This window comes from Rhynchophorus ferrugineus, unplaced genomic scaffold (assembly GCF_030347505.1).
Source record: "Rhynchophorus ferrugineus isolate W39M unplaced genomic scaffold, kcgeb_rfMv2 rfM10, whole genome shotgun sequence".
Taxonomy (NCBI): Eukaryota; Metazoa; Arthropoda; class Insecta; order Coleoptera; family Curculionidae; genus Rhynchophorus; species Rhynchophorus ferrugineus.
This window is the reverse complement of record NW_027472589.1, coordinates 11,162,130-11,429,580: the sequence shown is the minus strand read 5'-3', so window position 1 is coordinate 11,429,580 and position 267,451 is coordinate 11,162,130. Positions and strand designations below refer to the sequence as shown.

Sequence of the window (267,451 nt, the reverse complement as noted above, 5' to 3'; positions counted from 1 at the left end):
CCAAATAGATTATAAACACACAAAAGGTCCCTTCAATTAAAAGTTTATAAGCAAACAATAGACTCTATATAATGTTCTAAAATTTTGATAAAAATAAGCTTGTTATAGAAGAATATCCTTCAAGTAACTCCGCTCAAGTAATGTAAGTAGACCATTGAACAAATAAAACATAACATAATGACAATATCTTATAATCAACTAGCGACCCGCCCCGGCTTCGCACGGGTGCAATGCTGATACTAAATTAAATACACTACAGAAAAAATATGAACGTTGTATATAAAAACATAGCGGCCCGCTCCGACTTTGCACGGGCATAAAATATATATGCCTATGTCACTCAATGAAAACATGATTAAAATCGATCCAGTATTTTTGGTTCATTCATTACTGCCCTTGGCCTGCACGCATTAAATTTGGAGTAAAACAATTCCTCTTCCCCTATACTTACTATGAAGATTTCCTGCTATCTTTGAAAAATCTAAATTCATACAATTTTTATTACATTACACATTTTTAAACGCAAATTTTAAATTTGTAATATCTCCGAAAATATTTGTTTAATTTACATGCTGTAAGGAACCATATTGATCTATATTAATTGCACACTGTATTTAAGGTACTTAATTCGATAAGGATTAATGCCGTATTGCTTAAAATAGCTTCGTAAATAAGCCATTTTCTCACGTAAAAAGTAAACAATAAAAATGGTTAATGTGGGTTATCCCTAAAAGATAAACATATACCATCGCGGACTTTTTTGTAGACCTTTTTATGGTGTACAATACTGTAGTACATTAATTTGATCTAACTCGTAGGGTTAGGCAGCGTTTTTGCTAATTGCTAAATAAGCCTAAAAAAATAGGTTAATTTACGACATCATGGTTAATGTGGGTTATCCCTAAAAGATAAACATATACCATCGCGGACTTTTTTGTAGACCTTTTTATGGTGTACAATACTGTAGTACATTAATTTGATCTAACTCGTAGGGTTAGGCAGCGTTTTTGCTAATTGCTAAATAAGCCTAAAAAAATAGGTTAATTTACGACATCATGGTTAATGTGGGTTATCCCTAAAAGATAAACATATACCATCGCGGACTTTTTTGTAGACCTTTTTATGGTGTACAATACTGTAGTACATTAATTTGATCTAACTCGTAGGGTTAGGCAGCGTTTTTGCTAATTGCTAAATAAGCCTAAAAAAATAGGTTAATTTACGACATCACGTTAGAAACCTCTAAAATTAGCAATGTTGCCTTAGTATATTATGCATGTATTATACATATAAACCTTCCTCTTGAATCACTCTATCTATTGAAAAAAACCGTATCAAAATCCGTTGCGTAGTTTTAAAGATTTAAGCGCACATAGGGATATAGGGACAGAAAAGGCGACTTTGTTTTATACTATGTAGTGATGATAAATACAAGAAAAATAAGCCGCACTCTAAGTATTTAATCTCGTTGGTCGGTCTAAATTAAATCATAAAAGTGTTAACAATTTATTAAAATAAATAACAACTCTAGTAGGTACAAATATATTTTCAGATATTTTTGTAAATTTGAAACTTTATTCAAACAAATTGGTACATCGTTAACTACAACTTTTTTTATTTTTATCATTCAGGTAACGTACAGATTCGAACAAATATACATTAATATTTAATTGAAAACAATTTAAATAATTTATTTAGCTGGATAACATTTCTGCATCTTTTTTGTTTGACGTAAACATATTATTTCATATCTAATGAATCTAACAAATAACAATAATAATCGGCCAGTCCCATCGATTTTTTAAAAATATCTGAAGTGTTTATTTGGAACTACTTGTTTACGAGAAACAAACACATAAGTAGAGTTTAAGGGGTTTTAAATATATTAATATAACAAATATCTCAAATCTCAAAATAATGATGGATATTTAATGATAAATTATATATAAAGAGTTCTATTTTAAGTATTAAAAATGAATTAAAAATAAAAATACATTTTCAAAACTATGTAAAATCCAAATTCATAGAGCTATTAATTAGCATAGAGCTTAGAGTAGAAATTAATAATCATAGAGCAATATATAGAGTGTTAATTTAATACAAATAATTTCAGAATTGCAGTAGGAAGGCGCTGAGAACGTCATTTCGCCGAATTTCATTGGTTAGTTTAAATTACCATTACAGGCACCTGTAATGAATATATTTTAAAAGGGGTCCATTTCATTGGTCGACGATTTCATACATATCACGTGACTAATCACTGACGTCACATTCTACTGACCAATTAAATTTTAAATAAAAACAAAATGTAATTTTTCAAAACCACTTATTAATACAAAATTCTGTATAAATACAAATATTATATAATATCAAAAAGCTACAACATAAGAATATATATATATATATATATATATATATATATATATATATATATATATATATATATATATATATACATATATATATATATATATATATATATATATATATATACATATATATATATATATATATATATATATATATATATATATATATATATATATAATAATGAAATGTAAATGGATATAAAAACAGCTACAATCTATTAGATGTATTAAAGTTTCTATCTTTTTGTTCCCTTACACTGAAAACAAAGCAACACGGTTGAAAGTCTGTGTCATTAAGCATCTATTAACAATATAATAAAACACGCATGATAACCTCTTGTTTATAAAATCAAGTTCATCTTGTTGGTCTACAAATTGTATTATTTTATTTTGTTTTAATGTATTTTATTAACATCTTTGTTGAAAAAGTTTTCTCGGTTAAGGAGCTTTAAGCCAAAATAATAATTATAAGTATCTTGACCAACATACATTTGTTTGAAGTAAACGAACCCCTTCAAAGTTTGAAATAGCACACAAAATTGATAGCACTTTACAAACAACTTTTTAAAGGGTAACAAAAACTTTTCATGTAGTATAATTACATTTACCTTCAATGTAATTGTACCATTCCGTCATTTGGACACATTTTGGATTTAGAGTGTGGGTAATATATTCATAATTTCTTCTGTTGTATTGCTGTAAATAATAATATATATGAACACAAATTCTTTATATAAATAATTGTATGCGTACCAAGTAAAAGCAATGCTAACTCACACACATCCTTAATCTTGCTAACTTGGGGTGTTTCTTCCAAGGAAAACTACGTCTGGTTTTTATTTCCGCACATACACTGGCGACACAACACTTTTGAGAATGAAGATACATTAAAATCGAATAATAGTGATTATATTTAAGACACTGGAATGCTGATCGTACTTTATAACAGATACACAAAAATGACATCGTAAACAAACTGAAATAAACAATCGCGTTATAGAAATGAACCAATCAAAAAAGTGGTCTCAGAGCCGCGATTGAATGGACCACGCAAAACATTTCCTCGGTTTCGCCTATTTAAGTTAAACCTCTATATTTACTCTATGTTAATAATTATATCAAAACCCATTTATCATACGTTAAATATGTATTTTAATAAAACAACTTGGTTTCCAAGTAATTTAATACAAATTCAAAAATTCAATACTTTTTTAGATCGCTTAATGAAACCATTTTCATAATACCATTATAAAAACTACACAAAATATATAAATATATTCATATATATTTATTGTGTCTTATCGGTCATCTGTCACCTTTTTATCATATATACATTTTTGAAAATAGATACATTGTTATACCATTTATTTCAGAATTCACCTTTTTACAAAATAACATGCCTACGAAAAAAGAAATCGTTTTTAAATTGTTATAGGACAAATTTTATATATTTATCTTTAAAGTTATTTATATATTGTTTACTGTTTTGACAATATTGCAAAACAAAATATAAATATATAATAATACAATTTAAAAATATTCATCAATTAGATGTTTGATTTAATTAGGTGGCAACGTCGCACTTTGGTAGAGGTACGTGCAATAAAATCTAGATGGAGCTCAAAACTTCACAGAATTCTGACTAATTTAAATTAATTTTAATGCAATTTACAATAATACAATTTATACAAAATACAATTTTACACAAAACAATAATACAATTTTTATTTATAATGTTTATATTTTTTGACATAACTTTAATAATAAGAAACCGTTATAATATCCCCAAAAAATAATTTTAAAAATAATTGTAGTAAGTAGTGTAGTATTATTAGTATAAGTATTATTTTCGTCCATAATCGTAATAAAAAGTTTAATAATCTGTAAATACTATAAGAAAATACCGATGTATGTTTATTAAAATTCAATAAGCAATATTTCAGGGTAAAAAATCTATGTCCATACATTCCCAGCATTACAATCGAAGACTTTGCGAGAACGTTTGGATGTCCTGAATGAACTTACACATCTCACACCATTTTTAGACTGTCAAGAAGTAGAAAGTGAGATAAGTTACTGCTCCCAACATATTTTAGTATTTTATTTAACATAAGTCGTTTTTGTTATAGAGACGAAACAACAGTTTTTTTAATTTGATTTAAAACCATTTAAGTATAGTTTATTCAAAATAGCAGTGAACCCACGTCATCAAAATTGATGTCGCAATGTTGCCGCATCAACTCTGAGTTTTAGTACATTTTGACTTTGACATATTTCTGCATTTGCGTTCTATTTCTTTTTAATTAATATAAAATGAGAAGGAAAATAACGTCTGACTATAAAACGAATTTACAACGTTGGACAGACACATATTTATAACGAGAGTTTACTGCTGTTTTGAATAGACTATGGATGTCTTTTTCGACCGGTAATAGAATTAAAATATAAAAACACAGCGGCTAAAATGATATAGACAAAAGGTCGTTAGAAACAAATGAATCTCTTATAAAATTTTATAAAGTGGCGTAACTTGGATTTTATACCAATTCAATTCGACAAATATGGTAAAATTCTTGACATTTGCCTAGAACCGTCAATAAGTTCTAAAGAGGTAAACTAAATTCACTACTTTATTCTACTTTTTATAAAAATATATATCCTAAGAATTGATGCAAATATGAATGAATTCTATTTTAAATAAATACAGATAAAAACTCTTAGGAATATATCCTGAAATTAAAATAAAGAAATGCAGTACCTGGATGCAATGTATGTATATGATATATATCACTATATATATAGGGATGAGTACAATGAATTTGTAACATATAAACATTATAACTGAATAGGAATTAATATTTGCAGAGCTGAAAATAAAGGATTTTTTGCAATTTAAAAATCATGTAAGGATATGCAATTCATTACACACTGATGTTTATATCAGGTTGCCTAATGTTATTCATTAGTGTAAAAATATAATAGGCAACTCTATATACGTCAATCTGTATATTGTAAAAAGAAACCTTTCGACATTAAATATCAGTTTAAACATTGAATTGCAAAATTGAATTATTGAAATAATTTAGAACTAAAATATTAATATGATATTTTATTTACCTGTTGGCTTTTCGTTTCAACCATCGTAACTACCACTTATTTGTTGAAGCCCTAATTATAGGAGGTAAGAGATAGTATCTGCAACATAAAATCATCGTAACTGAATAGGAATTAATATATATTTGAAATTTAAAAAACGCGTAAATTTGATTTTGTTTCATTAATGCATTCATATATACTAATACATATTTTTTAATTATTATTACCACCCCCATTTAAAAAAACATGCAGCTTTAAGTTTATTCTATTCACTTTTTCTTAAGCACTAACTTAGGGATTTTCTGTTCTTATTTGTAGGAAGGCATATATTGCAACAATCAGAGCAAATCAAGCTACCCATCCGGGATAGAAGTCCCCCCAAAGTGCTGAAGTAGTCTCGTCGTTACTTTGAAGTAATATACAAGGGAAAACAAACATGTGTCCTGGTGCTATCATCATATTCTATCGTTAGTTCCATAGACCCAATGATCTCGACCTGACTAAATTCAGTAATATTAAGGAGACTTATCAGGTGAATACATCTATTCGATATATTTTGCATGCTCAATATTTTGAATTTTTTTAAATGCAACGAATGAAGAACAATTTCAAATTTGGTAGTAAGAGTACATATCTAATTTGTCGAAAGAATGGCGGAGGAGTATATATATTGTGGTACTAGTTCTTTTTAGGGAAATGATAACTTATCAGTAAACTTTAGGATAGTTCTGCTACTTGGAGACAAATTAATTGTTTTCTAGTCTATCAAATATATATGTTCATGCATTGTATATAAATCATATACTTTGCAAACTTTATTAACGTGTTTCAATACCTAATTAGGATAATTTAGGTATGAAAGTTAATAATATATTGCATTATGTATATTTAACCATGCATTGTACATCGAAAAAATCTCGTTATAGTCGAAGTCAGCATTATTCCTAGTACTTATAAATAAATAGTATCAGATAACACAATATACGTTGTAGAGTATAATAAATTGCTTATATACTAATTAAATAAAATAAAAATGATGCAACCTGATAAATAGATTAGTGTATATTAAGTTGCCTATATACCACAAGTAAATCAATTCTTGTCACTAAGTTTAATAAAAAAAATTAATGCATCAAATATGATAGGATACAGTTAATACTCACTAATACTAATAATAGTTAATAGTTAAACTTTTTTTCAATGTTTTAAATCCTGAACAGCATGATGAACAAATCCCATTATAGTCAAATTGCTATATTGCTACTATCAAAAATTAATATAAATACTCTGACATCTATATTAGTTTATTGCTTTATTAGTTACATCTTTGAAACCATATTGATAATTTCAAGGTTGGCCATCTCCTTATTTGAAAATTTTGTATCTAATCTCTTTATAAGTCTTTGAACTGCTATTATATGTTCTGTTTATGTTTTTATAAATTGAATTATTATCAATATTCACTAAATAATTAAGTACAAAATGGCGAAGGAAATTTTAGAAATTAAATAATAAAACACATCTATTATCTATTTTCTTAGAATCATTCTAATTAGGCATATTTCTGAAACCTATGAATGTTTAATTAAGTCGGCTTATTGTGTATAGCAACATGGTTAAATTATGAGAATATTAATAATTTTTTCATTGTTTCAGAACCATCTGATATAGCATCACAAGACACACATCATAACAAACAGCGTATTATACAAGACTTAGAATTATTATTAGTTTCTGCTTTGTATAGTTATTAATTTCTTAATTTCATTTAATTACATAATTAGTCTTAAAAATGAGTGGTTTATATAATCAATTATTTATTCCTGTTTTATAGAGTAACATTATATATTAAATAATTAGTAAATTTTAAACATAAACTACTGATGTAAATACAAGAGAGAAAGATAAATAAATATTTTTAGTAATCGCACGTTTTTTATTTTTCATCAAAATACCTTATTGTGATTTGGAATAGACAATACACGGTAAAATGCCTTGGCTTTAATTAATTTAAAATATCATGCAACTCAATATACCGTTTAGTGTATATTAAGTTGCCTTCAAAACTCATTAAACATTGTGTAGAAGGCCTTGGTGATTAAACATATGGAATTTAGATTCAATTAATTCTAATATATAATGATTAAATAAGAGAAAATTTAAGTTCTTATATATATATATATATTTATATATATATATATATATATATATATATATATATATATATATATATATATATATATATGTATATATATATATATATATATATATATATATATACATATATATATATATATATATATATATATATATATATATATATATATATATATATAATATATATATATATATATATATATATATATATATATATATATATATATATATATATATTACATTTAAAAAATGCGTACTGTCAAAAATTACCGAACGGGTATTTTTCGATGATTTCATATTCGTTTTGGAAAACTATTTTTTAATCGAAAAATCCACGGACAACGCACTATATCTGCTTTAGTTTCAAATTTGATGCAAATTTTGATATAGTGCGTTTTCCTTGAATTTTTCGTTTAAAAAAATGTCTCCAATATATGACACCGACTATATGCTTTATAATAACTTATGTCAGTTTGGTGAAGGTAAATTTAATAAAATATGGATCTTACGGTACCTATAGTTTGTCTCATATAGTGTAACCAACTATTTTTTTAATCAAAAAATCCACGGACAACGCACTATATCTGCTTTAGTTTCAAATATGATGCAAATTTTGATATAGTGCGTTTTCCTTGAATTTTTCGTTTAAAAAAAAGTCTCCAATATATGACACCGACTATATGCTTTATAATAACTTATGTCAGTTTGGTGAAGGTAAATTTAATAAAATATGGATCTTACGGTACCTATAGTTTGTCTCATATAGTGTAACCAACTATTTTTTTAATCAAAAAATCCACGGACAACGCACTATATCTGCTTTAGTTTCAAATTTGATGCAAATTTTGATATAGTGCGTTTTCCTTGAATTTTTCGTTTAAAAAAATGTCTCCAATATATGACACCGACTATATGCTTTATAATAACTTATGTCAGTTTGGTGAAGGTAAATTTAATAAAATATGGATCTTACGGTACCTATAGTTTGTCTCATATAGTGTAACCAACTATTTTTTTAATCAAAAAATCCACGGACAACGCACTATATCTGCTTTAGTTTCAAATTTGATGCAAATTTTGATATAGTGCGTTTTCCTTGAATTTTTCGTTTAAAAAAATGTCTCCAATATATGACACCGACTATATGCCTAATAATAACTTAGGTCAGTTTGGTGAAGGTAAATTTAATAAAATATCGATCTTACGGTACCTATAGTTTGTCCCATATAGTGTAACCAACTATTTTTTAATCGAAAAATCCACGGACAACGCACTATATCTGCTTTAGTTTCAAATTTGATGCAAATTTTGATATAGTGCGTTTTCCTTAAATTTTTCGTTTAAAAAAATGTCTCCAATATATGACACCGACTATATGCCTTATAATAACTTATGTCAGTTTGGTGAAGGTAAATTTAATAAAATATGGATCTTACGGTACCTATAGTTTGTCTCATATAGTGTAACCAACTATTTTTTTAATCAAAAAATCCACGGACAACGCACTATATCTGCTTTAGTTTCAAATTTGATGCAAATTTTGATATAGTGCGTTTTCCTTGAATTTTTCGTTTAAAAAAATGTCTCCAATATATGACACCGACTATATGCCTAATAATAACTTAGGTCAGTTTGGTGAAGGTAAATTTAATAAAATATCGATCTTACGGTACCTATAGTTTGTCCCATATAGTGTAACCAACTATTTTTTAATCGAAAAATCCACGGACAACGCACTATATCTGCTTTAGTTTCAAATTTGATGCAAATTTTGATATAGTGCGTTTTCCTTGAATTTTTCGTTTAAAAAAATGTCTCCAATATATGACACCGACTATATGCTTTATAATAACTTATGTCAGTTTGGTGAAGGTAAATTTAATAAAATATGGATCTTACGGTACCTATAGTTTGTCTCATATAGTGTAACCAACTATTTTTTTAATCAAAAAATCCACGGACAACGCACTATATCTGCTTTAGTTTCAAATTTGATGCAAATTTTGATATAGTGCGTTTTCCTTGAATTTTTCGTTTAAAAAAATGTCTCCAATATATGACACCGACTATATGCTTTATAATAACTTATGTCAGTTTGGTGAAGGTATATTTAATAAAATATGGATCTTACGGTACCTATAGTTTGTCTCATATAGTGTAACCAACTATTTTTTTAATCAAAAAATCCACGGACAACGCACTATATCTGCTTTAGTTTCAAATTTGATGCAAATTTTGATATAGTGCGTTTTCCTTGAATTTTTCGTTTAAAAAAATGTCTCCAATATATGACACCGACTATATGCTTTATAATAACTTATGTCAGTTTGGTGAAGGTAAATTTAATAAAATATGGATCTTACGGTACCTATAGTTTGTCTCATATAGTGTAACCAACTATTTTTTTAATCAAAAAATCCACGGACAACGCACTATATCTGCTTTAGTTTCAAATTTGATGCAAATTTTGATATAGTGCGTTTTCCTTGAATTTTTCGTTTAAAAAAATGTCTCCAATATATGACACCGACTATATGCTTTATAATAACTTATGTCAGTTTGGTGAAGGTAAATTTAATAAAATATGGATCTTACGGTACCTATAGTTTGTCTCATATAGTGTAACCAACTATTTTTTTAATCAAAAAATCCACGGACAACGCACTATATCTGCTTTAGTTTCAAATTTGATGCAAATTTTGATATAGTGCGTTTTCCTTGAATTTTTCGTTTAAAAAAATGTCTCCAATATATGACACCGACTATATGCCTAATAATAACTTAGGTCAGTTTGGTGAAGGTAAATTTAATAAAATATCGATCTTACGGTACCTATAGTTTGTCCCATATAGTGTAACCAACTATTTTTTAATCGAAAAATCCACGGACAACGCACTATATCTGCTTTAGTTTCAAATTTGATGCAAATTTTGATATAGTGCGTTTTCCTTGAATTTTTCGTTTAAAAAAATGTCTCCAATATATGACACCGACTATATGCTTTATAATAACTTATGTCAGTTTGGTGAAGGTAAATTTAATAAAATATGGATCTTACGGTACCTATAGTTTGTCTCATATAGTGTAACCAACTATTTTTTTAATCAAAAAATCCACGGACAACGCACTATATCTGCTTTAGTTTCAAATTTGATGCAAATTTTGATATAGTGCGTTTTCCTTGAATTTTTCGTTTAAAAAAATGTCTCCAATATATGACACCGACTATATGCTTTATAATAACTTATGTCAGTTTGGTGAAGGTAAATTTAATAAAATATGGATCTTACGGTACCTATAGTTTGTCTCATATAGTGTAACCAACTATTTTTTTAATCAAAAAATCCACGGACAACGCACTATATCTGCTTTAGTTTCAAATTTGATGCAAATTTTGATATAGTGCGTTTTCCTTGAATTTTTCGTTTAAAAAAATGTCTCCAATATATGACACCGACTATATGCTTTATAATAACTTATGTCAGTTTGGTGAAGGTATATTTAATAAAATATGGATCTTACGGTACCTATAGTTTGTCTCATATAGTGTAACCAACTATTTTTTTAATCAAAAAATCCACGGACAACGCACTATATCTGCTTTAGTTTCAAATTTGATGCAAATTTTGATATAGTGCGTTTTCCTTGAATTTTTCGTTTAAAAAAATGTCTCCAATATATGACACCGACTATATGCTTTATAATAACTTATGTCAGTTTGGTGAAGGTAAATTTAATAAAATATGGATCTTACGGTACCTATAGTTTGTCTCATATAGTGTAACCAACTATTTTTTTAATCAAAAAATCCACGGACAACGCACTATATCTGCTTTAGTTTCAAATTTGATGCAAATTTTGATATAGTGCGTTTTCCTTGAATTTTTCGTTTAAAAAAATGTCTCCAATATATGACACCGACTATATGCTTTATAATAACTTATGTCAGTTTGGTGAAGGTAAATTTAATAAAATATGGATCTTACGGTACCTATAGTTTGTCTCATATAGTGTAACCAACTATTTTTTTAATCAAAAAATCCACGGACAACGCACTATATCTGCTTTAGTTTCAAATTTGATGCAAATTTTGATATAGTGCGTTTTCCTTGAATTTTTCGTTTAAAAAAAAGTCTCCAATATATGACACCGACTATATGCCTAATAATAACTTAGGTCAGTTTGGTGAAGGTAAATTTAATAAAATATCGATCTTACGGTACCTATAGTTTGTCCCATATAGTGTAACCAACTATTTTTTTAATCAAAAAATCCACGGACAACGCACTATATCTGCTTTAGTTTCAAATTTGATGCAAATTTTGATATAGTGCGTTTTCCTTAAATTTTTCGTTTAAAAAAATTTCTCCAATATTAGACACCGACTATATGCCTTATAATAACTTATGACAGTTTGGTGAAGGTAAATTTAATAAAATATCGATCTTACGGTACCTATAGTTTGTCTCATATAGTGTAACCAACTATTTTTTTAATCAAAAAATCCACGGACAACACACTATATCTGCTTTAGTTTCAAATTTGATGCAAATTTTGATATAGTGCGTTTTCCTTGAATTTTTCGTTTAAAAAAATGTCTCCAATATATGACACCGACTATATGCTTTATAATAACTTATGTCAGTTTGGTGAAGGTAAATTTAATAAAATATGGATCTTACTGTACCTATAGTTTGTCTCATATAGTGTAACCAACTATTTTTTTAATCAAAAAATCCACGGACAACGCACTATATCTGCTTTAGTTTCAAATTTGATGCAAATTTTGATATAGTGCGTTTTCCTTGAATTTTTCGTTTAAAAAAAAGTCTCCAATATATGACACCGACTATTTGCCTTATAATAACTTATATCGGTTTGGTGAAGGTAAATTTAATAAAATCTCCATCTTACTGTACCTATAGTTTGTCTCATATAGTGTAACCAACTATTTTTTTAAACAAAAAATCCACGGACAACGCACTATATCTGCTTTAGTTTCAAATTTGATGCAAATTTTGATATAGTGCGTTTTCCTTGAATTTTTCGTTTAAAAAAATATCTCCAATATTAGACACCGACTATATGCCATATAATAACTTATGGCAGTTTGGTGAAGGTAAATTTAATAAAATATCGATCTTACGGTACCTATAGTTTGTCTCATATAGTGTAACCAACTATTTTTTTAATAAAAAATCCACGGACAACGCACTATATCTGCTTTAGTTTCAAATTTGATGCAAATTTTGATATAGTGCGTTTTTCTTGAATTTTTCGTTTAAAAAATGTCTCCAATATATGACACCGCCTATATGCCTTATAATAACTTATGTCAGTTTGGTGAAGGTAAATTTAATAAAATATCGATCCTACGATACCTATAGTTGGTCTCATATAGTGTAACCAACTATTTTTTTAATCAAAAAATCCACGGACAACGCACTATATCTGCTTTAGTTTCAAATTTGATGCAAATTTTGATATAGTGCGTTTTCTTTGAATTTTTCGTTTAAAAAAATGTCTCCAATATTAGACACCGACTATATGCCATATAATAACTTATGACAGTTTGGTGAAGGTAAATTTAATAAAATATCGATCTTACTGTACCTATAGTTGGTCTCATATAGTGTAACCAACTATTTTTTTAATCAAAAAATCCACGGACAACGCACTATATCTGCTTTAGTTTCAAATATGATGCAAATTTTGATATAGTGCGTTTTCCTTGAATTTTTCGTTTAAAAAAATGTCTCCAATATATGACACCGACTATATGCTTTATAATAACTTATGTCAGTTTGGTGAAGGTAAATTTAATAAAATATGGATCTTACTGTACCTATAGTTTGTCTCATATAGTGTAACCAACTATTTTTTTAATCAAAAAATCCACGGACAACGCACTATATCTGCTTTAGTTTCAAATTTGATGCAAATTTTGATATAGTGCGTTTTCCTTGAATTTTTCGTTTAAAAAAAAGTCTCCAATATATGACACCGACTATATGCCTAATAATAACTTAGGTCAGTTTGGTGAAGGTAAATTTAATAAAATATCGATCTTACTGTACCTATAGTTTGTCTCATATAGTGTAACCAACTATTTTTTTAATCAAAAAATCCACGGACAACGCACTATATCTGCTTTAGTTTCAAATTTGATGCAAATTTTGATATAGTGCGTTTTCCTTAAATTTTTCGTTTAAAAAAATTTCTCCAATATTAGACACCGACTATATGCCTTATAATAACTTATGACAGTTTGGTGAAGGTAAATTTAATAAAATATCGATCTTACGGTACCTATAGTTTGTCTCATATAGGGTAACCAACTATTTTTTTAAACAAAAAATCCACGGACAACACACTATATCTGCTTTAGTTTCAAATTTGATGCAAATTTTGATATAGTGCGTTTTCCTTGAATTTTTCGTTTAAAAAAATGTCTCCAATATATGACACCGACTATATGCTTTATAATAACTTATGTCAGTTTGGTGAAGGTAAATTTAATAAAATATGGATCTTACTGTACCTATAGTTTGTCTCATATAGTGTAACCAACTATTTTTTTAATCAAAAAATCCACGGACAACGCACTATATCTGCTTTAGTTTCAAATTTGATGCAAATTTTGATATAGTGCGTTTTCCTTGAATTTTTCGTTTAAAAAAAAGTCTCCAATATATGACACCGACTATTTGCCTTATAATAACTTATATCGGTTTGGTGAAGGTAAATTTAATAAAATATCCATCTTACTGTACCTATAGTTTGTCTCATATAGTGTAACCAACTATTTTTTTAATCAAAAAATCCACGGACAACGCACTATATCTGCTTTAGTTTCAAATCTGATGCAAATTTTGATATAGTGCGTTTTCCTTGAATTTTTCGTTTAAAAAAATGTCTCCAATATTAGACACCGACTATATGCCATATAATAACTTATGGCAGTTTGGTGAAGGTAAATTTAATAAAATATCGATCTTACGGTACCTATAGTTTGTCTCATATAGTGTAACCAACTATTTTTTTAATCAAAAAATCCACGGACAACGCACTATATCTGCTTTAGTTTCAAATTTGATGCAAATTTTGATATAGTGCGTTTTCCTTGAATTTTTCCTTTAAAAAAATGTCTCCAATATTAGACACCGACTATATGCCATATAATAACTTATGACAGTTTGGTGAAGGTAAATTTAATAAAATATCGATCTTACTGTACCTATAGTTTGTCTCATATAGTGTAACCAACTATTTTTTTAATAAAAAATCCACGGACAACGCACTATAACTGCTTTAGTTTCAAATTTGATGCAAATTTTGATATAGTGCGTTTTCCTTGAATTTTTCGTTTAAAAAATGTCTCCAATATATGACACCGCCTATATGCCTTATAATAACTTATGTCAGTTTGGTGAAGGTAAATTTAATAAAATATCGATCCTACGATACCTATAGTTGGTCTCATATAGTGTAACCAACTATTTTTTTAATCAAAAAATCCACGGACAACGCACTATATCTGCTTTAGTTTCAAATTTGATGCAAATTTTGATATAGTGCGTTTTCTTTGAATTTTTCGTTTAAAAAAATGTCTCCAATATTAGACACCGACTATATGCCATATAATAACTTATGACAGTTTGGTGAAGGTAAATTTAATAAAATATCGATCTTACTGTACCTATAGTTGGTCTCATATAGTGTAACCAACTATTTTTTTAATCAAAAAATCCACGGACAACGCACTATATCTGCTTTAGTTTCAAATATGATGCAAATTTTGATATAGTGCGTTTTCCTTGAATTTTTCGTTTAAAAAAATGTCTCCAATATTAGACACCGACTATATGCCATATAATAACTTATGACAGTTTGGTGAAGGTAAATTTAATAAAATATCGATCTTACTGTACCTATAGTTGGTCTCATATAGTGTAACCAACTATTTTTTTAATCAAAAAATCCACGGACAACGCACTATATCTGCTTTAGTTTCAAATATGATGCAAATTTTGATATAGTGCGTTTTCCTTGAATTTTTCGTTTAAAAAAATGTCTCCAATATTAGACACCGACTATATGCCATATAATAACTTATGACAGTTTGGTGAAGGTAAATTTAATAAAATATCGATCTTACTGTACCTATAGTTGGTCTCATATAGTGTAACCAACTATTTTTTTAATCAAAAAATCCACGGACAACGCACTATATCTGCTTTAGTTTCAAATTTGATGCAAATTTTGATATAGTGCGTTTTCCTTGAATTTTTCGTTTAAAAAAATGTCTTCAATATATGACACCGACTATATGCCTTATAATAACTTATGTCAGTTTGGTGAAGGTAAATTTAATAAAATATCGATCCTACGATACCTATAGTTGGTCTCATATAGTGTAACCAACTATTTTTTTAATCAAAAAATCCACGGACAACGCACTATATCTGCTTTAGTTTCAAATATGATGCAAATTTTGATATAGTGCGTTTTCCTTGAATTTTTCGTTTAAAAAAATGTCTCCAATATATGACACCGACTATATGCCTTATAATAACTTATGTCAGTTTGGTGAAGGTAAATTTAATAAAATATCGATCCTACGATACCTATAGTTGGTCTCATATAGTGTAACCAACTATTTTTTTAATCAAAAAATCCACGGACAACGCACTATATCTGCTTTAGTTTCAAATATGATGCAAATTTTGATATAGTGCGTTTTCCTTGAATTTTTCGTTTAAAAAATGTCTCCAATATTAGACACCGACTATATGCCATAAAATAACTTATGACAGTTTGGTGAAGGTAAATTTAATAAAATATCGATCTTACTGTACCTATAGTTGGTCTCATATAGTGTAACCAACTATTTTTTTAATCAAAAAATCCACGGACAACGCACTATATCTGCTTTAGTTTCAAATTTGATGCAAATTTTGATATAGTGCGTTTTCCTTGAATTTTTCGTTTAAAAAAATGTCTCCAATATATGACACCGACTATATGCCATATAATAACTTATGACAGTTTGGTGAAGGTAATTTAATAAAATATCGATCTTACTGTACCTATAGTTTGTCTCATATAGTGTAACCAATTATTTTTTTAATCAAAAAATCCACGGACAACGCACTATATCTGCTTTAGTTTCAAATTTGATTTAAATTTTGATATAGTGCGTTTTCCTTGAATTTTTCGTTTAAAAAAATGACTCCAATATATGACACCGACTATATGCCTTATTATAACTTAAGGTCAGTTTGGTGAAGGTAAAATTAATAAAATATCGATCTTACTGTACCTATAGTTTGTTTCATATAGTGTAACCAACTATTTTTTTAAAGAAAAAATCCACGGACAACACACTATATCTGCATCAGTTTCAAATTTGATGCAAATTTTGATATAGTGCGTTTTCCTTGAATTTTTCGTTTAAAAAAATGTTTCCCATATTAGACACCGTCTATATGCCTTATATTAACTTATGACAGTTTGGTGAAGGTAAAATTAATAAAATATCGATATTTCTGTACCTATAGTTTGTTTCATATAGTGTAACCAACTATTTTTTAGTCAAAAAATCCAGGGACACTCAATATATGAGACCGATTATGTACCTTAGATTATCTAGTGCTTGGTGAAGGTATATTTTACAAATGCTGATTCATGACTCTTCTATAGTCTTTCAAAATCATTTTATGGTATTGTATATTTGATAGTATAGGCAACTCAATATAAATTTGCTTGCATATTTGGTTGACGGGTTATAGGCAAAAAATTGCAGATTAAACAGGCGTTTCAATATATATTTGTTTGTATATTGGGTGGTCTACATTTGAAGTATCAATTTTGTTTTTCATCTTTGTAGATCAAATGATTAGGATAAACGAATTTAAAACAAAAACAACATTTTTAGAAATTAAATTTTTATTTATTTGGTTTCTAATTATTAAAGAACAACTGTTAAATCTCATTATTAAAATTAAAGTTAATAGTTAATACATTAATATATAATATGGGATATAAAATTAGGATCTAGCCATCTATTTTGTTCAGTTTATAATACAAAATGGAAGAATATTCTTAACTATTATTAAGTAGATCTTAGAATTATCTCCTCCTTTGTCGAGATGTACCAACATTAAAACCGTCCCCCCATATCTTCTTTTATTCGTGTGGTATACGTGGCTTACTTGAGCTGTCCCTGAAACAAAAAAATATATAAGAATATCTATATTAAAATGAGAAGAAGCTATAGCATTTGGTCATATACTCTGGATTATCAATCAATACTTGAGGATAATAGACATTCATAAATGGTTTTTAGATTATAACTTACCAGCTATATCACGACTATTCATTGAAGGAATTCAATTTGCAGGCATATAGAGGTCCCTGTATAAATCTGGTTGTAGTGGCAAGGTTCGAAGTTTGTGATGGATCATTGGAGGTGACAAGGGCTTCTGAAAAGTAGAATAATACAATAAATGCACGCCAATATATATTGTTTATTACATTTTACATACATCACGATGACTCTTATTCAGACAACGTTGGATTTGTATTACAATTTTTAACCAATATTGTAGTATCAGACATATTATAAGAATGAAACTAAAGTAAATATAACTTAAATTTCGAAAACTAAACTAATAATTACAGTAAATTGAAAAAATATATTAAATAAATACTTGAAAATGGGAAATCCTACATTAAATATTCATAAATTGTCTTTAAAATTATAATTTACCTGCTGTGTCAAAGCTGTTTGTTGAAGTGATTCAATCAATACCTAGATATTTTAATATTAGTATAAATCGTTGCTGTACTAACATTATCCACATTTAGTGACTTATAAGATTGACTGAAAAGTACAAATAATAAAATATAATTGTAATAATATATAATTTATATGGCTAATTCATCATTCAGAATATTTTGTATATATTTTGCAATTTGTAACCAGTGTTACATATTTTAAATATGAAATTAATATTATTTAAGGCAGATATATCTTAAAAATTAAAAAATCCTTCGCCATTTTGTCCTCAATTATTAAAATATACCTTTCATATATTTAGTATCTAATATTGTTTTTACTTTACATCTTGGATTTTTAATTATTATCGAGAATATAAAGTTTTACTGGAATATACAACTCTAATTACAAACTTACAAACCAATTGAAATGATTTCCTGAAATTAAAATAAAAATATGTACTTACACAAATACTGAATACTGAACATTTTATTTCGTTAGCTCATCTTTAGAAACCCTTTTCCAATTCTATCTTTATGAAGAAGTCACATATTAGTATTATTATATTCAAAATTCAAATGTGAATGATATTTGGCAAAGGTGATTAGAACACCGGTATTAAATATGGTTAGAAATGAACAATAAAAGAAAAACTCTAACGGACTTAACATATATATTAAAATTCTTCTTTAAATAATTAGAACAAAGCAAATGTGGATAGTATATTAAAATAATATGTTTATTTGAAGAGAGAACTGTATGACATGGTACCGAGAAATGGGTCCTCGACGTCCCAAAAGCCCCGTTATAAATAATTGTTCCAAGGGTGGTAAAAATAGGCGGTTGGTCAAAAGGCAGGATCTAATGATTGATCTTCTGGTCTTCTTGGCCTTCTTATGGTGGTGGAATGCGTGACGCATACCCGGCTATGGAGATTCTCCCTGGGGTGACGAGTTGAACAGGGTTCTGTGACTGCCTCTGGGCTTACCAATATACTGCGCGGAACCCCAACTTTCATCAGAGATGATGTTCATTGCCTTTGTGTAGCTGTTGAGAGAGTACAGAATGGTATTTTCAGCGAACTCTGAAGTGTCACTGAGTAGGCTGATGGGCCTATAATCTGAAGGAGAGGGTTTTGCTCCTTTGTCTTTACAAGATGCTGGGAAATGTTGCAGTCTCGGAATGGAGTTGACTTTATTAGTCAGTTCGGCGAACTGCTTGTGCTATTTCAACTGGGTGATGGATATTTCGTCGAAACCCGGTGACTTTCTGGATTGAAGCTTACTGATCAATGCCTCCGGAGATTTTGGTAAGATTAAATGGTTGGGAAGAAGTATTTGAAACTAAATGAGAAATTCGGAAAACTTAACATTGCGGAACAATTACATAGCTTTTATAATTGATACAATGTCACAGGATCAATAATATTTTTGGTTGTTTTGACATGTTTATGGAGATAGAAATAAACTTTAACTTTAGTTGAAAAATTTTATTTTAATAGATAAAATTGGAAATAAAATTGTTGTATTGATACAAGGGATTCTAATTCTAATTCCAAACATGTTCTAGTCTGACCAAAACTCAGGCTAGAACACGATTGAATTGACAGTATCCTTTGTATGAAATCTTGTATCATAAACACATTATTATATGAGGGATTTCAGATATTGCCACCTCACTCTAGGCGATTTAAAGAGAAATCATTTCTCTCTCAGTAGAAACTTATGAAAAAAACTGTTTTATATATGAACTATAATAGATGTTGAAAAAATATTTTAAAAATTGCCTTCACCATTTTATCGATTTTATATTAGGAAATTGTATTTATCAGAATATGTATGAAGAAAATATATTTGACTCAAAACTACAATTTACATTTAAGTATAAAAAATATCATGTTACATTATTTACAAATATTGTAATTGATTAATCCGAATTAAGTCCTTCGCCATTTCATCCACAATATCTATTTAAATAATTATATTTGCTATAAAACTGTAATTAATAAATATACATTAATAACAGATTATTTTACAGTGCAGGAAAACTGAAATGTTTATAAATAATCGTAAGATTTCTTTTTAATACATTAAACTACTTTTTAAATAAATAATTTAATATATTTTGTTATATCTACTATTTCTTTGATAACACATATACCTTACTTAAAAAACACTGTATATGGAAAAGTTTAAGCAATTAAATGTCTTAAATACTGAAATTCTTTGAAACTGCTTTATATTTCCAAAATAATGAGAAATGTATGTAGGCTTATCGAACCTATTCGAATATCACTCAATACTGTTTACAACAAAAAAGGAAAATGAAACGTACAATTTTTAACATCTTTATTTCAATGGTATAAAAGTAGACAAAATTAGTACATTAACCGAGATTAGTTTTCTCATTTTATTTTCTGCAGGAATGAAATTATTTACAAGATTTTCAAATCTTTCTGTTCCTTTTTCTACTCGCACACGAAACAATAGAAAAAAAACATTCAAACAAGTTATAAATTATACACGAGGGAATGACTAAATATTCTACAGTAACATTTACACTAATAATATTGCACAATCCAGCCATCGTAGTGCGTGGGGAGTGCTTACAGAACCACCTCCTGGACCCACGCCTACTGGGAATCGACTAACAACTAATCTAAGACTAATGACTAGGCCTGACGCGTTCATATTATTAGCCGATAGGTTAATAAATAAACAAATAAAAATAAAATAAATTACTCTACAAACTAGGCGCAAAAAAAAACCTTAAGAGATAATGACTATTCCAGTTACTCCAGCGCCAACTGGACCCGATCACCTCGACAGGTGGCGGTCCGACCGTGACGCTGCCGACTAGTTTTCCACTCAGATTCAGCGAGGGGGTTCGCGTTCGAACCCCCGTCGGACGAACATAAAATTAAAAACGGAAAGGGGGTTAGGGAACTAAACAAACGAGAAATTGGGGAAACTTAAAAGGAAAAACCCTGGTTTATCGGCTAATAGTACCTTTGGTTACCATAGCCTCGCGAATTCCTTATGCTACGACGTAATAAATTTAGACGTTTGTCGTTAAGTACGGAGCTGCCGCGCGGAGGACACCCTGTACCTCTGTTATACAGAGACGGAGAGAGTATGCAACACAACAAACTATACTAACATCTTTTCAAGTGTCCATAATAAATACTTTGGTATATAAATACTAAAACTAACTTAAACGAATGGATCCTCCCTCGGAGGGGGAGGCCACGGGCACTTGGGCGAATAAAAATACAAACTAAATACTATATAGACATGGTCCCTGGACATCAATACCTTCTTCGCGGATTCTCGCCGTCTCGCCTCTACACTTTTATGGCCATCGCGTTGTAGTTGTTGTTCTTCTTGTCGGCGGAGCTTCGGGAAAAGTCCACCGGCTGCTCCTGGGTGAGCATGTGATCGAAGACGTTCAAGATGACCGACGGGTGTTTGATGGTGCTGTAGAGGATCCTCTCGGGATTCGGCGATATCACCGTGGACCGGTAGAGCATGGGCGTTCGTACGGCGTCGGTGGACCGTATCACCGAGTCTGGAAGTCTGCTGGCGGATACGATCACTGGGGTCGGTGAGGCGATTGATTTTTCTGTAAGGAAATATTGTATCTGATCATGAAACTGGTAAATGGATCTCTTCTTATATACAAATTCGACTTGTGAATGTTCGTGTCCGCAAAACTCAGGAACCAGCTGATGGACTCACTCGATCTTGGTTTCGAGATTTCAGTGAGAACCGAAAATTATAAGCGTTTTAGTTTTCCAATTTTGAATTCCAAGATAGACAGTTGAGGACGGTAGCTTGAGGCAGATGTTCGGGAGGTTTGTCCTTCCATATTGAGATCAGGACAGAGTGGGAGCAGAAGGGCGGAAAGGAACCAAATAACCAAATCTTATTATAAATGTCCACTAGGAGGGTGAGGGCTTGCGAAGAAAGATTCTTTATCAGGGGGAAAACAATATTCTCAGGGCCAGGAGTGGAGGGACGCTGGCGACGGAGGACAGATGATAGTTCTGCTAAAGATAATAGGACATTGACGAGCTCCACATTAGAGTGGGTTGTAGGGATCCGGTAAAGCCAGAGGGGGTTGGGAGGTACTATGGTTGTCGTTTCTTGAGACTGAGGCAAAACGCTGAGCTAAGATATTTGGGATAACGAATGGGTTGGAATGCCGAGTACCTTCAGAATACAGGCCAGCGATAGAGTTGGAAGAGCGGAACCTTTAAGTTTTCCAACCCTGTTCCAAAATTATGTTGAAGGGAAACTATAGTTGAGGCTTTTGGCGAAAGTTGACCAGGACGACGATTTGACATTGGTAATGGTTCTTCTAGCTAAGGCACGTTTGTGCTTGAAGACAATGACATTTTCTAATGTTGCAGAGGACCTAAAGCGTGATAGCGCCCGTTTCCTCTCTCTCTGATTACTTGGGAATAATGTTCATTCTACCAAGGAATGGGATTATGTGAAGGATGAGACCGATGTGGGGAAATTGAGAGGGAGGCTGCGTATTTTATTGCTGCTATGAATCTGGTAAGGTTTGAGGAAGGATCACCTGCCACCATGATAGGTGCTGTGAACGAATATTGGGATAACCAGAATATTGGTCAGACAGCTGGGGCATGGTAGTAAATTTATGTTTGTGATTGTCCTAGGCAAGAGTGTAAAATCCGACAAGGAAAATGATCCCAGTGACGTCAGTAAACAGGCTGGGTAAGACCGAATGTCTTCTGGAATGATTTCTAAAGTTGGTCACTCGCCAGTCGGTAGGCTTAATGCTGCGGACCATAATACATGTTATTTAAATTGATAGCACTAAAGAAATATGAAAAAGGAAAATAGCGCTAGAGACAATTTTGATTATATTAGCCAGGAGATATCTTATGTATTCAATTAGATTGCAGCCTTTCTTATATTCACATTTAATTGTTTTTTATTTATATATTTATATTTCATTATATTTTATTTATATTAATTATATATATTCATTATATGCGTATATTTTAGCTCTATAATATTTTATAATATTTGTATTTATCTAGAATTTTATTTGAATAAATTATTTTGAAAAATTACATTTGGGTTTTATTTGAAATTTAATTGGTCAGTAGAACGTGACGTCAGAGGTTGGTCACGTGATGCGTATGAAGTCCTCGACCAATGAAATGCTTTCCTATTAAAATATCTTCTTTACAGGTGCCTGTAATGGTGATTTAAACTAACCAATGAAATTGAGCGAAATGACGTTCCCAGCGCCATCCCGCCGAGACCACGCAAAACAATTCTGAAATTATTTGTATTAAGTTAACGCTCTATATATTACTCTATGCCCTAAAAACAAAAAATCAGGGTTATGACCTGTCAAAGTCGGTCGATCGACTCCAAGGCCAAATCGTGTTCCAAATTTGGTCGCAAGACAATGTATTTGGTGGTACCAGAGTGGCGTGGTGTATTACAAACTGTTCAAATCTGGCGAGGCAGTTAATGGCGATCGCTGCCGACAATAAATGATCAATTTGAAGCATGCATTGATCGAAAAATGTCCAGAATGGGTCCGAAGACCCGGTAAGGTGATTTTACAGCACGGTAACATAAAGCAAAACCGGCCAAGGAAGCGTTGAAAGCACTTGGATGAGACATTATCGCACCCGCCCTACCCTCCAGACCTTGCCCCGTCCGATTATCAACTATTCGCCTAATGGAACACGCGTTTGCAGAGCAGTACTTCCCCAGTTTCGAGGAAGTGATAAAATGAATCGAAGAATGGTTTTGCTCAAGGAACAAGCAGTTTTTTGGGCACGGCATCCATAAATCAAACGTCTAATACCTTGAATAAATAAATTTTTCCATTTTCTTAAAAATTATGTAGTTTACTGTACGCCTGGCATTATGCAAAACAAAGCAAAGGGGGAAATAACGAATAACGAAAGGAACCAATAATAAAACAATCAATACGAGAAGTAAACTGACCTTTATCGGGCGTCGTTTCGCGCGACTGACGGTTCATCCTCATGCACGAAGACTCCTCGTGCTTGTACAGGTACGACTTCAAGGCGAAGGCCTTCCCGCACCGTCCGCAGACGTGGGGCTTGGTGTTCGAGTGGGTCTGGATGTGGGCCCTCAGGTTGGACTTGTCGGCGAACGCCTTCGAGCAGATGGTGCACCTGAACGGTTTCTCGCCGGTGTGGGTACGGATGTGGCCCTGGAGGAGCCACGGCCTGGAGAAGCACTTGCCGCAGTACTGGCACTTGCAGCCCTGGTTGTGGGTGCGCACGTGCATGGAGAACGCCGGCATGCTGACGTAGAGCTTGTCGCAGTGGGGACATCGTCGCGCCTTCTTATCGGCCGGGCTTCGGTGGGTCTGTTTGTGGCGCGCCAGGTTGCTCGACGTGCTGTACCTAGAGAATGAGAAGATTTTGTATCAAAACCATAAGAAGACCCCCGAATCGAACCAACCTTTTGCCACACTCTTGGCATTCGTGGTCGTTGGACTCCGACGACGACGAGTTGCCGTTGCTGGTGCTGGAGATCTCGCTGGTGGTGCTGTGGGGAAGGATCACGGGCTGAGCCTTGGAAAGATTGAAGAGAGTCTGATTTATTTGTTCAGTCTATAAAGAGAAACAAAACAATCACTGATTAAATGCTTGTTTTATCTCGCTGTTATCACTCGAAATATATTTCAAAGAAAAATGAAATAAGTTCGTGATACGAGAAATGGTCCAAATACGAAGATGACCATGAAAAAGTTGAAAGAGTTAAAAAGATAACTTAGTATTTTTGGTATTTATATTAAAACTGAATTTACAATCAGCGGTATATAGAAATTATTCAAATAAATGTTACAGTTAACACGAAATTAAAATATAACAGGTCAATTGAAAAGTCCCAGGCCTACCATAGTAAAACACATTTTTTTTGGCAAAATTAGTTTTTTTATTCAACACAATTCCCTTCAAGGGTGATACATTGATTATAGCGACCCTCCAACTTTTCGACGCCATTTTTGTAGTATGATTTGTCCTTTGCTTCAAAATAGGCCTCAGTTTCGTCGATCACTTCTTCATTCGACAAAAATTTCTTCCCAGCGAGCATTCTTTTGAGATCTGATAACAGGAAATAGTCGCTGTGGCCAGATCTGGAGAATACGGTGGATAAAGAAGCAATTCGAAGCCCAATTCATGGATTTTTGCCATAGTTTTTACTGACTTGTGACACGGTGCATTGCCTTGGTGAAGCAACACATTCTTTTTCTTCAAATGCGGTGGTTTTTCGGCTATTTCGTGCTTCAAACGGTCCAATAACGCTATGTATTAGTCGCCGTTGATGGTCCTTCCTTTTTCAAGGTAGCCAATGAAAATTATTCCATGCGCATCCCAAAATACAGACGCCATAAATTTGCCAGCCGACTGTTGCGTTTTCCTACGCTTTGGAGAGGGTTGGGATGATTGTCGATTGGACTTCGGAGTGAAATAATAGAGCCATGTTTTATCCATTGTCACATATCGACGCAAAAACTCGGGTTTATTACGCTTGATCATCTTCAAACACTGCTCCGAATCATCAACTCTTCGTTGTTTTTGGTCAAAAGTTAGCTCGCGCGGCACCCACTTTGCACAGAGCCTTTTCATATCCAAATGCTCGTAAATGATATGATGTGCACGTTCAGATAATATCTTTAGAGTGTCTGCTATTTTATTCAATTTCAATTTACGGTCATTCAAAATCATTTTGTGGATTTTTTAATATTTTCGTCGGTAACAACCTCTTTTGGGCGTCCACTGCGTTCACCGTCTTCGGTGCTCATTTCACCACGTCTAAACTTCGCATACCATACCAACCATACCGGAAACTCGGCATCAAGCCAAGTTTTTGCTTCAACTGTATTTTTTCCCTTCAAATAACAATACTTTATCAACACGCGAAATTCCTTTTATCCAGTTTTTTTCACAATAACAAAAGTTGCTTCACTCAAAATGCTATAATTCACAAACTAATGATCCGACAGCTGTCAAATTTATACAGGCATCTTTTGAGGGTTAGGGCTAACTAAAAGACATACAGATTTAATTCTAGTAGCGCCATCTATGTGTGAGGTCGGGACTTTTCAATTGACCTGTTATATCATCAAAGAATTGATCTGAGAGAATTGTCGGTTTTGGTTTCAATAATTTAAAAGTGTCGATTTTCGTGTCAATGACAAAGAAAGATACAAGAAGTTCGACGATAATGAATTGCAAGACTTATTGAATGAAAACAAAGTTCGTATACTCGAAAAATTTTCAGATAGCTTAGTAGTTGATGAATATATTTTTTCCAGACGTTTACATGCGATGAAAAAGATCTAAAGTGAGAAAAACTGAATGAAAATGCCATTTCAATATCGCTGTTTCACTGTTCGAGAAACAAAAAAGGAGTTTTCTGTGGGCTGTTGTAACTAACATATAAATAGTGGATTTACAGGAACAGATACATGTTCATCATCTTGCATGACAATACCCAGTCACATGTTGCAAGTTGCACAAGTTGTGAAGGATACACTGCCGTATCCAGTAAATTCATTAATTTTAACAACGTTATTAGAGTAAGTGAAATCGCCTCATAGCATTCATTTTAGGGTAGAGACTAGAATTTAGAGTTAATGTTTAGTTTACGTGCGATGAAGGGGAAAATAATATATTTTCCATGGAATAAGATAAGGCATCTTCATGTAGGATACAGGGATAAATATAGAGGCGATGGGGGGTGTCTACATGGAAGGAAATATGAATAACTTATTTAATTTGATATGTTTAGGTTTATTCTATATATGTTGTGATGTTGCAATTTTTTTAGGTGTTTGTTAATTTGAATTAAAGCTAAATAGTGATAAAAATGAACACAATAGTAATTAAAACATGTTGTCAAGCTAAATTTCATGACGATTTCATGAATCAAAATGCTCTGCTTGATTCTGGATGGGAAAACGGAACGAAATTTCATGATAGATGATGGATTAAACACGTTCTAATTGGGAAATAAAAGGAATGTAATATTGATGAACTAATGATTTCCAAAGAAGTTGTAATGAACATACGTAACAAAACTGGGGTATTGGAAGAAAGTAAATTATTTATGACATTAATCAAGTAAAGAAATCATGTATCTATCTATCTATTTAAAAATTGTATGAATTATAAACATTCAAAAGCTTACCAGAGGCTGGCAAAGAAAATAAACGCAACATATGGTAGCAAACACGTAAAGTATCGGTAACAACAGTGAATAAAGAAAAGATCTTCAAATAAGACGATATATGTAACGAAGTTGGAGCATTTAAATACAAGAACGTTTAAAAGGAAAAAAAAATTAAAAAGCCTCCACAACATAATCCACCCATTAAAATTGACAACAATACCTGGGCTAGGAATGATAAAGATAAAGCGGAAGTTTTCTCTAATCATTTAAAATCAGTATTTAATCCGTATCTGTCTGAAACATCCGCAACAGAAGAAAATAACACAGCTGACTTTCTTAAAACTCCGTTTCAAAGGGATCTGCCACATGAGAAATTTAGTGTTAAGAAATCAATTCTAAACAATCCCCTGGTTTTGACCTAATAACTAGAATTAATAGACTAATAACTGGAAGAATCTTAAAAGAGCTGTCAGAACGCCATGGTAAGACTTAATTACTTTCCTAGCACTTGGAAAGTGGCTCAAATCATTATGATTCTTAAACCTAAGAAAAATCAGAAAACGTCTCCTGTTATCGTCCTATAAGCCTAAAAATAGTGGCAGAAGAGAGAAATATTATTCCAAACCACCAATTTGGCTTCGGTAATAAATACGGAACAACAGAACAAATACATAGATTAGTCAACCAAATTAAAAAAAACTTAAACGATAAAATATATAACTCCGCTGTATTTCTCGATATTTCTCAGGCCTTCGACAAGGTGTGACACACTGGACTGCACGTTAAATTGAAAAAACTTTTGCCCCATACGCACTTTCAGCTGCTGAAATCGTACCTCACAGGCAGACATTTTATTGTCAAACAGGGTGACGAATACACTGACCTACAGCCAATATATTCGGGTGTTCCGCAGGGCAGCGCTCTTAGCCCATTGTTGGCCACTATTGTATACAGCTGAACTACCGACCTCAAGAAACACTACTGTTGCAACGTGTGCTGACGATACAGCGGTTGTTTTATCATCACACGAGGATCCAATATCAGCCTGTAGAAACCTCCAACTTCATTTCAACAAAATCGAATTGTGGTTGAAAACGTGGCGTGACATTGGGTGGTACATGACTGTTAGTGCATCCCAATGCACTCGCCAAATAGTTAAATGTGCGCGATCACAGTAGAGTGCGTAGGCTCGAACGCAAACTACCATACGAACTGATTAATAGACACATAAGTTTAGATTATAATTTGTACAGTAGATCACTTACTGAAGTGATCTTCTACATGCCAGGATGGTTATATTATATATGTTAACGGAAATCATATAATAATACTTATTACCCATAGGTATATTGTTGACGTTGGCTTACGAAAAGCTGGAATCACTACATAGTATAAAACAAAGTCGCCTTTTCTGTCCCTATATCCCTATGTGCGCTTAAATCTTTAAAACTACGCAACGGATTTTGATGCGGTTTTTTTCAATAGATAGAGTGATTCAAGAGGAAGGTTTATATGTATAATACATGCATAATATACTAAGGCAACATTGCTAATTTTAGAGGTTTCTAACGTGATGTCGTAAATTAACCTATTTTTTTAGGCTTATTTAGCAATTAGCAAAAACGCTGCCTAACCCTACGAGTTAGATCAAATTAATGTACTACAGTATTGTACACCATAAAAAGGTCTACAAAAAAGTCCGCGATGGTATATGTTTATCTTTTAGGGATAACCCACATTAACCATTTTTATTGTTTACTTTTTACGTGAGAAAATGGCTTATTTACGAAGCTATTTTAAGCAATACGGCATTAATCCTTATCGAATTAAGTACCTTAAATACAGTGTGCAATTAATATAGATCAATATGGTTCCTTACAGCATGTAAATTAAACAAATATTTTCGGAAATATTACAAATTTAAAATTTGCGTTTAAAAATGTGTAATGTAATAAAAATTGTATGAATTTAGATATTCCAAAGATAGCAGGAAATCTTCATAGTAAGTATAGGGGAAGATGAATTGTTTTACTCCAAATTTAATGCGTGCAGGCCAAGGGCAGTAATGAATGAACCAAAAATACTGGATCGATTTTAATCATGTTTTCATTGAGTGACATAGGCATATATATTTTATGCCCGTGCAAAGTCGGAGCGGGCCGCTATGTTTTTACATACAACGTTCATATTTTTTCTGTAGTGTATTTAATTTAGTATCAGCATTGCACCCGTGCGAAGCCGGGGCGGGTCGCTAGTAGAAAATAAACTCAACATATGGTCGCAAACACGTAAAGTGTTGGTGACAAAAGTGAATAAAGAAAAGTTAGATACATTTTTGATATCATAGGCAGAATCAGTGATCTTCAAATAAGACGAAATGAGTACATGTAACAAAGTTAGAGCATTTGAACACGAGAAGGTTAATTCAGGAATTCTGAGAAGCGATATTTCAATTTTAAACAGAAATTTTCATATTGACATCCTTACCTTTAATAAATGTTGTCGAGGAGTTCGGGAACTCTTGTCGAAAAGCTTGTGGGTGTACGTGATTAGGTGTTTCTCTCGATCTCGACCTCTCTCGTCGTTCTCCGATGAGTAATTTCCGCCGTTGCTTCTGCTGAAACCAAACAAAACCCGTGCCAATTTCGTCGTGCTAAACCGTACCAAACAAACACACCTCATCAACTGTTGATTTCTGCTCTCCAGGATCTGGCCCGTGGCGACCGCCACTTCCGCCAACTTGGTCAGATTGTACAGCTCGTCCGGCATATCGGAACTGCTGTCCGACATCTGGATATCCATGGGATGTTCCGCGGTACTGACAGAATGTTCCGGACTGAGACCTGTGGACCACGTCCGCTGTTAATCGAAAACGTTTTGGAAAAAAAAATCGATGACGCATATACTGCGTCTTTCCGAAAATCTGGCCCGCGGCCAGCGGAACGTTTACTTTCCGCCACGTTTCGGAAATTTAGTATCGAAACCACCGTCGGAATGAGTCAAATCCGAGCCGAAAAAGCGAGTAACCAAAAATAACCGATGGGCATCTTTCCTGGTCTTCGGGTAAAGCGTCGAACGCACTTCATTGAGCGACTATTTTGAGATCGCCTTTTTATTGACGTAGCATCATCATCGGTCGCTGATTCAAAATCGCCTTCCCCCCCGACCGAAACGTTCTACTCTGGCTACTTGTTAAAAGTTGATCGGGTGCCAAATAACAACAAGTTTCAGATCGTTATCTCGCCGATATAAATACGTCCGAAGTGGCCCGGTTTTTCGATTGCCTACCTTTTTTGCTGGTGTCGTCCTCCTCGTCCGTGGAGTTGTAACGGCGATGGGTGAGCAGGAAGGCGCGTGGCATCTTGGATACGTCCGATTCAGAACAGGAACCGATCCGACTACAGGTTGTTGTTGTTTTCTTTGTGACAGTCGATGACAGCCGGTTGCTACGATACGGCCGATGGTCGCGATACCATCCGCAAGATTGTTGAGGTGGTGGCTGAGCGCGTGCCGCGTAACACCTCGCCAGAAGGGACACCGATGATCGACTGAAGAGACTTAAGTCAGGATGCTGAGCTATATTCACCAGTCTGGAGCGTGCCAGCTTTTCAGGTGGTAGGGAGGAGGAGCGTAAAGCCTGCGCCTTAGTACGGATGCTAAAGTTTTTTTTTTCAGTCAGAATTATACATAGATAATATTTTTAAAGATTTTAGATTTTAAGCAAATTCAATCCAAAATGTAGTTTTTTTTTTTAACATTGTTTTAATATACAAAAGTCTCACTGAAAATTATTTGTTAGAGTAACATTACTATGGTAACCGCCGTTGCTATAGTAACATTTTCAAACAGTGTTATTGTCAGATTAATTTCCAATGTGTTTGTATGTTTATATTTTATTATAATTACATATTTACTTTAATTAAAATTTCTTGATATTCATTTGAAGCATTTAATTTTAGTACGTAAGTTTACAATTAGTTTATTCCTTTTCGATATATCCAAACGATAAATGATGGGGTCTGTTTTTTATGGTGAACTGGCATATATATATATATATATATATATATATATATATATACATATATATATATATATATATATATATATTATATATTATATCCGATATATACATCCGAAATAGATTTTTTAATATTCTTTTAATATAATTTCCACTGACAAGTATTTATTAGAGTGACATTACCATAGTAACCGCCGTTGCTATAGTAACATTGTCAAACAGTGTCATTGTCAGATTTATTTCAAATGCATTAGTCAGTTCTAATAACCCTGTTTTAATTAATTAATTAATGTTTTTTTTTCATCGTGTATGTCCATATTTTATCAACATTACATATTTACTTTAATTAAAATTTTTTTTTCCATAATAATACATAATTCTTTGAATATAGAAAAATTCCACTGACATGTATTTGTTAGAGTGACATTAACGGCAACCGCTGCTAACAATCGCCATTGCTATAGTAACATCTTCAAACAGTATGATTGTCAGATTATTGCCAATGTGTTTGTCAATTTTAATAACGCTGTTTTTATTAACCGTATGTTAATGTTTATTATATAATATTGCTCACAGCTAATGTACTGTCCTTTTTGTGGATACTGTTGTAAACACTATAGCAATTGAGGTGTCCAAAACTAACAAAAGAGCTGACCTGAATACGACGTGGCTTATCTCAGTTGGTAGAGGTAGTTTATGTAGGTTTTTCAAAATTAAATCAATAACAAAAAGAACTTATTATAAAGTTTTATCAAAGTTAAATACATAAAAGTGAAAACATTTTTAATCTGTTGCTATTTTGATTGACGAAAACAAAACAGTTCACTTGGCTTTCAAACTACCTATTGATTTAAATCTTTTTGAAAATACTGTTGAATAATGTGTGTTGAATATCACCGCAAAATAACAACATGTTCTGCAGAAAAAAATTCTCTTGTTAAACGAGTGATTACATTAAAATAAGAGATAATAAACTTGAAAAATATTCTTTTATTTACAAGCCATTAACGATACACACTTTAATCTAACATATGTCTAATAGCACGATCTAAAATTTTTCTACTCCTCAGCAAGATCCCTGTTTGTACATTTCCGCTTGTGGAAATAATCGGGAAAGTCTCTCTATTTTCTTCGTATCTTTCTCTATATCTTTAATGTTCTGATGAAGTCGTTCACTTTGCTCTTCACTAACAAAGATATATTCAAATGCTAAGGTAATATATGCGAGGAATATTTTATTCGAATATTTTTAATTAATAGTTTTATTAACAATAAGAATTTTTTGGAATAAGAAATATAATAGACATTGTTTGCCAGTTCTAATAAGTAAGTGTTAACTGTTTTTTCATCGTGTATTTTTATGTTATCAACATTACTTATTTATACTAATTAAAATTTCTTGATATACATTTAAAACAATTAATTTTAGTACGTGAGTTTACAATCGGTTTATTTCTTCTCAATTTAGATTTAGAGCAAATTTTATCCGAATTGGATCTTTTAATATTCTTTTAATAAACAAAGAGTTTCAATGACAAGTATATATTAGAGTGACATTACCATAGTAACCGCCGTTGCTATAGTAATATTTTCAAACAGTGTCATTGTCAGGTTAATTCCCAATGTGTTTGACAGTTCTAATAATGGTGTTTTAATTAATAAATACATGTTTTTTTCGTCGTGTATATTCATATTTTATCAACATTACATATTTATTAATTAAAATTTCGTGATATTCATTTGAAGCATTTGATTTTAGTAGTTCGTCACAAATATAATAGAAATTGTTAGGCGAATTCACTCACCGAGTGTTCTTGTTATTTTGGCTCAAACAGGTCTGTCTTTATTTGAAAACTATTAGCACTGACGGTTTCAAAACTGCTGAAAATATTTTTAAAAAAAGCATGGCGTCCTGAAATTTTTAGTTTCGTATTATTTTCGTTTTCTGGTATGCTGAAATACTCAAACAGCTTTTTAATTGCAGACCTATGTAATATGTTCGTTGTCCATATGTCCATATTGTATTAAATAGTTACTGGCATTTTTACCACTATTATATCCATGTAAATATTCTCTAGCATTTTATATATTTTTATTTTAAACTTCAATGAGGTAGTATTTATTATGTGGTAATTTTTATTACTAACATTCCGGCACATGATAAAACAGATGGTGGCAGAAAACTGAAATTGGCAGCATGTGAATCATGACGAATTTAAAAATTATACAGTTGGATCATAAGTAATTTGTAGTATCCTGTTACTTACAGTCATTTAGTTATATTTCGCAATTCTTTAAATTATTTTAAAAGTTTCTTAGTTTAAATTGGAATATAGCTTTCTGCCTATATATTAATTTTAAAGGATTTACAATAGATGGTGTTACTGTGTATTAAATCAAATAGGGTACATTTATAACCAACTTTATGTTGAATCCTCACTCATGCTAAACTTTCCAGTATTTGTCATATCGTCGTGAACAGAATATTTTTTCAGTGCGTTAAAAATCTCTGAATTTGTATCGAGTAAATTGCATTTGCTGAAAGTTTTATTTTTTTACTTGAAGGAAAAGGTAACTGGAGGTCATAGAATGCTGTGCTAACCCTAGGACAACAATGTTCTATCGATACTGATTTCACTGTTTTAAAAGTGATTATTCTGACACCGAAGACAAATATTTTTCGGTGAAAAAAAAAAGGCGAGGATTTGAAGGCTTTACACGATGGACTCAAGATCAAGTTCAGGCAAATGTATTATATGCTTGGATAAAACACCTATCAACTAACAAGATAGTTCTTTTATATTAGCAGATACCGAAACCATTGTGGAGCTATGAAATTCAGCTGTGGGGCTGAGTCAGTAACTCCAGAAGTTCCAAAATAAGATGCTGAAGTGTATTGCGAATGTGTCTAGGTATATATACGTTTGTGACATCGCGACCTAGAAATTGATATGGTTAAGGACACTTTAAAGAAGATTTACCGATTACCGTCAAAGAAAACTCTAGACTTCTAAATGTGAATAATGTCATTAGACGTATCAAACAAAGAAAACCCTTCTGATCTTGCAAATGTTTGAACACTAAGTAGTTCAGCGGAAAATTAATTGTAGTTGTTTGTTAGTTGGTTAGGTCAGATTAAAGACAATTGCAGCACTGCGCGAGAAATGACAGGAATACGACAATGTTATTCTTCTGCATGACAACGCTCGACTACTTGTTGCAAAACCGGCGAAAACATACTTGGAATCATTAAAATGGGAAGTGCTACTTCACCCGCCGTATTCTCCAGACCTTGTTCCTCCTGATTACCGAAACAAATGGATCGATTTGCGGATATCCTCAAGAGATACATCGTTCTCTCGAGCAAATTGCCTGAAAGGTGGGCAAACCTGGCGATTATCGATGAACAATACTTCGAATAAAATACATTGTAACGATTTTTTTTCAATAAAGTTTCAAATTAAAAAAAAACATCCTTTAAACCTAATTTATCGGCTTAATATATTAAATATTATAATAACAACATAAATTGCTTAAAGATATTAAAGGCGCGAAATTCAAAAATATCATTAAGCCCCGGACTAACAGAATCACCGTTTAACTAACAGATGTATCCCTCTTGGAGTTTGGTACTTCCATTTGGGCCCCACACGTACGATTAGAGGTGGAGTTTATATGCGACGGGCATAACAACAACACGAATTCGTACAGAAAAAAAATTAACGGCTGTCATTCAGTTTAACTTAAAAAAACTGACGAAACATTTTCTAAAGGTGTCGATGGAGTATAGCTATAGTCGTTCCAATAAGACAACCAATACGCGTCTTATAGTCCGTTCAACAAAACAGTGAACTCACGTGATCTGAATTTATGACGTCAAAATGTCTTCAAGTCTGACTTAATTCAGTTTAGCTTTGACATAAAACAAAATTATGACTTAAATAAAATAATTACACAAAAATACATAGTACTTATGTTATAGTACATCTAATGCATATATTATCAAAGGATTTAAAACTACAATTAATTATACCGTTTTTTATAATAGTTTGTAGGTTAGGGTTGTGTTTTTATTATATTTACACTGAACTCTTCCATATCACCTATGAGTTAACAATTGTGTGTTCAAGTAATTATTTTACTTTCATTAGAGAACATATTTACCTTTTACGCTTAGTCATTATTTCATTCGGTACAGTGTTTCCTTGTAAAGTCTTTTTGGTATCACTCCTTAGTTTATTCTGTTACTACCTTTATACATATTTCTTGATATAACTAGATTTAGTCACTGCATACTCCTTAATTAATTTGCCATATCTGCAAAATAACAGGGCAATTGAAAAGTCTCCGGCCTACCATAGTAAAACCCATTTTTTGCCAAATTTTTTTTTATTCAACATAATTCCCTTCAAGGGCGATACACTGATTATAGTGACTCTCCAATTTTTCGATACCATTCTTGTATTTTTATAAAATTTCTTCCCAGCGAGCATTCTTTTGAGATCTGAGAACAGGAAATAGTCGCTGGGGGACAGATCTGGAGAATATGGCGGATGAGGAAGCAATTCGAAGCCCAATTAATGGATTTTTGACACGGTGCATTGTCTTGGTGTAACAGCAGTTTCTTTTTCTTTAAATGCGGCCGTGTTTCGGCGATTTAGTACTTGAAACGATCCAATAACGCTATTTAATAGTCTGTTGATGGTCCTTCCTCTTTCAATGTAGTCAAAGAAAATTATTTCATGCGTATCACAAAATACAGACGCCATAACCTTGCCAGTACACTCGGATGACTGTCGATTGGACTTCGGAGTGAAATGATGGAGCCATGTGACATATCGACGCAAAAACTCGGGCTTATTACGCTTGATCATCTTCAAACACTGCTCCGAATCATCAACTGGTCGTTGTTTTTGGTCAAAAGTGAGCTAGAGCGGCACCCACTTTGCACAGAGCTTTTTCATATTCAAATATTCGTGAATGATATGATGTAGATGTTTAGTTGATATCTTTAGAGTGTCTGCTATTTCAATCAATTTCAATTAATGGTCATTCGAAATCATTTTGTGGATTTTTGTAATATTTTCGTCGGTAACAACCTCTTTTGGGCGTCTACTGCTTTCACCGTCTTCGGTGCTAATTTCACCACGTCTAAGTTTTGATTTTCTTGGGGCAGTGTCTGGAAACTCGACATTAAGCCAGGTTTTTGCTTTAACTGTATTTTTTCCCTTCAAAAAGTAATATTTTATCAACACGCGAAATTCCTTTTTATCCATTTTTTTCACAATAACAAAAGTTGCTTCATTCAAAATGCTATAATTCACAAATTAATGATCCGACAGCTATCAAATTTATACACGCGTCTTTTAAGGGTTAGGGCTAACTAAAAAATATATGGATAAAAATATATGTCAGGCCGGGGACTGTTCAATTGATCTGTTAGTTAGTATTCTTTCTCTCCTCACAGATTTTAACGAAATACTCCTGTATATTCTGAATAATTACCCACAAATTTTTCAGACACTACAATAAGATTTTCTACAGTTATTCTATATTAATTATATACTTTAGTTGTTTCCGCTCTCATCACTTTGTATTGGTAAATGTCAGCACTGAGCCATACACCAACAACAAGAGATATTCATTCAGTCAATTACTAAATTATTAATTTGTAATCTATCGAACCTTTGTTTACAATGCCACTATATGTTAATTTATTTTTTTGTTTATCTAATAGTGTTTATCGAAACCGAAGGACCTAATATCATAAGATTCGAATTTATAAGGAGAGAATGTAGTGATTAAATATAGTTTTATGAAGGAAAATGTACCCAGGCAGTAACAAAATAAACTAGGGAGAAATACAGTGATTTAAAAATGACGTGACAAGGAAATACAAGAACGAAATAAATAAAGACTAAAAGTAAAAGGGTAAATATGCTCTTTACTGAAATCGATATTAATTACCTTGATATATAAATGTTAATTAGGTCTATTAGGGCTCCAACCACTACAATAAAAAGCAATTAGAACTCTACCTCATAGGTGGTGTGGAAAAGAGTTCTGTATAAATATAATAAACCAACTTTAACCAACAAACTATTGTGACTGTATAATTAAATCTAATTTAAGTCCTTCGAAAATATATGCATTAGATGAACTATAATGTTAAAATGAATTATCTTTTATTACATTATTTTTGTTTCATGACTTCATTTTATTTACGTTAGTATCTTGTTACATCAGAGTCAAAAAAACCAAAACTGAAATTTGGGAGGCAACATTGCGATTTTGTGAAGTTAAATGTTTGTGACGATAAATATTGATGACGTGCATTGATTATTTTATTGGAAGGAGAATAATTTATTATAATACTTATTAAATATCACTGGAGCTACGCGAGAAGATGAAATACTATCAAAATCACTAGATCTAGTATCCGTACACGTGGATATTGAAGAGCGACGGCGTCAGGTAGTACCAGCTCCCGAAAAAAACGTCATTAGTACCGAAAGAGTGCAATTAACGTTTTACCGAAACGGAAATTGAAAGAGTTACATGTGGCAGTCGGCCTGGAGAGGTGCCTGGTTTTTTTACTGTCGCAGGAAGTGTACGCTGCAGGTTGGATGAGGTTTTTTTCTCCAGTACTAACACAATAACAGACATATACCGAGTTACTCGGAAGTTAATTAAGATATTCGAGTTATCATTTGATACATTTGTCTATGTATTTGCTTATTTTATATACATTAAACGTTTTTCCATACTAGTATAGGTGGGGTTCTAGGCGCGTTTTTTAAATAGTGGTATCCCTCAAAGGCCTAATACATATAATTAACAATTGTATATCTGGGTAATGTATTTTAATTTCATTAGAGACCATATATATGTTTTACTTCTTTGCTTATGCTTAGTTCTTTTTTTTTCGACACAATGTATCCTTGTAAACTCATTATGGTATTACTATATTTCTCTTTAGTCTGTCCTGTTTGTATTATCTGTATATATCTTTCTTAATAAAACTACATTTAAGCACTGCATTTTCCTTAATGCATTTGTCATATTTGTAAAACAGTTAGTATTATTTCTCTCCTCATACATGTTAACCAAACATTCATGTATATTCTGAACAATAACACACTTTCACACTCTATAACACAATTCCCTACAACTAAAGTATATTAATTGTATACTGACCTTTAGTGGTTTCCAACCAACATTCATAAGATTTTATTCAATCACTGTCAGTTTCAGAAACACTAATCTAAAATGTGTCTGATCGAGCTCACAGAAACCGAAGGTGCTATTTTCAACAATGCCTCTTTCCATAAATCCAGACAGTTCTGGTTTGAGTATCCCCCTTCACCTGAATATCTATTGTAATAATTCTTTGCAATGCCCGTATCAACTCAATTGGATTAAAAATGCAGTGATAGGGAAGAAGACATAATACTCTGTGGCAATAACATTCATTGGGATTTTCTCCACCAGTGTACTATATATATATATATATATATATATATATATATATATATATATATATATATATATATATATATATATATATATATATATATATATATATATATATATATATATATATATATGATAAAATCTCTAAGTCAGCCTTGGACTTAGAGAAACACTAATTCTGCACTAGGTAAAAAACCATTCCTGTTTCCAACATGAAGAACTGTATGTCTGCAATGAATAAATGTTATGACTAAAAAAACCTAATCGATAGTTATTCCAACGTTTACCTTTTTCTATCAACTTTGGTTGTATTTACACTATACTTATAATCATCTTGCCATGAGTAACCCAATGTACCATTCTGAAATATTCATGTCACATTTAAATATATAAATTGATATATTTCTTCCTTGATTTTGTTATATGTTTTTAAAAATTGTCAAAATTAAAAAATATGTATAGTTTTTAAAAATAACGATCAAAAATGTTGGTAAGCATCAAGTTATGTCTTCAACTTGACAACTTCGCTCAAACTTGAAGTAACTCTCTTTAGATGAAATGTCTTCAGTCTTCCGAAAAGTTGAGCAGTGTCTAGAATAGTCCTCAACTCAAAACGATATCCTGGAAACGGTTTTTTTGTATGGAAATCAGAAAAACAAAGCAATTAAGAGTATACGATTATATCATAATAGTATAAAGTATATAATAGTTTCAATATATAGATATTTTTTATACAAAACTAAGTTGTTCAATATCGTTGTACTTGTTGGAGATAATAATTCCAGTGAATACACTCATCGTCATAGCATAATGACAGCAGAAGATCATTGTAGAAGCTAAATATTCTTGTATGATAGCATAAGTTAAGATATTGTTATCATTAATCCATAGGCAGTGTATGGGACTTCGAATGTTTCTCACTGAATATCATCTGTTGTGTTGGTTTAGCATCGATTTCTTTATATTCTTACTTCATCATAATCGATGCTCCATCAATCTAAAAAAAAGTAAATAGAAGAAGGTATGCCTGTTAAGTACGCTGGGTGTGGCCAGACTAATTTAGTCCCGGCTTGATATTGCTGGTCTTTTTACTACAACTTAGTGATCCCACTGATATGGATGACTCTCCTAGACCAACTTGACATTTTGCGTCTAGAATTCTATTTTTGTCGTCACAATACATTCTTCTTTTTATCTGATAAGCAAAGAAATCGCGATGTTGAAATGATTTCAAATAAAATACTCACTCTCCCTTCTTTGATTTTAATTATTCATTACAGTTCGAACTGAATATTCAGAGCTCAGACAGGACTACGTATATCGGGTTAAATAATACTAAATGAAAAACTATTAACTTACACAGATGGCGTTACTGTGCATTAAATTGTAGGAATGTTCGTCTGGTCGGTCGGAATGTGTAGCTGTCGATGCGATTGTTTGTCCGAACACTCCTACTATTTTGTGGAATTTGCATGAGAACTGAAAACACTGGTTGAAGAAATACTTGTTTATTTTGATTTAAATTGATACATGTGGTCGACGAGAGAGTGGAAAGGACATTAGGTTAGGTAAAGGAAGTACGGTAGCGCTGTAGAAGTGATACTGTTACAAGAGGGTAGAGAAAAGAAAATAGAGCGAGACGTTGTCGTGGTGATTTTTTATAGCTGGGAACCGCATGGTATACCAATCCACCAGCGTTGCCAACCTTTGACTCTGATGTAGCTGAACGCATGGTGGCCTAAAGGGTTAAAGCGGTCACTATAAAATTGTAGGAATGTTCGTCTTCTCGGTTGGAATCCGTCGCTGCCGACGCGATGATTTGTCAGAACACTCACTACTATCTTTGTGGAAGAAATTCGCACGGAAACAAAAAACACCGGTTGAATAAAAACTTGTTTATTTCATGTGTTAAATACTAGATGTGACCGACGGGATGATGGACAGGATATTAGGTTAGGCTAGGGAAATACGGTTTTTTACGGAAGTTTTCTTATTCCGGAATTACCACTTAGAACCAAATGATCTCTTGCTGATGTTGCTTCGGGTTCATTCTTGCTGATGTTGCTTCAAACGCTCCAAAAACGTTATGTAATAGTCGTTGTTGATGGTCCTTCCTTTTTCAAGATATTTAATGAAAATTATTCCATGCGCATCCCAAAATACAGACGCCATACCCTTGCCAACAGACTGTTGCGTTTTCCCACACTCTGGAGTGGGTTCATCGTGTGCAGTCCACTCGGATGACTGTCGATTGAGCCATGTTTCATCCATTGTCACATATCAACGCAAAAACTCGGGTTTATTACGCTTGATCATCTTCAAACACTGCTTCGAATCATCAACTCGTCGTTGTTTTTGATCAAAAGTGAGCTCACGCGACACTCACTTTGCACAGAGCTTTCTTATATCCAAATATTCGTGAATGATATGATGTACACGTTCAGTTGATATCTTTAGAGTGTCTGCCATTTCATTCAATTTTAATTTACGCTGATTCAAAATAATTTTGACGATTTATTTAATGTCGGCAACAACCTATTTTGGACGTCCACTGCGTTCACCGTCTTCGGTGCTCATTTCACTACGTCTAAACTTAGCACACCGATCCTTGATGGTTGATTTTTCTGAGGCAGTATGTGGAAATTTGGCATCAAGCCAAGCTTTTGCTTCAACTCTATTTTTTCCCTCCAAAAACCAATATTTTATCAACACATGAAACTTCTTTATATCCATTTTTTTCACAATAACAAAAGTTGCTTCACTCAAAATGCTATAATTTACAAACTGATGATCCGAGCTATCAAATTTATACACGCATCTTTTGAGGGTTGGGACTAATTATATATAAATAAAAATATATGGATTAATTATAGTAGCGCCATCTATGTGTCAGGCCGGGGACTTTTCAATTGACATATTAGTATAGTGTAGTGTGTTATACTTTTTCAGTGCGTTGAAAATGTCAGTACAGAGTAAATCGTATTTGTAGAGTAGTGAACAGTAATTTTGAAAAAAAGAGGCCGAAGCAAAAAAAAGCTGAAAACGAAGATTACGAGCAAAGCCACAACAATGTTATTCTTCAGCATGAAAAAACGCTCGACTACTCGTTGCAAAACCGGTGAAGACATACTTGGAAAATTATTCTCCATGCCTGGCTCTTTTTGATTACTACTTGTTCCGACATATGAATTCTGACTTGTTTGAGCAGCGTTTCATTCCTCATGAAGATGAAATAGACAGGCTGAAAAGATATATCGTTCGTTCGAGATTGAATCCGTAAATTACCCGAAAGATATGAGAAAGTAGTGGCTATAGATGGACAATACTTTGAATAAAGTGCATTGTATCGATTTTTCGCAATAAAACTTTTAATCAAATAGTTGAACTAATAGTTGTTTCGCTGATACTTTACTTCTTTAATCTGATCTTTAAAATACATGCAAGGCACCTAATAAATATTGTTAAAACGTCAAAATGACAGACAGAGAGAAAAATCAAACGATGTGATCGATTTACGATGCGACAAGCTAACATTTCCACCGACGGTAATAAAAAGCCGCGATTAATGACAGAGATTCGTCTCATCCGTCCTCGTCCACCCACTAAAATAATTATCTAAACAAACAACACTAACCGAAACTGGAAACCCGGCCGAAAGGGCGACACCCTCCCACGTGCCACTACCGTTTCCGGATCTTTAAACTTTAAATATCCTCTTCGGCGGTAAACAATGGTTAAGGCTGCGTCTCGGGTGTCGTGTCGGCCAACACGACCTTAAGGTATACGGTTGACAGGTAGCGGGGTCGATCTCTTCCTCGCTCTTCCGGATAGTCACGGCCGTCTGGGATCGCGTCTAGCGGTCTGAGGGGTTATACCTACCCCCTCTGCACTTCGACCATCAGTCGCAGTCGTCTCGTTAGTGGCGGTGAGGAATTTCCAGGGATTCAAATATTTTGATCTCGCTTATTTCACGCTGAAATTTCGAAAACATTTTGAATATTCCAGGTGTTTCGGTAATAGGCTAGATGAGTGTAACAAAGAATCACAAAAATATTGATTTATAATAATAATATACTATAGAGAGATTATTAAAAATGTATTTATTGTACGAAAAACTGATATCACTTACCGTTTCCTAACCATCATTTCCGCAATTCAACATTTGAACATTTTAGCACGCTTCGATTTTATTTGAATTATCTATCTTATATTTCACAGTTTTTTTTATTAATCTCTTAGAAAGTCAAACAAAAGACGTCTTAAAAAATGTGCAATAAGTATTATTGTATGATTTCCATAGGGCCATAAAAGAGCTGAGAGATCTAATCCAAATTGAACAAAACCAAAGCATTCAAGAATACCTAGAAAACTTGACATCAACTGAGGCTACAGACTATTCGTTGTGGAAAGCAACAAAAAAGCTTAGGAGATCCCAGCAGCATAACTCACCTATTAAAACAAGCGAAAATAATTGGGCGAGAAGCAATAAAGAGAAGGCCGACATTTTCTCAAAACATTTAAAAAATGTTTTTAAACCTTTCCAGTCTCAGCTACATAAAGATGACGAAAATAAAATTACTAGCTTTCTAGATTCGCCATTTCAAATGGATTTACCGCACGAGAAATTAACGGTCAAAAAAGTTAAACATACAATAATGAGAGAGATTAATATTAAAAAAGCTCCTGGTTATGACTTAATTACTGGCAAAATTTTAAAAGAACTATCAGAAAAGGCTATAAAACTATTAACATTTATATTTAATGCTATGCTACGAATTAATTACTTCCCTAGTATCTGGAAAGTAGCTAAAATATTAATGATACTTAAACCAGGAAAAATACCAGAAGATGTGACCTCCTACCGACCTATAAGTTTATTACCAATAATCTCGAAAGTTTTCGAGAAATTATACATAAAAAAGCTAAACTATATAATAGAAAAAAGAAAAATTATTCCAGAACATCAGTTTGGCTTTCGCAATAAGCATGAGACTATAGAACAAGTGCATAGACTTGTAAATAAAATAAACGCTGACCTAAATGCCAAAAGATATTGTTCGGCTGCTTTCCTAGACATATCTCAGGCTTTTGACAAAGTATGGCATACGGGTTTGCAGGTTAAACTAAAGAAACTTCTCCCTCATCCAGACTATCAGTTACTAAAATCGTATCTCACTGACAGACATTTTATTGTAAATCAAGGCGATGAACATACCGAATTAAATCCCATATATTCAGGAGTTCCGCAAGGTAGTGTATTGGGTCCAGTACTGTATCTTCTGTATACGGCTGATCTGCCCACCACAAAAATAACTACTGTGGCAACATATGCAGACGATACAGTAATCTTAGCATCCCATGAAGATCCAGTCACAGCATCAATAAACCTACAAACCCACCTGGAGCAAACACAATTATGGTTGAAGACATGGCGTATTAAAGCCAGTGAATCAAAATCCACGCATATAACGTTTACCCTGCGTAGAAGAACATGTCCACCAGTAAATATCAATCATTGTCAACTCCCCCAAGCAGAGCATGGTAAATATCTTGGTATGCATCTAGATCGACGCCTAACCTGGAAGAAGCACATACTCTCTAAACGGAAACAACTAGGACTAAAATTATATCAAATGTATTGGCTCATTGGGCGCAAATCCAAGTTATCATTAGATAACAAGGTATTGCTGTATGAGTCTATACTCAAGCCCATTTGGACATATGGAATTCAACTATGGGGTACCGCTAGCAAATCTAATATATCCATCATTCAACGGTTCCAAAATAAGGTGTTGCGTGCCATTGTTGATGCTCCGTACTATATTTCAAATAAAGTGATACAACGCGATATTCCTCTAGAACCTATAACGAGTGTAATTCAACGTGTTTGTGTGAAGTACTTCGAAAGAGTGTCTGTGCATCCCAATGTACCCGCTAATCAGCTAAATATGCGACGTGATAGTGAAGTGCGTAGACTAAAACGTTTAACACCACTTGATCTGATTACTGGACATATGTAGACTTTAGAATAAGCATTAGAATAAGACTAATTAATTAAGATAATATTTTATACAGAAGAATGCTTAATGAAGTGATTTTCTACATGCCATGTATATATAATATAGACAGAAGAAATACTTATTGCCAATAGGGCAGATTGTGGACTCACCAAGAGCAATAAAAAAAAAGATGATTTCCGTTATATAATATAACCATCCTAACATGTAGAAGATCACTTCAGATAGCGATCTGCTGTACAACTTATAATGTAAATTTTATTCTAGATACTATTCTAACTTATTTGAAAGTATATCCTAACTTATTCTAAAGACTATTCCAGCTTCTTCTCGAGATTATTAAATCTCACTCTATGCGTCTATTAATCAGTTCGTATGGTAGTTTGCGTTCAAGCCTAACTAAACTGTCATCGCCCACATTTAACTGTTTGGCGAGCGCATTGCGATGCACTAATAGTCTTCTTCTCTCGTTATGGGTTCTAAGGAGATATCGCGTTGAATCAGTTTGTTGGACACGTTATAAAAAATAAATGAAGAAATTGAACTGGAATTTATAAAGGCAAATAATCAAAATTTACCGACAATCGATTCGTCAATGATGATTGTAAACTCGGTGATCGCAACTGAAATAATAATAATAATAATATTAAAAAGCATACAAGAACCGTTATAAAATTCAAGTGAGTGAGTATTCCAAACACACTAACCATAAAATGTAGGATATTGAAATTGTAGACCATTTGTCTTTCGCTCTGGTACTTGTTAAAGCTCTGAGCTGGTCTTTCCTACATAGATCCCGGAAACGGTTCACGGATGAGTCTCCGAGCGCCTGTTTAGTACCGTCGCGACGTTATTGCGCTTTTTATTCCCTTAGTTCCCTGTCAGGTTCTGTCCCTGATCTCTAGCTTGGTCACCTTCTTGCGCGCCAGCATTCGTCTCCTCTTGCCTGCCATTCTGGGTATCCCTTTCCTCGAAATCAATCACCGTTTCGGCCCAAACGTTGATCCTTGTGACAGTTTCCTCATTGACTATCCCGTCTACGTTTCTTAGATGGAATGTGGCATATTGAAGAACATTAAGGAAAAATATTATTAGTATAACACTTGACTAGGTAATAACAGCACAATCGCTATTTGGGAAGACAAATAAAAATTGTTTCAATGGCAAACCTACTTCAAAATTATGGTACTCTGATTTTCAGATGCAAATTTATTTGATAGGGTTACCAAAATATCCATTTTACAAATATCCAGTTGAACAAAATTATTATAGGACTTAACAAAACAAATGGGGCCCAACCTCAAATACTCTCAACAGTATGTTCCAACACAAAAAATGGTTTGAATTGTATACGTTTGATGATGCAGCTCTGTATTATATCAAGTTATAGCCTATCTATAAGTATATGCAACTACAATACTTCCTCAAGTACAAAATCTGTGTTTAGAGATGCTTTAACATATCAAGCTTACTTGACTTCAGTGTTTTGTTACTGGCACATATATCACTTACTCTTAATCTGGTGAAGTATAGTCCATAACCATGATGGGATTTGAATGACACTTGTTGAAAGCTTGAATTTAATTAATACTTTTCTTTGTATAATGAGAATATATGGCCAATAGTGAACGACAGAGAATGTACAGTGAGTTCAGTTAGAAGCCCATTTTAATAGAGATAGAGTAAATAAATTTGAGATCGAAAGAAGGAGAAAAAGGAAATTACATCCATATACAATTGCCAATAGTCCACTTTATTTCAGCTGGAGTTTCATATAGTATATATAGAGTCTTGCAACCACTCCTATATCTGTTCTTCATGACCAAAATTCCGACAACAAAAGAAACAGTACTTGGAACACTTGCACACAACAGTACTTGTGACACAATTATTATAGTAAAGGCCTCGTTCTGGAAGACAACCGACGTCTCGTAACGCTGAAAATGTGGCTCTGATGTACGACAGTGTTGCAGAGTCTTCAGAAACATTAATTGAGACACATTTTAGACGCAGTTAAGGTGAATTGTGAAAACTGATTTGAAAATGTTCCCGTACAAAATTCAATTAGTACAAAAATTGCTACCGAGAGATCCTGATCAACGAGTTGAGTACAGTAATGCCATCGTAAGGCTGTCTGGTGAAATTGAAGATTTTTCGTCTAAATAGATAATTAGCGATGGAGCCCATTTTCTTCTCAGTGGCCACGCCAATAAACAGAACAGTCGGTTTTCGGGAATACAGAATCCACATCATTGCATAAACTAAAAACAACTGTATGGTGTGGTATTCATGCTGGAAACATAATTGGTCCCTATTTTTTTGAAAATAGTCAAGGTGCTGCAGTTATTGTTACTGCTGAACGGTATCAAGGCATGATTAGAAATTTTCTTGTGCCTGAAATGGAAGAGAAATGACTAGAGGACATGTGATTTCAGCAAGATGGGGCTTCAGCACACACAGCTAGCTCAACAATTCAATTATCGAATGACGTTTTTCCACGAAAAATAATTTCGCGAAGTGGCGATTTAGCATGGCCAGCCAGATCTCCCGATTTAACAGCACCAGACTTTTTCTTATGTTTTTTCTTGCCTAAAACGATTCAACATCTTAAAGACAATATTCGTCATGAAATTAAACAAATTCCGCCTGAAATTTTGCAGGATATCATGAAAAATCTTAATATCTAAATCTAATAAAATATTAAATCTTGTCTTAAAAAAAGCCATAGCGCGTTGCATAGCGTATCGTGATCACCATTTAGCCATTATATAACTTTTCAATCATAAAAAAAAATTAAAGACCAAATGAACTTGTTATGGAAACCAAAATTGCTTGTGTTTTCTTTGAGCAAAGTTATAGGCAATCAAAATGGTAGCGAGACTTTTGCCCCACGTTGTAGTAATAAATAAAACTATAACTTAAGATTATATTAAGCATATCTAATAAACGATGTAATAAAAAATGATTTAGTTTTTCTTAGGAATGTAGCCATTCGTCAAATAACAATATGTAGCCTGCCCGATAGCAGGCCGGTCGGATTTCAGATCAGATGGTGAAACAACAACGGGAAGCGTTAGTATATTTAAGTTGCCGTCAGTAGGCGAGAATGAAAATCACGAAAAACATGGAAGAGCCCGTGTAAATATTAGCGTGAAAAAACTGCCGCCAGGCTTACGGCACACTTCCAAAAGGACCACTTTTTTTGCCGTTAGGTTTACGACTCAGGACGAGCACACAAGTTTTGTGAATGGAGACAAGATGTTGCAGTGTTATTTCCGCCGCCAGGTGATTCAGCAGGAGTGTTCGGTGTTTATTAACATAAGCCATAGATTTAACGTATCGTTGATTGGTTACATACCACACACTCTCTCACTACTATATATACTATACATATATTGGCCCAGTTGTGCGTGATGTGCTGATTTTTATATACAGCGGGTGGCCAAATTATTATTATACTATATTGAGATTATTTAATTTTCTATATAAGTGAGATTATAAGGTTTAGGGTTTCTTTCATTGTAAATATTTCAGTGGTAAGAATAGGGAATAGAGGTCCTGAAGAGTTGATTGTGTATGTATGTGTGACTGTATATATATATATATATATATATATATATATATATATATATATATATATATATATATATATATATATATATATATTACAGGTCAATTGAAAAGTCCCTGGCCATATGTATCCATATGTTCATATGTTTAAAAATACTTAAATCCATATGTTTTTTAGTTAGCCATAACCCTCAAAAGACGCGTGTATAAATTTTGAGAGAAGCAACTTTTGTTATTGTGAAAAAAATGGTGAAAAAAGAATTTCGCGTGTTGATAAAATATTGCTTTTTGAAGGGAAAAAATACAGTTGAAGCAGAAACTTGGCTTGATGCCGACTTTCCGGACACTGCCCCAGGAAAATCAACCATCGAGGATTGGTATGTCAAGTTTAGACGTGGTGAAATGAGCACCGAAGACGGTGAACGCAGTGGACGCCCAAAAGAGGTTGTTACCGATGAAAACATTTAAAAATTCGACAAAATGACTTTGAATGACCATAAATTGAAATTGAATGAAATAGCGGACAGTCTAAGATATGAACTGAACGTGTGCATCATATCATTCACGAATATTTGGGTATGAGAAAGCTCTGTGCAAAGTGAGTGCCGCGCGAGCTCACTTTTGACCAAAAACAACGACGAGTTCAATTGACCTATTATTAACGCTTGGAATTATGCGGATGATGTAATTATATATCACAGACATTCAGATGATTAATGACGATTGATGGAGCTGATGATGATTATCATGATTCGGTGAAATACCTATATGGGCTGAGAAAAATGGTCTAAAGTTCACATCCGAGAAGTCTGTAAATGTCCACTTTTGCAGACGGAGGAACTGCCCGAGGATGACTACCTTAACAATGGATAAGCTTGACAAATAAATCAGAACGTAAATGTCCTTGATTTGGTATTTGACCATAGGCTAAGCTGGCTCTCACACATAAACTACATTAAGGGTAAATGTTTATCAGGCATACGCTTATTTAAGACCCCTCCAATCACTACTGGGGAGCACATCGAACATCGCTAAGCAATACAATAATACAAAGCATTGATAAGAAATAAGCTAGACTATGGAAATCAGTGTTATATCGCCCCCTTATATCTGAAGAAACTAGACCCAGTTCAAAACACCCCGGTTGAAAGCCTACAATGTGAAACAGAGATCACATCACTCCGCTCACGGCTAGAACTTCTACCTATTCGCTTAATCCTACTAATTAGACATACTCGCTCAGATTTTACCCAGAATTGTCCCAGCTTGTCTCTTTTCTCTGAGAACACAGACAACATATCCACAACACAATTTTGTTTGGGGCAAGGGTTTGTAATCGACTGAGAATTGTGATCCCTGCTGCAGACAACAGAATCACCGTTATATCACCATGGCAGTTCTCGAATATACCTATAGACTTTTCCATGAGGGTTCTGCAGAGAGAAACAATCAGTCCCTCTATATAGCAAAAGCTCTTCTGGCAGATAATTGAGGAGAAATATTCAAACTATTTTGACATTTACGCAGATGGTTCAAAGACTTCGTGGGTGAGGCATATACTTCAAGTCAGTTTGAGGAGCACTTTTGGCTTCCATCTATGACCAGTATTTTCTCTGCGGAACTACTGGCTATCTACAAGGCCTTCTCTATAATTGCTATTATATAAGCAAATACTGAAAAGTATACGGACAATTTATTACTTACAAATTTTTCAGACCAAAGTCTCGAGAGGTATTGTGTGCGCACTCAAATACTATAGGACTGATTATCTACATCGAGACCTTCAGATGCCCAGGGTCAGTCAAGAAATCAAGAGAGACAATCAAGGAAAGACTCCATTCTCATGAGAATATTGAAGTATTGCAACTTTTGGATACCACCAGAACAGGACACGAACTAAAAAGAATTAAACCATCTGATCTTGTGTAGTGTTGTGTAGTGAGGCCGAGAGATAGGGCCGATGGGTCCTCCTAGTTATATACCTAGATTTAAGTTATCATAAAGACAAATTCTAGGTTAGACGGAAACGACTAGTAATAATGTAATAATTAAATAATAAAAAAATTTAGTATTTTTATAAAAAAATCAAAACAAATTAGAAACCGTTTTATTTCCATTTAAAATTAGGATGAAATTATGACCGAATAAAACGATTGAAACCCTTTTACGGGTTCGTTCTTTTCGGGACAGATTGAAAAGCAGATGCAGGACGCATTCGAAGTCGGCAAAACCCAGTTGTTTCACGTCTTACGCTAATCAAACGAAACGCGCACACGCCGCAGCACCGACCAAATTTACTTAGAAGAAAAGGGCGGATCGGTGGCGATCGATATCGGATGGTCTGGATGGCGAGACCACCAACACGTGTCAAGAGGACGAAGAGCGAGAGGATGGGAAATAGCGGCGCTGAGCAACGTGCGCTGCCCACGAGTCGTTAACATCTTCAACACCTGAAATCCCGGGCCCGAAATAGTCCTGAAAACTGAATCCGAAGTCATCGGCTACGCGGATTACGCTCTTTATGAGGCGGTTTAAAAATATCCGTTTTTAGGTAGATTTTTCGGTGAACTTTAAATATTCTGGAACGATGCAGTTGTGTGTTTTTCTTTCATGCCGGAACAAAGATATAATGATACATCTTATACAACGTAGGGCAAAAGTCCCGATCACATTTTTATTGCCTATAACTTTGCTCAAAGAAAATATTATTTGGTCTTTACATTTTTTTTCGTTATGATTGAAAATTTATATCGGCTAAATGGTAACCGCGATTCGCTATACAACTTTCGGCTCTTTTTAAGCTATTTTTCACGACATCCTGCAACATTTGAAACTGAATTTCTTCAATTTCGTGACGAAAACAGTCTGGTGCTGTTAAATCCGGAGATATGGCCATGCTAAATCGCCACTTCGCGAAATTAGTCAATAATTGAATTGTTGAACGTGCTGTAACCCCATCTTGCTGAAACCACATGTCCATTAACCCTTGCTCTACCATTTCAAGCACAAGAAAACTTCGAATCATGTCTTGGTACAGTTCAGCAGTAACAGTAACTGCAACACCTTGATCATTTTCAAAAAAATAGGGACCAATGTTTCTAGCATGAATACCATAACATACAAGGTTAGTTTTAGTAGATAGATGTAATGATGTTTCATGAATTAACCGACTGTTCTGTTAATTGACGTGGCGACTGAGAAGAAAAAGGAATTCATCGCTCATTAACAATTTAGACGAAAAATCTTCAATTTCACCAGACAGCCTTAGGATTGCATTACTGTACTCAACTCGTTGATCAGGATCTCTCGGTAGCAATTTTTGGGCTAATGGAATTTTGTAACTGGGAACCACGTCTCCGAATTGATGTTTATGGAGATTCTGTTACACTATCGCGCATCAGAGCCACATTTTCAACGTTACGAGACGTACGTTGTCCTCGGAACGTTAAATCCGAAAAGATAAATTGTGATTTTGTGAGGCACTGGACGATAAACATAGGATATTTTTGACGCAATTTCTGCTCAGTGCCAGTAATGTAACGATTATTTCCAATAAATATTGCCACTATTTCTGCTCATTCTTGTGGCGTATATTTGTCCATAATAAAATTTGGATGTCTACAAAACATAATGGTTAAAGTGAAACTGAACTAAACGTCACATAACCAAGATGGCGCGTAATCAAAATGATAGCGGGACTTTTACCCCGCTTATTTAATTATACTATTAGTTAATAGTATAATATATAGATGCAAATGCACCTCCCTGAAAGTAGTCCTGGCAGCGTCCATGGACATTTTCCATGAGTTATCACTACATAGTATAAAACAAAGTCGCTTTTTCTGTCCCTATATCCCTATGTGCGCTTAAATCTTTAAAACTACGCAACGGATTTTGATGCGGTTTTTTTCAATAGATAGAGTGATTCAAGAGGAAGGTTTATATCTATAATACATGCATAATATACTAAGGCAACATTGCTAATTTTAGAGGTTTCTAACGTGATGTCGTAAATTAACCTATTTTTTTTAGGCTTATTTAGCAATTAGCAAAAACGCTGCCTAACCCTACGAGTTAGATCAAATTAATGTACTACAGTATTGTACACCATAAAAAGGTCTACAAAAAAGTCCGCGATGGTATATGTTTATCTTTTAGGGATAACCCACATTAACCATTTTTATTGTATACTTTTTACGTGAGAAAATGGCTTATTTACGAAGCTATTTTAAGCAATACGGCATTAATCCTTATCGAATTAAGTACCTTAAATACAGTGTGCAATTAATATAGATCAATATGGTTCCTTACAGCATGTAAATTAAACAAATATTTTCGGAGATATTACAAATTTAAAATTTGCGTTTAAAAATGTGTAATGTAATAAAAATTGTATGAATTTAGATATTCCAAAGATAGCAGGAAATCTTCATAGTAAGTATAGGGGAAGAGGAATTGTTTTACTCCAAATTTAATGCGTGCAGGCCAAGGGCAGTAATGAATGAACCAAAAATACTGGATCGATTTTAATCATGTTTTCATTGAGTGACATAGGCATATATATTTTATGCCCGTGCAAAGTCGGAGCGGGCCGCTATGTTTTTATATACAACGTTCATATTTTTTCTGTAGTGTATTTAATTTAGTATCAGCATTGCACCCGTGCGAAGCCGGGGCGGGTCGCTAGTTTATAATATTATAATACAATAATAAGAAATTTCAGCAAAGCTGTTCACACAAATTTATGTTATTTGAAAATCCAGTAAGAGTATGTAATTTTTCACAGAGCCTAGAGAGATAAAAGGGAGTAAAAAACGATACAATATACCTTAATTATTACGAACTAAAAAAAAGGCCCAAAAAAATGTGTGTACCATCCACGTTAGATCAAGTTGGGCCACTGTCATCGACTCCCGCACTGCTACGATCCGAAACACGTGTTTGTTTCACGAAAATATGAAAACCATGAGACAAGTGCGTCACAAAAAATGGTTTCTCAAGGGAGGTTCCGAATACAGAAGACGAATACAATACGGAGGCGCGCGTCATGTGGTGTTGACACTTTTTTTTCATCTCGCTCTCTCTCTGGTGGTAAAACAACGTGGCGATTAAAAATAAATTGATACCCACCGGCGAATCGGTTTCGTTAATACGTCGATGTGTTTATTGCCGTTGGTGGTATGGGGCGACGGTTTCCTACGTGGTGGTACCTTGTGCTTCGTGCGCTTCTATTAGCTTAACGTGACGACGGAAAATCTCTTTTTACAGTTTCAAAGGAAGTTCAAATGTACAGTGGGTGGCCAAATTATTATGGACGATATTGAAATTATTTAAAATTCTAGTTTAATTGGGTTTCAGTAACAAATGGTTAGTTGAGGGTCTCCTATATGTTCATTATTTGTATCTGTAATTTATCGTCAATTTGTTGTTCTATCTGTGCGATGGAGTTTATCCAAACCGAAGGTGTTATTATAACCAATGCTTCTTTCTACAGCGTATCTTTTTCAGGTTTATTTCTAAACAAGAAAAATTATATAACACACAAACAGGTAATTTATATTTACTGAATGATAAAAATTAACAAAGGTCCAGGAATAAATCTTTGCCTGTTTCCACTATGAACAATAACATATCTGCAATTGTTTGTTAAAAAATATTATGACTAACAAAACCTAATAACATCTTATCCTAACTTGTATCTTTTACCATCAACTTTTGTTGTTTTTACCCTCTTTAGTAGCGTTTTTCCAAGAGTGGTCCAAAGTTTTAATTTGAAATATTGAAGCCTCATCTAGATACATACATTTAAATAACGAATATTCTTGTCCGCACCCATACACACAGCTAAAAAGGTCCAGCCTTGGTTTAAGGAGCATTAAAATGTAATCAAACATCTTTCCTGGTCAGCATAATAGTCAGACCTCAACATAATTGAACCGTTATGCTGTTTTGTTAGGTTGTTTTAGAGCAGAGAATGGGATAACGTTCATTGGAAACTATTCAGATATTCTACGAATCTATTCAACAAATAATTGCAGCTGTTTTAAAAGCAAATATTTACATGATATCTTATTACTAAATAAATATTAAGTATACGTGAGGTTTTCATATCGTCATTGATGTGATTTTTAATGTCTTGACGACGTTCCGACAGAATTTTATCTATTAATATATCTATATTATTTATTTTATTTATTATTTTATTTTATCTGCTATCTTCAGGTCTTGCTTCTTTGTGAGTAGAGGACAATGATGACCATCCCAATATGAGTCTATATATAATCAGATGTTAGAAATGCTGCTGTAAGGAGAATAGTGGAGGTTTTTGTTGAGGATGTACTCAAGAGGAATCAGCAATAGAGGTTGCTAGAAGAATCACAGTAAGAGCTATTTCGTAAAATTTGTTGGTCAATAAGAATTGGATTTTCATCTTTAAACAAAATAATATTCAACCACTGCACACTAATTTTTTTAAATCGAAAAACTTGTTGGATTCATTGTAGTTTTAATACTCCGCGTCTCTATGCCATTTCTACACACAAACTATAATTCGTTCAATTTTAAGTTAGTCATTGTTGGGGTTAACATGCCGATAACAGCGTCGTGGTACCGATCCAGCAAGCTGTTCGCTTTCACGGAACGGATGTAGGATGTGGAAACACGAAAATAGATCTCCCCAGTTTGTTTGGATGGCTTTTTTCCTTTCGTAAACACACCGCACAATCGGTGCGTTCATCCGATCGCGATTTCGTTCGGTAGTGGCCGACGAAAATGTTTATTTTTTCGAGGACGATTCACGAATTTTCCGCTAGCCTAGAAAACAGGTGGCGAAAAGTAGGTTGACCACTGTCCTCCCGCAGCGAGGGGGGGGGGAGCGGTTTTTCTCTCTTTCTGGGTCGACGGAAAATATCGCGGTTTCCGGTAATTAGGAAAGAACACGGTCCAGTTTTTTTTCCTGCCGCTAATAGTTTTCGTACGGTTTGGAAACGAAACTGTGAGAATCGAATGTGGGTCAAGATCTTGACTTGTAGAGCAACAGTAAAATTTCTGGGAACCATTGAGATTTGTTTTTTTTACTCTAATATATACGAATTAGTTCATCTATCACCTCTCCGATATGATATTGGCACAGTTTTCTGTCACTGCAGTAGATGCGGAGCTATTTAAAGATGTGACATTAAGATATTCGACGAAATATATTGAAATAATTATATATAAACGACAACTAATGTTTTCAGAGCGATATTTGTCTTTAAGATGTTGAATCGTTTGGGGCTTATTCACATGAACTTTTGATTTAAAAAAACTCCATAAGAAACAGTCTGGTGCTGTTAAATCCGGAGATCTGGCTGGCCATGTTAAATCGCCTCTTCGCCAAGTTAGTCTTCGTGGAAAAACGTCATTCAATAATTGAATTGTTGAACGTGCTGTGGCCCCATCTTGCTGAAACCACATGTCCTCTAGCCCTTGCTCTTCCATTTCAGGCACAAGAAAGCTATAAGTGTTAAAAATGTTTTGATAACAGAGACTACGTTACTGTCTATGAAATCACCAAAAGCGTATAGCATTGAATCCTCTTTATTAAAGAAATTTATAATTTTTCTTATTCCGGTTCGAAAGATACTCCCAACTTGACCTTAGACCAGAGAGCTCGAAAGAAAGAGTGCCTATTTAGTCCTATGTGGTGCACGAATGAGATTGCACTAAGCCACCAAATCAACTAATAATCCAACGCTGTCAAAATAAATTTCTTTAATTAGTTGACCAATGCCTATTGCCATGTAATCAAAGAAGAGTAATATAATGATTAAGGAATCCAAACAGATTCACCAAGTTATTCAAGATTTTGTAATAAAACCAAACCAAACCAAATAAATCTACTAAGTCACACAACGTGGCAGCAGTATAGCAGAACATTGAAATTAACGAAACAAGAACTTGAACGGACACAAGTTCAAATGAAAAGTAGTAATAAAGTATATTTCAGTTCGAGTATGTAGTATACCTCTTCAGAAAATAATACAAGAAAAAGGTTTTCGATACCATTTTTATTGTACGATTTATCGTTTGCTTCAAAATAGGCCTCAGTTTCGCCGATCACCTTTTCATTCGACAAAAATTTCTTCCCAGTGAACATTCTTTTGAGATCTGAGAACAGGAAATAGTCGCTGGGGGCCAGATCTGCAGAATACGGTGCATGAGGAAGCAATTCTAAGCCCAATTCATGGATTTTTGCTATGGTTTTCACTGACTTGTAATGCGGTGCGTTGTCTTGGTGAAGCAACACTTTCTTTTTCTTCAAACGCGGCCGTTTTTCAGTGATTTCGTCCTTCAAACGGTCCAACAACGCTATGCAATAGTCGCTGTTGATAGTCCTTCCTTTTTCAAGGTAGTCAATGAAAATTATTCCATGCGCATCCCAAAATACAGACGTCATAACCTTGTCAGCCGACTGTTGCATTTTCCAAAGCATTGGAGCGGGTTCATCGTGTGCAGTCCACTCGGATGTCTGTCGTTTGGACTTCGGATGGAGCCATGTTTCATGCATTGTCACACATAGACGCAAAAACTGGGGTTTATTACGCTTGATCATCTTCAAACACTGATCCGAAACATCAACTCATTGTTGTTTTTGGTCAAAAGTGAGCTTGCGCAGCATCCACTTTGCACAAAGCAATCTCATACCCAAATATTCGTGAATGATATGATTTACACGTTCAGTTGATATCTTTGGAGCGTCTGCTATTTCATTCATTAAAGTGTTACGGTCATTCAAAATCATTTTGTGGATTTTTTAAATGTTTTTGTCAGTAACAACCTCTTTTGGGCGTCCACTGCGTCCACCGCATTCGATGCTCATTTCACCACGTTGGTTGATTTTCCTGGGGCAGTGTCCGGAAACTCGGCATCAAGCCAAGTTTTTGCTTCAACTGTATTTTTTCCCTTCAAAAACAATATTTTATCAACACGTGAAATTCCTTTTTATCCATTTTTTTCGCAATAACAAAAGCTCCTTCACACATAATGCTATAATTCACAAAGTAATGATCCGACAGCTGTCAAATTTATACACGCATCTTTTGAAAAATATATGGACTTAATTCTAGTAGCGCCATCTATGTGCATCTCTTTATTGCATTCATTAGTAAATAATATATCAATAAAATTGAATATAAAGTTTTGAAAAATGAGGAAACGTTGATGGATATTGTAATATTCAGAATATGTTGATGAAGTAATAAGTGCACAATATATTGTTTCGAAACTGTTAGAAAAATAAATTAATTTGGCTCATAACGCTCGTTCACCAAATTCTTAGCCATCCAACCAAAATAAATATATCCCAGTTTTGTAATCTCTAATGACATGCTATAACAGTTTTTTCTTGTCCTTTTTATAGCTCAGGCTAATTAATAACAAATGAAACAATATCATTTGATGGACTTAGGGATAATATATATGTCTTACTGTGTCATAATGGAAATAATAGTTGATAAATAATAAGTAGAGTAAAAAGAAATGTGCTATTGTTACATACAATTGGTAACTTTGTTTAAAATACTTAGAATGATTAGATTTAGTCTAAATATTCGCCATTTTGTTCGATAATTTGTTACCATTTTGAAGGAAATACTAAATTTGTCTGTAATTGTAGCCCTTGAGTCTATTTGTGTCTCTATTCTACACCATTCTGTCTTAAGACCAGGGATGTCACATATTTAGCTTCACTATTCTCTCATTTAGATCTAGATACATGTTGCTCATGTTTTGAGGAATATTGAGCTTGTCCTATAATGCTTTTCTTTGGAATATTTCTAACATTTTAATGTTAGTTTGGCTAACTGTGACTGAAAAAAAGCTTTGTATACCATAACTTTTCTCTCATTACTTACAAAATCTCCACTTTGGAACAGAATTATCAGGAAGAGAATATAATTGGCAAGGTTTTCTTTTAAATTACCCTTTGCAATTCAACCATCTCAACCATCATAGAAGATCACTTTGGTAAGTAATTTTCTATATAAAATATCTTATTCTAAATTGGTATCTTCGTAAACTGGCGTCACAGACAGTACTTTCAAAATACTTAAAACTAATACATCATGCCATATCACTTCAATAGAAACGTATTATAGGGCGTTCACTATAGCATGCAACAATTTGTTTCAGAATAACTATACAGGTAATAACAGGTTAATTGAAAAGTCCCCGGCCTGACACATAGATGGCGCTACTAGATTTAAACCCATATGCTTTTTAGTTAGCCCTAACCCTCAAAAGATGCGTGTATAAATTTGACAGCTATCGGATCAGTAGTTTGTGAATTATAGCATTTTAAGTGAAGTAACTTTTGTTATTGTGAAATATATGGATAAAAAGGAATTTCGCGTGTTGATAAAATACTGCTCTTTGAAGGAAAAACATACAGTTGAAGCAAAAACTTGGCTAGATGCCGAGTTTCCGGACACTACCCCAGGAAAATCAACCATCAAGGATTGGTATTCTAAGTTTAGACCTGGTGAAATGAACACCGAAGACGGTGAACGTAGTGGACGCCCAAAAGAGGTTATTACCGACGAAAACATAAAAAAATCAACAAAATGATTTTGGATGACTGCAAATTGAAATTGAATGAAATAGCAGACACTATAAAGATATCAACTGAACATGTACATCATTAATTTTTGTGTATGAGAAAGCTCTGTACAAAGTGGGTGCCGCGCGAGCTCACGTGTTTGAAGATGATCAAGCGTAATAAACACGAGTTTTTGCGTCGATATGTGCCAATGGATGAAACATGGCTCCATCATTTCACTCCGAAGTCCAAATCGATAGTTATCCAAATGGACTGCACACGATGAACCCGCTCCAAAGCGTGGGAAAATGCAACAGTTGTCTGACAAGGTTATAGCGTTTGTATTTTAGGATGCGCATGAATAACTTTCATTGATTACCTTCAACAGCGACTATTACATAGCGTTATTGGACCGTTTGAAGGACGAAATCGCTGAAAAACGGCCGCGTTTGAAGAAAAAGAAAGTGTTGCTTAACCAAGACAATGCACCGCATCACAAGTCAGTGAAAACGATAGCAAATATCCATGAATTGGGCTTCGAATTACTTCCTCATCCACCGTATTCTGACCCCCAGCGACTACTTTCTGTTCTCAGATCTCAAAACAATGTAAAGTTCAAAATAGGCCTCAGTTTCGAAGATCACCTCTTCATTCGACGAAAATTTCTTCCCAGCGAGCATATATACATAACTTATTATTACACTAGAGGCTAAGATAGGACCTATAATTCCTCCTAGATATATACCTAGATTTTAGTTATTACAAAGCCTTATTTTTGTTGATCATTTTTATCAAAATATTACTGGTATGCTTGATATACTTTTTCTTTTTACTACTTCTTTTCCTCCATTTATAGAACAAATGTATAATAAAAATGAATCGAATATAAGTTCAAATTTACGATATAGAAAATAGTTTTCCAAACGTAACACCGCTCCCCGATCTATTTCTGTCCAGACTAGCATTGAACATGAATTTCCTTAATACGAAACTGTTTCTGTCTTTGTTCTCTTCCCGTTAACAGCCTTTTCTCTGAACGGAGTGAAACATAAATTTTCCATCTTAATCACCCCGGCGGATTTTTCCGAAGTCTCTCCGGTCCCCCAACCACAAAAATCTCATTAAGCGTTTTCAATTATGTGGTGCCGTGCTCACGAGTCGATTTAGCTTTACGACCCGCGATCCAGCTTATTCCCGGAGGTAATAAACGTCTTCCTCCTCACAAGCAATTCATTCTAGTATTGTTTTGGTTCAAAAATCATCAGTCTAAGCATCCCATCCGTCTTTATTCAACTAGATTTGACTTTCTAGATACGCTTTTGGTGCTATGAATCATAATAAGATAAATTACGATTATCTCCTTCATAGAGTCCCACAGATCGGAAATAATCAGCTTTCAACATACTTTTTCATATGAGATTAAACTATGTGGTACTGCCAGCAAGTCTAATGTAGCCATCATCATAGCCATGGTTTCGAAATTACATCGTCACACGAGGATCCAATATCAGCCGCAAAACAGCTCCAACTTCATCTTAACGAAGTCGAATTGTGTTTGAAAACATGGCGTATCAAATCAAACGAGACAAAATCTACCCATGTTACATTCACGCTTTTTAGAAGAACTTGTCCGTCAGTAAAGTAAAACAAAGTGAAAGCAAATTAAAGTGTTCATTTTGTTGGTCCACAAATAAGAAATTTTATTAAAAACAATGGATTCGGTGAAAATCTTTCTGTGAAAGCGTTAGCAGCCTTGCTAACTCTAAAGAAAGTAATTCATGGACATTTAGGCAATCTTAAATCTGAAAATGCTGAATTTTTAGTGAATGACTTCGTAAATAATTTAAAACGATAGGGCGCAGAATGTTTCCCCTAATCTTGGAATGGTGAGTGACGAACGAGGTGGAGGCTTTCACCAGAATATAAAACAGATAGAAAAGCGTTATCAAGGAACATGAATGCTAAAATGTTAGTAGATCATTGCTGGTTTGTAACGAAGGATTCTGTTCACAAGAGAAAAAGTTAATATTTCGTCATTTCTTGCAGAATATATGCACTTAAACCTGATCTATTTTGATTCATTGTCTATTTGTTAACTATTACTAAAATGTTCATACTGTCTTTATTTATTTATAGTACTTTAATTTATCATAACTTTAAAATGGTACTTGTTAAAAAAATCCTTTTTAAGTTTTTGTGTTCAACAGGCAAAATTTGACGAAAAAAAACCGTGTTATTCAATGTTATAGAACAAAAAAAAATTGTCACGGCGTTATTTTGGATCTTATTTAATGATGACGTGAACGAAGAATGGGAGAGTTCTCGTTAGAATGCAAAAACGAAACAAAAATAGAAACTCGATATTTAACCATGTGGCTCATTGGCTAAACCAGCAAACAACATATCCGTTTCGCGTTTTAAGGAAAAAATCTCAACAACAAACTATGTTACGGTCGCGATAACGAATACATTTACGCGGCGGAGCCACGGAGGAAACGGGCAACGATTGTGGACTTTTTTCTCTCTCGTGCGACGCTGCCGACGCCCAGGACGCCGCCCGTCGCGGTTACTAAGCGGTCTAAATCTGGACGTGGTATGCGCTAAGACGCCGGCTCCGTCTGGAAAAGTCTGGCACGCGTCCAGATAAACCACTTTTCCTGTCTTTACCAGCCTGCGGCCACTGACTCACTGCATAGGATTTTCCACTGGATCAGTTTTCCATTGAACAGGCCTACTTGTCCCAACTTGTACAAGAAAGAGCCAAAATACTTTTGTTTATACATATAATTAAATCGCATACATAAAGATACATCATATGTTAATAAAGAATTTCTAACAACTGAAGAAATAATATTATGTGCTTGTGTGTATTCTGACCAATGGATTATAAATATTTTTTTTATTATTTATTATAGCAATCTACTAAATTAACACTAATAAATAAGCTATTTGATTTTATCCTAATTTGTTATGATTTTAAAATAACAAAGTACTTAACAGGTCAATTGAAAAGTCCCGGCCAACCATAGTAAAACAAATTTTTTTGGCAAGATGTTTTTTTTTATTCAAGATGATACACTGACTATAGCGACCCTCCAACTTTTCGATACCATTTCTGTAGTACGATTGGTCCCTTGCTTCAAAATAGGCCTCAGTTTCAGCGATCACCTCTTCATTCGATGAAAAGTTATTCCCAGCGAGCATTCTTTTGAGACCTAAGAACAAGAAATAGTCGCTGGTGGCAGATCTGGAAAATACGGAGGAAGATGAGGAAGCAATTAGAAGCCCAATTCATGGATTTTTGCCATCGTTTTCACTGACTTGTGACACGGTGCATTGTCTTGGTAAAGCAGCATTTTCTTTTTCTTCAAATGCGACTGTTTTTCGGCGATTTGGACCTTCAAACGGTCCATTAACGCTATGTAATAGTCGCTTTTGATGGTCCTTCCTTTTCCAAGATAGTCAATGAAAATTATTCCATGCACATCCCAAAATACAGACGCCATAACCTTATCAGCCGACTGTTGCGTTTTCCCATACTTTGGAGCGGGTTCATCATGTGCAGTCCACTCAGATGACCGTCGATTGGACTTCGGAGTGAAATTATGGAGCCATGCTTCATCCATTGTCACATATCGACGCAAAAACTCGGATTTATTACGCTTGATCATCTTCAAACACTGCTCTGAATCATCAACTCGTCGTTGTTTTTGGTCAAAAGTGAGCTCGCGCGGCACCCACTTTGCACAGAGCTTTCTCATACCCAAATATTCGTGAATGATTTGATGTACACATTCAGATGATATCTTTAGAGTGTCTGCTATGTCATACAATTTCTATTTACGGTCATTCAAAATTATTTTGTGGATTTTTTAAATGTTTTTGTCGGTAACAACCTCTTTCGAGCGTCCAATGCGTTCACTGTCGTCGGTGCTCATTTCACTACGTCTAAACTTAACATACTAATGCTTGATGGTTGATTTTTCTGGGGCAGTGTCCGGAAACTCGGACCGGAAAAACGGAAAAACTGTTACTCTACGATAGACACTTTGGGCTTAACATCTAGGTGGCTTTTTTTAATGTGCACTGAGTTTTAAAGATTCACATTTTAATCTTCAGATTAACACAACATTATCTAGGAGCTGGAGAACTTCAACACTGATGTCGTCATGGAGCTTCTGTTCATATCTTTGGGCATAGTTCTTGATAACGTTATCAGTAGTTTCTACCTACAGGGACTTAACTGATTTGTTTTGATTCATTTTGATAAGTCATTTTTCTGTCTAGCATTATAACAATTGACTGAAAAGTCCGGAGCCTAACACATAGATGGCGATAGTTTTATTGCATTCGCCGCTTTTTCAGTTAGTAGTAACCTTGAAAAAAAACTGTTAAAATTTCATAATATTATCATCATAAGTTTGTGAGTTATGTGCTAAGAGTAATACTACTTTTGTTATTTTGAAAGCAATGGATTAAAAACAATTTGGTGTTTTAATTTTACACTGCTCCTTGGTGGAAAAAAATACCGTTCAAGTGAAGCAAGGCTTGAAAAGTGTTACAAGGACACCTCTCCATCAGAAACTACAATAAAACGTTGGTTTGCTGACTTCAAACGTGGCCGTAGTTATCAAAGTAGTAGTACAAAATCGTTTTAAATGATCGAAAACTGAACTTGCGTAAGTTAGCTAACATCGTAAAGATATCAAAAGAACGTGTTGCTTTTATATTGCATGAGCATTTGCTTATGAGAAAGTTGTGATCAAAGTGGGTGCCGCGTTTGGTCCGTTGAGCAAAAACAAGAACGTGTTGATGATTATGAGCAGTGTTTGGCCATATTTAAACATAACAAACAGGAATTTCTGCGTCGATATGTAACAATGGATGAAACATGGATCCATCACTTCACTCCGGAATCAAAACGAACGTCATCTGAGTGGACAGCAAGTGGTGACAGGTCTATTTCGAGGCAAAAGATAAATCGTTCGCAAAAGTAGTATTAAAATGTCAGAGCGGCGCTAGAATGATTGTGCGACTCTTGATCGAGATTATGTTGATGAATAAAGTCAATTTTGAGCAAAAAAACGCGTTTTCTTTGTTACGTCCAGGACTTTTCAGCTCATGTGTTATTTCGGCAATATCTGTTTGTACTTTGTACTTTTCACCCGCCGAATATTATGTTACTATTTTAAAAGTTGTGCGATTTACCAATGAAACGAATTAAGGATCACTTCTAGAATTGCTGGTGATTTGAACGGACAGCTCGAATATAATATGTTAACAGATTCAACGTGGCTAGATCCTTGTGTCAAAAACTTGCATTTTAAGAATCTTGAGGCAAAAGCGATACTTAGTAGTATAAAAATTACTTCAGAATATAAATCTGTAGCCGCATCAATTTCATTTATATCTTCAGAGGATGAAGATAAAGGAGGATGAGATAAATCTCTTGCTCACATACACATAAAGGGAAAAAAATGACTCCAGTTTACTTTTTGTCTTGCTGCACCTGTAGCAATTTACAAGTAAACATCCTTGAAACCAATCTGTTTAAAGTGGCAATGAGTCAATCACCAATTGTGGCAACGAGCATGCCTTCCAAAAACCTTTTTGCTACAACACCTGCCTGCTCCTCAAACAGAAGTTCGATGGTTAACACAAAATACTAGTTTAAAAGTTTATTTAAATAAAATCATAATATGACAAAAATGTATTGCTAGAGACCTATGATTGGTTCTGTCAGTTTGGCCGAACTACCTAACCTTTCGATTCTGGGCCTGGAATATAAAAGAATATTTAGGACACACTCCCCGGTACCACCTCGTACAGTTCACATCTCTCTTGTAATGTAATATTTCTCTGAATGTTTACGAGTTTATTATATTACCCTTATTATTCATTGTCTCAATATATTGTTCACATTTGCTTTAGAGTAATTATTTAAAAAGTTGTTTTTATAACAGGTCAATTGAAAAGTTCCCGGCCTGACACATAGATGGCGCTACTAGAATTAAATCCATATATTTTTTAGTTGGCCCTAACCCTCAAAAGATGTGTGTATAAATTTGACAGCTGTCCGATCATTTGTTTGTGAATTATAACATTTTGAATGAAGCAACTTTTGTTATTGTGAAAAAAGTGGATAAAAAGAATTTCGCGTGTTCCACCATCAAGGATTGGTATGCTAAGTTTAGATGTGGTGAATGAGCACCGAAGACGGTGAACACAGTGGACGCTCGAAAGAGGTTGTTACCGACGAAAACATTTAAAAAATCTACAAAATGATTTTAAATGTCCGTAAATTGAAATTGAATGAAATATCAGACACTCTAAAGATATCAATTGAACGTGTACATCATATTATTCATGAATATTTGGGTATGAGATAGCTGTGTGCAAAGTGGGTGCCACGAGAACTTACGTTTGGCCAAAAGCAACGACCAGTTGATGATTCGGAGCAATGTTTGAAGATGATCAAGCGTAATAAACTCGAGTTTTTGCGTCGATATGTGACAATGTATGAAACATGGCTCCATCATTTCACTCCGAAGTCCAATCTACAGTATTCCAAGTGGACTGCACACGATGAACACGCTCCAAAGCGTGGGAAAACGCAACAGTCGACTGGCAATGGACGCGCATAGAATAATTTTCATTGACTACCTTGAAAAAGGAAGGACCACCAACAGCAACTACTACATAGCGTTATTGGACCGTTTGAACGACGAAATCGCCGAAAACGGCCGCATTTGAAGAAAAAGAAAGTGCTGCTTATGTTATATGTATAAATAAACTATGTGCAGTGGCCTTTATTGTGAATAATTTACGTGTAATAATAACGTTTTCCTTTATACTATTTAAAAATCAATAAGGCTATACTAATGAGACTAACTATATTAATTCACAGTCACTAGAAATAGGAAACATAACAAATGAATAAAATTACAATATTTGATGACATTTGCCACAAATGAAACAGGTGGAAAACGAGAGTTGAAAACATGACATTTATTTCACCACATTTTTCCAGTAACCTAAGAACAAAGAAGAACATTTCGTCAATTAGTTACTCGAGTAAATTCGACGGTTCGACTTAAAAATGTGGCGATGGGGACTGGAGAGCGAGAAGAAAAAACACGAGAGCGTTTGAACCGATGCCAGAATTCTCCTGGATTTCAACAGGTCCTCGTTGACGTCGATCCAATCGGAATCGACCTGGATAGAAATACTTGGGCGATTCTGCGACGGAGATGCTAAATTTACGGGCCACCAAAATGCGGCGAATTTATTATATTTTCGTTTTTCAAGGACGAGCGGCGGCCGGTGGACATCGCGATCCTAACGGACGCAGGTCAGGTCCGGTACCAACGAACTGTTAAGCCTCGTCCTGGAATCCTGATTGTGTTGAGTGTCCTCCCGCCGTGTTGCATTAGTGGGTAACAAAACCTTGTCATTATTTTTTTCTCAATACGTTTTCGACTACGCGGTTATCGGTCTCTATTTTACTAGTTATTTTAATCTTTTATATCAGCCCTGTAAATTAATTTTAAAAGATTCACAACAGATGGTGTTACTGTGTATTAAATCGCATCGGGTATATTTCTAAATCAACTTCATTTCGAAGCTTCATTGAGAGGCTTCACTTTTTGTGAACAAAACTTTTTTTCAGTATGTTCAAAATGTCTGGATCTGTACCGAGTAAATGGAATTTTCGGGAAGTTTTACTTTTTAACCGACTTCGAAAAAGGAGGAGGTTCTATGTTCGGTTGTATATATTTTTTTAATGTATGTTCGCCGATTTCTCCGTCAATTATGGACCGATTTTCAAAATTCTTTTTTTATTAGAAAGAATGCACTTCCGAGGTGTTCTCATTGGAACGAAGTCAGGATCTGATATGGGGAACGGGGGGAAATAGACGAAAACGCTCAAATTTCAAAGGCACGAACAAAGTTTTCAAATATTTTTTATCTAAAATAATCAGATATTTGTGTATAATGTTACTGCTGAGCTAATGTGATAGAAAATCGGAAGTCGTTCAGTGCAAAAGCCATTCAGTTTGCTTTTCAAGCACTAAATACAGCATAACGGGTCAATTCAAAAGTCCCCGGCCTAATACATAGTATGGCGAATTTTTAGTTAACCCTAACCCTCAAAAGATACGTGTATAAATTTGACTGTCGGATCATTAGTTTGTGAATTATAGCATTTTGAGTGAAGCAACTTTTGTTGTTATAATATTGCTTTTTGAAGGGAAAAAATACAGTTGAAGCAAAAACTTGACTTGATGCCGAGTTTCCGGACACTGTCCCAGGAAAATCAACCATCAAGGACTAGTATGCTAAGTTTAGATGTGGTGAAATGAGCACCGAAGACGGTTAATGCAGTGGACGCCCAAAAGAGGTTGTTACCGACCAAAATATTTTAAAAAATCCACAAAATGATTTTGAATGACCGTAAATTGAAATTGAACGAAATAGCAGAGACTCTGAAGATATCAACTGAACGTGTACATCATATCTTTCACGAATAATTGGGTATGAGAAAGCTCTGTGCAAAATGGGTGCCGCGCGAGCCCACTTTTGACCACAAACAACGACGAGTTGATGATTCGAAGCAGTGTTTGAAGATGATCAAGCGTAATAAAGCCGAGTTTTTGCGTCGATGTGTGATAATGGATGAAACATGGCTCCATCCGAAGTCCAAACGACAGTCACCCGAGTGTACTCGATGAATTCGCTCCAAAACCTGGGAAAACGCAACAGTCAGCTGTCAAGGTTATAGCGTCTGTATTTTGGGATACGCATGGAATAATTTTCATTGACTACCTTGAAAAAGGAAGAACCATCAACAGCAACCATTACATAGTGTTATTCGACTGTTTGAAGGACGAAATTGCCGAAAAACTGCCGCATTTGAAGAAAAAGAAAGTACTGCTTCACTGAGACAATGCACCGTGCTACAAGTCAGCCCCCAGCGACTATTTCCTGTTCTCAGATCTCAAAAGAATGCTCGCTGGGAAGAAATTTTCGTCGAATGAACAGGTGATCGCCGAAACTGAGGCCTATTTTGAAGCAAAGGACATATCGTACAACAAAAATGGTATGGAAAAGTTGGAGGGTCGCTATAATCAGTGTATCATCCTTGAAGAGAATTTTTTTTTTAATAAAAAAAACTAATTTTGCCAAAAAAATATGTTTTACTATGGTCGACCGGGGACTTTATAATTGATATATATATATATATATATATATATATATATATATATATATATATATATATATATATATACTGTTTATTAAATCGAAAATAGTTACGGGATTTAAAACGTGTGAAGTGGTTTTAAAAATAATTTTATAGCCACCGCCGGCTGGGACTGTGTAGGGAGAGTTGCCGAAGAAACACCAATCACCTGGAGGTACAAAAATAAGTTGCTCGAAAGACCGGAACATCGACGCTCGTTCCAAACCAGATATACCTTCTAATCGGACACCTTCTCGATATTATTTTTCCACTAGTTTAATCGGTGGTTTCGCGTTTACACGTTGCTTATTTAATTTTTTACGAAATGTTGTTAAAAGGTGATGTCAATTAATCTACGATATATGAAAAATATTGTAAAATTTGGAAGTCCTTCACTTCACTTACACGTCATTGTTTTTGAAGAAGTTGATGGCTTTATAGCAATACGTTTTTTAAGTATTTCATTTTTCAAAGGGTAATGAGACCTCAACTTTTAAATGGTTTTTAAACAAATATAAAATTGTCAACTCGAAATGAAACTTGGATTATGTTAAACTTGTGGCAAATGATGTATTAAATGGCTGAAATTAAATGATGTATTACATTAAAACAGGTTATTTAAGAAATTAAGAAATTACAATATATGGTAACAATAAAAACTAGAAGTTAAAAGACAGCTTAGTGAATGAAAGAAAAGTAAAAAATATAGCTAGCACTCAAGTTACATGTTGAAAGTAATTAAAAATATCATTACTCATGAGCTTTGGATTCGGCCTGATATTGTTTTAATTGAGATTGTGTTTTTGAAGACCGTATATTCCAAAAGAAATAAACAATACGAGATTAACGGAAGAAAACGTACAATCATAACAATTTAAAACATATACCAAGCCAATTGGAAAGTCCTCGGCCTACCATAGTAAAACACATTTTTTTGCGAAAATTAGTTTTTTTTCAACATAATTCCCTTCAAGAGTGATACACTGATTATAGCGACCCTCCAACTTTTCGATACCATTTTTGTAGTTCGATTTGTCCTTGGCTTCAAAATAGGCCTCAGTTTCAGCGATCACCACTTCGTTCGACGAAAATTTCTTCCCAGCGCGCATTCTTTTGAGAGCTGAGAACAGGAAATTATCGCTGAGGGCCAGATCCGAAGAATACGGTGGATGAGGAAGCAAGAAATGAATGATCGAAGCCCAATTCATGGATTTTTGCCATCGTTTTCACTGACTTGTGGGACGGTGCATTGTCTTGGTGAAGCAGCACTTTCTTTTTCTTCAAATGCGGCCATTTTTCGGCGATTACGTCCTTCAAACGGTCCAATAACGCTATGTAAGGTGTTTATGACGCTTTTTCAAGGTAGTCAATGAAAATTATTCCATACGCATCCCAAAATACAGACCCAGAGAGATTTCCCACGCTTTGGAGCGAGTTCATCGAGTGCATTCGAGTGTCGATTGGATTTCGGAGTGAAATGATGGAGACATGTTACATTTATTGTCACATATCGACGCAAAAACTCTGGTTAATTACGCTTGATCATCTTCTAACACTGCTCCGATTCATCAACTCATCATTGTTTTTGGTCAAAAGTGAGCTCGCGCGGCACCCACTTTGCACAGAGCTTTCTCATACTCAAATATTCGTGAATGATATAATGTACACGTTCAGTTGATATCCTTAGAGTGTCAGCTATTTATTCAATTTCAATTTACGGTAATCCAAAATAATTTTGTCGATTTTTTTAATGCGTCCACTGCGTTCACCATCTTCGGTGCTCATTTCACCACGTCTAAACTTAGCATACCAATCCTTGATGGTTGATTTTCCTGGGTCAGTATCCGGAAACTCGGCATCAAGCCAAGTTTATGCTTCAACTGTATTTTTTCCTTCAAAAAGCAATATTTTATCAACACACGAAATTCCTTTTTATCCATTTTTTTCAAAATAAAAAAAGTTGTTTAACTCAAAATGATATAATTCACAAACTAATGATCCGACAGCTGTCAAATTTATACACGCATCTTTTGAGTTAAGGCTAACTAAAAAACATATAGATTTAATTCTAGTAGCGCCATCTATGTGTCAGACCGAGGACTTAAAGATAAGAAATTGTTAGGTTAAAGTTATATAATGTAAGCTAATTAAATAAAATCGTTTTCTTTGAGAAGCTGTAAGTAAAAAAAATTGTGGAAGGTAAAAAAGAAAAAAGTGTGGACTGTATCATTCATTTTTCACAATACTAAGTAATAAGTGAGTTAACAGTGCTCTATCAGCAATCAATTTAGGTTGGACTGTTTCTCTATGGAATATTCCTTATTTAGAGAGAGGGTGGATGAAAAGCCCTAGTTGTTTGACCAAAGTTTATTATTATGCCTCAGAATATTATGCAGAATGCCCCCTTAATTTAATGTTAATTGTTTGACTGATGCTGAATTCATATTAATTGGAATTACTTTTATGATTTTAAAGATGTAAATTTAAATTTTTAAATTAAATATTAAGAAAATGGTTTTAGATAATAGATCAGCATTTTAATCTTATGTTTTAAACCCTCATGCCAAGCTTTATCAAAAACTTGAGCAACATTTCAAAATATTACAGAACAAATTTTATTTAACAGCCTTAATTTCGGGAAAAAAATTGTATGACTTTTTTACTTTGATACGATAGAAGAAATAAATATTTTTTTTCAAAATTCTAGACTAGAAATACCCCCTTAATTTAAGGAATTAATATTTATTGAAATTATTTTTATGCTTTTAAAGAAGCAAATTTAATCTACTAAATTGAATATTGTAGAAATGGGTTCAGATAAAAGAACGAAGAGTGGAAACACATGAAAAATATAAATACAAATTAGCATCGATGCCAGGTGGTGTCACCACCTTTTCCTGCATCCTCCTTGCGGATTTTCGCTCTGTGGCACGTGCGAACTTCAACCAGGCCACGTGCGCTCCCCAGACATAACACAAGCTGCTACCGCCCTCCTGCCCATCTATTTTTGTCCCTTTTATCGACTGCAGCAGCAGCAACAGCAAAGGCAGCGGACGAGCAGGGATTCGCGGGCGCAACCCTCCGAAAATTCGGTTTAAAAATACCCACTTTCTACCTCAATTTTCTTCTCGGGTATAAATCACCAAGATTTTCCGTTCGGTACGCGTCTATCGGGCTTACCGGATAATGAATGGACAAAAAAAAACAGAAAACGTGCGCAATGTTTATTTTTAATTGCCAAAAAGGCGTCCAACTATTTCCGGAATATGGTTTTCGTTGTCATAAACAAGAGCGGAACACCTCGCGTATGTCGCGGGCTAGGTAATTTTTTTCTCCAAGTCATGTGTTCGACATCTGGTCGTGCGAATGGGTTGACGCACCTAACGAGACATTTTCGTCAATGTGGTTAAACGATACGAAATAAAATCCAATCTGTCCGTCTCGATTTAAGTAGTTGCTTTAAATGTAATAGATTTCGCATAAAAAAATCATTCCACTATTCAACAATATATTCCGAACATTAAAAACGAATAACGAACTACGAGCACCATCTATCCGGCAGTTTTATAACTAAAAAGTGTCTAATCATGTAATCTATGCCTTAGTTCAGAGTTATGTCAAAAGAGGACGACACTACATATATATTATAGGTTGCATAAACATTTTCTTACAGAATTCTTTTAATATCCAATTACGATTAATTTCAGATAAATATTATATGGGTACAATTATTTAGTACAAATATTTTATTAATGACATTTCATTGTATTAAGTAAATGATGTATCACTCAATGATAAAACATCTTGACTGATCAAGATCACAATCAGCCAACTTGATATTAGGAAACTATAATCTATTATCAAAAAACTTAGATCCACAAGGCAGTCGCCTTTATAGTATTTACAACAAAATATTTTATTTAGCATAACTATTATTTAATAATGGTTTAACATCACTAGCTTTACATTAAATACGCTAAAAGTTGTTTCCTAAATTCTAGCAAAATATCGATAATTCTTGACTAAATGGTGACTCTAAAAAATTAGAGCTTGTGAAACAATTATTCTTGATTTTCAACTATTAAAAATATGAATTGATTAATCATCGTAAATAAATCTGTGTACTAGATACGAAAATAATGATAATTTATTGTAGCAAATTATTCATATATGGACTTGTATTTATTAATTGCAGAATAATTTGTGCCCAAATTTTAGCAAACCTACAGACTTCTATAGAATTAAAACTAATCTTTCGAAAATTATTTACTTAATACGGCATATGCTGATAGTCCTCTAAAAATTACACTTCCTCAAAAATATATCTAGTTATCTATTTAAGCTAGTTTTCCATTGCAACATCTTTCGATAAATAAATACAATTGTATGCTATAATGACTATCGTTATTGAATGTAGATTTTAATTGTGTTAATTATATACTATAGTTTTCTAATATACCTTCCTTATTTAATTTACAACAGCAAAAACAGCTTTATGGTATTCATTGATGCATGTTTTACATAAAATTTAGTGCACTTTCTTTATGCATTACAATAAAAACATCTAGTTTAGGTCTATGAAACTAAACGGAATTTGCTGAATATCTCCAATTAAACTGGTTTTCTGTTGAATTATCATCCAATAAAAAAATAAACAAGTTCAGTTCCGTCCAGTGGAATATGTTGATTATTTTATTGAATGGCGATTGTATGATAATTAGATCCTATGGTTTCGGTAATAACAGATCAACTGAAAAGTCCTCGGCCTGACACATACATTGCGCTACTAGAATTAAATCCATATATTTTTAGTTAGCCCTAACCCTCAAGATACGTGTACAAATTTGACACCTGTCGGATCATTAGTTTGTAAATTATAGCATTTTAAGTGAAGAAACTTTTGTTATTGTGAAAAAAATAATGATAAAAAGAAATTTCGCGTGTTGATAAAATATTGCTTTTTGAAGGAAAAACATACAGTTGATGAAAAATCTAGGCTTGATACCGAGTTTTCGGACACTGCCCCAAGGAAATCAACCATCGAGGATTGGTATGTTTAGTTTAGACGTGGTGAAATTAGCACCGAAGACGGTGAATGCAGTGGACGCCCAAAAGAGGTTGTTACTGATGAAAACATTTAAAAAATCCACAAAATGATTTTGAATGCCCGTAAATTGAAATTGAATGAAATAACAGACACTCTAAAGATATCAACTGAACGTGTACATCATATCATTTGGGTATGAGAAAGCTATGTGCAAAGTAGGTGCCGCGCGAGCTCACTTTTGACCAAAAACAACGACGAGTTGATGATTCGGAGCAGTGTTTGAGCGTAATAAACCTGAGTTTTTGCGTCGATATGTGACAATGGACATTGCACACGATGAACCTGCTCCAAAGCGTGGGAAAACGCAACAGTCGGCCGGCAAGGTTATGGCGTCTGTATTTTCGAATGCGCATGGAATAATTTTCATTGACCACCTTGGAAAAGAAAGGACCGTCAACAGCGACTAATACATAGCGTTATTAGACTGTTTGAAGAGCGAAATCGCCGAAAAACGGCCGCATTTGAAGAAAAAGAAAGTGCTGCTTCACCAAGACAATGCACCGTGTCACAAGTCAGTGAAAACGATGGTAAAAATCAATGAATTGGGCTTCGATTTGCTTCCTCATCAACCGTATTCTCCAGATCTGGTCCTGGGAAGAAATCTTCGTCGAATGAAGAGGTGATCGCCGAAACTGAGGCCTATTTTGAAGCAAAGGACAAATCGTACTATAAAAATACTATCGAAAAGTTGGAGGGTCGCTAAAATCAGTGTATCACCCCTGAAGGGAATTATGTTGAATAAAAAAAACTAATTTTGCCAAAAAAATGTGGTTTACTATGGCAGGTCCGGGACTTTTGACCTGTTATATGTGCCATGGAATTTATTCAAAACAACTATACTATAGCTTGATAGTATTCACTCAAAGGATATTTTCAAATAGATTCAGTCCACTTTATGTTTCAACTTTTCTATTTTTCTTTTCATATCTCTTTAATTTATAATATTATTAAATTGAATTAATGACTTAATTAAAATGGTATTTGTCTTTTCATAAAAGAGTGCTATTGTAGAAATCGATTAATTTTACTGAATATAGGTGCCATTATTAAATGACGATCTTCAATTAATCGATCAGCCATCTTCGGTTATTTCCTGAAAAAAAAGAACGTCTTAAAGGCAACTATAAAAATATAGTTGATTGTTTTTATTCCATGAAAGCTACGATCAAAAGTCTCTGTTACGTATCTATAAAAAACATGACTCTAGCTACCTATTAATCAATTACAAGTCTTTTGATATGTAGGTTTACCTTAAACTTAGATAAAAAAATATATATTTTATTATACTATAGAATATTGTCTATAAAAAATAACACACAAAAAAGAACGTCACATCTCTATACAAACATTGACATAGAAAACACAACCATCATCAGTTATATCTCTAAATAACGGGAAATGGAGAAGCCTGGAGTATTTTTAGTTCTTCCAGTTGGAATCGAAGCCAGCCGCGCTATCTGAATCGGAATCATTATTGAAATTCGTTAGTGGTAAACTAGTCGATGAATAATTCTTCGTTGGTGCTTTAGGCGTGGTCGGGGTACTGCTCAGTCCTGAATCAATAGCCCTCTTTGAACGTTTCCTGGCTATATATCCCTTGGGTGCACCCATTATGTTCTCCTAAAATACAAAATAAGTTGACAGATATTGGTGAATGAATTGCGATCGGACAAAAGACAATACTTTGTTGACATTATCGGCCGATCCCCATCCTTTGTGCATCTTTTCGCCTGGCGAGTCGCTGGGATTCACGGTTCCGCTGTTCCCAACTCCTAGGAAGTTGCTGAAGGCCTCTGTGGTTTTCTTTACACGTACATTCAAGGAACCGATACGCAGGAAACCTAAATCTTTCTCTGGAGGGGATAAAACATGAATATGGTGAATAATTGATAGTGATATATTCCGGAAAAGATCGTGAATTAATTTTAAGGCATTTGCTTTTAATTTAAGTATTTATTTGATGTATTATGACTTTTCAAAATATTTCATCAAACATTAAGAAATCGTTGGAAATCATTCATAAATAAAATAGAATATACTTATTAAATTTGAAAATCTACTCTACCAGAGTCTGCAGTATCGTTTAGAAAAATAATACGTGAAAAATGTATGCATCTTCACAGCTGAGAAAATATATGTTATTTACAGACCATCAAAATAATTAATAACAGAATATTGTTATACAAGTGGCCGTTGCAATATAAGCATTAAGTTACTCCATCAATCGTTAATCCTTCAAAATTAGTTCACAGTCCCGGTGTTGATGAAGTGCTTGCGCGTATTCTGATAATTTTTGAATAATTGAATGGAAATCCGTTATTTTGTGTAGGGAAATGTAAAAGACGTCGCATTCAACAGTTAGGTTAGATTGTTTAACTGATCAAATTACAGGCAAGCACCTTATATTATTAAATTAAATTATCAGTTATTGTAATTCCCATATATGTAATTTAATTTGTACAAATATTAGGGTAATATATTAGGTCTACAAATTAGTTTTAAAGGATTTTTTTTAATTTGAAGCTTTATTGTGAAAAATCGGTAAAATGCATTTTATTCATAGTATTGTCCATCGATAGCCATTACTTCTTGTCATATTTCAGGTAATTTATGGATTCGATGTCGAAAGAAGTATGTATCTTTTGAGGAAGAACACGAGTCGGTCAATTTTTTACTACCTTCATAACAGACAGGCTACGACTCAAATGTCGAAACAAGTAGTAATCAGAGGGAGTAAAGCTTGGACAATACAGCGGGTGAGGTAGCATTTTCCAATTTAATGTTTCCAAGTATGTATTTACCAGTTTTACAATATGTGATCGAGCGTTGTCATGCCGAACCCACCAAATAAGGGGGGATCCACTTCTCGCCATCAGTAGCAAAACGTTGAGAAAAAAAAACAGTACTGATTTCGCCGTTGATGCATTTCACACATGATCAAACGCCTTTCAATGTCTCTTGGCTTCAATTCATATACCACAGATGTACCCGATGCGATTTAATACACAGTAAAACCCTCTTGTAAATCCTTTAAAATTTATTTATAGGCCTGACAAAAACAATAAGTACACTTAAATCTAAATAACAATAAGGTTATGAATTTTTTTTACCTGTCTGTTTCTTTCGGCCTTTCATTTCTGTAACATAAGAATCAAACAAGAAATAAATAGCATTTAATTTATTTCAAATAATAACACTTGATGTATAAAGTATATGTAGAATGTACATGCAACAACAAAAATACTAGAATAAAATAACAAACTAATATAGATAAAATACAGGATAAAATCATAAAAATACGTAACCATGCTCATTACCCATAACCACATAATATTATCGATTATAAAGCCTAATATATAGGTACTAACAGCGTTCTAAAAATAAAATATAAATGATAATAGTCTTCAAAACTATGACTGCGGATTAGAGTCGTACATACTGACCTGGATGTGTGACTAGAGTCAATTTAAAATTATAGAATTTTTTTTAATACTGGAAAAAACTACAGCTATATACAAATTATTGTTTTCGTGTAATCTAAAGTGTAATTATATATATATATATATATATATATATATATATATATATATATATATATATAGTCTGTTTTATTTTTGATGACTAGTAAATAATATTGTTTTAGTCGTTTTTCTGATTAAATTTTTTAGTTATAAGATTAAAGTTTTAACGTGTTGCCGTGTAAAATATATTACTTTAGTTACGGGAAAAAATCAGCAATACTGCAAAGTATTATATACTAATTTTTCTTAGTACACTTATATTTCCTCTCTTTTTTTCTGAAAATACCACTCTATTATATCATATAAAACAGCTGGCTTATCTCGAAATCAGAAGGACCTCCTTTGAACCAACTTCGAATCCGTCTAAAAAATACGAGGTTCGTTCAAAAGATATGGGACCATAATTCTTTGCCGTGTAGACCAATGAAGATCTTTGTTGTTAGATGTAGCGGGGACGTTATTCGGAAACCGTGATTTGAGTTGCTGACAGTTGTAGAATGAATGAAAACTTACAGTGAGGGTTTTTGGGATTTCACCGCTGTTCAGAAAAATTTGAGGAGAGATGTTGCAACAAGTGTTGAAAATCATGGGGATACTACCAAGCGGATACTGTTGTTCACCTTCAATATCACATCACTGACCACGTATAATAACGGAGTGGTTCACTCGTTTTATAGACGGTGTGAGTGTGCCTACCATCAGTGGTTAGTAAAGAACTATTCTACTTCGAAAAATGGTGACGAGATATATGGATATAAGCATTTGATTGGTATATTCAATTTTGAATTTAAGATATATATTCTGATACAGAAGATGCTAAGAATCAAGTAGAAACAATGGCGTCTGGACACTTCACTGCACATAAAGAAGAAGGCAAACAGTAGTCCATTATTAATAGTATGTCAATTTCCTCGACTTTCTTCACCAAATAAAACGGTCCTGTGGTTGGTCAAGCTCCCTACCCACACAAAACGATTTGAGTGAAGAGCTTGATCTGTCGCGTACCCAACATTTTTCCAACAATGACGATTCTGATTTTCAAATCGATAAATGCAATTTTTGTCAAACCAATGGTTCGATACTTTTTGAACAAACCTTGTATCTTGTTGCTACTATGATACACTCGTGTGTGAAATAGGTACTTAATTTTAAATGTTTATTAAAAATATTTGCAGAATATCGATATATTTTGGGTCAATATATCAATATTTTTAATTTTTCTTAAAAATATCGACATGTCTTTTGTAAAATATCCATTTTTCTCTCCGATATATCGATAATTTTCTCGGCGGCCGACACCCTTAGCGAATATATATTTTCGGGTGAATAACAGTGACATTAAGACATTTGTAGGTTCAAAACTTGAAATCTTTTTTGTAAAGAAACAATCTCGAGTTACCTTGAATCGTTAATATACAATATTTCACTATGTCGATACTTTCACCCATCACTGGTATATAAAACTAACGCGCTTGTTATAGTGCTTAAAATCATAAGGTATCGACACTTTAATATACATTATTTAACTGTGTCGATATTTTCACTCGTCCCTAGTATAAGAATATATATATATATATATATATATATATATATATATATATATATATTACTATGTTGATATCTTCATAAAATTAACGAGTAAACTTGTTATAGTTATAGATACTTAACATCACAAAGTATCGATACTTTAATAAACCAAATTTCACTGTGTCGATATTTTCAATCATCCCTACTATAAAGTTATCCGAAAAACTGATAAATTGATAAACCAAATATTAGAATATTTGTGTTCGCTTTGTTGGTCCTTTGAATCGATAGGTATTATTAAAAACTACAGTTAATTAGAATTAAAAACTTAACAATTGTAATTTTTTTTTATAATTAATAATTTTTTCGATTAATTTTGAAGCAGTCGAAGCATGTTTTTGAAACTCCTATGTTTCAAATACGTTTTACCATAATGCGAGTTAAATAATATATTGTTAAAAATGCGAATGTCAGTCAGTGGTGCCAAATCTACTGAGGTGCTGATGAACGTGCTGGAGGAGAGGGGGGGGGGGGGATTGACGATACGTCCGCATGCAAACACGATGGATTGCTGGCGTGACCTGCGCATGACACTACTTGGCCAATCCCGGGTAAGTAGGGTAGCTTTTGAACAGTTGCTCTACGGGTTGCCTACTGGGGATCATTACGATGGTGGGATGGGATATCGTTTTGTTCCGGAAACTTTTCCCCTTTCTGTCAGCCCGAGCGTGCGCAGAAGCCTTACCATTACCTTGGACTTGATCATACTCACTGCGAAGCAATATTCCTCCGGTCTCTTTTTGCTCCTTACTTATCAGGTAATATTCCGCCATTTTGCCGCTGTAATCCCGAACTTTCGTGTCTGCCTCTGTGGAAAATTAATTATTTACATGCAATATTTTAAAATATGGACTGAGAAGTTCTTGGTTCTTGGAAGTGGGGGGGAGGAGTTTAATGATGCCATTTTTGGTATTCTCAAAATCATCGAGAAAACAAGAGTGTTAATGGTCTAAAATACTTCTTAAGATAAGAACTAGTGATTGATCAGCAGAACTTAAAGACGGCTGAACAGACAATAATGAGTGACAAGTCAAATATTCACAAAATGACCTCGGATCATCATAACATGCAAAAAATAATTGAGAGATAAAATTTGTCCTTGAGAAAGGCTTGTTCATAAAGGGTTTCTGTTACCTTGTGGCCAAAACAACAATAGTGAACTTGGTTAACAGTATTTTTTTACAGAGTTGTGATAACAAGTGATAGTTATGGTGTACAATGATAGTTCACCTGAAAAATATTTATCCAATTATTCAAAAAGTTTAAGAAACTGGAGCAGTATAGGTGTTGTTTATATTAAATTGTTGAGAAAAATATTACTGAATGACCTTCACAATTCGGATTCAACAAGACAAAATAAAATATATTTTCTGATGGCTGCTCAATAGTAATGTCATCATGTCATTTAACATAATATTGCAGTTCCTGTTGATCGGAATGAAACAATTATATGTATACGGGAGGACGTTAGTGGACCTGAAGATAAGTAGTGATTTATAACATCTAACCTTTCTTCGTTATTATTTGTCTAACATCATGTTAGACAAAAAGCAAAATACATTAGAACCAAAATAAAACAACTATACTGGTTAGTCGGAAGATACTCTCAACTTGATCTAAAATCAAAGAGGTTGGTTTATAAGACAATTATAAAGCCAATTTGGACCTATGGGTTGCAAATATGGGGTTGCACTAAAAATTTAAATCAACTAGTCATACAACGCTGTTAAAACAAGGTTCTCCGACTAATTACCAATGCCTATCGCTACATAACCAACGAAGAACTGCACGATGACCTGCAAATCAAATGGATTTGCGAAGTTATCCAAGATTTCGCCTTGAAACACGAAAGAAGATTACTAAATCATACTAACGTGGAAGCAATACAACTGCTGGATAGCGCGCAGGATGTCAAGAGTATATATTGATGTATTTTCTCGCATTCGTCTTGCTTAACCCAAGTACAAATGAAATGTAGTAATAAATTAATTTATAATTAAGATTGTACTAAGCGTATCTAATAAAGATGTAATAAAAAAATATTTGTCTGCAAGCCTCCAAAGACATTTTCAGGTAAATTAAATTTTGCTGAAATATTACCATTACAAATATAATATACATCTTTATAGCAGTTATAAGAATGATTTTATGCAGTTTTGAATTTTTAATTAAATACAGCAGACGCTCGATAAGCAGGTAATAAATACAGAAAGAGTTAAAATGTATATTGTATAGAATATTAACAGTTATAAAATAGTTTCATATAATTTTAATTTGGACACATGGGACATAAGACAAAGTAGAATGCAATAGATAAATGAAAGTCATAGAAGACAAACTAAAGATGAGCTATTTGCAAGGGTGAGATTAAAGAGTGAAATAAATAAGCAAAGGACAATGCAATTTTATTTGCGTATTTTATTGCCTAAATTTTTAGGTAAAGAAATTATTATTTTAATCAGCCTGGTGTATTTATTCGTTTTGTAATATATATTTTAGGTTATAAAGAGAAATATGAACATTAAAATGAAATTAGCTACATAATTTGTCTAAATGTAATATATTTGTAAATATTTTAAAGCACTGATATAGGTTTACTGCTAGGTGTTTAATGATTAAGATGAATATGAAACGATAATGAGGAATGTTTAATACTTTGTTGATTATTGAAAGTTAATGAAAATTGGATAAATTACCTAATTGTGTTCGTTATTGTTTTAATATACTATTTTAATATGCTAAAGTCAAATATCAAATTCAAAATTTTTGTATTGATATATTATTTGTTTTAATATACAAACGTACATTACTTCATTTATTATTCCATACTTATGTTTATAACATAAAAGTAAAGAAACATTATGTATACGTATAACAGGTCAATTGAAAAGTCCCCGGCCTGACACATAGATGGCGCTACTAGAATTAATTCCATACGTTTTTTAGTCAGCCCTAAGCCTCAAAAGATGCGTGTATAAATTTGACAGCTGTCGGACCATTAGTTTATGAATTATAGCATTTTGAGTGTAGCAACTTTCGTTATTGTGAAAAAAATGGACAAAAAGGAATTTCGCGTGTTAATAAAATATTGCTTTTTGAAAGAAAAAAATACAATCGAAGTAAAAACTTGGCTTGATGCCGAGTTGCCGGACACTGCCCCAGAAAAATCAACCATCAAGGATTTGTATACTAAGTTTAGACGTGGTGAAATGAGCACCAAAGACGGTGAACGCAGTGGACGCACAAAAGAGGTTGTTACCGACGAGAATATTTAAAAAATTCACAAAATGATTTTGAATGACCGTAAATTGAAAGTGAATGAAATAGCAGACACTCTAAAGATATCGACTGAACGTTTACATCATATCATTCACGAATATCTGGGTATGAGAAAGCTCAGTGCAAAGTGGGTGCCGCGCGAGCTCACTTTTGACCACAAACAACGACGAGTTGATGATTCGGAGCAGTGTTTGAAGATGATCAAGTGTAATAAACCCGACTTTTTGCGTCGATATGTGACAATGGATGAAACATGGTTCACTCCGAAGTCCAATCATCCGAGTGGACTGAACACGATGAACTCGCTCCAAAGAGTGGGAAAACGCAACAGACGGCTGGAGAGGTTATGGCGTCTGTATTTGGGACGCGCATGGAATAATTTTCATTGAATTTCCAATTAACATTGGACGAAATCGCCGAAAAAATGGATGCATTTAAAGAAAAAGAAAGTGCTGCTTCACCAAGACAATGCACCGTGTCACAAATCAGTGAAAACGATGGCAAAAATCCATGAATTGGGTTTCGAATTGCTTCCTCATCCACCGGTTTCTCCAGATCTAGTCCCCAGCGACTATTTCCTGTTCTCAGATCTCAAAAGAATGCTCGCTGGGAAGAAATTTTCGTCGAATGAAGAGGTGATCGCCGAAACTGAGGCCTATTTTGAAGCAAAGGACAAATCGTACTACAAAAATGGTATCGAAAAGTTGGAGGGTCGTTATAATCAGTGTATCACCCTTGAAGGCAATTATGTTGAATAAAAAAACTAATTTTTCCAAAAAAATGTGGTTTACTATGGTAGGCAGGGAACTTTTCAATTGACCAATGAAAATAATCTTACTTATGATATTCTGTTATAATGTTCAGTAACGTAATAATTTACACTTCTTAATACTTTGTTGTTTATTGAAAGTTAATAGAAATTAGATTTAATTAAATTCAATTAAATAAAATTATGCAAAATGTTAGTGAGTGTTAGTCTTGAGATAGTTTGCATATATTTTAATATGTTTTAATATACAGACATTTATTATTTTATTTAATGTACATTTCTGATGTCATACTGAAAATACTGTGAAAACAAGTTTTAGTAACATATCATTTTTAAATTAGTCCTTTTACTCTATTATGAGAGAGACAGTCCAAGCAATGGACCAGAAAGTAACAAGACTTGCCACTAAATAATCCTGAAATCACATCTGAGGCTTTGAAACACGCAACCCTACTTGTATATGTCTTGGAATATTCTTAATTAAGAAACTATTTAAAAAAGTCTTATGTGCCAATGATGAAGATGACGATATTACCTTAAGTATTAACGGCATCATTTAATAAAATAAACTATTGAAATCACTTAAATATCGTTCGTTAATGTAAATATTTCGCTAATGTGAACAAAACTTGGTTTGAATCAGTTCACATTGAAGAACGTCTGCTGCAAATAGATACAATAATCGATAGTAGTTCGGTCGGATACTTTCCAGTCGTGTTATTATAGTTTTCGAGGAAATACTTACTGTAAACTTCGATGAGTAGTTTGAAGATCTCCTTGTGTCCAAACTGAGCGGATATATGCAATGGGGTGTAACCCTATGAACAAAAACGACGATATCTTACCATAAAAGCTCAAACAATCAGGTTTCAAGATCATTATCGGCAACGACTCAATTCCGACGGAACATTTTTCAACATCTAACGCGTGTTTACGAGTTTTCGTCGCATAGGTCGAAACCCATAGCCCGGCCGCCATAACGTCGTCACGTGGGAAATAGTTTTTTTTAATAATAATTTTCTTTTCGGCTAGGTCCCCCGTATCTCCCTCGCTGTCTCGTTTAAAATCCGTGTAAAGGTGTCCTTTTACTCATGCGGAATGCGGTAGCAGTTGGACATGTCATAATTGCTCATTCTGAGAATCGAGGACGTATTAATGTTGGATGATTTTTTCCAACCATCATTAAACAGGACCGTATTTAAAAATTTAATCAAAATTAAATTTCGTTTATATGTAGTATATATGTATGAGTACACTGGTACTCGATGAATAACTGAAATTACATGTGCTCTCATAAGTTTGTAAGGCTATTGTTAAAATAAACTTCAAAATTACAATACTGGATACACTTTTTCTTTCCATATAGCTCCTAAAAGTTTAAACAAGTCATATATCCATCAACAAATGTATATAATTTAAACTTTTTGTGTTAGCTAAATGGTCAATTGAAAAGTCCCCGGCCTGCCACATAGATGGCGCTACGAGAATTAAATCCGTATGTGTTTTAGTTAGGCCTAATCCTCAAAAGATGCGTGTATAAATTTGACAGCTGTCGGATCATTAGTTTGAGAATTATAGCATTTTGAGTGAAGCAACTTTTGTTATTGTGAAAAAAATGGATAAAAATGAAATTTGCGTGTTGATAAAATATTGATTTTTGATGGAAAAAATACAATTGAAGCAAAAACTTGGCTTGATACCGAGTTTCCGGACACTGCCTCAGGAAAATCAACCATCAAGGATTGGTATGCTAAGTTTAGATGTGGTGAAATGAGCACCGAAGACGGTGAACGCAGTGGACGCCCAAAAGAGGTTGTTACCGATGAAAAGATTTAAAAAATCCACAAAATGATTTTGAATGTTCGTAAATTGAAATTGAATGAAATAGCAGACACTCTAAAGATATCAACTTAACGTGTACATCATATCATTCACGAATATTTGGGTATGAGAAAGCTCTGTGCAAAGTGGGTGCCGCGCGAGCTCACTTTTGACCAATAACAACGACGAGAAGAAGATCAAGCGTAATAAACCCGAGTTTTTGCATCGATATGTGACAATGGATGAAACATGGCTCCATCATTTCACTCCGAAGTCCAATCCACAGTCATTCGAGTGGACTGCACACGATGAATCCGCTCCAAAGCGTGGGAAAACGTATCAGTCGGCTGGCAAGGTTATGGCGTCTGTATTTTGGGATGCGCATAGAATAATTTTCATTGACTATCTTGAAAAAGGAAGGACCATCAACAGCGACTATTACATAGCGTTATTGGCCCGTTTGAAGGACGAAAACGCCGGAAAACGGTCGCATTTGAAGAAAAAGAAAGTGTTGCTTCACCAAGACAATGCACTGTGTCACAAGTCAGTGAAAACGATGGTAAAAATCTATGAATTGCTTCCTCGTCCACCGTATTCTTCAGATCTGGCCCCCAGCGACTCCTGTTCTCAAATCTCAATAGAATGCTAGCTGGGAAGAAATGTTCGTCGAATGAAGAGGTGATCGTCAAAACTCAGGTCTATTTTGAAGCAAAGGACAAATCGTACTAGTAGTATATCACTGAAGGGAATTATGTTGAATAAAAAAAAACTATTTTTTTAACAAAAAAATGTGCTTTACTATGGTAGGCCGGGGAATTTTCAATCGATCTGTTATATTTTAAAATTATCATCAAAAAATATTTCAAAACATAATTTTGATATGTTTTAGCAAATATGCGACACTTGGTTTCGACAATACTATTCTCACAGTTCCCAACTAATGAATGTTGTGCATTTTATTACCTCCACTTATTAATTTTCATTCTAAGTGAGTTTCTTTAATACACTGCCACATTTCATCCAGACACCCTACGTCTTCAATCTTCAATTTTATACAAGTGCTAGTATTCTTTTTAAAATGTTCATATTTCAGTCACAGTCACAGGTTTGTACAGACGCCATCGATGTACGCTTTTGATCGAATCTATGTTACTTGCCTTGACAAATCCCTGTTCGATCTATTCGTTTATGTTTTCTTAATGTTAAAAAAATAATATAGAGTAAGCGACCAAATTGTTAGGGACAGTACTCGTATTTATGTAATTTATAGTTTATTGTATTCGTTTGTGTAAGCATACGCGCGTCATTTGTCAATTGTGTGACGTTCCTTCTCATTCAACCATTGTCCTTAAAAGCACACTTTGCAGTATTGTTGTTGTATTGTCTAGATATTTTAATTTCATTACGTTTAACCGACTTCTGTGTCTAAAACAATCAAAAGGTAAGTAATACTCTGTATAATAATACTTTTCCTACGCGACGCGATTACCACAAATATTCAACTTCAACTTTACAGGATGGGCAAGGCTTTGGACATGTCTCCAAGAAAATGTAGAGAGATACAAACGTTGTTACTACACTCCACACATTCGCCAGAGAGAGAGATGTCAGTTATTGCTGGAGTTTCAAAGTCTGTCGTCAGTCGCATCAAAATTAAAATTGACAAACAAAAGCCGCTTCAGACAACTCGTAATGACAAATAGGGAAAAAAAAGAATCACCACACCTCGTACTGATTGAAACATCAGAAACAACTGCCTCAAAAATCGTAAAAAGAGTGTTGCTCATTTAACTATGATGATAAGCGAGGAAGGTGTGAAGATTTCGGAGAGTACAATGCGGAAGCGGTTGGTTGATGAGGACCTAATAGGACGGCGGCCTTCCAAAAACCCACGCCTAACCCACAGCATGAAAAAGAAACGAATCCAGTGGGATAGGCAACATCTAAATATGACTGTTGCAGACTGGAGTCGGACAAGAATAACTTTTTTGAAGAATACAATTGGCCAATAACGATTTTCTAGTATTAATTCTATTAATTTACAGGTGTTCTTTTCTGACGAATCAACCTTCCAAATTTTGATCGACAAAAGTTATTTTGTAAGATGACGCCCTGGTGGACAATTCGTCACCACGTCGATTGCCTTGTAGAGAGGGTTAAACATCCGGTTAGTGTGGTCTGTTATGTCAGCCAAAGGTATGGGACGACTGTATATTCTAGAAGGTACTAGAAACCCGATTAGTACCGTAGATCAATGAATGGTTCCCTGAGAATAACAACTACATTCTTATGCATGATTTGGCCAAGGAATTCCTCAGACATGAATCTAATAGAAAACATATGGGAACTCATTAAACTGACAATTGAAAAAAAATTTGATTACCACCAAGCAACAGTTAATTGAAACTCACATCGGAGAACGCCATCACAACTCCAAACTTCAGAAAGATGGGAAAACCTGTGTTGAGAGAATGCCCCGGTGCTTTTATTGCAGCAAAGGGTGGGATCACTCGTTAAAAGTTAAAATTATTTATATTCCTTCTTAATAATATTAAAATTACTAAAACGAATATTATAAAACTGTTTTGTATGTTTTTTGTAGTTTTTATGATCCCAATAGATTACAGATACAAATAAATATATAAAATACGTACAAAAAATAAGAGACCGCCAACTAATAATTTGTTACAGAAATCCAACTAAATTAACAAATTAAACACTCGGCCAGTAAATAATCCAAATTAAATTGAAGGGCGCCGAAAAGTTCAAACATTGAAATGTGGAAATGATTGGATGTGAAGTGACCTCAATGTTTCGTAACGCTTCGAATTTTTAAATGTTCTGCTTTGATTCCTTCTCAATTCTTAGTAATCACACCTGTTTGAGATTCTATCTACCATATATTATTATTATAAATCAATATTTTGGTTATCCTTTCTTACCGTCATCATGACTATTCTGTCCTTTCCTGGATGAAAAATAAAAAACGAAAAAAAAAAGTAAATACGGTCCTGACCATACCCGGTAGCAACACGCACTCGTCAACGTCTCCCGACTTGACGTGCCGAAGAAAAGCGACTTCGCCGGCACGGAGATAAGGACAAATTCCGATGGGGATCCTTTCTCGGGATTAAGCCGTGAATACTTTCACGCAGAGATAAGGCGGAAGGAATCCGTCCTGACGTTTGTGTGTTGATTTGGAGCGCGACGGTCTCCTCTTTCTTCCACCGTCCTCGATTCAATTACCGACACACGCGGGGACCACCGAAAAAGACCGCCGACTCGCAGTGTTATCAAGTTGCCGGATAATGCTCCGTCAATAAACAAACAAACGAACATCTACTTACTCCGTTCTGTCCATCGGCGACGGTGTCGATAAGGTGGCATCGATTCATTACGAGAACAAAAAAGAAAACGACGTTATTAACTTGGGTTATCTGTTGCGAGTGGCTTCGCTGGACTTACCGTTTTCCCGTTGACGTCCACTTTATATTTGCCAGCAAATATCTTGATTATGTCGGCGTTTCCGTATTTCGCACCCCAGTGAAGCACGGTCTGGAAATAAAATTAGTAAATCATTGAGTTTTGGCGAATGCGCCGCAAAAAGCTCCTTCGTCATTTTGTCAGAATTACTTTATTAATTATTCAATAAATGAATCACAACAATGATAATAATAAAATCGAAAACAAAAACATGGTTCGGTTGTATGTGGATGGTCGGTCGTACGATTGGGACGACATCTGTGGCGGCGCGCGACAATTTGCACGACATTATTTACGACGTCGCATGGCCAAATTTATGTATTTATGTCGCGTCCATTGCCGTGTTCGACCTTATCTGATACAAGCGATATCGCGCGGTATGATCGTGGCACCGGCATATTTTGGATGCCCGATGGTTTATTTTCTTCTTCTTCCTCCTCCTCTACCTTTTTCTTCGCGTGTTCCGTTCTTTTTTGGGCTGACGTCCCGTCGTTTCCTATTTAGTGGTTGATTGTTTCTTAAATCAAGCTTATTTTTCAATAGGCCTATATATTAAGTGTTTGCATATATTATGATCATTTTATTTACTTTAAAAGGGCATTTATTGAGAAAAAAGTATATTATTCAAATTATTTTCAACATTTCTTACAACTGTTCTCATCTTTCTGGCAATATGGTGAACACACCAAAAAAAATGATGTTGGATTTTCAGCAATCTAATCATCGATCTGAATAACTGGTAATCAACAGGCACTAGGTCTGGTTAGTATGCTGGGTGCGGCAGAACTTCATATTTGAGATGTAACAGCGTATGCTTCACAACCCTTGTAACGTGGCAGAGCGTTAGCATGCAAGAGGATAATGGCGCCTGTTAATCACTATAACAATGCTACAATTGTTCGATAAACACAATACTACGTTGTTTAGTGTATAACCTTGGTGATCCCACCCATATACAGTAAAACTTCTTGGGCCATAATTGACAATATATTGTTTCAGTCTTGATGTGAATGGCTCTGAAGCGTTAGACTAATGAGTTCTTGAGCTTGGGATTGTCGTAGTAGATTCACTTTCACTTTTCATTCCCGCTCGCAATACGCCAAAGAAAACTCTTTCTTTTCTGTCTGATATAAAACGAAACACAGTTCGAAACAACATTTTCTGTCATTCCTGTGGTGTAACCCATTTCAACTTCTTTTGGGTCTTTTTCATTGCGTGAAAACATCTGAAAATAATTGATTTATCAGCTGCTAAGCTGTCTAAAAGATCCTAGAGATATTGAGTTTGGCTTTCGTCCAATAAGTCTTTCAATTAATTGGTCTTTTTGAAACTAAACCATCAGATTTTACTCTTTTACTTCAATTTAAAGAAAAAGGCGACTGAAGGTCATCGAATGCTGTGCGAAGCTTATGGAAGCCATGCTTCAGCGATTTCAACATGTGAATAGAAGTTTCGACGTTTTAAAAGTGGTGATTTTTACACCGAAGACAAAGAACGTTCTGGAGAGTCAAAAAAAATTGAAGACGATGATTTGAAGGTATTACTCGATGAAAGCATCAATGGGGATCGCTATGGACCACAATTGATGTGTTTGATCTGAACACTTCGCGAAAAACGGCTGTAATATGAGTAAGGATACGATAATGTTGCAATAATGTTACGATAATGGTGAAAACATGTTTGGAAGTATTAAAACGGGAAGATTACCCCACTCGTCGTATTATCTAGACCCTGCTCCTTCTGATTACTACCTACTTTCGATATATCTGTCGTGACGTGGCTGAGCAGCGCTTCACTTCTTATGAAGGTAGCAAAAAAATGGCTGGATTCGTGGATAACCTCGAAAGATAACAGGTCAATTGAGAAGTCCCTGGCCTACCATAGTAAAACCAATTTTTTTTGACAAAATTAGTTTTTTTATTCAATATAATTCCCTTCAAGAGTGATACACTGATTATAGCGACCTTTCAAGTTTTCGATGCCATTTTTTTAGTACGATTTGTCCTTTGCTTCAAAATACACCCCAGTTTCGGCGATCACCTTTTCATTCGACGAACATTTCTTCCCAGCGAGCATTCTTTTGAGATCTGAGAACAGGAAAGAGTCGTTGGGGGGCAGAACTGGAGAATACGGTGGATGAGGAAGCAATTCGAAGCCCAATTCATGGATTTTTGCCATCGTTTTCACTGACTTGTGACACGGTGCATAGTCATAGACAAACGGTCTAATAACGCTATGTAATAGTCGTTGTTGATGGTCCTCCCTTTTTCAAGGTAGTCAATACAAATTATTCTATGCGCATCCCAAAATACAGACGCCATAACCTTGCTAGCCGACTATTGCATTTTCCCACGCTTTGAAGCGGGTTCATAGAGTGCAGTCTACTCGGATGACTGTCGATTGGACTTCGGAGTGAAATGATGGAGTCATGTTTCATCCATTGTCACATATCTACGCAAAAACTCGGGTTTATTACGCTTGATCATCGTCAAACACTGTTCCGAATCATCAACTAGTCGTTGTTTTTGGTCAAAAGTGAGCTCGCGCGGTACCCACTTTGCACAGAGCTTTCTCATACTCAAATATTCGTGAATAATATGATGTACACGTTCAGTTGATATCTTTACAGTGTCTGCTATTTCATTTAATTTCAATATACGGTCTTTCAAAATCATTTTGTGGATTTTTAAATGTTTTTGTCGGTTTCCTGGGGCAGTGTTCGGAAACTCGGCATCAAGCCAAGTTTTTGCTTCAACTGTATTTTTTCCCTTCGAAAAGCAATATTTTATCAACACGCGAAATTCCTTTTTATAATTTTTTTCGCAATAACAAAAGTTGCTTCACTCAAAATGCTATAATTCACAAAGTAATGATCCGACAGCTGTCAAATTTATACACGCATCTTTTGAGGGTCAGGGCTAACTAAAAAATATATGGATTTAATCTTTTAACTTTTCAATTAACCTGTTATATCGTTCTCTCGAGAGGGAATCCGTAAATTGCCTGAAAGATGGGAAAAAGTAGCGGCTATCGGTGGACTTTTAATAAAATATACTGTAACAATTCTTAACAACAAAGCTTCAATTAAATTATTAATAAAAAATCCTTTAAAATTAATTTACAGGCCACGATTTCGAAAAACTAAAAATAAATCGACGAAAGAAGTACGCTAACGGTCACTCAAAATCGCAAAATTTAATTAGCATAGCTTTCAGCTTGGAACCACCGCGCGTATGGTGCGGAGAAAAGAATTAAAATGCACCTTGGGGAAACAGGGACGGGCGCCCGTCAAGAACCTCACCACGGCGACGTGCTGCTAAAGGTGTTAATTTTAGGTATCGATATCAAAATATCGACCCGTTATCGACGTTGTCGATCGCCCTCGGCAGGAAGTTATCCGTCGTTGGCCTGTCCCATTTTTTTCAAATTGGTGTCATTATCAGTAAGGTCTATCTGGCACCAATTAGGCCTTTGTTTTTTTTGGTTTCGTTCGGTGTTCTCCATCGCGCGCACCATTCTTATTTTAATGATCGGTCGAAACTGGTCTGGTCGGTGTCGGTCTTGGCTTTGGGAAGAAGGAAGACAGGGCACCACTATCGATTTACAATAGATACATGCATAATGTTTTCCTTCGTCCGTTATAATCAGACTATCATTTCATTTAACTTAGGAGATCTAAATTTATCGTCTTAATTTAATCAAATTCAGATAATTCATTCAACAGATGAAAAAAGGTGAACATCATTTTGCAACATGAGAACGTTTGGTCACATCTTTGTACGGGAGTTACTATTTATATTTTGAGCCTAGCCTAGTAAAAGACAGTAATTTATTGATGACAATAGCTGTATTATTCTTCGTAGTATTCTCTGAGCTTTAGTCCTGTTTGGATTTGACATACAACAAAATTCTGATCTAAATACAATAATTCAACAAAACGTTATCAAATATAAATTATTTTAACTTTATAGTACATCTAAAAACTACAGTTAATTATACAACCACAATAGTTTATAGGTTAGAGTTATAACCTCTTATCACTATTGCTTTCAAGGTCTGACAACCGGACGATTTCATTTGTTTACGCCTTCGAACTAATCAGACAGCATCGTGTCTCTCTTTAACTAGAATAAAATGAGAGGAAAATATTGTCTATTCCTTTTTTCGAACTCGGTTAACAAGACCGTGGAGAGTGACAAAATCAACACTGGCTTGTAATCCTATTTAGACAAGCTTCAATTTTAAAAGCCGCGAAAGAAGTGACGTCCTGATCATAAAATGTAAACACTATTTTCTGAATTGTATGAATCAACAGTCACACACACATATATATATATATATATATATATATATATATATATATATATATATATATATATATATATATATATATTTTTTTTTTTTTTTTTTTTCCTACAAACAAATTGTCCTGGAAATGAAGAACATTTAATCAGGACCAGCAAACCTGCTTGGCAGCCCGATGATAATGCCAGAATAGTTTTTATTCGAAAAACATCTGAATGCCACCAAGGAGAAATCTACCAAAGGGAGAAAAATACATTTCCATTTCCTTCCCTACTTTCCATTCACCATTCAAGAAATTATATGTTTTGGCAAAAATTATAAGAATTATAGAATCATAGCTATTCTACAGGCAAATAATTGTCCTTATTAATAAATAACTAACGTGTTTATATTATTCTGACCATTTCCTGTAAAAAAACTATTCATATATTAATAATATTATTAAATTTCTGAAGCCTAAAATAATTTTAAATAAAACAAAACAATCATTACTTACATACTGATGGTGTTCCAAGACATCGGGTGGTAACGAAAATAAACATGAAACAATTAAAACGATATTAATGGTGTATACTTAAAATAATCGTCCTAGTTAACGTATATCCGTCATAAAAAGGTACCGAGGGTACTTGCGGCAAGGAAAAACGTATCCGATGATCGAAATCAAGTCGCCCGAAAGGTGGCCAGGCCGACTTTTAACAAACCCCATATCACGGCTCGTATATCGAACAGGTGTGCGATAAATAATAGGTACGGGTGTTATTATCGTAATAGGCGAAATCGTCGATTAAGTATCGATAATATGTACTGTATAATTAAAAGGGAGATATTGTCTAATAGAGATCTTGTAAGGTTTCATCATCAATATTGGTTTTTTAAGTGGTAATATCCTTTTTAATAGATCCTGCGGGAAGTTCTTTACTTTTTTCCTTCGGTTTCAAGAAAAAGGCGACAGAAGGTCATCAAATGCTGTGTTTAGGACAACCATGCGCTATGGATTTCAACCCGTGGATATTAGTATCGACGTGTTAAAAGTGGTGATGAGACCGAAGACCCGAAGAGTTGTTGGGAGTAACACAAAAAGCATTTTCCAATCGATTGAAGAATATGGAATGATCCAAAAGCTTGTGAGGTGTTCAGGAATATTTCAGGGCAGTATTTCTTTTCTACACACCACCTTTTCAATAACCATTGTTACTCTATACACTTGGTTAATTTATCTGCAATAATTGAAATAATCTTTGTCCGCTTCTAGGTTTAATTCAGACCAGGGAATCTTGAATACTCCATGGGCCTCCAGGGCGACCTTGTCTTTCTGTGGGTTTGGGAGTGTAGTACTGATCTCGTTCGTGATGCCTTTTATGTATGCCATACAAGTTTTATTTGGTTTTCCTTCCTTTTTATTGGTTTCTGTGGGTAGATATTCTGAAGTAGTGTTTTCCCTCCTGAACTTTTGCAGTCACCGTCCACGAAAAGGCCCAGCTCCTCGCTAAAACCTATGAGGCCCAAATGGAACGCCTCCTTCCTGCTACAAAAATAAACGTTGCCAAGAACGACGAAATCATTAGTAAGGCAAACCCCGTTCATTCTGAAGCGCCTCCGAGTTATCTTTTAAACCATCTAGTTACTCCTAAAATACGCAAATGATCAGCAAGACTCAGAACAAGAAGGCCCCAGGTTTCGATAATATTTCGATAGCGCAATTCAAAAAACTTCCCTACTACTAACTAATATCATCAAAGCCATTCTAAGGCTGCGTCACGTCCCATCTACATGGAAACATGCATTCATCGCAGTTATCCCCAAAAAAGGAGCTAAGTCATCACCTTGTGACTACAGACCGATCAGCCTACTAAGTTCCATTTCCAAGCTAGCTGAAAGAGTAATTCTTTATGCTGTTAATGATTTTATGAAGACAAACAATATCATTCCAGATGAGCAATTCGAGTTCCGCGCCAAACACTCAGCCGTTCATCAAAAATCAACTGTGCCTTTAACCGACGTGAAAGGCTTGGAGCGGTCTTCTTGGATCTAATCATAGCCTTTGACAAGGTTTGGCACGAAGGCTTAGTGGCGAAATGCATCCGATGACCTAACAGCTCTTCTCAAATCATTTCTGTCAGGACGATCGTTCCAGGTGAAGATTAAAGATATTCTCTCTAGTCGGAAAACCATCGACGCAGAAGTTCCACAAGACCACCACCTGGCACATGCTTTATTATACGTACGTACATAATCAGTCCAACTCGCTTATTCTTGCGGGCTTCGCCGAACAGGTATCCGTAACCTTCCCGGTTCTAGGCGAAAAAAGTGTTTTCCCTCCTTTTTTTCCTTTTTATATAAACTATAACATGTTTTCAAAAATGCATTCAAGATGGACTCAGTAAAAGATACAAAAGTGATTCCCTTAAAGATTTGTTTTTAGATGGTGTGTCACTAATGCCAGGGATTGGCATATTCTTAGAGTTAAAATATGGAAAAAGGGCTTTTCAAATCTCTAGACTCGAAATTCCCCTTTAATTTTACAAAATGTTGAATAACAGATGCAACTGAAAAATCCCATGAATATCTCAGATGTATAAGCATAAGCCCGCGATAAGTTATGGCATTATGGCTTCGTTTATAAGCTACAGAAAATGTTATTGAAACAACATATTTATTGAACATTGAACCATTGATTGTACATTGGAGCCAGAATGTTAAGAGCTAATCAAGAGGAAACCTACTCTAAGAAGAAGCCATACGAAAATTACAACAAGCCAACAGCCAACAATTGGATCCAAACCTGGAAAATAAAAACTGACGAAGGTTCGATGCATGTGAATTTCCCCTATAATCAGACCGCATAAGCACCAATAACAATAAATAATATCGGACTACTCAGTTACTCAGGAGATCAAGACAACCATTTGATCTTCAGTAGTGTAGTATAGTGAGGTGCATTTAATAGAAAAATAGCAATGTTAACACAAAATTATTACGTCAGAGACTAATATAGGACTGATGGTTTCTCGTAGATATATACCTAGATTTAAGTTATTGTAAAGAGAAGTTGATGGTGAGTCGGTAACGACTACTAACAATGTAATACATATTTTTTTAATTATTTAATTATTACATTGCTACTAGTCGCTTCCGACTAACCTACAATTTGTCTTTATGATAAATTTAATCTAGGTATATAACTAGGAGGACCCATCGGCCCTATCTCAGTCGGTGGTGAAATAATGTTTATACATGTCACTGCTGTATTTTTTATTATATGCACCTCACTACACAACACTACACAAGATCAGATGGTTTGATTCTTTTGAGTCTGTGTTCTGTTCTGGTGGTATCTGAAAGTTGTAGTACTTCAATATTCTCATGAGTTGAATTCTCTTGATTTCTTGACTGACTGTGGGTATCTGAAGGTCTCGATGTAGGTAATCAGTCCTAAAGTATTTGGGTGCGCCCACAATACCTCTCAGGATTTTGTTCTGAAAAATTTGTATTTTGTTTATGTTACTCTTTGCAGAACATCCCCATAATTGAACTCCGTATGTCCATATAGGTTTCAGTATTTGCTTATATAATAGCAATTTATTATGTACTGATAATTGTGATTTTCTTCCAATTAGCCAATACATTTTCCTATATTTCAATTCCAGTTCTTTTCTTTTCTCCTTTATATGTTCCTTCCAGTGAAGTTTTGCTTCAAGATTCATTCCGAGATATTTAGCGTTGTTGCTAGATGGGATGATAGTATTATTTAATGTTATTGGTGCTTGTACGGTCTGATTGTAGGTGAACTGCACATGCACAGATTTACTTTCATTAATTTTTATTTTCCAAGCTTGTGTCCAGTTATTTATATTGTCACTTGCCTGTTTTAACTTTCGTGAGGCTTCTTCACTATTGTCTCCGACAGCTATAATCGCAGTGTTATCAGCAAATGTAGCTATCGTAATATTCTTCATTTGTGGTATATCACAAGGGTAGAGTAAACAAAGCATTAGCCCCACTACTGTTCCTTGTGGTACACCAGCTTTAGCTTCTTTTATTGTAGAGTAAGCTTCTTCTTGTTTGACTCTAAACATTCTGGTTAAAATGCACGATTTTAATAGTTCGGTGTGTTGTTTTGGTAACGTTTTCTGTAGTTTATGAACAAGGCCTTCATGCCAAACCTTATCGAAGGCTTGTGCTACCCAAAAAACCCAAATTGGTGTGTTGGTATTAAGTTTTTTCTCTCTATGATCGGTTTTATACCTTTCAATAGGTGTTTTTCAAAAACCTTAGATATTATTGGCAGCAGTGATATAGGTCTATAGGCTATTATATCGTTTGGTGACTTCCCAGGTTTTGGGATCATTATAATTTCCGCCATCTTCCAAATGCCTGGAACATGTTTTAATCTAGATGATGTATTGATCAAGTTCGTGAGTTTCATAATTCCCTTTCTTGATAGTTTTTGCAGTAGTTCTCCTGTTATTAAATCGTAGTCTGGTGATTTCCTGAGTTTAATGTCAGTTTTAATAAGTTTGGTTAGCTCTTTCGGCGTGACTAATTCAATCATCGAACTTTCAGCTTCTATTCCGGCAAATTATATTCAATATGAGTTTCGTTTGGTTTGAAAACTTTTTCAAATAAGTAAATGAAAAACTTTAAATGTATCAAGTACCGAGAAAAAGAAACACTTTCACTTCATTCTTTCGCTCACGCCGTAGGCGCGCAAGGGGGACATGACGGCGGTAATGCGACGGCAGGGGGGGGGAGGCGACTGGAGAAAAGACGCCGGACACGCCGCAGGGCCGCCTATAATATTCCGGGGACACGCTGTTTGTTTTAGGACCGCCCGCTGATCGCGGGGGACCCCGTAGGGCTGCGCCCCCCTCGGCCTACGGTCGCCTCTTATCAGATCGCAGCGTGCGATGACAATTTTTGCGGTTTCTCCCCGGTAATGTATGCGACGTATGCGGGCGGAAAACGTGGAGGGATTTTCGGGGAGGGAAGGGCACTCGATGTTGGCGGGGGGAGAGGGGCTTCTCGCCGCGGTGTGCCGTTGGATTCGTGTCTATGGGCGTGTGCGCGTATATATCAACAAAAACTCGTTAATTAAAAACGAATCTAATCTCGCGCGTTAACTAGGACGTAATAATTCAACGGATTAATTGAGATTAATCATACTTACAGCCTGGATTGTCCACCAGCCAAAATTCGGTAGTTCAGGAGGAATATGAAAAAGAAAAACAAATTAGTAAAATCTAATTATAATTTAAATAACAACCAAAGCTACATAAATAACCATGTGATTAAAGGTCGTGAATCAAAAGCGATCAAGAAATATTCTTCGAATCTTCCAGTCAGTTGCAATCTCCATATCTGACTTAAAATGATATCCTTGTAGAGTTGGAAGTCCAACGAAACTAAATCAGGCGTATATGGCGGTAACAGAATGATAAACGTTGAATGTTTGATGAAATACTTGCGAATCTATAATGCTAGAAAAGACATTTCATTGTGATGGAACATTTTATTTCCTCTTTCTTTCCGATTATCGGTTCAGCATTGAAGCTGATACCATATGGCCTAACTGAGAACCACCTCCATTATTATAGCGAGGCAATTTTTGGTTAGGCTCAAAATATGATATAGAGGGGATGCTTCTTAAAATTAATTGATTTGAAGGCATTACTCGATGATGATCCGTTTAAAACGCAAGAAGAATATGCAGAATTGTTGGGAGTAACACACGAAAGCATTTCCAATCGCTTGACGGACATGGGATTGTTCCAAAACTTTCGATAATTTTTGTGTAAGAACTAAGGCGTATATTGAAGATATTGAAGGGCGATTGGACATGTGTGAAAGGCCACATCAACGGCAGAATATATAGTTATTAGTGATGTAAGAGGTCAATTGAAAAGTTGCCAGCCTGATACATAGATGGCGCTACTAGAATTAAATCCTCATGTTTTTTAGTTAGCCGTAACGTTCTTAGGGAACAAGAAGTCAAGAAGCTTAATGTACAATTGTATAAGGAGTAATTGTTAAGGTAGTAATTTCCATAAAAGTATCGATGTGATTATTATCTTATAAATGAATTTTAGGTAGACTACGATAAGGAAAGAAGAGTTATGGGCAAAAAAATAATGAGTCTGTCTAAATAAGTATATTTTTTCTGTGAAGAGACAAAATACAAAGCTATATATAAAAGTGTTATTTTGAGAAATAACGCACCGCTCTAACATTTCAATACCACTTTTGTAGAACGATTTATCTGTTGCCTTAAAATAGGCCTGTCACTAGTTGCTGTGCACTCAGTTGACGATCGTTTTGATTCCGGAGTGAAGTGATGGATCTATGTTTGATCCACTGTCATATATCGATGCAAAAAATCCGGCTTTTTACGTTTAAATATGGCTAAACACTGCCTAGAATCATCAACATGTTCTTATTTTTGGTCAACAGTGAGCAAACGCGGCATCCACTTTGAACAGAACTTTCTCATAGTCAAATGCTTAAGAAATGTAAAACCAACACGTTCTTTTGATATCTTTACAATGTTAGCTAACCCACGAAACTTCACTTTTCGATCATTCAAAACGATTTTGTGACGTGATGGTGATTTTGACGACCACTTTTGAACTCAGCAAACCAACGTTTTATTGTTGTTTCTCATAGAGCGAAGTCCATAAAACATTTTGGAAGTCATTGCCTCGTTTGAACGGTATCTTTCTCATCAAAAAGCAGTGTAAAACTAAAACACGAAATTGTTTTCGATCAATTGTTTAGTTGTTATTTAGGAAATAACAAAAACAGTAGTCACTATTAAGAACAATGGCTCACAAACTTATAAGTAGAATATCGTGAAATGTTAACAGCCCTCTTTTGAAGATTAGTACTAACAGAGCAAGCGCTGAGGGCAATAAAACTAGCGCCATCTATGTGTTAGGCCTGCGACTTTTCAGCACATGTGTTAATTAACAATTTTACTCATTTATCTCTCGGACATCTTTAATAAATACATCCTACCGATTTTTTACAATAAAATTTCAAATTATAAATATCCCTTAAAACTAATTTATACGCCTAATTTCTAAAAAAAAAACACAAAATTAATCACGATGTCGCATCGTTGTTGTCACCAAGCAACCGTACCATCATCAAATAGTTATTAGCGTCTTCTGTGGGACATGCCCTCGACTACACACATACCCCAGGTCGGAACCCATTTCGTCGTCCGTTACATCCGCTCACCACCGGCGATTTTCACTTGATGGTGAAAACGACGACGACGAAGAAGAAAAAAAAGACGATCGTGCTCATTTTTTCACTGTTCCGTCGCCCTATCGTCGGGTATCATCAGTAAACGGACAGTTTACAGGTTGTCGGTGCCTCACGCAACCGAATGATATAAAACAGGATCGAAACGGTCGGAAATTAGCGGGTCTCGAACCGAAGAAACAAACACGATCATTCCGGGGGTTGGTCTATTAATTTTCGGTTGTGGCCGAGGGAGATGTCTATCTAAATCGAAAACGGGATACCATCGAGCTTAAAAATACACGAAGATGGACTGAGCATATATATGTATGTTATATTTACTATTATGTTGCCATTTTTTATTCATTTCAGTACATAATATACATATAGTACATATCGAATATTGCTATAGAAGTAGTGATTGATAACACCGCGCCCAAAAAAACTACATTTCCTTCACTTGATTCAAATTATATCAATTTTATGTCGACTAAAAATTATCATTCACATACAATTCTACATATTCTCTTATTTTAAGGAAATATATAAGGCTAACAGGCTTAAAATGAATCAGGTGTCAGCTCGTTATGTTGTTGCTGTTGTTCCTTGATTCGATTTGATTAGTGTTGTTTGCAAAATTTTGTCTCAAAACCTAACCCAACTAAGAAACTTGATGGCTCTTCTATGATTTTTATTTTTTGTTGATGAAAATAGAGGTTTGTTTCATAACAGTCCCCGGCCTTACACATAGATGGCACTACTAGAATTAAATCCATATGTCTTTTAGTCAGCCCTAACCCTCAAAAGATGCGTCTTTAAATTCGACAGCTGTCGGATCATTAGTTTGTGAATTATAGTATTTTGAGTGAAGCAACTTTTGTTATTGTGAAAAAAATTGATAAAAAGGAATTTCCCCTGTTGATAAAATATTGCTTTTTGAAGGAAAAAAATACAGTTGAAGCAAAAACTTGGCTTGATGCCGAGTTTCCGGATACTGCTCCAGGAAAATCAACCATCAAGGATTGGTATGCTAAATTTAGACGTGGTGAAATGAGTACCGAAGACGGTAAACGCAGTGGATGCTCAAAAGAGGTTGTTACCGACGAAAACATTTAAAAAAATCCACAAAATTATTTTGAATGACAGTAAATTGAAATTGAATGAAATAGCAGACACTCTAAAAATATCAACTGAATGCGTATATCATATCATTCACGAATGTTTGGGTATGAGAAAGCTCTATGCCGCGCGAACTCACTTTTGACCAAAAACAACGACGAGAAGAAGATCAAGCGTAATAAACCCGAGTTTTTGCATCGATATGTGAAAATGGATGAAACATGGCTCCATCATTTCACTCCGAAGTCCAATCCACAGTCATTCTAGTGCACTGCACACGATGAACCCGCTCCAAAGCGTGGAAAACGTATCAGTCGGCTGGCAAGGTTATGGCGTCTCTATTTTGGGATGCGCATGGAATAATTTTCATTGACTACATTGAAAAAGGAAGGACCATGAACAGCGACTATTACATAGCGTTATTGGACCGTTTGAAGAACAAAATCGCCGAAAAAGGGCCGCATTTGAAGAAAAAGAAAGTGCTGCTTCACCAAGACAATGCACAGTATCACAAGTCAGTGAAAACCATGGCAAAAATCTATGAATTGAGCTTCGAATTGCTTCTTCATCCACCGTATTCTCCAGATCTGGCGCTCAGCGACTATTTCCTGCTCTCAGATCTCAAAAGAATACTCGCTGGGAAGACATTTTCCCCGAAACTGAGGCCTATTTTGAAGTAAAGGACAAATCGTACTATAAAAATTTTGTCAAAAAAAAATTACTATGGTAGGCCGGGGACTTTTCAATTGACCTGTTATTTTATAACTTTTTTGTTTGTTTTCAACTTATCTGTACAGCCCGTGACTTATTCTGATTCTTTTTGATTGATTTTAGCAATATTAATTTAAATAATCGTTACAATATTTGTAAGATATGGAGAAAATGATATTAATTATTAATTAATAAGTTGTTTTTAAGTTTAATTGCACATTTACCTTACACATAATACGACGGTTTCGTTATATTTGAAAAACATCATAACATCATTTCCAGAGGCTTGAGACTTACCGTAAATGGATCCTGAAACGAAAAGAAAGAACAAATTAAAATACGAAATATAATATTAATGTTAAAAAAAATTATGTATATGTTTATCACTTTAGTTAAAGAACTGGATCTGGTACCTAACTAAAGATACCAATTGAGAAAAGCATTTTAGAAGGCATTCAAGCTAAGGCTGCCGAAAAAATATCGATATATATGTTAGCCGATATTAAAAAAAAATTAAGCATAACTGTTAAACATTATAAAAAACCTTTCAATTATTTTTAAAAAACCTTTAAAATTTATACATAATTTTAAATGCTTAGTGAATCTTAATAAAAATATCGCTACTTTTTAACATAATTGAAGAATATCGGTATTTTTTGGGCCGATATAATAATATTATAATTATTTCTTAAAAATATCGATATACCTTTTGTAAATACGTATGTAATCTATTTTTCTCGGCCTAATCCAAGCCTTACTTAGCATAGTTATTAGCAGTCGTTATTAATTTTTTATAACATCTTTATTAGATACGCTTAGTACAATCTTAATTATAAATCAATTTATTTACATTTCATTTGTACTTGTATTAATTCACAAGCAAGACGAGTGAGAGAAAATACATCAATGTGTATTCCTCAATTATAAAATTATAATAACTTATAGCTATAGTTTACACTAAAGGTATACACTTTAGATAAGATAATCATTTGATTTCCAGGTCATCGTGCAGTTCTTCGTTGGTTACGTAGCGACAAGCATTGGTAATCAATCGAAGAACCTTGTTTTGAAAGCGTTAGATGACTAGTTGATTTGAATTTTTAGTGCAACCCCATATTTGCGCCCCATAGGTCTAAACTGGCTTTATAATTGTTTTATGAATCAACCTCTTTGATTTTTGATCAAGTTGAGAGTATCTTCCGACTAACCAGTATAGTTGTTTTATTTTGGTTCTAATGTGTTTTGCTTTTTGTCTAATACGATGTTTCCAATTTAATCTACCGTCAAGATGGATTCCGAGATATTTAGCTGATTCCGCTTGAGGAATCGGGCATCCATTGAGTGATATAATTAAGTTTTTATAATTTCGCCGCAATGCAAAATTAACGTGGACAGATTTGGAGCTATTAAGTTGAATTTTCCAATCTTTGGCCCATTTGTAGATTTTGTTGGCTGCCACTTTTTCTACTGCCTTAGGCAGAGATATGTCCTTTGCCATAATAATTGTGTCGTCAGCAAAGATCAAGTAGGGTTTCTTTTGTGGTTGGAATGTCAGCAGTGTAGAGCCTATATAGGAGAGGTATTAAGACGCTACATTGTGGAACACCAGCCGAAATAGTTTTAAATGTCGCGAACGCCATTTCGTGCGATACTCTAAATTTTCCTCCGAATAAATATGACTCCAGCAATTGACAATAGTTATGCGGTAAGAATTTGCTCATCTTACAGATTAATCCCAAATTCCAAACCTGATCAAAAGCTTGTGAGACACCCAGGAATATTGCAGGGCAGTATTTCTTTTCCTCAAACGCTTTCCCAATAGCCGCAGTTACTCTATGTACTTGATCGATTGCTGAATGGTGAATTCAAAAACCAAACTGGAAGTCTGGTATTATTACAAAAATTTTAACACGTTTAGCGAAATAGGCCTGTAAGATACGACTTGTTCTGCAGGTTTATCAGGTTTTTTGAGCATAATTATTTGTGCAACTTTAAAGCATTCCGGGACATGGTTCAGCCTTAAACAGGCATTAAATATATATGTCAACATGTTGATTGCTTTTCGTGGCAGTTCTTTGAATAATCCAGGTGAAATGTCATCTATACCAGGTGCCTTTTTAGGACTGAGGTTATCAATTTCAGTGGCAACTTCCAATGGAGAAATTAGATTTAGATCTACATCGGGTTGATAAATAGGAGATGTATCCACGGAGTTTGAAGAGAACTCTACTTAAGTTGGTAAAGCCTTCCTATCCTTGATTTCCTTCGTTGTTCCATTATTCCCTACTTGTTATCTTTAACCAACCATGTTTTGATTCGTCAACCCTCGGTTTTCTTCTTCTTATTCACTCATTCAATTATTCTCTATTTTTCCCATAAGCAACTTTTTATCTTATATTGTTCTGTATTATTTGCTAGATAATAGAAACTATTATAGATAAACTAAACAACAGCACAATCAATTTTTTTCACAGAATTACACATGACTATAATATATTGTTTAATGGTTCTGATACATTCAAAAACGATAACCGCATCTATTAAACTCGTTATATTCATCAGATTTTAATCCTTCAGATTCTTAAATTACTTCGGTCAATAGCGCATAAATTATGGTTACTTAGATTAAAATAAGAATAGCTATTTTTAACAAAAAAACATTTGAAATTAAATAGCCATTGCTAACAGTTAAATCACGTCAAGATACCCTGAAAAACCGAAACAATTAATGTCCCGTTGTGTCAAAAAAGCGAGAAAACGAGCATTTGTTTATCGTAAACGTCTGGCGAGAAAAATTAACAAGCACCCTTATAACAAGCAACCCTCTTATCCGCCCACCCTTCGCCGGCTAATTATCTCACCGCAAGAAGAAAAAAACTGTATGCCTGTGTGTGTGTGAAGAGACTCCAGCGACCAAAAAGGATACAAGTGACAATATCTGTTCTAATTGACGTCACATGCATTCCACATTCCCGATACATCACCCGCGCTCTGTCCTTGTCCGGCCCGGGTACCGGCGACGGTACCGGTCTCGGTCGCACCGGCGCCAAGTCTGAGCCCCGCGTGTCACTCCCACTCGCAACATCTCCAATAAATCCAAGCTCACGGATTGAGGTTGTAAATATTTCTCTTTCGGACTGAATAACGGCCCGTGGGCACCGGTCATGCGACTGCTGGTGGATGGTACTCACCACTAGCGCCCTATCTCGGACGTTATATACATCGAGGTTTAACATGTCGTTCATTCACCATTTAAATCTGAACGCGTAATTTATGTGTGGTGTGGTTAAAGAATTTTTTCTATCATTAATTGATCGAAATCCTAGTTTACTATAATAATTATGATGGTTTAAATGATGGTATATGGTACAAAACGTAGTTTGGCAGGAACAGTACTTAATATTTATGAAGATATCCAATTATGAGAAATATATTGAAGTTCTGACACCCTTTCGACATAAAATTGTTAAATAACAGGTATATTGAAAAGTCTCTGGCCTAACACATAGATGGCACTACTAGAATTAAATCCATATGTTTTCTAGTTAGCCCTCACCCTCAAAAGATTCGCGTATAAATTTGAGAGCTGTCGGATCATTAGTTTGTGAATTATAGTATATTGAGTGAAGCAACTTTTGTTATTGTGAAAAAAGTGGATAAAAAAGAATTTCGCGTGTTCAACCATCAAGGATTGATATGCTATTGTTTTTGCGTCAATATGTGACAATGGATGCAATATGGCTCCATCATTTCACTTCGAAGTCCAATCGACAGTCATCTGAGTGGACTGCACACTCCAAAGCGTGGGAAAACACAACAGTCGGCTGGCAAGGATATGGCGTCTGTATTTTGTAATGCGCATGGAGTAATTTTTCTGCTTCACCAAGACAATGCACCGTGTTACAAGTCAGTGAAAACGATGGCAAAAATCCATGAATTTGGATTCGAATTGCTTCCTCATCCACCGTATTCTCCAGATCTGACAGCCAGTGACTATTTCCTGCTCTCATATCTCAAAAGAATGCTCGCTGGGAAGAAATTTTCGTCGAATGAAGAGGTGATCGCCGAAACTGAGGCCTATTATGACGCAAAAGACAAATCGTACTACAAAAATGGTATCGAAAAGTTGGAGGGTCGCTATCCCGAGGGGACTTTTCAATTGACCTGTTATAGATTGTATTTTCCTGGCGATATTAAAAATCCTGCAAAGTTTGTATTAAAACATAAAATGAATTAATGAAGGTTAAATTAAAATTATCTATCTGTATATAAAAAATCTGCCGATGTAGCGACACTCCTGCTGTTTGTTTTGCAGGATGTTTCTCCTGGTTCAGACCACGACCAGATCGACCAGCAAAGTTCGGGGGCTCGTATGACCGAGAGAGTAGATCACGTCTTTTATTAGCCGGTTCACTGTATGGAATAATGGTAGCTATTAGCGGTGGTACTAAGATTAAAGAGAATGCTAACCTTTTAAGGACCTATGCGCCATTACCCGGGTAATTTACAAAGTACAACTCATTCAGAAATTAATATGAGTAGAATTACATTTTTCAGGGTACTTACGAGGATATATGATTTCGAAAAGTTATGGAGGACGTGGTGATCTTACAGTCAATAAATGTGATATCAAATAAAATCTCCAAAAATATATGCCATTGAACTTGTAATATTAGACACTTATCGGCAATAAATAACGATTAAAAATTCAGGAACACTCTTGCGACTGTGGCAAACTTCAGGACCTACACTGGTAAAAAAATCGAATCCTCAATCAATCTAGTCGGCCTTGTGTAACATTATCGTTCGAGATATAATCATGGCCTTCTGGGTGATTTAATTTCGTGTATTATGGTATTAAAAGGTACCATCCGATGGTATTATGGTACCGTGATTGTTGGATGTTGTATATTGTTTTCGCTACTAATACGTTATATGGTCCGAAATTGCTCCTCGCCGCTTTGGTACATTGGTTCTTTGATCTTTTGCTGTGAGAATTTAAACGTTGCCGTTTATTTTTACACACAGGTGTGTCCGTCTTTTTTCTATGCGCAAGCAAGCAAGAAATATGTTGTTGAACTTTAAAATACAACAAAATATTGATACAAAGCATGTACATATCGAATAAAATTAATGGTAATGAAAAGCGACATTCATAATGAAACACCATTTTCCTAATTTAAAGATGCTTGAATTGTGTTTTGATGAAAAACGAAATATATTTCGATCGGTGTTCTCCCAAATATAAAAAAAATGAAAAGAAGTAAACTGATCTGTGAATATGGCAGTCGGAGAAATGTTATGCTAATGGAATACTCAATAAGTTTCTTGTCTTGTTCAGAAACATACTCCCCCTTATTTCACTACAGCTTCGCCAAGCTGCTAACGATCATTTTGATTCGGATGGGTACAGTGGAATCACGTTCATTCATTGTAATGTATGTGATCCTTTTATTTTGATTGTGGTTGAACTAGTTGTTGAGTTTTAAACTAACAATTGGAACGACTTAAGATTTAAAGACATATCGATTGAAGATTAGTACTGACTAGAATTCCATGAGCTTAACTTTGATGACATTTATGTGTCAGACTTTAGACGTATTAACCGATATGTCATAAAACAGCAGCTAGCAAATACGAGGAGAAGGTAGCAAAAAAAGAACCACTGAAATATCAGCAAATTGGCTTCATTATAACAACAGAAAAGCAAAAATATATTAGGTGCTTGCACATATTAGGATACATTACTCCACAAATATCTCCGAATTTGGCGCATGCGCACTCTCTGAAAAGAATAAACTATATTGTCTTCCTTTTCTAATGGCCGTCAGTCGATCAAATCAGACTATTTAGATCTTGTGTTATGATGTTAAGAATAAACATCTTTTTAAAATTAAAATCATCTACTGCTAAAATAATTTAACTAATTCCTTATCTATGGACCAAACTTTGAGAGAAACGATTACCTGGTGAGCCTGTGATACTAGTCACTGTTATTCTTGCAGAGAGAAGCCAAAATGTTTTAATTCAGCAATATTATTTTCGGTGCGACAAAGTATAACAAAATAACCAATTCGATTTCAAATAAATGTACCTAGTCGTTGTTGATGATTCCTCAGCCTGAAGGATATAGAATTTCATGAGTTATGATAAAACGTAAGTCAGCACACATTCAAGATGATGTATGCACAATTTTTCAGCATGGTTCATCCATATTTTTCCCAATAAACGTCCTTTTAAAATAAAAACCATCTACTGCTAAAGTAATTTAACCAATTCCTTATGTATGGACTAGACTTTGAGAGAAACGATTACCTGGTGAGCCTGTGATACTAGTCACTGTTATTCTTGCAGAGAAAAGCCAAAATGTTTTCTAATTTAATTGTTTTACTAAAATTTAGAGAGATAATGAGATAGGGGCAATATTATTTTCGGTGCGACAAAGTATAACAAAATAACCAATTTGATTTCAAATAAATGTACCTAGTCATTGTTGATCGCCACAAATAGGCCAGAGAAACTCTCTACGGACCGATTCCTCAGCCTGAAGGATATAGAATTTCATGAGTTATGATAAAACGTAAGTCAGCACACATTCAAGATGATGTATGCACAATTTTTCAGCATGGTTCATCCATATTTTTCCCAATAAATGTCCTTTTAAAATAAAAATCATCTACTGCTAAAGTAATTTAACTAATTCCTTATGTATGGACTAGACTTTGAGATCAACGAATACCTGGTGTGTTTGTGATACTAGTCACTGTTATTCTTGCAGAGAGAAGCCAAGATGTTTTAATTCTTTTAGTAAAATAGAGAGAGTGAATGAGATATGAGCAATATTATTTTCGGTGCGACAAAGTATAACAAAATAACCAATTCGATTTCAAATAAATGTACCTAGTCGTTGTTGATCGCCACAAAAAGGCCAGAGAAACTCTCTTCGGACCGATTCCTCAGCCTGAAGGATATAGAATTTCACGAGTTATGATAAAACGTAAGTCAGCACACATTCAAGATGATGTATGCACAATTTTTCAGCATGGTTCATCCATATTTTTCCCAATAAAAGTCCCTTTAAAATAAAAAGCATCTACTGCTAAAGTAATTTAACTAATTCCTTATGTTTGGACTAGACTTTGAGATCAACGAATACCTGGTGTGTTTGTGATACTAGTCACTGTTATTCTTGCAGAGAGAAGCCAAGATGTTTTAATTCTTTTAGTAAAATAGAGAGAGTTAATGAGATATGAGCAATATTATTTTCGGTGCGACAAAGTATAACAAAATAACCAATTCGATTTCAAATAAATGTACCTAGTCATTGTTGATCGCCACAAATAGGCCAGAGAAACTCTCTACGGACCGATTCCTCAGCCTGAAGGATATAGAATTTCACGAGTTATGATAAAACGTAAGTCAGCACACATTCAAGATGATGTATGCACAATTTTTCAGCATGGTTCATTCATATTTTTTCCAATAAACGTCCTTTTAAAATAAAAACCATCTACTGCTAAAGTAATTTAACTAATTCCTTATGTTTGGACTAGACTTTGAGATCAACGAATACCTGGTGTGTTTGTGATACTAGTCACTGTTATTCTTGCAGAGAGAAGCCAAGATGTTTTAATTCTTTTAGTAAAATAGAGAGAGTTAATGAGATATGAGCAATATTATTTTCGGTGCGACAAAGTATAACAAAATAACCAATTCGATTTCAAATAAATGTATCTAGTCATTGTTGATCGCCACAAATAGGCCAGAGAAACTCTCTACGGACCGATTCCTCAGCCTGAAGGATATAGAATTTCACGAGTTATGATAAAACGTAAGTCAGCACACATTCAAGATGATGTATGCACAATTTTTCAGCATGGTTCATTCATATTTTTTCCAATAAACGTCCTTTTAAAATAAAAACCATCTACTGCTAAAGTAATTTAACTAATTCCTTATGTTTGGACTAGACTTTGAGATCAACGAATACCTGGTGTGTTTGTGATACTAGTCACTGTTATTCTTGCAGAGAGAAGCCAAGATGTTTTAATTCTTTTAGTAAAATAGAGAGAGTTAATGAGATATGAGCAATATTATTTTCGGTGCGACAAAGTATAACAAAATAACCAATTCGATTTCAAATAAATGTACCTAGTCATTGTTGATCGCCACAAATAGGCCAGAGAAACTCTCTACGGACCGATTCCTCAGCCTGAAGGATATAGAATTTCACGAGTTATGATAAAACGTAAGTCAGCACACATTCAAGATGATGTAGGCACAATTTTTCAGCATGGTTCATTCATATTTTTTCCAATAAACGTCCTTTTAAAATAAAAACCATCTACTGCTAAAGTAATTTAACTAATTCCTTATGTTTGGACTAGACTTTGAGATCAACGAATACCTGGTGTGTTTGTGATACTAGTCACTGTTATTCTTGCAGAGAGAAGCCAAGATGTTTTAATTCTTTTAGTAAAATAGAGAGAGTTAATGAGATATGAGCAATATTATTTTCGGTGCGACAAAGTATAACAAAATAACCAATTCGATTTCAAATAAATGTACCTAGTCATTGTTGATCGCCACAAATAGGCCAGAGAAACTCTCTACGGACCGATTCCTCAGCCTGAAGGATATAGAATTTCACGAGTTATGATAAAACGTAAGTCAGCACACATTCAAGATGATGTATGCACAATTTTTCAGCATGGTTCATCCATATTTTTCCCAATAAAAGTCCTTTTAAAATAAAAAGCATCTACTGCTAAAGTAATTTAACTAATTCCTTATCTTTGGACTAGACTTTGAGATCAACGAATACCTGGTGTGTTTGTGATACTAGTCACTGTTATTCTTGCAGAGAGAAGCCAAAATGTTTTAATTCTTTTAGTAAAATAGAGAGAGTGAATGAGATATGAGCAATATTATTTTCGGTGCGACAAAGTATAACAAAATAACCAATTCGATTTCAAATAAATGTACCTAGTCATTGTTGATCGCCACAAAAAGGCCAGAGAAACTCTCTTCGGACCGATTCCTCAGCTTGAATGATATAGAATTTCACGAGTTATGACAACATGTAAGTCAGCATACATTCAAGATGATGATGCACAATTTTCCAGCATGGTTCATCCATATTTTTCCCAATAAAAGTCCCTTTAAAATAAAAAGCATCTACTGCTAAAGTAATTTAACTAATTCCTTATGTATGGACTAGACTTTGAGATCAACGAATACCTGGTGTGTTTGTGATACTAGTCACTGTTATTCTTGCAGAGAGAAGCCAAAATGTTTTAATTCTTTTAGTAAAATAGAGAGAGTGAATAAGATGGGAGCTAATGGTATTTTTGATGCAACAAAGTATAACAAAATAATCAATTTGATTTTGAACAAATGTACGTATAATCAATGTTGATCCACCAACAGGCCTGAGAAACTCCGTTCCGTACCGTTTCTTCTGCCTGATTGATGTGGAATTTTACGAGTTATGTCAAAACGTGCGCGAACACACAATCAATATGACGTACGCACAATTTTTCAGCGTGTTCGCCGCGTTGTAACGCTTCAGTTTGCAGCTAAATAATGTCGAAGGTTAATTTCGGTTGTTCGCCGACAACTACATCGTAGTTGTGTATCCCTGTTCAACATGCGAGTCGAACAATTTCGAAACAGTTGTTAGCGGATAGCAATCGGCGGAGTTCCCTGGACACCACGCCGACAACACGTAAATCTTTATTTCGAGCCCGGGCGTACCGTCTGGACGATGATCGAGCAGCTGCCGCGTCTTGTACCCGGGCCGTCGAGCAGCCATCCGACGCCTCCGTCCCTAATCCGCGGCATCGCGACGCTGACGGTGGTTGAAAATAAGTCGGGAAAGAGGTGTTGAAGTCGTCGGGACACGTGTCGGCGCTCGTCCGAGGGCATTTAGGCGGACTCGTCGTCGCGATACGCGGAGAGGACGTGATTGATTTAGATGGCTAGCGCTAGATCCGACAGGCGTCATAGTCGCTGATTTACGGCTGTTTTTGAACGATTTAAGGAGACGGGGCGCGGGGGACCGGGGGGATGTGCCGGTATAAATAGGCGTCAACACTCGGAAATGAAATATTGGGACGGCGATTCCGTTTTCGCGGTTCTGGAAGGCGCTCCCAGGTGTCGCGACTAGTATGTTGCTTCTTGTTTCTAAATTAATTCCGGTTTCAGATTTCCTTTCTAGGAGTCAGACTGAAGCATGTTTCTAGAATTACATTAGAATAACAATAAGTCGCCACTTCTTTTCGTTAAAACAATATACAGGCGAATAAAAGGATATGAACAGCTGACATATACATAATATATTTTTATTAACATTTTTGTCCAAGTTCGTCCAAGTTGCAATTCACGATTATTCGAACTTTGAACCGACTATTAAGATATGACAAAACCAACGAATATTTACCAATAATTAGAAAACATGACAGCACCTAATATATACTTTTATGAGCTACATTCTTGATTCTGCTGTATTTTCTGGTATAGTTAATAAATTATGTTAATCGCTTCTTACGATCTAAAAAGTACCGGTGAATTGACCACAATTGCACGGCATTAACAACAGGTCAATTTAAAACTCGCCGGCCTTACACATAGATGGCGCTATTAAAATTAAATCCATGGTTTCTAGTTAGCCCTAACCCTCAAAAGACGCGTGTATAAATTTGACAGCTGGATCATTAGTTTGTGAATTATAGCATTTTGAGTGAAGCAACTCATACGCATCCACCGTATTCTCCAGATCTGGCCCCCAGCGACTATTTTCTGTTCTCAGATCTGAAAAGAATGCTCTCTGGGAAGAAATTTTCGTCGAATGAAGAGGTGATCGCCGAAACTGAGGAATATTTTGAAGTAAAGCATAAATCGTTCTACAAAAATGATATCGACAAGTTGGAGGGTCGGTATAATCAGTGTATCACCCTTGAAGGGAATTATGTTGAATAAAAAAATGTTATATGTAATTTGCTCATGAAAGTCGCACTGAAATTGTTGTAAAGTAACATAGTATAGTAATAGCCTTTGGATTTAGTGTGTACGGGTAGCAATATGGCTGTAGATTATTGAAATTTGGAGTCACAGCTTGGAATGCTATATCATTCGAATTTGGGTGAAAACTGTGCAAATCACAAGATCATCAAAGACAACCTGCTAAACGAATGTTTTAACCACAACTGTAAGTTGTTCAGACGGGACAATGATCATGTACATCTCCTTGATCATTTTTTCAGGAGGGATGTAATGGTGTGGTGCATGGTTATGTGATGTGGTAAGTGATGTTATTTATAGTATATTATAAGGATTTCTTTTACATTAGAATAAGACTATATCAACAGTATCGTTTGTGCAGCAAATTTAACAAAAAGTCGCTTCTACTTTCCGTTAACATAAAATAATTTTAAGTAAATTAAAAAAGTTTTTATTCTAAGCCCTATACGTTCCATAACAAATCTTTGTCATCAACATATTTCTAGCTAGCCATAAAGATAAGTAAAACTGTTCAAATCATATATTTTTTAGAGAGTTTTTCAAGGTATAAATAATATAAAAAGGATATTAGAATATAATTCCTAATAAAATATGTACCCGTAGTTGACGCTAATAAATCTCTGACGGATAAGTGGTTAAAACATGAACAATTGCAAATAAACTACAAACCGCTTATAGATTGACAAATAGCTGACTCGAACACACTCTGCATCAGCTTTTACTCTGCATAGTTCCTCTTCAATTTCATAAGTTTGTCTATGGACAATTACAATTCATTAAATTGAAGGAAGTTTGTTCATATCAACTTTACAAACTAGAATGACCAACGTTTATTACTAATTAATATGTATAGTCTAAAATTACGTATCCAAACCTAATGAAATATCACAATATCATGGCCATTTAGGTACAATTATCTTTGATACAGCTCCAAGTTTAAAAGAAACAGAAAGACACTAAGATTTATATTCAATATGTTTTAATAAGATATTGTATAGAATCGCGAAACCTTTGATATTAGGTTCAATTCTTACTCGATGAAATTTCGATTCATATCAACGATGAAATACCATTCATAATAGCCGTTTTAGATCTTTTTTTTGTAGGTTGTACTCGAGAATTAACGAGAGTACAACCTATACTAGAGTAGTACTAGATCTAGTACTAGATTGATAGCAATAACACTGCTTGGGTACTGCAAGACTTCAAATATACTTGATCAAGTTCACTATCAACTATAACCGTGCTCTCTTCGGATATTATTAATCATTTTATTCATCAAATTGTTCCAAATGATTTTAATTATTATATACTTTTACATAGTTTACAGTCACATGACCGGTCAATTTACAATTAATCTGCTGCGCCTTTATTTAAAGGCCTTTTGGTATCTAATAATCAATAAATATTGAATTAGTAAGTTTAAAACAATAGATAGATAAAAAATAACTTGTCGTTCTCTCTATTTCGAACCAGATGAATTGACATTGGTTTATTTAAAGCTTTCAACTAAATCCGAATGTAAACGATGGGACATAGTAAGTAATTGTTCGTTAAAGAAAAACAAGAACAATTGTAAGATTTTGTCGATGAGTAGAAGAGATTTCTTCTTGTATGGTTGATATATGTTATATGGAATGTTGGACTTATTTTTGATAAGTCTAGGATGACACACTACTGGTAAAACACCCGTATACAGGTATAACAAGTTTGTTGGTGAAGCTATCTGAAGTGGAACATGTTAACTAAATAGCAAAACCTAGCAAAGCCAGTGGTCTATATCAGATATTTATAGAGCTTTGGATACCTAAAGAAACAACTAAAGATAACTCGCCAACAGCAAAAATTCCACACAGAGTGCGAGATAAAGAGAGATACAAACAGAACAAGACAGACGCAGACGCGATATGTTAGCATTAAAATAAAAAGGAAGAAAACCATAACTATTCTAAGTCTCTAAGACGATAGTATTTTTTTTAAATAAATCTATTGATGTTAATAACTTTAAAAATATTTATTTAACCAAATTTTTACCAATTTCTAGGAACTATATAAAATTCTCTATTGAACCGAATACGTTCCTGTGCAAGGCCGATGACGCGCTGACGATTTATCGATGTTTGAGTTTGTGGCTTGGTGCTAAGGATTTAGATCAGAAGATATATGATCTTTTTTTTAGAATGAAAAATAAAGGAATATATTAGAGACATTATAAAATTAACGACGCTTCTTAATGGATAGTGAAAAAGGGTTATTTGTTATTTTGTGATTTTTCACGAAATAAAACGGTTGATTTATCGCCCATGGTCTGGATCGGTTAGCCATACTGCGAATATGTTAGAGCAAATTGATAAATAGATAGAAAAACTGTCGCTCTTAATTTATATCTCTCAACAATTATCGAAAATCTTTTGATATAAATCATAAAATATGACTATAACTTTTAAAATAAGATTGTGGGCATTTAAAGAAACTTTGAAAAAGTTCTCGTTGCTTTTTATGTTAAAATTACAAATAAAAAATTGTTTTTTCGCTAACTAAAAATTGTTTTTCAACTTTCTGGTCAAATTTGAATTCTATATAATACATTATAAAAATGTGTTCTTTATTATATTAGAATTATAGTCATTTAACTTCTCAAGTATATTTTCACAAGCTCACAATTTGGTAAATTGTAAAAGTACTTTGTTTTCTTCATCTATGATGATTTTCTTACAATTCCTTGAATATTAAAATAAATATATTTTACGTATTTTAATTAATTATCTACATATTATTTGAGACATTCTAATCTTTCTGAGTGTTCAATAAACAACATACATCTCTTATGATAGTAATAATTATATACATGACATGTAGAAAATAGCTTCAGTAAATTATCTCCTGCATATGAAATATCTTATTCTAAATCATACTGTAAACTTTATATCTGTCCATTAGTCATATCAGATGCTTTTGCAATTTGCTTCAATGGCTTTAATACGCCAAGTTTTCAGCCACAGTTGAATTTTATTAAGTTTCTTTTATGCTATTATTGGATCTTCATGAGATGTCTGCATATTGCAGTGCTATAGCATTGGCTTATGAGGTATATGAAAATCTATACAAAATTTGATAGTAATAATACAATACTAATACAAATACTGTACTTGTTTATTTCGAATTTGGATAAACTTGTTGATGTTATATACTAATCTGATAAAAATAGGGCACAACTGATTAAGTACAGCAGTTTAGATTCCCAACAGACCCAAAACGATACACGAATAATCTAACTAGACTAACGGAGCTATATATGGCGAATAGAGTGGTTGTGAAATAACATAAGTTGAATTTGATGAGTCGGTTTTGTCTGTCCTGTCTAAGAAGGTGCCTCATCCTGTGCCAAAACCAATAGCTTCTTATAATCTTTTGGAGACCTATAGCTTCATATAAACGATACTTCATGAAAAAACAACGTGTAATACTCAATTAACATTCTTTATAGGCAGTTATCCATTAAAGGTTGTATCTGATATTTAAGTCCCTAGTAATATAATAATCTAGCTTTACATCGTGAGCATTTCTTTCATATCCGGATATCTATTCTTATGTCAGACTGATACAGAATAAATAAGCCAAAAATAAAATTAAATATAACAACTTTTATTAGATACTTTAGATTTTATTAGATTAATTCTAGTTAAAACCAGATAAAATGCTGTGTGATGCATTCGTACATGACACCCAATTATAACATTCGATTGGTTGCCAAATGTCAACATTCTTCCAAACATTAGTGATGATAATTAGAGATTAATAGATATAATTCAAATATTGAGGTGTTTTATATATGTGGGATTTTAGAATATAATATTTTTCAGGCGCTGCAGCTACACAGTATGGACACTGTGCCTAAGATCTCTCAGAGTGAAGAACAATATAATGTTAAATTCAAAAATCGTCCACATGTAAAGCGGGCGACAAACAACATCACTTTGATGTTGGTTCTACTAGGAATCAAATATATAAAATGTAAGTAGTTTTTTCGATTTTGTGTTCTCGATATAATCATATTTTAATACAATAATTTCAGAGGAAACTGTTAATCTGGAAAGTACTCTCAGAAAACCTCAGCAATATGCTGCTTTTTGAGGGAGAACTAGGTAATATTTTTTAGAAACAGGTCTGAAAAAAGATGTGTTGTAGTTCAAATGGTAGAAGAATATGGCGAGTACGAGGGTCACTATTTATATTTGGAGACTAGAAAAAAAACAAATAGTTAAGCGGCGAATATATTTTTATTGTTTTTCAAAATACTCGCCACGATGATCGATACACTTTTGCACACGCTTAAACCAATTTTCAAAGCATTTATTCCATTCCGAATGAGGTATATTCAAAATATGATTTTTGAACGCTTAAATAGCTTCTTCGGGCGATGAAAATCGTTGACCATGCAGTTTATTCTTGACGGATGGGAACAAAAAGGATCATTGGGTGCCAATCAGGGCTGTACGACGGATGAGCAGCGATTGAATTTCTTAAGCATTTCTTTGCACCAATCGACACGAGCCTTTTTTTGAGCGATTGTCAAATTGTGTGGGATCCAACGCGAACATAACTTTCGCACAGCTAAGTGTTTATGTAAAATCGCATATTTGCTGGTGGAACTAATGCTTAGAGATGCCTCAATCTCACAATAGGTGACATGACGATCTTGCTTCATCATTTAGCACACAGTATACATGTTTTACGGCACAACAGCTGATTTTGGACGACCTTCACGAAACTCGTCGGACAGCGAACTACAACCACGATCGATTTCACTAAACCAGCGATACACGGTGGTTTTTGATGGAGCTTCATCGCCAAAAGTCAAATTAAGTTGACTGATGCACTCTTCTCTGACTGACAATCCACGTCAAAAGTCGTAAAAAATCATCGCACGAAAATGTTCACGATTCAGTTCTATTTTTTCCCTAGAGGAAACTTTCAACTAAATAAAAAATAAACAAATAGCGTCCGTGCGACAAAATGTTTTGAGTACGTATATCGTCAAAAATGTAAAACTTTACGATGTAACCGTCAGATGCACTCACATGACAACAGTGTTGCCAATTCCCGAAATATTAATAGTGACCCTCAAATTACGCCTTCCTCCCTGTCGAATTGATATGGGGGTGGTAAATAATTATAATGGACAGGCTGGTCGAGAGGGACATACAATGAAAAATTGTTTGGACTAGTGGAAGAACACCTTCCGTTTAGATGACTTCAGATGGACGGATAGCGAGCAATTTCCAGACCTTAGTCTACTAGACTACCACTTTTGTAGCTTTTTTACAGCGATAGGCAGAGATACATCTTTTGCCATAACGACTGGCAAACGTTAAAGTAGTTTAATGATTAACAAATTACTAAGAACAATATTTCTTATATCAATTTTAAATTTAAAGATAGTAAAGAAAACAAACGGCTTGCTAATCAAGATGGAACCATTATTTCTAGAGGTCCTGCACCAGTAGGCGCTCGAACAATGTTAAAACATAACTCGAATAATAAAAAAAACCAGAGTCACACCGCATAAATACCACGCGGGTACGAATAAATCAATCCGCAGCGTTACTCCGTTGGAATTTGACCATTTCCTGGGCGCAGAAAGAGCGACGAATCCACCCGATGGCGTAACGGCATCCAATTAGGCAAATTTATTCGGTTAAACGTATTCGAAAAACATTAATTTACCTGACGATGAAATAATTAGAATGCTGACAAAACGTTACACTTGTAGTTGCACTTATTAAATATCAACTGACAAAGTCGTGTCAGCTGTTGTTCGATCGTGTTCACGCGTGCACCCACAGATCCTGTAATGAATACCAATGTTGTTTTATCATTTTTTTAAAATGACGTATGTTAACATTCATTGGGAAATGCTGAACGGTGTATAGAAAATATGGAGGCATGACATATTTGAGGACAAAAAAAATATAGGCTAAATAGTCTATTTAATAAAACAGTCAATGTACGTTAACAAAATTTACGACGTCAGCACTTCGCAACGTTTTATCATTAATATTTTTTAAATTAATACTCTTCGTAGTTCCACAATCTGCCCAGGGGGCAATGGGTATTTCTTATGTTTATATTATATATACATGACATGTAGAAAATCACTTCATTCAGTGATCCCTGATTAATTGGTCTTATTCTAAGTCTATATATATGTCAAATAATCAGATCGGATGGTGTTAGACGTTTTAATCTACGCACTAAACTGTCACATCGCATATTTAGCTGATTAGCGGGTACACTGGGATGCACTGACACTCATTCGAAGTACTTCACACAAACACGTTGTTTTCACTGACTTGTGACACGGTGCGTTGTCTTGGTGAAGCAGCCCATTCTTTTTCTTCAAATGCGGCCGTTTTTCGGCGATTTCGTCCTTCAAACGGTCCAATAACGCTATGTAATAGTCGCTGTTGATGGTCTTTCCTTTTTCAAGGTAGTCAATGCAAATTATTCCATACGCATCCCAAAATACAGACGCCATGATCTTCTCAGCCAACTGTTGCGTTTTCCCAAGCTTTAGAGCGGGTTCATCGTGTGCAGTCCACTCGGATGACTGTCGATTAGACTTCGGGGTGAAATGATGGAGCCATGTTTCATTCATTGTCACATATCGACGCAAAAACTCGGCTTTATTACGCTTGATCATCTTCAAACACTGCTCCGAATTGTCAACTCGTCATTGTTTTTGGTTAAAAGTAAGCTCGCGCGGCACCCATTTTGCACAGAGCTTTCGCATACCCAAGTATTCATGAATGATATTATGTATACGTTCAGTTGATATCTTTAGAATGTCTGCTATTTCATTCACTTTCAATTTACGGTCATTCAAAATCAGTTTGTGGAATTTTTAAATGTTTTCGTCGGTAACAACCTTTTTTTGGGCGTCCACTGCGTTTACCGTCTTCGGTGCTCATTTCACCACGTCTAAATTTAGCATACTAATCCTTGATGGTTGATTCTTCTGGGGCAGTGTCCGGAAACTCGGCATCAAGCCAAATTTTTGCTTCAACTGTATTTTTTCCCCTAGTTTTTCAAAAAGTAATATTTTATCGACACGCGAAATTCCTTTTTATCCATTTTTTTCACAATAACAAAAGTTGCTTCACTCAAAATGCTATAATTCACAAACTCATGATCCAACAACGGTCAAATGTATACACACATATTTTGAGGGTTAGGGCTAACTAAAATACATATGGACTTAATTCTAGTAGCGCCGTCTATGTGTCACCTCGGGGACTTTTCAATTGACCTGGTATATCATTCAATATTCATATAAGCCTCAAAAGCCATACCGCTCAAAAGTATGTAAGACGTCCAGGAATATTGCAGCATTCCTTTTCTTCCAACGCCTTTTCAATAAACGCTGTTACTCTATGCACTTGCCTTATTGACTGGTGATTTCGAAATGCAAACTGGAAGCGTGGTTTGGTTTGGTTTAGTTTACACGTTGTTGTTGCAATTTTTCAAATAAATTGGATATGACAAGTCTTATTTGTCGTAATATTACTAATTCTGTCGGTTTGTCAGCTTTCTTAGCATAATTATCTTTAGCACCAATAAATAACAGTTACAAATAATTCCATATGCTAACAAAGCTATTATAAAGTATCTACATATGATTTGAGAATGACACGATGAGAAATAAATGAACTTGAACAAAAATCTGAACTTGTAATACATTATATAACTTATTAAAATTATCTTCTCATGTATATCATCAGGTACAGAATCTATTAAAAAACTTTTAATAACAAACATTGTATTTGAACATAGATACATATACATTTACATTGTATTTGAACCTTCCATACATTTTGATAGTTTTGTATTTATTACGAGATGAAGATATGAATACATACATTTCTTTTGGTTAGAACAATCTAAATATTTGTAAATTTCGGTCATGAGCTATATATAATTATTTTGAGTATGTTCCTGAGTACGCTTCTCGTTCAACAGATGATGACAAGTGTTTGAAACCATTTTTTCTCCAAGGAAAAGTGTGACTATAACCTCATATAAATCATATTTTAAATAAATTACGTATTTTTTAAATCATATATTTTTTCGTATATATTTCCAGGAGAAATAGCCCGGTAAGTTTCGATATTTCAGCAGTACCACGGTACCCGACTTCAAAGTGAACACGCCCGGCCAGTAATTCACCCAAACCCATCGTAAAATCATTTCCCAGCGACATTAATAGTAAAAACAAGCGCTTTGCGACGTCATAGCACAGTCAGCGGCGAATCTGGAAGCGATAAAATCCGAAGAAGCTCGGCCGCAGGACCGGCTTAGCAGGAACTGACAGAAGACTCGATAGGATACGAGAGTTTTTGTAAAAGTTTTCCTATACATACACGGACTAAACATCCACAATACTTTTTTAATTCTGATGGTAGTATATCCAGAGATGTATTTGATAGTGTGTTGTATCTTGCGATGAAAAGTGGACCTACTATGACAATCCCAAGTGCAAAAACTCATGGGTTGGTTCGGAAGAACCATCTACATCAACACCACAGCGGAATATTTATGACCATAGAGTCTTACTGTGAATATGGAGAGATAAGCTAATTGTAGTAGATTGTAAGTTGTTAAAACCGTATTAAACCGTTACTGCAAATGTCTACCGACTTCAACTGAACAACATATTGTTGAAAACAAGACCTGTAATATCCTCAATATCATCAATTGATCCTCTTGCATGACATCGCTCAGTCACACGTTGCAAACATTGTGAAAGATACACTGTTGCAGCTCGAATAGGAAGCTCTGTCGGACTCAGCACACTCACCAAGTACAGCGCCTTTTGAATACCACTTGTTTAGATTGGTGCAGTACAGCTTGGCTGGCAGGCGGCTTTGAGATACTTAAGAAGTTCGAACATTGATCGAAATATAGGAAAAAGTTATAGAAAATAATGGAAAATACTTTGATCAATATATATTGTACCATTTTTTCTCATTCAATGTCTTTATAAAGTGAAAAAACAATAACAATACATGCAAGCACCTAATATTTCATAAATATTAAAAGAGAACGTCACCTTTCATGAAAATCACCAAACAATAATCGATATTTTTTTCAATTTTCTCGACCGAATCTCATTAAATTTTCTTATTACCCCCGTACAACAAAGTTATGTATCATCTAAGGCCCCTTAATCAAGTCTAAATTGAACCATTACCGGCCAATCATCAAAGGGAACTGTCATAAACGCTCGTTCACCTTTTATAACTTTAATATGCCCATTAAGCCGTTTTAATAAAAGGTGGAAAGGTGGTTCTCTCGTTTTTTTTTTCGTTCGTATACATATATGTCTACTTCCTACCGAGTGGGACAAATGCGTTTGTTATGGTTTTTAAATTAATAGAACCTTTATAAGAACAGTGTTAAATTCAATATTATACGCCCATAAGTTTTAGGTGCTCGCTTGTTTTCTTTTATTATAATCATATATTTTTCCGAGAGGTAAACATATAAAACTAAAATAAAGTGTTTGTTTGAAGCTATAATGACTGGAAATTAAATCAGTTTTAGTGCTACAGGAATATATTCTGAGGTCTGAACGGATGGAAATTTATTGTCACTGATTATTTTGATAGTTTTATTAGTGACGTAAAACTATTAGCGGCAAATCATATCAAATAATATTTAAGGTATAATAACATCCTCGTTCACATGTCAACAAAGTGTTTGGTAGAATACAGAAATAGTCTAGTAACATATTCATACGAATATTTTCATGAATTTAATGAAGTAATGATAACAAAAATAATTTATAATTGAATTATGAATAACCAACCATCAACTGTTTTTTATGGAACCACATTCCATTTAGAATTATTTGTTGATTCATTTTGATTATTATCGGTTCCAATACCTTTAAAAGGAATGAGATATTTCTATTACACAAACTATTCTATATATTACAAACCAAAAAAAGGCATATATCACTAAAACTTTTGAAAATATTTTCGAAATATTTTTTCAATGATAACAATAATAAAGAGTTTTTTGTAGCACTGTAAATTCAAAGAATATCAATACTTTCTGTGTCATCGACTGTATTGACTCGTAGATCTTGCGGTCTCCAGAAGGATAGATTGGGATATAGACGGATATAGGATTGGTTTGATGAAGATCTTCATTCGAATGACAGCATGGATGATATTTTGGTTACGCATATGGCCTATATACACATGGACATCTGATGAACCGATCTTGTGTGACGATCACAAACTGTGATGATTGCGAAGCACGGATTATGTCAAATGGCATTTAAAAAAGCTTGTCAATATCAGTTCATTCAGTTTTTCGCCCAGAAATGTCAGGGGTTCTACAGTAACAGAATTCCGTTTACCGGAAAATCTGGGAAAAGACCACTGATAAAAAAAATTATATATAATTTGTTAGTATTTGGAAATTCATACGACTAAAAGAGATTTGAAAAACATAACATTCCTTTTTCCTCAATCCATTATAATGAAAAGTGTATAGTATGTTGTAACTTAATTTATATTATATAAATGTGCCTGTGATTCTAGTTGGTCTGTACTAATTATACATAGTGTATAAATAGAAGTAAACTATAAACACAATAACAATAACATAATAGGTATATAATCAGTTAGATAATGTCAATTGAGAACCAGAGAAAACAAAAACATGTGTAAATAAATTAAATTAAAATACAAGTAAAAAGTTTACGGTTAAAAAACTATAAAATACGAATAAATATAAATAATATAAAGGTATGACATACGTTGCTTTTCAATACGTTTTTAAAATTGTTATTACATCATTCCCTTGTTTTTATTTATACGAAATTGGTTTTTATTACATCTTATATTAGATACGATTAGTGCAATATAAATTGACAAATTGATTTACTACTATTGTTCTATTGTAATGGTATCAATAGGCAAGCAAAATGAGTATAAGATAAATATTATATATCATTGAATTAGACCATTTAAGCTACAGTCACAGTCCAGTGGTAGTACTGTTTCATTTTGCTGTGGTTTATTAACCTTATTTAAAGTTTTAAGGCAAAATCTTAATAGATCCATTTGATTTCGAAGTCATCGTGTAGTTCTTCGTTAGTTACGTAACGATAAGCAAATGTTCGAAGGTTTATTTTGGCAGCGTTGGATTACTAGTCGGTTTGATGACTTAGCGCAATCTCATATTTGCATCTTATAAATCCAAATACGCTTTACAACTGACTGATAAATCAAGCACTTTGATTTGGAGCCTGATCTGCTCTGCTTTTGTCTAACACAAAGTTGTTTATACCAATATATTTTAGACTCCTCTAAAAACATTCTAGTGACTCTGTTTGCGAGCTAGCACACCATTGCCTTCTATGGGTCTGCAAATGACCTTCGATATGGAATCGTTCTTTTTTCCAACCCTATTTTTATGGCAAATATGATTGGTGATTCCAAATATATTAAATATCTTTCTTACCAAAAATAAATTTTATTAGAATATGAACTTAGACCGCTAAGATTTCAAACCTTACATCCAAACATACCAAGGACCTAGAACGTTCCTACCATCCAAACCAAACAGGATAGAAATATTGCAAATCTGTATCTAACTTCACTAATATTAATAAACAGTCTTTTATATCTAAAGACCCAACAAATATATAATTTAAGATGTACATGGACAGTAAATATTGCGCCTTTATCATTAAAAAATAATGTTTATTCTATCAGGCCTATAAATTAGTTTCAAAGATTTTTTCCTAATTTGAGTCTTTATTAGCTACATAGCAGCTATTTTCTCGGATCTTTCAGGATTCAATCTCGAAAGGACAATGTGTCTCTTGAGACTATCCATGAATCGACTCATTTCTTCATAAGTGAACCGCTGCTCAGATCACGACCCATAAGTCGGAACAAGTAGTAAGCAGAAGGAGCAAGGTCTGGAGAACACGGCGAGCTGGGTAGTAGTTCCCATTTTAGTATTTCCAACTATGTTTTCACCGTTTTTCTAACATGTGGTTCCGACGTTACCGTGCAGTGCATCAATTGTGTCTTCGCTCCCATTATTGAAGAGTGTTCCTCATTCTCAATTTTTTTGGGCCGTTTTCGTGCAGTGCACCAATTGTAGCTTATTGAAATCGATGAAGCAAACCCCATTCGATGCCCTTCTGCCGGTTTTTATCCAAATTGAATAATGCCTACTAATCATCATTCTCAATTTTTTTGGATAAAATTACACATTGAACATACAGTAGCATCATCTGTTTTAAATCCTTTAAAATACATTTATGTGCTTGATAATTATATAATAGCGTTGGATACCATCGCCTGAAAACAGTCGAAACAGTCGATAGTCGCAAAACAGTCGACAGTCAAAAAACTAGCGACTGAAAATAGTAATTATTATTTTCAGTGCACGGTTCCACTGTTTTTTCAATTCGTGATGTCAGATGAAGATGTACGAACCCCTTCCTCTATAAATTGTGAGAGGGGAAAGGGCGGAGATCATTACTTGGAGCAGTTAATTTTATATGTGCTTATATTTTCCAACTTTAGTATAAGCGGGACGGAAATGTACATATTCTTTCACGTACTAACTTTAAAAAAGAAAAGGAAAAAATAATTACTAAATACTATTAACATGCAATTAATAATTTCATTTTAAACGAAGTAGAATTACTTTTATATTTGAATGTCGTCTGGGTCCGTAAAAAGGAATGGAATAATAATCCTACAAATGTTTTATCGTATTTTAAAATGTTAATTTTTAAATAATATGCTATAGAACTTAAAAAAACTAAAAACTAAAGATGTACATTAACCATAAGTACTAAATAAAAATTAAACATATACCTAATCACAGAAAAGAAAACTAATCCATGACATAATTAAAAATGATCGCACAATAATTACTAGAGCTTTTTCAAATAAAGTAAATGCTTTATTTATTATTGAACGGAAATATTTTTTAACAAAAATCGAGAGACTAATCGAAATATTACCAATTATTGCCATAAAATCAGTCAATCAGTATTTATTTCACTATTTATCATTCACAATTTTAATCTTTTTATCCTATTACATTAAGAATCTTGAAAAATATCGTTCCAAAATGCTGCTATATTAATATACAATATATTGCTATTGACAAGCAAACTATCAAACAATCATAAAACTACATGTATTACATATACATTTATGTAAGCATAAATTGGGTACATTTTTGTCAAGGTCGCGGCTAGGACAACATAGCCAGAACGTTAAAAATCAGTCGAATGAAACTAGTAGAACCGAAAAAAGGTAACTAAAAGTACATGACTGAAACAGTCGATAGTAAATAGTAACAAAATCAGTCGAACCAAAAATAGTGACTGTAGTCGATTGTAAAAAGTAGTCAATTACTAAACAGTCGACAGTTCTCAATACTGTTATGCAGTATAAACCACATTAGTAAAAAATATTTTTGTCATATCCTAACATTGCTAGCACAAGCTTTCTAATGCCTTTCCTGTCAGAGACTGTGAATGCAACAATTAAGAAAACCAATTAAACCATTATCTAAATAACGACACGTTGCATGATCCTCATCCAGTACAAAAAATGGAAAATAAACGGACGCGGAACACAAAACAACAATTTAAAATGATCTAGCCATGCGCCATTTTTACAGGCTACCCACAAATCTTCCCATAAATTATATTTCCGATTATCTTATTCGCAGCGCAATCAAACTGCATCCGTGTTCGTATTTTTAGCCGACACGACGACGTTTCGCTATCGAAACGTTCATCAGGGCTCCGTTACGGAGGCCGTCATCGGGACGAACGATAAAATCGGTCCGGGGCTGCCGTAACAGTCGGAGCGGTCGGGCGATGGTAAGCGCTATAACCGGCGCGATCAGACTGTGCCGTCGCGGTCGCGTATCTATTCTGATTTATGCGCGTCGGGCCTTCCTTTTTCGTGTTTGCACTAGTTTCGCGGCTTATTTTCGAGCTGTTTCCATTACGGTCCGGTTAAAAATGAAGTGATTAACGTTGTTTTTGTGCGATTTCGTCTATTTTTCGACGTGCCGACGAGTCTGGAGGCGCGTCCAGCATAAAACGATCCGACAGTTTCCTCAATTCTCATCGCAATCGGACAGCGCCTAATTTCGAAAGGCTCGAAATAAACCCGGTCTTGATGGGCGAATCTCTGACATTTTCCTCGTATCGTACATGCTGGGGAAGGAACAGGCCCCTTGGGGGAGTTGTCAAAAGTTATGGCAGAACTCTATTTCCGTTCCGGGTTTAAAACAATCGCGAAAAAACAATTAAAAATAAACTTTAATAATAAGAATTTCAATCGATATACAGGAATGGACAAAATAATATGAACATCTGTCACATAACAGGTCAATTGAAAAGTCCCCCTTCAAGGGTGATACACTGATTATAGCGACCCTCCAACTTTTCGATACCATTTTTGTAGTACGATTTGTCCTTTGCTTCAAAATTGGCCGCAGTTTAGGCGATCATCTCTTCATTCGACGAACATTTCTTCCCAGCGAGCATTCTTTTGAAATCTGAGAACAGGAAATAGTTGCTGGAGGCCAGATTTGGAGAATACGATGGATGAGGAAACAATTCGAACGCCAATTCATGGATTTTTGACACGGTGCATTGTCTTGGTGAAGCAGCACTTTCTTTTTTCGATTTCGTCCTTTAAACGGTCCAATAACGCTATGTAATAGTCGCTGTTGATGGTCCTTCCTTTTTCAAGATAGTCAATGAAAATTATTCCATGCGCATCCCAAAATACAGACGCCATAACCTTGCCAGCCAACTGTTGCATTTTCCTACGCTTTGGAGCGAGTTCATCGTGTGCAGTCCACTCGGATTACTGTCGATTGGACTTTGGAGTGAAATGATGGAGCCATGTTTCATCCATTGTCACATATCGACACAAAAACTCGGGTTTATTACGCTTGATCCTCTTCAAACACTGCTCCGAATCATCAACTCGTCGTTATTTTTTGTCAAAAGTGAGCTCGCGTGGCACCCACTTTGCACAGAGCTTTCTCAATAATCAATAACAAATCAATCAATAAAATTTTTTATCAATAACAAAAGTTGCTTCACCCAAAACGCTATAATTCACAAACTAATGATCCGATAGCTGTCAAATTTATACACGCATCTTTTAAGAATCGTTGCAAGTTTTACATTTACTAATATGTGCCGAAATTCGTGTGTCGAGTCAATAGAAATGATGCAGAAGGCTTTACGATGAATCAATTCAAAAAAACAGGAATTAAAAAGACCATTAAAAAATATCTAGGTGTAATGAAAGTCGAGTGGCTTTTCGAGCTTTTTTGAACAACTGAGTTCTTGAATCCAATCTGCTCTTCCCGGTATGTTTCTTCGCGAGATTCTTGAAGTCTCATTTATATGGTTCTCCAATATACCATTCTATAGGTTTTTGAACGTTTACAGTCTAGAGTAACGGTATACTGCCTGTTTGCTACTGTTGCTGTTGTTGCCTATTACCTGTTTGCTAGAAGAGTTCGGAAAATGCCAAAGAAAAGGCATATCTTTCTTGAACAATTGATAGTTTTTCTTAATAGTAAACTATCATTAATATTCCAAGTATTTACAACTTAAGACCAAACTGCATGGTGACCACTACTTTGTGTACTACGGAAATCTTAAAACCACTATTTATTTGTATTATACAACGTTTGTATTTTTCAATTACATTGTTATTTTTTATTGGGTGTGCCACCAATTTCAAACAAACTACAGTGATGAAACTGACAGCAATCAGATCACTTCAGGTAAGCGTTTAACGAACATTTAAATCGATGAACATCATAAAATATTGACGAAACGATAGAAGTTGGACCGAATCTCCTCCGAAGGTTTTAATTAAATGATTTTTTGCCGAGTGTACATTTTGGAATATTTGGCACTACCCCTTCCACGCCCCCGTGGAAGACCGTACGTCCACAGGGCCGGAAACCATTCATCCCCCAGGTCGAAATTGGGCGAGAGCGACCCGGTCGTTTGTCAATCGGTCGCGCTAGACGACAGAAAAAGACGCGTCCAATGAATGTCCGCCGCAGAACGAGGAGGGTCATTTATTTTTTTCGGCGATTTATGCGCGACACGCTGTTGAACGACGCCCGATCCCGCCGATAAAAATGCGCCGCGACGGAACTAGGAACAAAAATGCACGCGTCGACCGAAACAGATTTTTATGTTCCGAGTCTAGATCGGTTTAAAATAAAACGGGGTGGAAATAGCTTGGTTTAATTTACCTCTGGATTGTTGCGAAATGTTTTATAACCGCGTGTATATGTTCTGTAGACAAAAAGTACTGAGAATTGATCAATAAAATCCAGTAAAATACCCAATAATTTATTAGCGAAAATGGCTTTATTGTTAACCGACTTCGAAAAAGGGGGAGGTTATACTTTTTTTTAACGTATGTTCGTCGATTTCGCCGTCAACTATGGACCCATTGTCAAAATTCTTTTTTTATTCGAAGTCTGCACTTCCGAGGTGGCCCCATTGGAACCAAGTCACAATCTGAAGGGGGCAGAGGGGAAATCGAGGGAAACGCTCTAATTTCAAAGACACGTACCCAGTTTTCACATATTTTCTTATCTAAAATAGTCATATATTTGTGACGGATAATCGGAAGTCGTATAGTGTAAAAGCCATTCAGTTTGCTTTTTAAGCAATAACTACAGCATATAAGACCTCGTAGAAATATAGTAGACAGTTGCTTCTATGGTGTAATTGTTAAAGCGTTTAGCTCACAGACGGAGGTCGCGAGTTCGATTCCCGGCGCGGAATATATTCTTTTGTTATTCTAGTTTAGTTAGAACATTTGTCAAATCATCTAGGCTAAGTAGCGGACCCAGGGGCCTGAAGCGCTCCTTATTTTCAATCATTGTTTCTTTATTCTTATTCTTCCTCATACGGGCTGCACCTTTACTTGGCATACCCATTGTAATATCAAACAAGATAACTGCCTAATTTATTGAGTAAATATCTAACACTAAAAAAGGGAAAAAAAGATGTTTAACAAAAAAATTGAACCGATTTCAAATTGATAAATAAGGAACTCACTAAAAATTTAAAAATAATCAAACTTAGATTTTTAACACAACAAAAAACATTTCAAAATAAAATATGGACATAATAATTGTTGTAATAACTAAATAAAAATAAACAAAAACCTTATTTAACCTATCTACAACACGTATTTTATATTCTACTATATACACACAATTTATCTTAATATCTACCTAAACTTATTTATCTATATACAATATTATATTAAGTACTACCAACTGAAAACATGGTGCAACCAACTTAAAAACTTTAGCAACGTAAAATTTATTCTGGATACGTGGGAATGATAAAAGTTAATTGGTGCCAAATTAGGGTTGTAAAATACAACACAAAATCGCGCGGATTGTTATTTTTTGGAGTTTATACGCATAGATCCTAGATTCGTCACTCATACACAACTTTTGATGCACCGCAATTGTATTTCTTGGTCACTTCCTTGCACCAAATGATGTGAGCATTTTTTTGAACTTCTGCTAAATTATGCGGGATCCAAAGTGGACAAACCTTTTTCACAGCTAAATGTTTATGCAATATCATGGTAAGTTATATGACGATCCTAAAATATCAACTCGCATACAGTATGAACATTTTCTGATACAACAATTGATTTTGTATGACCTTCATAACTTTCGCCGTTCGACTTTCTAGATAAACAAGTTAGTCGGCAACAACTAATTAATAAATTTGGTGTCATATATAAATGAAGAAATGGTGTGTGAGATCAAATAATGACCACAGGTCGAATATAAAAGAACCTTATCAAACCCAAAGCGTATTTACCCTGAAGACCAAAAGAAGATTCGTCTCTAATCTAGCTTTAAGTCATTGTAGAGACGAATTGTAAGTTAGTCGGCAACAACTAATCACAAAATATTAATATAATAAATTTGGTCTCATATATAAACGAAGAAATGGTGTGTGAGATCAAATTATGACCACAGGTCGAATATAAAAGAACCTTATCAAACCCAAAGCGTATTTACCCTGAAGACCAAAAGAAGATTCGTCTCCAAGCCGAGATAATACAAATACTAAAGCGATTATTATCGAAAAAAAAAACAAACAGATTGTTGAAGCACTAAGGGAAATAAAAAATTGTTGATGAATAAATTAAAGTTTCTAAAAACCAAATTATTCTTCTTAGACCGAATATTTATCAAGCGAGGTGTTTTATTTATATTATTATTAATTTATGTTTTAGTACAGGTAGTAGGAAATATAATGAAACCGTAGAATAGTCGATAGTAGCAACACATCGAACCATACGGCCGTTATTCGAACGAAAAATCCGCCATTTAGGCCGTCCAGATTGATGGGGTGTACACCGGGACGATCCTTTACGATCGGAACGCGAGACCTGTCAAGTAGATGTCGCTTCTGCGCAGTGGATAAGCGCCGTGGCCTTAATAAAGATCATGGAATGGACGTGGACCCCCCGAGTGCGGCTTGTCGTCGCTAATTATGGGCGATTCAAAGAGGCTCTCGGGCACCGCCGAATTTATTCCGGAGACCGGAGTATGCGGAGATGCCGCCATTCCGATCGTAATCTCCGACTAATGTCGCTTTTACCGGCAACGCAGACAGAGAGAACGTCGCCTCGCGAAATATGCCACCCAGGCGATCGTTTTTCGTTCTTTTTTTCTCTCTCGTCGGCTCAAAATTGCCCATCTAATTACTCCCGCTCTGATGTTCGACCCTGACAGCACTAATGAATAACTAGATAACCGATAGACGTTTATTTATTATCCATTTGGTCATGCCAGAGTCGTTTTTCTATGACGGTAGGCCAGAACGACAGCTGTCGCGTAAATTCGTTTATTGTTGCTTGAAAAGGTTTTGTACAATTAAAAAAAAATGTTGAACTAAAATTGAAAATACAAGAGGCTATATGATGTTCATTGTTCTCAAATGTCAAGTCAAATAAGGCAAAAGTGAATTCGAATATTATTAAATCTGTTCAATGAGTGCGAAAATTCGATCGAAGTAAAACTCGAAGTCAGCAAAGGAAGTAACGGACTATCATCTAATAAAGTGCTGCAAAATATTCTTAAAATCTTAAATTATTATGATCCCATGGATGACCCCATGGTTCCCAAAAAAAGTCTACTCAGCTATATCTTGATGAAACTCAAGCCTTCGATAAGGTTGGGCATGTGACATTTATCCACAAACTTCAAAAAACGTCGTAGATATGAGACCATGGTAAAAGAAGCTACAGCCACAAGAAGTGTATTGAGGCCAACTATACTGTGATCATATGTTTTGAAATCCTTATTCCATTGTTAAAAACATTTTCTATTGGCATGGCTCACAGAAAAAATAGAAATTTCACGGTATAGGCGACCTTGGGGAAATGTTTTGTTTAGTTCAATCAACGGTAGCGCTGCGATCGCAAATTGTGATTGGCTAGTTTAAATTCCTGGTGCCGCCACTAACATGGAACGTGATTGGTGCATATTTTCTGTTTTACATTAATTATTATAGAGTAATAATATAAAAATTGATGACACTGCGTCCGTGTAGTAAAATATATAGTGTACCTGTGTGAAAATCTACTACGGAAATTAGACATCGTTTCCCAAAGAATGATCTCGCTCCTTTCCAGAAATGGGTTGATCAAATAAATAGTAGTAAGTTACCTGGATAAACCACAATGCAAATATATCAACGTCATCGTGTCTGTCACGGACATTTTAGTGAAAAATTTAGAATTACCCTTCCTCACGAACAGGTATTAGGGTAAATGCATATCCAACATTGTTTTTATTAGGTACGTATAAAATTATCTATCTACCACATGTCTGTTTATATATTGTTTATTTACAGAAAATCAAAACCTACTTATGAAGATGTTAGTGGTAATAAAATTCAATTAATCTACCAAGTTGTTCGTATGCTGTCAGTGCGATATCTCTACATAAAGAAGTCTTACAAGAAGATAATAATTAAGATAACTGGATAAATAGTAGTAACAAATACTATTTCTAATTGTAAAATATCCCTAAAATATTTGTAATACCTTAATTTTTTTAGAACAATCAGTGTTCAATAATTTTATAGTAGAGCTATTGTATATTTAAATTTGATTGCCTTGTTAAGAAAATATTTGTTACGATGCCATCAATTACAAATTTAATTGCTACTTTCAGGGGATTTATTACCTTAAAGAAATCTATTTCGTCTAAATCTACAATTAACTACATTAGAGGTCATGGAGGTAGAAACAGCTTCCTTCACCTAGTCCGTTCGAGAAATCTTTAAAAGGGTTCATCATCACTTCAATTTTATTCTCTCGGAGAAAATTGTGAAGAAGATGAACATGTTAGATAACTTATATTCTTTTTTAACGGGAGATCTAGTACCACTTAAAGTTGTTAAATCACCAGTTGAGTCTATATTTTCAGTTCCAGAGAACTTTGCTCTGAGGAAAGCAATAGTGCAATAGACAACATGCAATATTTGTCTACATTCTATATTAAGTAGTTCCACAGATTAAATACTCTAAATTCTAAATATCTTTAAAAAATATATAAATTTTTAGTGTTTGAACTGTCCAATCCATAATGATTTTCAAGACCAAAATTATGAGGTGTGATTGTATTTTTGGTTTTATGAAGTTAATACAATATCAACAGGGAAGGATTTAAAGTTTACCTTCAATATATCAAGATAATTTAGAACTCTAATAGATCCCATAAAATTGATGACACTAAACAAATATGAGAAGGCGTTATAGAAGAATTATAGACATTTTAATTTTGCCTAGAATAGAGTTCATAATTGTTTTTTATTTGCACTTATATAGTTTGTTTTTTTTTGCTTTTTGTTTATATATATATATATATATATATATATATATATATATATATATTACTTACATTTATATATATGTGTATAGGATTTTATTTTATATTATATATAAATAATTATTAATTAAATTTTCGACGAATGAAAAGGTGATCGACAAAATTGAGGTCTATTTTGAAGCAAAGGACAGATCGTGCTATAAAAATTTGCCAAAAAATGTGTTTTACTATGGTAGGCCGGGGACTTTTCAATTGACCTGTTAACAGACGCAAAATCATCTTGCATGAAAACGACCACATATTGCTGGAGTTGCTAAATATCATGGAAAATTCTGTTGCACCCAGCGTAGTCATCAGAATATAGTACAACATGTTCAGATCGATGATGCAGCCTATCTTGGCTGGCACAGCACGGAAATGCCGAAGAAGTTCAAAAATGAGTTGATTATACTGTAAAATCCGACTAGGGCTAACCAACTTAGTTACGCCAGTAACAAGGCTGGATAAGACTGGATGTCTTATGGGATGGTCTTTAAATAGGTCTAGCGATATTTTTTCATAGCCGGTCGAAAGTACGTTATTAATTTAACTTTAAATTTTGATGAGCATGTTTTTGATGTCTGCCACGACATCAATAGACTTCTTCGGCAACGTATCTGTATTTATTATCAATCGCGCTGCTGCATCGAAATTTCGTATAACATCTTCCTCGTCCGTGGATTCATTAGATGATAACGTATTGTTCGTTTTTTCTGGATTAATGAATCAAGTGACGACCAAAACAACATCGACGATTATTTTTAAGGTTAGAGGTAGCAACGTTAATGACAGCGGTAAACAATTTGTTGTAGCGACAGAATAAAAAATAGTCCCTAGTTACGAGTATAAATACACAGAAGGAATTCTTTCCTCCCGTCGTTATAGAGGGCGCGGGTGTACTTCTCACAGGGAGTAAATGTTGAATTTTCTTCCCTGTTATTAGGGACGAAATTACGTACTTTCGACCGAGGTATGAAAAAAATGAGATTTTATGTTTTAATTAAAAATGTACGTGTCCCAAAACTTGACTGTTAGGAACTGGTTATACTGTTTAACTGTCTAATCAATAAATATGACGCATATAACATGCGTCGCTTGACAACAAAACTTCATATTAGTATCAAAACGATGATAAAACATCCCGGGTACAAACTAGCCCGATAAAATATTTTCGCGAGAAAAATCGCGACATTGTAAACAGGTCGGTCGGGCCATATTTACATTGTCGCCGCGACAGACCTCAGGAGAACTAATCATAAGCGAAAATAACGATCGCGAGCGAACTAAAATTAAACGAATCGATGTTATTCGGTACGTCTTTGACAAATTTTCATTGTCAACACGACACGACGATTCTCCGGGCGATCCATCACCGCGCATCCGTCCCGATTTATTTCGGCGCGACGAAAAATCGAGCCGCGCCAAATTATGAACGTGAAAAATGAAGAGGATCGCGCGTCGGCCGGGGCCGGGTCCAGGCGATCGTTTGTGTGAACCGCGGACGGGAACGTTCTCCCGTCGATGTAGTTTCGGCGATAAAACGTTGAAAATCACCCGAAAAATGTCACTTTCTATCTAATTTATAATCGGGACGACGTGGGATTCAGATATATTACCGCCAGCGAAATCAAGTGTTGTACGGGCGCATTGGCATGTGTGTTTAAATCATAACAAAGGCGCGCGGTTAGAAAAAATAACTCGCTTTTTCCTTTATTTGGTTCGGTTTAATTTTAAACAATTACTTGCAGTTACGAATATGCCGAGTGGGCGACGACTGATCGATTAGGTGGTATAAATAGTCATTGATACAGTAGGAAAGATCATCAATTAGAAGAAAAAAACATTGAAGCCACATAATACGCAATCTACCGAATTCCTAAATTTTATGTAATTTATTATTTACAAAATGTTAAGTCTAGTAAAAATAAAACCATTATTTTTCTAATAGATGACTAACAAATTATATCTGGTGCTTTGTATGTAATTCACTTCAAAATGGGTACTAACAAAGACAAAAAATACGTTATATTTTACCATTTTTCTTCGTTAAAGGTGAAAACCCAATCCAACAGTGTCGTTTATGGTTCTGATGCTGTCGCTTACAGCCAATCAAGTGGAGTTTTCGCTTTATCAAATGAGTTACGGTAATTTCTATATCAAAGGTGCACCACAAAGGTGTCACAATCCGCTGCTGTATCGGTGTATATTGTGTTTTATTAGGCCACACATATCCACAATAACTCGCCATAAACTACGGAAGCTTGGATGGAAGGTTCATTCAACTTATAATCATAATCTGGTACCAAAAAGGTACCTTTTGGTCTGGTAAAAGTACCAAAATTCTGCAGGTGAAAAATTCGCCTCTACCAACCGACTGTCCCTGTTTTTTGACAGTTGAAAAAAGAGTTTTTATGAGCCAGACAAAATTGAATTACTTTCAAAATCATAATTTTTTTTATTATTTAATTACTACATCGTTACTAGTCGTTTCCGTCTAAACTACAATTTGTCCTTATGATAACATAAATCTAGGTATATAACTAGGAGGACCCATCGCCCTATCTCAGTCTCTAGTGAAATAATGTTTATACATGTCAGTGCTGTATTTTTAAATACAAGTACCTCACTACACAACACTACACAAGATCAGATGTTTGGTTCTTTTGAGTCTGTGTCCTGTTCTGGTGGTATCCAAAAGCTGCAATACTTCAATATTCTCATGACAATGGAGTCTTTCCTCATGTCCCCTTGCAATTATCTTGATATCTTAACTGACTGTGGGTATCTGAAGGTCTCGATGTAGGTAATCAGTCTTATAGTATTTGGGTGCGCCCACAATACCTCTCAGGACTTTGTTCTGAAAAATTTTTATTTATTTATGTTACTCTTTACAGAACATCCCCATAATTGAACTCCGTGTGTCCATATGTGTTTCAATATTTGCTTATATAATAGCAATTTATTATGTACTGATAATTGCGATTTTATTCCAATTAGCCAGTACATTTTCCTATATTTCAATTCCAGTTCTTTTCGGTTCTTCTTTAAATGTTCCTTCCAGCGAAGTTTTGCATCTAGATTCATTCCGAGATATTTAGCGTTGTTGCTATATGGAATGATAGTATTATTTAATGTTATTGGTGCTTATACGGTCTGTTTATAGGTGAACTGAACATGTACAGATTTATTTTCATTAATTCTTATTTTTCAAGCTTGTGTCCAATTATTTATATTGTCACTTGTCTGTTATAATTTTCGTGAGACTTCATAAGTCATAAGTGTAGAGTAGATAAAGCGATTGGACCAATGTCCCAGTACACTTTCTTGTGGCACACCTGCTTTAGCTTCTTATATTCTTCTTCTTATATTATTTCGAGTTTATAGTGGAGGTAGGTTTAGTGGCAAAGTTTAGCATATATGTAATATTTTAGATCGATTTTGTACTAAAAATTGGCCAACATTTTGATTTATAACATTTATTTTTTGTTTAACACAAGAAAATAATTCAAATTTATAATCTGAAGTGCTATTTTATTATACTTCAATATGAAGAATATCTTCCAAATAAATATTTCCATTACTAAAATATTATACAAAGTACTATAATAGTATCCACATTATGTTAATGTGTATACTATGTGTATTCTAAGATTAGAACCTTAGAAGTATAAATAAACATAATATGAACGTAGTTCAGAACCTCACTTTTATTTTTCAATTAAAAAACCATGGAACGCTTAACCTATTTATATATATCGGGAATATAGTTTCGCATCCTTGATTAAAGAGGTTTAATTGCATTTGTTCACTTATTTCCATTAAAGTGAAATAGTATGAAGAGTTAATTTCTTAAGATCTTATTGATGACCACCAAAAATCCACACGAAGCCGTTCAACGTGCCCTAATCATGAACTATTAAAATTAGGAAACATCCATGGTTTGAAAAACATCTTTAGTTGGTCGATTCAAGCATAGCATTTGAAGATGTAAAGTTACAAAAGGTAATTTACTGACTGACTTACGGACTGAAGTTAATGAAAGCTCTCTGTATCTTAAGCCATAAGTTATGGGAATTTAGAAAAAGTACAGCCATCAAAGATCAGTCGCTGAACTGCTCAACCATTGAAATTTGAGTAAAAACAGTGAAACTCAAAGGCAAACTGACTAATCAGTAGGCAATCGATACAAATAAGGAATGAATGAAAGTTAAATTTCACAGACAATTTGTTGACTTTTGTTTTTTCACTAAACCAAAAGAGGTTAATTAATATTAGTCTCATAAGAGAGTAGAGGAAGTAATAGAAATGAAGTCTTACTATATCAAAATGTTTTAATTTATTTGAATTAACACTAACTCTTGTTTTGTTGAGTTTTGCCGCTGATTGTTTGAAGAGAATGAAAGGAACAATGCTGAAAAAGCAAACCAACAGAATAAAGCGATAAGATCGAAAAATTATATCAAGCAATAAACATGATATGAAACATTCATAATTTGAGTTAGTGTTGAATACAAAAAATGTACAACTGCAGTCTTAAAAAATACGAATAATGATCGCATAAATCGAGTTACATTAAATGTGTGCAATGGCTGAGTACAAAAAATTTACTAAAAATACGAACAGCAATAGCAGAAATCAATCAACAATCAGATATACCAACCAACTTTAAATCAATTAATACAAATTGCATTAACATTAACGTAATTATGATTAGTACAATAATAGCTATGTAAATATCTATATATATATATATATATATATATATATATATAGTATATAGGTGCTTTGAAATTCAATTGATCGACAACCGTCAACGTCGTCGAAGAGAACTGCACCATCTCCCGGTGATCGATGCAGTCCGACCGTGTCGAGTGCATTTTTTCGCGCCGACGATTCCCCCCGGCGACATGCAAATGCACTTAGGGAACGACGTGACGTCACAGAGTGCACGGGAACTTATGCAACACGTGCTCCACGTTCGGAATACTCTCACGGATTCCTCTTTTATTTTTGCGTTTCGTTTCGTTTCGTTCGGTAAGCTGGATGGGGTGACGGATGGTCCGAGTGACGAGGAGTGCGTCGAACGCAGAAGGGGTGGAAGGAGGGTACGCAAGTGGAATCAGACATATATAATATTAATTAAATGTAATTCGTAAATGTTTGTAAAAAACCTTAACAACATTTTGTTGCTTTATTTTAAATAAAATTTTAGCTATATGTCACTCATTTATTACGTGAGACTAGAAAAAAATAAGAATATACCTCCTCCTCCTTGTTATATTACATACGAATATAAATGAATTAAATACAATATTGGTTTGTTTCAATTTTTCTTTTCTAGTATCAAGACCCCCTGTTATGTTATGTCTTACACGTCCCTCCACAATAAATAAATAAAAAAATAAAAGAGTTTGCGTCCAACAAGTCTTGCTATTTATAGTTTTCGAACCTTTTTGGTTTCCCAGGTTGCTTTTCGCTATTGATATTAGCTTTAGATCATTGAAACCAAAACCGACATTTGAGATATGACGGAGCAGCATTGCCATACGTTTGTAAAAGTATCTGATGGCCATCATCATCTGATTACTTTAAAAAATGTAGTTTTGAGCATTCCATGATTAGCGTTTGTACTCAATCATGCACAATGAAAAACTTACTTTATGTAGAGAAATGTCACAAAACTTCGTTGGAAAGGGCATATCAAAAAGAAAAAAAAGTAGTCGAATTATAATACAAAAAAAATATTGGTTATTTAGAAGAAAATCTAAATTATCCGTAAAAAATAGATTGCTGCTCTACAAGCAGTTACTAAAACCAATATGGAATTCAGCTATGGGGATGTTCTGCGAGAAGTAATATTAACATAATACAAGTACTTTAGAATAAAGTCCTGAGAAGTATTGTGTATGCATCCAGATGTTATGGGAGCAATTACTTGCACCGAGACCTTCGGAGTTCAACTATCATAGAGGAAATTAAGAGATTCGGAACAAGACACGAGAAAAAACTCCACTCTCATGTTATATAACATTGAACTAAGAGGCAGACTGAAGAGAACCAAACCGTGTGACCTTGTTTAGTTATGTAGTGTAGGGTATTACATACTAAAAACACTGAAACTTTCATTCCATTCGAAACTAAGTAAGGTTTTCATAGATAAGTACCTGCAGAGACAAATTGTAAGTTAGTCGGCAACAACTAGTATCAATATATTAATAAAAAAGCTTTACCTCCGTACATAATCGAAAAAATAGTGTATAAGATCAAATAATGACCAAAGAACGAAGATAAAAGAACCTTATCAAAGCCGTAGCGTATTCGCCCTGAAGAAGAAAAGAAGATTCGTCGCCAGGCCCAGATAATACAAATACTAAAGCGATCGCTATCGGACAAATCAGCTTTGACGGAAGAGCCTATTTTTAAGATGTGTCATCGCCCACGATATCAATGACCCCCTCGGCCGCCCGCGTTCCCCCCGCCAGCCTGGTTTAAGTACGCCAGAGCCGAAATGACTTAACTACGTTGACAATCCGGACTGAGCTCTCACCTGAAAAAAAAAAATATATATATATAATCCCGCGTTTCGAAGCCACACACGACGCTCTTGTCTTATCGCTATCTAAATCTTGGCCTGTGCGGATAATGGGAAAAATGCGGCTCTCTTGTGCCGTTACGATCTCGACTGTTTGATTTTATTTTTTATCTCCTTCTTTTTTTCACCTCCGTGGCTTTTCTGAAGCTGTTCATGGGATTTGAAGATATATGGTATATAGTACATAAAATACTGTATAATTGATTGATTCATAGTAAGTTCATTCATTAAAACTGTTTCTCTGAAGATAAAACATTTAGTGTAATGCATCTTTACTCTTTTTATCGTTATGCATAAGAAATTCGAATATCAATTCCTGTAATTTTCTAATCGAAAAAAAAGTTCTTTGAAACGGCATATTCTCTGTTCTTATCTAATTTTTTTCTTACAAAAGTTTTTACAATCATTAAGGGGGTATACTAGCCTAGAAATTTGAACATAACCGTTTTTTTAAAAATATTTTCAACGCTTAACCCTTTAGACGGAAGAACATACTGAAAAGCCTCACAGAAAATTTGAAGTAAACTGATTCCAGAAACCGTAAATCGAGAAAAAAGCGTTTGAATTCTCGTTTTCAGATGCCGCGTCACTAAACAAGCTACATCTACAACAATATTTACATTTTGAAAAATGCTCTTAAAAGCTTATTCCTGAAGACTTGACAATATGAAAAAAAAAAAGATTTTTTCAAATATTGAGACTAGAATACTCCCTTAAATTCGTGTAGTGGTAGTCAGGTAAAGTATATTTTTATAACATTCTCCTTAACCATTACCCTATTAAAGATACTTTTGACCAGTACACATTGAAATGAGATTTTAACAGGCATATAAAAATACATAAAAAGTATTATTTATAGCATTCATTGAATTCATTCAAGACTTATTATAGACTAGCGACCCGCCCCGGCTTCGCACGGGTGCAATGCTGATACTAAATTAAATACACTACAGAAAAAATATGAACGTTGTATATAAAAACATAGCGGCCCGCTCCGACTTTGCACGGGCATAAAATATATATGCCTATGTCACTCAATGAAAATATGATTAAAATCGATCCAGTATTTTTGGTTCATTCATTACTGCCCTTGGCCTGCACGCATTAAATTTGGAGTAAAACAGTTCCTCTTCCCCTATACCTACTATGAAGATTTCCTGCTATCTTTGGAATATCTAAATTCTTAAAATTTTTATTACATTACACATTTTTAAACGCAAATTTTAAATTTGTAATATCTCCGAAAATATTTGTTTAATTTACATGCTGTAAGGAACCATATTGATCTATATTAATTGCACACTGTATTTAAGGTACTTAATTCGATAAGGATTAATGCCGTATTGCTTAAAATAGCTTCGTAAATAAGCCATTTTCTCACGTAAAAAGTAAACAATAAAAATGGTTAATGTGGGTTATGCCTAAAAGATAAACATATACCATCGCGGACTTTTTTGTAGACCTTTTTATGGTGTACAATACTGTAGTACATTAATTTGATCTAACTCGTAGGGTTAGGCAGCGTTTTTGCTAATTGCTAAATAAGCCTAAAAAAATAGGTTAATTTACGACATCACGTTAGAAACCTCTAAAATTAGCAATGTTGCCTTAGTATATTATGCATGTATTATACATATAAACCTTCCTCTTGAATCACTCTATCTATTGAAAAAAACCGCATCAAAATCCGTTGCGTAGTTTTAAAGATTTAAGCGCACATAGGGATATAGGGACAGAAAAGGCGACTTTGTTTTATACTATGTAGTGACTTATCCCTATACCACAAAAAATATAATTAATATACTATAAATATTCAACATAACTTTTGAATCTTAAAAACAAGGAAACCGCACGCTACAACATGCCTTCAAAATTCATACTATGATTCTGATTGTGATTAGTCCGACAAAGTGATATTAAGACACAAAATGAATCAAATAGAATCAAGTGATCTTATTTGAGAGTTAATTTCTTTTTTGATGTATTATCTGACATCCAAACTAATAATGGAATCAAATCGAACCTTACCTATAAAAATCAGCCAAAAGACAATATAATAATTGCATAAAACCTACTGATTTTAATGAAGAATTTAAGTTTTAGGTATATGCAATTTTATTTGTCCACATGAATCTCAGTCAGAGTAAATAGACGAACGCATAAAATTTAATACTACTAACAAAACAGTGTCTATTTTTCTTTCAGCAGTGACCATGATGACTTTTAAAGGATTTTGAACTTTGTTCGAATAATAAAGAATATTGTGTTTTGAATTTTGATGGTAGGTTGGGCTAATAAAATCGCGACTTTATTCAATACTGGAAAATATTATGAGCGGCATTAACATGAACAAGTTGTTTAAGAATAAAACAACAAGTTATACAAAAAATTGATTGAGTCGAACAAACGACACAGAACAGAACAATAAAGGGTCGGTTGATCAAAGTTTTCTTTGGTTCAAGCCTATATAACATTATTTAGTTCCATTATGTATGTATAATATCTATTTGTCGTTGTAAGTTTTACTTTTCTCAACTCAGCTAGTACTGTTTCTTGTGCATAAGATAAAAGAAAAATTTTGTTTTTAAATATTATAATGCTGTATATTGTATCAAAATTTTATTGTTAGATGCTTTGATCAGCAACATATGTCGGTGAAAATGCGAGTTTTGATATTTCTTTACATAAAATGACAGTTTTTCATTCAGTATTATTGAGTTACTAAGTGTATACTAAGTGTACTAAGGATATACGGATGGTATTTATGGAATGCTCTTAATTGTACTTTCGCCATTTATTAGTTTTGTTGCTTTATTTGAATAAATTTGCTGCCGAAGCCCATCACATACTTTTATGATGATCAAAAAGTCCGAAAACAATGAATTACAAGACTTGTTGGACGAAAACCCTCAAATAACTTTCGGACAATTTGGCAGTTACTGAATTAACTGTTTCCAGACGTTTAGACGCAATGGCAAAGATATAAAAGGAAATAAAATGGTTGACACACGAAATGACTGAAAATGCAATTTCGAGCCGTTTAAACATCGCGATTAATTATTTGTCAGGCGAATTACTGTGACGTATTGTGATTGGTGATGAAATGTGTAGCTACTACGATAATGTTAAGCGCAAAAGATCATGGGCTAGTCCAGGAGAGCCGTTCAAATCGATATGTCTTGCCCTGCATGTGGTAGAGCAAGGTATGGTATATTATGAGCTGCTAAAACTAAATAAAACCGTTTTTGGAGATGAATTCATTGACGTATTGCTGCCAAAAAAGATCAATAACAGCGACTAATAGACTAAAATCATTTTTTTTGCATGACAACGTTCGGCCATGCAATGACAGAGTTGAAAAGAATGTGTTGTTGCCTTCTCTTTCTCAGATCGATAAGGCATGGCTTGGCTTGCACACGATTTCGAAATGCTGAAGAAATGAGTTCTTTCGACAAGGCATGTCCATATTGCTAAGAAGATGGGAAAACAAAAGAATAAAAAAGATGTTTCTCAATAAATGCCATTTTAAAATAAAAAAAATGATTAGGATACATGTAAGCAACTAAAAATATTCTGAGAGCAACCTATCCAGTGTCATCTCTACACCAAAAAGTTCTAAATATCATATAACAAGTCAATTGAAAAGTCCCCGGTCTGACACAGTGACGCATCCATATATTTTTTAGTTAGCCCTAACCCTCAAAAGATGCGTGTATAAATTTGATAGCTGTCGGATCATTAGTTTGTGAATTATAGCATTTTGAGTGAAGCAACTTTTGATATTGTGAAAAAATGGATAAAAAGGAATTTCGCGTGTTGATAAAATATTGTTTTATGAGGGGAAAAAATAAAGTTGAAGCAAAAACTTGGCTTGATGCGACTATTACATAGCGTTATTGGACCGTTTGAAGGACGAAATCGCCGAAAAACGGCCCCATTTGAAGAAAGAGAAAGTGCTGCTTCACCAAGACAATGCACCGTGTCGTAGGTCAATGAAAACGATGGCAAAATCTCTCAAAATCTGGCCCCCCGCGACTATTTCCTATTCTCTGTCCTCATGCTCGCTGGGAAGAAATGTTCGTCTAATGACGAAACTGAGGCCTATTTTAAAGCAAAGCAGAAATTGTACTACAAAAATGGTATCAAAAGTTGGAGGGTTACTATAATCAGTGTATTCAAGGGTGGTGAAGGGAATTATGTAGAATAAAAAAAACTAATTTTGCCCAGAAAAATTTGATTTGCTATGGTAGGCCGGAGACTTTTCAATGAATGGAATTTCGTGTGTTGATAAAATATTGCTTTTTGAAAGGAAAAAATATAGTTGAAGCAAAACTTGGCTTGATCCCGAGTTTCCGGACACTGTCCCAGTAAAATCAACCAGCAAGGATTGGTATGCCAAGTTTAGACGTGAATAACCAAGACGGTGAACGCAGTGGACGCCCAGAAGATGTTGTTATCGACGAAAACATTTAAACAATCCACAAAATGATTCTAAATTACCGTAAATTGGAATTAAATGAAATAGCAGACACTCTAAAGATATCAACTCAGAGTGTACATCATATCATTCACGAATATTTGGGTATGAGAAAGCTCTGTGCAAAGTGGGTGACGCGCGAGCTGACTTTTGACCAAAGACAACGACGAGTCGATGATTCGGAGCAGTGATTCAAGATGATCAAGCGTAATAAACCCTAGTTTTTGCTATGTGACAATGGATTAAACATGGCTCCATCATTTCACTCCGAAGCCCAATTAACACACATCCGAGTGGACTGCAAACGATGAACTCGCTCCAAAGCGTGGGAAAACGCAACAGTCGGCTGGCAAGGTTATGGCGTCTATATTTTGGGATACGCATGGAATCATTTTCATTCACTACCTTGAAAAAGGAAGGACCATCAATATCAACAACGACTATTACATAGCGTTATTGGACCTTTTGAAGGACGAAATCGCCAAAAAAACGGCCGCATTTGCAGAAAAAGAAAGTGCTGCTTCACCAAGACAATGCACCGTGTCACAAGTCAGTGAAAACGATGGCAAAATCCATGAATTGTTAAGCTTCGCCAAAGCCAAAGCTTCGAATTGCTTCCTCATCCACTGTATTCTCCAAATCTGGCCCCCAGCGACTATTTCCTATTCTCAGATCTCAAAGGAATGCTCGCTGGGAAGAAATCTTCGTCGAATGAAGAGGTGATCGCCGAATCTGAGGCCTATCTTGAAGCAAAGGGCAAATCGTACTACAAAAATGGTATAAAAAAGGTGGGTCGCTATATTCAGTGTATTACCTTTGAAAGGAATTATGTCGAATAAAAAAAACTAATTTTGCCCAAAAAAATAAATTGTTCTACTATGGTAGACCGGGGACTTTTCAATTGACCTGTTAGACTTGAATGATTTACATATTTTGGGAAACCCTTTACCTTTAGCTCTTAAGTTTTTGTTTTAAGTTTAAAGTTTTTGACTGAAGTTTAACACGATCCTCCATGTCCCATACGAATAAAACTCGATCTACACGACCGAATATCCCGACAACGCGGGCATTAGAGTCCCGTACATGTCCCGAAACAACGAAATTAGAAGGAAACAGGGCCGAGGCGACCGTTTAAAAATAGAACGACGGAAATCTTTTATAACGCGGGGACCGTCGAGGCGTCTAGTAGCTTTTAACAAACACTAATTTACCAATGTTCCGATCTGTAAGAGGCTTTGCTTGTAGTCATCCTGCCGTGTCAGTGCAAATTGCTGCAGGACCGGCGACAAGTCGTCAAAAAAGCCCAACCGGGACCGAGAGAGAGAAGACGTGTGTCTCCGGCGATTTGAAAGTTTAATTTTGAGTGGGGTGAAGACCGTCGTGGAGCCCGTGAAAGCGAACGGCTAATCTTAAATTCGACGCGTTTTTGTCGTGACGCGCCTTTTATCTCGTTATCGTATTAGCAAATGGGATATTTGCCGAAACGGGAAGGAGGAGGGTAGTCAGAGTCTGAAAGCTACCTGACACATGTCAAAGCCTGTGAATATAGCGAATATATTACGTGGAGGGTACATTATTTAAATGTTTGTTCATTAAAATGGATATAAATTTCATTTAAAACATATTTTTCATCTTATAATTCCGGTTTGTAAGCCCGCACATTTTAGTTCCGCCATTCTCTTGTTTCCTTTTACAGCTACACCATTAATTCGATTGTTCCATTCTATATTTTACAATTACGTGTCAACAACATCCATTTTATTCCTAGATCCAAGCTTTTAACAAGGTTTGGAACGCGCTCCTTATCCATAAACTTCAGAAAATATTACCATGCAACATGCTCAATTACCAAACCCTTACACCTCGACCACAGCGTTAAGAGAGGCTAGTTTACACATGCGATAGAATACAAATCGAAAATATCACCTTTACAAACAGGTCAATGGAAAAGTCCGCGGCCTACCATAGTAAAACAAATTTTTTTGGCAAAATTAGTTTCTTTTATTCAACATAATTCATTTCAAGGGTAATACACTGAATATAGCGACCCACCAACTTTTCTATACCATTTTTGTAGTACGATTTGTCCTTTGCTTCAACATAGGCCTCAGATTCGGCGATCACCTCTTCATTCGACGAAAATTTCTTCCCAGCAAGCATTCCTTTGAGACCTGAGCACAGGAAATAGTCATTGCGCGCCAGATTTGGAGAATACAGTGGATCAGGAAGCAATTCGAAGCCCAACTCATGGATTTTGCCATCGTTTTCACTGACTAGTGACACGGTGCATTGTCTTGGTGAAGCAGCACTTTCTTTTTCTGCAAATGCGATCGTTTTTCGGCGATTTCGTCCTTCAAAAGGTCCAATAACGCTATGTAATAGTCGTTGTTGATGGTCCTTCCTTTTTGAAGGTAGTCAATGAAAATGATTCCATGCGCATCCCAAAATACAGACGCCATAACCTTGCCGGCCGACTGTTGCGTCTTCCCACGCTTTGGAGCGAGTTCATCATGTCCAGTCCACTCGGATGAGTGTTAATTGGGCTTCGGAGTGAAATTTTGGAGCCATGTTTAATCCATTGTCACATAGCGAGGCAAAAACTCGGGTTCATTACGCTTGATCATCTTGAATCACTGCTCCGAATCATCAACTCGTCGTTGTCTTTGGTCAAAAGTCAGCTCGCGAGGCACCCACTTTACACAGAGCTTTCTCATACCCAAATATTCGTGAGTGATATGATGTACACGCTCAGTTGATATCTTTAGAGTGTCTGATATTTCATTCAATTTCAATTTACGGTAATTTAAAATCACTTTGTGGGTTTTTTAAATGTTTTCGTCGATAACAACATCTTCTGGGCGTCCACTGCGTTCACCGTCTTGGTTATTGACGCCTAAACTAGGCATACCAATCTTTGCTAGTTGATTTTACTGGGGCAGTGTTCGGAAACTCGGGATCAAGACAAGTTTTGCTTCAACTATATTTTTCCCTTCAAAAAGCAATATTTTATCAACACACGAAATTCCTTTTTATCCATTCTTTTTTTCACAATAACAAAAGTTGCTTCATTCAAAATGCTATATATTGTTTTTATCCTAATACGTTAATATATAATCTTGAAAAATAAATTTCCAAAATGGTGCTATATTAATGTACAACATATTGTTATTTACAATCATACTACAAACATCAATTATACATATAAATCTATGGCATAATCTAGGCAGACAGAACGCTAAACACCAATCGAATGAAACAAAAGTTACCACAAACGTCGGTTAGTTACTAAAAATTATGCGGAGTTTAGCTAAAGGCTTGATTTTATTTATGTGTTTTATAACGATTTGATGACACTGATCGGGTCGCCCTTGATAATCCGAACAAAAAGCAAACAATTTCGGCCGTTTAAAATTCCAAACGCGATCTTACGGGCCACACTATCCGGTAGCTGAAGAGATATAAGACGAAAAAAGATATCGGGCCCACCGAAAGCGACGGGATCCGACCAGCTGGCGAATGCCAATTAAAAAAGTCTCAAAAATGATATCCCTCTCTCTGTGGCAGGCAGCGCGGATCGTCCTTGCCCGGACGGGACGGACGGCTGCTGCTGCTGCTACTTCGGCAGTGCTACCGACGTAAATTGCTGGTGTTGCTTTCTAATTTGACATGTGTTTGTATACAGCACGCGTAGATGGTTTTGTTTGACTGATGGATAGGATACGGGGGTGTGCCCGATGGTTTTCTCCAGGTGTTTTTCAACATTCATCAAGACGATATCGTCTAATTAGGTTCGTAATATGTTCAAGCTTCCTTGTGGCTTCTATATATTATTTAACATGAAAATGTTCATGCTCTGATTTATACTTTATATAATCGGGATCTTAACAATAATTTATCTTTAAATATGCTATTGATTAATTTATGTAGTAAAAACCAAATCTTTGGTTCATATACAGTCCACCTTAATAAATCTTCATTCTTTTCTATGAAATACATTAATATAGCTAAGAAAAATTGTTTATTATGGAAAATATCAGAGAGGGAGAGAGAGAGAGAGAGATGAGCATGTCACGAAGATCCAATAATAGCATCAAATACAAAAAAAAAACTCCAAATACACCCTAATAAAATAAAACTATGTTTGAAACCTAGATGTATTAAATCCAATGAAACAAAATCTATCCATGTAACATTTACCTTGAGTAGAAGAACATGCCCACCAGTGAAAATCAATAATTATCAACTTCCCTAAGTCGAGGATGCTAAATATCTTGGACATAAGGCAATCAAATCAAAACAACTCTTAGTTAAACTGAACGAAATGTTGAGCGAAAATCCAAGTTATCTCTATATATATATATATATATATATATTGCTGTATATAACGATACTTAGACCCATTTTCTTTCAAGCTTTTTGGTTAGCCTTAATCCTCAAAAGATGCGGGTATAAATTTGACAGCTGTCGGATCATTAGTTTGTGAATTATAGCATTTTGAGTGAAGCAACTTTTGTTATTGTGAAAATAATGGATAAAAAGGAATTTCGCGTGTTGATAAAATATTGCTTTTTGAAGGGAAAAAATACAGTTGAAGCAAAAAATTGGCTTGATGCCGAGTTTCCGGACACTGTCCCAGGAAAATCAACCATCAAGGACTGGTATGCTAAGTTTAGAAGTGGTGAAATGGGCACTGAAAGCGGTGAACGCAGTGGACGCCCAAAAGAGTCAAAAACAACGACGAGTCGATTCGAAGCAGTGTTTGAAGATGATCAAGCGTAATAAACTCAAGTTTTGCGTCGTTATGTGACAATGGATGAAACATGGCTCCATCATTTAACTCCGAAGTCCTGGCAAGTTTATGGCGTCTGTATTTTGAGATGCGTATGGAATAATTTTCATTGCCTACCCTATTGAAAAGGGAAGGACCATCAACAGCGACTATTACATAGCGTTATTGAACTGTTTGAAGGACGAAATCGCCGAAAAACAGCCGCATTTGAAGAAAAAGAAAGTGCTGCTTCACCAAAACAATGCACCTTGTCACAAGTCAGTGAAAACGATCAAAAATCCATGAATTGGGCTTCGAATTGCTTCCTCATCCACCGTATTTTCCAGATCTCGCCCCCAAAGACTATTTCCTGTTCTCAGATCAGAAATTTTCGCCGAATGAAGAAGTTATCGCCGAAACTGAGGCCTATTTGGAAGCAAAGTGCAAATCGTACTACAAAAATGGTATCAAAAGGAGGGTCGCTATAATCAGTGTATCTCCCTTGAAGGGAATTATGTTGAATAAAAAAAGCTAATTTTGCCAAAAAAATGAGTTTTACTATGGTAGGCCGTGGAATTTTCAATTGACCTGTTACATATATTGAACAACTCAATAGTACTAAATGGAAATTGAACTAATCGCATTAACTTTATCTAAAAACTGCATATCTAACATCTAAAATAGTCACAATAAGGAACCAGAAAAAAATATCTATACATATCCTCCCTCTATAAAATAATGAATACGAACGGCTATTAGAGCGTCGTCGCGCTCATTAGACCAAAAAACCTCGACGGAAAAAACTCGACTCCCGATGAAGGGAAAAAAACGCATCGCGCCAGGCTCACGAAAATATTTGTACCGACATCTGTAAAACATAAAAATAAAGAATCGGTTTTCCTTCGCGCGATAAAATCCGAACTATTCGAATATATCACCAGGATAATAATGTTTCCAAGCAGATGCAAGTTGGGATAATATCTCAATGTGATTGTAGGAGCGCTACTTCGTAAACGCTTTTTTATTAACTTTAAAATATAAATTATATATTGGATAAAACGATAAAATGCCAAAAAATTATTGAAATGGTCCTTCCTTTTTTATTTTGAAAATTATGCATACTATATATATGTGTATCTATGTGTACTATTTTCAGTCAAATGCACGGTTCGACTGTTTTGTTCAATTCGTGTCAGACGAAGATATACAAACCCTTTGCTCTATAAATTCTGAGAGAGGAAAGGACGGAGATAATTGCTTGAAGCAGTTAATTTTATATGTGCTTATTTTTTCCACAAGTAGTATAAGCGAGACGGAGATGTACGTATTCCTTCACGTACTAACTTTAAAAAAGAAAAGGAAAAAAGTAATTACTGAATACTATTAACATGCAATGAATCATTACCTTTTAAACGAAGTAGAATTATTTTTATATTTGAACGTTCTGTAGACCTGTAAAAAGGAATGTATTTTTTCTATGGAATGAAATAATACAATAACCATTAAAAATAAACTATTTCAAGACTATAAATATAAATAAATAAAAATGATCGCACAATAACTAGAGCTTTTTAAATAAAGTAAATGCTTTATTTATTATTGAACGGAAATATTTTTTTAATAAAAATTGAGAGAGTAATCGAAATATTTCCTATTATTGCCATAAAAACAATCAAAAGTATTTTACTATTCATCATTCACAATTTTAGTCTTGATAGGGTAACTATGACATTAACAATCTTGAAAAATATCGTTCCAAAAGGCTGCTATATTAATATACAATATATTGTTATATTATATATATTACATATAAATCTATGTAAGCATAACTAAGACGACAGAGCCAGAACGTTAAAAATCAGTCGAATGAAACTAGTAGAACCAAAAATAGTAACTAAAAGTACACGACTGAAACAGTCGATAGTAAATAGTAACAAAATCAGTCGAACCGAAAATAGCGACTGAAAACAGTCAACCGAAAGAGTTGGTAAAGAGTAGTAAAATCAGTCGAACCAAAAATAGCGACTGAAACAGCCGATAGTAAAAAGTATCAATTACTAAACAGTCGATAGTTCCCAACACTAATATATACATTTCGAATATGAATCGATTACTGTCATAAGATACTGCCAAACGTTTTTTTTTCCTCAAAAATCCTATACTTCCTTAAATAATTTATTTCCGTAAATACATTAGAATATTATAGAATTATAGAATAATTCCTAACCTATCACTTTTAGTTTGTAGCATCTGTTTCAAGCTTGTTTTAACAAATTCCTAACGGCCAAGTTTATTTGACTGATATAGAGGATACATTACTCAACAAATATTTCCGGATTTGGCCGGATGCGCTTACTGGGCTCCATTTATTTTTGAACAATTAATATGAACTCTAAGAACCATATAAATAAACATTACCATAAAAAATAGAAAAATCGTTTAGATCAAACCCAGCTAATATAGTTAAAATCAAACGAAAAAGCCACCACTATATATGAAAGCAGTAAAATTTTCCTAAAATCTCTAAATATTAGCGCTACTATACTTGATCCACAAACCCCATTAATGAATTGACTACCTCGAGCTTTCGATTAACATAATGTACATCTACTGGCCCAAAAAGGAATGGATAATCGTACTTTTAAACTGAAAACAATCTCAGTCGATATATCATTATTTTTACAAAACAATAATTTATTTATCTATACTCTTATATAATAATGCATGGTAGTTTCCCTGTCATTATATCATTAGGGTGTCGTTGATAATTTTATATTTTGTTTATTTAATTATTTCATAGTACACTGCACACTATCACACACTTTATCTTAGCAAAATGCTGTATAATTTCTTCGTCTCTAATTACCTAATTTTTACATTCCTGGACTTTCACTGTCAACAAATTCTAGCTGCATCTTACCTATAAAATAAAACTTAAATTATTACTAAAATAAATGTCTAATTATTGCCAAATACTAAAATTTTTGCTACTATTCTTGATGGACAAATTTTATTAATGACTTGACTACCTTCAACAGAAGAAGAATCATTTTCTTCTCTGTTCTTGTTATCATTAAATTTTGGCATATGTTGATACCTATTCGATGTCGTTAAAAATGATGTGTTATAAATTTGACAGCTAACGTTCCGACTATAAATAAAATTGATGTTTGGATACTTGTTATTCCATATATTAAAACCAATGTATGTTAAACCAACCAGAATAACATAAAAATTTAATTATTACCATACAATTATTAATGTAACACGAAATCTAAATATTCTACATTTTTTGTTGTTTTGACTTGATCAACTGTACCGATCGACACGAAAAGAATGTACCGCCATTAGAAAAGGAAGTCAATATAGTTTATTCTTTTCTATGGCTTTCTATGTAGGATAGTGCCCATGTGCCAAATCTGGAGATATTTGTCCTGAAGCAATGTAATCTCTGATATAGGAATTTCAATGCAAGGAAAATATACTATAGCAATAGAAACGTATTATTCGCTTTCAATAATTTATGTGAACCAAATTTAGGCAAGCTGTTATTATCCTGACTCGTTTTCCACCTTATGTGTCGCAAATATGATTGAAATAATTTTATCCTTTCTTTTATAGATGTTATATCATATATCATAAATATAGAAACAACAACAAACAGAGTCGATTTGATGTGTTTTTATTACATTTGTGGATGTTGTATGCTTGGTAAACGTGTCTTTCTCGTACTTCGGTTTTGCTGTAATAAACACTGAAAAGACATGGGTACCGATATTGGTTTGTAAAGTCAACAAAGCTGTCTCTTACTGAAACTGTATGCTTTTCTTTTTCTGTACCAACGTTACAGAAGGAACAGAAAAATCATGTAGATGATTGCTACTTTTGCTCGATGAATGTTGTTGGTATAAAGGCAAAAAATGTATCAGTGCCGAGGCCAATTCCACGTACGGGCAGTGATTCATTGCCAATTTGTCCAGGTGCAACTGCAGAAAATGGCTCTCCAGCAATGAAGAAATATTTGGCGGGCCTGATGTTTAATACTGTTGTTAATTGTTGATAATAATAAAACTAATTGTTGATAACCATCAATTGAAAAGTCACCGGCCTAACACATAGATGGCGCTACTAGAATTAAATCCATATGTTTTTTAGTTAGCCTTAACCCTCAAAAGATGCCTGTATAAATTTGACAGCTGTCGTCAAGGAATTTCGCGTGTTGATAAAATATTGCTTTTTGAAGGGAAAAAATACAGTTGAAGCAAAAACTTGGCTTGATGCTGATTTTGAGGATACTGCCCCAGGAAAATCAACCATAAAGGATTGGTATGCTAAGTTTGGACAAGTTTAGTTCGGTGAAATGAGCATCGAAGACGGTCAATGTAGTGAACGCCCAAAAGGGGTTGTTACCGACGAAAACATTAAAAAAATCCACAAAATTATTTCGAATGACCGTAAATTGAAATTGAATGAAATAGCAGACACTCTAAAGATATCAATTGATCGTGTACATCATCTCATTCCCGAATATTTGGGTATGAGAAAGCTCTGTGCAAAGTGGTTGCCACGCAAGCTCACTTTTGACCAAAAACAATGACGAGTTGATAATTCGGAGCAGTGTTTGAAGATGATGAAGCGTAATAAACTCAAATGTTTGCGTCGATATGTTACCGTGGATGAAACATAGCTCCATCATTTCATTTTGAAGTCCACTCGACAGCCATCCAAGTGAACTGCAACGATGAACCCGCCCCAAAGCGTGGGAAAACGCAACAGTCGAGTGGCACGGTTATGGCGTCTGTATTTTGGGATGCGCATGGAATAATTTTCATTGACTACCTTAAAAAAGGAAGGACCATCAACAGCGACTATTACATAGCGTTATTGGACCGTTTGATGGACAAAATCGCCGAAAAACGGCCGCATTTGAAGAAAAAGAAAGTGCAGCTTCAACAAGACAATGCACCTCGACAAGTCAGTGAAAACGATGGCAAAAATCTATGAATTGGGATTCGAATTGCTTCTTCATCCACCGTATTGTTCAGATCTGGCCACCAGCGACTATTTTCTGTTCTCAGGTCTCAAAAGAATGCTCGCTGGGAAGAAATTTTCATCGAATGAAGAGGTGATCGCCGAAACTGAGGACTATTTTGAAGCAAAGGATAAATCATACAACAAAAATGGTATCGAAAAGTTGGAGGGTCGCTATAATCAGTGTATCACCCTTGAAGGGAATTATGTTGAATAAAAAAAAATTCATTTTGCCAAAAAATGTGTTTTACTATGGATTCAGCACCCATTCAATTTACGTTATAAGCAGTTAGGGGTTGTTCTGATTCAAAACCGAGTATACTTGTATAATTTACTGCTCACAAAACAGACATTATTAACTCAATTTCGACCGTGACGCGATCACTGGTCGATAAAATAATGGACCCAAAACTGACGGACTGAATTAAAAATTACGAGGTGACGCTCCCCCCAACTAAGACGCATATATCTCCGGGTTGCGCGGGGGGTTGTCCCCGGTGTCACGAGGCATTGAATTATTTTTCGGTGGGGCTGGCTGACGGGACTCTCTCATACCGGATGATTAAAATATTCCGATGAAGGCGGCCGACAAGTGATTAATCTACCGCTAAATATATAAATTGCCCTGGAATTCGACTATTTACAAACACACTTACGCCGATTTGAACGTTAATACGTCTTCCGAAGCGCGGAGGCTGCGCCCGCCACGCTCGACGGCGGATTAGGGTTGAACGCGGGGCGACGGCGGGGGGGATGGGGGAAGCGCGCGGGAACGTCGTTGGCTTTTTTTAGTCGAACGTCTGCGGCCGCGTCAACTTTATTCAACCGTAATAATATTTCTACGGATGAGATGAGTAGCTTTCGGTTGGAATTGTTTTTTTTATTCTGTTTTATATCTTCTCGGGTCTTTTTGGTGTGGCGCATAAAAGAAATGAATCATTTTGCGTTTCACTTTGATTTATGGCCGGTATACTTCGAGATGTATGTAAAAATAGAGGATTCGATATATATCACCGTAAAAAAATACTCTTTAAAAGCTTCATTAATTTTCTTGATGCATCTGGCGGTATTTTGCGCGGACCAATGTTCAAGTACGCCTTATAACAAGTAATAAAACATTTCTTGAGGTTGATATAGTCCTCGATATTTAATAAAATGTTTACTAAAAATTTCGGTATATTTACTCAATAAAAAAATCACTACTGTAGCAATATATACAGAGTATGTTTTATAGTATGTCTGTTTTAAGGACTATCCGTTTTAAGAATGCCTGAATGGTAAACGAGTGAGTTCAAACGGTATACAGCAATAAAACAGTTTTTAAAGTCAATTAATAATACTTGTGTTTCTAAACGCTTTCACATTTTATAACTGGCACAGTCGGTAGGATTCTGAGGTGATCAAAACGCTATTCTCTTTTGAATTAATTCAATTAACTATCAAGAAAATAGGATCAAGTTGACGTTGGATTGGCAATCGTTCCACATTTACTCGAAGCGTTTCTTGGCCTAGTTAAGTGGAGTTCGGGCAAAAGTATCGCAGCTGAAGATGTAACGTTACAAAAGGTAGATTGAAGGTGCTCAAACACCCATAGCCATAAATTATTACAAGTAAGAAAGATTCAGGCTTTAAAAACCTCGCTAGTTCGTAGATTCTCGACACATGCATCACAGTTTAAGGTCACCAAAAGCCCAAAGATGCTGTGAGTTAACATAATCTACCGCAATTTGAACAGAGGCCTGAAGTTTATGGTGTAATGCCACCAAAGGCGGATTATAGTAGCTCAGTTTATTAGCCGTAGACTATTGGAATCTGGAATCACCAAAATTTAGAAAACCATTCCGCAGAGGAATAGCATGGAAATCTGGGAAGAAACAGTGCCATTTCGAAGATTTTCAAAGTCAAACTGACAGACGAAGGTACAATAGACACTCAAAAACAATTTTACAAGAAACATAAGGTGTCCAAATGGGACAATGACCATGGGACTTACATCGCTGTGGTCGTTTCTCTAAGAGGGAGGTGTTAAATAATACAACTATTAGGGACCTGATTATGGTTGCCAGGTGAGATGGGTTTGACCTGTTTTCTAATAGATAAAAACCCTCCGTGCCGTTTTGTATCCCCATTCAATAAGTAGCCTCTTCTTTCCGTAAAATAAAACAAATAAATAGTTTAAAAATAAATTAATAGTTTTCGTGTCACTAAACCGTTTCACATTTTATAACTGATGTACAGAATGATATGTTAAGGTTACATTTGTTCCGTAAGAGGGTTTTTTTTTGGCAGGCATAAATCTGTTTCAAGTTAGAGAGAAATGTAACGGAAAGTATTAATTTGTCGTTAACAAGCATCTCCCGTCCAGTTAAATAACGCTCTCCGGTACCGATATCTATCGGGACCGTTCGTCCGGTGAACGCGACGAGGCACCACCACCGAGTCCCACTTAATCATATTGACTTTTTCCGAAATAATTGCGAAACCGCCTCCGTGACGATCGCAGTTCCCCTCATAAATCCAGGCCCCGGTGACGCGATGGGACGGCCCGCCGGCCTCCGCACAGTGGCTGTTCGTTCGGAGGGCACCACCCCGCTAATCGCGGGGACCCCGATTGATAATTGCTTTTCTCTCGGCGGTAATTAAACGTCGGACGTTTCGATCGGCGATTATTTGCTTTTCGGAGCGCCTCGACGATTTACGACTCGGTTCGGGTTCCGTTGTTGCTAAACGTTGGGTCCGTGCGCGCTCATTCGGTCTTAAATCGCCAGACTGTCATCGACATCATCATTATCATCCCTCTTAATTCTACGAAATATACGAGCGTATGCTTTTACTGGGATAATCGTCACTCAAAACAAAGTTTTTTCAACATTTATTCACCACATTGTTACTAGTCATTGCCGACTAACCTACAATGTGTCTTTACAATAACTTAAATCTAGATATATAACACATGGGCTGAAAGGTCCCGGGCCTAACACATAGATGACGCTAGTTTTATCGCATTCACCACTTTCTCAGTTAGTACTAACCTTCAAAAGAAAGCTGTTAAAATTTCATGACATTCTTCTCTAAGTTTGTGAGTTATTGTGTTAAGAGTGACAGTAGTTTTGTTATTTTCAAAACAATGGATCAAAAAATATTTCGTGTTTTAATTTTACACTGCTTCTTGTGGGGAAAAATACTGTTCAAGTGAAACAATGGCTTGAAAAGTCTTATAAGGACTTCGCTCCATCAGAATAAAACATTGGTCTGCTGACTTCGTGGTCGTAGAGACAACGATGATGCAGAACGCGGTGGACGTCCAAATGAGGTGATCTGTAAAATCGTTTTGAATGATTGAAAAGTGAAGTTGCTTGAGTTAGTTAACATCGTAAAGATATTAAAAGGACCAGTTGGTTTTATATTGCATGAGAATTTGACTGTTAAATCACTGTTGATCAAAAACAAGAACGTGTTGATGATTCTGAGCAGTGTTCGGCCATGTTTAAACGTAACAAATCGGAATTTTTGCGTCAATATGTGACATGGATCCACCACTTCACTCCGGAATCAAAACGATCGTCATCTGAGCGGACAGCAACTGGCGACAGGCCTATTTTGAGGGAAAAGACAAATCGTTCTACAAAAGGGGTATTGAAATATTAGAGCGGCGCTGGAATGATTGTGTGGCTCTTGATGGAGATTATGTTGATAAATAAAGCCAATCTTGAACAAAAAAAACGCGTTTTCATTATTACGCTCGCGGCCTTCCAGCCCATATATTATCTACGAGAACCCCTCGACCCTATCTTACTCTCTAATCTAATAATATTTATCAATTAACACTGCTGTTTGTATCTTACATCCGCTATACTACACTACACAAGATCAAATGGTTTGATTCCTTTGAGTCTGTCTGCTGTTCTGGGGTACTTAAGAGTTGTATTACTTTAATATTGATATGAGAAAGGAGTCTGGCCTCATGTCCTCTCGCGATTTTCTTGATTTTCTGAATAACAATCGGCATCTGAAGGTCTCGGAGAAAATAATCAGTCCTGTAGTATCTGAGCGCATCTACAATACTTTTCAGAGACTTCAGGATCGTCCCCATAATTGAATTTCCTATGTCCATATGTCCATATAGGTTCCAATACTCGTTTGTATAAATAGCAATTTATTATGTACTGATAATTGTGATTTTGTTCCAATTAACTGATACATTTGCTATATTTCAACTCCAGTTCTTTACTTTCGATTCATTTTTATTTTTGAGGTTTGGGTCCAATTATTTATATTGTCGCTTGCCTATTGTAATTTTAACGTGGCTTCGTTGCTATTGTCTCCGACAGGAAGAAGGAAACAATATTTGATGCATGATATATAACATGATATACAGGGGATGGACAAAATAATATGAACACCTGACATATACACAATATTTATTTATTAACAAAGTGTTGAGCCACCCTTTGCTTTTAAAACAGATGCAATTCTTCGCAGAATAGATTATTAACCTAGCTGAATAACTCCCATCGGAATGTTGTCCCATTCTTGTACCAAAACATTCACCAATTGCTTCAATGATGTTAGAGATTGAACTCCCTACACCCTGCTCTAAACGTCCCTATTCTTCAAAGCACTCACATTTAAGCAGCTGTCTACGCGGACGACATTGGATTTTTCACTGCTTCGATAAATGTAGAATTCATCCAGAGCAGACTTCGACGAGACGGTAGTGGTTAAAATTTTGGAGGTTCCAAATCAAACCCTCAGAAAATCCAGGCCATCACCTTCAGCAAGAAGCGTTTTGCACCGCATAATTCGAATCTTACAGTCAAGAACAGACCATGTATCTCGGTTTTCTCTTCGATAGTAAATTTAGGTGACATTTTAAAATCCAAAAATATATACAAAAAGATCAAGGCATACCTACAACCTGCTGCTGCTGCTCATCAACAGAGACAACAGGCTCATCACATCTCTCCTGTACAAGATGCTCATACGGTTGGTAGTTTTGTACGGTTCCAGCGGCTATTTTAAAGTCATTACACTTCATCAGGTGGAACATCCCTAGGTCTCCCAAAATAAATTCCCCAGAAGAATCATCAATGCTCGCTGGTTCGCCAGGAACTCCCAAATTCACATGGATATTGACGTTCCAATGATTTCAACTGGCCAACATTATAGGCCACTAATTCACCCGGCCCTTCTAACGGATTTCTGGCTACAAGTGCTATATTTACTAATCGTAAAAAGAATCAGTGGTGATTATGGGATCAGCTGCTAGGATGGGGTATAGTGGATAGTCCAGCATCCACATTATTTATTCCAACTCGCTGCACCAATTCTGCTAGCCAATGAAGATATTTGATAATGTTCTGATACTCTTCAAGCCAAGATTGAACACTTTGATTGTGTGTATGGTTGGTATGCATTATTATCTTAAAATATGGCAGAGTTTGGCGACAATATGCTAGTCACAGTAATCACACCACTTAAATCCATGATTTTATGATAGAAGAGTATATTATTACATTATTTATGATACTGTTATGGCCACACAACTTCTATTACAGTGGGAATATAAACTGGAAATATAGTTTAAGCTCAGTTCACAAAAGTAAAGAAAGAAAGAACAAGCAAAGAGCAAAAAACCAACAATAACCAAATGAATGAAACTCAATTTAGATCGAAATAATAACTGTAAAAAAAAAACAGTTCGGATTGTAATTACAGAAACCAGTTATAGACACACCAAATAATTATTTTGCATTAACAAATTGTTAACGAACGAACTTTTTTAGAATGGAAAGAACTTTTGTACGTTTCTTTAATTGACAGAACAGCGATATGCGTATAAATACCGAAGCTGTCAATTAGAGAGGAGAAACGTGTCATTTCGTCGGCTGTTTTTTGATGAGCGATTGTTTATTCCCTACGATTTTATCAAGAAACGAACGGACTCGGATTTCTCGCGGTCCATGGTGAATATTTCTGATTTTCAAATGACGCTTTGCATACGAGTCTTGCGAGTTATATACAGGCGACTCAGTTTGATCAGGTGATAAGTTTAAAAGGCTAGATTTTACGATATAACGCTCTGGGAAACCAAACACATTTGTCTCATTGTTCTCAATAGTGAATTTTAGATCAATTTTGATTTAGTTAAAACACCAATGAAGGTGTATAGATATATGAATTGTAAATTATTAAAACATTATTAATACATTTAGCCTATCAATTTATTTTAATAACATAACATTTCAATTGAAAAGTCCCCGGTCTGACACATAGATGGTGCTACTAGAATTAAATCCATATGTTTTTTAGTTAGCCATAACCCTCAAAAGATGCGTGTATAAATTTGAAAGCTGTCCGATCATTAGTTTGTGAATTAGAGCATTTTGAGTGAAGCAACTTTTGTTATTGTGAAAAAAAATAGATAAAAAGGAATTTTGCGTGTTGATAAAATATTGCTTCTTGAAGGGAAAAAATTGAAGCAAAAACTTGATGCCGAGTTTCTGGATACTGCCCCAGTAAAATCATCCATGATAGAATGGTATGCTAAGTTTAGACGTGGTGAAATGAGCACCGAAGACAGTGAAGGCAGTGGACGCCCAAAAGAGGCTGTTACCGACGAAAAAATTTAAAATTAATTAAAAAATTTTAAAAATTCACAAAATGATTTTGAATAACCGTAAATTGAAATTGAATGAAATAACAGACACTCTAAAGATATCAACTGAACGTGTACATCATATCATTCACGAATATTTGGGTATGAGAAAGCTCTGTGCACAATGGATACCGCGCGAGTTCACTTTTGACCAAAAACAGCGACGAATTGATGATTCGGAGCAGTGTTTGAAGATGATCAAGCTTAATAAACCCAAGTTTTTACGTCGATATGTGACAATGGACCATGGATGAAACATGCCTCCATCATTTCACTCCGAAGTCCAATCGACATCCGACAATAGTCATCCGAGTGGACTACACACGATGAATGCGATCCAAAGCGTGGGAAAGCGCAACAGTCTAAGTCAGAATAATTTTCATTAACTACCTTGAAGGACTACCTTGACTAACTTGAGGAAGGACCATCAAGAGCGACTATAACATAGCGTTATTGGGCAGTTTGAAGGACGAAATCTCCGAAAAACGGCCGCATTTGAAGAGAAAGAAAGTGTTGCTTCACCAAGATAATGCACAGTGTCAAAAATCCATGAATTGGGCTTCAAATTGCTTCCTCATCCACCGTGTGCTCCAGATCTGGCCCCTAGTGACTATTTCCTGTTCTCAGATCTCGAAAGAATGATCGTTGGGAAGACATTTTTGACTAATGAACAGGTGATCGCCGAAACTGAGGCTTATTTTGAAGCAAAGGACAAATCGTACTACAAAAATGGTATCGAAAAGTTGGAGGGTCGCTATACAATGTATCACCCTTGAAGGGAATTATGCTGAATAAAAAGATTAATTTTGCCAAAAAAATGTGTTTTGCTATGGTAGGCCGGGAACTTTTCAATTTACTTGTTATGGAGTTGCTGTATATTACATAGCATAGGGTACAGTTGTAATCAACTTGATGATGCCTGATATACAACTGATGCCTCACTGACGCTCACTGAGTGAAGCAAACACGGATAGAATATATTTCTAACAGGTTTATTTGAACTATCGAATAACTGAACCAATTTTTATTTTATTTTGATATTATTTTATCCAAGTAATTTGGAAGTAATCTTATTCTAGAAATACTTTTCTCTTTCATATAATCAAACTACGATTTTCATTTCCAAACTGTATAAAAATAAATTAAGATTATTTGAAAGTCTCGTTACTTTAAACACCAAGTGTAGTGGATACCGATACTTCCAAATCCCTTAGCGAGGGAACAGGAATGCGATGGTACGAGACTCTCCATCAGGCCGTCATTAAATCATCATCGGAATCGAGAGAACGATTTCCCGTTTTCATTAAATTTTATGATCGAATAAACCTGAGGGACCCCTTTCGGTCGTTGGTCAGCCCGAGCCCGATGACCAATTAACGCCCATAATGTGCGGTGCCGACATCTTTACGGCGGATGTAGTAAATACTCTTTCTGGTTTTACATCGGGGCCCCGAGAGAGTCGATGGTCCAAGATGGGTCGCGCTGAGGGTCCACAGGAAACGAAACACAACACACACACACACCCAGGATATATCTTGTTGGAGGTGTCAAATGTTTTGAAATGTTTTCGGGCTCGAATACGAGACCGACACTTAAACCTCACGGAATCTTGTGTCTAGTACCGTTAATGTAGAGTGAGTCTTTTTGTAGCTGACATGTTATTGGGGAGAGGGGTGAGGTTTTCGGTCGAAGATCAATAAACAAGAATTTCTGGTTTTTGCCTATGATATAAAATGCCAGGTGCATGGGTGACAGTTTCCCCTATATTTCAATCTGTTTTTAAATGACATGTACCTAAAAGGCCATACCAATGACATGTTTAATTTAGTTACGTAAATTGGACTGAACTAATATGAACAAATGTTTATTTACTCTTTGTTATTATTTATTAATACACATTATTTAAATAAAATAAAATAAGTCAGTAGCACTTTTCAGTCCTTTTACCATTTAGTATAATAGGTCAATTGAAAATTCTCCGGCCTGACACATAGATGGCGCTACCAGAATTTAATCCATATATTTTTTTAGTTAGCCATAACCCTCAAAAGATGCGTGTATAAATTTGACAGCTGTAGGATCACTAGTTTGTGACTTATAGCATTTTGAGTGAAGCAACTTTTGTTATTCTGAAAAAAATTGATAAAAAGAAATTTCACGTGTTGATAACATATTGCTTTTTGAAGGGAAAAATACAGTTGAAGCAGAAACTTGGCCTGATGCCAAGTTTCCGGACACTGCTCCAGGAAAATCAACTATCAAGGATTGGTGTGTTAGCTAAGTTTAGACGTGGTGAAATGAGCACCGAAGACAGTGAACGCAGTGGACGCCCAAAAGAGGTTGTTGCCGACGAAAACATTTAAAAAATCTAAAAAATGATTTTGAATGAATGAATTGAAATTGAATGATATAACAGACACTCTAAAGATATCAACTGAACGTGTACATCATATCATTCACGAATATTTGGGTACCAGAAAGCTTTGTGCAAAGTGGGTGCCGCGCGAGCTCACTATTGACTAAAAACAACGACGATTAGATGATTCGGAGCAGTGTTTGAAGATGATCAAGCGTAATAAACCCAAGTTTTTGCGTCGATATGTGACAATGGATGAAACATGGCTCTATTATTTCACTCCGAAGTTCAATCGACAGTCATCCGGGTGGAATGCACGTGATGAACCCGCTCCAAAGCGTGGGAAAACGCAACAGTCAGCTGGCAAGGTTATAGCATCTTTATTTTAGGATGCGCATGGAATAATTTTCATTGACTACCTTGAAAAAGGAAGGACCATCAACAGCGACTATTACATGTGTTTGTTGAACCGTTTTAAGGACGAAATCTCCGAAAAACGGCCGCATTTGAAGAAAAAGAAGGTACCTTGCAGTGAATATTGATGTAAAACTTATGTAAACGAAGGAGCATATCAAAAAGAAAGACTAAAAGATGTATGGCCATCAAGAAATCAAGATAATCTTAAAGATATACAAGGAAAGACTATGATAACACTCGATACTCAAAAGAATTAAATAATATTATTTTGTAATGTAGTGAAGTGTGTTTAATATAAAACAGTATTATTGTAGAGAATATGTAAGAACCGATGGGTTCTCCTAGATATACACATAATTTTTAAATTATTGTAACAATAGATTTTAGGTTAGTCGGCAACGACTACTAATCACGCGTTAATTTGAAAAACGGGATTGATAAAAAGAGTTCTAATATAAAAAAAATCAACAAATGAATCACTGAAACAATGATGAATAACATAAAAAGAACTACCCGTCTATACACAAAATATTAACAACAAAAAAGATGAAAGATCAGTGCGTGGCTGTAACAATTAAAGGGATCGTCGCTATCGTCCTTTATCGTTCAAAATCAGAGATAAGCAAATTAAGTACCAGTCATTTTGAAAAAGGGAATCGGTTATAGCGCAAAAAAGAGTTTATTTATGACCGAAGTCCAGTACAACTGCCACAACATCCCATCAAGCCACACCTTCCACGTGGGTGGACCGTGGGTGGCAGTCGTTGTTTTCGACGCACATCGGTGGACAATACCCCCGTTCCCCTCGCGCCCCCACCCGAAAACGACGACTACGACAACGACGAACACACACACACACACACACAAACACGCCGAAAAAAAAAATGAATTTCAACCCGCTATTTCCGTCTCGTTCTACCTGGTGGAAAAAATCCTCTCGGAGGACAACCCCCCGCGGGGGGCCGACTTTTCGCCGCCCCCATTCGTCCAATTAACCGGAAACATGGCGGGATCGAGGCCGAAAGAGCGGGAGAACGGGCCGCGAGCCCGGGGCCTTACAAGGCCGCGTCGCTCGACAACAATGGAATAATGACAGTACCGAAAAAACGGCAGGACGGGGCCTTTGAGGGCACAACGTGGCCTTGTAGGCCGCGGGCGGGTTCCCGGAGTCCCGATAATGAGACGGGATCGTCGGGGTTTCCGAGGGCACTACCTTCTCTTGTTAGGTTAGATTCGTTCTTTGATACGCGGAATCTGGCCAGACAAATGAAAATACAGGCAGTGACTTCCTATATTTATTATTTTTACATCGTTCATGTTCAAGAGAAGCACACCGAACTGAAGAGTTGTTGAAAAAATCAGTTTTCAAGTCAAGTTATCAGTTTTTTTCAGGGTTTAATACAACAAACACATTTATATTACTTCAAAAAAACTATTTTGCTTTACGGAAAGAAGTGGCGACTTGTTCAATGACGATACAAAACGACACTATAGGTTAAATAACAGGTCAATTGAAAAGTACCCGGCCTGACACCTATATGGTGCTACTAGAATTAAATCCATATGTTTCTTTAGTTAGAGCTAACCCTCAAAAGATGCGTGTATAAATTTTGCAGTCGTCAGATCATTAGTTTCTGAATTATAGCATTTTGAGTGAAGCAACTTTTGTTATTTTCAAGAGAAAAAATACAGTTGAAGAAAAAACTTGGCCTGATTCCGAGTTTCCGGACACTGACCCAGGAAAATCAACCATCAAGTATTGGTATGCTAAGTTTAGACGTGATGAAAGGATCACCGAAGACGGTGACCTCAGTGGACGCCCAAGATAGGAAAATGATTTTGAATGACCGTAAATTGAAACTGAATGAAGTAGCAGACACTCTAAATATACCAACTAAAAATGTACATCATATCATTCACGAATATTTGGGTATAAGAAAGCTCTGTGCAAAGTGGGTGCCGCGCGAGCTCACATTTGATCAAAACCCGAGTTCTTGCATCCATATGTGACAATGGATGAAACATGGCTCCATCATTTCACTCCGAAGTCCAATCGATAGTCATCCGAGGAACTGCACACGATGAACCCGCTCCAAAGCGTGGGAAAACGCAACAGTCAGCTGGAAAGGTTATGGCGTCTTTATTTTGGGATGCGCATGGAATAATTTTCGTTAACTACCTTGAAAAAGGAAGGGCCATCAGCGACAGCAACAACGACTATTATACAGCGTTATTGGACTGTTTTATGGACGCAATCGCCGAAAAACGGCCGCATTTGAAGAAAAAGAAAGTGCTGCTTCTCCAAGACAATGCACCGAGTCACAAGTCAGAGAAAACGATGACAAAAATCCATGAACTGAATCCACCGTATTCGCCAGATCTGCCCCCAGCGACTATTTCCTGTTCTCAGGTCTTTTTATGGAAGTTTACGGACAAGTCCGCCATGGTAAGCCTTGTTAATCTGGCTACATCTCAAAATATAGCTGATCGGATTTTATTTTAATTATCCTAGAGAAAAATCGAATGACCGTTTATTTAGTAACTTAATAAAATGTATGATTTTTTATAAATACCACTATGAAATTAATAACTTTTCCTCCTACGAGAACATTACTCAATATTACAACATAGTGTTCATAACATAAAACTTAGGAGATTAAACAAAATGGTAGGATACGATTTAGTAATGTAACAGTAACCTAGACGTATATTACTTTTAAAGGGTCATTATTTCCTTTATTAAATTAGTAATGAGTGAGCAAGTTTGCGGAAGTGATTTCCAATTTTGACTGGAAGAAAAGTTCAGCAGACGAACACCAATTGCTATGTAAAGCATATGTGGAACATGTCCCATTCTCAGTATTGGTATTGTAAAAGTAGACTATCTGGCGTTGGTAACAAGAACACTTGGTCCAATTTACTGGGAGGCCCCAGTAAATTGGACCAAGACTCACGCTAGACTCAAAAGGTATTCGCTGACACATTAGGGGTCTAGAGGCTATAGGTATACTGTAAAAACGAAGAAATTGTGGAGTGTTAATTCAAGCCGGCAAGAACACCTAGATACATAGTATTCTTGATGAACTAAAACTAAGAAGAAACATGATATATAAATTGCATGATTATATTGTAAAAAACAATAAAAATCTAGTAACAAAAAAAAATTAAAACAAATTTACACCGTTAGGCTATTATTTATCAATATAAATAAAATATTTAGAAGTACATATTCTTTAATATAAAAAAAAATATAAACAAAAAAGATACATACCACAAATTATAATTTAATTCTTGTTCATCATTTCGCACATACCTGAAACAAAATTAAAGATTTTAAGATATAAATTATAATTATAATAAACAATAATGCCTATGCACTAAATTATATATAATAAGCTTGATATAACGAAATTTAAAGTAAATAAATACCTTATAAAGGCTTTTATAATTATTCACAACACGGGCATTCTCATAATTTTATTATGTAAATGAGTTTCGATATCATTTTTTAACGATTATATATATTTTTTGTGATATTGACGCGTTTCCCAGCCTTCCCTTTAATGTATATTTGAAAGAACGATATTATAAAACGCTTAAAAGGCAACATTAATTAACTCACCACCGTGCCCAGATCACAAAAAAGTCGTCAGTAATATTAGGACAGATGGAAGGTGAATTTAATATTTTCGTGTCGGTATCGGTGGGCTGGCCTCAGTTCGAGAACCAGTGTCCGATAGGTAATTATTAAATTAACCGATTTTCTATATATTTTCGCTTCCGTCAATATATCGAGGCGCTGTCGCTATCAACGGCAGGTGATTTCTTTTATCAACTTCGTGGATTCGCCTCGCGAACACCACCATATAACCACAATTCCTTTCCTGATTATTTGCATTCATATAAATAGAATAACTGTTAAAATTATGTGAAAGGATTAACAAAAATAATTAAGACATTATGACATACAGTATATAAAACGAGGAAAATATATAAGTGGTACTTAATAATAAAACATTTCTATATATTATGGTTAGTCTTTTAAATATACATCTTCCCGCAAACAGTATATCTCTGCTTAGAGCTACAGACAAACAAGAGGCAGTCGGCATGATCCAGAAATAGGTTAGAGAGTGGAAAGTACAGCTTAATAAGGATATAATTTGATTATGTTACTTGAGGGATGCTCGATTTCTCACGATGGCCTTGAAATTAAACGGATTAAAGAAAATATCCAAGATTTCGTTGTAAAACATGAAGAATCCTACTAAGTCGACCGAATCCTGGTCGACCGACGGTTCGGTTGACATTTCCAAACCCAGAAAGCAGACTTCCCATCTCCGCCAAATGCTTATTTTACAAGATGTTAATTCGGTCCGTACTCTTCTACGTATCTAATGTCTACTTCAAGATTGTTACACCCAACCAGGTCAAACGGCTTCAAGTTTTCCAAAATAAGCTCGTCAGGAGAATATTAAACGCTCCATGGTTTGTTAGAAATAACCAAATTCATAGGGAACCTGACACTCCAGAAATCAAGCACTTCATATCTCAATCATTCCACAACAACTCAGCTCAAGTTCTTCTGAAAACGCGCTTGTTCGCGAGCTGGTCGACATGCTTGTAGCTTAGCACCGCGTCACCGCTAACCTTCCCCCCTTTTCCAGACTCAAGCGATCTAATCCGTCGCTGCAGTCATAACTTTTGCGCCCATACGACAGTATCCAGTCGTGTGTTAACTCAAGTTCGCGAATCAATAGAATCGCCGGGTCCTAGTTCCCAATAACAGCTGCCCGATCAGCGGGTGCCATATCCCCAAATTTAATGCAGTAGTAGTAGCGATCTACAGGGGTCAACTGTGAAGCGGTTTCGGTTTAGTGTATTGGTAAGCCCAGAGGCAGTCTCCCATAACACGGTCCAACTTGTCACTCCAAGGCAAGTCTCCGCGACCAGGTATGCGTCATGCATTCCACCGCCTGGTTGTAGGCCAGAACAAAAAAATTTATACCACTGGATTTCCGGATAATGAGCATGAAATTAGGTTACTAAATCACAGCAATATGGAAGCTACTGTACAACCCACAGCAAATTAGAAGACTGAAGTGAATCAAATCGCACGAACTTGTATAAAGTCCATAAATGTCTTGGTTTTTAATTTTTCCAAACACCAATGAAATGAATTTATAATTTAAGATAGTATTAATCGTACCTAATAAGAACTGTTATGCTAATGCAAGCAAAATAATTACGTTAATATATCCATTTGCATTGCTTCCATAGATAAACAGTAACCTTGCTTGTTGCATAGATTATTTGTTGATCATTTTCTTGTAAATTTCAATATGGTTTACACAAATAACTATTTCAATCAAGAATATAAAAACGTGACTGAATGAATCAATTAAACGCGACTATAATTCGTAAATTAATTAAGACGAGAACCCAAATAAGAAGCTATATGTGTTTTAGAACCATGAGATTTAGAATAATAAAAACAATATAGATACCTCATGATCCAATAAAATTAAATTTCAAAAGATATTTGATAACATCTTGCTTCGAATTCAAAAAAATAATGACATGTTTACATAGATTCATTAAAACCCTAGTCAAACTATTATAGCTAAAATTAAACATTGAACTAGTTTATTATATTGATTATTATATTGAAGGAATTCCATTGTTATTGTTAAGGAGACAGTAATTTACAGCACATTCCAGTATATACATTATTATTTCATTATTATTTACCATGAGTACAATATTATATATACAGACGTTGTCCAGTCTGAACAATGCCTTTTTATTCGGATGGAATTTACAACGACAATAAAATAAATATCGCAACAACCAATTTGTATTTTTAGGGTGAAATATTCTATAATCCAAAAATAAAAAAAATCCTAAACCCTATCACAGCCTCATCTACCAACGAATCTAAACCATCCTCGAATCTACAAAAAAAACTCACACACACAACATTTCACAGCATCGATCCAACCGTTTAGGAGCAGTTCAATTACATACACACGGACAGAAGAATAATTTTATAGAGATTATATACTGCACAGGTAAATATAAATATTGATTGTGACTATCGTCTTCGGTCCAATACAAAGTTTTATAATGCCAGCGTTGGTATGATTAAACGGTCGCAATTATTGCAATACCTCCATAATTATCTTATGCACACAGAATGGCTCATTACACAGCCATTAGATTAGCTCGGCGATACGTTGGCGCTGACGGCCACGGTCCAGCCTCTCGGATGCTGCGCTCGAAACTGCTTCTGGTGAGTCGATGGCGTTATATAAGAGACCTGACCATACGCTCACGATATATCTTGTAATGCTCATAACGTTATCTAGAAAACCGGCGGATTTAGCTATAACCGGGCTGGTTTATATTATTTTCATTACTTAACTACAATGTATGTACCTAAAATATATTGTTTACCTTTTATCAACAATTTAGATAAATTAAATGAATATTTTTTAATTTTATTTATTATTTTAAAAACCCATCAGCCTCTTGGGCCGAGTCACAATGGAGTTTTAAAATAAAGTATTAGCAATAGAGGAGAATCACAGGAGCTGTATCAATCCCGCGGCCGTTAAAAATTTGACAAGCATGTCCAAATGCTTGCGTTGGACCCGTTGCTGTCTCAGTACTTCAAGGTTTCCACAGTCCAGAAGGATGTGTTTGACGCTCTGTTGTATTTGACATTCATCACATAGTGGAGGGTCTCTTCCTTTTAACAAACGCTCATGAGTTAATCTGCTATGTCCTATTCGCAGCCGAGCAAGGATGTTCAGTTGGAACCAGCTAAAATTATTAATATAACGAGATTGACGAAAGACGCTTTTGAGCTCTCACAACTTGTTATTTTCCATAAGGAGATCCCAATTTAGTTGATCCAGTTTTTTGTATAGAGTCCCTATGTGTGTTTTAGCGTCTTCCTTACTAAATAGAACGCTTAGTTTAATTGAATATTCCTTTCTGCTCGCCAGATTCGCGTTACCGTTCGTTACCGGAAATTCCCCTGTGAGAGGAAACCCATAGATAATTTATCCTTACTCCCCTCCTCTCCAATGCTATATGTAGCTCTCTGATAGCTATAATTAGAGGATGTATATATTATAAATATTGATGTGCCTATTAAAGCTATTGCTTCCTTCAGAGGTTCCAGAATAAAACGTTGCGAGACATCGTCGATGCCCCATATTAAGTCTCCAACAAACCAATTCAGAGCGATATTCCCTTAGAACCCATAAATAGTGTGATTCAAAGTGTTAGTGTAAAGTAGCGCCAAAAGACTATTGGCGCATCCCCAATACACTTGCCAAACAGTTAAATGTGCACGATGACAGTGAAGTACGTAGGCTCAAACGCATGCTGCCATAGGAACTTATGAACAGACACATATATAATGAGATATAAAAATCTCTAAAATAAGTTAGAATAATCTTTAGAATGAGCTTGAATAGACTTTAGAATAAGTTAGAATAGTATCTAGAATAAGATTTAGATTATAATATTGTACAGCAGATCAACTACTGAAGCGATCTTCTATGTATCAGTATATATATTCTGTAATAGCCGAAATCATAAAAAATATTTATTAACCTAACAGTTTGTTTAAGTTCTAAGAGATTAATAAAAAAAGAAATCAATAGAATTGCAAGGAGACATGATGACAGACTCCATTCTCATGTCAATACAGAAGTACTACAACTCTTGGATAACACGAGGAAACACCGGTATTAATATATATATAGTCCAAAGTTGCTGTGAACGTACGTCATCAAAATGTTTAATGTATTGCCTGCCGCAATTTGTAATTTCGTTTTTCTCATTTTATTTTAGTTAGAAAGGGACACAATGTCTGATCTGCTGTCACATGTAACCGAACTAGCCTGTCAAAGTCGTCCGGTTGTCAAACGTATGCAAAATTCTTGAAAACAATAGTAATAAGAGGTTGTAACGCTAACCTATAAACTATTCCAGCTGTATAATTAACTGTATTTTTACATGTGCTACAACGTTAAAACAAAATTATATTTGATAATGAATGAATGATAATAGTATTTTCTTAAAATTAATTGTGAATATTTTTATGCATAATAAGAGAATATATGCATAACTAGATATAATATATTGTTTCAGAACTGATAATTCAACAACCAACTAAATAAGATTAATGAATTATTTGTTATCCTGCTAAGGGCTATGAATATATATGTTAACAATATTTGCCGGCTTGGTTGGCGCAGTGGTAAAGTGCTTAATGCCGAGGACCGGGGTTCAGACCATAGTTGGGAAAATGAGACTTTAAAATATAACAAAAAGAACAATAAATCTTATAAATGTATATAGTAATGAGGATATTCCGATAAAAAATAAACAATGTACTTTTTTATTAAGTTTGTTGACATCAAAAAGTCTTTTTCAACATCTGCAACTGCAAACAGTGGAGTTCTCAGTCAGTGTGTTGTTTGTTGTAATCACTTTCGAACTAAGATACCTAATCATCGTTAAAAAGCCAAACTTTTAACTTAAACAATAACCGCACGCTATTTTAATTACGGATAATGCTTCGTTTTTACATCCAATAAAACAATGAAATCCTTTTGTACTGGATGGAAACTTCAAAGTTCATCAAGCAACCCCTTCCAGTTCATTCGGAACCCTCCCACCGCCACCGATCGAAATTAATACATCATTAGAAGGCAATAGGGGGGCGGATACCGACGCACCTCCCCCTTCCCCATGTCCCCTTTACTCCATAATAATGGCCTAGAACAATTAATTACCACGGCCCTTTGTTTATATTGATGTATTGAGCTGGATTTCCAGACTGATCGATGTAGTCGGTACAGAGTGTCTTATACAATGATTTAATGAAGATTTACTGAATCATATTGTATTTTTAAATACGACGAAAATGGTTTAAAATATCTAATTATTCATAATGGATGGATGTCCAGTTCGACCTTCAAAGTTTTGGAGCAAGAAAACTTTATTTAAAATTTATGGAATAATGTCTTATTATTTTTTGGGGAATATGAGATTCCTCTTCACTCACTCTCACCAAGTAACAAAACTGATAAGGATACAATACATTTTAATAGTTATTAGTATTATTTAACACATTGATTTGTTTAAAATACAACATTTCTCTCATAGGACAATGATGAATGACTTAACCTGTTATCAGATATATCAGATAATTTCTAGTCTGACACATATATGATTTCTAGGATAACCTACGAACGATATGACTATCCAATTATTAGTTTACAAGTAATAATTTCATAAAATATTTGTCGTTTTCACAAATTTCTAATGGGAAAAAATACAGTTGAAGCCAAACAGTAGCTCTGATGCTGAATGTTCGTTTGCTCGCAATATGTATATATATATATATATATATATATATATATATATATATATATATATATATCAGTCAATTTTAAAGCCTATTTTGACTTATGAGGTGCAAATATGAAGTTACACTAAAATATCAATCTAGCTAGTAATCCCGTCCTACCAAAATAAAGTTCTTCCATTAGTTACCAATGCTTATCATTATATATTCAACGAAGAACTGCACAATGAGCTCGAAAACAAATTGATTTACAAAATTATTCAAGATTTCCCGTTCAAACATGACATAAGGTTACTAATACAAGACAACGTGGAATACAGCTATACAGAACAATTGTGAAAAATATAATTAAGATTCTACGTAATATAACCATATTTAAGTGACAGTCACAGTTTTACTGAAAAAATATATCGAAAACTGTGTATTGACATGAATGGCGTATGTAGATTAATAGAGTTTTAAGAAAAAATTGCTTTTGTTAGATCCTATATTGTTGAATATCAAGTATCTTGATTGCATAATTTGAAACAATGAAATAACGTATATATTTAATTAGCTTAGAAAGTAATATTTGAAAAATGTATTGTATGCAAATTGAGAAAGTAAGTACACTCCATTGAAAACTTCAGCTTTTAATTTAAATACATTAAAAATAACGAAGAAAAGTTGTGAAATAATCGAGCGCCAACTAAAATGACCAATTAAATATTTTAAATCATTAAAATAACTTTTAGTAGTTTTGCAGCTCTTCAGAATAGTGTGAAAGTCGAATGCCTAATATATTTTAACAATTAAAATAGATTATATTCACTTTTATCTTTCACAAGTTGGATATTTCTGAGAAATATATACATACAATAACGTAACATATAACAATACAAAAAAATGACAAGTTAAAAACAATGATGGATGTTGTTGTAATTACCCAAAGTTATATCAAGATAATTTTTCATCGTTTATTAGGCTATATTTTTTAATATTCATAGTACATCAAACAATTATTTCATTCTAATAAATCTCCACATATGTTTCCACACATTTTAGAATAAAAATAGTGAAATGATAAAGAATGGGTTCGGATATGGTAGCAGTAGGAGAACTCCGGATGGTTATAAATAATTAGAGCAGAATCTCCAGCAGGATGTGCAGGTACAAGCCCGACGTCGGTGTATGGGGTTGTAGCGGGGGCAGAATGGAGAGATGGAGAATGGCCAATGTCCCCTTGTTTAATTACTGGGGCCGTGTTAGGTGAGAGATAGGCACTGGCGGTGTTTCGAGCCTAATTTGCCATTCTCAAACAGCGAAAACGAAAATACCCTACAACGGAATACACACTGAAGTCTGGACGTAATGAATAGTTGGGCAGGGTCGAGTTTAATCTTCACCCTTGTCGTTGGAACGTCATTATCTTCCTGAATTATGCGTTTTACTACAGCCCTTTAAATACGATAAATCTTATGAAAATAGTCATTTAAAAAAGGTGTATTATGACTTCGTCTTTTCTTGCGAAAAAAATTTCCCTCTTAGGTAGTTATAGGTAATATATATATATATATATATATATATATATATATATATATATATATATATATATATATACACATTAGCATTTTGAAGTAGAAAAGAAACCCTTTTCAAATGAGGCTTAATTTTACCAAGTAAGCAATTGGCAGAGAATAATTACTTACGCATATATAGTTTGCAATTTAATATCAAATTTACTGCCAGTTCATACTTATTTATTAATGTACAACAAACTGCTTCTTAATAGAAAAATATGAATATTGCCTGCGTTTGCAATGTACACGTCTCCAGATAGTCTTCCTCAATTTGAAGATGTTTTTGATTCTGAATAATATTAGCATATTGGCATGTAAAAATATATGGGAATGTCGAATTTAGTGGCATGTACATATCAATTGTGTTGTAAATCTCAATGTCTTCGAATTATCGAAACAGTCGATAGTTGCAAAACACTCGATAGTTAAAAAAGTAGTCGAATGAAAATAATCATTGCTATTTCAGACGAATACATGCTCCGAATGGTTTATCCATTCGTGACATAAGACGGATATTCGATAAGAATTCGTTCTCGTACCAATTTTTAGAGAGAAAAGGACATGCATAATTTTCTTAAATATCAGTTCTATAGATATCAGTTCATTTTAAGTAAATTTAAATTGGCAAGTAAACGTGTAAAGGCAGTGCAGCATTAATTTTATATTTTAGTGTTACTTTGAATTTATACAAAAAGAATGGAATAATGATCCCTAAATTGTTATGTTAGTGTTCTTTCGATTCGTAAAAATCAGCTCCCTAAATAGAAACTCGCTTCAAATTTTTCACAGCGACATATTTGACTACGTCTAAAGCTGTCACTCTAAATAAAAAACCAACTGTAACACTTTTAACATTCAATATTCATTCATTCAATTCAATGAGTTGAAGTTTGGAACAAGACTGTAAAGGGAAATTATTCCTTCTTGTCCTATAAATCGTTGAGATTTCAATAAACGGGCCATTAAGGTTGGGTACGAAAATATAAATTTTTAATTCGGTATAGGAAAGAAGAATAGATCAAATCTTCAAAAACAAGCTGTAGTGCAGCCGCTTCTATTCGTAGGTGAAAATCTTCAATTATTGACTGCCTTTTCTCTATCCTGTAGTGCTCCACGCAGGTAACATTTTAAATGAATTCCAACAAAGAAAAATCGAGTACACAAGATGCGCTATCCATAATTTTAAACACAGTATGATTCAAGTTCGATATAATAAGCCATAAAGGTATGTGATCATAGCTGCATCTCTGTTTTTTTTTGGACGATTTAATGAGTATTGCCACACAGTTTCTAAGAACACATTCATTTTAGTATGTCCTTTAATCCTACATTCAATAAAGAACGATTAAGAACGATAAAGAACGATTAAGAACTGTTCGTTAAACTCTCTAAAATATCAGAAAATCTAATACGTTTCTTTTGAAATTAACAGTGAACAATCTAGAAGATGTATAGAAGAAGGCGAACAATTGTAGTAGTTCAACACTGTTATGTTTATGCAGTCTCATTTGGTGTATTTTCGCTGATAGTTGATACCCTTAGATCTATGTGGATGTCCCCATTTCTAATATACGATGGAGCGTTAGCAATGGTATAAAAAACTTTGTTTTGATAAGTTTGCATCTATTTTTTTGTATGTGAAATCTATATGTGTAGACTTCGTAACATTCAACTTTATTCGTCATTTCTTAGTTCACTCAGTAATGTTAAAATTATTGGCAGCTCTTTGTACTACTGGTATTAACATATTTACAGTTGTCTCAATATTGTTGTAGCGAGTAGCAGTATTTATAAATAGGTTAAATTTTTACAAAAATGAGAGAATGTATCAATATTTTTAACAGCCTACTCATACTACAATAAAAACAAATGCAAAATTGAAAAATACTGAATAACAATGAAGAAGGGTAAGTGACAACTTAACACTTTCCAGTTTCCAAGAGATACATCACTTTAGAACCAAAAAGCTTCGATGCAAATCTCAACTAAGTAAACTCAGAGCAATGATGGTTATTTATTCTCCAGCGTGACCATACAAACGAGCTGCGAAACGGACTGTAAAAGAAGCCATAAAACCATTTAGTTTGGTGGTAAAACCTTTGTATGACGCAACTTCACCAACATCGGACATCTTCTCCAAATCGAATTTTAATCCGACGGGACCGTCGTAAAGTCGTCATTATTTGGCAGTAAAATCGAAAGGTCGTGAGGCCGAGGAATTGGCCAAAACAAGGCCGTCGTCCAGTCTAGACCTGTCAATAAAATGTCCAGGCGCCACCTAGAGATTTTTGGTGGCCGATAACGTTACTTATCGCCTCCAGATTGGCGGTGCTACCTTGAGAAATGTCCTACGGCTCGTTAAACCGTACCGAGATGCTTTTATTGCTTCGAATTTCAATGATTTCCCCAGCTCTTAGCCGGTACCTGTTTAGGTTGGACGATAAGATTTCAGCGTTAAATGAGTCACATCGTTATAACTTATTTTCATTTTAATCTTTTTGTTTTTAAATAATGTATTAAATTAACAAATTACGCATCTTTGTAAGAATTGCTGTAAAGTTTTACTAAGAGTATACGAATTTACGCGTAGTCAAGACGAAATTTTAAAACGTAAAACACAATAACAATAAAATGAATAAAACCAATAAGCAGATGAATGACAAAAATTGTAAGCACTTTATAGAATAAAATTGAATAAAATAAACAAGATATTTGGAATAGCAAGATGGGAAACTCACATTCTCTATAAAAATAGAAGAAGTCTAAACAGGATTCAGACACCCCAACCTTTTAAAGAGAAACCAGATGAATGCGATTTATTAAAATTCAATACATACACACCGGGTACTATCTAGAATTCGAAAAATGATAATGTGTACACTATAACATCATTTATTAAATACTCTTCTCTTAAGTATAAATTAACTTATTACTACTCTTCTTTTGTACTTGGATCAATTCACAAATAAGACAAATACAGGTTTAATTTATAAATGAATTTAATTTATTCTTTGATTTACCCTTTTCTAGTGACGGAAAAGAAAAAAAAGTTAAATTTAATGTGACACTTGTACACTTTATAATAGGTCAATTGAAAAGTCCCCGGCCTGCATAGATGGCGCTACTAGAATTAAATCCAAAGGTTTTTTTAGTTAGCCCTAACCCTCAAAAGATGCGTCTATAAAATTTGACAGCTGTTGCACCATTACTTTGTGAATTATAGCATTTTGAGTGAAGCAACTTTTGTTATTGTGAAAAAAATGGATACAAAGAAATTTCGCGTGTTGATAAAATATTGCTTTTTGAAGAGAAAAAATACAGTTGAGGCAAAAACTTGGCTGGATGCCGAGCTTCCCTGGAAAATCAACCATCAAGAATTGGTAAACGTGGTGAGATGAGCACCGAAAACGGTGAACGCTGTGGACGCCCAAAAGAGGCCATTCAAAAATGATTTTGAATGAACCTAAATTGAAATTGAATGAAATAGCAGACACTCTAAAGATATCAACAAAAAACAACGACGAGTTGATGATTCGGAGCAGTCTCAGTGTTTTCATTCGAATGTTTGAATATGATCAAGCGGAATGAACGCGAGTTTTTGTGTCGATATGTGACAATGGATGAAAAACATGGCTCCATCATTTCACTCCAAAGTCCAATCGACAGTCATTCGAATGGAGTCATGTTTGACCAAGACAATGCACCGTGTCACAAGTCAGTGAAAACGATGGCAAAATCCATGAATTGGGCTTCGAATTGCCTCCTCATCCACCGTATTCTCCAAATCTGGCGCCCAGCGACTATTTGCTGTTCTCAGATCTCAAAATAATGCTCGCTGGGAAGAAATTTTCGTCGAATGAAGAGGTGATAGCCGAAATTGAGGCCTGGGACTGAAGCAAAGGACAAATCGTACTACAAAAATGGTATCGAAAAGTTGGAGAGTCGCTATAATCAGTGTATCACCCTTAAAGGGAATTATGTTGAATAAAAAAACTAATTTTGCCAAAAAAAATTGTTTTACTATGGTAGGCCGGGGATTTTTCAATTGACCTGTTAAAAATTCGTGTGATTTGGTTCGCTTCAATCTTCTGATTTCCTGCACGTCGTTGATTGGTTGTATTGCTTCCATGTTGCTGTGGTTTCATAGCCTTCTTTAGTGATTTACCACAAGACTCGGATAAGTTCGGCGATTATTTGCTGTTAAGAACATCGTACGTAGAGATAAACATTGTTTAAAGACTGTTCGGTTTGGTAGGTAATAATAAGTGATCTCTTTAATCAAAATCAAAATAAAATTTAGTTTTATGTGTTTTTATGTTATGGCTTCTTAAAATTATAGTAGCTAGAATTAAAAATTCATTCTTCATATGTTATAAATTGTTATTGTCTCCACCATATTCATCTGAGGCTTATTTGTTATTATTTATCTTTTGTAGCAGAATAATTTAAATTTTTCTTCAATTGGTGCATCACTAATTAATATTGGATATACATATTCACAATCGTATATACAACATTTCTACTATGATTTTTCCTGTGCTACTTGAATATAAATAATTCGTCACCCTTCTCAGAATGTTTGAGACATAGTCCAAAAGTAGACATAATAGTAAGAATAACAATAACTCTTATACCCCTATGTTTTAATAAATTGCCCTAAGGCCATATTTTGTTACGATAACTACAGGTTGGTGAAAAGGTAGTGTAGAACAAGGAGTTAAACTAGTAGGATTTGGGTTTTCCTTTAGAACATTTAGAATCTGAATGTAATATAGACTTTGTCGAAAAATATGGATTCTTATTTTGGATTCTATCTATTAGTCTAATAGTTTCCTTTCACAACATGAATTCAATCAAGCCACGTGGGATACTTTACTACTTTTACAGTACACATTTCGTGGAGAACTGAAATTTATTGTATTATTTGTTTTATTGTATTTATTGGTTGCAATATATTAATAACAGCAGCAGCATATCAGTAATTAAACATATCAGTAAGTTATCAGTAGTAGCACTGTATACAATAGTATATAATGCCATTATGAGGTATAGAGTACCATATATGTACAAAAAATATTTTCTAATATATGAACATTTCAGTATATAAACGAGCTTAGAAACATTAAGTGTTTGGTGATAGTAGTAAAGCTCGTCTAACAATTAATACCGGGATATTCAATACGTTTGTTCAATCCTGCGAGATTGAAGTATATTGCCCAAAGTTTAAATAGGGAAACAGTGGCTTAAGAGCGACATGGAACCGATACTTTCGTTGCAAAGCAAGTTCGCGATAGGTCGAAAGAGTGTTTTGAAATACAAAAGAAATATTGCCCGTGAAATATCAACAAATTGGTAAAATAATAAATTCAGAACATTACTGATTTCTCTTGAATCAACTAGGCACAAGCAATCGTGAAAAAGAGCCCATTTACAGAGAAAAAAATAAATTTCCATAATAATCATGATCAAAAACATTGCAATACATATTTAGCATTTTAATTCGAGTTCTTTTCTGTTCTTCTTGATATGCACCTTCCAACAAAATCTTGCATCAAGATTAATCAAAAGGTACGTAAGGTTGTTCAGTAACAGTAGTTTCCAACAGTCCTTCATGCCAGATTTTATCGAAGGCTTGCGCTACGCTCAAGAATATAGATGAGCAAACAGTTTTCTCTTAGTGGGCTTTTTCAATGTCTGTGATTCCGATCCATTGTTGAATGTTTGCTCACAAAACCAAACTGATACGCAGGCATTAGATTTTGTCTATCTATGAGGTTTTAACCTTTTCTTTTTAACAGAATATTTTCAGTAACAGCAGTTTCCAACAGTCCTTCATGCCAGATTTTATCGAAGGCTTGCGCTACGCTCAAGAATATAGATAAGCAAACAATTTTCTCTTAGTGGGCTTTTTCAATGATGTCTGTGATTCCGATCAATTGTTGAATGTTTGCTCACAAAACCAAACTGATATGCAGGCATTAGATTTTGTCTGTCTATGAGGTTTTAACCTTTTCTTTTTAACATAATATTTTCAAATACTCTGGATATTATTAAGTGCAGTGAAATTGGTTGATAAGATTTGATTTCATTTGGAGGATTTCTAGGATTCGGATAGGTTTCCGAACATCCGGGATATGTCTCAATCGAAATTCAGCATTAATCAAGTTGATTCTAGGTAGATTTTTCAGCATTTGCCGAGTTATTAAGTTGTAACCCGGTGTTTTCTTGGGATTGACGTAGTGAAAATACATTAAAAAGTAATTTTTACGACCGTAAACCTGTAAAACCAAATCTCTTAGTAAAAACAATTAAATACTTGTATGAAAGCAATTAATTAATTGTTGAGCACAAACATAATTGGTCTATTTCTGAAGCAGTTAGTTTGGATCGAAACACGTGCTAACAAAACGAGAATTTCCACGAACCTCGTCTTGTAACATCCTCTAATACATACCCACAGACTACAAAACCGTAACATATACACAATGCTGGAGCCAAAATACATGATAATTAATGTTATTGCCACAAAACACATTTTTTCCCGAAGGATTCCACGATAAAAAAACATATTCGTTTTCATTCTAATAGCCAAACCCGGCCCCTCAACGATTCCCATGCTATCCTTAACTCGCCCAAAACGTCAGATACGTTTACATATGTAATAATTAATAAGATCCATTTCTTCAACACTTTCCCCGTTGGCCATACGTCTCGTTCCCTAACGAAGAATGAATGACTGGCGTAACCGAAGAAGCAACACATGTAGCTAATTAGGCGTAACCCGGGCCGTTTAGGAGCTTTTCTGATTCTTTCGGATGGTTAAGTGGCGAGGAGCGGGGTGCGCGCTGCGCCTCTCTCTATTTCACTCCACCTTCGCAGTAGACGGGGCAATTTGTCACTTTCCGAAACTGTTTCGGTAATGCGCGTCCGAGGAGGAAATGTAAAGTCATCGTCGATCTGTACTTGGCGAATGATATATTCGTCGTGTCTTATTTAATTTCGGTTCGCTTTTAAATGTACGAGTCGCATAAATATATAAAGCGATACATAATATCAAACAGCCGTCAAAAGTTAAGCCGGAGACATACACATTTGGAAGTTATAGTGTATCGAAGCATTTATAAAATACTAAACAGTCGTATATTATAGTATCTTATGTTTTACGACCTTTTTTTCTCATTCTACAAATTAATGATTCATATGTTCCGGTACACATATAAAATGAATACCGATAATTTTAATTATGTTTAAAATATGTGTAAAAATATCTAATAATTTCGTTAAAAATGCGAAGTATCAATGTAAATAAGTATTAAACACCATAACCTAAGAGTTTAGTTCCATGGTTTTGACAACATGTTTCAATTGTCGGTTTTGGTTTCGGCGATTTAAAAGTGATTATTCTGACGTCAATGACAAAGAGCGGCCAAGAGGGCCAAACAAATTCAAAGACAAGAATTGTAAGATCGGTAAGATATATTGGTCGTGTCTCATTTAAGTTCGGTTCGCTTTTAAATGTACGAGTCGCATAAATATATAAAGCGATACATAATATCAAACAGCCGTCAAAAGTTAAGCCGGAGACAAACACATTTGGAAGTTATAGTGTATCGAAGCATTTATAAAATACTAAACAGTCGTATATTATAGTATCTTATGTTTTACGACCTTTTTTTCTCATTCTACAAATTGATGATTCATATGTTCCGGTACACATATAAAATGAATACCGATAATTTTAATTACGTTTAAAATGTGTAAAAATATCTAATAGTTTCGTTAAAAATGCGAAGTATTAATGTAAATAAGTATTAAACACCATAACCTAAGAGTTTAGTTCCATGGTTTTGACAACATGTTTCAATTGTCGGTTTTGGTTTCGGCGATATAAAAGTGATTATTTTGACGTCAATGACGAAGAGCGGCCAAGAGGGCCAAACAAATTCAAAGACAAGAATTGTAAGATCGGTAAGATATATTGATCGTGTCTCATTTAAGTTCGGTTCGCTTTTAAATGTACGAGTCGCATAAATATATAAAGCGATACATAATATCAAACAGCCGTCAAAAGTTAAGCCGGAGACAAACACATTTGGAAGTTATAGTGTATCGAAGCATTTATAAAATACTAAACAGTCGTATATTATAGTATCTTATGTTTTACGACCTTTTTTTCTCATTCTACAAATTGATGATTCATATGTTCCGGTACACATATAAAATGAATACCGATAATTTTAATTACGTTTAAAATGTGTAAAAATATCTAATAGTTTCGTTAAAAATGCGAAGTATTAATGTAAATAAGTATTAAACATCATAATCTAAGAGTTTAGTTCGATGGTTTTGACAACATGTTTCAATTGTCGGTTTCGGTTTCAGCGATATAAAAGTGATTATTTTGCCGTCAATGACCAAGAGCGGCCAAGAGGGCTAAACAAATTCAAAGACAAGAATTGTAAGACCGGTAATGATATATTTGTCGTGTCTTATTTAATTTCGGTTCGGCTTTAATGTACGAGTCGCATAAATATATAAAGCGATACATAATATCAAACAGCCGTCAAAAGTTAAGCCGGAGACAAACACATTTGGAAGTTATAGTGTATCGAAGCATTTATAAAATACTAAACAGTCGTATATTATAGTATCTTATGTTTTACGACCTTTTTTTCTCATTCTACAAATTAATGATTCATATGTTCCGGTACACATATAAAATGAATACCGATAATTTTAATTATGTTTAAAATATGTGTAAAAATATCTAATAATTTCGTTAAAAATGCGAAGTATCAATGTAAATAAGTATTAAACAACCTAACCTAAGAGTTTAGTTCGATGGTTTTGACAACATGTTTCTACTATCGGTTTTGGTTTCAGCGATTTAAAAGTGATTATTTTGACGTCAATGACAAAGAGCGGCCAAGAGGGCCAAACAAATTCGAAGACAAGAACTGTAAGACCGGTAATGATATATTTGTCGTGTCTTATTTAATTTCGGTTCGGCTTTAATGTACCAGTCGCATAAATATATAAAGCGATACATAATATCAAACAGCCATCAAAAGTTAAGCCGGAGACAAACACATTTGGAAGTTATAGTATATCTAAGAATTTATAAAATACTAAGCAGTCGTACATTATAGTATCTTATGTTTTACGACCTATTTTTCTCCCTCTAAAAATTGATATTTCATATGTTGTAATATATAAAAAGTTGTAGAATAAATCAGAAAGAATAAATATCTTTTCGAAGTAATAAAATGATCAGATTACACGCAAGCATCTTTCAAGTGCCATATGGATTCCGTGATAAAACATTCCTCGTCTTTTGACACAATCCAAGAATCCAGCCAATTGGCTTCTTTGTGTGAAATAGTGTTGCCCAGCTAGAAAAATTAGTAATCGGCTTCATTTAAACATTTCTTTATAGTTTTTTTACGGAATTCGCAAAATGTCACAAAATATGCTGATGTTGCAAAATCACTTAGTCGCATTTCTACTTCTATAACGACAGTTTGCACTATAATAGTTTAATTCGGTCTGATATGACAATTCCACGTCTTAACATACGTTTGATCTTCATACATTTTACACCAAATCTACTATCCACAAGCTTTAAAATTTCTTCAATTAGTCTTGCATCATTTGTATGACCAACATTGAAATAATTTCTCATTCGTTATTGAGTGAAAAATTAGTAACAGCAGCTTTGCAATTCACCGAAGGCACATTACTGTTACATTTGTACTAAAAAATAATATTGTGTGGTTCAAATCAAGTAACATTCCTTGAAGATAATCATTTTCGACACGAAGCTAGACATGTTTAACATTATTAACAGTTGTTTACATTTCGCAGACACCATAGACACCGAATTTCATGTCCGCTAACATTACTTGTTATATGGATGCATTACCATTGTAAACTACACGTACAAGTATTCCTGGTAAAACGATATGTTACGAAAATATTCAAGGTCCCAATAATATTTAAACCCGAATTCGACATATTGCTATTCCGTAATGACGAGTTCGCGAGTTCCGTAGACATTCTATTTGTATGTCTTAAAGATATTACATTTGCACAGCTAAATATAAAAAAAAATATAAATATAAAAATTATGTATGTTTCTTGATTTAGTGAATTTGATGTATGTTAGATGTTAATATACAGTTCCGTATCCACCACAACGTTTCATACCACTATTGATATAGCCTTCAGGCATTTATGTTAACTAATATTTTCATATGCAATATAACATATACAAATATGAATCCGCTGCTTGGATTTATTACATTTGGTAACATTATGTCTTGATCCATCTTGATCTATATCATCCACATATTATGTTATTCATGAGGAGTATAAATAACAAACAATAAAAAGACGCGAAATTGAAATCACTATTTGACGAAGACACACAATAATGAACTTATAAGAAACATTTACACCAAATGGGAATAGTATAGAAACATTGAGGAGATTATTGTATTGAATTGAAAAAAAAACTACGACAAAGATACTATTTGAAACATAAAAGAGTCTTGTATTTAATTTTAATTTTTACTGGCAATGTCAAGATGATAGATTATAATAACCCTAAATAATGTAATAATGTATAAAGTTAGATGTAGCAGAGGTATATTATAATAAAAGCAAAATGTCGCACCATAATATCAAAATTCAAACGCTAGAGAGCAAAAAATAGATATTGCAAATTAATTTTATAGGGTGATAATGATCGATTTCATTCCATGTTGTTCCAATTGATTGTTGTTGAATTGTTCCAACAAATTACTTAGGGCACTGTAACTTGATGTTCCTATTGATTATGAGCAATCTCTGATTCGAGCCAATCAATCTTTTATTAAAACTTGGGTAAACAATTGAATCTCCTTCAAGGACGCATTTTAACATGAAGAGAATTTATAAAGAGCCCGAAGAATGGACAGATATTATAAAAACTAACAATGAAAAACGTCAATTTTAACTAATTATTGTGTTACATTTTAATATTTAGTAACACACTATAAATATGAAATATATTCTAGTGTTATGAGGTTATCGATAATGTTATAAGGTCAATAGTTCTAACAAATTATACAGATGGTTGTTTGCATTCATTACTATAACCTGGCATTGCAGTTACAATGGAATTAAAAACATCAATGAAAACCAGCAACAGCTGGCATAAAACTTTAGTAGACCTCGATAGATTCTTTATAGAATTTTTCCTCGATAGAAAGAAGGGAATTTCGTTGGGCTTGATATTAAATAGGCAAAGGAGATTTGGATATAATTTAAGGGGATTGTGACTTAGTTTTTGGACAGTATGTAAGCTCTAACTATATTCAAAACTATTAATACTCTGACGAATTTTAAAGACCACTCTTATACAACCATCTTCATGATGTAATAGATAAGCATCGGCAATTAATCAAAGACCTTTGTTTTGGTAATTTTGGCTACTTAAGTTACACTTGAATCCTTTGATTTACTGTGTGTTTTTCAGGAGCTGCATTGCTTCCAAGTTGCTGTGATTTAGCAACCTTATTTCATGCTTTAAAGCGAAATCTTAAATAACTTCGCAAACCAATTTGATTTCGAGTACATCGGGCAACCCTTCGTTGGTTACATAGCGAAAATCTTTGGAATGTAATAGTAAAACTTTATTTCCGCAGCGTTAGATTACTAGTTGGTTTGTGTAAATAGATTTTATAATTGATTGATAGGTCAATCTCTTTGATTATAGATCAAGGTCAAGTCTGGTCTTCTCTGCCTCTTTGTCCAACATCATGTATCGGTAAAATAACAGGTCAATTGAAAAGTCCCCGGCCTACCACAGTTAAAACACATTTTCTTGGTTAAATTATGTGTCAGGCCGGAGACTTTTCAATTGACCTGTTATTAGGAATATATTTTTATTTCATTAAATAGTCTTGTATCGTTTAATAAATAGAAAAGTACGAAATTATATTTGAAAATCTAATAAAAAAAATGCATTACAAACACTAAGGTTAAGATTCTAAGACCACAGTTTCTCGCCAACTCCACCAGATCTTCAGCAAACATAAAGCAACCGATACGGATGGACCATCCCGGTGTTCTAGGAATATTAAACCAAACAATTTTTACATTTACCGTTGCTAACGACGACAGATAGCCCTGGCAGACGACATACCGCTACCTCAGGAGACATTTTATTAAATCTTCGCGCTATCTGCGAGGTAGGTTTTCTTCGGGCGCGGACAGAATCGCTTTTCATCGAACCCTGCGGGTTTAATTTAAACGGCATGAGAGGCCGCAGCGGCTAACGAATGCCCCTAATTACACTTTAAAATAGCGTCCATTACAACGGTGTTAAGAAATTTAAATTAAAAAAGTCGACTACGAAGTTTATTCGTACGACACGGATGTACACGCTCACGTATTCTGTCGCGTATAATTTTCTTCCGAGACTCATTTTTTTTCCTCTCTCGGTCTTCGTCGTGTTGTTCGTGTTGTTGCCGGACCGTTGTCGTGGTTCTCTTTTTTTTTGACTTTTTGAAACGGTTTCCGTTTTACATTAGAATTAATTGAAAATATCTATTATTTCTCTATGTATATCTCACCGGGCTCAAATAGAAAAAGTACGTGAAGAAGAAACGTGAGCCTCAAACGCGGAAGAAAGTATCGACCTTTCCAACTATCCATATATACTCGTTGTGTTCAAATGGCACATTGAGAAGCACGATTGTTTGTGACAAACATTAGGAGAGGCTAGAAACAAATAGTTTAGGAGTTACAAAGAGTGTAAATTCAATTTAGTCACTAATAATAGATGACAATTAATATACACCAATTGTAATAATTCAACAAAAGCACTGTTGATTAAAGACACCAGCATATAGAGGTTGGACAAAATAATATGAACACGTGACAAAATATTTATGTATTAATAAGGTAACATGTCAATTGAAAAGTCCCCGGTCTACCATAGTAAAATACATTTACTTGTCAAAATTAATGTTTTTATTCAACATAATTCCCTTCAAGTGTGATACACTGATTACAGCGATCCTCCAATATTTCGATACCATTTTTGTAGTACGATTTGTTCTTTGCTTCAAAATAGGCCTCAGTTTCAGCGATCACCTCTTCATTCGACGAAAATTTCTTCCCAGCGAGCATTCTTTTGAGATCTGAAAACAGGAAATAGTCGCTGAGAGCCAGATATGGAGGATATCGTGGATGAGGAAGCAATTCGAAGCCCAATTCATGGATTTTTGCCATCGTTTTTACTAACTTGTGACACGGTGCATTGCCTTGGTGAAGCAGCACTTTTTTTTCTTCAAATGCGGCCGTTTTTCGGCGATTTCGTCCTTCAAACGGTCCAATAACGCTATGTAATAGTCGCCGTTGATGGTCCTTCCTTTTTCAAGGTAGTCAATGAATATTATTCCATGCGCGTCCCAAAATACAGACGCCATAACCTTGCCAGCCGACTGTTGCGTTTCCCAGACTTTGGAGCGGGTTCATCGTGTGCAGTCCACTCGGATGACTGTCGATTGGACTTCGTAGTAAAATGATGGAGGCATGTTTCATCCATTGTCACATATCGACGAAAAAACTCGGGTTTATTACCCTCGATCATCTTCAAACACAGCTCCGAATCATCAACTCGTCGTCGTTTTTGGTCACAAGTGAGCTAGCGCGGCACCTATTTTGCAAATAACTTTCGCATACCCAAATATTCGTGAATGATATGATGTACAAGTTCAGTTGATATCTTTAGAGTGTCTGCTATTCATACGATTTCAATTTCACTGCGTTCACCGTCTGCGGTGCTCATTTTACCACGTCTAAACTTAGCATACCAATCCTTGATGATTGATTTTCCTGGGGCAGTGTCCAGAAATTCGACATCAAGACGAGTTTTTGCCTCAACTGTACGTTTTCCATTCAAAAAGTAATATTTTATCAACACGCGAAATTCCTTTTTATCCAGTTTTTTCACAATAACAAAAGTTTCTTCATTCAAAATGCTATAATTCACAAACTAATGATTGCTGTCAAATTTATACATGCATCTTTTGAGGGGTAGGGCTAATTAAAAAATATAAATATGTATGTGTCAGGCCGGGGACTTTTCAATTGACCTGCTATGATGATAGTTATCATTCCAGATAATGATAATGACGATAATCAAACGAAAAAATTATATGATCATAGCTTCTATACCATATCATATCATTTCTATACGTGGTATCCTACATATGATTAGACGCTCTCATCTGTTTCAAAATTATTATTTTGATAACGAGTGGAGTAACACAGGAATATTCGTAAAGAACTATTAGAGCAACAATTATAGTTACGAATAGCATGATACGCATCTTAAATGCACTAGGTAGCGCAGGCTTCAGGTGGAATTTGGACATTTTCCAAATACCCCTGAAAGCGTTTATTCCGGCCACCGAGAGGGCCCTAATTGTCGAAAAGAATGAAAACGGGGTACCATTGTTGGTGTCTCTTTTGTTTTATATTGTTCGTTGTTTTTTTTTCGGTAGTTTAATTGCCGGGCAATAGAGCTCAGTTGTCGGGCGTTACGTGATCGGCCAGTTGGGGCGCCTCTTTTGCCCATTTTCAAAGCATTCCGATGGTCGTCGCTCTTTTTGTTTCAACTGGCGCGGACGCCGCGGAATTTCGGGATTCCAACCAACTAAAACATGCTTTTAGTGAATTTATATTTTAAGCTTTTTCAACTACGTAACTGCGTGTGTAATTTTCATGGAATTTTCTTCGGGTTCATAACATCAATCTACGTTATTAATTACCTTCATAATTTTACTAGTAGTTCTCCAACGTTCTATTATGTGTGAAGTTTCATTTGGTTACGTTTGTATATGACACGTCCGAAAGTCATTTTTTATTCATATTATCTTTTCCGAATATTAAGAAATTTGATCACAGACACTTAATAGTAAAAAATGCGAAGCAAAAATGTAAACAACAATATAATATTACCTGATGGTGGTTTTGACATATATGTACAAAAAAATAACACTTTTCCATTCAGAATTATTGAGTTATTCAGTATATACTAGTATACACAAAATTAAAGTTTGGATTATTTTTGTTAATTGACCTAAAGAAATCTGCCGCCGCAGCCAATATACCACTTTTAAAAACTTATAATGATGCTGCTCCGTCATGTGCTAATTGTCGGTTTTGGCTTCAGCGATTTAAACGTGGTGATTTTTGGTGTTAATGAAAAGAAAACTATCCGGAGGATCAACAAAGTTCGAAGACAGTGAATTGTAAGAAGAACTATCAGAAAACTTAGCTGTTTATGTTCATTCATAAACAGTGTTTCTGTAAATAATCTGGAAGTATTAGTCGTCAAAGTTATTAAAATATAATAAAATAATAATTGATATAATAAAAAAATAACAACTGAATAGGATAGTTTGAAGTATAGCTATGCCATATTACTCAACCCGTTCAATCTACTTATAAGGTCTTATTTATTTCCTCCGGTCAATACATTTAGTTTTACCGAATAAAAGATAGCTTCAAGTTCTTTGGAGTGTGTTGATATTAGAGCGAACAACTAATTGTGAATTCTAAATCGTGAATCTATAAATTACCTGATAGTTAGGCAAAATTTTAAGTTTAGATACAATATAATATTGAAATGTTATTGAAATAGCAACCAACTACATGTAGGAGTGAAATGTTTATACGCTACAAGAGAAAGCTTTAAACAATAATTCAAATAAATATTTATTTAGCTATGTCAGATTTTCTTAAACGGTTTCCTTGAGGAAGCCTGATGGTCATGAAATTCCGTGGTATTATAGTCCTAATATAAGATGAAATTGGACGTATTATGGTTATTAATTTACAGCTTACAGTTTACATAGTTTTTAATCAAGCTATTAATATAATAATTCTTCTATAACATCTTACTTAATATACCCTTAGTATGATCTTAATTTACAAATTGTTTTACCATTTTCCTCTAGATACTTGGTATGCAGTTTCCACATTAAAATTAAATTAAGACAATTTAAGCTAGAGTAAGCTAAGAGTAACACCTATACACTACCCAAGTATGGTTTGGTTGGCTTCAATCTTCTGATTTCCTGCGCCTTGTACTTGTATTGCTTCCACGTTGGGCTGGTTTAGTAACTTTTTTCATGTTTTACAGCGAAAGCTGCTCTTCCTGGTTCAAGAATCATAATTATTTTTGCTACTTTTCAAATGGTCATTCGTAGTATCGCGTTAAATATAAATGTTAATAGATAGTTTTTACAATTTATCTTTCTTATTGTTTGCTTAACTTCTCTGGCTGCAACTTTTTCATGTGGCAGGTCCATTTGAAATGGCGAATTTAGGAAGCTGGTAATTTATAATAGTCATTCCTAAGATTTGTTTTTTTATTTAAAATACTAATGTTAAAATTTGTAAGACGTGTTGATAATTCGGATAGTTTGGTATGATATGTGATTTTTATGAGAATCTCTAATATGTATAACTCAAATATTCCACTAAATATGAATAAATGTAGTCACTGGTGATGGACAAAACATTGATAAAATAGTAATGGAGAAAATATACCTTCCCCAATAAAGACTGAAACTATACATTAAGAGATTCATAATAATCGCAGAGGAGAGAAATATTATTCCAGACCATCAATTTCGCTTCTGTAATAAAGACGGAACAATAGAATAAATACATGGATTAGTCAATCAACTTAACAAAAACTTAAACGATAAAAAATATTGCTCCGCTGCATTTCTCGATATTTCTCAGGCCTTCGACAAGGTGTGGCACACTGAACTGCATGTTAAATTGAAAAAGCTTTTGCCTCATACGCACTTTCAACTGCTGAAATCATACTTCACAAACACATATTGTCATTATTGTCAAACAAGGTGACGAATACACTGACCTCCACCCAATATATTCGGGTGTTCCGCAGGGCAGTATTCTTGGCCCATTGATATATCTATTGTATACTATTGTATTATATATATATTTTTATTATCACACGAGGATCGAATATCAGCCACAAGAAACCTGTAACTTCACCTTAACAAAGTGGAATTTTGGTTGAAAACGTGGCGTATCAAAGCAAATGAGACAATATCTATCTATGTGACATTCACCCTTTGTAGAATAACATGTCCCTCAGTAAAATTGAATAATCATGAACTTCCGCAAGCAGACGACGTTAAATATTTGGGAATGAATTTTGATCGATTTTTGACATGGAAATAAAACATATAGTGACAACACGCAAACAACTTGGGGTTAAACTAAACCAAATGTACTGGCTGATAAGGCGTAAATTTAGATTATCATTAGATAACAAGGTTTTACTGTATGCTAAGTCAATACTTAGGCCCATTTCGACCTATGGTATTGAACTGTGGGGTACTACTAGAAAATCTAACATAGATATCCTCCAGAGGTTCCAGAATATAGAGTTGCGACTCATCGTTGATGCTCCATATTACGTGTCCAACAGACTGACTTAGCGCGATATCCCCATAGAACCCATAACGAATGTGATTCTGAGTGTTAGTGCGAAGTACTCTGAAAGACTGCTGCAAAGGCTCAAACGCAAACTACCATACGAACTAATTAATATACACATAGAGTGAGATTTAATAATCTCTAGAATAGTTTTTACAGTAAGTTAGGATAGAATTTAAAATAAGTCAGAATAGTATCTAGAATAAGATCTACAGCAGATCACTTATTGAAGTTATCCTCTACCCGACAGGATGGTTATATTATATAACTGAAATCATATAATAATATTTATAGCCCACGAGCAGATTGTTAATGTTCTAACAGACTAATAAAATAAATAAATAAATAAGGCACTGAATTAACAACATAAAAACACATCAAAAGGAATTTACAATCGTTTTATTTGACTTGAGTTGAGACTTTAAAAGACCGTTATTTGTAAAAAAAAAACGTTCGGTGATTTGTGGTTAACCAAAACACAATATTTACGCGAAACATTAAAAATAGGGTAGCGAGCCGAGTAGCCCGAAACCGTTTATCCATTTATTGTATAAGCCGGAAGTCGATATGGCGCGGCTTAACTCGTTGAATCGTACCCCGACGTTTAGCGAAGAAAATAAATTTCCCTTGTTTTGCTTGATTTTTTTAAGTCGGTCTAATCTTGGGAGATTTGCTCCGTCGTCCATAACTCACCCCGGGTATTCGGAAAGTTACAGCTTTAAGCTCTGTCGCTCTGATTTACGAATTGGCTAGACGGGCGCGCGGGATAGTGCACAGATATTTAGTTACCGAAATTTTAAATATCCACTTGGCGACTACTTTATGGCCATTTTAATTATAAACTGCATATAACTCATTATTACCATACTTTCTCAAATATTACTTTTTATAGAAATGCTCTTGTGTAGTTGCATGTCATAAAGGACGTCGAATGTACTGCCAAATTCGGTTTGTAACGTAAAACTTGTGTTAAACTCGGGCCTTCTTCCCATTTCTAACAGACTTCGTAAAAGTAGGAAGTTCTATGTTCGACTGTATATTATTTTTTAATATATGTTCACCGATTTCTCCGTCATTTGTGGGCCGATTTTCAAAATTCTCTTTTTACTTGAAAGAGTGCACCTCCGAGGTGGTCCCATTGGAACCAAGTCAGGATCCGATGGGGGAGGGAATGAAATCGAGAGAACCGCTAAAATTTCGAAGGCACATAGATAGTTTTCACTTTTTGTTTGTTTGTTTTGATGTTTTCATTTTTTATCTAAAATAATCAGATATTTGTGTTAATGTTATTTCTGAGCTGATGTGACGGAAAATCGGAAGTTGTTCAGTGCAAAAGCCGTTCAGTTTGCTTTTTATGCACTACCTTTAGTATATAAGACCTTATAGAAATATTGTAGACACTTGCTTCTATGGTATAATTGTTAAAGCGTTTAGTTCCCAGTCGGGGGCTGCGAATTCGATTTCCGGGGCGGACAATAATTTTTTGTTTTTCTGGTTTAGTTAGAACATTTGTCAAATCACCTAGATTAGGTAGCGGGCCCCAGGGCCTGAAACGCTCTTTATTTGTTCATTCAATCATTATTTATTAATCCCTATTTTCGCTCATACGGGCTACACCCGAACTTGGCCCACACATTGTGATATTAAACCAAAATAACTGCGTAATTTATTCAGTATATATCTAACGCCAAAAACATAAAAATAAAATAAATATAAATAAACTAAAAATTAAAAAATCATCAAACTTAGATTTCTAACACAAAAAAAACCTTTTAAGTCGAGTCGGTCGCTGCTGAGCGACAAATCAGATTTGTTTTGTTCGTAACTTAATTTTAAGAACACAACCGAACCGAAGGAGGTATATTAATTTAAATTTGTTTTGTTGGTAAATTAATTTTTGTATGTCACAAAATTTTTTTTTGTATGGTTTGGGTTCGGTACCGACTTCAAAGTAGTCAGTTGGTAGTAGTTAAAATAATATTTTAAATAGATAAATAGGTTCAGGTAGGTATTAAGCTAAATTGTGTGTATATAGTAGAATATAAAATACATGTAGTAGATAGGATAAATAAGGTTTTTGATTATTTTTATTTAGTTATTACAACGATTATTATGTATATACTTTATTTTAAAATGTTTTTTTTTGTGTGTTAAAAATCTAATCTTGATTATTTTTTAATTTTTAGTGAGTTCCTTATTTATTTTTTGAAGCCCGTTCAATTTTTTTGTTAAAAATATTTTGCACTAGTTAGTATTACTCTGGATAAAATGCGTCGAGACATGTAACCAAATTAGTCAATTTGCGTTGGTACTGATCGACAACATATGTCTGGAAAATTACTCAAAACATTAATTAATGATATTATTAGATATAATTAGAGATTATAAACCGGCAAATGTTGTTTTGATAAATTTGTAATTGCTGTTAGAAAACTAAATATTCGTGATTATTCTGATTGAATATTTCAAGCCTATTAAATAGACAGGAGTCGGGAACTGATTACGTCTTTAATCAGTTTCTTCGAACAATAAGAAACTAATGGGGGCCCCCTCATGCCAGTAAAAGGTGTTGAAAAGGTATTGATGCAATTTTATTGGAACTATTTTTGGCGTGTTGCAGCTGCATTTAATATAACACCATGGAAAACTTAGAGATATGTAGCTCTTTGAGGGATGTAGAATATCCCTTCATACACTGTTGGGTAATAAGGATTTTAATGTGTAATGTGAAATGTGTAAATATAATCCACAAAGAGGTCTAATGAAACTTCAGACATTGCTTTTAAAATAATAGCATTTTTAAGATTTATTATTTCACTTTATGTAACTAGACAAGACACGGGTATTTCAAAATAGAACATTGGGCCACTTTTGGCTTTTGGCAAAATGCTAAAGAGTGTGGGTATAAATAACAGTTGATGAAAAAGGGCAAAAATTAGTGCAGCAAAAAATGTGTGTGTGAGAAACGAGAGAAAATTAATATTAAATGTTTTGCAGATCTGGAAAATGCTTTAGAGAGAAAGCAGTGATTACATCTAATTTTATGAAAGAAAATGTAGTTAAAGTAATAACACAAGAAACTAAGAAGAAATACATACTATTTATTACCTAATCCTCATCTTTGTATAGCCCATAGTGTTTCCCTTCTTAATTTGTCAAATGATTTTTCCAGATTAATTAATGCAAGGTATATCTGCTTTTTTTGAGTTGTACTTTTTCTACTATTTGTCTTATGCCGAATATATGATTATCCTTGCAGATCTGCAGTTTTAAAATCAGCTCCGAGATTCTACTAAACTCCTATCCACTAGAAATTTAAGACGATTTTCTGTAATTTGTCCAAAAATAATTATGGCTGTGTACAACAGACAATAGTCCTATTACCACTAACTATTTAACTATTAACAGAGATGCTAAAAGAGGAAGCATAAAATTGATAAAATTTTCTTATTTTGAAGAAACTTGGTTATGGCAAAACATCTAACTAAAATTAAAATATCTCAAATCGTCTGACCATTACGTGACGAAAGGAACTAAAACCAGTTCTAAACCCACTGAATGTTACAAATACGACTTGAATAGGATATTTAGTGAATACTGGGAGTAGTAGTGACAGAGTTTCCGACATTTAAGGATAGGAAACTCGGAAACAAAGGACCGAAAGAGGTTACTTATTGCTATAAGCCTGCTGTCCACAATTTAAAAAAGACACCAATTTTGAATGCAAAAGAAAGGATTATGACGTTGAAATAGTCATTTGAATATTTTTGAACAGAAACATATTTGTACAATATTATCTATATATAAATATATAGAGTTATAGTTTTAAGAAAAATAAAGGTATATTTGGATTTTTTCACCTTTGAACGTGATTAAAAGTGGCAAATCAAAACATTCAGACTTTTTAAGAGCATTTTCCATTTATATCCCTCCCCAAAACAGTTATTTTCCTTTACCAACTGAATTCAATTTATTCTCATTTCGTAATTACCATGACAAAGAGAATCGTAGTAAACCTTGCACGAAAAAAAGAAACACTATCGGAACGGTGGTTGGGAAATTCGCGTGACAAAGAAAAAATTCGCATCAGATCTTCAGCCAACCTTAAACACAATACGTCAAAGAGGTAAAAAAAAACACGAAAACATATCGTTGCATATCCTTTATTGTCATGACGGCAAAGGCGATGGTGGTTCTTTTTTTTATAAACAGATGACGGTCGCGAAGGAAAACAATATAAACGAAAAGGTGATTCGATCGCTATCAACGTTGGGATTTCGTTTTGCATCGAGAGAATAGAAAATGCGAACGATCCAAATCGCAATATACAGTTGGATATGAGAATCAACAACAGGAACAGTTAATTGTTCTATGATATATATATATATATATATATATATATATATATATATATATATATATATATATATATATATATATATATATATATATTTAGTTCAGTTGGGCGTTGATATACGACAGAATTCTAATCTAAATAAAATAGTTCATAACAGTTATCAAATATAATTTATTTTAACATTATAGTACATCTAAAAACTACAGTTAATTATACAACCACAATAGTTTATAGGTTACACAGTTATAACCTCTTATCATTATTGAATTTTGCATACGTCTGAGAACTGAACGTCTTTCACGGGCTCAATCGTTTACGTGTTCAAACTAATCAGACAGCATTGTGTCTCTTTTCAACTAGAATAAAATGAGATGGAAAATATTGTCAGATTCTGAAACGAATTTACAAATTGCACAATTGTAATTGTGTTGGCAGGCAATCAATACATTAAATATTTTGATGACGTATGTACAAAAAAATTAAAAATATATATTATATACATATATATGTATATAGTAAAATGTAAAAATAGTACATTGTATTGTGCAACAGAAATGTAAATCATAAACAATATAAAATAGTATAAAATCTTAACATACAGCAATCAACTATTTGTTTACTCAATTTCAATTATTATTCAGTTTATTCAATAGAATTATTTAATGTTGATATCCAACTTTCCTAGAACTGGAAACATTTCAAAATAAGGCAAGATAATGTCTTAGCTGGAATGGTTGCTGAAGTATCTTTAGAAAAATTGGATATTATTTTGTATTCCACGATTGTGAATAAGGGTCTATATCATCAGACATTACCCATTCTATTTAAAACGAGAGTTCCATATAGCATAATTCCTACATTATTTGACTTAATCACACTTATTTAATCTACACATATTCAAATTCAGATACAAATACACATTCATAAATTAATTCAATTTAAAGTATCACATGGTATATATTCAAGTATGAAATATATTTCTGGAACTGGTATGAAATAATAAAATTTTGGTTTAAGTTCCTAACCAGTTAGAAAATGCAACACACATGTTAGACGTTACTTTTACTAAATATAAAACTAAATACTACTAATAGATTACTAAATATAAAACTAGACATGTCACTAATGCATCAAAAAAAACCTGAAACGATAACCTCACGAAAGCTTGTAAAATGAATTTAAAGAGTTGAATATCGTAGACATTTGAAGAGTATAAAACCATTTAAAAATCTGTGTAAGTTAATTTTAAATAGATATATGCTTGTCACAATAAATATTTAAATATAAGAATCATTAATCCACAAACTAAAAGAGTAAAAAAATATAAAAAAGGGGAAGGTGTAAAGATGATAAAATAAAATCATATCAAGTAAATTAGAACATATTTTCTAATAAATCTTCTCCAAATAAACGCATTAATAAGTTGTTGCAGGAGGAACGTTATTATATTATTATAACTTAAAACTCATAATGATTATTTAAAAAACTAAAGTTTCTCCAAAAGTTTCTACGTTTCCCTGAAATTACTTTAGTCCTCTTCCTACTTCTTCTTTGGCGAAACATATAAAACAACAATTTGAACTCGTAGAACCTTACACATGTTGCAGAATAAATTACTTAATCATAGGACTGGAACAAGAAATAGGTATGGCTTCAGTCAAGTAGCAAACGGGCCCAAAATAAAACGGAAGATCCGAATAAATCCAAATCTCCAGTTAAGAGATTTTGGATGTAGAGGGGCATGAACCACAATTTGTCTATGCCGGTGTATTTCAAAACAACGACTGACGAATGGAACGCGCTTGAACATAAATTTACAGCTGCGTTCGGGAATTAGTTTTGCCGCCCTCGTATATCAAGAAAGCCATAACAACATACATAAATGGAATATTTAATTCAAAAGTCCATAGGATACATAATAATATATAATATAAAATGTGATCATTAAACATTCAATTGTTCGTGATTTCAGTTAAAAGACCAATTATTATAGTAACACCTATTAAAAATTATCAAAATGAATGAATTCAAAATGGATGTACGAAGCGATTCAAGGCAACGTGGAAGCAATACCCGCAGGAAATCAGAAGATTGAAGCGAACCAAACCACACGAACTTGTATAGTGTGTGTCTATTCTTAACTTTAGCTTAAGTAGTTCAGTTTTATTTTAATTTGGGAAATACATATTGATGTATTAGTGATCCCTTACTCACCTTGTAACATCATTTAAATTATATATAGGATGGAAACTTTGACTAATATTAAAAATATAAAACTAAACTGATAAATAAGCAAATGATTAGTGATCAAAATCGCTATAAGCGATTATATAACAGATCAATTGAAAAGTCCCCGGCCTGACATATAGATGGCGCTATCAGAACTAAATCCATATGATTTTTAGTTATCCCTAACCCTCAAAAGATACGTGTATAAATTTGACAGCTGTCGGATGACTAGTTTGTGAATTATAGCATTTTGAGTGAAACAACTTTTGCTATTATGAAAAAAATGGATAAAAAGAAATTTCGCGTGTCGATAAAATATTACTTTTTGAAAAACCAGGGGAAAAAATACAGTTGAAGCAAAAACTTGGCTTGATGCCGAGTTTCCGGACACAGCTCCATGAAAATCAACTATCAAGGATTGATATGCTAAGTTTAGACGTGGTGAAATGAGCACCGAAGACGGTGAACGCAGTGAACACCCAAAAGAGGTTGTTACCGACGAAAACATTTCCAAAATCCAAAAAATGATTTTGAATGATCGTAAATTGAAATTAAATAAGATAGCAGACACTCTAAAGATATCAACTGTACTGTGTACATCATATCATTCACGAATATTTGGATATGAAAAAGCTCTGTAGAAAGTGAGTGCCGCGCGAGCTCACTTTTGACCAAAAACAACGACGAGTTGATGATTCGGAGCAGTGTTTGAAGATGATCAAGCGTAATAAACGCGAGTTTTTGCGTCGATATGTGACAATGGATGAAACATGGCTCCATCATTTCACTCCGAAGTGCAATCGACAGTCATTCGAGTGAATTGTAAACTATGAACCCGCTCCAAAGCGTGGGTAAACGTAACAGTCGGCTGGCAAGGTTATGGCGTCTGTATAGTATTTGGGATGCGCATGGAATAATTTTCGTTGACTACCTTGAAAAAGAAGGGACCATCAAGTGTGACTATTACATAGCGTTATTGGATCATTTGAAGGACGAAATCGCCGACCGCATTTGAAGAAAAAGAAAGTGCTGCTTCACCAAGACAATGCACCGTGTCAAAAATCCATGACAGATCTGACCCCCAGCGACTATTTCCTGCTCTCAGATCTCAAAAGAATTCATCGCTGGGAAGAAATTTTCGTCGAATGAAGACGTGATCGCCGAAACTTAGGCCTATTTTGAAGCAAAGGACAAATCGTACTACAAAAATGGTATCAAAAAGTTGGAGGGTCGCTATAATCAGTGTATCACCCTTGAAGGGAATTATGTTGAATTAAAAAAAACTAATTTTGCCATAAAAATGTGTTTTACTATGGTAGACCGGGGACTTTTCAATTGATTTTGATTTCGCTGTAGAAATCTGTGATGAATTCGTCGACATTTCATTCCATATCTTCATACATCCCATTGTACTCAGCGCCTCTCAATTTCTTCCTTAACTCTGCATTGATTGTCGCATCTTAAAGGAATGTCCTACATTTTCTTTACAGAATTTCTTACAAGATCTCGAAGAAAAACATGTAGAATTTTCCTTAACCATCGCATTTGAAAAACCTCAAACTTACAGATGTCAGTATCCAAGCGTCGGAGTCATACACAATGATAGGAAAGATAAGCGTTTCAAACACGTAGATTTGTGTGAAATGTGTGGAACACACTCACCATCTTAGAGAAGCAAAAGTTCCTGCAGCTTGATCTATTCGGCTTAGACGTTACAACGGTAGGTGGCACTTTTTTCTCCGCAATAATCCCACGTAGTCGAACTTCAACACTTGCTATCCGTCAAATGCTAATGTCTGCGGCCAATCAAATGGTCGGTTCTTCATTAATTCACAAACCGCTTGGCTAAGCAATGTGTATTATATCATGATTGCTATAAGTCTTAAATGAATTTAACAAATTATTTAGCAGTTGCACACAGCTTATGGAACCATCGTAAGATACCTAAAGGAGGTTAACATTTTTTCGAGGAACATGCTTTTCTTTCAATGCTCTTCTCACCTTGCCGTCTCGTGATTTCTTTAAAGTATATTTGTATGGTCTTTATGAACGTTCAACTGTTTAGATCTGATATTCAGAGTTCGATGCAATAACACCGGAGGCCACATCATTCTAGTAAACTTTAGTTTTGCTTAACATCCCCATTAGTTTTCGGTAATTCTCGAGATCGGGTGCTTAGCTACTGTTAATTTATGATTGAAAACAAGATAAATATTTCATCCATATAGTTAAAGAAAATGTGGACACCTCTATATAAAAAAAAATAAAAGCGACAGCGAGGGAAACCAGAAATTTTCAACAAACTTAAGATCATTTAATAAAACCAAATGTGCCACCGATTATAGCTTGGCAATGGATACTCCAAGTTAGCTGTCCTGCTATCTTTAACTAGTAAACTTAGTTGTTTTTGTCTTGTTGTTCTTCGGTTGGAATCGGGACTCTGACAGGAAACTCAAAGAATGGACCAAAAGCGTATTGTAATTTCTGGACATAATGACTTGGAAATGGTATGAAGATCTTCCTTAATTACATATCGTATTACAGAAGAGTCGGAATTGAACAAATCAAGGTACTATTGATACTGGAAGTTATTTTATGAACTTTTCGGTAAGTTTTCGGAATAATCTTATAGTTTTCAACAATAATATACTGTATGACATGTTTTGAGAGAATCGTGTTTATTAAAAAATAAATCGAGAACGTAGCGTATGTACGTATCTATTTTCATCCCCCCTGAACTAATAGAGAGAAAAGAGACAACGCCAATTTAGACGAACTATTAATCCCGACACGAGCCCGTATATTTTCCAGGCCGCGTTATTTTGAATAACCTTTCCAGTTTGGAAAATTCATTGAGGAACTGGGGCCGTTTGTCTTCTCTGCTTCCCCGGTGCCGTTTAGTGACGTCGACCGATCTTAATTATCCTTAAAACATTTATTATATTTACATTGCAACTTGGGAAAATAAGACTTCATTTTTCCTTAGCGTCTCATTTAATTATTCCGATATTCAGTTTCAGTTAAATCAATTTTTTTTCTTATATGCTTATTTTATTAATTATATTAAAAATTAAATACATCAAAAACAATACCTTAAGAATTTAATTAAAAGGTTAGGAAATAAAATCCAAATTATAACATAATTTTTTTTTCAGATGCTATATGCAAATATTCCACTGCCATCTATAGCACAAAAATATCTGGACTGGACCTACAGTCTAACGTAGGCTCCGAACCCCGGTCCTCGGCATTAACCCTACCGACTGTCCAGTGAACAACTTAGAAGACATCCGATCGAACCCAGCCTGATTACTGGCGTGACTCGAGGTAGACAATCACAATCACAAACATAAAGTACATCCATGCTCCAGCAGGATTTGAACCCGCGACTATCGCAACAGTAGGAGGACCGTCCTGTCGCCTTGGCCACCGCGCCAACCAAGCCGGCATATTTAATAATTGTTAATTAATGAATAAATTTTTTTTTGCAATACTTCTTCCACTAAATATCAAATTTATGACAGAAGGCAAACCCGCTCTGTTCCTGATAATATAATACGTTAATTCCCCGTTTCCTTGTAAATCTGTGTTAAGAGCATTTCAATATTTCAGAAATACTTTCGCAAAAATCTAGGACAGTTTCTTAACTGTTTGTTTCCAGCTTAACTAAGTTTTGAAAGAAGCAGGTTGTTTTTGGATGAGGTTGTTAATTGTAGGAACGTAGTTGATATATAATACATTCATACTGTAGACAAAGACGAATTTGATTGGTTAGTGCTGATCGCCATAACAATATCATATAATCTGGTCTAACTAATGAACTTGAAAACGTACGTATTTAGTAATATATTTAACTAGATTTATTGCACTATAAGAACTAGATTCATGTAGGGACGATGACGTCGATTATAGTGCCAATTTCAGCTTGTAAAAATGTAAAATTCCTTTTAAACTAAGATTAAACTCTAATTTTCCTTATACACAATTTCTCAAGTAGAATCATAATATGATAAGAATATCCCTAATTGACTAATATTTGAAAGATAGGTCATACTAGTAAAGATCGGTGACCCAGTCTCGGAGGCAAATCTTCGCAGGGGTTCCACAACGTTCTCCATTAGCCCAGGCCCTGTTCAATATGTACATGGCCGATTTCCCACTCCCCAAGTCATCAAACATAGACTTTTATGTAGACGACGCCGCGTTCTTTACCACCGAATAAAGTCCCCACATCATCAGAAACAGATTTTAGGCACAACTCACCCAGGCAATAGTATGGCACAAATTCTGGCGACTGCAGATTAAACCGAGCAAAACTCAGGCTATTATGTTCCATCGTCGGAAGGAGTTCCGCGCATACCACCTCCAAATCGAAAAAGTTCCTACCCCCTGGCTCCAGAAGGTATCAAACCTCTGTCTGCAATTCGACCGTAGGTTACAGTGGTCAGCCCGAATCCAAAGCGCTATTTGCAAAGGCAAAGCCTCTATGGAGCCCACCTTTAGTCAGGCATTCGTGAAAGGCTTCGCAAACCCCATTCACCACTGGCAGTATCCAGTATGCAAAAGACCAATTGGTTCTAGCTGGTCAATCTGGTTTAATAAAAAAAAGTGTTCCTACCCAGACTATCGATATTATATTTACGATGAGATGTCAAAATTCCCCCATTATCCATGCACAATTCAGATCCAAAATAAACATAAGATTTTCTGCAGATTGGGGAATTCCCCACAAGTTGGCAACACCGAATGTAAAATGTAATAAACAAAATGTCAGCGAAAACTTTTAAATTTAGCGTAACATCAATACTCAACGACCTATTATGTCGGTAATTTAAAAAAAGAAAGATAAATTAATCATAAAACATCAAAAATATTCACCATTCCGCAAATAATAGCAAGTTTCACTTTATATAGTCGTCGTAGCGATGACGATTGCATCCAAACAAAGCCGTGGGCTAACCGGGACGGCCGAGCGAAATTAACAAGCGGAGACGGATACAAATGGCCAAAAAGCCCGGCGAGAAAAAGCAAAACGAATAAAATCTGGTCCACGTCCACGTGATTTACCGTCCGGCCAATCCCACGCCGTTTAAGTGACAGCGCCAGCGAGACCTCCCAGATTTCCCGGAGAATTTTCGTCTTGATTACGCTACGGCCTATCAACCAGTAATGCTATTACGTTACACTCACTTATCTATCACTGATCACCCCAAAATAGCGATGATAAAAACTCAACAAATAATCCTAAAGTCTCCTAGTAAAAAACATCTGTTTTGTGATTATTGCCGGTGACGATTAGCGAGGACGATGAACGGGAGAACATGCAAAGACTCCATTTTATTAGAAATAGAAAGTTCTGCGGAAAGATGTTTTCTATAATCTAAACGATACTTGATGGAGTTGCACAGTTGTAGATAAGTGGAACTGAACCCGACTGGAACAGGCTTTGACACGGTGCCAAGAATGTATATAGGTAATATAGACCAAACTATACGTCATTCTTTGAAAGTGTTCTGGCTTTCCATCTTTTTATTTTCATTATAGCAGTTCAATTGAAAAGTCCCCGAGCTACCATAGTAAAACACATTTTTTTGCCAAAGTTAGTTTTTTTATTCTACATAATTCCCTTCAAGGGAGATACACTGATTATAACGACCCTCCAACTTTTCGATACCATTTTTTTAGTACGATTTGTCCTTTACTTCAAAATTGGCGTCAGTTTCCGCGATCATTTTTTCATTCCACGAAAATGTCTTCCCAGCGAGCATTCTTTTGAGATCAGAGAATAGTAAATAGGCCCTTTGAATATTATACTTGATCGAAAGCTTTGGAAACATTTAAAAAGATGGCTCCAGTTTTTCGACCTTTTCTTAATGCCTGGTAGATTGTTGCTGCGACGCGAGCAGCTTGATGTTTGGCACAGAAACCGAATTGTTCGTTCGGGATTATGTGGTGTGCGTCTGTGAAGTTGTTTAAAGCGTGTAATATCACTTTTTCGGCAAGTTTGGAAAGTGAACTAATCAGGCTGATGGGCTTGCAGTCAGATGGATTGGACTTGACTTGGCATTTCATTTGATAATTAATTAAAAACATTTAAAATTACTTCGTAATCCATCGAGGTGATATTATTTTTCTAACAGTCATAAAATAAGTAGCAGATAATGTAAGGGTAACACAAAACAAGTATCGACACACTACCCAATTAGTAAACACGATACCAATACCAATACCAAAAAAAAACACGAAGAAGGACCCTAGCCCGTCGTCTGTCTGACATTTCCTGTATCGTTTTTATGAATTAGAAGGTTCGCTGGCCAATTTTCAGACTCATCCTCGGGGTCGTAGGTTTCGGAATCGACAACGAGCGGGCGTGGACTCGACGCCACCGGCGCCCGACTACCCACCCCCCGCCGAGGGATGGGTTTTTAAAAACAAATAAAACAAGTTTACAAATGACAGGTCCCATTGTGCGTCCAAAGGGTGTGTAACGTTATACGGGGTCCCCGGGTCCGTCCTCGTTTTCTCTATTTGTGTTTGGTGCTGAGATCTCGATCCGGCTAACATTTGCAGATTGTTATCGAGCTGGCTGGCTGACTGACAGACGACCGCTTCCGGTGTTACCGAAGACAAAACGTCATTACTGGCCGATTTATCGCTTAGTAAAAATTGGTATTTTGACCCGAATCCTAGGGTGCTGGCCGATCGGTTTGAGAAGGATTAAGACTGTTTAGATACGACAAAATACCTTGTCAGATAAGATCGAAAGGTGAGACGGGCTCGGATACAAGAAAGCACTTAAGATATTCCCGATGTTCCTTGCTGTTCTCTAACAAGTAAAACCAATATCTAACAACAACATAACACACGGACTGAAAATTCCCTGGCCTAACACACAGATAGCGCTAGTTTTATTGGATTCGTTGCTCCTTCAGTTAGTACTCACCTTCAAAAGAAAGCTCATAATTTAGTGAGTTATTGTGCTAAAAGTAACAGTGCTTTTGTTATTTTCAAAACAATGGATCAAAAACAATTTCATGTTTTAATTTTACAATGCTTCTTGATGATAAAAAATACAGCGAAGCAATGGCTTGAAAAGTATTATAAGGACTCCGATCCATCAGAAACAATACAAAAACGTTGGTTTTCTGATTTTAAACTTATTTGGGAAGTGGACGTCCAAATGAGGTGGTAACACCAGAAAACAAAAAAATCCAGAAACTCGTTTTGAATGATCGAAAAGTGAAATTGCCTGAATTATATAACATCTTAAAGATATTAAAACAACGTGTTGGTTTTATATTGCATGAGCATTTGACTATGAGAAAGCTCTGTTCAAAGTTGGTGCCGCGTTTGCTCACTGTTGACCAAAAACAAGAACGTGTTGCTGATTCTGAGCAGTCTTATGTCATGTTTAAATGTAACAAACAGGAATTTTTGCGTCGATATGTGACAACGGATGAAACATGGGTCTATCGCATCACTCCGGAATCAAAATAATCGTCATCTGAGTGGACAGTACAGTGAGGGACAGGCCAATTTTCTACAAAAGAATCTTAGATCGACGCTGGAATGATTGTGTGGCTCTTGACGGAGATGACGTTGATGAATAAAGCCAACTTTGAACCAAAAAAAACCGCATTTTCTTTATAACGTCCGTGACTTTTAAGTCCATGTGTTACATTTACTTTTCTTTGTTTAACTTGTTGGAGGAGCTTGTTTCAATTGGAAGATCACATTGTCCAAATTATTTTATAGCTAATGTTTCTAAATGTAACTATTGATAAATTCAGCTAACAAGAATAAACATTCTTACAATTCATGAACGTTTACAGAAGCAACTCGATCATGCGGTCAAGCGGTTCAAATCAACCCCCTGAAAACCTAGGTCATCATTTTCCATAAGAAGCGTTACGCACTGCGCGTCTCGCAACTTAAAATCGACACCGCAATAATTCCATGGCTGGATAACGTCACGTACCTAGGTCTTCACTTCGACCGGCGGTTCGGTTGGCATCCCCAAATCCAGAAAGCAATCCAGAAAGGTTCGGAAATAGCAAACCTGCTATCTTCTCTGATCTGCCCTTCTAGCAGACTTTCCATCTCCATCAAATGCTTATTTTACAAGATGTTAATTCGGTCCGTACTCCTCTACGGATCTAATGTCTACTTCAAGCTTGTCACACCCAAACAGGTCAAACGGCTTCAAGTTTTCCAAAATAAGCTCCTCAGAAGAATATTAAATGCTCCATGGTTTGTCAGAAATAATCAAATCCATAGGGCCATACTTCATACCTCAATCATACCACAAACAAAAACTCAGCTCAAGTTTCACATTTTAAGTTCCAATATCAATAATAATTTTAAGATCTAATATTACATACTTTTGGGATATACATACTGATGTATATATTCTGCACTCGTCTTGCTTGTATATTAATATAAACATAACTTAATACTAGCTATAAATTAATTTTATAAATTAAGATTGTACTAAGCATATCTAATGTAAGATGTAATTAATTTTAAAAAAGTATTATATGATGGAAATGTGTATGTTTCTTGCCTATTCTCCTTACGAAAAATCTTAATATAATATCACAGAAGATTAACTCTACACCTCTTAAATTACGTACTGTATGGAGTTGTCCTCATGATCTTTAATCAACCAAATGTATATGCAAAGTTTCCATATTTTACATGTAGCCTGAGACAGTACATCAAAGCGAATATGTTGCAGAAAACGTTAAACAATATACTCTACTACAATTGTGTATAGAGTTTGACGCCTTAATGAAATAATTTGTAAAAATTTTGCATTCATTCATAAGCTAATCTGATCTTCCTTGGGCATGGGTAAATTGATTTTCTATTCCAAATTCGAAGCAATAATGGGTTGAAAGAAAAATTGGGCTTGGATATCATTTAAAAAAATTGTGATTAAGTTATTGGGAAATATATATTGTGGTTAATATTGGTCCATAATTATTTTATTCGCTCTGATATTGAAGGACACGACAGAAAAACTTATTAATACGTCCCTGTTCATTCTAGCATAGAGCTAATAGAAGAAAATCATAGAATAATAGTATAATAAGCCAATAGAATCAAGTATGCTGAAGCTTCAAGGAAATAATACTTAGTACGTCGACAATTATAGTAAAGAAAAAAGATATAAATTAAAGATTAAAGAAACTATGGAACAAAGATTGAAAGAAATATAAATGCAAATTCTGAAAGAGAACTACGCAATATTGATATTTACAAATTACTTATATATATTAATAGCCCAATATGGAACAAAACAGTGAACAAAATAGTAAATAAACCAAGAAACAAGTATATTTAAAAAAATAACAAAACATTTTTGCATTAGAAATTATAAATCTACAGACTACACAGGGATACTTTTGAATTTCTAATTTCTATTATATATGACATAAACAGAAATTCGCTAATTTTTTAATATATGTTTTTCCTCAAATAACTTAAAAACAAAAGGTTGTATAAAAAATTATTGTGCTACCATTCAATTTAACATAATATTATTGATAAGTCATGTGCCCTGTGTCTGTACGTATATGACAGGAAATGACAATAAACATTAAAATGGCAAAAATTGCCAAATATTCACAACTATATATGGTATATGGAAAAAGTACCATTTTTTCCCTTTCGGGTAAAGATAAAACTCTTAAAATATATGTAGGTTGGACTGAAAAAAAACAAGAATCGATGTAAAAATGCTTTACTTTCAAATTAATTTTAGGAAAATATAGTTTTCATTGTATAATTAAAAAAATAATAAAAATATATAAAAATTATTGTAATACCATTCGATTCAGTGTAAAATTCGTTATAACATATGTGATTATCTGACAAAATGACAGAAAAAAACTTTAAAATGGGGAAAATTATATATATATATATATATATATATATATATATATATATATATATATATATATATATATATATATATATATATAAAAGAGCCAATTTTTTTTCCTCTCAGATAAATATAAAACAATCTAAATATATAGGTACTTTATGTTCACGTGAAACGAAAATCCATGATAAAATGTTTTAGAAAGTCAAACTATTGCGATATGTGACAAAAACGGTTTTTTTACTAACTGCTGTATAAATATTATTGTACTACCAGCGTAAAATTCTTCATAATCTATCTCATTTTCATTAATAACTTGAACAGGAATCACAGCACTATTCGTAACTAATTTTTACTATTGTAATTAATTATAAAAAAAATCATAATGCCTTATGTTATAAGCACCATAAATTTATAGAAAATTATAAATATTATCACGCAATATCCAATTAACATAACTTAAAAATGAACTTTAATCAAATGATTTTAACATACAACATGTTTAACAAAAAACAGAACAGATTAGACTCAAAATCAACGAACTGTTTTGTCGCAAGATACTCCCAACCAAAGCTGTTAAAACAAAGTTCTTCGATTAATTGCCAATGCTTATCGCTATGTAACCAACGAAGACCTTGCACGGCGACCCTGAGTCAAATGGATTTGCGAACTTATACCAATAAAACTACGCCTTAAAGCCTAAAATGATAAATTTACTAAATCACAGCAAAGTGGAAGCAATACAGCTACTGGACAATAGGCAGGAAACCAGAAGATTGAATCGAATCAAACCACGTGAACATATATAATGTATAAGTGTTACTCTTAACTTGGCTTAACTAATCTAATCTAATTTAAATTTCGGAAACAGATACCGATCTATCTATCCATCATCATCTTGCTTGTGTATTGATGCAAGTACAACAGAACTAACATCTAATAACTGTAACTAACTAATGATAAAATGTATCTAAAAAATGGTTTTAACATTATACCATCCAGTAAATCAGTAAACCCGCTATCCAGTTACAATTTAGACCATACAAATATGGTCAAAGTTACTGTTTCGTCGCTAATCACACAATCATAATAGCTTCACAACGATTACGGAATGAGCTTCCTGCGAGTGGACCCGCTTGCCCGCTTATTAACACGATAAACTCGATCAAATATACCCATTCACATACAGCGGCTGAGAGCCTTTCGTCAAGAGGCAATTTCGCAGGATATCTCCGCGGGTTTTTTTTTTACTTTCGCAGACTACCGAGACGGTCGCAGACGTTCCTCTTACCCGATACATATCAAATTTCCATAATTTCCTTCGGTAGTCGGCAAATCTTCGAAATTATCGCCATCATAACAAATTGTTATTCGACTCCGGCATCCACGTCAATATATCGAATGCGTACCAGATATTGTATGCAAATTAGCGCGGGTTTAATCTTACGGTAGGTTGGTTGCGGTAATATAGCGCCATCAGGAGCTCCGTGGTCGTTCTTTTTTCCAACGTTTCCACTTAAATCGCCGATTTTTCTACGAATTAATGAGCGGCCTTAGACCAGATAGGACGCCGGTGCCTTTTTTTCGAATTTGTGGTTCGGTCGAAGACAATGCCCGTTTCTGTGTTGTTGGATGTTGTTTGGTGCGTTAACGATTCGCGCTCGTGGAAAACGCTTTGACGGATGTGGGGCAGAACCGAAGATCACCGGTGAGATATCGCCAATAAATATTTATAACTTTATTCGGTCATAGAGGAGCTATCCGCACCTCTTTGTTCTTCGTCGCTCGAATCGATAAAAATAATTGTTTCATAGTCAGGAACATTTCAACGGCGTTTCCCATTTTGGCTGATGGTAACAAGCGGAAGTTTATTGTTTTTTTTTTAATGATTGGCAACATCTTAGAGAAAGTCTTTAAGCAATCATTAATGGGAGAAAAAATTGGTCAGAATTCATAACATTGTTTTTAGTTTTCGTAAATTTTCAAAAGAGCAGCGTGTAAAAATATGAATAAATGTCACAATAATCAAAAAGTTTCATCCAGTTTGGAAACTCACAGGATAACATAGCTGATATTCCTAAAGATGACTGGGATTTTTTTCGCATCCAAAAATTCCAAGAGCAAATAAATACAACAGTCAAATAACTCAAATTTTGAATTAATCCACAAGAAAAATTATTTTCCATCTATTACCACCTAAAATAGTCGGATTAAATTATTCAAGCCAATATGAAAAAGTATGGTATCGGGAGCACTGTTTCCTCTCCTGTGTAGATCAAGCAAACTACAAGTAAACATTTTCGAGTATCACGAAATGGCACGTTCGGTTTTTCTATATGGATCCCAAGCCTTATATCGTTTCCTCAAATCAACCAAATTCAAAAACCTGTAAGTGTTCTAAAATAAGATGCTGGAGGATAATGAATGCCCTAAATGCCCCATTAGTCTCTGAATCACCAAATGATTTTTAAAACGAATTTCCAGCACCAATATAATACGTTAATTCGCTCCATTCCGATCCGTAGTTATATCACACAATGTGCAACTATTTTGCTCAGAAATTAATGAAAATCCTTGACCCATCCAAATCTGCACTCCAATTTATATTTTAAAAAATTACTTAAACAAGTATACATCTATGATAAATTACTGATATACCGCTATTACCTATAGTGGATATTAAGCCAGTATGACTTAACGCATCGAATCCTACAACATACCAGGTCTCCATTCATCATTATACACTTTAATCTCAATCGCTTGTTTAAGAGGAAAATACCGTTAAGATATATCATCAATTATAGGAGAAAATTCAGATTTATAATTTGAATATTGTATTGGGGGAAGATGTGGAGCAGGTAGGTAAAAATGTTGTTCCTCAAGTTTTCAGTCAAAACCACTTGCAGACACAAATGTACTAAAACCAGTATATCTGAATCACACTTGTGTTTTATAAAAGCAAATAGACCTAACCAATAATATTTTACACAGCCTGAAGTATATTCCTTCAAGAAAAACTACTGAAAAAGATCAAGGTCAATATGGAGCCCCATATACAATCCTATAAAAGACCTTGTTTGTGTTGATTTACAATTGTCAGAACTTGTAATCAGAGAATGCAGCAGACTATGTATTAAATAATTTGAGTATTTGTTACAGAAGATGATGTTGCTTCGTGAAACCTATGTTTTCTGATAAGGTCAAATAAGAAAGATCATGTACAAGGCGAACACATAGTAGGAAGAGCAGGAACAACAGGTCAATTGAAAAGTCTCCGGCATACCATAGTAAAACACATTTCTTTGGCAAAATTAGTTTTTTTTTATTCAACATAATTCATTTCAACGGTCATACACTGATTATAGTGACCCTCCCTAAGATTTGTCCATTACTTGAAAATAGGCCTCAGTTTCGGCGATCACCTATTCATCCAAGGAACATTTTTCCCAGCGAGCATTCTTTTGAAAAAGATCTGAGATCTGGAGAATACGGTGGATGAGGAAGCAATTCGAAGCCCTATTCATGGATTTTTGCCATTGTTTTCACTGACTTGTGATACGGCTATTGTCTTGGTGAAGCAACACTTTCTTTTTCTTCAAATGCGCTTTTTCGGCGATTTCGTCCTTCAAATAGTTCAATAACGCTATGTAATAGTCGCTGTTGATGGTCCTTCCATTTTCAAGGTAGTCAATGAAAATTATTCCATGCGCATCCCAAAATACAGACGCTATAACCTTGCCAGTCGACTGTTGCGTTTTCCCAGGCTTTGGAACGGGTTCATCGTGTGCAGTGCAGAAATGATGGAACCACGTTTCATCCATTGTCACATATCGACGCAAAAACTCGGGTTTATTACGCTTGATCATCTTCAAGCACTGCTCCGAATCATCAACTCGTCGTTGATTTTGGTCAAAAGGGTGCTCGCGCGGCATCCAGTTTGCACCGAGCTTTCTCATACTCAAATATTCGTGAATGACATGATGTACACGTTCAGTTGACATTTTTAGAGTGTCTGCTATTTCATTCAATTTACTGTCATTCAAAATCATTTTGTGGAATTTTTAAATGTTTTCGTCGGTAACAAGCTCTTTTGGGCGTCCACTGCGTTCACCGGTGCTCATTTCACCACGTCTAAACTTAGCATACCAATCCTTGATGGTGGATTTTCCTAGGGCCGTATCCGGAAACTCGGCATCAAGTCAAGTTTTTGCTTCAACTGTATTTTTTCCCTTCAAAAAGCAATATTTTATCTGGAAAAACAATTAATACTGATCGCTACCGACAACAAATGGTCAATTTGAAGTATGCATTGAACGAAATATTTCCAGTATACGCCCAAAGAAATGATGTTTGAACTGAAAACCAATCAAAGGAGTGATAAAATCATGGTTGGAAAGTTTTATTGGACCTGTCATAGCCTGCAGACTTGGCTTAGTAGCTGAGTGGGACAATGGCTCGATAAACTCTTTAGCTCAAAGGATAAACTATCTTTTGAAATGGTCAATACTTTGTTTAGACACATGTTTACTATCCATTGTAAATTACCTGATTTATTTCATAATACTGGTATATATATAACACATGAGTCTCATTTGGTGGTGATGAAAAAAAGGGTGGTAATACGTATTCCCTTGTGGTTTTTAATTAAATTCATTTCCTATACGACCTCGGTCTGCAGGTAATCAAAACATTGTCGGGTCGACACCGCGCTAATGAATTGGACCCGGGGGTCGAATAAAGCAAATTGGCCAGTGGCTTTTTTATTCTGTCTTTTTTTCTCGGTCGAACACGCCCCTCCATTTTTTCGGCGAGACGGCCATTAGTTTAGATCTGTTGGAGTGGATATTTTGAATGTAACGTTTTCAATATAGTGTAGTTTGTATAGACGCCAGTAAAAAAACCTATACGTTCATGCCTATACGAGTTTCGATTGGCTAGAACTGCACATGCGCGTTTGTTCTAATCTAGCCTGACAATTTTCACAACTACGCATCTTTTTCTATATACGCTTTGTTTACAGTTGTGGTTAGAAGTTATTTTTAGGTTAATTTTGTATTCACATTTTGTTGGGATAATATAATTATTTCACAGGCAAAATTAGCGGCAGAGAGGCATGCGAAAATAAGTGTATAAGATATGTCGTATTACTAAAATATTATCATTTTATAACCCTAATTTTGTAGACTGTTATGGAATAAAGGATATATTTTTATGTTAAATAATATGGAACCATAACTTATTTCAAGATTATAGTAAAGGTATGAATGAAATATGATCATGTTTGTATACCTAAACTATTAAAAACTCGGGTTTATTAGGCTTGATCATCTTCAAACACTGCTTCAAACATCAACTCATCGTTGTTTTTGGTCACAAGTGAGCTAGCGCGGAACCCTTTTTGCACAGAGCTTTCTCATACCCAAATATTCGTGAATGATATGATGTACACGTTCAGTTGATATCTTTAGAGCGTCTAATATTTCATTCAATTTGAATTTACGATCATTAAAAATCATTTTGTGGATTTTTTAAATGCTTTTGTCAGTAACAACCTCTTTTGGGTGTCCACTGTGTTCACCGTCTTCGGTCCTTATTTCACCACCTCTAAACTTAGCATACCAATCCTTGATGGTTGATTTTCCTGGCGCAGTGTCCGGAAACTCGGCTTTAAGCCAAGTTTTTGCTTCAACTGTATTTTTTCCCTTCAGCAAGCAATATTTTATCAACACGCGAAATTACTTTTATCCTTTTTTTTCACAACAACAAAAGTTACTTCACTCAAAATGCTATAATTCACAAACTAATGATCCGACAGCTATCAAATTTATACACGCATCTTTTGAGAGTTAGGGCTAACTAAAAAAACTTATGGATTTAGTTCTAGTAACGCCATCTATGTGTCAGGCTGAGGACTTTTCAATTAACCTGTTAGAAGATCGCTTACATTAGAATATGACTGGATCAGCAGAATCTTCCGTACTTAAAATAAAATAGTTTTAAGATTAATTGAAAGTCTCTGTTTTTATCCTTATCAATTTCATAGCTTATGTATATAAAGGACGTTTTTTAGAGTAATTCTAAAGTGCTCTAAGAAAAAGAACTTTCTAAAAAGAATAGAAAAAAGAGAAAAGAAAAGAACTAAATTAAAATGAAACTAATAAGCGTAGTTACTAAAGACAAATGTCTAACCATGATGGCCTCGACCATCTGTTATGCAAATTAGACACAAAAAATCGAAGTAACGAATGAGACGTGTTACGCGCATTTAACAGGAAGCAACAGAAGGTAATAATCGCTGCCGGTTGATGAATGGACGTCATCGGTTCCTCAACGCGGTGACCGAAGCTACGCAGCTTTCGTCAAACCATTCAATATTTTAATGGGCGCGGATATTTCAAGCTTACATTGTCGACAGCAAAGTCTACGAGTGTTGGCAACGTGTGAATCTCGTCGAACATTCGGCGGCCTTGTAATCCCGGCCAAATCCCAGTTTGTCTGGACCGGGGCCTTATATCGGAGAGAGAGACGAACGCATACAAAAAAAAACCAAGACAAATAGTCGGGATTTAAAGTAATCGGCGCTGTCAGAAATATTAATTCGATTTCTGGTGAGGATGATCGTCAACACACCCGGTGGACCATACTGTTGCACATCGGTTGTTTGTCTGATGGACTACATTGTCAAATGGTTCATTATTTTCGTTCTCCAAAAATAAACACAGCGAAAATGAGTGATCTTAGTTAAAACTGTGTATTTATGTTTTTTAAATTATTTAAAAAGCTCATTTTAATCCACATTTACTATATCTCATTATAATGTTTTGCTATTATAATAGTGATACTGAAAAAATCGGAAAATATGTTCTTATAAACATATTCTCAATCAACGTATAGAATGAGTACCTCTGTTTATGTGAAATTTTGCTGTCTTTTTTTATCTATTATTGTTCTTATAAACAGTATCTCCAACCTTATGTTATATCAGGACTACAAATTAATTTTAAAGGATTTACAACTTCATGGCTTCAACTTATTGATTTGAGGAAATGGAATGTTTTTACCTCCATTTAAAGAAAAAGCCGCCTGAGGTCGTCTAATGTTGAGCAAAGCTTATGGCAACCATGCTCCATGGTTTCACCCATGTTAATGTTGCTTTCGATGTTTAAAAGTGATGATTCTGATACCGAAGTAGTCGGCAATACCATCAATGGGTATTGCCGACTACAAAAAACTACGAGCACAGTGTGTCTACGAGCAAAGACACAACAATGTCGTTCTTCAGCACGACAACGTTCGACCACATGTTGCAAAACCGGTGAAAACATACTTGGGAACATTAAAATGGTAAGTGCTACATATTCCGCCGTATTCTCCAGACCTTGCTCCTCGTGATTACTACTTGTTCCGACATATGACTCGGTAGCTATCTGACCAATGCTTCACTTCTTACGAAGATACCAAATAATGGGTCGATTCGTGGATAGCTTCGAAAGATACAGAAAAGTAGTCGCTATCGATAGACAATACATTGAATAAAATACACTGTACCGATTTTCCACAATTAAAGCTTCAAATAAAAAAAATCCTTTAAAACTAATGTATAGGCCCTTTAAAACGCATCAATATAGAAGGTATGTTTTCTCCAAGTACATATTCTTGAGGGCGTGCACCATTCATGTTGAATTAATAATTTAGTTCATTAATATTTGAACATGTTTATATTATTTTGGGTGTACAAGTGACTACATCAACGCTGGAGCCATCTGTATCTTGCCAGTCATTCACAATGTAAATCTCGCTCGGTTTACTTTTATTGTAATTAACAATTTGGTTAATATAATTTTAGCAAAGTAAAATGCTCTGAATGCTCTTATTTTATTTTTATATCGACAGACTTCCTTGATAGATTGAATTACAATACACAATATTCTTTAATTATATGCCTTTGATATTTCATATCAAATAAATTTTATTATTGCCGGTATGGTTGGCACAGTGGTAAAGGCGACATGACGGTCCACGGTTCGAATCCTGCTGGGGCATGGTTGTAAATTTATGTTTGTGATTGTCCTTAGGCATGAGTATAAAATCCGACAAGGAAAATGCCAGTAACCAGACTGGGCAAGACCGGATGTATTCTAGGATAATTTCTAAGTTGGTCACTCGTCAGTCGGTAGGCTTAATCCTGAGGACCGTGGCTAGGAGCCCATGTTAAACTGTAGGTCCATCCAGTCCAGATTAACCCCTAGTTGGTAAAAGGAGGGGCCTTTGGGGTTCAGTTTTAAACTATCGTTTAAAAACAGTTTAAATAAAGGATCACAGTACTGACATATGTAAAATTATATTGAAAATTAGGTAATCGATATCATTTTTCGGTGGAACTAACTAAGTATAAGTTAAAAAACAACATTTAAATTATATTTTCACTTATATCTCAAAAACTAGACTATACACAAAAAAACGACAATTGTATTAATTGATCTAGTATATAACGTTTTAGTGAATTCTCAAATATAACTTTTACCATTCCTGTTAAATATTCTGTTTAAATAATTCGCGATATTCACTCAACTGGTTTACGTCTTGTAAATGAAGTTTAAAAAATACAAAACACTGAAATATTACTGCCTATGCTAAATTTTAAACTACTATTTTTTAAATGGTTCTATGTTTATCTACAATTGATTGAGTTCATAATGATTCCTGATATCACAATGACATAATATTGACAAAATATGAAAGTTCTAGTCCGTTTTTATATCAATTCTTTTGAAATTGTATAATTGATATATAAGAAACGCTGTATATCAGAATATTTTTCTTATGGTCGAACTAACATGAAAAACATGTATTTTAGATTTACCAAAATTGTTACAATAAATATACTAACATATGATTGTATTCAGACATTAAAAAATGCTTTTATCTAGAGTTGGAAAACATTGAATTAAACAATTCAAAAATAAAATTAATATTTTAAATTAAAAGTAATACTTTAAAAATATTATTATAAAGGTATATAGTGATTATTAATAATCATGTCACAGTTATAAATTAATCTGGTTTTAGTATTTATGAGAGAATATTGACATCTGGTAAATAGAATAGACTCTTTATCTTCAATTTCTATAAATTATCTATATATTGTTACATTTATTATATTATATATTTTTTAAAAATAGTAATTGAAGTATTATTAAAATCCGATAAAAGCATTTGGAGCCATTATTCCATTCTTATTTTACAAACCCAAAGTAACACTAAAATATAAAACGAAAATGAACAGTTCTACACAACAGAATAGGACCCACCAACTATATGTTTCCCTTCCTCCTTCACAATTAGTAAGAGAAGAATTAAGTAAATGTCCGTCTTACTGATGACATGCTTGGAGAAAACAAAAAAGATTTCTATAATATTATGTCATTATAAAAAATATTTGTGAACATTATTCCATTCTTTATTTACAAATCCAAAGTAACAGTAATATATTACATTAATTTACACTACCCTTCTACCTATCTACAATTACATATGTTCTTTTTCATTCTCAAAATTAATACGAATCTTCGTTTTATGTCACTATTGGAAAAATCATTCCTGCCTGCATTCGAATGAAATAATAATTACTATTTTCATTCGACTAGTCTTTTGACAAACGAAGGGTTCAAATGTTTTGCGACTATCGACCGATTCAATAGTTCCAATTTTGACCAATTTCGATTAATAATGATAAACTAAATAGATTATTCTCTATATTAACATGTTTAAGAAAAATATTTCATTATAAAAACCTATGGTTATATCTCATTAATATATACTGATGGACAATAACATATATCATCATTGTATCATCACAATTCTCTTGTGTCCCCTTGAACAGAAGTGTTATTGTGACCCAGAACATTTAAAAACATTAACTACAATCTTTACGATTAGTTCAAAAAAAAATCCAGCGAAAACCAACACAACCATCGTTCGCAAAACCTCTCGAGCGCCAGCGCCCGTACCATCCCCGGGCCATCCGTCACTCTGTCATCGACGCACCCCGAAAAGGCGTCAAACCGGCCAGATTTGACACATGCGATGGACCGAGCGACGGCGCCAGAATACCGTCGACGTCGTCTGTCCCGGACGACACCCGATACTCCCGCACAGTCCTAGTAAAAATTCTCGGCGGGCCTCTGCGTCAAATTAACGATAACTATTGGTAATTGGCTCGGAATAGGTTCAACATGATGGCAACGGATCCGCAATAAATCTCCGGTTACATGAGGAAATCGTTACCGATTCCGAGTTAAGTGGTGACGGTGGTGGTGTTGTCTAGAAGAGGGCCAGCGGAAGATCTCACGATAAATATTCGGCGAAACAAGCAGAGCAAGAGGTAAAGAGGCTGTCCAAGATATTACAGGAAATACCCTGAACATGTCGAACACGTGTAGCTACAGTTAAATACTATAGAGGGTGATAATGGCCCGAGAAATTAGATATACCTCCTGTTTACATCAAAACAGATATAACTTAATGCGTATTTGTACAAGAACAACATACAGATTCAATAATATTTGTTGTTTACTTCAACAATAATAAGTAAATATATTTATAATGCGGGAACATACTAATAGGAGTAGATTCTTAAGGAAAATACTTTCTATTCGCTTAGTTTTACAACAGAGAAAAAGAAAAAAAGTAATCTATAACTATAACACACAAGTAATACTATAATTTTCAATAAATTTTAATCTGAATGCTGAGGAATACGCAATTTTTCGAATGATTTTAATAACTAATTTAATGACTGTAATTAAAATATCTAAAAAACAGTACTGATTTATTATCAACACCCTATATTATTAAGTAAACTTGGTTATCTTTGTGGAAGCTATTTCAAATAAATAAAAAAGTATTTGGATAATACTGAAAATATGCGACCTATAAAATAAACATAAAATAATATGACTTCAGTAAAAATTAATATAAAATATATTTTAATAATCAGTTTAATTATTGTAATTAAACTAATATCTAGTAAATATTACTCATATTAACAACATCCAGTGTTATTAAATAAACTTGGTTGTGATTGCTGAAACTAAGTGAAATTAATAAAAACAAAATTCGAACAATGCTGAAAATAGGCTTTTAAATTAATTTAAAAAAATATAACTTCAAACAAGATAAAATAAAATCATTTTAATTATTGTAATTAAAATACCTAATAAATATTAATTAATTTGTCATAAATAATATGGGGTATATTTAAAAAAACTTGGTAATTGTTGAAGTTATTATAAAATATATAAAAATATATTCGGATAATTCCGAAAATATGCGACCTATCAAATGAACATAAAATAATATAATTTCAAAAAAAAAAATAATCAATTTAATTATTGTAATTAAAATACCTAATAAATGTTATTAATTTGTTATAAACACCCCATATTATAAAAAAAACTTGCTAATTGTTGAAGTTATTATAAAATATATAAAAATATATTCGGATAATACTGTTGTTTACTTCAGTAATAATAAGTAAATATATTTATAATGCGCGAACATATTAATAAGAGCTGATTCTTAAAGAAAGTACCTTCTATTCGCTTAGTTTTGCAACAGAGAAAAACAAAAAAAAAGTTATCTATAACACACAAGTAACACTATAATTTTCAATAAATTTTCATCTGAATGCTGAGGTATACGCAATTTTTTGGATGATTTTAATAACTAATTTAATGACTGTAATTAAAATATCTAAAAAATCGTACACACCTATATTATTAAGTAAACTTGGTTGTCTTTGTGGAAGCTATTTCAAATAAATAAAAAAGTATTTGAATAATACTGAAAATATGCGACCTATAAAATAAACATAAAATAAGATAACTTCAGTAAAAATTAATATAAAATATATTTTGATAATCAGTTTAATTAGTGTAATTAAACTAATATCTAGTAAATGTTACTCATATTAACAACATCCTGTGTTATTAAATAAACTTGGTTGTGATTGCTGAAACTAAGTGAAATTATTTTAAAAAAAGTTCGAACAATGATGAAAATAGGCTAACTTTTAAATGAATATAAAAAATACCAATTCAAACAAGATAAAATAAAATCATTTTGATTATGTAATTAAAATACCTAATAAATATTAATTAATTTGTTAATTAAAAACTTGCTAATTGTTGAAGTTATTATAAAATATATAAAAATATATTCGGATAATTCCGAAAATATGCGACCTATTAAATGAACATAAAATAATATAATTTCAAAAAAAATTAATAATCAATTTAATTATTGTAATTAAAATACCTGATAAATGTTATTAATTTGTTATAAACACCCTATATCAAAAAAAAACTTGGTATTTCTTGAAGTTATTATAAAATATATAAAAATGTATTCGGATAATACTGAATATATGCTAAATGAATATAAAATAATATAATTTCAAAAAATATAAAATAAAATATATTTTAATAATCAATTAAATTATTGTAATTAAAATATTTAATAAATATTAAATTAATACTAATATTAAAAAAATAAATAAATATCGGATAATACTAAAGATATGCAACCTATGAAAAGAACATAAAACAATAGAGCTTCAAGCCAGATAAATACAAAATATTTACTAATAAACAATTTCATTATTGTAATTAAAATATCTAATAAGAATTACTGATTTGTTACCAATACCCTATATTATTAAATACATTTGATTGTATTTGTTATATATAAACAATAATTCGAATAATCCTGAAAATAAGCTGCTTTTGAAATGAACAGAATAAAAATAACTTCAGACAAGATAAATATAAATTAGACACATACATATAAAAATAAAAAGTAATAAATTGAACCATAAAAATCAAAAAGCATGACTTACCTTTTTGTTAACTAGACGCGGTTCTTCCCTTGCTAATTTGACCAATTCCTGGTAATCGCCCCTGCTCGCTGTTACATACCATTCTTGGCACTTTTTGGGTTCCAACTAGAAATTAAAGTTACAAGATATAGATAGTTTTATAGAAAAAGTAAAAATACTGATTAGAAACAAAATAGAGGGTCAATAAAAACGAAATAAATGAAGAATTTTTTTTTCAAAAATTTCAAGAAATTCAAGACATGTTCAAAATTTTTAACATTGCTAAAGTGTTATTTGGGTATTATGATCACGTGTAGTACATACAATATTTCCGGATTAGTCACAATTATATAGAATACATGATGAAAGACAATTTATTATAGATTATAATGGAATAAGATTGGAAGTTGACTACTAAATATTGAACATATTTACGTAGGACTAGACATTTACTGCAAAGATATTTACAAGACAACAAATTGATATTATCTATATGTTATTTTATAAATTACAAATTATAACAATATTACAATAATATTAAATCGCACATAAAAAAACTATTCGGAAATTCGTTTTAATATCTGACCCAAGATCAGAAAAATATAACAGGTCAATTGAAAACTACCCGGCATATCATAGTAAAACACATGTTTTTGGCAAAATTAGTTTTTTTTATTCAACATAATTCCGTTCAAGGGTGATACACTGATTACAGCGACCCTCCAACTTTTCGATACACTTTTTGTAGTACGATTTGTCCTCTGATTCAAAATAAGCCTCAGTTTCGGCGATCACCTCTTCATTCGACGAAAATGTCTTCTCAACGAGCTTTCTTGTGAGATCCGAGAACAAGAAATAGTCGCTGGAGGCCAGATCTGGAGAATACGGTGGATGAGGAAGCAATTCGAAACCCAATTCATGGATTTTTGCCGTTTTCACCTAAATTGTGACACGGTGAATTGCCTTGGTGAAGCAGCACTTTCGTTTTCTTCAAACGCGGCCGTTTTTCGACGATTTCGTCCTTCAAACGGCCCAATAACGCTATGTAATAGTCGTTGATACTGTTGATGGCCCAGACGCCATAACCTTGCCAGCCGACTCTTGCGTTTTCCACTCGGACTGAACGATGACTGTCGATTGGACTTCGGAGTGAAATTATGAAGCCGTGTTTCATCCATTTTCACAAATCGACGCGAAAACTTGGCTTTATTAAGCTTGATCATCTTCAAACACTGCTCGGAATCATCAACTCGTCGTTGTTTTTGGTCTCGCGAGGCACTCACTTTGCACAGAGTTTTCTCATACCCAAATATTCGTGAATACTATGATGTGCACGTTCAGTTGATATCTTTAGAGTGTCTGCCATTTCATTCAATTTTAATTTACGGTTATTCAAAATCATTTTGTGGATTTTTTTAATGTTTTCGTGGGTAACAACCTCTTTTGAGCGTCCACTGCGTTCGCCGTCTTCGGTGAACAAGAACTTGAAAGAAACAAGAACTAAGCATAAAACATAAATATGCTCTCTAATGAAAATAAAATACATTACTCAGAAACACAATTGTTAATTAGGTGGATTAGGCCTTTGGGGGATACCACTGCATAAAACGCCTAGAACTCTACCTATACTAGCATAGAAAAAAGTTCAATGTCAATATAATAAAACAACTCTAACCTATAAATTATTGTGGCTGTATAATTAATTGTAGTTTTAAGTTCATTGATAATATATACATTAGATGTACTATAATGTTAAAATAAATTATAATACATAACATATTTTTTCATTATATTATTTGTATTAAAATTTTGTTATATGTCAGAGCCAAAATGTACTAAAATCCAGAGTCGCTGCGGCAACATCTCGTGTCACTACTGTTTTGAATATTCTATACTTCCGTGGCTCGCACCTTCATTGCAATTTTTTTAAACATTTATTACAACAACAATTCGGGAATGATAAGTGGGATTTGCCTTCTGGCAAGTAATATAAAATATTTTAGTATTTTAGTGAGATTACAAAATTATGTTTTGCAGTACCGCAGCGCTTATGCACCAGCTCACCCGGCCCATATCTGCGAAACTATTAAATCAATTATTTTCTACAAATATCCAAAATGGTACCGAAAGAATGTCGGACAAATCGTCGTTTTTTCGTCCGTACATAAATAGCATAAAATTACCATTTCGTTTATTCACCACATCATTTGTCACGCCCATCAAGATAGCACAGGAACAACGCCGAACACAATTAAAACAACACACATAATTTTTACGCGCCATGTACAATTTCCATTAGCGGCCGTGAACGGCCCAAGACAAATATCCGTTTAAGTTCGACTAATTGAATTTTTCAATAAGGTTTAGAGGATTCCGTCGGGCCGAGGAATAAGTAGGGTTAGGGGGAGAAAAAAATGAACGCGGCCCAGATAACGATCGCCAACGTCTACCGCCGTATTATAATACGTAACGTATTAATTAAAATGATGATTAATAATGGCGGAGAGAGAGAGAGAGAGAAAGAGAGGGAGACAGATCGTCCCCGGTGTAGGAACCGTGCGAATAACTATTTAATAAACAGTTCGTTAGTTGTTGTTCGACTCGCTGTCCGTTTCCCCTTGCTCTTTGGCCCGTAATTAAAACGAAATTAAAAGCCGATAAAGGAACATTCGGTGGAACAATGATCGACTTAGAATTTATCGTTTTTTTCTCGGTTTCCTCTTTTTGTTCTTTGGAAGTTTTTCTAGATCAAAATCCTCTATATAAGTAAGTCTCTCTCATATGATAACAGAACAATTGAAAGTCCCCGACCTACAATAGTAAAACACAGTTTTTTTGGCAAAATTAGTTTGTTTTATTCAACATAATTCCCTTCAAGGGTGATACACTGATTATAGCGAGTCTCCAACTTTTCGATACCATTTTTGTAGTACGATTTGTCCTTATACGCTATGTAATAGTCGCTGTTGATGGTTTATCGTATGCAGTCCACTCGGATGACTGTCGATTGGACTTTGGAGTGAAATAATGGAGCCATGTTTCATCCATTGTCATATGTCGACGCAAAAGCTCGGGTTTATTACGCTTCATCATCTTCAAGCACTGCTCTGAATCATCAACTCGTCGTTTGCTTTTGGTCAAAAGTGAGCTCGCGCGGCACCCACTTTGCACAGGGCTTTCTCATACCCAAATATTCGTGAATGATATGATGTACACGTTCAGTTGATATCTTTAGAGTGTCGCTATTTCATTCAATTTAAATTTACGGCCATTCAAAATCATTTTGTGGATTTTTTTAATGTTTTCGTTGGTGAAAACCTTTTTAGGCCTCCGCTGTGTTCACCGTCTTCAGCGCTCATTTCACCCCGTCTAAACTTAGCACATCAATCCTTGATGGTTGATTTTCCTAAGGCAGTGTTCAAAAACTCGGAATCAAGCCAAGTTATTGCTTCAACTGTATTTTTTCCAGAAAACAATATTTTATCAATACGCGAAATTCCTTTTTATCTATTTTTTTCACAATAACAAAAGTTGCTTCAGACAGCTGTCAAGTTTATACACGCATCTTTTGATGTTTAGGGCTAACTAAAAAAAATATGGATTTAATTCTCATAGCGCCATCTATGTGTCAGACCGGGGACTCTTCAATTGACCTGTTATATACTATGAATTAATATTAAATATTTCAGAATAGATATTAGGTATTTGCATGTGCCCTTATCACTCTTTTGCATTAAAAAGACATTTGTTAAGAAAACTTGGTTCAATATAAATTAATCAAAATATTTTCCACCTTTTTCAATAACACTTTCCCATCTTTTTATCAACATGGCGATAACGTGTCGAGTCCTTTCGCACACAATCATCATGTCAAAACTGTTTGCTAGCCAGAATGTGCTGGGTATCGCAACACTTTTCATTCAAGTTGTAACAGTTCGTTTATCCCTCAACCGTCACTGGATGTCGCATCTTATAGAGTGGATAATAGGTGTTATATTGTATCGATCTAAACGAGTGGTAGTCAGAAGGTGCTATGTGTGATGAGTACTCTGGATACGACATACTACCAATTGCAGCTGTAACAGTGTATCCTTTACAATTCCTGTAAGATGTGGTCGGGCGCTGTCATTGCTGGTATATTTTGCACCAACACTTCTTTGAATTTGTTCAATTCAGGTTCGAAAATATCTGCAATAACAGTCTCATTCCCTTTTACTAGCTCATAATACACTATAAGTCACTACCCATCAAAACTTTATGGTCATGAATATTTCGTCTATCGATGTGAATGGCTCTCCTACACTCACACAGGATTTCTTGGACTGGGAATTCTCGTAGTACATTACTTGTCGAATATCCAATATCAGCCACAAGAAACCTCCAACTTCATCTTAGCAAAGCCTAATTGTGGTTGAAAACGTGGCGTATCAAAACAAATGAGACAAAATCTACATGTGACATCATTCCTTTGTATCTGGGAAACTAAACCAAATGTACTGGCTGATAGGGCGTAAATCTAAATTATCATTAGATAATAGGGTTTTGCTATATAAGTCAATACGCAAATTCCCATACGAACTGATTAATACACATAGAGTGAAATTTAATAATCTCTAGAATAAGCTTTTAATAGCTGAGAATAGTTTTTAGAATAAGTTAGGATAGACTTTAAAATAAGACATCTTTTTCTAGGATAGAGTTTAGAATAAGTTATAATAGTATCTAGAATAAGATTTAGATTATAAGTTGTACAGTAGATCACTTACTGAAGTGATCTTCTACATGTCAGAATAGATACATTGTATAACTAAAACCATATAATAATACTTATTGCCCACGGGCAGATTGTTGACGTTCTAGGGGATTAATAAATAAAAATTAATTGTCGTACTACTTCTCTTCGCCAGTCACAACGCGGAAGAGAAAACTCTACTTTTTTGCCTGACAAGCAACGAAACGTCGATATTGAAACAATTCGAAATTATTTCTTTTAGTCAATTCGTGTTAAAGCCATTTTCCCACTTTTTAAGTCTTTCCCATCGCATATAAACGTCTGCAAATAATCAATTCATCAAATGCCAAGCTGTCTGAAAACTCTTTGAGACTGAGTTGGGTTTTCGTCCAAATAAAACTTGACGTATTGTATTCGAACTTTGCCTGTCGCTATTTGTCATTCACATCAAAATCGCACACTAAAATCGACTGTGTCAAACTGGTGTCTTTATTTTTAAAAATACACTTATAGTTCACATACACTTATAGATATTTTCAGATTAGATCAGATACCAGTCTCCCAACATCGTGAAATTTCTTCACCTCTTGAAATAATTCTAATAATTCTCGTTCTAGTTTCATTACTTTGAGATAAACCCAATTTTACTAAATTGCAACTTTCAATCGAGAAAGGCTGTAGGTTATGTTTTAATCTGACTCCTAGAATTATAGACTTGTAATACAGCTTTCAGTGACCTATGCAATCTCCCACTTCTATTTGCTTATGGAGTACAATAACAGGTGTGTAAACTTAAAAAAAATGTGTAATGTGGTGTGTCGAATTTTTACTCTACATGCTTTTGCAGGACCGCGCCCTACTGTAGACGGTGATCTGTCATTAAACTTGCATTTAAACACCAAACACATAGATCCAATTCAACAATCGTCAAGATTGTTAACTATATACATAACTATATGGAAAATAAATACCTAATAAGTATTTGTTATAGTTAGTACGTTATAGAAGTTATTATAACATTAAACGTTGTCTAATATGCAGAAATAAAGAATAACAAGTTACTGATAAAAAACTAACTTTTCTGGTATTAAATTATTGTTTAAAATGTTAACATTGATGTTTGGACATTGACTGATGCGAATTCTTGATAACTGTAAGCATGTTTTTAAGACATATACAGGGCATAGATAAAATAATATGAGCACCATAGTACATCCTGTTGCACGTTGGCAACATTACTTCCGTGCCAATAATACGACGTGTATTGCTGAACTTGCAAGCTAAACGTTGTAAGTTATATTTTAGTGTATTTACGCTTTGTTCTGCGATGGAGAAAACAAGCAATGACTAAAAATTATGACAATACACAAAATGATAGCATATATGAAACCAGGCAAAACATCAGCGACGAAGACGAATACTACGACAAAACCCAAAGTTAACTGACAGAGACCAACTAAAAATAAAAAGAATTGTGGGCAGAAAATAAAAAACTTCAGCGCAAAGTGGCAGCAGTTGAGTAACACTGTTTCGACAAGAACAATAGGGCGGTAGCTCCAGAAAGCTTCATGGAAAGGTTGCGAAAACTGAATTAAAATGTTAAAACTGAATTATACTGAATTTCACGCAGTCACGAATCACCGTTACCTTTCACATCAACTTCAATATTAAGTCTCTATACGAATTGTTACAGCGGACTGAACAATAGCGTCAAAACCAGTAGCCATTAAAACAAATGACGGCAATTAAATGTTACAAAATTTGTAGTGGGTATACCGGTTTCTGACTGGCATGGTAATTTCACCAAGAAGCACAAAATAGATGCCACTTTTTTTGAAACCATGAACACCATTAATATTAGCACGTTTTGTTCGCGATTAACATTCGGTGTCTTGTCGAAATTGTAACTGTAATTTAATAAGATTTTTGTGCTAATAATCCTGTAGGATTTATTTGAATCTTAACAATTAAACCATTTCTGTCGTCAATAAAAATGATTTGACTATAATTTTTATTTGCACTTTATCAAATAAACTATCAATCTCTATCTAAATATGAAAAGAGATAGTTGTTGCATTCACTCTTATTTTAATACAGTATAAACATGAAATACAATACAAACAAAAAGAACACTCTGCAGTAATCTTTAGTAGACTCCAAAAAGATTACAAGTAATATATAGAGAGTTCGGCTTGATGAAATAATTTGTTTAAACTTTGTTTAAAGATGATTTAAATATTGTATAAAATATCCTCATTTATTAGAAGTTAAACTGGAGAAAGAATTTTCATTGGGACAAGCTTAAAACTTAATTGAAGGAATATAGAGAGGGATGCAATCAAATACATTCCCCTCCCTGTTTTACCATATATATATCTCTTCAATTATTGTATAAATATTAAATAAAATATAAACAGAAACGTAACATTTATAGAATACTCTGAATACATTTTTACTGACTTGAACTGAAATACATAGTTGCCTTAACTAGCATTGTAACTAACATTTTAATACGATACAGCACAATGGCGTCTTTTCAAAAAATCGTAACTCCAGAAATCATTAGTACCTCCAAGAATCTTATACAGTTATTTTACCATCGCTACACATAAAGTTGATGTTGATAAAACAATTTGTAATATGGCTACGAAAAATGGAGATTGATTCAAAGACAAAACATATTTCAAAGTTTCGAGACCTCTCAGAAGCAAAAGTGAAGAAAAGTGTTTTCGTAGGACCGACCCACAATTCATCATGACCATGACGTATCCTCAAAGAGAAGAATGGGTTGTTTGTAAGGAGGTCATACATTTTTAGGCAATCGCAAAGACCCTAACTATAAACAAATCGTCGAAAGAATGCAAAGAATATTTCAAGCTGTAGGTTGTTCAAAAGTACATTTTCTTCATTCTCACCTCGACTACTTTCCGGAAATTTGGGAGATGTGGATGAAGAGCAAGGAGAACGATTTCATTAATCCATAAGAGACGTAAAAAAGATATCAAGGGAAATGGAGCCTCTCAATAAGACTACTGCTGGACACTCTAGAGAAATCTACAGACAAGCCCAAATTATTAATATTATAATTACCCAAATTGACTATAACAAAAACGACGTCATTTGCGAATTCAACACACCTAAGAGCATAAAGATTACGTCATAAATAAATGTGAAATCATTGACGACAGTATTATTGGTACTAAATTCAAAAATAATCACTTGTATTAATCATGAAACATTTATTTAGCACAAGCAGATGGAAGTGGGCACAACTAGCGCTTCGTTAGGATTGATCTATCGATAATTACACCTTTCCTCTACAACCTCCTCGTCGTCCACCAGCTAAAGCACCACCCTGCTAATTCCGACATCTACCCAGTTCCATATAAATTACACCGCTAGGAAATGAACGAATTTTAAAAACCCATTTGTATTCGGACTTCCTGCTTTATTAATAAATTCTTTAATGAGACTGACCTCCTTCTTATCGGACCCCGAGGATCTGCCAATACGACAATGTATTCGTGCGCAGCGGTTTAATAAATGTTAATGGGTTGCATAACACGTCGTGTGTTTGTATGCTTGAATAAAATTAGCGATATATCTCCAGTTTTTTTTCTTGCCTCCATGCCTTGTTCTGAGGTTCGCAATAAGAACTCTTTCGATATTAGATCACGCCCTTTATGATCAACAAACATATATTTTAATTAGCTATAAATATTCTGTAAAAAACTATAAAGTTTCATAGACAGAATAGGCCAATTACTGAGTTATTTGGTTTGAAAATACCAACCAATTTCTAACATTTTAATATTAAACAAAGTTTAAAATGTGTTTTATGGCAAAATAGAAATACTTGTGCCTCTTTGCCCATTGGTTAGTCAGTCTAAATGAAGGAAACTTAAGATGTAAATAGAAATAACTACAATAATCTAATAGACAGCTGGAGGGAATAAAGAAGTTATTGGAAACTGAAAACTAACACAAGGTGTGATTATATAAAAATCCGATGGTAAATTTAAAGATTTTCTTAAACTTCATGTAGATATCATAAATTTGTAAATGAGGTATGGTTGATATAAAGAATCTAAAAGGATCAGCACAGAAAAAAGGAAACTGATTGTATTAGGAACAAATTTTAACACATAATTTTTCTTTGATGCTAGACGAAAAAATATAGGATGCAATGATTTTTAAGCACAAGGTACAACTTTTGATTCCATTAGTAGAAAAATTTAGAAAACCTCTGAAACAATATCCGTTATTGATACAGATTTAATACTATACTATTGCTATCTTGTGCTTGACAGTTATGTATAAATCCACCCTGTAGCCAAATCTGAAGATTCCTAAGTACGAATAAAAAATAATTACTAGTCAAACATCTGGTTAGTCAATTATACGCATATTTGGATTTATGAATTGCAAATATGGGGTTGAACTAAAACAAGCTAAATCAAGCCGGACTAGTAATCCAACGACGGCAAAATAAGAATTCTTCGATTAATTACCAATGCTCATCGCTACGTAACCAACCAATAACTGAACGATCTACTATTAGTTTAATTGTAAATCATGTTACTATTAAAGCAACTATAACTATAGATACTGTATTTATTCCTCACTCGTCTTGCTCTTGTATCGATGCAAGTAAAATGTAATAAAAAGACTAATCAAACAAATAATTTCTTAAAAACATATTACATTTTGGCAAAATACAAATATACTTCATATACTTCTTGTCAGAACATATATTCAGTGTTTGACATTTCAGACCTTGTTTCTAATAATTGTATTTAATATAATGTTTACTTTTGCTATATATATATATATATATATATATATATATATATATATATATATATATATATATATATATATATGTAGTATATGCACAACGCAACTATAATAGCTATGGACAACGCGCTCTCTTTGTTGAAGAAAATTCCTTCGTGTAATGAATAACAGCTGTTAAACTACCCTGTATATAGGAGACGTATTAAATGAAGCAGATCTTATTAAATATCCACTTTTTCAATTATTTTATGGCAATAATTTCAAATTTTCTGAACCTATACAAAACTAATTAAACAAATAATTTCTTAAAAACATATTAGATTTTGGCACAATACAAATTTAAAAAGTATTTAAAATAATATATATTTTTTTGTTCTATGTATTAAGTATTCTATATATTTGTGAAATAAAATTGTACCTTAAATAAATGTTTATCCTTGTAATATTTTTACTTTAATATTTATTTTATTATATATATATATATATATATATATATATATATATATATATATATATATATATATATATATATAGTAGCTATGCACAACGTACATAAATATTCACTTTTTCAATTATTTTATGGTAATTATTTCAAATTTTCTTTTTCTGAACCATCATTACAAGTACCATTACCAAAGTTAGTTATAACTTATATTAGTAAATAGTGACACCAAACTTCAACAACTTACCGGCGTTTGTACAGAAGTATCACAATCTTCGCCATGCTGAAAGTAAAAAATACAAATTAGAACGAAAATATCGTCCATAAACAAAAATATATTATCACCGACTGAATATTAACGTTTAAGATCAAAGAACAAACAAATCTGAAACGAATTTTAACGCTGATTGTACTTTCAAATTTCAACAATCAATCCGTAACGCTTCGAAGCGCAAAAAATCGCCACAAAAAAGAGCCACGAAGAAAAATAACTGTATCAACCCTCTCCTATGAACTCATCTATAAATTATCAATAATTTCCAAGGGTACGAAACCCTTTTCATGGTCTTTTACGTTACTTTTTTTATCGGACCTTTTAGCTCGTGCAGCGCTCGAAGACGTCTCTACACCTTTAAAACAACGCTGGCGCCTAAACCATGACATGACCAAACGCCCATAAAAAAATCATATTGGCAGCTATAGACGGAACCCTGTGGGGTAAACGTCAGATTGGTACTAGAGCGGTACTCTCTAATATATCTTCTTTTTGTTATTCGATAAAGGCTTTAAACCTTTTAACGGTTCTTTAAAATTATGTTTTATATATTATATATAATTATACATAATAAGAACATATAAATAATCAGTTTAATTATAATATATAAATAATTAATTTAATTTGGCAACCTGATGGTTATGAAAGAAATCCCATCATTTTAACAAATATATGTTATTAATACAAAGGTTGTGGGTCTGTGTTAGAATTTCTACTGATTTTTGAAAATAAAAATAAGTCATTGTTATAATTCCAGTTAAATAAACTGTGACGTTTTGGTAAGTACAAAACTTAATTTTACCCGATTAAAATTGATAATTATTAATAGAGTATTCGTCTTAGTTATTTGTCTGCTAGTAGCACAGTACCTAGTCGATTACTGCTACAATACGATTTAGTAATAGTTCCACTAAAAAATTCAAGTAATGCAATTTCTTATTAAAAAAAAGGTTAGTTAGTTAAATTATTGTTAAATGGTTTTGTTTAATTATTACGAAGTATTCTTTAAACTGTTGCATTACTTTTGATTGGTAGAGTATTGTTAGAACTACCGAAGAACAAAGGTAAGTTCAGATAAAAAATGCTATAAAATGTTTAAGACCATAGGAAGTTAAATCATTATATATATATATATATATATATATATATATATATATATATATATATATATATATATATATAATGATTTAACTGAGTAAAAGAAAAAATAGAAAGGAAAGAAAATTTCATGTCGAAATCACATCACGAAAATAAGAAGAACCATGTGGTCTGCCTGTTGACAGCAACGCAGGAAAAATATGTTTGCTTAAGAATTGATTTTGCAGACAGTGCGATATTATAAATGTTATTTATATATATATATATATATATATATATATATATATATATATATATATATATATATATATATATATATATATATATATATATATATATATATTAATGCAGTTTTATAAATTAAGAATAAAAGTTAATGCTGTAAAGACTGACTGAAAGACACAAAACTTGGCCGACACTAACGACGAACAAGGGAAGCGGTTACACCAAGATACGGCGAAATTCAAAAGGCGGTACCAAGGAATTTGGGACGAAGGCATGATGAGCGATTATTGTTATACTTTAATGCTTGAAAAATATCGCAGCAGTCTAACCTCTGATCATTTCTGATTTATACTTTTTAATTCAACAAATGGCCGTTAATGCAGAAAAATAGTAAAATAATACATTTATTGAATATTTCGAAAACTACAACCAATTTTCGAAAACGAACTGCGGATTTAGATTAAGAACAGATTGGATTCAGATTTTGGTTGCTCAAGTCCAAAAGCGTATATACTTATTTTATTATAAAATTACTACAGGTGTCTGATTAAATCCTCCTTAGAGGAAAATGACAAACAAACAAAGACTCCCAAACCTTTTATACCCAATAAAGTTGATTCACCCAAATCTCCATCTTAATCACGCCGCCCAGCGACCTTCCTTTCATCCCGATTGTTTATCGAGTCCATAAAAGACAAAAATATGACGACCGAACGATATTTACGGTCGTTCCCATCGGTCGGCGATCGGAATGGTCGACGCGTACGCGCCGAATAATAAAGAACCCGTGGCCCGAAATCAAAACGGCAACAGGGGAGGAAACAGAAGAAGACGACGAAAAAAAAGGCAGGCGTTTACAAGCGGACTAAATCAATGAATGAGAGCCGACGTGTAGTTACAAATAATGTGAAAATATTTATGACTACAAGTTAAACTCTGGTTTAATATGCAGTTAAAAGATCATATCAGCGGGTTAAAGTTATACGGACGGTATTCGAACAGAAAAAAAGGACTCGATGCCGATGGTCGTCTTATACCGGAGTGGATCGCGCGGTGGATGTGCGGTCACTTAATGCAACTATTGATTTATGCCCAATCCTGTTGGATTTATTATATCATACGGCTTTTTATATTGGCTTTAATACGCGCGTACAGTTTACGCCAATTAAAACCAACCTAAGAAGAAGTTTTACTAAGAAGCGACTTCATCAAACACCTGTAGTCTTCTTTTTTTGAATATATATAATATTGAATTTGAACTTGAAATAAAATTTAAATGAATTTGAAATTAATTTAAATTTGAATATATATATATATATATATATATATATATATATATATATATATATCAATAATTTTTTTATCAAGAAAGGACAATAACAACATATATAATCAAGAATACCGCAAAAAATGTTTAAAAAACTGCTTATTCATATATGAAAAAGTAATTTCATTTTTAGTACAGACGTCCGATGAAATTTAATTTTAATTACATTAGGTGTTTGTATCATTTTTTCAAATTAAAAAGCCATTTATTGGGAAGAATTGGAACTAAATATGTCAAATGGTGGAGCGTTGTCATGCAAAAGCCTAACTTTGCGTCTGTTACTCGATATTTCCTTTTTTTGCAATAATACGCCGTTAAATTTGTTCAACTGTGATCTGTAGACATTTTCAGTAACAGATTACAAGTTTTATGTTAACAGTACCTAATACACTATGCCTTGCTGATCCATATATAGTCAAGTATGTACAGCAAGACTTTAAGACCATAAAATTATGATCCATGAGGATATTTTTTTCGGATGTAAACATCTGGAAATTGTTATTTTACCAACTGTCTAAGTTTCTATACTATAAGAACTATAGTTCCTTGAAAGTTTGAGATAGGTCTTCCTTGTGCAAGACATTCTTTTTGAACTTTTTTAATCCTCCAGGTTGTTATTTGTCATTATCATCAAAATCGTCCCTTTTTTTAACGGTTTGGCAGATGTCGTCATTTCGCGACTATACAATACTATAATAATGTTGATATAAGGGGATATGGGCATACATAAAGTATATATATACAATAATAAATTAATAAACAAATAAAATTAATAACACAAACAGGGAGGCAAAAGTATAAATAGTGTATATACAATTTAAAAATGAACACAAATGCAGGACTGCAAACACAACCATAACGAAGTAGAGGTTCTATACAGACAGCACACACTGGCACCTATACCCAAGTGGTAATGGTTATTTAGTCAGTGACACTTATCTTAGCATAGGCTAGACTCTACGAAGGTATCTCGTAAAAATCCGAGGAGTCTGTCTCTATTTTCTCCTGTTGAGGAATTTCAAATTTTGCAGCCCATACTAAGTTCTAAATTGAAAACATCACGTTAGACAAAGAGCAAAATACATTAGAACCAAAATAAAACAACTATACTGGTTAGTCGGAAGATACTTTCAACTTGATCTAAAATCAAAGAGGTTGACCTATAAGACAATTATAAAGCCAATTTGGACCTATGGTGTGCAAATACGGGGTTGCACTAAAATTCAAATCACCTAGTCATCCAACGCTGTCAAAACAAGGGTCTTCGATTGATTACCAATGTTTATCGTTACGTAACCAACGAAGAACTGTACGATGACCTGGAAATCAAATGCATTTGCGAGTTTATCCAAGATTTCATATTAAAACACGAAAGAAGACAACTGCTGGACAGCGCACAGGATGTCAGGAGATTGAAACGAACCAAACCATACGAACTAATATAAAGTGTATACCTTTAGTGTAAACTATAGCAATAAATTATTATAATTTTATTATTGAGGAATACATATTGATGTATTTTCTCGCACTCGTCTTGCTTGTGAATTAATCCAAGTACAAATGAAGAGTAGTAATAAATTAATGTATAATTAAGATTGTACTAAGCGTATCTAATAAAGATGTTATTAAAAAAACCTAGTTCTGATCTGGGTGAGCCTTGGACAGTCGTTCAGTATGTGGCAGACTGAAATAGGGGCATGATGACAAAACTCACAGTGAACAGACGGGCTCGAAGTCATCAAGTCACCGTGCGAGAATCAACAGTGGCCCAATCTCAATCCATTCAAAGCTTCGGCATGGCGACGAAGGGAAGGAACGCGAAGAGACAAGAAAAAATCAGGTTTAATCCCAAAAAAGTCTGTTGTGGTTGTACGTTGCGTTATACGACGTTGTACCTCGTTCTTTGTGAAACAAGAAACGAATGGGATAAGATCAGTATGGATACAAATATTTGTGATTCAACAGCATTGTGTATTATTGTAAGTTTATTAGTGGTTATTATTAGTTACGATAATTCTAAGTATGGCATACTTCTGTCTACTGTAATATCTGTAGAAATCAAATTACATCAGATGCAGAATTGCAATTTGTGGCATATTACTATTATAGCGTCACAATTAGAAGATGGCTTAGAAAGACCATTTTTGTGACATTTTTGTTTTTTGAATGAACAACTTTAATTTGTTAAATAGCGATTTATTGTCCTAGTAATATTTAATAAAATGCGATGGTTGTTAGAAAGCATCACAACAGATAAGCGGTAAATAATTCAAAACCTTGCAATTAATACAATAGACGCAAATTACAAAAACATGAAGCAATGACTGAGAGTAACAGGGATAACTGTACTAGTAAAAAAGATAATGATTTTATTGATTTTGCAAACATTAACTCTAATAGTACTTTTAAAAATGTATTGCTCATGAAAAGCGACCCTTATTTTAGTGATTAATAGGCTGAACTGGATTAGCTCTACTTTATTTATATAACCCACCTAACACTTATATTTTGTAATTTGTATTTTAAATAAAAATAATAAAATACTGCATTTTGTATTTAAAATACACGACTTAAAAGATTTTGCATTTCGTATTTTAAATACATGGGCAATAGTATTTTACAATTTACAATTTAATCCAAGTAAATTATGTACTTTGCCCAGTTCTGATTATGGAAGTATTAACATTGACTACATCAGGCACCTGTGTATTAGATTTATATATTATTGAAAATAAACGCCAGATATATTCGGGAATCCCGTTGAAAACTGAACGCATACTAAACCATGGTACCCCGTAAATGAAATATCCCCGACCAGCGTGGCTGCAGAAGACGAAGCTGCTGATTTACCGATATCGCATTACTTCGCAGATAAAAGCAATAATTTACCACGCCAATTTATTTATGCTCGACGAACGGCAGTGGGAAATAATTTTGTCCATATCGAAAACGGACCCCGAGAATGAAATAGAATACCTTTTGGCTCCTGCAACACGAGGAAGAGGTTCCTCTCGGTACCGTCTTCGCCTTATCAGTGTAGTTTTATATCGTTGACTGATGGGTTCCTAGTGTAATATTTTAGATACTTCAGTTACATCTGTATATTATTTTAAATAATCTTTCTATACTGGCGACAGGGTGTGGAGTATTTAAGAGAATGTTAGAACTGTTTTAAAAAAATATAATGCACACAAACAATTACGAATACAGATGTCCGATGAAATAATTTTTTAAAATTAATAAAATTTAATAAATTCGGCTAAATCTGCTAAGAAAAGGCTGAGATGTGGTGAGGTAAATTTTATAGTTTGTCAAATTGTCGGAAATTAAAAGGACTTACTACCAATGGCTACACATATAGACATATCAAGAAAAAATTACATCAAGACAGGCGACTTAAAATAAAAGATTGTAAAGCGCATTTTTGTTCGGTGTTAAATGACTGGATGATTCTGAAACATTACTTCGTACATAGCATTAGTATTTAGTATAACAATGATCTAGATTAGAAAAAAAATAGCACAAAAATCATATTTACTATATACATACACTATTATTGGAAACAACAAAAAAATATCAACAGGACAGTTGTTTGTTCTCAATAGATAAACTCTGTGTGCTATATAACAGTACATTTCGAGAGCACAATCCCGAAATATAAAAGACAACCTTCATTTGCCTTATTTTGTCTACACTATATAGTTTATGCTATTACTTGTTTGTATGTATCCTTATTAATTGTTTACTTTAAAAAGGTATTTATTGAGAAAAATTGGTAACATATATTTTAACCAAAGTATTTTCATCAATTTCTACAACTTTTCCTCATTTTCTGACAATATGGCCATATTATGTCAAAGAGCGTATAGTGATAGTTCGACTGAGATTCATTCTCGTACCTAAATAGTTATGGTTGCTGAAAATAACTTTAATAGAAGCATAATTTACACATAATGAATTAATTTTACTTTAACCACATATGTCCGATGAAATACATTTTAAAAAATTGTTATAATTCTATATATGTTAATATATCCGGCTAAGTGTGGTAAGAAAAAGCCAAGGTGTGGTGAGGTAAATTTTATAGTTTGTCAAATTGTTGTAAATTAAAAGGACTACCAATGACCACACATAGAGAAACATGAGTTTCACCTGAAGGGTGAACCTCCTCTGGTTTGTGTTAAGTTTGTGCCACACACTCACAGTTAAACCTATTTTGATTGAATCCAGGAAATACGCAAGCCAAAGACGGAGTTGATCAGTCAATCATAAAACCAATTTGGACCTACGGGGCGCAAATATTGGGTTACACTAAAACATCAAACCAATTAGTAATCTAACGCACCTAAAATAAAGTTCTACGATTAATTACCAATGCTTATAGCTACGTAACCAACGAAGAGCTGGACGATGACCTCGAAATCATGGAAACCGAGATTTTGAAGCAGTTCCAAATGGCATCTTCCAGTCAAATCAAATGTTAGCATTTTTGTTCCTTTTGGATCTTTCTCATGGCAGGTAAAGGTTTAGAAATAGTAGTTGATGAATCAGTCAACTACTAAGAAGCCTAAACGCTCTTCAGCTGGGTTATCATCTACTAAATGTTGCAATTCATTGTCTTACAACTTTTTTGGTCATCCAGAAAGTTTTCTTGTCATTGACGACAAATCGTTGAATCCAAAATAAACACAAGAAAGTAATACAGAAAAAATCAACTTTCATAAAAGGACGCTATTCCACCATATATTTTGAAAAGAAACATTATTAACGGAATGAATTACATATTAACCGAAGATTTTGTTTTTAACAGTGAAAGATACTGAATTTTTTTTAATTCGCATAGAAAACAGAAACAACGGCGAGGCGCAAGTTGGTTTATAAGCTAGCAAAAGCCGAGTTCGAAATAGAATTTTCACGAGAAGACGCCGCGGGAGGGCGGCAGCGGTACCGTCGCCGCATCGCGTACCCGATGGCGCTATCCGGTACCCTGTTTTGATCGATCAATCTCCCAAAGCGTTGTTAATAGCGTTCGTCACGGTCATTATTAAATTTGTTGCTTATAAGCGATTTAATAGGATTCGAGAGGCGCCCAGTCACTACCTTGAAGGTACTCTTAATTGAATATCGAATTTCATTTAGTTGTATAGGGTGGATATAAGTAGAATATTCGTAGATGAAACAAAATCATATGGCTATTAAATTTCATTTGAACGCAACAAGACAATTCATAAGATATTATTTTATATACAACAATTTTAATATTAATTGATTACACATCACATATATAGGTATCATCAGGATATATCAGGTAGATAAACCTGTAGAAGTGGAAAATATTTATTTAACTTAAACACTATTCCCTTTTATTATTCTGGATTTGCGATTAAAAACAAACACTTACCAATGTAACAGATCAATTGAAAAGCCTACCATAGTAAAACACATTTTTTGGCAAAATTAATTTTATTATAGCGACCCTCCAACTTTTCGATACCATTTTTGTAGTACGATGTGTCCTTTGCTTCAAAATAGGCCTCAGTTTCGGCGATCACCTCTTCATTCGACGAAAATTTCTGCCCAGCGAGAATTCTTTTGAGATCTGAGAACAGAAAATAGTCGCTGGGGGGCCAGATCTGTAGAATACGGTGGATGAGGAAGCAATTCGAAGCCCAATTCATGGATTTTTGCCATCGTTTTCAATGACTTGTGACACGGTGCATTGTCTTGGTGAAGCAGCACTTTCTTCTTCTTCAAATGCTTCAAATTTCTTTTTCTTTTTGCTTAATTTGCACAGAGCTTTCTCATACCCAAATATTCGTGAATGATATGATGTACACGTTCAGTTGATATCTTTAGAGTATATCTGCTATTTCATTTAATTTCAATTTACGGCCATTAAAAATCATTTTATGGATTTTTTAAAATGTTTTCGTCGGTAACAACCTCTTTTGGCCGTCCATTACGTTCACCGTCTTCGGTTCCCATTTCACCACGTCGAAACTTAGCATACCAATCTTTCATGGTTGATTTTCCTGGGGCAGTGTCCGGAAACTCGGCATCAAGCCAAGTTTTTGCTTCAACTGTATTTTTTCCCTTCAAAAAGCAATATTTTATCAACACGCGAAATTCCTTTTTATCCATTTTTTTCACAATAACAAAAATTGCTTCACTCAAAATGCTATAAATCATAACTGAATTATTTTTCAAGATATTCATGTTGTACCTTGTTGCATATAGTATGCGATTAAATCCAACGGTTGGACTACCAATAAATGAATTTATAAGTTTCAACTAATATGAGAACTGGAGTCATACATCACATCTAATAAACATATGTTAAATATTTTTTATTTCAATTATTGAAATAAATTAACTCAATGTTTAAGTGTTGATATATACGAAGTTGGCATAATTTGTGTATATACTAGTTTTCAAAATGTATTACTACAAGACATTAAAAATGTATCTCCTTGTTATCCTTAAATATTCTTTTCAAAAGTTTGTTGCATAATATAAGTGGCAAATTGAATAATTTTCTTCAAATCACAATGACCTTGTTGTAAATAGTGGTTATTTCCTGATATTATATATCTGTAACTTTAACACCTTCTAATACTTTTTGATTTAACCGTTCAATATTCTCCAAAATTACGCTATTGGTTACAAAACTCACTTTTTAGGCATTAAAACATGTTGTTTCTACAGTTTACTATCCGTAGTAAAGAAAAAAAGAAGTGACAAATTAACATTGTAGGTGAGATAATCTTTGAAATCGATATGTTTGACAGACATTGACCCTAAATGTTCATAAAATATTAAATATGCCTTAAATACATAATATGGAAGCGCATTTTAGATCGTTGTTAAACGACTGGATGATCCTGAAACATTAATATTTACTAAAAGAACAATCTAGATTAGTCTTTACTATATACATACACTATTATTGGAAACAACAAAAATCTAAACAGAACAGTTCTTTGTTCTCAGTAAAACAACATAAACTCTGTGTGCAATATAACAGTACGTTTCGTGAGTACAATCCCGAAATATAAAAGACAACCCTCATTTGCATTATTGTGTCTACACTATATAGTTTATGCTATTACTTGTATGTATCCTTATCAACTGTTCACTTTAAAAAGGTATTTATTGAGAAAAATTGGTAACATATATTTTAACCAAAATATTTTCATCAATTTTTTACAACTTTTCCTCATTTTCTCACAATATGGCCATATCGTGTCAAAAAATGTAGAGTGGTCGTTCGACTGAGATTCGTTCTCGCACCCAAACAGTTACGGTTCCTGAAAATATCTTTAATATAAGCATAATTTACATATAATGAATTAATTTTACTTTAACTACAGATATCCGATGAAATAAATTTTTAAAATTTTTATAATTCTATATATGTTAATAAATCCGGCTAAATGTGCTAAGAAAAGGCTGAGTTGTGGTGAGGTAAATTTTATAGTTTGTTAAATTGTCGGAAATTAAAAGGATTTACTACCAATGGCTACTCATATAAGACATATCAAGAAAAAGTTACATCAAGACAGGCGACTTAAAATAAAACATTGTAAAGTGTATTTTCATTCGATATTAAATGACTGGATGATTCTGAAACATAACAGTTGTTTGTTCTCAATAGAAGAACATAAACTCTGTCTATATACCATATATTTTATGCTATTAGTTATTTGCATGTATCCTTGTCATTTTTTCACTATAAAAAGGAATTTATTGAGAAAAATTGGTACTATATATTCTAATCAAAATATTTCCTCTTTTTTCTGGCAATATGGCCATATCGTGTCAAAGAGCGTAGCGTGGTAGTTCGACAGAGATTCATTTTCGCACTTCTCTACCATTTCGAAACTCGATGCCAGCCAAATGTGATGCTATATGCAGTGAGTACAGGGCGCGACAGAACTATTGTAAACGTCGGTAAGCACCGGCAACAGTTTCATTCAGTTTTAACAGCTCCAATACACTAGACCTTCTGATTCATATGCACACTAAATGTATATTCACAGTAAAGCTTCATCAACTTTTCATCGCCAATCACAATACTTCAAAGACTCCCTTTTCACCTGGCAACTAATGAAACTGCGATGTTGAAATGGTTCGAAATAGCATTTCAGGTCGTGTTGCAGCCATTTTATCTTGTATGTTTCTCATCGCATGTAAACGTCTGGAAACAGCTGATTTATCAATTGGTAAGCTGCCTGAAGGTATTCTTTGTGAGTTCAAGCCACGTTTTCGTCCAAGAAACCTTACAATTTCAAATATATTTATTCCTCCAGGCTATTCTTTGTGCCCTTGGTATCAAAATCAATATTTTTAAATCATTGAAACCAAAATTGACAACTGTGGAGTGAAATCCCGAAATATAAAAGACAACCCTCCTATACGTTATTTCATCTCCAGGCAAAATAAAAATAAAATAAAACAATTAAACGTCCTGAACGAAAGTCTGATAATGGTAATGAATAAATAGTAGGGTAATATTTCCCCAAGAAAAGAACGACGATGACTTGAGCGTGATTTGCTTCGTCCGCGCACCCTGTATAAACCAAAACGAATTCAATAAGCACGAAGTCTGTTGTAATCACCGCTAAAAGTACACCTCGTCACCCAGATAACGTATCTTGCCAAATGACTAATGATGCGTTCGCTTAGAATGTGCCCAGTCATCGGAACGCTGAGCCAGGCCCGTACGTGTTTATTTTACCCCGCTGAGAACACAAATTGGCTCGACCCGGGCCCACGTGCCCTCCTCGACGCCGCCACAATCCCCCCCATTCGGGCCCCGTCGAATTTCGAACCGTATCAAAGAGGTTCGCAGCACCTCGGTCCGATTTCAATGACTCGCCTAAAAACGCGAATCTGTTAATAGCAATTTCTCTATTATTCAATCAATCATAACGCAATTAACTACGGATACTGTTGGCCCGCGATAAAAGTAAAATAAGTTAAATTAACATCATTCAATTTACGGACTTTAGATATTTAACTGATGCTGTTAAAGTCGGAATCAATTGAATTTGCAGTTGGAATGTCTTCTAAAACTGCTTGCACTGCTTCAAAATTTCTTCAAGAAAACATAGAGAGCCTAGAACTCACACACTTAAACTTAAACAATGAAAGATCTAAAGATAATGAGAGATGCAAACTTCATAGAAGAATTAGCCTCGGTTAAACAAGCAAAGAAAACTTCCAAGATATGTCTTTAGAAGGATATTCCTGGTTAGCATTTAAGTACAACAAAGTTTGACACTCACTCAGTTTAAGATGAAAAGACAATCACTGAGCTTGAGGTCTAGATTACCAACAGGGTGTAAAGATAAATAAGATTATGTAAATTGGGTATATATCTAGGAGGACCCATCGGCCCTACCTCAGTCTCTGATGAAATAATGTGTATACATGTCATTGCTGTATTTTTTAATATATGCAGCTCACTACACAACACTACACAAGATCAGATGGTTTGATTCTTTTGAGTCTGTGTCCTGTTCTGGTGGTATCCAAAAGCTGCAATATTTCAATATTCTCATGACAATGGAGTCTTTCCTCATGTCCCTTTGCAATTCTCTTGATTTCTTGACTGACTATGGGTATCTGAAGGCCTCGATGTAGGTAATCAATCCTATAGTATTTGGGTGCGCCCACAATACCTCTCAGGACTTTGTTCTGAAATATTTGTATTTTATTTATGTTACTCTTTGCAGTACATCTCCATAATTGAACTCTGTATGTCCATATAGGTTTCAGTATTTGTTTATATAATAGCAATTAATTACGTACTGATAATTGTGATTTTCTTCCAATTAGCCAGTACATTTTCCTATATTTCTATATCTATATATGTTCCTTCCAGCGAAGTTTTGCATCAAGATTCATTACGAGATATTTAGCGTTGTTGCTATATGGAATGATATGAATGTATTATTTAATGTTATTGGTGCTTGTACGGTCTGTTTATAGGTGAACTGCACATGTACATATTTACTTTCATTAATTTTCATTTTCCAAACTTGTGTCTAATTATTTATATTGTCTATTGTCTCCAATTGTGGTATATAACAAATGTAGAGTAGATAAAACATTGGTCCCAGTACCCTTCCTTGTGGTACACCTGCTTTAGCTTCTTTTATTGTAGAGTAAGCTTCTTCTTGTTTGACTCTAAACATTCTCGTTGTAATGTACGATTTTAATAGTTCGGTGTGTTGTTTTGGTAGCATTTTCTGTAGTTTATGAACAAGGCCTTCATGCCAAACCTTATCGAAGACTTATGCTACATCCAAGAATATAGCATACTTTTTTACTTTCGTAGGCTGTTTCAATAACATCCGTTATTCTGTGGACCTGGTCCATTGTTGAATGCTTGTTAATAAACCCAAACTGGTGTGTATTAGGTTTTTTCTCTCTATGAGCTTAAGAATTAACGAAGAAAAGACGATAGTATTGACCATCTGTAACACAGGAGAAAAAAGTAGCATTTATTGAAGAACTAATAAGCCCAATTGACTAAACGATTGGAGATCTCTCAATTCCTTCACTTCACAGTTTCTATTCCCAAATAATTAAATGAGTAATAATTAAATGTATCCATATTTTTTCCATTTGGGTATTTATTTCTTCTGGCTCTCCCTTTTCTATTTTTGTTGATATGTTAATCATTATTAATTAACACTGCCTTATTAAATCATAGCATTTAATATAAATATAGCTCTAGTCATGAAAGAACATTTAAAAATGTTATTAAGTTTGTAAGTCTTAATCAAGCCGGTAAAATATTCTTTAATGCTTTTTTTAAATTCAAAACGGCTATTTAATTACTTTTAAGTTAAAGTTAAAGTTAATAATCCATATTTTATAAACATATCCTTGTGATAAATAATCAAATCCAACAAATTTTTACATAGTGCCAAATCACGTCAGTGACTTAATAATTAGATTAGAATGTAATAATTAAATAATATCCAGATTGGTTGTTTTTATTATATCACGTCTGCTTCTCTCTACTTATAATACTTTCTCTCTGGTGTTTATGTTTAAAAAAACAACACGCCTAGTTGTTATTTATCAAAGTTCAGTAATTATTACATGTTGAAATATTTGTTTTTAAATTATAGGACTAAATTATTTCTGAAATTATACGAGATTATGTGAATTGCATCAGACACCTGTAGTCAGTGTTTTGTACAATATAAATTTGTTCGATTTTTTCCATATTGTTAATTAACAGTACCGAGTTATTCAAACGAAAAATTGTCGGCTGACTTTCACTCAGGCGAACGTTTCGGCCACCACCACCACCACCACCGGGCTGGCTCTCGTTTCCTTCGTCTTCGTTTTGATGATTGCCTGTCAAATGACTTGCACATCGGCCTCCTCGACTAAACGGTCGACCTGACTATAAAAACCGCGGGGCATCTCATTCTGTTCGTTTTGTTATTAATGTTCCAACAACGGCCTGACAGCCTTTTGACGAACTGCCAACCATTTTATTTTTCTTTCTCGCTCGCGCACTATGGTCTCGTCATTTGAAGCCGCGTGTCTTCTACGGTTTTCTATTTGTTGTTTGTTTGGTTTTCGGCTTGTTGTGCAGTTCTTCGTTGGTTTTGATACTATTCTTCTTCAATCGAACTTATTTACTTAATAAATTTACTGTTATTGATTGAATCTGAATCAAGATCGCGTTGGATCCGTTCTTTATTATATCACGTCTATAAATTAATTTCGAGGGACTCCATTTTAAGAAAAAGGCGATTGAAGGTCACTGAATGCGTTGTGAAGCTTATGGCAACCATGCTTCATGGGTTTCAACATGTAAATACTGATGTCGACGTCTTAAAAGTGGTGATATGGACATCGAACACACAAAGAGCTTTTTAGACAGTCAAAAAAAAATTGAATACGTGTATCACTCGATTGAACCATCAATGGAAATCGCCACCCCATCGACTACAATGATGCATTTGAGATGAGCACTGCGCGCGAAAACAACCGCAATACGAGTGAAGACACAACAATGCTAATCTTCAGTAAGACAACGCTCGACTACATGTTGCAAAATGGGTTAAAACCTACTTGGATATATTAAAATGGGAAGAGCTTTCCTACCCGCCATATTCTCCAGGGCTTGCTCCTTCTAATTACTATTTGTTCCAACATATGAGCTGTGACCTGTCTGAGCAGCACTTCAACTTCCGAATTTAAAAAATATATTTTAAAACTAATAATATAATACTTTTAAAATTATTAAATTCTTCAGTAAATTTTCCGCAATGAATGCTTCAAAAATTGCTTTATTTTTCAGTATAATATTCTCAACTTATTTGAACACTCTTCCAGTTAGCATCAAAAGAACCGATCCTAACTCTTTCTTGACTGATATCTGAATAGGAACTCATTTTAAAGCCCAAGAGACAGGTCTACAAAAGTGCTTAGCTGCTATTTTGATTCAGATTCATATATGTTGTAAAAACCTATATCTACCAATAATGAAACCTATTTTCAGATATATTAAATAATAATATTGTAAGTGGATTATTATAATCATCAATCCCTAGCTGACAATCGGCGAGGGTATCTAGTTCACAACCAATTGTAAAAAATGCTTATTTCTTGGTAAATAAAATACTTTTATATTATTTATTTATTATTATTATTCATTGTAAATAACTTTACAATAAATATTCAAGCGATCGTTTTCCAATTTACGACCTCCGTTTGTATGTCATGAAAAGGTTACTAAAGGTTCCGTTCAAACCTACTTCCAGAGGTTATCAGAGAGTATGTTTTGAAAATACGAGAGGAGAAGAAAGCAGGAAAAGTAATGAGAAAGTAATGTAAGAATTGTTATTTACAAAAAAAAGAAAAGGTACTATTTATGTATACGAGGCAAGTCCTGGATATCCTGGTTACTGTTTAGACTGCGCAATTAGTCATGAGTGGGGTAGCATGTAATAGGGTTTTTATTTATTTTGTGAGTTTCAGTGAAAATGTGTATTAGCTTATGGTTGTTCATTTATTTCTGTGTACTAGTAGCATTTACTTAGTTATATTTTTCTCGTTTTTCTGGTGAAATGTTTTTTTAGCTTATTTTGGTAACTGATTCTTTCCCATTATATATATATATATATATATATATATATATATATATATATATATATATATATATATATATATATATAAGACAACGCTTCTGTTCATAGAACTACTGTCAAACTCGTTAAAGACTATTTTTCAAAACACAATATTCAGATTATAAGGAGCCAGCGCGCCCCCATTGTTGAGGTAAGCTAACACATGATGTGTCCTCAAATAGTAAGCAATTTAACACTAACTAAACCATTTAACACAATAACTAAAAAACTATTGATAATAAAATGAAAGTTAGATCGAGGTTATGTTAAAAACCTGCTAATATCAAATGCGGCTGAATAGACTGATTGAAGTTTAAAAAAATAGACGAGGACTTTTTTTTGGTGAAAAGAAAATTTAAAAATATTCATCAGTCCTTTTTTTTATCGGATTGTGCCATAGTTTTGTCGCATCGCTCGAGTGGCAAATCTATTTTTTTTCTTGTTCCATAATGACCAGTCTGCTGCTGATGGCGCTTTAGGTACGGGATAGAAAAGAGTTTTGCGGGCGACAGAGACCCTGGGTTACGATTGGAATTGTCATAGTTGGTTATCTATTGGACTGTGGATGGGTAGGGATTTTATCAAGTTGTCATCGTGTTCTAAGGCGCCTAGGGAAAACCTTACACTGAGCATGTTCGTGAAACTCTTCAGGAACGGGATGCCTGATTCGAGGTGAATGTTGACGTTCTTCATAAACCATGAGGCATTGAGTAACGCGCGGACTTGTTTGGATTGGAACACTTGGAGTAGTTCAAGCTGTCTCTCAGAGACGTACCTGTATCATGTCGGTGTTCCGATCAGACAGACTGGACGGACTAGCATTTTATACAGAGTCGCGTTCTGGGGGATTGGGAGTTTACTTTTCCTGCAGAGGAGTGAGAAGAGTAGATTGTATACGCCATGGCCTCTGCGTGCTGGATTTGGGCTGACCATTGGAACCTGCGGTCGAATTGGAGATCGAGAGACCGTATGATACTTTCTGGAGCCGGGGGATAGGGACTTTATCGATTTGGAGACGATAAGCGCGTAACTCCTTCTTGCGGTGGAACAGAATAGAGTTTTACTCAGGTGTATCTGCAGCCACCAAAATGTATACCACGCAATTGCCTGGTTCAGTTGGGCTTGAAATCTGTCGCAATTATATTGTGGTTCCGCTTAAATAACTTATAAGTATACAAAATTTATATCTTTGAAAACTTTAAACGAATCGTAGAAACACTCATCTTTGAGGGCTTAATTTGAAAAAAAGTTGAAAATCTAGTGTGCTAAAGTTTTGTCGTAGATTGTAGTACGTATGTACGAAAAATTAAGATTAAAGCATCAAATTGAAAAATTACTGATATGTGAGCTAGGAACACTGCATTCCGCTTATAACGCGAGACCTGAGAACCAGTTTCGCGTTCGGGATTTATTAAATTTTAATAACGACTTCCTCTCGACACGACCAGGAAGGGAGAAAAACGGTGACAATAAATAATTTAATATTCGTGTTAGGCCGCCATGCGAAAAGCCACTATCAAAATGCTTGTACCGGGCCGATGTAATAGCCAAAAACAAACGTCTGCAACAGTCGAGGACCTCGCGCCCCCCGACGATTTATTTTAATTGCGAAAATATTCAAATTCCATATCGAACACGCGACCGAAATGGCGCTTTGGCATTAACTAAAACCCTACCCCTCGCCCCTCCGCCCGCCCTTCGAAAACGAAAAAACGCCCATAAAATAATGCCAATTTCGGCTCCGACCCGAAACAAAAAAAAAGCGACGACGTCCAAAGGTCCCGCTATTTACGTGCCCGAATTCCCAACACTTTCTATAATATCACCGCTTGTAATGTGACAATCTAAATTATAGGTGCTACAAAACTTTTCGGAGAGCTTTTCACAAAACCCGTATTAACCATTTCGCTGCGTCTATTCCGGCTTGTTATTTGACAGTCACGAAAGACCCCCTTCCGAAAAATAAACATAAAATTATTATGATCATCGATAGAGGCGCGGTTTGGAGCTATAAAAAGTGGTTCGAGAATAGATTTAGAATTTATCGAAACACTGATGCAATCGAAAAAACGAAGTGTCTCCAACTATTTTATTCAAATCCACTGCTGGACATAGTCCTCTGTTATGGTCTTGTACTATAACGCCGATCTACCTTTCCACAAATTTGTTTACGTCGTCGTCGATTGCTTTTGTCGCTATATAGTCTCCAATTTAACAGCCACCTATCGTCCCACATTCCTACATAACAGGTCAATTGAAAAGTCTCCGGCCTGACACATAGATGGCGCTAGTATAATTAAGTCCATATGTATTTTGGTTAGCCCTCAAAAGATGCGTGTATAAATTTGACAGCTGTCGGATCACTAGTTTGTGAATTATAGCATTTTGAGTGAAACAACTTTTGTTATTGTGAAAAATGGATATAAAGGAATTTTGCGTGTCGATAAAATATTACTTTTTGAATGGGAAAAATACAGTTGAAGCGAAAACTTGGCTTGACGCCGAGTTTCCGGACACTGCCCCAGGAAAATCAACCATAAAGGTAAATATATGCTAAATTTAGACGTGGTGAAATGAGCACCGAAGACGGTGAACGCAGTGGACGCCCAAAAGAGGTTGTTACCGACGAAAACATTTAATAAATCCACAAAACGATTTTAAATGACCGTTAATTGAAATCGAATGAAATATCAGACACTCTAAAGATATCAACCGAACGTGTACATCATATCATTCACGAATACTTGGGTATGAGAAAGCTCTGCGCAAAGTGGATGCCACACGAGCTCACTTTTGACCAAAAACAATGACGATTTGATGATTCGGAGTAGTGTTTGAAGATGATCAAGCGTAATAAACCCGAGTTTTTGCGTCGATATGTGACAATGGATGAAACATGGCTCCATCATTTCACTCTGAAATCCGAGTCATCTGAGTGGATTGAACACGATGAACCCGTTTCCCAAAGCGTGGTAAAACACAACAGTCGTCTGCCAAGGTTATAGCGTCTGTATTTTGAACATCAACAGCGACTATTACATTGGTTATTGGATCGTTTGAAGGATGAAATCGCCGAAAAACGGCCGCATTTGGAGAAAAAGAAAGTGCTGCCTCACCAAGACAATGCACCATGTCAAAAACGATACCAGAAATCCATGAATTGGGCTTCGAATTGCTTCCTCATCCACCGTATTGTCTAGATCTGGCCCCCAGCGACTATTTCATGTTGTCAGATCTCAAAAAAATGCTCGCTGGGAAGAAATCTTCGTCGAATGAAGAGGAGATCGCCGAAACTGAGGCCTAATCTGAAGCAAAGGACAAATTGTACTACAAAAATAGTATCGAAAATTTGGAGGGTCGCTACAATCAGTATATCACCCTTGAGGGGAATTATGTTGAATAAAAAAAAACAAATTTTTCCAAAAAAATGTGTTTTACTATGGTAGGCCAGGGACTTTTCAATTGACCTGTTAATATACACATAATATCCTCTAATCATTTCATATCTAATCATATCCTCTAATCATACATAATATCCTCTATCCTATGTATTTTTACCTCATGGGATATCTCCAATTTAACCTACCATCGAGATGGATGCCGAGGTATTTCACTGATTCTGCTTGAAAAATCGGGCATCTTCCAAGTGAATACTCATATAATTAGGTTTTCGTCATTTGACCTCCGAGTAACGCAAAATAAATTAACTAAAAAAACACCAACCGGATAAATGGAAAATAAATAACTGAAGCCAAAGATGGTGAAAATGAAAAAATATTGTTTGCCCGACTGAAAAATGCATTAAAAAAGAAAGAACTGATTTCATAAATATGTGAAGTTTAAGATAATCCAGCCAGTTGACGATGTGTTCTAACGCCTCGGAGCTCTGAGCGTTGAGCTCTTGTGTATAACACGTGTTAGTATATGAATAACATATATTAGTCTTTTATAAAATAAATAGATATCAACAAACTTAATTTCATGGGGTGGAAAGAATCTATTTCCTAGAAAAAATAGAGGGAGAGGACCCCTAAGCCTTAAAGAATTTGCAGGTCATATTAATTAATCTAAAATATATCAGTGGCATCCTTTTATGGGCAGAGTAACCTAATGCACATAGTACGTATAATAGTTATAGGTTATTTTTTTGATAAACAAATGTATAAACAAACAAATGAATAAATAAGCTATAAATTTACTGCTATAAATAAACCCTTACCATATTTGACTATTCTTGGCCTTAAAATCGCAAAAAAAACGAAGCAAAATCCAACATAAAAAGAGATATTTCAGGGTAATAAGGTTCTAATATATGGTTTAAATATTATCATGCGATTACAAGAAACATGTTTGACGTTAAGAGGAAGAATAGTCTACAAATTTTAAAAAATGTATTACTTTCAAATTATCAAAGCTTGATACTTTAAAAATGTGCCTTTAAATTATTTTCGAAGATATAATATGTATTAGTGATGACGATACTTTAAACACATTTTTCTCGAAGGTAGTTTTTTTCAGTTGACAGTTGATATTTCATGTTCTACTAAACCGATTACTTGAAATTTAGTGTGAACCCTCTGTATACATTCCTCTATCGTATTAAAATAAGAAAAATCAAACACAAGTGTTTTCGAATAAAATTCCTAAAGTTTTGTTATAATTTCGAAAAAATTAGTGATGTTAAGTGAGAAAAGAGGTCTATAATCTTCTAAAAAAAAGGTCTACTCACTAATAATTTAGAAGAAATAAAGTTAATAAATCAGCTCAATATAAAGACGGTTATATTTTACAATTCAGGAATATATTTGATTGTAGCAATGACAAAGAAATTCAAAGGCATGGATGTTAGACAAAAGATAGAGAATATGCATAAATGATGAATAAGATACAATTGTAGTAGCACGAATCAGTCTCCTATAAGCGGAAGTCTTGAAAATATTTTAAAATATCTAGATTAATACCTCAAGCAAAAGACTTACTTGAATCTGCATCAGAAAAACTAACAAATGTTAACGGATATATTGACTTTAATATACAGCAGTATGAGTAGCAAACTTCAATAACTCCGGATGGTCAACGGAAGAGAAAAAAAAACATTGAATAAAGCTGTGAACAGTTTATTCACAATTTTTTAAAAAATATCCTAAAAATTAATAAATAATTATCAATAATAAATTTTTTTCGATACAAAAATGTATTTTGACGAAGCCACACGATCAACTCAAATAAACTTTTATATCAATACGTTCCCCAACTGTTATTTAGCTCAGAAACAATTCGATCACACCTCTTCCTCCCCTTGGCCATGAGTGACATATTCGATAGACACGAGGGGTGGATGATGGACCGTATTTTTTTTTAAACCAGTGCATCTGTGTGTGTGCGAATGTGCGCCCAGTCGACACTCCTTCAACTGGATACGTCCGCGATTATTTAAAGCAGGAATTAGTTTGTCACAAATTGCACGGGCTATTGGTGTACATGGCCGGCTGTCGACATTCGTTTTCCGCAGAATTTACGGCCTAATTATAGATCGGTCGCGGGAATGAGCGCAAACGGGACAGAAAACGATATTTACGGCCGCCGAAATGTACTGAAAATAAAAAAAAATCGCGGATTATCTCGCTCTATACCGGAGCGAGTCGAAAAAAATGGCGAACCCTTCCAATTATCGACCGATATCCTTTCGGTTCATTTGTTTTTGCATCAATAAATGAGCTCGAAAACCGATATCTTCTTCTTTATTCTCCTCATGACTATTATTAGCCTTGTGAAAAAGTTCGTAAGGTTTTCCTGATAAAAATATTTTATCTAAACCAAATATAATACATCGTTATCAACAATATATCATCATTTTTATGTCCAGGTATATGGTTCAGGAAAAGTTCAGGTTCATTAGTTATATTCATGATGTCATCGATGAAGACTTTGGTCGGACCAAGTCAAAAAATTAAAGATGAACAGATAAAGACAAAACTGAATCATTCGAAGTCAGGAAATGCCATGGAATGTTATATTTGGGCTGTTCAGAGGTTGAAAGAAGTTTGTGTATTAAGTTAACCTGGCGTTGTATCTCGTGTTATAAACACTAGTTATAAGCAAGAAAGCAGCTCGCGAGGTTGAAGAAATGTGACATCTCTAGTCTCAGAAACACATTTACGTAGAGGGATGGGAGCTGCGTCGACAGATAGAAGCTCTCTCTTAAAAATACAACAAACAGTTTAGTTTAAAAGTTGGACCTTTCAGTCTCACAGTTCATGGAATATGCTCAAAATCCCTCAAAGATCAGTTGAAATATTAGAAAGATTCTGAGCAAATCTTTAAGGTATATGCTCTATATCCCTCAAAGCATGAGCAACAAGTATATTCATCTCGAACTCACTATGAGAATAGCGAAGGAAGAAAACAGCACGCGAAGTCGAAGAAATGTGACATCCCTAGTCTCTGAAACAGATTTACGTAGAGGAATGGGAGCTGCGTCCACAGATTAAGCTCCTTCATGAAAATATAACAAACAGTTTAGTTTAAAAGTTGGACCTTTCAGTCTCACAGTTCATGTTGAAATAATAGAAAGATTTCAGAGGAAATATTTAAGGAATATGCTCAAAATCCCTCAAAGCATCAGTTGAAATATTAGAAAGATTCCAGAGCAAATCTTTAAGGTATATGCTCTATATCCCTCAAAGCACGAGCAACAAGTATATTTATCTCGAACTCACTATGAGAATAGCGAAGGACGAAAACAGCACGCGAGGTCGAAGAAATGTGACATCCCTAGTCTCAGAAATAGATTTACGTAGAGGAGTGGGAGCTGCGTCCACAGATTAAGCTCCTTCATAAAAATATAACAAACAGTTTAGTTTAAAAGTTGGACCTTTCAGTCTCACAGTTCATGTTGTGAAATATTAGAAAGATTCCAGAGCAAATCTTTAAGGTATATGCTCTATATCCCTCAAAGCATGAGCAACAAGTACATTTATCTCGAACTCAATATGAGAATAACGAAGGAAGAAAACAGAACGCGGGGTTGAAGAAATGTGACATCCCTAGTATCAAAAACAGATTTACGTATATATTACGTTAAACAGAGCTGCGTCCACAGATGTAAGCTCCTTCACAAAAAGCCAAAATACCATGGCGCAGAATAGAGAAGAAAAAATCAAGTAAAATACTTGAAACGACTCACCAACGTTATATATGGTCTTAAATACATCCAAATTTATGAGGAACTCATATTTCGCTCATATATTAGCTTCCTTTTGTGATCATAGCCTATTTTCATACCAACATCGACACTACTACTATGCTAATCTTGCTGGGTTTTCTAAAGAATTTTCCGTAATTGGACAATCATCTATCAGATAAAAAGTCCTAGAAGAAAGTGACTGAACTATTTACCTTCACTGTACGAATTATATCAAAATATTCATCTATCTGCGCATTCTTTTTTGTATTGCGTTTTACCAGCTTTGAACGTTAACAAACTTCCAACCACTCTAGCAATTTTCTAGCATTTCCAATTAGCACTGTGGTAGTAATGGTATCACAGAGATCTGCGTTGAGTAATACTTAATCGATACCATCTATACCAAACCAACCCAAATTATTCCAACAGGGAACGTTTGACAAATCGGAAAGAAAAATTTAATGGGCAGCTGCCCACCCATTTGGTTTTATAAATAAACTAGCTGAACCGGCAGACTTGTGTTTGATGTACACGAACTCGTTGCATTCTAAGCCTACCTCATTGTCACTGTTTAAAAAAAAAGCAATTCTGACGTAGCAAAACGACTATTTTCTTGCTCTGTCTCTCTCTGGTCATCAGTGCGGTAGCTCTTCGCATATTTAATTGACTACGACGACCTAAGTCAGGTCGCCTTTTCTTCGGCATCGTAAATTGTAATTAATAAAACTGAGAAAAGTTCTCGCGCACTTAGCAGTAAAGTGTCACTATCACAAAAAATCAACAAAAAAAAGAGCACATAATTTGAAATGTCACTATCACAAAGCATCACCGAAGTTAAGAAACTTCTCGCGCACACAGATTGTCAGATTCGATCCTCGACATCAAAGAAAAAACAAAATTGTTGTTTTTATTTAATACAAAGACATTCAACAACTGAGTAGATGAGTAGAATTGGGAGACTATTCCACAATAAAAGAAACTGAAACAGGTGTACAATAGCGAAATGTATTGGAACCCTTCCTTTACATACGTGATATACTAGAAATGCAAAAAAATATTACCACGGCTACATTTGTTGATGGCACTGCAATACCAGTTATCGAGTATAAATAATTGAACCCTGACACGGAGAGTAAAAGTCATTGTAAAAACAACCTGTAGGTTAGTTCGCAACGACTAGTAATAATTAATACATTGTTTTAAAAAAATAAAACAGATATACAAAAGACTTAAATAAAACCACCAAATAAAATGATAACCGTTCTTATTACTCCACGAAATTCTATCCGACTTATTATAACCACGATTTGTACTGACCAAAATACTGACTATAATAGTTTATATTGCCGGCTTGGTCGCGCAGTGGTAAAGGCGATGGGACGGTCGTCCTACTGTTGCGATAGCCGTGGGTCCGCATCCTGCTGGGGCATGATCGTAAATTTATGTTTGTGGTTGTTTAAAATGTTTTGAACGTTCTAGGCAAAAGTGTAAAATCCGACAAAGAAAATGATCTCAGTCATGCCAGTAACCAGGCTGGGTAAAACCGGATGTCTTCTGGGATGATTTCTAAAGTTGGTCACTCGCCAGTCGGTAGGCTTAATGCTGAGGACCGTGGTTCGGACCCCACGTTAAACTTTAGGCCCAGTCCAGATAATCCCATAGTTGGTAAAAGGAGACTTAATTGAAGTTGGAGAAAGGAGAATATAAATATATATATATATATATGTATATATATATATAAATATATATATATATATATATATATATATATATATATATATATATATATATATATAATATAAACTATTATATCTATTTTAAACTTTTGGGTTTGCCCACGTATTATATCCCCTCCTTCCCCTGCCATAGATTTATGCGACACTGACCTGCCTGTGCTTTTAAAATCACCCAAAAAACCACTGACACAACCCCCCTACACCGCCGGACCCCTCGCTGGGGGAAAAAATCCAACTGTAAAAATTACTCTACATATACATCGGTTGTGTCGTTTTTTTTTATTTTTATTTTTACAATAATACGCATTTTTGTATTCTCCGCTCGATGTTTAGTCTCCAATCCCATTCTCCAATAATAAAAACAGGGAAAAGGTAAAATAAAATGTGTTTTACCTTTAAAAATAGTCTATATGTTTGAAAAAAATGGATGTTCGCTTCAGAGCGGCGATATTTATATGTAACGGACCGGTACAATATATGTAAATATATCTCATGATATAAAAAATATGCCAGAGGATAAAATGTTAATGATCAAAGGGATTCTAATAATTAAGAACCTCCCAAGTGAATAAAAAATTAAAATGATTTTCTATATTTCTTAAAATTTTCGTTATTACCACTTACATTAAATATGCTTAGTACAATCGTGATTTATCAATTAATATGTTACTATGGTTCTGTCGAACTTGCATCAGTATGTATTTCCCAGATTAAAATTAAATTAGGCTGCTTATAAAGTATACAAGTTCATGTGGTTTGATACACTTTTGGTACACAACGTTTTGCTTTTCTGTGTCTCGTCCAAGAGCTGTATTGTTTGTAGGCCGCTATGACTTAATAATCTTATTACATCTTTTAAGGTGAAATCTTAGATAATCTTCGTAAATCCATTTAATTTCGAGACCATCGTGCAGTTCTTCGTCGGTTTAAGCATGGGCTACTACGTAGCTACCACAACAAAATGCAAAAAGAAAGAATATATATTCATTATTTAAATTGAAAAAGTTTTGTCCCATACGCACTTTCAACTGCTGAAATCGTACCTCACAGGCAGACATTATATTGTTACACAGGGTGATGAATACACTGACCTACACCGAATATATTCGGGTGTACCGCAGGGCAGTGTCCTTGGCCAACTATTATATCTTATGTATACAGCTGACCTACTCACCTCAAGAAACACCACTGTTGTATCATCACACGAGGATCCAATATCAGCCACAAGAAACTCACAAGAATCTGATCAACGTTTGACATGGAAAAAACATATAGTTACAAAACGCAAACAGCTTGGACTTAAGCTAAACCAAATGTATTGGCTGATAGGACGTAAATCTAAATTATCATTAGATAATAAGGTTTTTCTGTATAAGTCAATACTTAAACCAATTTGGGCCTATGGTAATGAACTGTGGGGTACAACTAGCAAATCTAACACAGATATCCTCCAGAGGTTCCAGAATGAAGTGTTGCGAGTCATCGTCGATGCCCCATATTACGTGTCCGACAAACTGATTCAGCGTGATATCCCCATATAACCCATGATTCGGAATGTTAGTGAAAAGTACTCTGAAAGACTATTAGTGCATCCCAATGCACTCGCTAAACAGTTAAATATGCTCGATGACAGTGAAGTACGTAGGCTCAAACGCAAACTGCCATACGAACTGATTATGTAAGGGTAATTATATTATATAACTGTTGTTGACGTCATAGGAGATTGTTTCAAATATCGTTCAAAACTAACTTAAAGCTTCAAAATTAAGTTATTTATTATGAAAAAGTACCTAAAGGAAAACAGATTGAACTTTTAAAACTCACAGATGTCACCCTATTAAAGTTTTAATATTATTTAGAAAGAATAGAAAAAAACATTAATAACCTTACTGAGGAGAAACATAAATATATACATTTACTATTGATTGTTACTTGTCACCATTTCAAACAAAACAATGTTAACAAAAAGTACGATAAAAAACGACACAAAAATGGCGTTGAAACAACTGTTCATATAGAGATCGAATGAAAATTTCATTTTAAAGGCAATGTTTTCTACCTTGTTAAAAAGTAATCAGTTTCTAATGGAAACAAGGAATAAAATATTTAACATGAATTATCGGAAACGGCTACGTACGAAAATACGACTAATTATAGCGCCATTTTAATAACTAGCCGTTAATAATGCACGTGACAACGAAACACGCCATTTTAAATCATATCAAAAACTATCAACGACACGCCATGCCCAAGAGACTAATAAACGCACTATTATTGCCGTTGTCCAAATTAAAATAATGCACAATCGGGCGTACTATTTATCCAACGATTAATTTTAACCAGTTGTTGGTGACAAAAAGGGTAAAACGGCCGTTGATCATCAGCAATAGTACGGGACCGTCAGTTTTAATTCGATTTCTGACGATATACGAAAACACACGTTAGCCTTTCAGTCACACAGAGCTAGAACTTGGTGACAGAATATAAATTTTATTTCAGAATATGGCACATCCGCAGAAGCAATCTAATCCAAGCGAAAATATCATTTTGTTGCCACTTAATATTAGGTTGATTTCAAAAGAAATCTATTATCAGAGATGAACACTAGCAAAGAGAATATATATATATATATATATATATATATATATATATATATATATATATAGACTGGGGTAAACTATTTCTGGGCAATCATTATTATTACTACCAGCATCACGTTAGACAAAAGTAGAGCAGATCAGACCTAAAATAAAAAAAATGTAATGGTTAGTCGGAAGATACACCCAATTTGTCACAAAATCAAAAAGATCTATCACTCTATCATAGAGCCTATTTAGACTTATGAAGTTTAAATATGGAGTTGTGCTAAAACATCTAACCAACTAGTAATTCAACGATGCCAAAACAAAGTCCTTCAATTAATTACCAAAACTTATCGCTACACAAACAAAGAATTATAGAATGACCTTGAAATCAATGGATTTATGGAGATACACAGCTACAGATAAACCACAGCAACATACAACAGAACAACAGTAATAAGTTAATTTTATAAATTAAGTTGTACTATGCATATGTAAGATATAATTAAAATAATAATAATAATTAAAATGTATAGGAAGCTCCACAAAAGGTCAAAAATGAAGACTTTGTACATTCAAATTGACCAAGGCCGGTCTTTAAACAGAACAACTGAATCAATAATTATACAATTTCTAATACTACCTTCGATTATATTTGTGTTCTATATACCTTTGTTATGCTTGATTTTGTCACATATTATGTAATCATGCTTTTATTTTCTTAATTTGTAATATTTGACCAAAATATCAAACTAAAAAGCATTTGTTGATGATTATATAACCTTATAATAAATTCAATAATAAATCAGTTTCAATAATGATAATTTCCATAGTCTTAATAGTGTTATTAATTAAACAAAAACTGTGAATAATGAATCATTATTCTCAATTAACAAAATATAGTTCATACGAAGAATAAATAGGAGAAAATGTTTCATTAAAAATCAACTATCATTCAATAAGATATGCTGAGCTTAAACCTGATGCACATCACACTGGATGATCACACAGCTAAAATGTTTAAGCCTGTAAACTTTTATAAAATCTCGTAAAAACCTATAAAAAATAAAGAAAGATCTTAGTCACATTTGTTACCAAAACTTGGACATGAGAAAGTTTTGCTCAACATTGGTGTCAAGTTTGTACATATTCATTAAAAACAATGAGAGCTGCGGTATTTTAAAACAATACAACAATTACATATCATTATGCATCATTACTTTGTAAATTATTCATGATTTTGCACTGTATACTAAAAATAAGAAATTATTACAAACTATATAAAAAAATCGTTCAATAAGGCAGCAAACTTGAAAAAAATTAAAAGACATCTGGTTCCAATAAATAAGTCAAACCAATAAGAAATACCTATTTTAATTATAAAAGCGCACATTTAATAAAAAGCGATATAAAAATAGAGGACTGATAGTATTCTTTTCAAGAGAACAAAAATGCTTTGTTAAAAAAAACGTTAGACCAAGGAATTTTCAGCCGAGAGGTTATCCACGCGCAAAAATAGTTTATGAACTTACGAAAATTAGTAGCAACCTCAGTTATGCATAATAATTCAACAAGAAAAAAATTATTTTCAATAATAACACAACAAGAATAATAATGCATCTCAAACAACTGATCATAATTAAATTTTATGATAATCAAAGGAAAGCCACTTCAAACAACATATACCCACGTACTATCGCGGCGAACAGACCATCAAAAACAGCATAGCTCATTATTTGTTCTTTTGAACAAGTGTCATCGACTGTATGTATAGCGCGCGCTGTTAAAATTTAGTTTTAATTTCATTTGACGCCTGCCGATGATCGACCCGCGATTTACTACCCCCGTGCCGTGTACTACATCATTAAGGCTCACCCTCGATCTGTTGCGGTCCTTCTCGGCGCTCTTCGGCGTCCTCACGGGGCTGAGGAGCTCCTCCTCACTAGACGCCATCCTGTTGAACTTCTGCATGCGCTCCTTCACGCTGACGGGTTCCTCTCCGGCATCGGGTTGAACCAGATCGTTCGTCGAATCCGACCTAGAGACGTCCTGGGTGCCTCGGCGACGGGGCGGCGCCCGGGGGGGATCGTCTTGGAGCGAACCGGAACTGATACTGAAGCTGTCCACCGAGGGACTGGGGGAAACCACTGGTGGTGGATTTCGGTACGGAGGTGGTTGTCGTGGAGGCGTAGCCGGCGACAGGGGCGACGTGGGAATTCCGATGGCGTTCCAGTGGTCGTACAACGGGGTAGGTGGACCGTTCAGGGAGCTGGTGGATGTGTTGAGGCTATTGAGGGAGAGCTGCGACGAATGGAGGTACTGGCTCCTAAGGATGAGAACCTTTTCGCCGCCTTCCTTCTTGGTGTGAGCCAGGGTGTTAACGTGTTCTTTAAAAACACGTCGACACTCATCTGTAAATAAAATAAAAACATCAGAATATATTAGAAGTTATTAAAATGAGTTCTATTAGGTCAAGCAAATACTATAATCCGGAGATTCATTTTTCCTGTTTAATTCAAAGAAAAGTGATAAGTATAATTGGAAGCTGTTCGAACAACAATAAAAATTTGTAAATATTGGTTTTCATAGTTGTAGAAGTGATGATTTCAATACAGATGATCAGGAAAGCCTTATCCAACTTAAAAGGCGGAAATATGAAGAACTGTATACAAAAACCCAAGGAAATTATCATGAAAGAACATTATCAATTGAAATGTATGTCTTTGATCTGAGCGATGAAGAACAAAACTTCACTACAAAAACAGAAAAGGGATGAAGTGAACTTGAAACATATCAATATTTGGCCATATATTGTAAAATCTGTAAAAACATACATAAAAACACTCAAATGGGAAGTTCTACCCCAGTAACTATCGCTAGTCATACTACCAGGCACAATGTGACTTCAACCGTTAGTAAAAATGAAGTTCCAGTCCTGTTTCTCTATAATTTTTTCAAACAGCAATGAAATAAAAGGTTAAAGATTACCTCCAGTATATCAATGATTTATTCAGTAGACAATAACCATAAGCCAACTTAGGTTATCATTAAATTTTAACATTTAATTTCATATAAACACAAAATTTTAATTTAAGGTACCATTCCTCTTCTAGTATGCATTAACAAATTAAAAATAATGTTAATGACTAATGAATTTAAGCAAGACATTGGATAACAGACAATTTAATTAATATTTTAATTCAAATCAGCAGGACAAAAATTAAACATTACAGCAATTCATAGGTTTTAATCCAATCTAATATGAATCATTTATTTGTGTACTTTTATTACACAAGTTTTGTGTTTTATAACTGGGAATTATAAAATATAATAAAAGATGTTTCTTCTTAATAATTCTAAAAATAAAAAATATAACAAAACTCCAGAGAATTAGATAGAATTATTGTGGAAAAAAAAGATTTGATTTCTGAAAAATAATAATTTTGCATTACATTTTCAATAAGAATAATAATATCAAAAACTATAAGAAATATAATTTTTAGATGCTACAAAAATATTATATCAAACCTTCATTCATTCAAATTAAAACCTTATAATAACTAATTTAAACAGAAATGGAGAGGAAGGAAGGGAGAAATACGGATATTCAATCAGGATGTAGTGATATAATCGATAATATTACAATGAAACAATGGAATCTGTCCAAGCATTTATTTATCCACCACATAACATGCAAACAAAAGTAAACTAGTGACAAAAACAAGAATAACTGCATGAATGCTGATATCATCGATTGAAACAATTACAGACTTGCACCTATCAATTAATAATTCAAAATAGATAAGCCTAAACCACAATAATAATGACTTACATAGGTTAAAACAACCGTTTAATGATATCAAAACACTACTTGTAAATGTCCACAAGGTACTAACAAAATTAAAACTAATATAATGAAACCTGACCCTAATAAAATCAATAAACAAAAAAAAATTCGCTGAGCTCATTTGTAATCCAAAAATATAAACAAAGAGACTATAAATGGGAACCAGACCAGTAAAGAAATGTATTTATGCATAAAAGTTAGGTTAGATACGTCTCATAAATATTTATATGGGTGCCCAATTTGTAAGAAAAATTTCACGACCATTTTCGATGCACTGCCCACGACAAACACGATTTAGATTAAAAAACCGGGGCGACAATATGAAATCGCCTATAAACAAACCGATTTGGCGAACAGGTAGTAAATGTAGTATGATTAAACGTAAACAAACACTTTCGACCGGCGATTTTACGCTTATCGCGGGAGAACACTCGATGACCGACTTACCATTAGTTACGGGATCGGACAGATAATTCTTGAAATGCTTCACGACATCTTTGCTTTTCACTTTTCCCCCATTTTCCTTGAAATATTGTAGAATTTCCTCCAAAGTAAGAATTTCGGACGCCATGATCGTTACTATGACAGACAGCGACTGACGCTGCCAACAATATCGGGCTCGGGCAACAAAAATTACTAGGTTTGAATTTACTACCAACTTAAATATAGACTTTATAGTTTAGAGCTGGTTTTTGATTATTTGTTTTTTATTTATTTTAGTAGTTACTGCAAATTGTCATTATTTATGTAGAGATATGGATATAAAAACATGTTTTTTTTAATTAAGAATAAAATTTAGACATATTTTCGTAGATAAAATATCATTTTCCATCAAATAAATTTAATTTTTATAATGTCACTTAATTATTGATGATGTTTTTAAAATAAATTATGCTATTTCGGTGAATTTATGAGATTTTGTATGTTCTAGTCTTATATTTGATCGTTTTGCTTATTTTTCTCTAGTTTTTATAATTTTTATAAGTAATTGTAAACTTTACTGTGGTAATTTATGTTTTCCTATATTTAAAAGTTCTTGTTTTTTCTTCAGGTAGAAAAAATTATATGTTAATTAATATTTTTGATCGTCTCATTAGTAGTAATAAAGCAACTCATTTTATATTGTTTCAAAATTTTCATCTATCATTTAAATATCAAGTCTAACGGCGAATGTTATTATTTTTATTTTAATATTAAAACATCAACAAGTGGTGTTTCGAGTTTCAATTATTATATTTCTCTTCTTAGTAAACATTCGTTTGATCAAAAATTGAATAGTTATCGATTCAAGCGTAATAATAAGCTTTAAAAAAGACTTAAATCAACAAGCATTGAATGTTGATATATACTGATTTTGCATATTCCGTGTTTCACATTTTTCATGTTTTTTATATAGTGACTTCAACTAGAAACACTTTAGCACATTACAGCAATTGTGCAATATTAACTGATTAAAGATTTCAACGACCATTTGATCTTGTATTTGAGATGCATTTAATGAAGAAACAACAGTGATAATACATAAACATTATTACAGAGATATTAACATAGGGTCGATGGATCCTCCTAGATATATAATTAGATTCATGGCATAAAAATGATTAACATAAAATGATTTAATAAATTATATAGCACCAAGCTAAGAGTAACTGATACATGTTTTGAACAATACTTAAGTGTTGTCTCTGAAGTTAGATAAAATAAAAAAAACCGAGCAGAGACCTGGTTTAAGAATTAATACTAACAAGATATCTAGACGTTTAAGAAAATACATTATAATAAAGCATATCTAAATATGCTAATAAATATGTATGTGAGATTCTAAATTTTCAAATTTACTGCTGTTAAAAGGAAACTTAAAAACTTTTTAATTGAATGTATCAATTTTATTTGTCCAAATATCACCAGGTAATTTGGTGCAATACCATATAAAATTTACTTTCAACAGGCTTGCTAAATTTTAAAATAATCGAACATCATCATCATCATCATCAAATGTATATAATTGAAACTATTTTATTTGTGTTGTAACTACTATCAACTGTATAAAATTAACCATTTTGTATCCGTGAATATATTTATTTATGCATCTAAAAATTTTTATCAACAATTGTCGACTTACCATCGATACATTTTTTTGGTTTTGTTCATTTATTCGCTTTGACGGGTTTAACGTGTGTCGTCATTTCGCGACTATACAATAGTACTGTGATGATATGGGGAGACGGGGACAGACATAAAGTGTATATGTAAAATAATACATTAATAAATAAAAAAATTAATACCACAAACAGGGGGGTTAAAAGTATAAATAGTGTATATATAATTTAAAAATGAACACAAACACAGGACTACAAACACAATGAAGTAGAGGTTCTATCTACACAGCATACATCAGCACCCATACCGAAGTGGTAATGGTTATTTGGTCAGTGACAGTTAACTTAGCATAAACTAGATTCTACGGAAAAATCGATTTCTCGTAGAAATTCGAGGAGTCTGTTTGTATTTTCTCCTGTTAAGGCACTTCTCCTCCAGGAAACAATCGAGAATATTTCAGGAGCAATTGACCAGGTTCACAGAATGACAGTAGTTCTTAGATGTAGCATAAGCTTTCGATAAGGTTTGGCATGAAGGCCTTGTTCATAAACTACAGAAAATGCTACCAAAACAACACACCGAACTATTAAAATCATACATTACAACCAGACTGTTTAGAGTTAAGAAGCTTACTCTACAATAAAAGAAGCTAAAGCAGGTTTACCACAAGGAGGTGTACTGGGACCAATGCTTTATCTACTCTACACTTGTGATATACCACATTTGGAGAATATTACGATGGCTACATTTGCTGATGATACTGCGATTATAACTGTCGGAGACAATAGTGAAGAAGCCTCACGAAAATTGCAACAGGCAAGTGACAATATAAATAATTAGACACAGGCTTGGAAAATAAGAATTAATGAAAGTAAATCTGTACATGTGCAGTTCACCTATAAACAGACCATACAAGCACCAATAACATTAAATAATACTATCATTCCATATAGCAACAACGCTAAATATCTCGGAATGAATCTTGATGCAAAACTTTGGTGGAAGGAACATATAAAGAAGAAAAGAAAAGAACTGGAATTGAAATATAGGCAAATGAACTGGTTAATTGGCAGAAAATCACAACTACCAGTACATAATAAATTGATATAATAGCAATACTGAAAGCAAATACTGAAACCTATATGGACATACGAAGTTCAATAATGGGGATGTTCTGCAAAGAGTAACATAAGTAAAATACAAATTTTTCAAAACAAAATCCTGAGAGGTATTGTGGGCCAAATACTAGAACTGATTACCTACATCGAGACCTTCAGATAACCACTGTCAGTCAAGAAATCAATAGAAGATTGCAAGGGGGCATGAGGAAAGACTCCATTCTCATGAGAATATTGAGATATTGCAGCTTTTGAATACCACCAGAACAGGACACAGACTCAAAAGAATCAAACCATCTGATCTTGTATAGTATTGTGTAGTGAGATGCATATATTAAAAAATACAGCAGTGACATGTATAAACATTATTTCACCAGAGATTGAAATAGGGCCGATGGGTCCTCCTAGTTATATACCTAGATTTAAGTCATAAAGACAAATTGTAGGTTAGACGGAAACGACTAGTAACAATATATTAATTAAATAATAAAAACTTGAAGGATTGTGTAATGATGTAGGACAAAGCTTAGAATATCGCGAAAAGTTTAGCGGTCAACACTAAACCCTGTTCAGGGACTTGAAAACGAATTCCCCATTGGTTGTCCACCACAAATGCACCACCAAGTACGCTGCGAGATTTCAGGAACCATCGGCATATATCTCTTTGCCACCAGGGTATGAGTGGAGAAGTTCACAGAACTTTAATTTGCAGGACCGAATACGGTAAGGACAATGTTTTCTTAAAAATGTGGAACGCTTCACGAGTACGCGTGTCATCCTTGCACAGGGGCCATGTTAATCTTGTCTGCATCGTTCCAGTTTTAGTATATGTATCGCCGAGTACTGATAGAATTTTTATTTAGCATTTAGCAGCAATTGTAGGTCTAATTGTGATCTAAATAATACTACTCTCACCGCATTCAATTAGTGACAATGTTATCACTGGATGCTCTTTAGACGGTAGAAACTTGCACCGTTATTTTTCTTTTTAAGTGTCATGCTGATAGTATATCACACCTCACTTTCGTCAATATAGTTATGTTACAAGGCTGACAAGGTATCTGTGGTTGTCCCTTTTATAATAAACACCTCAAGAGTTCTATTATTCTAATTCCTATTATAAGGATCACATGATGATCACCAAGATCTGAAGTAAATATAGATGTTATACTATTGATTCTTTTTTTTTAATTAAGAATTTCAAATTAGA

The 267,451-nt window shown here is 34.2% G+C and overlaps 2 protein-coding genes and 1 non-coding gene across 7 annotated transcripts; all 3 read right to left on the bottom strand.

The window, feature by feature from the left end:
* Window positions 1–20,735: 20,735 nt before the first annotated feature.
* On the bottom strand, window positions 20,736–31,268 carry LOC143204050 (uncharacterized). Of its 4 annotated transcripts, none has more exons than XM_076416490.1 (6): window positions 30,894–31,268; window positions 30,283–30,448; window positions 30,093–30,222; window positions 24,888–25,039; window positions 24,402–24,829; window positions 20,736–22,023 (listed from the first exon to the last, which is right to left on the bottom strand). In XM_076416490.1, the coding sequence occupies exons 1-6, from the start codon at window positions 30,964–30,966 to the stop codon at window positions 21,746–21,748; spliced, it is 1,227 nt and encodes a 408-aa protein (XP_076272605.1). In that variant the 5' UTR covers window positions 30,967–31,268; the 3' UTR covers window positions 20,736–21,745. The 4 variants fall into 4 exon arrangements, with proteins under 4 accessions (XP_076272605.1, XP_076272603.1, XP_076272602.1 ...); XM_076416488.1 differs by having other exon boundaries at window positions 24,888–25,000; window positions 30,894–31,157; XM_076416487.1 differs by having other exon boundaries at window positions 30,093–30,219; window positions 30,894–31,157.
* A 43,450-nt stretch (window positions 31,269–74,718) lies between these two features.
* LOC143204048 (uncharacterized) lies at window positions 74,719–263,630 on the bottom strand. Of its 2 annotated transcripts, none has more exons than XR_013007495.1 (10): window positions 263,471–263,630; window positions 261,052–261,587; window positions 231,836–231,871; window positions 221,630–221,743; window positions 88,050–88,139; window positions 83,509–83,581; window positions 78,673–79,523; window positions 76,718–78,599; window positions 75,291–75,460; window positions 74,719–75,227 (listed from the first exon to the last, which is right to left on the bottom strand). XR_013007495.1 is itself a non-coding variant. In XM_076416484.1 (10 exons), exons 1-10 carry the CDS (start codon window positions 263,592–263,594, stop codon window positions 75,027–75,029), a joined length of 1,467 nt encoding a protein of 488 aa, XP_076272599.1. In that variant the 5' UTR covers window positions 263,595–263,630; the 3' UTR covers window positions 74,719–75,026. The 2 variants fall into 2 exon arrangements, 1 of the variants encoding a protein (XP_076272599.1); XM_076416484.1 differs by having other exon boundaries at window positions 76,718–76,744; window positions 79,428–79,523.
* Window positions 263,631–266,983: 3,353 nt separating this feature from the next.
* LOC143204357 (U6 spliceosomal RNA) lies at window positions 266,984–267,085 on the bottom strand. Its single transcript, XR_013007587.1, has one exon. It is a non-coding gene; the product is annotated as a U6 spliceosomal RNA (small nuclear RNA).
* Window positions 267,086–267,451: the final 366 nt, after the last annotated feature.

Coding starts and splice junctions, on each gene's coding strand:
- LOC143204048 (XM_076416484.1), bottom strand. CDS start 263,594: ATGGCGTCCGAAATTCTTACTTTGGAGGAAATTCTACAATATTTCAAG. Junction 231,872..261,051: donor AGGACCGCAACAGATCGAGG/GTGAGCCTTAAT, acceptor TTTTACTTTCAG/CATGGCGAAGATTGTGATAC. Junction 79,524..83,508: donor ACTACTCATCGAAGTTTACA/GTAAGTATTTCC, acceptor AATTTTCCACAG/AGGCAGACACGAAAGTTCGG.
- LOC143204050 (XM_076416490.1), bottom strand. CDS start 30,966: ATGCCACGCGCCTTCCTGCTCACCCATCGCCGTTACAACTCCACGGAC. Junction 25,040..30,092: donor CTCGACAACATTTATTAAAG/GTAAGGATGTCA, acceptor TTCTCTTTATAG/ACTGAACAAATAAATCAGAC. Junction 22,024..24,401: donor CGAAACGACGCCCGATAAAG/GTCAGTTTACTT, acceptor ATTTCCTTACAG/AAAAATCAATCGCCTCACCG.